The following is a 245,530-nucleotide window of genomic DNA, read 5'->3' on the forward strand; positions in this document are numbered from 1 at the left end:
CAGAATTTGGGAATGGCGAGGGTGGAGCGCCGTGGGAGGGGTGCGGGACAGGTGGCAGAGAAGGAGTGCTGGGGGCAGGAGGTGGCACAGGTGCAGACACACCCAGTCCTGAGACACCAGGCAAGGTCATTTGATTCTAAACCACTGGCTTATTGATCATTACAGAGTGTCTCTCTGGTGCTTCCTGCTCCCTCCCCTCTCCCCAGCCATGATTCCCCTCTCCCTGTCCCCTTCCCACTCTCAGTCCACAGTAGAGACCCATACCAGAATTGGGTTTATCATCATTCACATATGTCATGAAATTTATTTTTTTATGGCAGCAGAACAGTTAGATACATAAAATTACTACAGTACTGAGCAAAAGTCAGAAGGCACCCTAGCTATATACAGTACCTATAAAAAGTATTCAGCCCCCTTGGAAGTTTTCATGTTTTATTGTTTTACAACATTGATCCACAATGGATTTAATTTGGCTTTTTTTGACACTGATCAACAGAAAAAGACTCTTTTGTGACAAAGTGAAAACAGATCTCTACAAAGTGATCTAATTACAAATATAAAACACAAATTGCAGAAATATTCACCCCCTTTAATATGACACAACAAATCATCACTGGAGCAGCCAACTGGTTTTAGAAGTCACATAATTAGTGAACTGGGGATCACCTGTGTGCAGTCAAGGCGTTTCAATTGACTGTAGTAAAAATACACCTCTATCTGGAAGGTCCAACTGCTGGTGAGTCAGTATCCTGGAAAAAACTACACCATGAAGACAAAAGAACACTCCAAGCAACTCTGCGGAAAGGTTATTGAAAAGCACAAGTCAGGAGATGGATACAAGAAAATTTCCAAGTCACTGGATATCCCTTGGAGTACAATCAATCATCAAGAAATGGAAAGAATATGGCTCAGCTGTAAATCTGACTAGAGCAGGCCGTCCTCAAAAACTGAGTGATTATGCAAGAAGGGGACTAGTGAGGGAGGCCACCAAGAGACCTATGACAACTCTGGAGGAGTTACAAGCTTCAGTGGCTGAGATGGGAGAGATTGCACATACAACTGTTGCCCGGGTGCTTCACAAGTCACAGATTAATGTTAGAGTGGCAAAGAGTAAGCCATAGTTGAAAAAAACTCTCATGAAATCTCAGCTAGAGTTTGCCAGAGGCATGTGGGAGACTCTGAAGTCAGCTGGAAGAAGGTCCTATGGTCTGATGAAACCAAAATTGAGCTTTCTGGCTAGCAGACTAAACACTATGTTTGACATAAGCCAAACAACACATATCGTCAAAAACACACTGTCCCTACCATGAAGCATGGTGGTGGCTGCATCATGCTGTGGGGATGCTTCACTGCAGCAGGCCCTGGAAGGCTTGTGAAGGTAGAGGGTAAAATGAATGCAGCAAAATACAGGGAAATCCTGATGCAGTCTGCAAGAGAGTTGCAACTGATCCCAAGCATAAAGCTAAAGCTATACAGTAATGGTTTAAATGGTTTAAAAACAACAAAGTTAATGTCCTGGAGTGGCCGAGTCGGAGTCCAGACCTCAATCCAATTGAGAATTTGTAGCTGGACTTGAAAAGGGCTGTTCACTCACAATCCCCATGCAATCTGACAGAGCTTGAGCAGTATTGTAAAGAAGAATGAGGAAAAATTGCAGTGTCCAAATGTACAAAGCTGATAGAGACCATAGAAACATAGAAAACCTACAGCACAATACAGGCCCTTTGGCCCACAATGCTGTGTCGAACATGTACTCATTTTAGAAATTACCTAGGGTTACCCATAGCCCTCTATTTTTCTAAACTCCATGATCCCATCCAGGAGCCTCCTTAAAAAAACCAATCCACACAGATTCAGAGCTGTAATTGTTGCCAAAGGTGCATCTACTAAATACTGACTTGAAGGGGGTGAGTAATTATGCAATCAATTATTTTGTGTTTAATAATTGTAATAAATATAGAACAATTTGTAGAAATTTGTTTTCACTTTGACATGAAAGAATCCTTTCTGTTGATCAGTGTCAAAGAAAGGCAAATTAAATCCACTGTGATTCAAGGGTGTAAAACAATAAAACATGAAAACTTGCAAGGTGGGTGAATACTTTCTATAGGCACAGTACATGTGCCTAAGAGTTTGCACAGTACTGCATTGTCACAAAACCTCTCCTATGCCTGAAGGAACCATTTATCCGATGCTCCTTTCTCTGGCATCTCAAGCAAAGGGCCTTGGGAAAAACCTTTGGAGTTTGATTGGCCACACGCAAAGAAAAAAATATAAGCAAAGCTCATTTCATTCAGAGAGATGCCACTGCGCTGGGCTGAGATGTGGCAGATGGAATGATTCACTGTGGAAGGTCAAACTTGGAGGCAGAGTCCAAGGTTAACGGCAGGATTCTCAGCAGTGTGGAGTGACAGAGGGATCTTGGGGTCCACATCCATGGATTCCTCAAAGCTGTCCGACAAGGTGATAGGCTGGTTAAGAAGGTGTATGTTGCATTGGCATCCATTAGTCAGGGGACTGAGTTCAAGAGCCGTGAGGTAATGTTGCAGCTCTATAAGACTCTGGTTAGACCACACTTGGAGTATCGTGCTCCGTTCTGGTCGCCTTGCTATAGAAAGGGTGTAGAAGCTTCAGAGAGAGTGCAGAGAAGGTTTACCGGTCTGCTGCCTGGGATTAGACAGCATGTCTCACAAAGATAGGTTGAGCATGCCACGCCTTCCCCTTTGGAGCGAAGAACGATGAGGGGTGTTTAAAATGATGAGGCTTTGATAGAGCTGACAGTCAGAGACCTTTTCCCAGGGTAGAAATGGCTAATACAACAGGGCACAATTTTAAGGTGATTGGAGGAAAGTATCGGGGGATGTCAGAGGTAGGTTTTTTTAACAGAGAGTGGTGGGTGTGTGGAACACCTCCCAGGAGTGGTGTTAGAGGCAGATACCATACATTAGTAAGAGGCTCTTAGATAGGTACATGGATTTATGTAAGAGGGTAGGGCTAGATTGGTCTTAATAAAGATTACTAGGTCGACACAACATGGTTCAGTGAAGGGCCTGTGCTGTGCTGGGTTCTACGTTCTTCAATATATTGGATACAAAACACATTCACTGCTAATACCAGGTTACTGGACTTTCCACTTGTAAGGACAGAGAGATTTCAATTTACATTGCTCTATTAGCTGTAATCACTGGATCCACCTGGCAGGGAATGGAAATAATGTTTGTTTAAGTGTTAGTCCAGGGCTCTATTGTACCTTTGTGCTCACATAGAGCTAAAACTCACCATCAAGGTGTTTGCGTCACCTCCACAGCGCAGGCAGCAGGAGATGAAGTGTCTTACTATGTCTTTAATCCATGGTTGTAGATCTCTGCTGTCAGTGGAAGCTGCTGCCTACAGCACAACATAAGAAGCTTTGTAATGATTAGCAAGGAAGAGTGAAGAGGTCCTGGACAGTGAGTATAGACAGCTTGGTAGGAAGTTGAAAAGCAAGACCTCGAGGGTGGTAATCTCAGGATTGCTACCTGTGCTAGGTGCCAGTGAGGGTAGGAATAGGATGCTCTGGAGGAGGAACAAGTGGCTGAGGAACTGGTGTAGGGGGCAGGGTTTCAGATTTCAGGATAATTGGGACCTCTTCTGGGGCAGGTGGGACCTGTACAAGAGAGACGGGTTACACTTGAACTACAGGGGGACCAATATCCTTTCAGGGAGGTTTGTTAGTGCTATTGGGGAGGCTTTAAACTAGATTTGCAGGGGGATGGGAATCAGAGTGCCAGAGCTGACAGTGTGGCTGGGGTGAAAATAAATGATGTTGAAAGTTTAAGCAAATCCGCTGATAGAAAGGTTGTGAGTGGTGGTAAAAATCCTCTGAGGTGTACATATTTCAATGCTAGGAGTATTGCGGGGAACGCGGATGAGTTGAGGGCGTGGATTGACACGTGGAATTATGATGTTGTAGCAATTAGTGAAACCTGGCTACAGGAGGGGCAGGACTGGCAGCTTAATATTCCAGGGTTCCGATGTTTCAGATGTGATCGAGGCAGAGGAATGAAAGGTGGGGGAGTAGCATTGCTTGTTAGGGAAAATATTACAGCAGTGCTCAGGCAGGACAGATTAGAGGGCTTGTCTACTGAATCCTTATGGGTGGAGCTGAGAAACAGGAAAGGTATGGCCACATTAGTGGGATTGTATTACAGACCACCCAATAGTCAACGAGACTTGGAAAAGCAAATCTGCAGAGAGATAGCAGGCAACTGCAGGAAACATAAAGTTGTGGTGGTAGGGGATTTTAATTTTCCATACATTGATTGGGACTCCCATACTGTTAGAGGTCTAGATGGTTTAGAGTTTGTAAAATGTGTTCAGGAAAGTTTTCTAAATCAATATATAGAGGGACCAACTAGAGGGGATGCAATATTGGATCTCCTGTTAGGAAACGAATTAGGGCAAGTGACAGAAGTCTGTGCAGGGGAGCACTTTGGTCCCAGTGATCATAACACCATTAGTTTCAATTTGATCATGGACAAGGATAGATCTGGTCCTAGGGTTGAGGTTCTGAACTGGAAGAAGGCCAAATTTGAAGAAATGAGAAAGCATCTAAAAAGCGTGGATTGGGACAGGTTGTTCTCTGGCAAAGATGTGATTGGTAGGTGGGAAGCCTTCAAAGGGGAAATTTTGAGAGTGCAGAGTTTGTATGTTCCTGTCAGGATTAAAGGCAAATTGAATAGGAATAAGGAACCTTGGTTCTCAAGGGATATTGCAACTCTGATAAAGAAGAAGAGGGAGTTGTATGAAATGTATAGGAAACAAGGGGTAATCAGGTGCTTGAGGAGTATAAGAAGTGCAAGAAAATACTTAAGAAAGAAATCAGGAGGGCTAAAAGAAGACATGAGGTTGCCTTGGCAGTCAAAGTGAAGGATAATCCAAAGAACTTTTACAAGTATAGTAAGAGCAAAAGGATTGTAAGGGATAAATTTGGTCCTCTTGAAGATCAGAGTGGTCGGCTTTGTGCGGAACCAAAGGAAATGGGGGAGATCTTAAATAGGTTTTTTGCGTCTGTATTTACTAAGGAAGCTGGCATGAAATCTATAGAATTGAGGGAATCAGGTAGTGAGACCATGGAAACTGTACAGATTGAAAAGGAGGAGGTGCTTGCTGTCTTGAGGAAAATTAAAGTGGATAAATCCCCGGGACCTGACAGAGTGTTCCCTCGGACCTTGAAGGAGACTAGTGTTGAAATTGCAGGGGCCCTGGCAGAAATATTTAAAATGTCACTGTCTACGGGTGAAGTACTGGAGGATTGGAGAGTGGCTCATGTTGTTCCGTTGTTTAAAAAAGGATCGAAAAGTAATCCAGGAAATTATAGGCCGGTGAGTTTAACGTCAGTAGTAGGTAAGTTATTGGAGGGAGTACTAAGAGACAGAATCTACAAGCATTTGGATAGACAGGGGCTTATTAGGGAGAGTCAACATGGCTTTGTGCGTGGTTGGTCATGTTTGACCAATCTGTTGGAGTTTTTCGAGGAGGTTACCAGGAAAGTGGATGAAGGGAAGGCAGTGGATATTGTCTACATGGACTTCAGTAAGGCCTTTGACAAGGTCCCGCATGGGAGGTTAGTCAGGAAAATTCAGTCGCTAGGTATACATGGAGAGGTGGTAAATTGGATTGGACATTGGCTCGATGGAAGAAGCCAGAGAGTGGTGGTAGAAAATTGCTTCTCTGAATGGAGGCCTGTGACTAGTGGTGTGCCACAGGGATCAGTGCTGGGTCCATTGTTATTTGTCATCTATATCAATGATCTGGATGATAATGTGGTAAATTGGATCAGCAAGTTTGCTGATGATACAAAGATTGGAGGTGTAGTAGACAGTGAGGAAGGTTTTCAGAGCCTGCAGAGGGACTTGGACCAGCTGGAAAAAGGGAAGGGAAGAACAAACCAAGGTAGAACATACAGGGCTAATGGTAAGGCACTGAGGAGTGCAGTGGAACAGAGGGATCTGGGAATACAGATACAAAATTCTCTAAAAGTGTCGTCACAGGTAGATAGGGTCGTAAAGGGAGCTTTTGGTACATTGGCCTTTATTAATCGAAGTATTGAGTATAAGAGCTGGAATGTTATGATGAGGTTGTATAAGGCATTGGTGAGGCCGAATCTGGAGTATTGTGTTCAGTTTTGGTCATCAAATTACAGGAAGGATATAAATAAGGTTGAAAGGGTGCAGAGAAGGTTTACAAGGATGTTGCCGGGACTTGAGAAACTCAGTTACAGAGAAAGGTTGAATAGGTTAGGACTTTATTCCCTGGAGCGTAGAAGAATGAGGGGAGATTTGATAGAGGTATATAAAATTATGATGGGTATAGATAGAGTGAATGCAAGCAGGCTTTTTCCACTGAGGCAAGGGGAGAAAAAAAAAACCAGAGGACATGGGTTAAGGGTGAGGGGGGAAAAGTTTAAAGGGAACATTGGGGGGGTTTCTTCACACAGAGAGTGGTGGGAGTATGGAATGAGCTGCCAGACGAGGTGGTAAATGTGGGTTCTTTTGTAACATTTAAGAATAAATTGGACAGATACATGGATGGGAGGTGTATGGAGGGATATGGTCCGTGTGCAGGTCAGTGGGACTAGGCAGAAAATGGTTTGGCACAGCCAAGAAGGGCCAAAGGGCCTGTTTCTGTGCTGTAGTTTCTATGGTAAACAGAATGAACCAGGCTTCCTCATCTTGCATAGGCTTCGATGGGAAATGTCCAGAAACAGGAACAAAACTCAGTATCATCATACCTGACCATTTCTAACTGCGCTGTATGATCCTTTGTTCATTATGTGCTGTGTCATATGACCTGGGCAATCATGGTCCGTGGTCTCGATGACCCCGATTGTTCTTGGCAAATTTTTCTGTAGAAATGGTTTGCCATCGCCTTTTTCTGGGCAGTGTCTTTACAAGACGGGTGACCCCAGCCAATATCAATACTCCTCGGAGATTGTCTGCCTGGTGTCAGTGGTTGCATAACCAGGACTTGTGATCTGCACCGGCTGCTCATACGACCATCTACCATCTGCTCCCATGACTTCACATGACCTTGATCGGGGGTTGGGGACTAGTCAGGTGCTACACCTTGCCCAAGGGTGACCTGCAGGCTAGCAGAGGGAAGCAGCACCTTACACCTCCTTTGGTAGAGACGTATCTCCACCCTGCCACCCAGGCTTCAAGATCATCTACCTGATTTTGTATAATGCGTACATTCAAATATTGCACCTTCACTTCTGTATTCACACCATTTCATTTTTTAACAATGGTCAGTACCTACCTACCAACCCACCACATTAGGTGTAAGGGCACTGGAGGTGTGGTCAAGATTGAGTCTGGGTCACTGGAACTATGAGGAAGAAGTTGTATTACCTGTGCCTCATAACAACAGTGACCCACCGTGCCACCCATTAATATGCCCACATCTGAATGTGTGCTGACACTTGTGGGCAGCCCCCAGCACATCCTTGGCTGTGCTAGTCGTTATTAGTCTTAGTTATTAGTCATTATTACTAGTCCAAATTACTGGTCTTTCAACTGAAGCTACAAGTATTCTTCAAATCCTTCCCCATCTTTCATTCTTCAGTCCTGACGAAGGGTTCCGGCCGAAACATCGACTCATCGTTTCTAACTGATGCTGCCCGACCTGCTGAGTTCATCCAGCGTACTGAAAGTGTTGCTGTGCTAGTTGTTAACAAAAACAAAGCATTTCACTCTATATTTCCATGTACATGGGATAAATTAATGAATGAACCTATGGCTTTGGTCTTGCACAAGCTGAGCACTGGGTAAACAGCCAGCTCCATTAGGGGAACTAGCATCAAGGGCACCTTCAAAAGGTGATGCCTCAAAAAGGCCACAAGGACCCCATCACCCAGGACATGTCCTCTTCTCATTACATAGAAATCAAGGAGGAGGTACAGGAGCCTGAAGACACACACTCAATGATTCAGGAACAGCTTCTTCCCCTTTGCCATCAGATTTCTGATTGAACAATGAAATCCACCTCACTTCTTCTCTGCTCTCTTTTTGCATGACTTATTGAATATATCTGTATAGTATTTCTTATTGTAACTTATAGTGTTATATTATGTACTGCAATGTACTGCTGCTTGAAAATAACACATTGCACAACATATGCTGGTGATATTAAACCTGATTCTGATTCAGAAACAGTTCAGTTAAAGACAGTGTGGTACAGCGATAAGAGGAGATTTTCATTCACCCAGAGGCTGGAAAGGGATCTCTATACCAAAGGTGAAGCAGTAATGTGCAGATCCCCTGTTGCTCTACACACCGTTTCAAAATATTCATTCTCCCTTCATCTTCATCCAGCTTCCCCAACAAGGAACCAAGCAGTATTTACAAACATGCCCGAGGATGACCACCAGAGCCGGTATTGGACAATGTTAGAAAATCTCACAGTAGATGTCCCATCTTCTCTAAACAAAATGACAAGCTGGCACTGAGACACCGATCCGTAATGGCTCCCTTTAGGGAGCAATCACAGATGGCACATTAGCAGAGCGCTAAGCAATTTGGGTCAATTCCGCTGCTGCTTGCCAGGGCCATGTAGGTTTCTCCCGAGTGCTCTGGTTTCCTCCCATAGTCCAGAGATAGACGAGTTCGGGTTAGTAAGTTGTGGGCATGCTGTATCGGTTCTAGAAGCATGGTGACACTTGCAGGCAGACCCCAGCACATCCTCAGACTATAAGTCACAGTTCACTGTGCGTTTTGATGTTTCAATGTACATGTGATAAATAAAGCTAATCTTCATCTGTCTTTGTAAAATGTGCTACCCAAGTTGGGTGGCGGGGTGGAGATATGTCTCTACCGAAGGAGGTGTAAGGTGCTCCTTCCCTCCGCTAGCCTGCAGGTCACTCTTGGGCAAGGTGTAGCACCTGCTTAGCCACCCCTATCCCTGAACAGTATTGACAATGGCTGGGGTCACCAATCTTGTAAAGACACTGCCCAGAAGAAGGCAATGGCAAACCACTTCTGTAGAAAAAATTGCCAAGAACAATCATGGTCAAAGACCACAATCGCTCACGTCATACCACGTGACACATAATGATGATGATGATACCTAAGGACATCACATTTGGCAAAGAATTCCACAGATTCACTACTCTCTGGCTAAAGAAATACCTCCTCACCTCTGTTCTAAAAGGATGCCCCTCTATTCTGAGGTTGTGTCCTCTGGTCTTAGACTCTCCCACCATAGCATACATCCTCTCCATATCCACTCTATCAAGGCCTTTCACCATTCAATGAGGTCACCACTCATCCTTCTGCATTCCAGTGAATAGAGGGCCGGACCCATCAAACACTCTTCAGATGACAAGCCTTTCAATCCTGGAATCATTTTTGTGAACCTCCTTTGAAACCTCTCCCGCTTCAGCACATCCTTTCTAAGATAAGGGGCCCAAACCTGCTCACAATACTCTAAGTGAGGCCTCACCAGTGCTTTATAAAGTCCCAACATTACATCCTTGCTTTTATATTCTAGTCCTCTTGAAATGAATACTAACATTACATTTGCCTTTCCTACCACAGACTCGACCTGCAAATTAACCTTCAGGGAATCCTGCACAAGGACTCCCAAATGCCTTTGCATCTCAATTTTTTGTATTTTCTCTCCATTTAGAAAATAGTCAATCATTTCATTTCTTTTACCAAAGTGTATGACCATACACTTCCTGACACTGCATTCCATCTGCCATTTCTTTGCCCATTCTGCTAATCTGCTAAGTCCTTCTGCAGCATCTCTACTTCCTCAAAATTACCTGCCCCTCCACCTATCTTCATATTGTCTGCAAACTTTCCATCGAAGCTACCAATTCCATTATCCAAATCATTGACATATAATGTAAAAAGATTCGGTCCCAACACAGACCCCTGTGGAGCACCACTAGTCACCGGCAGCCAACCAGAAAAGGCTCCCTTTATTCCCACTCTTTGCCTCCTGCCAATCAGTCACTGCTTTATCCATGCTAGAATCTTTCCTGTAATACCATGGCCCCCTAGCTTGTGAAACAGCCTCGTGTGTGGCATCTTGTCAAAGGCCTTCTGAAAATCCCAGTGCACAACATCCACCAATTCTCCTTTGTCCATCCTGCTTGTTATTTCTTCAAAGAATTCCAACAGATCTGTCAGGGAAGATTTTCCCTTGAGGAAACCATGTTGACTACGGCCTATTTTATCATGTGCCTCCAAGTACCCCGAGACCTCATCCTTAATAATTGACTCCAATACCTTCTCAACCAATGAGGTCAGACTAACTGGCCTATAGTCTCTCACTTCTTGAAGAACGGAGTGACATTTGCAATTTTCCAATCTTCCAGAACCATTCCCAAATCTAGTGATTCTTTAAAGATCGTTAGTAACGTCTCCACAATCTCTTCAGCCACCTCTTTCAGAACCCTGGGGTCTAGACCACCTGGTCTAGGTGACTTATCTACCTTCAGACCTTGCGGGTTCCCAAGAACCTTCTCTTTAGTTATGATAACTTCACACACTTCATGCCCCCTGACACCTGCAACTTCCACCATACTGCTCGTGTCTTCCACAGTGAAGACTGATGCAAAATATTTATTCAGTTCATCTACCATTTTCTTGTCCCTCATTACTACCTCTCCAGCATCGTTTTCCAGTGGTTTGATATCCACTTTCACCACTCTTTTACACGTTATCTATCTGAAGAAACTTTCATGACTTTTTAGTTGCCTTCTGCGAGTTTTTAAATGCTTCTCTAAAAGGGAGACCAATGATCCAACAATATTATGTCCTCCTTCCTACACCAACTCCTTAGCCGCATACTAAACTGTATAATCTTCCCAGTTCTAGCCTCACTAGCATGTGGCATGGGTAGCAATCCTGAGATCACAACCCTGGAGGTCCTGCCCTTTAACTTTACACCTCAAAGTCTGAGATCTATATCAGTGGTTACAGAGCCAATGGGTGTAGGATGCTATATCACTGGTAGCTCCAAGGCATCAGATCACGCGACCCTGCAGAGGATAGTGAAACAGCCTGGAGGTTCACTGAGGCCTCCCTCCCTTCTATCTTGGACATTTACTGGGTGTGTTGCAGAAGGGCCTCAAGCATTGTTGAGGACCCTATCCCACAATCTCTTTGACCCACTACCACCAGGAAGGAAGTATGGGATCATCACGAGTAGGGCTGGCAGACTGGGTAACAGCTTCTTCCCTTAGGCTGTGAAACAAATGCATATCCTGCCACCACTGAGGACTCATAACTAGGACTGTGAGTTTTTACTGTTTACGGGTGCTGTGCACTACATGCAATTTGAATTATAATTTCTTAACTTACTGATGGTAATATTTTGCTGTACGTGCTGTGTGTGGTGTTTTGTGGGTGCACCATGGTCCGGATGAACACTGTTCTGCTTGGTTTTATATACGTCCAGTCAGGTGACAATAAACTGGAACTTGAGATACACATCAGCCTCATTATTGTATTTTCCCAATTTTGTGAAGTTATGTAAATTGAGTTGATTTCAAATTACCTTCCTTAACCTCTCCTGAACAGCTCGGACCCCATGCCAGAGATTTATCTGGTGAAGAACATTTGGATATCTGAACTCTAAATAAAAAGAGGAAGAGAATCAGCTGTAAATACAAGGCAGCACTGCAGAACATCCTGCATCGTTGACCATTGTGATTGATCACTGTACTGAGATCCCATTTTAATTTGTTCTCGATTCTTTTCTTTCTATGAATTGGCATAGAGTCGTGGAGCACTACAGCACAGAAACAGGCCCTTCAGCCCATCTAGTCTATGCTAAACTTATTCTATCTAGTCCATTGACTCATCCTGGACTACAGCCCTCCATCCCCCTCCTATCCATGAAATTATCCAAGATCCTCTTAAATATTGCAACCGAATCCAGATGCACAACTCCCACTGGCTGCTTGTTCCACACTCACACTGCTCTCTGAGTAAAGAAGTTCCCACTCAGGTTCCCCTTAAATATTGTACCTTTCACCCTTAACCTAAGACTTCTTGTTCTAGTCTCACTCAAACGCAATGGAAAACAACTGCTTGCATTTAGCATATTTATAACCTTTATAATTTTGTATACCTCTGTCAGATCTCCCCTCATTCTCCTACGCTCCAGGGAATAAAGTCCTAACTTATTTAACCCTTCCCTATCACTCAGTTCCTCCAGTCCCAGCAAACATCTTTGTAAATTTTCTCTACACTTTTTCAATCTTATTGATATTTTTCCTGCAAGTAGCTGACCAGAACCTTCACTCTAACTAAGTGTGTTGGCATTTTATAAGTGCAGATGCTTCTATTGGTGAAAATGAGCGAGGTGAATTGTAAAAAGCTCTTTATCACAAGCCTTAATCAGCAGGAGATGAGAACTTTGCCACCTCTTTATTTCCATACCCTCTCTTAACCCAAGACAATTGCTAAGAATTGGTCATCTCCCGGCAATACTCATTACGCTGGAACCAAGGGCAAAGTACACCAGCCTAATCCTACATTTGCCCCCACACTTCCTCCCTCACTACCATTCAGGGCACCAAACAGTCCTTCCAGCTGAGGTGACACTTCACCTCTGAGTCTGTTAGGGTCATATATTGTGTCTGGTGCTCCCAGTGTGGCCTCCTGTATATCGGTGAGACCCAACACAGATTGGGAGACCACTTCACTGAGCACTACGCTCCGCCCACCAGAAGAGGCAGGATCTCCCAGCGGCCACCCATTTTAATTCCACATCCCATTCCCATTCCAATATGTCAATCCATGGCCTCCTCTATTGTCGCAATGAAGCTGAACTCAGGTTGGAGGAACAACACCTTAAATTTTGTCTGTGTAGCCTCCAACCTGATGGCATGAACATCAACTTCTCAAACTTCTGGTAATGTCCCTCCTTCGTCATTCCCCATCCCCTATTCCCTCCCTCACACTATCTCCTTACCCACCCATCACCTCCCTCTGGTAACACACATCAAAGTTGCTGGTGAACGCAGCAGGCCAGGCAGCATCTAGGAAGAGGTACAGTCGACGTTTCGGGTCGAGACCCTTCATCAGGATTCCTGACGAAGGGTCTCGGCCCGAAACCTCGACTGTACCTCTTCCTAGAGATGCTGCCTGGCCTGCTGCGTTCACCAGCAACTTTGATGTGTGTTGCTTGAATTTCCAGCATCTGCAGAATTCCTCGTGTTTACATCCCTCTGGTGCTCCTCACCCCTTTTCTTTCCTCCATGGTCTTCTGTCCTTTTCAGACTTCCCCTTCTCCAGCCCTGCATCTCTTTCACCAATCAACTTCTCAGCACCCTCCCCCCTCCTAGTTTCACCTATCACTTTCTGTTTCTCTCTCCCCTCCACTCCCACCTTTTAATCTACTCCTCAGCTTTTTTTCTCCAGTCCTGCTGAAGGGTCTCAGCCCGAAATGTCAGCTGTGCTCTTTTCCACAGAGGCTGCCTGGCCTGCTGAGTTCCTCCAGCCTAGAATGAGGTGTGTGAGGTGTTGCTGGATTGCACCTACTCATGATGGCTTTTGCGCTTGCTAATGCAAGGGTAAGCACAGTGAGGGCTCTACAGTGAGGAGTTAAAACCTCCCCATGCATCACCACACTGGCTTACCTGCCATCGAGCACCACAGTGCCGCAGCAGTTAGAGTGTCCGATTTGGGAGTTCAATCCCAACATCCTCTGCAAGGAGTTTGTATGCATGGTTCCCTCCGGGTGCTCCGGTTTCGTCCCAGGTTCCTACGATGTACGGGTTGGGGTAGGAAATTGTGAGCATGCTATGTTGGTGTCAGTAGCACAGCAACACTTGTGGGCTGTCACCAGCACATCCTCGGACTGTAATGGTCACTGATGCAAACGACGCATTTCACTGTATGTTTCAATGTGCGTGACAAAAGAAGCCAATCTAATCTTTAGTCTTTAAAACTGGACACAAACACAGTCAAGAAGATACAGTACAAGGAGGTATAAACAAAACCCTAAACTCTGAAAAGAGAAACAGGGAGGAAAGCAGAGGGTTTCTGGAAGGAGTTTTAGAATGTGGGATTTTGATGCCCAGAGCGAAGACTGATTCCACAGCAGTCAGAGAGGAGGAACAGAGTTCCAAGAGTGGGCGAGGGAGGGAAATGCTGTAAAGCTGAAGCAAGTTAGAGAAAGGAAAGCACAAAGACCTAGAGGACTTAAATAAAAATGAGAATTTAAAAATCTGAGGGACTGAGCGGTTATGGAATCACAGAGCACTATAGTGCATAAACAGGCCCTTTGGCCCATCTAGTTCATGCCGATCTGTTACTTTGCCTAGTCCCATTAACTTGCACCTGGGCCATACCCCTTCCCTCCATATACCTATCCAAACTGCTCTTACAGGGACAGTTTATTTTTAATATCGCTCTAAATCATTAACACTTACTCATCAATGACAAGATCTGGGGATCTGCATCAGTCACAATCTCGGAAACAGCGAGGTCATTCTGCATCAGGCACCGAAGTGCATGCTGGAATCCTGAGCTTTCCATAGTTCGTAGCTTCCTGGCATTACTTTGGACATTAACAACCTGAACATCAAGAATCTTGTGAGTGCAATTGTCCATCATTGCACAGGTGAGATATTTCATTGAAGCATCACGACTGCTCCTGTACTGATCCACCAACACTACAACAGGACCCCCAAGCTCCTGAAATTTTTCTGCTTGCATCTTTTTCCAGTAGTTCACCACTGATGGCTGGATATGCGTCGTTTGGATTTTGAGGAATGGTTGATGACCAATGGGAAGCATATTCAGAAATTTCATCATCAGAGCAACTTTCTCATAATTGTTCCCAGACAAAACAATACTTGATGCCAATTGGATGTTGCCAGCTGGGACGTTCTGCACCAATGGCTGAGACCACCACGTTGATTCATGTCCGTAGCCGCAGTGGCTTATAACTTTCATTGCTGTCGCTACAATATGCAGCTGTAAATCTACTTCACCTTCGCAGTCAGGACACTCACAAGTCGAGAAGGCTTTTCTGGCCAGGGACATGAGGCACGAATCAAAGACAATGCCAGTCCTCATCTTATGTATAGGTTTATGTTTGGTAGAAGCGACGAGGATCGGGACGGCTTCTTGCTGTCCAGATATTATGTCATCATCAACAAAGTTTAGTACTTGCTCTTCGATTATGTAGTCATTTAGACTGCTGTGCTCAAAGCTGTTTATAAATCAAAAGGCAGAGTTACATCTCTAATTTCCATGCCAATAATAAACCATCAAAAATGTTCCCTACTATGTATCAACTTATCATGATAATTTATGAAAACTTTCTGTCATGTTTGGCAAGTTTCAAAGTGCAACAGAGAAAAGGCTGGCACAGTGACCCTATTGTAACTCTGGACTACAAAGGCTGACATGGTGAGTATATCGTCTGTTACTCTGGACTACACTGCAGTAAATGCAAAAAGGCTTGATGGGAAAATTCAAGCAAGATACTTCCACGTCCAAAACTGAGGACCACTAATGCTGGAAAAACTCAGCAGGTCAGGCAGCATTTGTGGAGAGGAACAAACAGTTGACATTTTGGGCCGTGACCCTTTATCAGGGCCGGAAGGGAAGGGAACAGAAGCCAGAATAAACTGGTGGGAGGGGAAGTAGAACAATCTGACAGGTGATGGATGAGATTGGGTGGTTGGGGAGGGGACGAAGTGGGGATAGGTGGTAAAAGTAAAGAACTGAAGAAGAAACAAATAGAATAGGAATTGGATAGGAATATAGGTCAAGAATCAAGGATGCCACACTCATTTAATGTAATAGGAATTTGCTGTGATGTGTTGCTCTGGGCGATCCATGCAACAAAAAAAACAACATTCAACAAATACAATACTAAAATGTATATAAAAATAACATTAGAATTACAGATCTGGAATAAAATGTGCAAAAATACATAAATCCCAGCGTGTATTTACAATGTAAACAGCATTATAAAAGATGGTTTGAAGTGTTTACAGTGACAGGGGCAATAGATGGGGGGGGGGGTAAATAGAATGATTGATCAGATTAACTGCCTGGGGCAAGATGGTGTGAAGTTTTTGTTTTAATAGTCTGATAGTACTTTCCAGACAGGAGCTTTTGGAAATGGTGATTGGCAGGGTGGGTGGTGCCCACATTAATTTTTCTTGCCCATTTCTTTATCCTGGGCAGATACAAGCCCTGCAGACAACGACCTTTTCTGCTGACCTGACAGTTCACTGTAGTGTTTGTGCACTGTGAGAGGGTGTTGCACCAACCAGACAGTAATGGCTGACGTGAGGATGCTCTCTATGATGGCAGTGTAGAATCACACCAGGATGTTCTGGGGACAAGGGAATTTTACCAACTGCTGCAAATTCATCCTCTGCCAAACCTTTTTGTTGTTGAAGGAGATATGGTTCTCCCACATGAGGTCCTGTGAAGTAATGCTGACCAGGAAGCTGAATGTTGAACCAGTGCTGTACTGTAGAGCTGTTGATGATGACTGGGTAGAGAGACACATTTCTCCTGAAGTTGATTTGCACCTCCACGGTTTTGAGCACATTCAGCTCCAAGTTGCTGGGGTTGCACCAGGATTTTTTTATCGCATGGATGAAGAAATTTGTAAAAAGGTGCTTTGGAGTCTGGTTTTTAATGCAAAGTATTTAAATAATAGAATGAAATTCCCAAGTTACCATGTTGGAATTCAAATCTATACCGCCAGGCCATGAATGCACTGCAGTTTGTACACAGCATGGAACTGGCCAGTGCGGGGAGGCACCGGAGGCCAACCTGAGTTGCTAAATCTAAGCACCTGAGAAGCATCAATGTCGTTAGAAAATGAAACTGAAAATTACCATATATAAACAGTATACCTCTGTAAACCTGGAACAGTAAGATTGAATCTACCTACTTGTCTGAGAAAATGTATCCAGTCTCATCTGCAGAATCTTCCATGAACTTTAAACTGCCTTCATCATTATCACTGTCCTCCCCTGTGTCACTGGTGCATAAAATGGGGAAAAAACAGATAGACCTTGTATGTGGGAAGATATTCTGTCAGGTCAGATACATCACATCTAGATTGCCATCAGCTATAATTTCCTTATTAACTCTTGGATTCTGCTGCTCAGTTTTAAATTTCCCATCCTTACAAATTCCTCCATGGTCACACAGTTTTCCTGTCTCAGTAGTTCCCTCCACCACCACCTCTATAACGCTCCGAGATTTTTTCCCCTGCCCTGCCCAGTGGTATCTACCCACTGAAGTTGGATGAGACTAGAACTACAGGGCACAAGGGTGAAAGGTGAACTATTTAAGGGGAACATGAGAGAGAGCTTCTTCACTCGGAGGGTGGTGAGTGTGAAACAATCTGCCAGCTGAAGTGATGGATGTGGGATCGATTGCAACAGTTAAGAGAAGTTTGGGTAAGTACATGGATGGGAATGGTATGGAGGGCTATGGACCTGGTGTGGGTTGATGAGACTAGGTAGAATAACTGTTCAGCACAGGCCAGGTAGGCCAAAGAGCTTGTTTCTGTGCTGTCGTGCTCTATTCTATGACTTCACCACAAGCAGACAGGACTATAGTTGCTTGTTCTCCAAGCTCACAAAGTCGCTTCTCAGACTACCCCACATCTTTGCCTCCATCTCCTCTTCTAACACATTCACAGAGAAATCAGCATCCATGAACTTTACATGACTAATTCTTGTTGCGATTTGGAGAGAAACATACCCAACAGCTGACAGTAGATGAGGAGTGCTTCTTTGAAGAATTTTCCCTAGGGCTGAAGATTGGAAAGCCTGTTCACTCTGGCTTCCTGCAGAGGATGTGGACGACTCGCTGCTGATTTTATCTTATTATAAACAAGATAAAACATCATACCCTTTATTAGTTTACATATACTTGTAATGTGTATAAAATTAGAGAGAGAATCTGGGCGAAAGCCTTATCCACTTTCCTGCACAAACTCATATCTTCTGACGTTCTTGCTGTTAAAAGCTCTTTTCTGGGCAGCCTTAAATATACTCAACAGTTTCAGATATGAATCAAAGAGCACCTACTGCTGTGTGATGAAGTTGTGCAGAATCACGTCACAATATGCACGGTCTGCTATCCTGTGCATGATCACGCCTTCTCTCACCTTTCCCCTTTCCAGAGACCAAAGTCACAGACTGAAATGTGCACCCTCTCAATTCTGAATCTTTGCTACCTCTTTTTCAAAGAGATTTCAGAAGAAGAGAGCACGGGTAGTTGGGCCATTTGCGCACCACACATCTCTAGGAGATAGAACCATAGAAACTACAGCACAGAAACAGGCCTTTTGGCCCTTCTTGGCTGTGCCAAACCATTTTCTGCCTAGTCCCACTGACCTGCACACGGACCATATCCCTCCATACACCTCCCATCCATGTATCTGTCCAATTTATTCTTATATGTTAAAAAAGAACCCGCATTTACCACCTCGTCTGGCAGCTCATTCCATACTCCCACCACCTCTGTGTGAAGAAACCCCCCCCTAATGTTCCCTTTAAAATTTTCCCCCCTCACCCTTAACCCATGTCCTCTGGTTTTTTTCTCCCCTTGCCTCAGTGGAAAAAGCCTGCTTGTATTCACTCTATCTATACCCATCATAATTTTATATACCTCTATCAAATCTCCCCTCATTCTTCTACGCTCCAGGGAATAAAGTCCTAACCTATTCAACCTTTCTCTGTAACTGAGTTTCTCAAGTCCCGGCAACATCCTTGTAAACCTTCTCTGCACTCTTCAACCTTATTTATATCCTTCCTGTAATTTGGTGACCAAAACTGAACACTATACTCCAGATTCGGCCTCACCAATGCCTTATACAACCTTATGATGTTGGCGTGTGCTTCGCGGTTGGGCATCGAGAGCAGTAGAGCTCTGATCTGGGAATAAACATCCATAATTCCTTAAATCTGGCATCATAAGTAGATAAGCTTGCAAGGAGAGCTTTTGGCCCATTGGCCTTCGTAAATCAAAGTACTGAATACAGGAATTGCAATGCTCTGTTGAAATTGCATAAAGCATCGGTGAGGCCTAATTTGGAGTATTGTGAGCAGTCCTGGTCACCTACCTGCAAAAGAGATATCAATAATACCGAAAGAGTGCAGAGAAGATTTACAAGGATGTTGTCAGGACTTGAGGACGGAGTTACAATGAAAGGTTGAGTAGGTTAGCACTTCATTTCTGAGAGCATAGGAGAATGAGGGGAAATTTGATGGAGATATACAAAATTATGAGGGCTTTAGATAGGGCAAATGCAAGGAAGTTTTTTGCATTGATATTGGGTGAGACTGGAACTAGAGGTCATGGGTTAAGGATGAAAGGTGAATGTTCCAAGAAGAAAGTGAGTGTGGTGAGAGTGTGGAATGAGCCACCAGCAGAAGTGGTGGATGCAGGTTCATTTTCAACATTTAAGAGAAATTTGCATAGGTAGATGGATGGGAGGGGTACATGATTGGCATGGACTAGATGGGATGAAGGGCCTGTTTCTGTGCTGTAGTGTTCTAAGACTCTATAACTCTCCAGTGATTAAAGGATTTTTTTCCACAACATCAGGGCACAGTACTTAATCAGCATCAAATCACAGATCAGTATTAATTCAGCATTACATAGAGTTGTGGCAATTAACAACACACAAGTCTATTCTAGTCTAACTTGGCCAAATTTGCCATGAAGCCTCTCAACTCTAATCCCAATTCCCTAATTCCCTACATTATGCTTCTTTTCCACTATTCCTATCTCAGCAGCTGTCCACACACCTTCTCAAAGCAATTATACCTGCCTACAGTACTTCCTCTTGCAGCTTGTTCCACATACCCACCACTCTCACGCACCGTAGATCTCCTTACCTTCCTTCTAGAGTGTTTGATCCAGACAGAAAGAACTTGTGGCCAAATCAAATCATTCCTGCAAGCCCCCACCCTTAAACTGAAGGATCTTTTGTACTCTTGCTCTATCAACTTCCACAGTTGCTTTTAGCCATGAACTTATCTACATGAACAGTAGCTCACCATTCCTTTTAGCTTGCAATATTTATTTGCTATTGTTTACAGTGTTTATTTAGTATAGTCTTTATGGTATTTTATGTCTTTGCACTGTAATACTGCTACAAAACAATCAATTTCACATCAAATACAGTAAGTCAGTGATAATAAACCTGATTCTGATTCTATTTCTAATTACTTTATCCCATTGTGCGATTTGTTCTTTTCCCACATGTTGGGTGTTTGATGCTTTCCTGAACAGGTCCCGTGGTGTCTTTTTGTTTCGTGGCTGCCTGTGGAAGGGTGAAGCTCAGAATCTCAGGGTACACTTGATAATAATGTACTTCGAATCTTTGATTCTACATCCCTCCACACAATTTCCCACCTTATTCCTCTAACCAAAGTGAGTTTGCAGTTAATAAAGACGCCATTCAAAACAACCACGCAGTCTCTGCAAAGTGCCTGTGCTTGAAGGGAGAAGAAATTTGAAACCCAAGTGCAGAAACATTAGTACAGCCTATCAAATAGATTCCCTTGAGTAGGCGATAGGTACAGTTAGTACTGACTCAGTCAAAGACAAATGAGGTAATAAGACCTTCCTGGATTCTAGGTTCTGAGTAACTGTGGCCGTGCTGTGAAAGGCTCCTTTGAGTTCACCACTTCTGAGTCTGTTGTACACTCAATAAAAGTGATTGTTGGAAGCAATTAATCAACAACCCCCTGCGAGGGTTGGGCTTGACCATGGATGTCACCTCCCAGGTGTCTATGTGATCCGCATGCCAGCACACAAGCCAGAGCAGTACAATATGGAGAGCACCAGGCTCCCACTCTCCAGACAGCTGATGAAGCCAAAGCAACGGCAGAGACCGATAGTTTGGCACCAGTAGCATCACAGGCGTTGCTAGTCACCGTTCGGCGTTGAACTCAATGTTGAATCTTAGATTCTGCCTTGAGGACTCCAATCCAGATTTTTCCTTGGGGTTTACTCCCAAAGTCTTCCCCATCAGTTGGGTATAGCTGATGGGGAAGTTTGAGATCAGAAGTTTGAGATCAGAGTTTTCCTTCTCCTAGATGAGCTAACAACTTCCATCTGCCCAAAGCCACTGGTTTTAAGATGTCAGTATCCCACCTTTGCCCCTTTGCCTGTCAGTAGAAATAGTTCCGCTGGGCTTAGTAGCTAAGTTACATGTGAAGGCCAGGAGCTGGACCTGGTTGTCAGGGGCTATATGAGACACATGTCATTGGGAGCATTTAGTAGGTGGTTGGAACTTATCCCCAACTACCACCCCCGGCTAGAACAACCTTAAGGAACCACAAGTCAAATCAAGTTTATTGTCATTTAACTATATACATGTATATAATGTATATAAGACCATAAGATACAGGAGCAGACCCATCGAGTCCGCTCCACTATTTCATCATGGCTGATCCATTTTCCTCTCAGCCCCGATCTCCTGCTTTCCCCCATATCCCTTTAGTCCTGACAAAGGGTCTTGGCCCGAAATGTCAACTGTACCTCTTCCTAGAGGCCTGCTGCGTTCACCAGCAACTTTGATGTGAGTTCCCCGTATCCCTTTATGTCCTAGCCTAGCCTATCAAGCTCTACCTTAAATATACATAAAGACTTGGCCTCCACATTATATAACCATATAATGTGTATAGAAATGAGGCAACGTTTCAATGAACCAGGAATAAAATATAGTAGTGCACATAACACACAATAACGTATGAAGGCAAGGATAAAATCTACAGATGAATCACACATAAATAACAAATTGAAGTGTATAAATATTAAATATTATACTGGAACAGATTAACCAGTGACACTTTGAATATGATGCAGCAGGGAGTTCAGAATGCTGATGCCCTGGGGAGAAGAAGTTGTTTCTCATCCTGACTGTTCTTGTTTTCATGTATCGTAGTCTCCTGCTTGATGGTAGGAAGTCAAAGAGGATGCTGGATGGGTCTTCCTAATAAATGTCTCCAATGGATGGTAGGGGAACCCCTATGATCCTCTCAGCTCTTCTCACAGTCCTTTGTAGGGACTTCAGGTCTGATGCTCGTCTGCTCCCAGACCAGATGGAGATGCATCTTGTCAGGACACTCTCAATGGTGCTCCTGGAAAACGCAGCTAATATGGGGAGGGAGGGGCTGAGGACCCTTGCTTGCCTCAGTCTTCTTAGGAAGTGGAGGCACTGCTGTACAACAACTCCACTGCCACGTTTTCACACAGAGTGATGGGCAAATGGAACAAGTTGCCAAAGGGAAGTAACTATCTGGCTTGTGAAGCAATTATTGCCCTGCAATTTTACTTATGGATGTCAAGGGTTTGGAAGGGGTGCAGAGGTTTATCAGGATACTACCTGGAATAGATGCATGTCCTATAGCGAGAGGTTGGACATACGAACCTGGGGGATTTGGAACAGCGCAGTAGCCCAGTGGTTAGCACAATGCTTTACTGTACCAGCGACCCAGGTTCAATCGCCACCGCTATCTGTAAGAAGCTTGTATGTTCTACCCATAACCACATGGGTTTTGTCCAGGTGCTCAGGTTACTTCCCACAGCCCAAAGACATCCCAGTTAGTAGGTTAATCGGTCATTGTAAATGATCCTGTAATTACCACACTGTAAATCTCTATAAATAAATAAAAAAGGTTTGGGGGCCAGGAAGCAGCCTGTCCGGATGGGATAGGGGTTTGTTCTATGTTGTTCTACTGAACATCGTGGAAGTGTTATGTTGAGAGCGGATGAGTGGTGACACTCGCGAGCTGCTCCCAGTGCAACTTTGGGTGGGCCGGTTGTTAATGCAAACAACACATTTCACTGTACGTTTTGATGTAAACATCATAAATAAATCTGAATGTGACTGATTGTCTAGCATTGGAATGACCCCATTCCACTAGAGAACCTGGTACACTTGTAACAGTTCTGACATTGAGATGATTTTGTAATTTCAAAGCCACAGTGTGTCAAAACATGATTGTATCTGAGAGCCAAGATGAAGGATCTCAATTAATTCCCGGGATGGCGGAACTGTCATATGTCGAAAGATTGGAGCGATTGGGCTTGTATACTCTGGAATTTAGAAGGATGAGAGGGGATCTTATTGAAACATATAAGATTATTAAGGGATTGGACATGCTGCAGGCAGGAAGCATGTTCCCGATGTTGGGTGAGTCCAGAACCAGAGGCCACAGTTTAAGAATAAGGGGTAGGCCATTTAGAATGGAGTTGAGGAAAAACTTTTTCACCCAGAGAGTGGTGGATATGTGGAGTGCTCTGCCCCAGAAGGCTGTGGAAACCAAGTCTCTGGATGCTTTCAAAAAAGAGATGGATAGAGCTCTTAAAGATAGCGGAATCAAAGGTTATGGGGATAAGGCAGGAACGGGGTACTGATTGTGGATGATCAGCCATGATCACAGTGAACGGCAGTGCTGGCTCGAAGGGCCGAATGGCCTACTCTTGCACCTATTGTCTATTGTCATTAAACAGAAAGTGCTACAACTCAGGGCAAGTCAGTGAGCACTGTGGGAAGGAAAACTGCTAACATTTCAAATCCAAAGCCCTTTACCAGTACAGTAGAGTTCCCAGAATGTTCTTTTATTCCAGATTTACAACAGCTGAAATGATTCTTTTTATTTCAATTTACTGTTGAGGCTCTGTAGGAAGACGAATCTTAGGGCTGAATGCTGCATGTATATTTTGATAATAAATGTACTTTGAATTTTGAATTTGGCTTTGAGGAATCTCGAAGAGATGCTGCTGAATTTGTAAGAAAGAGGGAAGTGCCAAAGTCACTGGTGACACTCATTGCTGGGAAAGAGTGACTTTAAAGAGAAGGCAGGAAATGAGTCTTCACTACAATCCAGTCAGGCTACGTGGAGAAAGGTACAACATATAACACAAGTCAAAATTTTAGTGAAATACTAACTTCTAAAGCCAACTGCAATACCTTTTGTGTTTGGAATTGAATCCAACTTCATGTGACTGTGATGGGATCTACAGCGAATGAAAGAAAGTTCTTATTAAACTTATTACTGCTTTGGACTCATCTTTAATCCAGACTTGATTTCATGTACGTATTCGTTATGAATGAAAGGGAAACCGATTGCATGGATCTCACAGGGATATTGATAAAATTCTGAAACCTGTAATAATCCAGGAGAAATTTAGCGAGGGCGATATCATTCTCAAGGGCAAGTTCTGATTTCAGCTGATGCCATCTATCAACTTCCAGCCCGATGTGTATCATCCTTTTCCTCCGCAGTCGGTAACGCTCCAGACGGCGCCTCTTTGCCTCCTGTGGTGGCAAGCGATTCTGCCGACCAGGTCTGCACGAGGATTTTGGTATTACTGAATTCTCCATTCAGGGCTTCTGCACACAAAAACTGAAAGATAAGGAACTGAATCAGAGTAATAGTTAATACTGCACTTTATACAATTAAGCCACACAGAATAAACAGCCAGAATCCAGTGTTAATGCAGGCAAACAGACATTGAAAAGAGGAATGCACTTCTATAACCCAATGCTGCTTACAACTTCCACTTTTCAAATTTAAATAATTTAAAATTTTGAAAATGCTACCTTTTGAGAAATAAAATAAACAGGTTGTGAATTTCATAATTTCAAAGTATTCTAAACAACTAATGAGGGATTTTTTAATGGTTCTTGCAGTGGTCATGGATTTTGAACATTGCAAACACCCACAAACAGCAATGGCATAATGGCATATTGATCTGATGATACCAGGATACCGCCTGCCTCAGAGAGAAGGTCTTATGAGGACAGGTTGAGTGAACTCGGGCTTTTCTCTTTGGAACGAAGGAGGATGAGAGGTGACTTGATGGAGGTGTATAAAATGATAAGAGGCAGAGACAGAGTGGACAGACAGAGACTCCTTCTCAGGGCGGAAATAGCTATCATGAGGGACCATAATTTTAAGGTGCTGGGTGGGGGAGGGGAGGGATGGCAGAGGTCGGATTTTTTTACACAGAGAGTGATGGGTACGTGGAATACCCTGCCAGATGCAGGTGCATTAGGGACACCCCAGAGTCTCTTAGATGACAGAAAAATGTAGGGCTACGTAGAAGGGAAGTGTTAGATTGATCTAAGAGTAGGTTAGAAGGTCAGCACAATACTGTGGGCCGAAGGGCCTGTACTGTGCTGAGTATCTATGATACAAATTAATAATATCAAGTGAGAGATAAAGATTGGTCAGTTTACTGGAAAAATTTCTCTTCCTCACACAGAAAAGAAGCAGTTGCCGAAATATTGACTATCCCTCTGACTCCACAGATGCTGTTTGACATACTACGTTTTTCCAGCAGCATGTATTTGGCCACATGCCTCCTGCTGAATCCCCTCTGCACCCTCTCTAGTGTGGTCACATCCTCCCTGTTGTATGGACCTCACTAATATTCAAATAGTTGCATCACTTACACCTCGCACTCACATACCATGCCCCAGCTAATAAAAGCAGGTGTTCCTCGCGTCTTTTTAAACAACTCCATCAACCTGTGCTGCTACCTGCTTGGGTAGCAGGTCTGCCAAAGAAGGTGTAAGGTGCTCCTTCCCTCCGCTCACCTGCAGGTCACACCTGGGCAAGCTGTAGCACCTGCTTAGTCCCCCACAAGTATTAATAACAGTTGGGGTCACCCGTCTTGTAACAACACTGCCCAGAAGAAGGCAAAGACAAACCACTTCTATAGAAAAATTTGCCAAGCGCAATCAAGGTCATGGGAAGCCCATGATTGTCCAAGTTATACGACATGACACGCGATGATGATGATGATACCTTCAGGGATCTATGGACATTAGATCCAAGACCCCTACGTTTCTCAGAACTTCCTGACATTCGTTGTTCATACTTTGGGCTGACTATTGCTCCAAAAACGTTTACGGAGCGAGTTCCATCTGTCACTGCTCGACCCAGGTTATCACTTCTTTTAAGTGGACTCTTCTTTCTAGGAGATGTCATCCAGCCTTGCATTTCTCCCACATGCCAAATATAAAGTCTACGTACGCTGTACCTCATCAGCCTGGAAGTTAGAATTGTGGCATCGGTTTGAAAGGATGAGCTGACACTGGAGAGGGTTCAAAGGAGGTTCACACAAATGATTCCAGGTTTGAAAGGCTTGTCATATGGGGAGCGTTTGATGGCGCTGGGTCTCTACTCACTGGAATTCAGAATAATGAGGATTGACCTCATTGAAACCTATCAAATGGTGAAAGGCCTTGATAGAGTGTATGTGGAGGGGATTCTAACACCAGAGGACACAGCCTCAGAATAGAAGAGTGTCCTTTTAGAATGGAGATAAGGATAAATTTCTTTAGCCAGGGAGTGAAGAATCTATGGAATTTGTTGCTGCAGGTGGCGGTGGAGATAAAGTAATTGGGTATACTCAAAATGGAGTTTGATAGATTCATGATTGGTCAGGGCAAAAGGGATATGGGGTGAAGGCAGGAGATTGGGGCTGAGGGGAAAGTTGGATCAGCCATGATGAAATGACAGAGCAGTCTCGATGGGCCAAATGGCCTCACTCTGCTCCTGTATCTTACGGTCTCAAACATTGGTTGGACCAACATTTGACGTATTCTGATCACTACATGACAAGAAGGGTGTGGTAGTAGTAGAGAGAAAGCAGAAGAGATTCACCAGGAAGTCATACAATCAAGCAGTACAGAAACAGAAGAGCATTCAGCCCAGCATGGCCAGCTGGTGGCGCAGTGAGATCAACGCCGGACTCCCGAGCGAAGGGTCCCGAGTTTGAATCCAGGTCCGGCCACCCCCTGAGCACGCTTTCCATCCGTGCTGGGTTGGGCGTCGAGCTAGCCACTCGGCCTCGTAAAAAAAAAGGGTCGAATCTGGAACATTTATATCGTGACCCGGTTAATCCGAAAGGAGACCAATCCTGACACCACACGCCAGACAAGAGTGGCTGAGTGTGGGGCTGTGACATGCTAAAAAAAGGCCCAGCCTGGCCACACTGACCTGTTTGTCCATCTACACTACTCCCATGTTGCCTGCAATGAAGGGTTGGAGTTAGATGGAGATTTGGCATGACGCTCGTTGGAATGTAAGAGGTTGAAGTGTGACCTTATCGAGGGTCAAGAATTAACTTTATTTGTCATACACATTTATATGTATTCGAAATTTGCTGTGGTAATGTTGCCAAGTCCTGCAACAAAAAAAGACAATATTCAAACATTAGAAAAAATAAAGAACTATATAGAATAAAGTTAGAAGTATGGATATGGAATAAAATGTGCATGAATGTAGATTCAAAAATTTTTTCAAAAATTCTAGCTACTAGACTGGAGAAGGTGTTACCTCAAATTATTTCCATGGATCAAACCGGATTCATCAAAAATCGCTATTCATCTTTTAATATTAGGAGGTTAATGAATATTGTTTATACCCCCTCATTTACTACCCCGGAATGTATTATCTCATTAGATGTTGAGAAAGCCTTTGACAGAGTTGAATGGCCTTATTTATTTAATCTTCTTGAGAAATTTAATTTTAATTTGACATTTATATCTTGGATTAAATTGTTATATTACTCCCCGGTAGCCTCAGTCTGTACAAATAATTATAGATCTCCTTTTTTTCGTCTTTTTTGTGGTACTAGGCAAGGTTGCCCTCTTAGTCCTTTACTATTTAATATTGCTCTTGAACCTTTAGTAATTGCTATCCGCGACTCACCAAATATTGTTGGTATTACCCGTGGAAATGAAATACATAAACTATCATTATATGCAGATGATTTGTTGTTATATATCTCTAACCCGGAGAAGTCAATTCCTGCTATCTTAGATCTGTTAGCTCAATTTAGTAACTTTTCTGGTTACAAATTGAATCTTAGTAAGAGTGAATTATTCCCTTTAAATAAGCATGTACCTATTTATGGACGTTTACCATTTAAATTGGTTACTGATTCATTTATATACTTAGGGATAACAATTACCAAAAAATATAAAGATTTGTTTAAAGCTAATTTTTTACCTTTAATTGATCAGATTAAACTTTTATTTACCAAATTGTCCCCAATCTCTTTGTCTTTGATTGGTCGGATTAACGCTATTAAGATGATCATTTTGCCTAAATTTTTGTATATATTTCAATCGGTTCCAATTTTTATCCCAAAATCTTTTTTTGATAACGTGGATTCAAAAATTTCCTCATATAATTGGCAGAATAAAAATCCTAGGTTTGGTAAAAGATATTTACAGAAATCCAAGAAGGAGGGGGGACTTGCCCTCCCCAATTTTAGATTCTATTATTGGGCAATTAATATTCGATATTTAAAATTTTGGCTACAAGATTTGGATGCATCTTTAAACCCTCATTGGGTAAATCTTGAATCTAATTCATTACAAGGGTTTTCCTTGGGTTCGGTTTTAGGAACTTTACTTCCTTTTACTTCTTTTAAATCATATAAACAAATGAATAACCCAATAGTTAAACATACTTTACGTATATGGTTTCAATTCCGAAGATTTTTTGGGTTTAATCAATTCATTCTAGCAAGTCCCATTATATCAAATTTTCTTTTTCAACCTTCCATGACGGATCAAGCTTACTTTGATTGGAAAATCAAAGGTATAATATCTTTTCGCGATTTATTTTTGGATAACTGTTTTATGTCTTTTGATCAACTTTCTAATAAATATAACTTACCCAGATCTCACTTTTTTAGATATTTACAGATTAGAAACTTTTTAATTACTGTCTCTCCTAATTTTCCACACCCATATCCAATGGACACTTTGGAAAAAATCTTAGACTTAAATCTTTCTCAGAAAGGTGTAATAGCAATTGTATATAATATAATTATGAATTTATGTCCTGATGCCTCTAATAAAATTAAAGCTGACTGGGAAAGAGAACTTGAGATTAATATACCGACTGAAAAATGGGAAAAAATCCTTCAGTTGGTGAATCCATCCTCTGTATGTGCTAAGCATAGGTTGATACAGTTTAAAGTAGTTCACAGGGCTCATATGTCCAAAGATAAACTATCTCGTTATTACTCTTATATTAATCCAATATGTGATAGATGCCAGTCTGAGATTGCTTCTTTAACTCACATGTTTTGGTCATGTCCCTTGTTGGAGAAATATTGGAAAGATATTTTTGATATTATTTCAACGGTCCTAAATCTAGACTTACAACCTCATCCAATTACTGCTATCTTTGGATTACCAATGATAGACTCAAATAATTTAACCTCTTCATCACGAAGGACGATTGCATTTCTTACTTTAATAGCTAGAAGGTCCATCTTGTTGAATTGGAAAGAGATCTACCCTCCTACAGTATTTCATTGGTTTTCACAAACTATGGTGTGTCTGAATTTGGAGAAAATTAGAAGTGCAGTTTATGACCCTTCTATTAAGTTTGAAAAAATTTGGAGGCCATTTATTCAGCATTTTCACCTGATGTAATTTGATCATTTCCAAACTGGTTTTATTTCTCTGTACTGTTGTTGGAGGGGAGTGGAGGCGTCGACGCTGAGGTTTTCTTCTTTTCCATTCTTCAGTTGTTAGTTTTGCCCAAGTCTTTTAGTTTAGTTTAGTTGTTTTTTTTTCTTTTGGGATGGGTTTTTTTTTCTTTTTTTGTCTTTTTCCTTTTTTTTTGCTTTATATTATTCGTGATCAGTTCTACATGTATGGGAGTTTTGGTAATTTCCACTATTTGGTTTTGCAATTACTCTTTTTTTAAATGTAACAATACATCTCATATTATTTGTATTATTGCTATGTTTTGTTTCTATATTTTGAAATTAATAAAAAGATTGAAAAAGAAAGGAATAAAATGTGCAAAAATACATAAATACCAGCATGTATTTACAATCCAAACAACATTGTAAAAAGTGGTTTAAAGTGCAGTAGTGGGGATATTAGATAGAGGGGGTGAAGGCTAACTAGAATGGTTGATCATATTAATTGCCTGGGCGAAGAAACTTTTAAGATGGTGTGAAGTTTTTATTTTAATAATCCTATAGTGCTTTCCAGAAGAAAGCAATTTGAAAAGGCAGCTTGCTGGGAGGGTCATATCTGCATTGATTTTTCCTGTCCGCTTCTTTGTGTTGTTCACATACAAGTCCATCGGTGACGGCAGACTGCAGTCAATAGCCTTTCCTGCTGACCTGAGAATTGGCTATAAATTTTGTATAGAAATTGTAGCACAGTTACAGATTGACAGGTATGATGTTGTGGGCATCACTGATTTGTGGCTGAAAGAAGATTATAGCTGGGGACATTATATCAAAATGACAGGCAGGTCGGCAAAGGGGTGGGGGTGACTCTTGGTAAAAAATGAAAGCAAATCATTTAAAACAGGTGACATAAGATTGGTAGATGTAGAATCGTTGTGGGTAGAGGTAAGAAGACCTTGATGGGGTTTATATACAAGCCTCAGAAAGGTAGCCAGGATGTGATCCACAAATTACAGCAGTAGATATAAAATGCAAATCGAAAGGGCAATGTTATGAGTGTCATTGGGGATTTCAATATACAGAAGACTGGAAAATTCAGGTTGGTGCTGGATCCCAGGAGGGGGAGTTTCTGAAGTTCTACAAATGGCTTTTTAAGAGCACCTCATGGATAAACCCACTAGGGCATCAGCTAATCTGGATTGGGTGTTGTGAGATGAACGGAATTGATTAGGAGCTGAAGACAAAGGAACCGTTAGAGGCCAGTGATCATAATATGAAGAGGATTCACCCTGCAATTTGAGAAGGAGGAGCTAAAGTCAGATATATCAGTATTATTGTGGAGTCAAGAGAATTACAGAGGCATGAGAGAGGAGCTATACAAAATTGATTGGAAGGGGACACTGGCAGGGATGACAGCAGAGCAGCAATGGCTGGAGTTTCTGGGAGCAACTCAGAAGACAGAGGGTAGATACATCCCAAAGATGTATCTAAAAGGTAAGGATGACACAGTCATGGTTTACAAAAGAAAAGAGGGCATATATTATGGAGCAAAAATTAGTCGGAAGTTAGAGAATTGAGAAGCTTTTAAAAACCAACAGAAAGCATTTTGGTAGTAGAAATTAATTCATAGACTATTTTCTTAATAGAGAGAAAATTCAAATATCTGAGGTGCAAAGGGACATGGGAGTCCTTGTGCAGGATTTCTTAAAGGTTAATTTGTAGGTTAAGTCAGTGGTGAGGAAGGTAAATGTGATGTTAGCATTCACTTCAAGAGGACCAGAATATGAAAGCAAGGATGTAATGTTGCCACCTTATGTGGCACTGGCAAGGTCTCACTTGGAGTTTTGTGAGCAGTTATATGAGGAGCGTGTGATGGATCTGGGCTTGTACCACTGTAATTCAGAAGAGTGAAGGGGGGGATGGGAAATCCCATTGAAACCTGTTGAATGTTGAAAGGCCTCGACAAGAGTGATTCCTGGAATCATACTCATGAACCTCCTTTGAACCGCCTCCAATGTCAGCACATCCTTTTTTTAGATAAGGGGCATGACACTGCTCACAATACTCTGGCTGTGTGTACAACCTGGGCGCCACGGTAGCATAATGGTTACTACAACGTTAACACAGCTCAGGGCATCAGAGTTCAGAGTTTAATTCGGGCATCCTCTGTGAGCAAGTCTGTCTGTTCTTCCTGTGAGAGCATGGGCTTCCTCCGTATGCTCCAGTTTCCTCCAACAGTCCAAAGACACACCGGTTAGTAGGTTAATTGGTCATTGTAAGTTGTCCCGTATCTAGGCTAGGCTCAAATCAAAGGATTGCTGGGCAGGACAGCTTGCCGAGCGATCCCCCCTTGAGATACAGCCAGAAGGGCCTATTCCACACCGAAACTTAATAAATAAACATATACATGAAAGTTTTTGTTAAAGAGGGTTCAGGGTCAAACAGGGGGAAATGAAGCCAACTTAGCTGGTGAGGCGGGTACAATCAGCATGTAGACAGTTGGTGAGGTGGGTACAGTTGGTGAGGTGGGTACAATCAGCATGTAGACAGTTGGTGAGGTGGGTACAGTTGGTGAGGTGGGTACAATCAGTATGTAGACAGTTGGTGAGGTGGGTACAGTTGGTGAGGTGGGTACAATTAGACAGTTGGTGAGGTGGGTACAATTAGAGTTCAGACAGTTGGTGAGGTGGGTACAATAAGAGTTCAGACAGTTGGTGAGGTGGGTACAGTTGGTGAGGTGGGTACAATTAGAGTTTAGACAGTAGGTGAGGTGGGTACAATTAGAGTTTAGACAGTAGGTGAGGTGGGTACAGTTGGTGAGGTGGGTACAATTAGACAATTGGTGAGGTGGGTACAATTAGAGTTCAGACAGTTGGTGAGGTGGGTACAATTAGAGTTCAGACAGTTGGTGAGGTGGGAACAATCAGTATGTAGACAGTTGGTGAGGTGGGTACAATTAGACAATTGGTGAGGTGGGTACAATTAGACAATTGGTGAGGTGGGTACAATTACAGTTCAGACAGTTGGTGAGGTGGGTACAATTAGAGTTCAGACAGTTGGTGAGGTGGGTACAATTAGACAATTGGTGAGGTGGGTACAATTAGAGTTCAGACAGTTGGTGAGGTGGGTACAATTAGAGTTCAGACAGTTGGTGAGGTGGGTACAATTAGACAATTGGTGAGGTGGGTACAATTAGAGTTCAGACAATTGGTGAGGTGGGTACAATTAGAGTTCAGACAGTTGGTGAGGTGGGTACAATTAGAGTTCAGACAGTTGGTGAGGTGGGTACAATAAGAGTTCAGACAGTTGGTGAGGTGGGTACAATTAGAGTTCAGACAGTTGGTGAGGTGGGTACAATAAGAGTTTAGACAGTTGGTGAGGTGGGTACAATAAGACAATTGGTGAGGTGGGTACAATTAGACAGTTGGTGAGGTGGGTACAATTAGAGTTCAGACAGTTGGTGAGGTGGGTACAATTAGAGTTTAGACAATTGGTGAGGTGGGTACAATTAGAGTTCAGACAGTTGGTGAGGTGGGTACAATTAGAGTTCAGACAGTTGGTGAGGTGGGTACAATAAGGGTTTAGGCAGTTGGTGAGGTGGGTACAATTAGACAATTGGTGAGGTGGGTACAATAAGAGTTTAGACAGTTGGTGAGGTGGGTACAATAAGAGTTCAGACAGTTGGTGAGGTGGGTACAATAAGAGTTCAGACAGTTGGTGAGGTGGGTACAGTTGGTGAGGTGGGTACAATTAGAGTTTAGACAGTAGGTGAGGTGGGTACAGTTGGTGAGGTGGGTACAATAAGAGTTTAGACAGTTGGTGAGGTGGGTACAATTAGACAGTTGGTGAGGTGGGTACAATAAGAGTTTAGACAGTTGGTGAGGTGGGTACAATTAGAGTTCAGACAGTTGGTGAGGTGGGTACAATTAGACAATTGGTGAGGTGGGTACAATTAGAGTTCAGACAGTTGGTGAGGTGGGTACAATTAGAGTTCAGACAGTTGGTGAGGTGGGTACAATTAGAGTTCAGACAGTTGGTGAGGTGGGTACAATTAGAGTTCAGACAGTTGGTGAGGTGGGTACAATTACAGTTCAGACAGTTGGTGAGGTGGGTACAGTTGGTGAGGTGGGTACAATTAGAGTTCAGACAATTGGTGAGGTGGGTACAATTAGAGTTCAGACAGTTGGTGAGGTGGGTACAATTAGAGTTCAGACAGTTGGTGAGGTGGGTACAATAAGAGTTCAGACAGTTGGTGAGGTGGGTACAATTAGAGTTTAGACAGTTGGTGAGGTGGATACAATTAGAGTTCAGACAGTTGGTGAGGTGGGTACAATTAGAGTTTAGACAGTTGGTGAGGTGGATACAATTAGAGTTCAGACAGTTGGTGAGGTGGGTACAATAAGAGTTTAGACAATTGGTGAGGTGGGTACAATAAGAGTTCAGACAGTTGGTGAGGTGGGTACAATTAGACAATTGGTGAGGTGGGTACAATTAGAGTTCAGACAGTTGGTGAGGTGGATACAATTAGAGTTCAGACAGTTGGTGAGGTGGATACAATTAGAGTTTAGACAGTAGGTGAGGTGGGTACAATTAGAGTTTAGACAGTAGGTGAGGTGGGTACAATTAGAGTTTAGACAATTGGTGAGGTGGGTACAATTAGAGTTCAGACAGTAGGTGAGGTGGGTACAATTAGAGTTCAGACAGTTGGTGAGGTGGGTACAATAAGAGTTCAGACAGTTGGTGAGGTGGGTACAATTAGAGTTTAGACAGTTGGTGAGGTGGGTACAATTAGAGTTTAGACAGTTGGTGAGGTGGGTACAATTAGAGTTCAGACAGTTGGTGAGGTGGATACAATTAGACAGTTGGTGAGGTGGGTACAATTAGAGTTTAGACAGTTGGTGAGGTGGGTACAATTAGAGTTTAGACAGTTGGTGAGGTGGGTACAATTAGAGTTCAGACAGTTGGTGAGGTGGGTACAATTAGAGTTCAGACAGTTGGTGAGGTGGGTACAATTAGAGTTCAGACAGTTGGTGAGGTGGGTACAATTAGAGTTCAGACAGTTGGTGAGGTGGATACAATTAGAGTTCAGACAGTTGGTGAGGTGGGTACAATTAGACAGTTGGTGAGGTGGGTACAATTAGACAGTTGGTGAGGTGGGTACAATAAGAGTTTAGACAGTTGGTGAGGTGGGTACAATAAGAGTTTAGACAGTTGGTGAGGTGGGTACGATAAGAGTTCAGACAGTTGGTGAGGTGGGTACAATTAGACAATTGGTGAGGTGGGTACAATAAGAGTTCAGACAGTTGGTGAGGTGGGTACAATTAGACAATTGGTGAGGTGGGTACAATTAGAGTTCAGACAGTTGGTGAGGTGGGTACAATAAGAGTTTAGACAGTTGGTGAGGTGGATACAATTAGAGTTCAGACAGTTGGTGAGGTGGGTACAGTTGGTGAGGTGGGTACAATAAGAGTTTAGACAATTGGTGAGGTGGGTACAATAAGAGTTCAGACAGTTGGTGAGGTGGGTACAATTAGACAATTGGTGAGGTGGGTACAATTAGAGTTTAGACAGTTGGTGAGGTGGGTACAATAAGAGTTCAGACAGTTGGTGAGGTGGGTACAATTAGACAATTGGTGAGGTGGGTACAATTAGAGTTTAGACAGTTGGTGAGGTGGGTACAATTAGAGTTCAGACAGTTGGTGAGGTGGGTACAATAAGAGTTTAGACAGTTGGTGAGGTGGGTACAATTAGAGTTCAGACAGTAGGTGAGGTGGATACAATTAGAGTTCAGACAGTTGGTGAGGTGGGTACAATAAGAGTTTAGACAATTGGTGAGGTGGGTACAATTAGAGTTTAGACAGTTGGTGAGGTGGGTACAATTAGAGTTCAGACAGTAGGTGAGGTGGGTACAATTAGACAGTTGGTGAGGTGGGTACAATCAGTATGTAGACAGTAGGTGAGGTGGGTACAATTAGAGTTCAGACAGTTGGTGAGGTGGGTACAGTTGGTGAGGTGGGTACAATTAGAGTTCAGACAGTTGGTGAGGTGGGTACAATTAGAGTTTAGACAGTTGGTGAGGTGGGTACAATTAGAGTTTAGACAGTTGGTGAGGTGGGTACAATTAGAGTTTAGACAGTTGGTGAGGTGGGTACAATTAGAGTTTAGACAGTTGGTGAGGTGGGTACAGTTGGTGAGGTGGGTACAATTAGAGTTCAGACAGTTGGTGAGGTGGGTACAATAAGAGTTCAGACAGTTGGTGAGGTGGGTACAATAAGAGTTTAGACAGTTGGTGAGGTGGGTACAGTTGGTGAGGTGGGTACAATTAGAGTTCAGACAGTTGGTGAGGTGGGTACAATTAGAGTTCAGACAGTAGGTGAGGTGGATACAATTAGACAATTGGTGCGGTGGGTACAATTAGACAGTTGGTGAGGTGGGTACAATTAGAGTTCAGACAGTTGGTGAGGTGGGTACAATTAGACAATTGGTGAGGTGGGTACAATTAGACAGTTGGTGAGGTGGGTACAGTTGGTGAGGTGGGTACAATTAGAGTTCAGACAGTAGGTGAGGTGGGTACAATTAGACAATTGGTGAGGTGGGTACAATTAGAGTTCAGACAGTTGGTGAGGTGGGTACAATTAGAGTTCAGACAGTTGGTAAGGTGGGTACATTAAGAGTTTAGACAGTTGGTGAGGTGGGTACAATTAGACAGTTGGTGAGGTGGGTACAATAAGAGTTTAGACAGTTGGTGAGGTGGGTACAATTAGACAGTTGGTGAGGTGGGTACAATAAGAGTTCAGACAGTTGGTGAGGTGGATACAATTAGAGTTCAGACAGTTGGTGAGGTGGGTACAATTAGAGTTTAGAGAGTTGGTGAGGTGGGTACAATTAGAGTTTAGACAGTTGGTGAGGTGGGTACAGTTGGTGAGGTGGGTACAATTAGAGTTCAGACAGTTGGTGAGGTGGGTACAATAAGAGTTCAGACAGTTGGTGAGGTGGGTACAATAAGAGTTTAGACAGTTGGTGAGGTGGGTACAGTAGGTGAGGTGGGTACAATTAGAGTTCAGACAATTGGTGAGGCGGGTACAATAAGAGTTTAGACAGTTGGTGAGGTGGGTACAATTAGACATTTGGTGAGGTGGGTACAGTTGGTGAGGTGGGTACAATTAGAGTTTAGACAGTAGGTGAGGTGGGTACAATTAGACAATTGGTGAGGTGGGTACAGTTGGTGAGGTGGGTACAATTACAGTTCAGACAGTTGGTGAGGTGGGTACAATTAGAGTTCAGACAGTTGGTGAGGCGGGTACAATTAGAGTTTAGACAGTTGGTGAGGTGGGTACAATTAGAGTTCAGACAGTTGGTGAGGTGGGTACAATTAGAGTTCAGACAGTTGGTGAGGTGGGTACAATTAGACAGTTGGTGAGGTGGGTACAGTTGGTGAGGTGGGTACAATTAGAGTTTAGACGGTTGGTGAGGTGGGTACAATTAGACAGTTGGTGAGGTGGGTACAGTTGGTGAGGTGGGTACAATTAGAGTTTAGACAGTAGGTGAGGTGGGTACAATTAGAGTTCAGACAGTTGGTGAGGTGGGTACAATAAGAGTTCAGACAGTTGGTGAGGTGGGTACAATAAGAGTTTAGACAGTTGGTGAGGTGGGTACAGTTGGTGAGGTGGGTACAATTAGAGTTTAGACAGTTGGTGAGGTGGGTACAGTTGGTGAGGTGGGTACAATTAGAGTTCAGACAGTTGGTGAGGTGGGTACAGTAGGTGAGGTGGGTACAATTAGACAATTGGTGAGGTGGGTACAATTAGAGTTCAGACAGTTGGTGAGGTGGGTACAATTAGACAGTTGGTGAGGTGGGTACAATTAGAGTTTAGACAGTTGGTGAGGTGGGTACAGTTGGTGAGGTGGGTACAATTAGAGTTTAGACAGTTGGTGAGGTGGGTACAATTAGAGTTTAGACAGTTGGTGAGGTGGGTACAATTAGAGTTTAGACAGTTGGTGAGGTGGGTACAATTAGAGTTCAGACAGTTGGTGAGGTGGGTACAATTAGAGTTCAGACAGTTGGTGAGGTGGGTACAATTAGACAGTTGGTGAGGTGGGTACAATTAGACAGTTGGTGAGGTGGGTACAATTAGAGTTCAGACAGTTGGTGAGGTGGGTACAATTAGACAATTGGTGAGGTGGGTACAATTAGAGTTCAGACAGTTGGTGAGGTGGGTACAGTTGGTGAGGTGGGTACAATCAGTATGTAGACAGTAGGTGAGGTGGGTACAATTAGAGTTCAGACAGTTGGTGAGGTGGGTACAGTTGGTGAGGTGGGTACAATTAGAGTTCAGACAGTAGGTGAGGTGGGTACAATTAGAGTTTAGACAGTTGGTGAGGTGGGTACAATTAGAGTTTAGACAGTTGGTGAGGTGGGTACAGTTGGTGAGGTGGGTACAATTAGAGTTCAGACAGTTGGTGAGGTGGGTACAATAAGAGTTCAGACAGTTGGTGAGGTGGGTACAGTAAGAGTTTAGACAGTTGGTGAGGTGGGTACAGTTGGTGAGGTGGGTACAATTAGAGTTCAGACAGTTGGTGAGGTGGGTACAATTAGAGTTCAGACAGTTGGTGAGGTGGGTACAATTAGACAATTGGTGAGGTGGGTACAATTAGACAGTTGGTGAGGTGGGTACAATAAGAGTTTAGACAGTTGGTGAGGTGGGTACAATTAGACAGTTGGTGAGGTGGGTACAATTAGACAATTGGTGAGGTGGGTACAGTTGGTGAGGTGGGTACATTAAGAGTTTAGACAGTTGGTGAGGTGGGTACAATTAGACAGTTGGTGAGGTGGGTACAGTTGGTGAGGTGGGTACAATTAGAGTTCAGACAGTTGGTGAGGTGGGTACAATAAGAGTTTAGACAATTGGTGAGGTGGGTACAATTAGAGTTTAGACAGTTGGTGAGGTGGGTACAATTAGACAGTTGGTGAGGTGGGTACAGTTGGTGAGGTGGGTACATTAAGAGTTTAGACAGTTGGTGAGGTGGGTACAATTAGACAGTTGGTGTGGTGGGTACAGTTGGTGAGGTGGGTACAATTAGAGTTCAGACAGTTGGTGAGGTGGGTACAATTAGACAATTGGTGAGGTGGGTACAATAAGAGTTCAGACAATTGGTGAGGTGGGTACAATAAGAGTTCAGACAGTTGGTGAGGTGGGTACAATAAGAGTTCAGACAGTTGGTGAGGTGGGTACAATAAGAGTTCAGACAGTTGGTGAGGTGGATACAATTAGAGTTTAGACAGTTGGTGAGGTGGATACATTAAGAGTTCAGACAGTTGGTGAGGTGGGTACATTAAGAGTTCAGACAGTTGGTGAGGTGGGTACAATTAGAGTTCAGACAGTTGGTGAGGTGGGTACATTAAGAGTTCAGACAGTTGGTGAGGTGGGTACATTAAGAGTTCAGACAGTTGGTGAGGTGGGTACATTAAGAGTTCAGACAGTTGGTGAGGTGGGTACAATTAGACAGTTGGTGAGGTGGGTACAATTAGACGGTTGGTGAGGTGGGTACAATTAGACAGTTGGTGAGGTGGGTACAATTAGAGTTCAGACAGTTGGTGAGGTGGGTACAATTAGAGTTCAGACAGTTGGTGAGGTGGGTACAATAAGAGTTTAGACAGTTGGTGAGGTGGGTACAATTAGACAATTGGTGAGGTGGGTACAATTAGACAATTGGTGAGGTGGGTACAATTAGACAGTTGGTGAGGTGGGTACAATAAGAGTTTAGGCAGTTGGTGAGGTGGGTACAATAAGAGTTTAGACAATTGGTGAGGTGGGTACAATAAGAGTTTAGACAGTTGGTGAGGTGGGTACAATTAGACAGTTGGTGAGGTGGGTACAATGAGAGTTCAGACAGTTGGTGAGGTGGGTACAATAAGAGTTTAGACAGTTGGTGAGGTGGGTACATTAAGAGTTCAGACAGTTGGTGAGGTGGGTACAATTAGACAGTTGGTGAGGTGGGTACAATTAGAGTTCAGACAGTTGGTGAGGTGGGTACAATTAGAGTTCAGACAGTTGGTGAGGTGGGTACAATAAGAGTTCAGACAGTTGGTGAGGTGGATACAATAAGAGTTTAGACAATTGGTGAGGTGGGTACAATTAGAGTTCAGACAGTTGGTGAGGTGGGTACAGTTGGTGAGGTGGGTACAATTAGAGTTCAGACAGTTGGTGAGGTGGGTACAATAAGAGTTTAGACAGTTGGTGAGGTGGGTACAATAAGAGTTCAGACAGTTGGTGAGGTGGGTACAGTTGGTGAGGTGGGTACAATTAGAGTTCAGACAGTTGGTGAGGTGGGTACAATTAGAGTTTAGACAGTTGGTGAGGTGGGTACAATAAGAGTTTAGACAGTTGGTGAGGTGGGTACAATAAGAGTTCAGACAGTTGGTGAGGTGGGTACAATTAGAGTTTAGACAGTTGGTGAGGTGGGTACAATTGGTGAGGTGGGTACAATTAGAGTTCAGACAATTGGTGAGGTGGGTACAGTTGGTGAGGTGGGTACAATTAGAGTTTAGACAGTTGGTGAGGTGGGTACAATTAGAGTTCAGACAGTTGGTGAGGTGGGTACAATTAGACAGTTGGTGAGGTGGGTACAGTTGGTGAGGTGGGTACAATTAGAGTTCAGACAATTGGTGAGGTGGGTACAGTTGGTGAGGTGGGTACAATTAGAGTTCAGACAATTGGTGAGGTGGGTACAGTTGGTGAGGTGGGTACAATTAGAGTTCAGACAATTGGTGAGGTGGGTACAGTTGGTGAGGTGGGTACAATTAGAGTTTAGACAGTTGGTGAGGTGGGTACAATTAGAGTTCAGACAGTTGGTGAGGTGGATACAATTAGAGTTCAGACAGTTGGTGAGGTGGGTACAATTAGAGTTCAGACAATTGGTGAGGTGGGTACAATTAGAGTTTAGACAGTTGGTGAGGTGGGTACAATTAGAGTTTAGACAGTAGGTGAGGTGGGTACAATTAGAGTTTAGACAGTTGGTGAGGTGGGTACAATTAGAGTTTAGACAGTTGGTGAGGTGGGTACAATTAGAGTTTAGACAGTAGGTGAGGTGGGTACAATTAGAGTTTAGACAGTTGGTGAGGTGGGTACAGTTGGTGAGGTGGGTACAATTAGAGTTTAGACAGTAGGTGAGGTGGGTACAATTAGAGTTTAGACAGTTGGTGAGGTGGGTACAGTTGGTGAGGTGGGTACAATTAGAGTTCAGACAGTTGGTGAGGTGGGTACAATAAGAGTTCAGACAGTTGGTGAGGTGGGTACAATAAGAGTTTAGACAGTTGGTGAGGTGGGTACAGTTGGTGAGGTGGGTACAATTAGAGTTTAGACAGTTGGTGAGGTGGGTACAATTAGAGTTTAGACAGTTGGTGAGGTGGGTACAATTAGAGTTCAGACAGTTGGTGAGGTGGGTACAATAAGAGTTCAGACAGTTGGTGAGGTGGGTACAATTAGAGTTCAGACAGTTGGTGAGGTGGGTACAATTAGAGTTTAGACAGTTGGTGAGGTGGGTACAATTAGAGTTTAGACAGTTGGTGAGGTGGGTACAGTTGGTGAGGTGGGTACAATTAGAGTTCAGACAATTGGTGAGGTGGGTACAATTAGAGTTCAGACAGTTGGTGAGGTGGGTACAATTAGACAATTGGTGAGGTGGGTACAGTTGGTGAGGTGGGTACAATTAGAGTTTAGACAGTTGGTGAGGTGGGTACAATTAGAGTTCAGACAGTTGGTGAGGTGGGTACAATTAGACAGTTGGTGAGGTGGGTACAGTTGGTGAGGTGGGTACAGTTGGTGAGGTGGGTACAATTAGAGTTCAGACAATTGGTGAGGTGGGTACAATTAGAGTTCAGACAGTTGGTGAGGTGGGTACAATTAGACAATTGGTGAGGTGGGTACAATTAGACAGTTGGTGAGGTGGGTACAATTAGAGTTTAGACAGTTGGTGAGGTGGGTACAATTAGAGTTTAGACAGTAGGTGAGGTGGGTACAATTAGAGTTTAGACAGTTGGTGAGGTGGGTACAGTTGGTGAGGTGGGTACAATTAGAGTTCAGACAGTTGGTGAGGTGGGTACAATAAGAGTTTAGACAGTTGGTGAGGTGGGTACAGTTGGTGAGGTGGGTACAATTAGAGTTCAGACAGTTGGTGAGGTGGGTACAATTAGAGTTTAGACAGTTGGTGAGGTGGGTACAATTAGAGTTCAGACAGTTGGTGAGGTGGGTACAATTAGAGTTCAGACAGTAGGTGAGGTGGGTACAATTAGAGTTCAGACAGTTGGTGAGGTGGGTACAATTAGAGTTTAGACAGTTGGTGAGGTGGGTACAATTAGAGTTTAGACAGTTGGTGAGGTGGGTACAGTTGGTGAGGTGGGTACAATTAGAGTTTAGACAGTTGGTGAGGTGGGTACAATAAGAGTTCAGACAGTTGGTGAGGTGGGTACAATAAGAGTTTAGACAGTTGGTGAGGTGGGTACAGTTGGTGAGGTGGGTACAATTAGAGTTTAGACAGTTGGTGAGGTGGGTACAATTAGAGTTCAGACAGTTGGTGAGGTGGGTACAATAAGAGTTCAGACAGTTGGTGAGGTGGGTACAATTAGAGTTCAGACAGTTGGTGAGGTGGGTACAATTAGAGTTTAGACAGTTGGTGAGGTGGATACAATTAGAGTTTAGACAGTTGGTGAGGTGGATACAGTTGGTGAGGTGGGTACAATTAGAGTTCAGACAGTTGGTGAGGTGGGTACAATAAGAGTTCAGACAGTTGGTGAGGTGGGTACAATTAGAGTTCAGACAGTTGGTGAGGTGGGTACAATTAGAGTTCAGACAATTGGTGAGGTGGGTACAATTAGAGTTCAGACAGTTGGTGAGGTGGGTACAATTAGAGTTCAGACAGTTGGTGAGGTGGGTACAATAAGAGTTCAGACAGTTGGTGAGGTGGGTACAGTTGGTGAGGTGGGTACAATAAGAGTTTAGACAGTTGGTGAGGTGGGTACAGTTGGTGAGGTGGGTACAATTAGAGTTTAGACAGTTGGTGAGGTGGGTACAATTAGAGTTCAGACAGTAGGTGAGGTGGGTACAGTTGGTGAGGTGGGTACAATTAGAGTTCAGACAGTAGGTGAGGTGGGTACAGTTGGTGAGGTGGGTACAATTAGACAGTTGGTGAGGTGGGTACAATTAGACAGTTGGTGAGGTGGGTACAATTAGAGTTCAGACAGTTGGTGAGGTGGGTACAATAAGAGTTCAGACAGTTGGTGAGGTGGGTACAGTTGGTGAGGTGGGTACAATAAGAGTTTAGACAGTTGGTGAGGTGGGTACAGTTGGTGAGGTGGGTACAATTAGAGTTTAGACAGTTGGTGAGGTGGGTACAATTAGAGTTCAGACAGTTGGTGAGGTGGGTACAATTAGAGTTCAGACAGTTGGTGAGGTGGATACAATTAGACAATTGGTGAGGTGGGTACAGTTGGTGAGGTGGGTACAATTAGAGTTTAGACAGTTGGTGAGGTGGGTACAATAAGAGTTCAGACAGTAGGTGAGGTGGGTACAATTAGAGTTTAGGCAGTAGGTGAGGTGGGTACAATTAGAGTTTAGGCAGTAGGTGAGGTGGGTACAATTAGAGTTCAGACAATTGGTGAGGTGGGTACAATTAGAGTTCAGACAGTTGGTGAGGTGGGTACAATTAGAGTTTAGACAGTAGGTGAGGTGGGTACATTCAATGTTTGAAGACACTTGCAGATGTCCATGGAGGAACCTGGCCGCGGCTGGAGATGTCGAGGTGGCGAGGTAGACACCTTGGTCAGCATGGAAAGCGACGGGCCGAAGGTCCCGAGACCGCAGCTGAAGTTAGGTCGCTGACCTTCAGCCGTTAAACCGCTGGTCACGACGTCACTTTCCGCCGGATGACATCAGATTATGACGTAAACACACTGGATGTCATCATCACGGCCAACTGGCGGAATCGCGTGACGTAATGAGTACCAGCTCAATGATGTAATGTCGTTCATCAGCAGGTCACTCCGGTGACGTCAGCACGCACCCTTCCCCACGGGTTTGGTTCCCGCCCCTCGCCCGTGGAGATCACGTGTTATTAATAATTTCATTGACACTACACGGTCACTTCACTCAGCAGCAGCGCGGGCGTTGCTAAGCAAACCTTCCGCGGTTGCCGTGGTAACCAAACAAAGCCACTTCCGGCGTCCTGCGGTGGAGGCCGGTGGGCGAGGAGCGGCTCCAGGTCACCGACCCTGTTCCAGGTAACTCCGCGGGCTCCCTCGCCCTGGGCATCCCCGCCGTGCCCCGAGGCTCCCGTTTCTGCCCTTGCCCGCTGGCAGCTGTGTCGATGAGAACGTGCAAACGGCGCTGGCGGCTGCACTCGCCAGGGTTGGGGCAATGTGCACAGCGTGACTGCTTTGTCACAGCACGGTCACTGCAAACCCGTACGTGTTACAGACGGAGGAAGTGCAGCCGAGATCCCCGGACACGCGGGGAGAACGCTGGCACGGTAGTTAGCGTTCAGACAGTTGGAGAGGTGTGTATGATCAGAAACCCTCCTCCTGAGTTTTCTCCAAGTACTTGGATTTTCTCCAGCGTGCCTTTGTCATTGCAGAAGATGACCATAGTATGAGCAAACGTTGGGTAGACTGGAGAGGGTGTGGGGAAAAGGTTGGTGCCTGGAACCCAGGACCAGCTAGGAGAGTTAAGAGTTATTTGCAAATACCAATGCAACATTAGCAGTTAGTGTAAGGTAACCAGCCAACCGGGTTCAATTTCCACTGCTGGCTGTAAGGAATGTGTGTGTTCTCACCGTGACCATGTGAGTTTCCTCTGGGTGCTCTGGTTTTTACGGGGGGGGGGGCCTAGCAGAGATATTTAAATCATCCGTAGCCACAGGTGAGGTAACAGAGGATTGAAGAATAGCCAATGTTGTTTCACTGTTGACCATAGGCTCTAAAAATAAGCCAGGAAGTATAGGCCGGTGAGCCTGACATCACTCGTGGGAATGTTACTGAACAATATTCTAAGGGACTGCATATATGAGCATTTGGATTGACATGAACTTGTTCAGAACAGTCAGCGTGGCTTCGTGCATGGTAGGTCACATTTAACCAATCTTATAGAGGTTTTTGAGGAAGTTACCAGTAAAATTGTTGAAGTCAAGGCAGTTGATATAGTCTACCGCGGCCTCAGCAAGGCACAGGACAAGATAGACCAAAGTCAGCAGTGTTTCCTGAAGGGAAGATCTTGTCTGACAAACCTGCTGGAATTCTTTGAGGAGATTACAAGTAGGAAGTAGGATAGATAAAGGGGATGCAGTGGATTTTGTATATTTGGATTTTCAGAAGGCCTTTGACAAGGTGCCACACGTGAGGCTGCTTACCAAGTTAAGAGCCAATGGTATGACAGGAAAATTACTGGGTTGGTTACAGCATCAGCTGATTGGTAGGAGGCAGTGAGTGGGAATAAAAGGATCCTTTTCTGATTGGTTGCCAGTGACTAGTGGTGTTCCACAGGGGTCGGTGTTCTTTTTATGCTGTGTATCAATGATTTAGATGATGGAATAGATGGCTTTGTTGCCAAGTTTGCAGATGATACGAAGATTGGTGGAGGGGCAGGTAGTGTTGAGGAAACAGGTAGAATGCAGAAGGACTTAGACAGATTAAGCGAATGGACAAGAAAGTGGCAAACGAATACAATGTTGGAAAATGCATAAGCATACAGTTTAGCAGTAGAAATAAATGTGCAGGCTACTTTTCAGATGGGGAGAAAATCCAAAAATCTGAGATTCAAAGGGACTTGGGAGTCCTTGTGTAGAACACCCCAAAGGTTAACTTGCAGGTCGAGTCAGTGGTGAGGAAGGCAAATGCAATGTTAGCACTCATTTCAAGAGGTCCAGAATACAAGAGCAGGGATGTGCTGCTGAGGCTTTATAAGGCACTGGTGAGGATTCACCTTGAGTATTGTGAACAGTTTTGGGCTCCACATCTAAGAAAAGATGTGCTGGCATTGGGCAGGGTAAGAGGAGGTTCACAAAGATGATTCCAGGAATGAAAGGGTTAGCATATGAGGAATATTTGATAGCTCTGGGTCTGTACTCACTGAAATTTAGTATGATGAGGGGGGATCTCAGTGAATGTTGAAAGGCCTAGACAGAGTAGATGTGGAAAGGATGTTCTCATGGGGGGGGGGGGAGTCTAGAATAAGAGGACACAGCCCCAGAATAGAGGGATGTCCATTTAAAACAGAGATGCAGAGAAATTTCATTAGGGTGGTGAATTTGTGGAATTTATTACCACAGGCAGCTGTGAAGATCAGGTTATTGGGTGTATTTAAGGCACAGCTTGATCGTTTCTTGATTGGACGTGGCATCAAAGGCCCGGCAGTGGGGCCGAGGAGGGCAGAAAAGTATCAGCCATGATGGAATGGCAGAGCAGACTCGATGGGCCAAATGGCCTAATTCTGCTCCTGTGTCTTATGGACTTGTTTGAAAAGGTCCCACTTGGGAGACTGGTCTGGAAGGTTTAAGCACTTGGCATTCAGAATGAGGTAGTAGATTGGATTGGACATTGGGCTCTGTGGAAGAGGCCAGAGAGTGGTCACAGATGGTTGCCTGTGACTAGTGGAGTGCTGTTGTTGTTTGTCATCTACATCAATGATCTGGATGATAATGCGATTAACTGAATCAGCAAATTTTCAGATGACATCGAGGTTGGGGTGTCGTGGACAGTGAGGAGGAGGTCGCAGCAGGATCTGGACCAGCTGGAAACATGGCAGATGGAGTTCAATGCAGAAAAATGCGAGGTTTTGAACTTTGGTAGCACCAACCAGGGTAGGTCTGACACAGCGAAAGATAGGGTAGTGACCTGCCTACAGGAAAGATGTAAACAAGGTTGAAAGACTACAGAGAAAATTTACAAGGATGTTGCCAGGGACTGGAGCACCTGAGTTATAAGGAAAGATTGAATAGGTCAGGACTTTATTCCTTGGAACATGGAAGACTGAGGGGAGATTTGATACAAAATTGAGGGGTACAGACAGGATAAATGTAAGCAGGCTTTTTCCACTGAGGTTGGGTGGGACTACAACTGGAGGTTATGTGTTAAGGGTGAATGGTGAAAAGTTTGAAGGAAACAAAAGGAAGCTTCTTCACTCAGAGGGTGGTGAGAGTGCGGAATGATCTGCCAGCGCAAGTGGTGCACACCAGCTAGATTTTAACATTTAAGAGAAGTTTGCACAGGTACATGGATGATCTGGGTGCAGGTTGGTGGGAGTGGACCGCTTAGATGGTTCAGCACAGACTAGATAGACCAAAGGGCCTGTTTCTGTGCTTTATTTCCCTAGGACTCTAAATTTAGTGCTCATGGACCATCCAGAAACCTGATGGCAAAGGGAAAGAAGCTGTTTCTGAATGGTCGTGCATCTTCAGGCTCCTGTAACTCCTCCCCGATGGTAGTAATGAGAAGAGGGCATGGCCCGGAATGTTAGAGTCCTTGGTGATGGATACCACCTTCTCAAGTCACTGCCTCTCGAAGATGGTTCAATGAATCAGAACCAGGTTTATTATCACCGGCATGTGTCGTGAAATTTGTTAACTTAGCAGCAGCAGTTCAATGCAGTGCATAATCTAGCAGAGAAAAAAATAATAATGAGATAATAATAAATAAACAAGTAAATCAATTACACATATTGAATAGATTTTAAAAAGGTGCAAAAACAGAAATACTGAAAATTTTAAAAAGTGAGGTAGTGTCCAAAGCTTCAATGTCCGATTAGGAATTGGATGGCTGAGGGGAAGAAGCTGTTCCTGAATTGCTGAGTGTGTGCCTTCAGACTTCTGTACCTCCTACCTGATGGTAACAGTGAGAAAAGGGTGCGCCCTGGGTGCTGGAGGTCCTCAATAATGGATGCTGCCTTTCTGAGACACCGCTCCCTGAAGATGCCCTGGGTACTTTGTAGGCTGGTACCCAACATGGAGCTGACTAGATTCAGCCTTCTGCAGCTTCTTTCGGTCCTGTGCAGTAGCCCCTCCATACCAGACAGTGATGCAGCCTGTCAGAATGCTCTCCACGGTCCAACTATAAAAGTCTTTGAGTGTATTGTTGACATGTCAAATCTCTTCAAACTCCTAATAAAACATAGCCGCTGTCTTGCCATCTTTATAACTACACTGATATGTTGGGACCAGGTTAGATCCTCAGAGATCTTGACTCCCAGGAACTTGAAGCTGCTCACTCTCTCCACTTCTGATCCCTCTATGTGGATTGGTATGTGTTCCTTCGTCTTACCCTTCCTGAAGTCCACAATCAGCTCTTTTGTCTTACTGACGTTGAGTGCCAGGTTGTTGCTGTGACACCACTGCACCAGCTGGTATATCTCACTCCTGTACGCCCTCTCCTCACCACCTGAGATTCTACCAACAATGGTTGTATCATCAGCAAATTTGTAGATGGTATTTGAGCTATGCCTAGCCATACAGTCATATGTATACAGAGAGTAGAGCAGTGGGCTAAACACACACCCCTGAGGTGCGCCAGTGTTGATCGTCAGCGAGGAGGAGATGTTATCACCAATCCACACAGACTGTGGTCTTCCGGTTAGGAAGTCGAGGATCCAATTGCAGAGGGAGGTACAGAGGCCCAGGTTCTGCAACTTCTCAATTAGGATTGTGGAAGTGATGGTATCAAATGCTGAGTTATAGTCGATGAACAGCATCCTGACGATTGTGTTGTCCAGGTGGTCTAAAGCCATGTAGAGAGCCATTGAGATTGCATCTGCCGTTAACCTATTGTGACGATAGGCAAATTGCAGTGGGTCCAGGTCCTTGCTGAGGCAGGAATTCAGTCTAGTCATGACCAACCTCTCAAAGCATTTCATCACTGTCCATGTGAGTGCCACCGGGCGATAGTCATTAAGGCAGCCCACATTATTCTTCTCAGGCACTGGTATAATTGTTGCCGTTTTGAAGCAAGTGGGAACTTCCGCCCATAGCAGTGAGAGGTTAAAAGTGTCCTTGAATACTCCCGCTAGTTGGTTGGCACAGGTTTTCAGAGCCTTACCAGGTACTCCATCGGGACCTTCTGCCTTGTGAGGGTTCACTCTTTTTAAAGACAGTCTAACATCAGCCTCTGAGACAGAGATCACAGGGTCACCAGGTGCAGCAGGGATCTTCACAGCTGTAGTTGTGTTCTCCCTTTTGAAGCCTGCATAGAAGGTGTTGAGTTCACCTGGTAGTGAAGCATCGCTGCCATTCATGCTGCTGGGTTTTGCTTTGCGTCACCAGTGGTGGGAGGATTGTGTCTGTGATGGAACTGGTTGCGTCTACAACACTCTGTACCCTCTTGTGATCCTATGCAATGGAAGCTACATATCAGGCAGTGATGGAACACCAGTGTACCTGTATCCAGGTTCACACAGGGTCATGTGCAGCTCAACCTTTGTGGTCAGATACAACAGCTTTGTACCTGAAGGTCAGTTCCCCATTGGACTTGCTGCTGTTACTGCTTGGGGAAACAGTGTGTTAGGTAAACTGACTGAGGATGTGTGTCTAACATTGTCTGACAAACAAGCTTCTCACTACTGGTAATTCTGTTTAGGTCCCCAGCCTGTTGGAAGAAATATCCTGAAACATGGCTTCTGCATCTCAGCTTCAGACTTCGCAGTCAGTGGAGATGGAAAACTTGCAGAAAGGCCTGAGTAATATCGTCAATACCTCTTAATTCTGTGACTTCAATTGCAATTCTTGTGATGTTCTTCCCAAGCAGCAGGATGATCCAAATTCCACTCAGTGATCCAGTCAGGGACCAAATGACTAAGATAAAGAGGAGAGTATCTATTACCCTTTCCCATCTCACCATCACAGGGTATGGATACCATAAGCGGGTAACAAATAGACACAGAGTGAAGCTCCCTCCACACCGTCCCATCACACACTCCCTCCACACCGTCCCGTCACACACTCCCTCCACACCGTCCCGTCACACACTCCCTCCGCACCGTCCCATCACACACTCCCGGGGTCAGACAGAGTGAAACTCCCTCCTCACTGTCCCATCACACACTCCCGGGGTCAGACAGAGTGAAACTCCCTCCACACTGTCCCATCACACACTCCCTCCGCACAGTCCCATCACACACTCCCTCCGCACCGTCCCATCACACACTCCCGGGGTCAGACAGAGTGAAACTCCCTCCACACCATCCCATCACACACTCCCGGGGTCAGACAGAGTGAAACTCCCTCCACACCGTCCCATCACACACTCCCGGGGTCAGACAGAGTGAAACTCCCTCCACACTGTCCCATCACACACTCCCGGGGTCAGACAGAGTGAAACTCCCTCCACACTGTCCCATCACACACTCCCGGGGTCAGACAGAGTGAAACTCCCTCCACACTGTCCCATCACACACTCCCGGGGTCAGTCACAGAGTGAAACTCCCTCCGCACCGTCCCATCACACACTCCCGGGGTCAGTCACAGAGTGAAACTCCCTCCGCACCGTCCCATCACACACTCCCGGGGTCAGACACAGAGTGAAGCTCCCTCCACACCGTGCCATCACACACTCCCGGGGTCAGACACAGAGTGAAACTCCCTCCACACCGTCCCATCACACACTCCCGGGGTCAGACAGAGTCAATCTCCCTCCACACCGTCCCATCACACACTCCCGGGGTCAGACAGAGTGAAACTCCCTCCACACTGTCCCATCACACACTCCCGGGGTCAGACAGAGTGAAACTCCCTCCACACTGTCCCATCACACACTCCCGGGGTCAGACAGAGTGAAACTCCCTCCACACCGTCCCATCACACACTCCCGGGGTCAGTCACAGAGTGAAACTCCCTCCGCACCGTCCCATCACACACTCCCGGGGTCAGTCACAGAGTGAAACTCCCTCCGCACCGTCCCATCACACACTCCCGGGGTCAGACACAGAGTGAAGCTCCCTCCACACCGTGCCATCACACACTCCCGGGGTCAGACACAGAGTGAAACTCCCTCCACACCGTCCCATCACACACTCCCGGGGTCAGACAGAGTCAATCTCCCTCCACACCGTCCCATCACACACTCCCGGGGTCAGACACAGAGTGAATCTCCCTCCACACTGTTTCATCACACACTCCCGGGGTCAGACACAGAGTGAAACTCCCTCCACACCGTCCCATCACACACTCCTGGGGTCAGACAGAGAGTGAAACTCCCTCCACACCGTCCCATCACACACTCCCGGGGTCAGTCACAGAGTGAAACTCCCTCCACACCGTCCCATCACACACTCCCGGGGTCAGACACAGAGTGAAGCTCCCTCCACAGCGTCCCATCACACACTCCCGGGGTCAGACACAGAGTGAAGCTGCCTCCACACCGTCCCATCACACACTCCCGGGGTCAGACACAGAGTGAAACTCCCTCCACACCGTCCCATCACACACTCTCGGGGTCAGTCACAGAGTGAAGCTCCCTCCACACCGTCCCATCACACACTCCCGGGGTCAGACAGAGAGTGAAGCTCCCTCCACACCACCCATCACGCACTCCCGGGGTCAGACACAGAGTGAAGCTCCCTCCACACCGTCTCATCACACACTCCCTGGGTTTAGACACGGAGTGAAGCTCCCTCCATGCAGTCCCATCATACTCTCCCGAGTTTAGACTCAGAGTGAAACTCCCTCTCCACCATCCTGTCACAAACTCCCAGGGCACCTGTACACTGAGGGTCCAGTAATTAGTACCAATGTATTGATGTCCAACTTCTTTTCTGTCAATATTTTGAACAAGGTCCCATTCGGACCAATGAGATTATTCTGATGTATTGGCCACTGAATGTTATAGATCAGGTCTCTCTCTGCAGTGTTCTCTGTCTCATTTTTCTCCTTTCTAGTATCCCATGCAAGCTTACAACAAGTGGAGAAACCAGCAGAAAAGTCAGAAATGCCCAAAATCCCAGGTAACTAATAATGTTCTGTTGCTGGAATTGGATTTGGTTTTGGAATTTGTTTATTATTTACAATACTCCAATTCCAACTCATGGTATTTTTTTCCAAGATATAGTCTTGCATTACTGTTCATACAAATCAGGTCACTGCACAGTGCACTGAGGTAGAACCAAGGAAAACAATAACAGAATGCAGACTAGAATGTCACAGTTAGAGAGAGAGAGAATGAATGAGAATGAATGACAATAGAGTGCAAGGGCATAAAGAGATAGATTGAGAGGTCAAGAATTCATCTGATCATAATAGGGAACTATTTAATGGTCTTGTAACGGGGGTATGAGCCTGGTGGACCCTGCTTTCAGGCTTTGGCGTCTGATGCCGATGGGAGAAGCGCGAGTGTCTGGGGTGAGTGGGGTTGATTATGTCTGCTGCTTTACTGAGAAGTGTACAAAGAGTTTATGGATGAGATGCTGGTTTCCATAAAAATATTGACTCTTTATTCCTCTCTGTTGTCGAGACATGACCTGCTGAGTTCCTCCAGTACTGTGCATTCCTCCCTCATTCAGGCTGAAGGGGCAATACCTTATATTCTGTCTGGGTAGCCTCCAGCTTGATGGCATTAACATCAATTTCCCAAACTTCTGGTAGTGCCTCCCCCACTTCACCATTCCCATTCCCATTTCCCTCTCTCACCTCATCTCCTTGCCTGCCCATCACCTCCCTCTGATGTCCCTCCCCCTTTCCTTTCTCCCATGGCCTTCTGTCCTCTCCTGTCAGATTCCCCCTTCTCCAGCCCTGTATCTCTTTCACTAATCAACTTCCCATCTCCTCACTTCACCCCTTCCTGGTTTCACCCATCTCTTTGTATTTCTTCTTCCCCTCCTCCCTCCTTCTTACACTGACAGCTCATCTTCTTTTCTCCGGTCCTGCTGAAGGGTCTCGGCCCGAAACCTCGACTGTACTTTTTTTCCACAGATGCTGCCTGGCCTGCTGAGTTCCTCCAGCATTTTGTGTGTGCGTTGCTCGGATTTCCAGCATCTGCAGATTTCCTCTTGTTTGTGACAGGAATTCATTACCTTCCTTCTCTGGTCACAGGTGCAGCTGCATCTACAAGTTTGTAGATGTCACCACTGTAGTGGGTTGTATCTTTATAACCATGAGAGAGGTGAGAGCTCAGTGACTCGGTAACGATCTATCGCTCAGTAGTCATAAAGCACAACAGCGTGCAAACAGGCCACTCAGTCCATGCTGCCTAGTGATGTGGACCGTGGCCCTCTGTACCCGTCTACCTCTCCATACATGAGGCAATAAATGAACAAATGATAACAGTCCTATTCTGATCCACAGCATGTAAACAACGGCTGAGTGAGAAGCACAATCCCTTCAAGATGCCTCGTGATTGTGACATTTTTACCCTTCGGGACATCGAGAGAGAAGAGAAGAAGAAGGTAGTTATTGAGCCCCAGCCATCAGGCTGTGAACTCCACAATTACTCAGTGGTCAGACACATCTTACACAGACTGCAGGAGGTTTAGAAACTGTGTAGAAGAAATTTCTTTGGCCTATTATCATTACAGTAAAATTTTAATTGGAATCGATTGTAAATCAATCCCATTAGCCTTGCTCTCCCCTCAGCCTTGTGTCAGACCCCACACTAATCCTATTAACCCTGCTCTCCCCACAGCCACGGATCCCACTGCCCTGCACTCTCCCCCAGCCGTGTCAGTCCCACTGTCCCACTCTCTCCCCACAGCCCTGTGTCAGTCACCATACTGACGCCATGGGCAGAGCAGTTGTACTCAGCAGTGATGTTTCTGGATTGGATGCTTTCTTTGGTTTATTGATGAAAATTTGAGGGTCAAAGGGAGCACGCCGGATTTCTTTCGCCTGTAGAGTGACTGGAGTGCTTGTGTATGCAAGTGATAGACTCACCATAGAATGTTATGTGGCAAAATGGAGATGGGCAAAAGGATTGGGATCTAGGTGATGTTCTGAAAGGACTGTTTCTGTTTTTTTAAACTGTATGGTTCAAACATCAAGGATCAATTTTATTCACCATACATATTTACACGTACAGTGAAGTCCAGTTAATTGGGACACATCGGGACCAGTATATTTAGCCCAATTAGCCAAAGTTTCATTGAAGTGGTTAAAAAGATATAAAAAAGACAAACTACTGTTTAACTGAGGAGCAATCTATGTATTTAAATGAAACGCAGACAAATTCAAACACTACCAATACCTGTATGGTACTATAAAACTCTCTATTAGTTCCTCATAGGTGTTGACAGAGGAATTCCTCCAGTGTACACTGCAGTGTTATTTTGACTGTAAATGAACAAAACCAGCACACACACCTAGTGCTGAGAATGGACTGCTATCTCACAATGCTTTTGACAATTGCACCCTCCAAATCTTCATTTACTTTATAATGTTCAAGATGATTGACAATACTTTCAAATTCATTGTACTTGTTGCAGTACTGAAATCATCTGATTTTCATTTCTGGCATCTCCAAGCTTGACTGCTTGCTACCACGGTGAACAAAACACCTCTTACTGCTTGTATCTCACCAACCATCAACGACAGAAATCACTGCTTTTTGAGCACAAATGCACGGCACTGACACTACTTACAATCTGTTCGCTCTAGGTATGATGGAGTGTCTAACCGCCAAACAACTGCACATGATTGACTTTAGCTGGAAACTGTTCAGCAACATTCTCCTGCCCCAATTAAGTGACGTAGTGTCCCAAATAAATGAATGGAATCCCAGCTACTTTCTAGGTTAGTCTTTGTTCTTTTGAGAGTTGTCCCAAATAACTGAGGGCTCAATTAATCGGAATCCATTGTATTAGGAATTTGCTGTGGTGTTGGTCAGGGCTCAACAAGCAACAAAAAACAACATTCAACTATTATAAAGAAGTCAGATGATAAAATATGAAATAAAATGTGGATAAATACATAAATAGCAGCATGTATTTACAATATAAACCATATTATTATCAGCAGTTTAAAGGGTTAACAGTGCAGTGCAGAGACAGGGTAATAGTGCAATGTGAAAGTAGATGGGAAAAATGGATTGACTATTTTCCCACTGAATGACCTGCCATTTCAAAGCCCTGTCATCCACTGCTGTCGTTCTCATTGATGGATCTGTGAAACCTCAAGAAAAGCGTTCTCAAAAGAGCCAGATCAGGCACAATGTGATTCAAACAGCCGCCTCGTTGCTCTGTAATTTTCTGCATATATAGTGGTTGACTTCAAGTTAATTTACAGTCCACTTTTAGCCATATTCAGAACATGCCCCGGCCCCTCCTCACTCCGGACTTGACACACATCCACCCCCCGCCCCTGCAAGGTCCAGGACTTGACCTAAGCCCCACCGCCCCTCCACCTCTGCCCCGCGCCCCACCACCCCTCCCCACCTCCCTCTCACCCCTGCCGGCACCCTGCCACCCCTCTTCACCTCCTGCCCTCGCTTTTGGAACCCAGCAACAAGAGGAACAAAAGAAACTCAAGGTCTATGAGAAGACCACATACACGGCTCGTGCCAACGCCAAGTGTGGCAAAGCACTGAAGGCAGAGGAGGAAACAGAGACGGACCCCGAGGCAGAACATCAAACCAACGTGAAAAAACTCGCCGCTCTCAAAGGTGACCCAACGTGGAAGGTTCAAGTCACGAGAGGTACTTCCTCCTTCTTACCGTCTGTGTGAGAGCTAGGGAGAAAGCTGAGAAGCAGGACCTCCAGGGTAGTAATTTCTGGATTGTTGCCTGTGCCATGTGTTAGTGAGGGTAGAAACAGGATGATTTGGCAGATAAATGTGTGGCTGACAAGCTGGTGCAGGGGGCAGGGCTTCAGGTTCTTGGATCATTGGGATCTCTTCTGAGCGAGGTATGACCTGAACCTGAGGGGGAATGATATTCTCACAGGCAGGTTTGTTAGAGCTGCTGGGGAGGGTTTAAATTCATTTGGCGGGAGGGGGATCAGAGAGGAGGGACACAGGTCTGGACGAATGGTAAAAAAGCAAAGATAGCGTGCAGTCAGACTGTCAGGAAGGGCAGGCAGATGATAGGACAGAATTGAAGCCAGCAGGATGAGTATCAGTGCATTAGGGATGCAGAATCAAAAAGGGTAGTAAATACAGCACTCAAGTGTTACATCTCACTGCACAGAGTGTAAGAAACAAAGTGGGTGATCTTGTTCCACTATTACAGATCGTCAGGTATGATGTTGTGGCCATCACTGAACCATGGCTGAAGGATGGTTGTAGTTGGGAGCTGAATGTCCAGGATTACACATTGTATCGGAGGGATAGGAAGGTCAGCAGAGGGGGTGGTGTGGCTTTGCTGGTAAAGAATGGCATCAAATCAGTACAAAGATGTGACATAGGATTGGAAGATGTTGAATCCTTGCAGGTTAAGTTAAGAAACCGCAAGGGTAAAAGGACCCTGATGGCAGTTATACACAGGCCTCCCAACAGTAGCTGGGATGTGGACCATAGATTACAACAAGAAATAGAAAAGGGTGAGTCAAAATGACAATGTTATGGTATTCATGGGAGATTTTAACATGCAGGTCAATTGGGAAAATCAGGTTGGTAATAGATGTCAAGAGAGTGTTTGTTGAATGCCTAAGAGATGGCTTTTTAGAGCAGTTTGTCGTGGGATCAGCTATACTAGATTGGGTGTTATGAAATGAACTGGACATGATTAGGGAGCTTAAGGTAAAAGAACCCTTAGGAGACAGTGATCACAATATAAGAACCCTTAGGAGGCAGAGTTTGATAGATTCTTGATTGGACATGGCATCAAAGGTTACAGGGAGTGGGGTTGAGGAGGAGAAAGAAAGGATCAGCCATGACTGAATGGTGGAGCGGACTCGATGGGCCAAATGGCCTAATTCTGCTCCTATGTCTTGTGGTCTTATCACACACTCCTGGGGTCAGGCACAGAGTGAAGCTCTCTCCATACCATCCCACCACACACTCCCAGATTAAAAGTTTGGCACAAACATTGTGGTCCAAGGACCTGTACTGTTGTTTGTTCTATAAACCCTTGTGTCACTACCCGTCACAGTGGAGATGAACCATTTGGGATGATATTGAGCCTGACGACCTCACTGAGGGGCCTGCATTAGCATAGAAGGAAACATCAGATCACAATGTTTTTGTAATGATCAAGTTGTAGTGTATATGGATTTCAGCAAGGCGTTTGATAAGGTACCCCATGCAAGGCTTATTGAGAAAGTAAGGAGGCATGGGATCCAAGGGGACATTGCTTTGTGGATCCAGAATTGACTTGCCCACAGAAGGCAAAGAGTGGTTGTAGATGGGTCATATTCTGCGTTGAATACACCAGCGGTGTGCCTCAGAGATCTGTTCTGGGACCGCTACGCTTTGTGATTTTTATAAATGACCTGGATGAGGAAGTGGAGGGATGGGTTAGTAAGTTTGCTGATGACACAAAGGTTGGGGGTGTTGTGGATAGTGTGGAGGGCTGTCAGAGGTTACAGCGGGACATTGATAGGATGCAAAACTGGGCTGAGAAGTGGCAGATTGAGTTCAACCCAGATAAGTGTGAAGTGGTTCATTTTGGTAGGTCAAATATGATGACAGAATATAGTATTAATGGTAAGACTCCTGGCAGTGTGGAGGATCAGAGAGATCTTGGGGTCTGAGTCCATAGGACACTCAAAGCAGCTGCGCAGGTTGACTCTGTGGTTAAGAAGGCATATGGTGCATTGGCCTTCATCAATCGTGGGATTGAATTTAAGAGTCGAGAGGTAATATTGCAGCTATATGGGACCCTGGTCAGACCCCACTTGGAGTACTGTGCTCAGTTCTGGTTGCTTCACTACAGGAAGGATGTGGAAACTATAGAAAGGGTGCAGAGGAAGTTTACAAGGATGTTGCCTGGATTGGGGAGCATGCCTTATGAGAAAAGGTTGAGTGAACTCGGCCTTTTCTCCTTGGAGCGATGGAGGATGAGAGGTGACCTGATAGAGGTGTATAAGATGATGAGAGGCATTGATCGTGTGGATAGTCTGAGGCTTTTTCCCAGGGCTGAAATGGATAACACAAGAGGGCATAGTTTTAAGGTGCTTGGCAGTAATTACAGAGGATATGTCAGGGTAAGTTTTTTCACAGAGAGTGGTGAGTGCGTGGAATGAGCTGCCGACGGCAGTGGTGGAGGCGGATACAATAGGGTCTTTTAAGAGACTTCTGGGTGGCTACATGGAGGTTAGAAAAATGGAGGGCTATGGGTAAGCCTAGGTAATTCTAAGGTAAGGACATGTTTGGCACAGCTTTGTGGGCTGAAGGGCCTGTATTGTGCTGTAGGTTTTCTATGTTTCCATGTTTCAAGTTTAATTGTCGTTCAGTGATACACAGGGATACTGCTGAACAAAACATCATTCCTCCAGGGCCAAGGGTAGAACACAGTACATACAGTCAGACCTAGCGCATATAGTTACAATAGCACATACATTCACAAAATAATATTAGCATCAAGTCCCTAGATGCCGTGGTCTGAAGATTGATAGCTTATGGGCTGTTGTCCTGGGGCCACTTTTCTGCAAGAACAAGTACATATAATGAAGGGGTTATCCTATGAGGAGAGATTGAGTCGGCTGGGACTATACTCTCCGGGATATAGAAGAATGAGAGGGGATCTTATAGGAACATACACAATTTTGAAATGGATAGATAAGATAGAAGTAGGAAAGTTGTTTCCATTGGTGGGTGAGACTAGAACTAGGGGACATTGTCTCGAGATTCAGGGGAGAAGATTTAGGACGGAGATGAGGATAGAATGTTTGTCCCAGAGAGTGGTGAATCTGTGGAATTCTCTGCCCAGGGAAGCAGTTGAGGCTTCCTCACCTAAATATATTTAAGAAGCAGTTAGATAGGTTTTTACATTGTAAGGGAATTAAGGGTTATAGGGAAAAGGTAGGTCGATGGGGCTGAGTTTACGGACAGATCAGCCATGATCTTATTGAATGGCAGGGCAGGCTCGATGGGACGGATGGCCTACTCCTGCTCCTATTTCTTATGTTCTTATGATACATCAACATTAGTCTTTCTCCAATTTAAAATCTCAGTCTGCAGAACTGACCTATCTTTTACCAATGCAAACATCCACGGCCTCCTCTACTGTAAAGGTGAAGCCACACTCAGGTTGGAGGAACAACACCTTATATTCCGTCTGGGTAGCCTCCAACCTGATGGCATGAACATCGACTTCTCTAACTTCCGCTAATGCCCCACCTCCCGCTCGTACCCCATCCGTTATTTATTTATATACACACATTCTCTCTCTCTCCCTCCTTTTTCTCCCTCTGTCCCTCTGACTACACCCCTTGCCCATCCTCTGGGTTTTTTTTCCCCATCCCCCCTTTCCTTCTCCCTGGGCCTCCTGTCCCATGATCCTCTCATATCCCCTTTGCCAATCACCTGTCCAGCTCTTGGCTCCATCCCTCTCCCTCCTGTCTTCTCCTATCATTTCGGATCTCCCCCTCCCCCTGCCACTTTCAAATCTCTTACTAGCTCTTCCTTCAGTTAGTCCTGACGAAGGGTCTCAGCCCGAAACGTCGACTGTACCTCTTCCTAGAGAAGCTGCCTGGCCTGCTGCATTCACCAGCAACTTTGATGTGTGTAGCTATCTTTTTCCAAGTTTACTTTGAAACTAATGGCATTATGATCACTAGCTGCAAGGTTCTCCCCTACACAAACTTCTATCACCTGCCTTGTCTCATTCCCTAATGGCAGATCCAGTATCTCACATTCTCTTATTGGGACTTCTGAGAACTGATTGAGGAAACTTCCCTGAACACATTTGACAAACTCTATCCCATCTAGTTCTTTTACAATATGGGAGTCTCAGTCAATGTGTGCAAAGTTAAAATCACCTCCTATAACAACCTTGTGTTTCTTCCAAAAGTCTGCAATCTCTCTATAATTTGTTCCTCTAAATCCCTATCACCGGTGGGTGGTCTGTAATATAGCCCTAATAACGTGGTCATAACTTTCTAATTCCTCAGTTCCACCCATAACGTTTCACTAAATGTGTTCTCCAGTCTGTCCTCACGGAGCACTGCCATGACATTTTCCCTGACTAGTAACACCACCCCTCTTCCTTTAATCCCCCCCCCACTCTGTCACAACTAAAACAACGGAATCCCGGAATATTGAACTGCCAGTCCTGCCCCTCCTGCAAACAAGTCTCACTAATGGCTACGAAATCATAATTCCATATGTTGATCCATGCCCTGAGCTCGTTAAAAAAAAATACTATAAATGGCAATAAGAATATGAAGAAAAATAGCGTAAAATTGTGAGGTGATATCCATGGGTTCATAGTCTGTTCAGAATTCTGATGGTAGAGGGGAAGAGGTTGCTCCTAAAACATACAATGAGGGGATGAGATTTGAAAGAGGGATGCAAAATTTTGAGAGGGATAGATTATTCTGGCTTCTGTTCCCTTACTTTCTGGTCCTGATGAGTCTCCCCTCGAAGCGTTGACTGTTTATTCCTCTCCATTGATGCTACCTGATCTGCTGAGCTATACCAGCATTGTGTGTTACTCTGGATTTCCAGCTTCTGCAGCGTCTATTGTGTTAATGTGTGTGTGCCCTTTCAGACCGTCACATTGAGAAGGAAACACTGAATGATTACATCAACAAGAAGCGGGAAATGTTTATGCTTCAGGTAACTCTCTACCTAACACTGTGGAGAATCTATTTGATGTAGCATCTTCTCCAGGCTAAATTCAAATTGACAGATTGGTTTATTATTGTCATATGCACCGAGGTACAGTGAAAGCCACCTTTGGTTTGAATGCCATCCATACAGTTTATTTCATCACATCACTGAGGTGGTCCGGGGAAAACGAGAACAGAATGCAGTATATTGCTGTTGGAATTGGTTTATGATAGTCACGTGTACTGGGATACAGTGAGAAGCTTGTCTTGCACCCTGTTCATACAGATCCGATCATTATGCGGTGATTGAAGGAGAACAAGGGAAAACAATAACAAAATGCAGAATAAAGAGTAACAGCTACTGAAAAGGCGCAGTGCAGTTAAGTTCATAACTGGCCAGGCTGTGAGGCCAAGAGTCCATCGTGTTGTACAAGGGATCTTTCAATAGTTGAATAACAGTGGGGTAGAAGCTGCCCTTGAGCCTGGTGGGACCTGTTTTCAGGCTTTATCTTCTGCCTGATGAGGGGGGGGGGAGAGAATATAGAATGTGTAGGATGCTCTGGGATCAGCGAGAAGTGCACACAAAGTCCACGCAGGTACGGCTAGTTCCTGAGTTGTGGCCGTAACTCTGCAGTTTCTTGCAGCTGTGTGGGGAGGTAGATGAGATGGGCGTAGTGTTGTCCTAGTTCCTAATGCTCTTTGGGCAATTGTTTGTGTCTAGTACTCGCTGACCATGAAGAAGGATGAGATCGGGAAACTGGAAGAAGCCGCGGCTGCCGAGGAACAGAAATTGCAGATGGCAGAGCGATTCCTGGAGGAGGACGCCGCCATGTTCGACGAGTTCTTGAAGGAGAACGACAAGAATTCAGTGCAAGCAATGCAAATGTAAACGTGGAACCTTTTCTATTCTCCACAGGAGCTAAAGTCCCCAACCAATGTCCGATTCAGAAACAGGTTTATTATCACTGACTTTTATAGCTTGATATCAGATGTTTACTGGTTACAGTACAGTGCAAGGGCCTAAGTTACAAACAGAGATACTAAATATACAAGTAGTGCAAAAAGAGAGCGAAATATTGAGGTCATGTTCATGGACCATTCAAAGATCTGACGGTGAAGAAACTGTTTCTGAAACATTGAGTGTGGGACTTCAGGCTCCTGTACCTCCTCCCTGACGTCGGTAATGAGAAGAGGGCATGTCCCGAGTGGTCAAAATCAGAGTAAGAATCGGATTTTTTATCCGTAAGACCATAAAACTGGAGCACAATTATGCCACTCGCCCATCGAGTCCACCATTCCATCATGGCTGATTTATTATCCCTCTCAAATCCCTTTCTGTAACCTTTAACACACGCTGGCCAATCAAAAATCTTTCAACCTCTGCTTTAAATATACTCAGTGACTTAGTCTCCATAGCTGCCCATGGCAATGGATTCCACAGATTCACTACAATCTCTCTGAAGAAATTCCTTCTCATTTCTGTTCATCTCTAGATGGACAACCTTCTGTTCTGTGGCCCCAGAGGTGAGACAGGACTCTCTGCTCCCCAGGATTACGTGTTGACTCTGTTTGTATTTGCCTAGCAGGTGGTGATGGGGGAGGAGTTCTCTGTAGGACGTTGGCTGTTTGAGTGTGCTTGGAGACAGGTTTTCACCCTGTAGATTACTAGATGGTTCAGCTCGCATGGGGAATCTCTGTAGGTTCTGTGGCCCCAGAGAGGGGACAGAACTACTCTCTGTCCCCCAGGATTGAAGTGTTGACCCTGTGTGTATTTGCAGAGCGGAGCAGGAGACCAAACTGAAGATGGAAAAAGTTGCAGAGATAAAGAAGTTGACAACGCAGATGATGGCAGTGAAAAAGTGAGTGCTTTATTCGATCAGATTCACTTATCACGCACACGTTGAAACGGAGTGAGATGTGCTGCTTGTGTTAACAACCGACAACAACCCGAGGCTGTGCTGGGGGCAACTCGCCAGTGCCAACATACATTCCAGTTCCAGAGTAACATGCCCGCCGTGCCCAGCAGAGCAAGACAAGCAACAACAACACGAACCATGTCCTACCTCCCACCCAACCATGCAGACAGTCCTCCCACCCCAGGGGAGGCCTCCAGACTCTAGGCTTTGCTTCAGTTTTTGGGATGGGGATGTTGGTTACAAATGTCCTTCAGAAGGTGGGAGTGAGCCTCTTTGACTTCCCCAGTCCTACTGATTGGCAATTTAGAATGAAGGGTCAAAGAACTGGACAACACTGGGGTCTGCCGCACGATTTAGACACCAGGGTCAGAGATGGAATGGCAATGTATTTTGAAATCGGGATGGTGGTGAAGCGGTGGTTTTCCTCTGTAACCCACACGGAACATTGGAGAAACTCCAGGTTAGGCAGCATCTGTGGAGGGGAATAAACAGTCAGCATTTCAGGCCGAGACCCTCTGTAACGACTGGAAAGGAGTGGGGAAGATGCCAGAATAAGAAAGTGGGAAGGAGGGGCAATGGGTGGAAAAGGCTGAAAAAGATGGGACAGGGGAGTGGGCTATGGGAGAAGAGCAAAGAGGAGGGGAACCAGTGGGGGGTGAGGAGAGGAGAAGGGATAACAGGGGCCAGACTAGGGAATGGAAAAGGAGAGGAGGGGGAGGGGAGAAAAATTACTGGAAGTTAGAGAAATCTGTGTTCATGCTGTCTGGTTGGTGGCTACCCGAGTGGTACAGTATGTGAGGTGTTGCTCCTCCAGCCTGAGAGTGACCTCATCATGGCCATAGAGGATACTACAGACTGATGTCTAACCTTTCCCAAAATGCAACACATCTGGATTTAACTCCACCTTCCATGTCTTTGTCCATGTTACCAAACGGTCCACATCCTGCTGAATTCATTTGCAATCTTCCTCACTCTCCACAGTTCCACCAATTTCTGTGTCATTTACAAACTCAGTGATCAGGCCACCTCTATTGTCATCCAAATAATTTCTATATATCACAAACAAAAGAGGTCCTACCAATGATCCCTGCAGAACACCATTGGTCCTTGTCAAAAGCTTTACTAAAGTCCTCAAACTCCACACCCTTCCTGTAAAGGGGTGACCAGAAATACACACAATACTCCAAATGTGGTCTGACCAAAGGCCAACATGACTTCCTGACTCCTTTACCCAAGGTCCCAACCAAGAACACAAGCATGCCATCTGCATTCCCCACCACCTATCCATTTGTGTTTACCCTTTCAGGGAGATGTGGACTTGCACCCCAAGATCCCTCTGGACATCAGTGCTCCTGAGGGTCCTGCCATTCACTGTACACTTTCCTCTTGCACTTGACCTTCCAAAGTGCAACACATCGGGATTAGACTCTATCAGCCATTTCTCTGCTCGTGTTACCAAACGGTCCATACCCTGCTAGATACTTTGACAGCCATCCTCACTCTCCACAGCTCCACCAATTTTCATGTCCTCTACAAACTTCACTCCTACATTTTCATCCAGGTTAATTAAATATTTCACAAACATCAGAGGCCCCAGCTCTGATGCCTGTGGACACCATTGGTCACAGACCTCCTGCCAGAACAACACATCTTCATCACTGCCCCCCTGTCTTCTAACAGCCAAACTAATTGTGAATCCAACTTGCCAACTCACTGTGGATCACCTGTGACTTAATCTTCTGGACCAGCTTACCACCAGAGACATTATTTATTTTATTAACATAGAACACAGCACACAATGTTGTGCTGACCCTTTAACATTCTTAGATCAATCTAACCCTTCTCTCCCCTTAGTCCTCCAGTTTTCTATCATCTATGTGCCTATCTAAGAGTTTCTTAAATTCCACTGATGTATCTATTTCTACTATCACCCTGGCAGTGCATTCCATGCACCCGCTGTTCTCTGTGCGTCTGTGTGTGTATAATATAAAAAAAGCTGCCTCTGACATTCTCCCCCCACCCCTACACTTTCTTCCAATCGCCTTAAAATCACGCCCCTTGTATTAGTCATTTCTGCCCTCCGAAAAAAGTCTCTGGCTCTCCACTCGATCTCCCTCTTATCATCTTGAACACCTCTGTCAAGTCACCTCCCATCCAAAGGGAAACACCCTAGCTCGCTCAAGCTAGCCTCAGTGAAGCTCATGTAGATAAAGTTCATGCAGTTCATGTAGGTACAGAGGAGATTCACCAGGATGCTGCCTGGTTTAGAGAGCATGGATTATGATCAGAGATTAAGGGAGCAAGGGCTTTACTCTTTGGAGAGAAGGAGGATGAGAGGAGACATGATAGAGATGTACAAGATAATAAGAGGAATAGATAGAGTGGATAGCCAGCGCCTCTTCCCCAGGGCACCACTGCTCAATACAAGAGGACATGGCTTTAAGGTAAGGGGTGGGAAGTTGAAGGGGGATATTAGAGGAAGGTTTTTCACTCAGAGTGGTTGGTGCGTGGAATGCACTGCCTGAGTCAGTGGTGGAGGCAGATACACTAGTGAAGTTTAAGAGACTACTAGACAGGTATATGGAGGAATTTAAAGTGGGGGGTTATGTGGGAGGCAGGGTTTAAGGGTCGGCACAACATTATGGGCAGAAGGGCCTGTACTGTGCTGTACTATTCTATGTTCTATAACACCTACCACCCTAACCTCATCAGTCACTTTCATCTCCTTAACAAGCTCAAATCACATTTGTTGGACATGACCTCCTCAGACACAGATACCTAGCTGTCCCCAATAACTCCACGTTGTTTTCTATAGTGGGGAGTCTAGGACCAGAGGACACAGCCTCAGAATAGAACGAAGATGAGGAGGAATTTCTTCAGTGAGAAGGTGATGAATTTGTGGAATTCATTATCATAGATGGCTGTGGAGTCCAAGTTATTGGGATAGATTCTTGATTAGTAAAGGTGTCAAGGGTTACAGGGAGAAGACAGGAGAATTCTGCTCCTATATCTTGTGCTTTTCCAAATACAAGTAATCCTGTTGCTAAGGAATCCCTATCAATAATGTTCCCACCACAAGAGTAAATCACAGGCCAATGTCCCAACTGGTCGCTTTATTTTCAGATTTTGTTTCAGCATTCCAACATCTGCAGGTTGCATTCACTCTGGCTTCAGTGTCCTGATGCCCCCCTCCCCCACCCACCTTACTGTCCGCAAAGCAGAGCGGGAACCAGTGTCACTACCTTACCTCTGTCCTTCTCACTCCTCCAGCGACATTGTCAAGTATGAGGAGACGCTGAAGGACTACCGGGTGTACAGGGATTTCCTGATGAAACTGTCTCCAAAGGAGTGGAGGGAAGAGAGGGAGAGGAAGAAAAAGGAAATAAAGTTGGCAAAAATCAGTTCAAGAGAAGCATCCAGGATTACACCACTGCCTGTCGTAGACCGTGCGTATCAGCCAAATGACTTGTTGTTTTACTTGGGTGGCCAGAACCGATCCCAACGGAACACGAATTGTCACAAACTACCAGGCAGAATTCACTGCATCTACAACCTCTGTCTGGCATCAGTGGGCAAGCCAGTTCTGAGTTTTCCCTGGATCCCATGCATCCTTGCGTTCTGAATGAGCCTACCATGGGGAACCTTATTAAACACCTTACTAAAATTCATACATACCACATCCACTGCTCCACCTTCATCAATGTGCTTTGTCAAATACGCAAAGAATTCAATCAGGATCGTGAGGCATGACCACAAAGCCGTGCTGATTATCTCTAATCAGGCAATACTCCAAATACTTTAAAATCTTGTCTGTAAGAATTCTCGCCATTAATTTGCTCACCACTGAAGTAAAATTCACTGGTCTGTAATTCCCAGGATCATCCCTACTCCCTTTCTTGAACAAAGGAGTAACATTTGTCACCCTCCAGTCATCAGTGAGGATGCAAAGATTATTGGTGAGAGCTCAGCAATCTCTCCCCTTGCTTCCCGTAGTAACCTGGGGTACATCCCATCTGGCCCTGGGGACATCTATCCTAATACTTTTCAAAAGTTCCAGTACATCCTCTTTCTGAACATGGGCATGTTCCATCATATCAGCCTGTTTTACTCTGTCCTCACAAATGTCTATGTCCCTCTCACTGGTCAATACCGAAGCAAGGTATACATTAAGGACCTCCCCTACCTCCTCCGACTCCAGACACATGTTTCCTGTTCTATCCCTGATTGATCCTACCCCCAGTCTAGTCATTGTCCTTTTCTTCATGTACTTGTAGAATGCCCTGGGGATTTCCTTAATCTTCCTCACCAAGGTCTTTTCATGCCCCCTTTGAGCTCTCCCAAGATCATTCTTCAGCTCCTTCCTGGCTACCTTGTAACTCTCCAGAGCCTTGTCTGATCCTTGCTTCCTAAACCTTAAATAAGCCTCTTTCTTCCTCTTGACGAGGTGTTCCATATCTCTTGTTAACCACGGTTCCTTCAACCCACCGTCCTTTCCGTCTCAATGGGACTAGCCTATCCAGAACTCCGTGCAAGTGCTCCCGAAACAACCTCCACGTTTCCACTGTCCAACTCCCCAAGTACAACTGTTCCCAATTCACATTCATAGCATCAGAACTGGCACTCTCCCAGTTAAATATTTTTCCTAACCATCTGCTCATATACTGTAGCTCTCCAAGTCTATGATAAAAGTCAGGGGGTTGTGGTCACTGATACCTGACCCAGTTCATTATCTACTGCAGATCCAGTGTAGCCTCTCTAGATGGCTTGTTTACATATTGTATCATGAATCCTTCCTGGCCACACCTAGCAAATTTTGCCCATCGAAACCTTTTGCACTAAGGAGGTGTCAATCAATATTTGGGAAGTTAAAGTCACCCATGACAACAACCCTGTTATTTTATGCACCTTTTGAAACTCTGCTTCCCAATTTATTCCTCAGTGTCTCTAGTGCTATTGGAGGGTCTGCAGAATACTCCCAACAGAGTGATTGCTCCCTTCCTGTTTCTGACTTCCACCTACACTTGACTCGGTAGACAATCCCTTGACAGCATCCTCTTTTACTGCAGCTGTGATCCTCTCCCTGAATGGCAGTGAGACTCCCCAGCTCCTTCACCCCTCTTCCCCAGTGAAACATCTACACCCCAGAACATTCAGCAGCTACCCCCCTTGAGAATGCTGTGTACCTGGGCACCTGGGAGGCAACATACAGCCCAGGTGTGGCTATCACGTCCACAGAATCTGCTTTCATTTCCTCTAATGATGGAGCCTCCAATCATTACTGCAGATTCACCCCCACCCCCCTTTTCCTAACGAGCACAGGGCCAGACTCACCCCCACCCCCCCTTTCCTAATGAGCACAGGGCCAGACTCACCCCCACCCCCCCTTTCCTAATGAGCACAGGGCCAGACTCACCCCCACCCCCCCCTTTCCTAATGAGCCACAGGGCCAGACTCACCCCCACCCCGCCTTTCCTAACGAGCACAGGGCCAGACTCACCCCCACCCCCCCTTTCCTAATGAGCACAGGGCCAGACTCACCCCCACCCCCCCTTTCCTAATGAGTCACAGGGCCAGACTCACCCCCACCCCCCCTTTCCTAATGAGCACAGGGCCAGACTCACCCCCACCCCCCCTTTCCTAATGAGTCACAGGGCCAGACTCACCCCCACCCCCCCTTTCCTAATGAGTCACAGGGCCAGACTCACCCCCACCCCTCCCTTTACTAATGAGCCACAGGGCCAGACTCACCCCCACCCCCCCTTTCCTAACGAGCACAGGGCCAGACTCACCCCCACCCCCCCTTTCCTAATGAGTCACAGGGCCAGACTCACCCCCACCCCCCCTTTCCTAATGAGCACAGGGCCAGACTCACCCCCACCCCCCCTTTCCTAATGAGTCACAGGGCCAGACTCACCCCCACCCCCCCTTTCCTAATGAGCACAGGGCCAGACTCACCCCCACCCCCCCCTTTCCTAATGAGTCACGGGTCCAGACTCACCCCCACCCCCCCTTTCCTAATGAGCACAGGGCCAGACTCACCCCCACCCCCCCTTTCCTAATGAGTCACAGGGCCAGACTCACCCCCACCCCCCCTTTCCTAATGAGTCACAGGGCCAGACTCACCCCCACCCCCCCTTTCCTAATGAGCACAGGGCCAGACTCACCCCCACCCCCCCTTTCCTAATGAGTCACAGGGCCAGACTCACCCCCACCCCTCCCTTTACTAATGAGCCACAGGGCCAGACTCACCCCCACCCCCCCTTTCCTAATGAGCCACAGGGCCAGACTCACCCCCACCCCCCCCTTTCCTAATGAGCCACAGGGCCAGACTCACCCCCACCCCCCCCTTTCCTAATGAGCACAGGGCCAGACTCACCCCAACCCCCCCTTTCCTAATGAGCCACAGGGCCAGACTCACCCCCACCCCCCCTTTCCTAACGAGCACAGGGCCAGACTCACCCCCACCCCCCCTTTCCTAATGAGTCACAGGGCCAGACTCACCCCCACCCCCCCTTTCCTAATGAGCACAGGGCCAGACTCACCCCCACCCCCCCTTTCCTAATGAGTCACAGGGCCAGACTCACCCCCACCCCCCCTTTCCTAATGAGTCACAGGGCCAGACTCACCCCCACCCCCCCTTTCCTAATGAGCACAGGGCCAGACTCACCCCCACCCCCCCTTTCCTAATGAGTCACAGGGCCAGACTCACCCCCACCCCTCCCTTTACTAATGAGCCACAGGGCCAGACTCACCCCCACCCCCCCTTTCCTAATGAGCCACAGGGCCAGACTCACCCCCACCCCCCCCTTTCCTAATGAGCCACAGGGCCAGACTCACCCCCACCCCCCCCTTTCCTAATGAGCACAGGGCCAGACTCACCCCAACCCCCCCTTTCCTAATGAGCCACAGGGCCAGACTCACCCCCACCCCCCCTTTCCTAACGAGCACAGGGCCAGACTCACCCCCACCCCCCCTTTCCTAATGAGTCACAGGGCCAGACTCACCCCCACCCCCCCTTTCCTAATGAGCACAGGGCCAGACTCACCCCCACCCCCCCTTTCCTAATGAGTCACAGGGCCAGACTCACCCCCACCCCCCCCTTTCCTAATGAGTCACGGGTCCAGACTCACCCCCACCCCCCCTTTCCTAATGAGCACAGGGCCAGACTCACCCCCACCCCCCCTTTCCTAATGAGTCACAGGGCCAGACTCACCCCCACCCCTCCCTTTACTAATGAGCCACAGGGCCAGACTCACCCCCACCCCCCCTTTCCTAATGAGCCACAGGGCCAGACTCACCCCCACCCCCCCTTTCCTAATGAGCACAGGGCCAGACTCACCCCAACCCCCCCTTTCCTAATGAGTCACAGGGCCAGATTCACCCCCACCCCCCCTTTCCTAATGAGTCACAGGGCCAGACTCACCCCCACCCCCCCCTTTCCTAATGAGTCACAGGGCCAGACTCACCCCCACCCCCCCTTTCCTAATGAGTCACAGGGCCAGACTCACCCCCACCCCCCCTTTCCTAATGAGTCACAGGGCCAGACTCACCCCCACCCCCTCCCTTTCCTAATGAGCCACAGGGCCAGACTCACCCCCACCCCCTCCCTTTCCTAATGAGTCACAGGGCCAGACTCAGTGCCAGAGACCAGGTTGCTGTCATCCTCCCCAACAGTATCCTCAACGATATGCTGTACCTTTCATTAAGGGGAAAAGCACAGAACTCCCCTCACTGCCGAGTAAGCGACGGCCAGTCGGGGAATGGGGGCCTTTGTGGGGCTGATGAGCTCAGGCTTGTGTTAATGGGGCCTCTCCCTCCTTTCTGCCTGCAGGAAAGGGCAGTCGAATTGGCGTGCAGTCAGTCATAGGGATGCGGTCTCCGCTGCAGCGATCCAGGGACTCTGCCAAATGGAGGAAGTAAGTACACGGTACAGTGAGGGACCCCGGCACCTCGAGGGTGAGGGGGCAGTGAGACTACAGCAGGAATGCATCAAAAGCACAGGGCACAGTTCCAGCATACAGGAGGGGTGTTACTTTGTGTGTGAGGGGACGGTGCGGGGGGAGATTCACTCCGTGTCTGACCCCGGGAGTGTGTGAGGGGACGGTGCGGGGGGAGATTCACTCCGTGTCTGACCCCGGGAGTGTGTGATGGGACGGTGCGGGGGGAGATTCACTCCGTGTCTGACCCCGGGAGTGTGTGAGGGGACGGTGCGGGGGGAGATTCACTCCGTGTCTGACCCCGGGAGTGTGTGGTGGGACGGTGCGGGGGGAGATTCACTCCGTGTCTGACCCCGGGAGTGTGTGAGGGGACGGTGCGGGGGGAGATTCACTCCGTGTCTGACCCCGGGAGTGTGTGAGGGGACGGTGCGGGGGGAGATTCACTCCGTGTCTGACCCCGGGAGTGTGTGAGGGGACGGTGCGGGGGGAGATTCACTCCGTGTCTGACCCCGGGAGTGTGTGAGGGGACGGTGCGGGGGGAGATTCACTCCGTGTCTGACCCCGGGAGTGTGTGATGGGACGGTGCGGGGGGAGATTCACTCCGTGTCTGACCCCGGGAGTGTGTGATGGGACGGTGCGGGGGGAGATTCACTCCGTGTCTGACCCCGGGAGTGTGTGATGGGACGGTGCGGGGGGAGATTCACTCCGTGTCTGACCCCGGGAGTGTGTGATGGGACGGTGCGGAGGGACCTTCACTCCGTGTCTGACCCCGGGAGTGTGTGATGGGACGGTGCGGAGGGACCTTCACTCCGTGTCTGACCCCGGGAGTGTGTGATGGGACGGTGTGGAGGGAGATTCATTCCTGCCACGGCCTGTGATTCAGTCTCCACTGGATGTGTAGGCCCAATGAGATTACTAAGAATCCCATTGTTGAACTGTGTCTCCTCTGGTGACTGTTGATGTCACATTGAGCCGATCTGGGGTGAGGGGGTGAGTGGGTGAAGCAAGGGTGTACATTTCACACTCTAGCTACTCTGTTAACCCTTTGTGTCCTGTTTCCTGTTAAGGACCAGTGCTGTTTCCATTGAGGCGAAGTCTGAGGAGCTGGACTGGTTAAGCAATGATGAGGTTTGGTTGACTTTTCAGTCATACATCATTTCACGGTATCAATTGCTTGCTGACACCGTTGGTCCAGCCAGCTCATCCTCCCTGTCAGCATCCTTTTATTTTCATTACGTTTAGCAAGACATCATGGAGTAGACCCTGTACCCTTTCAGCCACACCAGCCCGCAACCCTCAACAACCACGAGTAACCCTACCCTAATCATGAGGCAATTCACCAATTCACCTACCCAGTTTGTGGGAGGAACCTGGAGCGCCCAGGGAAAACCCAGACATTCCACAGTGGGGAACGTACAGGCACTCCTCACAGAGCAGCTCCGGAATTGGTCTCCGATCTCCGGAATGTCCTGTGCTGTCATTGCGTTGTGCTAACCACCACGTCGCTGTGGTGCCCCATCACCCGCACCAGTGCCTCTGCACGCACTGACGATGGGACAGCACGATAGCGTAGCGGTTAGTGCAGGGCCGTACAGCACGAGAGATCAGACTTGAATACCACCACCTCAGTGAGGGCTTTGTACATCCTCCCCGTGACCAAGCGAGTTTCCTCTGGGTGCTCTGGTTTCCTCCCACACGCCAAAGAGTGAGTAAATCGTGGCACCGGAAGCATGACGACTCTTGCAGGCTGCCCCGCGCACATCCTCAGACTGTGCTGGTTGTTGACGTGTTGCACTGTACGAATGACAAGTAAAACTGTTTACTCGGATCAGTGTCTGTTCACAAGCTGGATCAATAAGGGATCCACGTTTCTATTTCCAAGTTTGCTCATGGTTCACGCAGAGATGTGTTTGTGAGCAGCAGGCAAGGAGACGTCCACGAGCTGTGTGGGTGGGGAGAGCATGGCAAGAGCAGTTAACCTTCAGTGGGAGTCCGAGATGTGGAGGGAGCGAAGGGGAGGAGTAGGGATGTGGAGGGGGCGGAGGGAACGAGCCGGGGGATACGGAGGGGCTGAGGAGGGGAGGAGTCAGGGACGGCGGGGAGTAGAGGGTGTGGAGGGGTGGAAGGGAGGATCCACTGTCTGAGCTTTGATCTTGGACAGGAACCGGAGATTTACTTCACCGACCCGAAGCAGTTGTTGGACATCTACACCGAACTGGAGGAGCACAACCTGTCACTCATCCTCAACTCACAGGAGACCGAGGAGGCCGTGGAGGAGATCAAACAGGCCATGGCTGATGCGCAGGTTAAAATGTACATCCACCTGCTGTGATCACTGGCGTCCGTGACCTCCTCCCAACGAGCCGTGAAACCTCCTCCCTCCTTCCCTCCCCACCCATGTGAACCTCCTCCCCCTCCAGTCTGACCTCTCAAACTCCTCCCTGTCAGTGGTGCCTTCACCTACCTGAGCCCTTAGCTCGGGAATCCCCTGGGCCACCCTCTCATGTCTGAACCCACCCCCTCAGTTACAACCATCTGATGCATGTTTTAGTCACATTTAATTGCCCAGTGTTTTTCTCCCCCGGATCCCATTGTGTTTGAAGTGTTGCTCAGAACTGCAAATTTGATCTCTTCAACCTTTCCCAACCGAGCAGGCTCCCAGGGTGAATGGCTACTCCTGTCCCCCAGACTCGGGAGGTGAGGGGTGCTCGTCCTGTTTCCTGGGGATGGTGGGAGGGTCCCCAGGACTGTGGACATGATGACCAGAGTCTACTGAAAGTGGTGGATACGGCCCAGTCCACCACAGGCAAATGCCTTCCCGCCATTGAGCAGTGCCTCAGGAAAGCAGCATCTGTCATCCAGGACTGCAGCCATCCAGGCCACGCTCTCCATCGGGGCGGAGGCACTGAGTGCTTGGCTCCCACACCACGAGTTTCAGGAAAAGTTATTCCCCCTCAGACTCCTGAACCGGTGTGGATAACATCACTCATCTCAACTCTGAGCTCATTCCACAACCTACAGGCTTTACAACTCTTGTTCACAGTATTATTTTATTTGCAGTCTGTCATCTTTTGCAGTATTTGTTTATGTATAGACTTTCATAAATTCTATTGTATTTCTTTATTTTCCTGTACGTCCCTTTAAGACAATGAATCTTAGGGTGGTATACCGTGACATGTATGTATCTTGACAATAAATTGACTTAACGCTCTGGCAGGAACTGTGAGACGGACTTTCTGAAACAGCAGCTGAGTGTTTTGACTGAGGCTGTGGCGAAGGAGGAGAGCAGAGCAGCCGAGCTGGAGCTCAAAGCCAAGATGTTCTCGTTCAGCCAGAGCACAATCGAAGATCAGGTACCGGGCTTGTCTGTGGTTGTAGCTCCATGGGAATTGCTCCTCTCCCACTAAATGCTCCCTCTCTTCCTCCACCAGTGCACAGCAAATCTATCAATAAAACTGAAAGAATACAGGGAACATTTACAAGGATGTTGCTGGGAATTGAGGACTTGAGAAAGGTTGAAGAGATCGAATTTGGAGTACTGAGTGCAGTTCTGGTCACCTACAGGAAAGAGATCAATGAGCTTTAAAGAATGCAGAGGAATTTTGCAAGGATGTTGCCAGGACTGGAGGACTTGAGTGTAGGGAAAGATTGAATAGGTTAGTAGTTTATTCCCTGGAGTGTAGGAGAATGAGGGGAGATTTGATAGAGATATGCAAAATTATGAGGGGTATAGATAGGGTAAATGCAAGCAGGCTTTTTCCACCGAGGTTGGGTGAGACCAGAACTAGAGGTCATAGGTTAAGAGTGAAAACAGAAATAACGGGAACATGAGAGCCAGTCCTACGGAAGGGTTTCGTCCCGAAATGTCGACTGTACTTTTTTCCATTGATGCTGCCTGGCCTGCTGAGTTCTTCCAGCATTTTGTGTGTATTACTCAGATTTCCAGCATCTGCAGATTTTCACTGGTTTGTGATTGGATTACTACTCTGCGAAGTCTCTTCCAGGGATGCCTACCCTGAAGAAGTTTAAATCTTCAGGAGTGGGTTTTGGCCCGAAACATTGACTGTACTTTTTTTCCATAGATGCTGCCTGGCCTGCTGAGTTCCTCCAGCATTTTGTGTGTGGAATATGAAGGGGAACTTTTTCACTCATAGGATGGTGTGAATGTGGAATGAGCTGTCAGCGAAAGTGCTGAATGCGGGTTTGACTGCAATGTTTAAGAAAAGCTTGGATAGGTACATGGCTGGGGGGGGGGTGGTGTATGGAGGGGTATGGTCCGGGTGCAGACATTGGAGCTAGACAGTGGAAGCCAAATCATTAGGTTCTTGATTAGTAAGAGTGTCAAAGTCGTAGGAAGAAGGCAGGAGAAAGGGGCTGAGAAAAAAAGTGTATCAGTCATGATAGAAGGGTGAAAGAGACATGCTGGGCTGAATGGTGAGAGTGTGGGCCGAGCTGCCAGTGGACGTGGTGGATGTAGGTTCGATTGCAACGTTTAAGAGAAGCTTCAATAATGACTTGGATGGGAGGGTTAAGGAGGGATATGGTGCAGGTGTGGGTCGATGGGACTAGGCAGTGTAACAGTTTGGCAGGGACTAGATGGGCTGAAGGGCCTGTTTCTGTGTAGTAGTGCTCAAACTCAATCCAGTTTCTCTCTGGTAGCACTCACTGACACAGCATCTGCTACCACTGATCTCCCCCTCCCAGTGAGCCCAGAAGATGGAAGACCAGGGCTGGAGCCCCAAAGCAGTCTCCAAGGCCCAGCTCACTGGGGTGAAGGTCCGTGCTAGTTTGGACGTTGAAGGCCAAAGTTCAAACCCATGACTGGCAAGTCCTGGGGCAAAGTCCGAAGTTGGACACCTGATGTCTGAGAGTCCAGGGCCAAGGAAGGGTCTTGTTTTGCTGTTATCATCTTATTCTGTTCTGAGTGTGGTGGGCGTGGTCTGTTGAACACTCGCAGGCTGCCCCCAGCGCATCCTTGTTAACATTTCACTGCACCTTTCGATGTACATCTGCTAAACAGGTCTGAAGTCTGACAACTGTGCAATCTGACCACAGGATAAAATGCTGGAGGCGCTGGATCAGAAGGTGATGGAGGTTTACCACTCCTGCATTGGAGAGAATGAGGCAAACATGACTACTCTGCAGATGCTGACCAGCATCGAGAACTACCTGGAGGACCTGTTTGAAAACCTCGAGAAGCTGCCTCGGGAAAAGGTGGAGCTGGCCGAGAAGAACAAGGAGAAGGAGAGGAGGATGAGGTGAGGGGTGCCCAGGGTGGTAGGCCATGTCGGTTAAAGCACCCAGCATCTGGTGCCAGGCTATCAGAGCTGGCAGAGTTATCACAAGGCTGCAGCAAGAACGTGGGCCAGGTCGTCCATGGAGTTTAACACAGGTCAATGTCAGGCTATCTAGCTTGGTCAGGAGAATGCAGCTCATGCTGTTGTTGTTCTAGAAGTACTTTGCTGTAATGTAAAACGTAGACAAAATCCAACAGAGTGAATACATAACTGAAGATTTGAATGCACCCACTATACAGAATAAGCTGGATGAACCTGTAACACAGTTGCAGACTGGCAGGAATGGTGTTGTGGGCATCACTGAATCATGGCTGAAAGATGGTTATAGCTGGGAGCTTCATGTCCAAGGATACACATTGTATTGGAAAGACAGGCAGGAGGGCAGAGGAGGTGGTGTTGCTCTGTTGCTTAACAATGAAATCAAATCATTAGAAAGAGGTGACAGAGGGTGAGAAGGTTTTGAATCATTATGGATAGAGTTAAGAAGCTGCAAGGATAAAAAGATCCTGATGGGAGTTGTATGATCATGCACTTTGGTAGGAAAAAATGAAAGGGTTGACTATTTTCTAAATGAAGATACGAAAAACTGATGTGCAAAGGGACTTGGGAGCCCTTGAGCAGGATCCTCGAAGGTTAAGTTGCAGGTTGAGTCTGTGGGGCGTAGGGGTTCGGAGTTCAATTCTGGCATCATCTCTAAGGAGTCTGTACTCCTCATAGAATGCATGGGTTTCCTCCCACAGTCCAAAGACATACCTGGTAGGCAATTGGTCACTAAATTGTCCCGTGATTGGGTTAGGATTAAATCAGGGTTTCATGGGTTGCTGGGTTGGTGCAGCTTGAGGGGTCTATTCCACACTGTATCACTGAATAAATAAAAAGTAAATTCTGCTGTTGTGTGCTATTCTGATTGCAGTGGAGACTTTGTAGAAGATGTTCACCAGGGCATTGCCTATATTAGAGGGCGTAGAGGTCAGACAACTTGGGTTGTTTTCTCTGTAGCAGCGAAGGCTGAGACTTGTCACAGTGCCAGAATGTCCGGTGACACTTGGGGGCTGCCCCCAGCACTTCCTTAGGTTGTGCTGGCTGTTAACACAAACAATGCACTTCACTGTATGGTTCAATGTACAGCTGATAAATACATCTGAATCTGAAGTGTTTTACAAAATTATGATACACATAAAGAGTAGAAATGTCAAATACTGGAGGGCAGGTATTTAAGGTGAGAGGGGGAAAGTTCAAAGGAGATTTACAAGTCATTATTTTTATACACATGTAGGATTGTGAATGCTGGAACGTGCTGCCAGAGGAGGTGGTGGAAGCAGATAGGATGGAAGCGAATTTAATTCAATGTTGTGTTTGGGCCAAATGGAATGTTGCTATACTGAACCATAGGGCCAAAAGTCAAACAAGCAGAATTAACCCATTCAGATCATCAAGTCTGCACCATTGTTCTACTTTGACTGATTTATTAACCCTCTCAACCCCCTTCTCCTGCCAACTGCCTGTATCCTTTAACAGCTTGACCTACCAAGAAGCTATCAACTTCCACTTTAAATACACCCAATGACTTGGCCTCCACAGCTGTCTGTCGCAATGAATTCCACAGATTCACCACCCTCTGGCTAAAGAAATTCCTCCTCATCTCTGTTCCAATGGACATCCCTGTATTCTGAGGCTGTGCCCTCTGGTCCTAGCCTCTCCCACTACAGAAAACATCCTCTCCATGTCCACTCTGTACAGACCTTTCAATATTCGATAGGTTTCATTGATTCTTCTAATCAGATTCTTGTAATCAGATGAAGGAAATGTGTAAAAGTAAGAGGGTCGTTGTCATGGGGGTTTCAAGTTTCCCAATATAAACTGGGACCTTCTTGGTGTAGGGGTCTAGATGGGATAGAGTTTACGTATATCCAGGAAGGTTTCTGAAATCAATATGTGGATGGTCCAATGAGAGGAGGAACCATATTGGACCTGGTGTTGGGTAATCAGCCTGAGCTTTCAGTGGGTGCACAGTAACCACAACTCCTTATCTTTCAGGATAGCTATAGATTAGGATAGATATGGTCTTTCTGGGAGTTTTAAATTGGAGTAGGGCAATTTCGGAGGGCATTAGGCAGGAACTAATCAATGTTAATTGGGAACACCTTTTCTCTGGCAAATCCACATCAGATATGTGGAGGGTGTTTAAAGGTCAATTGCACAGAGTACAGGAAAGGTATGTTCCTGTTAGAAGGAAGGACAGGGATGGAAAGATAAGAGAGCCGTATGTAATGAATTTATGAATGATGAATCTAGTGAAGAAGAAAAACTATGTAAGGCTTTGGAAGTTAGAAACAAATGAAGCACATGAGGAGTATCAAGGAGCCAAAAAAGAACTAAAGAAGGGAACTAGGAAAGCCAGGAGGGGCCATGAAAAGTCATAGAAACATAGAAACACAAAAAAACCTACAGCACAATACAGGCCCTTCGGCCCACAAAGTTGTGCCCAACATGTCCCGACCATAGAAATTACTAGGTTTACCCATAGCCCTCTATTTTACTAAGCGCCATGTACCTATCTAAAAGTCTCTTAAAAGACCGTTGTATTCGTCTCCACCACCGTTGCCAGCAGCCCATTCCACATACTCACCACTCTCTGAGTAAAAAACTTACCCCTGACACCTCCTCTGTACCTACTCCCCAGCTCCTTAAACCTATGTCCTCTTGTGGCAACCATTGTGGGAGAAAGCCTCTGACTATCCACAAGATCAATGCCTCTCTTCATCTTATACACCTCTATCAGGTCACCTCTCATCCTCTGTAACTCCAAAGAGAAAAGGCTGAGTTCACTCAACCTATTCTCATAAGGCATGCTCCCCAATCCAGGCAATATCCTTGTAAATCTCCTCTGCACCCTTTCTATAGTATCCACATCCTTCCTGTAGTGAGGTGACCAGAACTGAGCACAGTACTCCAAGTGGGGTCTGACCAGCATCCTATATAGCTGTATCATTACCTCTCGGCTCTTGAACTCAATCCTACGGTTGATGAAGGCCAGTGCAGCTTTGTGTCCTATGGACTTGGACCCAAGATCCCTCTGATCCTCCACACTGCCAAAGAGTCCCGGCCCGAAATGTCTACTGCACTTTTTTTCCACAATATGCTCAAGTTCAACTTGAAATTTGATAGGGAGAAAGAAATGTCTGATGTAGCAGTATTTCAATGGAGTAAGGGAAATTACAGTGGTATGAGAGAGAAGTTGACCAAAGTAAATTAGAAGGAGCTGCTGGCAGGGATGACAGCAGAGCAGCAATGGTGTGAGTTTCTCAGAAAAATGAGGAAGGTGCAGTACATATGTATTCCAAAAATGAAAAAATACTCAAATGGTAAAGTAGTACAACCGTGGCTGACAAGGAAAGTCAAAGTTATTGTAAAAGCAAAAGAAAGGGCATACAACAAAGCAAAAATTAGTGGGAAGATAGAGGACTGGGAAGTTTTTAAAAACCTGCAGAGGGCAACTAAAAAAATCATTAGCAGGGAAAAGATGAAATTTGAAAGCAAGCTAGCAAATAATATCAAAGTGGATAGTAAAAGTTTTTTTCAAAAGAGAGATGAGAGTGGACGTAGGACCACTAGAAAATGAGGCAGGAGAAATAATAACAGGGGACAAGGAGATGGCTGATGAACTAAGTGAGTATTTTGCATCAGTCTTCACTATGGAAGACACTAGCAGTGTGCCTGATGTTATAGTGTGTGAAGGAAGAGAAATGGGTGCAGTTACTATTACAAGGGAGAAGGTGCTCAAAAAGCTGAAAGACCTAAAAGTACATAAGTCATCCAGACCAGATGAACTGCACCCTAGGGTTCTGAAAGAGTTAGCGTTAGAGATTGTGGTGGCATCAGAAATGATCTTTCAAAAATCATTGAACCCTGGCATGGTACTGGAAAATTGCAAATGTCACTTCATTCTTTAAGAAAGGAGGAAGGCAGCAGAAAGGAAATTATAGACTAGTTAGCCTGACCTCAGTGGTTGGGAAGATGTTGGAGTCAATTGTTAAGGACGAGGTGATGGGAGTACTTGGTGACACAGGACAAGATAGTACATAGAGCATGGTTTCCTTCAGGGAAAATCCTGCCTGACGAACCTATTGGAATTCTTTGAGGAGATTACAGGTAGGATAGATAAAGGGGGTTCAGTGGATGTCGTATATTCGGATTTTCAGAAGGCCGATGGTGTGATCTTTGATGATGGATGCTGCCTTCTTGAGGCAGCACCTGCACAAGACGCTTTGTAGTTGCACAGGATGGGAGACTGAACTCCTTCTCAATGTCGGTCTCACTCCCACTTGTTTATTCTGCAGGCTGAGGGAGGAGAAACTGAGGGAAGAGAAACTGCACCAGGAGGAACGGATCCAACGGGCGATGATGAGGTCACAGGCAGAGCACCAGAAGAAGGTAATCAGCTGAGCGTTAAGACGTCGGATCCCCACCGCACTGTTCACAGAACCAGTGACACCGGTGGGGTCAGAGCCCCTGCCCCACACACAACCACTGATGGTTAGAGTCACTGACACCAGGCAGACATCTCAAAATGTGGCAGAAACCTTTGGTAGGAAGCATTGGACCATAAGACATCAGAGCCACATCAGGTCATTCAGCCCATTGAGACTGCTCTGCCATTTCATCATGACTGATTTGTTACCCCTCCCTTTTCCCCATAACCTTTGCCACCCTGATTAATCCACTTTAAATATACCCAATGACCCCACCTCCACAGCTGTTGGCAGCAAAAAATTCCATAGATTCACCACCTCTGGTTGAAGAAATACCTGAATATTCAATAGGTTTCAATGAGATCCTCCTCCATTCTTCTAATTTCCAGCTCAGAAACTTCAAATATTTCTCATAAGTTAACCCTCTCATTCCTGGAATCATTCTTGTGAGCCTGCTCTGGACCCTCTCCAATGCCAGCACATACATTCTAAGATAAGAGGCAAAATAAACTAGTGGTACACTTATAAAAGGAACAAAGCGTCATCTGGATTACAGATGAAAATGACGGCAAAATTCAATTGTACAAAAATCATCCCAAACCCTGGGAATCAGAGAGGGTAGTGTGCAAGAGAGGATACTGGTCACACCATTTCTGCTCCAGGCTTCATATTTAGAAAAAATGCAAAGAATTTGGAAAGGGTGTTGAAGAGATTTAGCAAAATGATTGCAAATATAGGACCGTATGACATGGGAACAGAATTAGGCTATTTGGTCATCAAATCTGCATTGCCATTCCATTATGGCTGATTTGTTACCCCTCTCAACCTCATTCTCCTGCCCTCTTCCCCCGTAACTTTTAACACTATTACTAATCAAGAGCCTATCAACTGGGCCTTCACACCCGTCTGTGGCAATGAGTTCCACAGATTCACTATTCTAATGAAACTTGTGTTGGGCACGTGGCCAAGTGGTTAAGGCATTCGTCTAGTGAACTGACGATCACTAGTTCGAGCCTCAGCTGTGGCAGCGTGTTTGTGTCCTTGAGCAAGGCACTTAATCACACATTGCTCTAGTGTCTGTGTGAGGAGTCTTCCAGTCTGCGCCCTGTAAGGCATGAAAATGCCCAACGCAGGCCTCTCATGGTTTGAGTCAACGTTCCCTCCCTCCCCAATGAAATTTAAAATGGAGACGAGGTAGTTCTTTAGTCAGAAGTGGCTAATCTCTGTTCTAAGTGGACATCCTCTGTTCTGAGGCTGTGCCCTCTGGTCCTACTCTCCACTAGACACTCCATTCTATCCATGCCTTTCATTATTCGATAGTTTTCACTAAGATTACCCTCCTCCCTCCCCCCACCATTCTCCTAAACTCCAATGAGTACAAATGCTCCTATGTTAACCCTTTCATTCCTGGATTCATTCTCGCAAACCTCTCCAATGCCAGCAAACCTTTCCTTAGCTAAGGGGGCTGAAAACTGCTCACAATACTCCAAACGTGGCCTGACCAATACCTCATAAAGCCTCAGCATGTCCTTACTTTTATACTCTAACCCTCTCAAAATTAATGCTAACATTACATTTGCCTAGTAGACCTGGAGCAGGACCTTGGTTTCTCTGGAAACTGTGAGATATTTAGCATTCTGTAGGATGTAGACAAAGGATGTCATCTGCATTGGTCAAGGGGCAAGAACCAGGAGATTAAAGGGAAGTGTAGTGAATGGTTGGGTTCAGGTGAGCGGTGACGACAGATAACTATCGCATTGAGTGAACGTAGAACATTACCACTGTACAGGCCCTTTATCTCACAATGTTGTGCCAACCTTCTAACCTACCCTCCCACACAGCCCTCCATCAATCATGTGTCTATCTGAGAGTCTCTTAAATGACCCTAATGTATCTGCCTCTATCATCCCCCTGGTAGAGTATTCCACACATCCTCCACTCGCTGGGTAAAAAAAAACTTAACACTGACTTCTCCCGTATAATTTTCTCCAATACCTTAAAATGATGCCCTGTCAAATTAGTCATTTCTGCCCCGAGGAAAAAAGTCTCTGGCCATCCACTCAATCTATGCCTCTTACCATCTTGTACATCTTTGATCAAGCCACCTCTCAGCTCCTTCGCTCTAAAGAGAAAAGCCCTGGTTCTCTCAACCTACTCTCATAAGACATGTTCTCTCGTCCAAGCAGCATCCTGGTAAATTTCCTAGGCACCCTCTCTAAACCTTCCACATCCTATGAGGTGACCAGCACTGAATGCAATATTCCAAGTGTGGTCTAACCAGAGTTTTATAGAGCTGCGACATAACCTCACAGCTCTCGAAGTCAATCCCCCGACTAGTGAAGGCCAACACACCACCTGCTGCCCTAACCACCTCGACACCTTTGAAGGTGAAGTGTGGCCCACCCGTACGTTGGGGCTGATGTTGGTCTGAGTCAGTATGGAGGTAAGATACTGGCTGTTCTAATCAGGGTGAATCCTAACCCTTTTCATCTCTGCAGTTGGGTCGGAGGTTGGTGTACCGCTCGGAGCCACCGGTGATAAAGGAGCATAAAAAACAAGTCCAAGACACCACAGACCAGGAGAAGGAGGAGGAAGAGTATTACTTCAGTTACTGAACAGCAGGCGCGGTGAAGGAAAATGAACTCGTGCCTCACTGGTGATACTCCGCCTACTGAACTGAGCAGCTCAGATGGGCCAATGCAGACGCTTTCTCTCACTCCCCTCCAGAATACACCTGCACTAGTTGAGGGCCTGTTTATGTACATGTGAAAGTTTGTATTTTTAATAACTATTGTCATTATGGGGAATAAAATCTTTTTCATGAGTAAAAATGTGCCTCATAGGGCTGTGGTATTTAACTTGGTTTGATTACACTATCTAAGGATTGTCACCTCGTCATGGTAGAAAGGCTTGTGAGTTCATCAGATCCCCAGAGCAATGCCATGTGGAGCTTAACTCCAGGTACGGTCACCTATGGCAGGGGTAGGTTCCAAACAAGACAAAGGGTTCCTATCACCTTGCTAACCAGGCCACTGGAGCTTGACCCCAATCTGTCAAGAACTGTGTGGTAGCTGCCCATTAACCAGCACCCCCACCACCATGTTATACAGTCACGCATAGGGATTTTCCATCCTAACACGTGGGTCCCAGATAGGCTTCTTCAGCCACCTGAGGCCCTACCAATAGACAATCCCTTAGGAGAACATCATAATGGACTTGAGTGATCACACTACTAGAAGCTCAAACTTAGAGGGGCAGTTAATTGGAAAAACCGTCAGGCTCTCCCTAAGGCACAATGACTGAGGTGACCCCCCCCCCCCACCCTCGCGGCTTTCTGTCACTGTCAAGGATACAGTATACACACACTAAAAATTATAAATGAAGCATTATTCCTACTCTTGGGGTTTTCTCATCAAATACCCCCAAGTCCAGGACCACAAGCCCAATTATAGCCCGACCAATTATCTGCAGAGGTTTTTCTCAATTGCAGCTTGCTCACTACAATTCATTTAACCCTGACAAAGGGTCTCAGCCCATAATGTTTATTCCCCTCCACAGATGCTGCCTGACCTGTTGAGTTCCTCCAGCATTTTGTGTGTGTAGCTAGATATCGAAATGTCAAACCACTAAATGAAATGCATCATTTGCATCAGCAACCAACAGCCTGAGGGTTGTGCTGAGGCTGCCCACAAGTGTCACTGAGCTTCTGACGCCAAAATAGAATGTCCACAATTACTAACACTTACCCATACGTCTTTGGAATGTAGGAGGAAACTAACACCCAGAGGAAACCCATTTGATCACAAGCAGAATGTACAAATTCCAGACAGGTGGGAATTAAACCTGGATTGGGGGGTGTCACTAGCACTGTAAGTGATGCGCTATCTTACCCTCAATTTAACTCCAGGAGTCCGGCTTGAGCCCAGTTATAATCCTTTAACCCCAAAAGTTCAGTGTTAGGCTCTGGTGCTATCCCTACTCCACTGACAGTGGTGCTCTGAGCTGCTGAGTACTCAAGTTCTATGTACCACCTCTTCTCTCAAAGAGCCCTCAAATTATACAGACTAACGTTTGAGGATAAAGGGGAAGCCTTTTAGGACCGAGATTAGGAAAAACTTCTTCACACAGAGAGTGGTGAATCTGTGGAATTCTCTGCCACAGGAAACAGTCGAGGCCAGTTCATTGGCTATATTTAAGAGGGAGTTAGATATGGCCCTTGTGGCTACGGGGATCAGGGGGTATGGAGGGAAGGCTGGGGCGGGGTTCTGAGTTGGATGATCAGCCATGATCATAATAAATGGCGGTGCAGGCTCGAAGGGCCGAATGGCCTACTCCTGCACCTATTTTTCTATGTTTCTATTAACTATTACACATTTCCCCACGATAGGGTGACCTGTGAAAACATGCCTCACACTGTCTTGCACTCATATTAAACCAATAAGCAGCTAAGTACTGTGGAGCCCACAATTAAGCAGCCTTCCCATCACAAAGCAGCCATCCAGCACCACCGTTCACCTCCTGCCACCAAGCCAACTTTGGATTCAGTTTGGGCTCTCCCCAGATCCCATGGGCCCGCAGCTCCTGAACACAATCCCCTGGCTAGTGTAGACCAGAACATCGTCACAATGATCAAATGCATTCATCACCTGGACAGTGTGGTCTTCACAATCTCCTCCCCCTCTTCACTAATTTAAACATACCTGCTTTGACAGTTCTTCCACCTCTGGTGAAGTGTCTCTTTCTCCACAGACGCTGCCTGACCTGCTGAGTGTGAGAGCTTGGAACCAACTTTTCACGTTGAAACATTAAAAATAAAAATTAAATTGGGAGAGCATTTTGGAGATAGTGATCACAATTCTATCTCCTTTACCATAGCATTGGAGAGGAAAAGGAGCAATTTCAGGAAAACATTTAATTGGAGTAAGGGAAAATATGAAACTGTTAAGCAGGAACTTGGAAGCATAAATTGGGAGCAGATGTTCACAGATGCACAGCAGAAATGTGGCAAACGTTCAGGGAATATTTGCGTAGTATTCTGCATAGGTATGTTCCAATGAGACAGAGAGAGGATAGTAAGGTACAGGAACTGTGGTGTACAAAAGCAGTTGAAAATCTAGTCAAGAAGAAAAGCTTACCAAAGACTCAAAAAACTAGGTAATGATAGAGAGCTAGAAAATTATAAGGCTAGCAGGAAGGAGCTTAAGAATGAAATTAGAAGAGCCAGAAGGGGCCATGAGAAGGCCTTGGCGAGCAGGATTAAGGAAAACCCCAAGGCATTCTACAAGTATGTAAAGAGCAAGAGGATAAGATGCGAGAGAATAGCATCAATCAAGTGCGACAGTGGAAAAGTGTGTATGGAACCGGAGGAGAGAGCAGAGGTACTTAATGAATACTTTGCTTCAGTAGTCACTATGGAAAAGGACCTTGGTGATGGTAGTGATGACTTACAGCGACTGAAAAGCTTGAGCATATAGACATTAAGAAAGAGGATGGAGCTTTTGGAAAGCATCAAGTTGGATAAGTCACCGGGACCAGATGAGATATACCCCAGGCTACTGTGGGAGGCGAAGGAGTGGATTGCTGAGCCTCTGGCAATGATCCTTGCATCATCAATGGGGCCAGGAGAAGTTCCAGAGGATTGGAGGGTTGCAAATGTTGTTCCCTTATTCAAGAAAGGGAGTGGAGATAGCCCAGGAAATTATAGACCAGTGAGTCTTACAAGTTGATGGAAAAGATTCTGAGAGCAGGATTTATGAACATTTGGAGAGGCATAATATGATTAGGAATAGTCAGCATAGCTTTGTCAAAGGCAAGTTGTGCCTTATGAGCCTGACTGAATTTTTTGAGGACGTGACTAAACACACTGATGAAGGTAGAGCAGTAGGTGTAGTGTATATGGATTTCAGCAAGGGATTTGGTGAGGTACCCCATGCCAGGCTTATTAAGAAAATAAGGAGGCATGGGATCCAAGGGGACATTGCTTTGTGGATCCAGAACTGGCTTGCTCACAGAAGGCAAAGAGTGGTTGTAGACGGGTCATATTCTGCATGGAGGTCAGTGACCAGTGGTGCGCCTCGGGGATCTGTTCTGGGACCCCTACTCTTCGCGGTGTTTATAAATGGCCTGGATGAGGAAGTGGAGGAATGGGTTAGTAAATTTGCTGATGACACATAGTTTGGAGGTGTTGTGGATAGTGTGGAGGGCTGTCAGAGGTTACAGCGGGACATTGATAGGATGCAAAACTGGACTAAGAAGTGGCAGATGGAGTTCAACCCAGATAAGTGTGATAAGTTCATTTTGGTAGGTCAAATATGATGGCAGAATATAGTATTAATAGTAAGATTCTTGGCAGTGTGGATGATTAGAGGGAACTTGGGGTCTGAGTCCATTGGACACTCAAAGTTGCTGCGTAGGTTGACTGTGTGGTTAAGAAGGCATACGGTACATTGGCCTTCATCAATCGTGGGATCGAGTTTAGGAGGCTGCAAGGTAATGTTACAGCTATATAGGACCCTGGATTAGGGAGCATGCCTTATGAGAATAGGTTGAGTGAACTTGGCCTTTTCTCCTTGGAGTGACGAAAGATGAGAGGCATTCATTGTGTGGATAGTCAGAGGCTTTTTACCAGTCTGAAATGGCTAACACGAGAGGGCACAGCTTAAGGTGCTTGGAAGTAGATACAGTGGAGATGTCAGGAGTAGGTTTTTTTTTACACTGAGAGTGGTGAGTGTGTGGAATGGGCTGCCAGTGACGGTGGTGGAGATGGATACGATAGGGTCTTTTATAAGATTCCTAGATAGGTACATGGAGCTTAGAAAAATAGAGAGCTATGGGTAACCCTAGGTAATTTCTAAAGTAAGTAGTACATGTTCGGAACAGCATAGTAGGCGGAAGGATCTGTATTGTGCTGTAAAATTCAAGGTCTTAAATATTACATGGTAAGATTAAAATTATAATTAAGAAAAAAATTACATGTTAGTAATTGGAGACAAATGCCGAAATTCTATTTATTTTTTAATACAATTCTGCTGAACTGGAGCTTGGGTCATAATGCTTTAACCCTTAGCAGACAAATCCTTAACAAAGTAAAGTTTGAAAATTGTAAGTGGTAACCAGACTGTGTTAAAACGGTTTTAGCCTGTGAACTGTGAACTGTCAGTGCAAGAATCCCCTCGCCACCCACCCCAACAGTTTTGATGCAAAAGTTTAAAGTTGTCAGAGGCAGTTTCTGGTCTTGCTGAGATTTAACATCCTGTGAAGGTACACCGTCCACCTTCCTCACTGCCTGAACTTCAGAGGTGTGCATGTTCACCCTTTGCCATTCGCTCAAGAACCTCCCCAGTCAACAAATATTCCTTAGAAATGTACAAAATAAATAAATATACATACTATACAATATAAAACTTTTTAAAAATATACATATTTAAATGAAAGGTTTGCAGTGACTGAGCCCTCACCCTCACCCTCAAGGAGAAACACACGCTGATGAAGCCAACCTGATGGCTACCCAGAACCAAGCGCCAATGACCCACTACCACTTGAGCTGCACTCTGTCACACAGAGGCCAGACAGGGATGTAATCAGAGAACAGATCTACAGTTGTTCCACAATCTCTCCTGCTTTTGTGGAACAGACTCAGAATTGAATGTCTCCATCTCTGGGGATCTGAGTAGCACATCGTTTGAGGATGATGAAACAGTTAATTTGTTTTCGATCTGACAGCAGAAATCAGACTTGATCCAGAGACACTTGCTCTGACATGACATCGTACTCCCAGTTGCTCTTCAACAACCTCCATTAAGGCAGATGTCAAGAATCCATGTACAGTCCATTGCTCAAGTTGTCAGTGCTGGAGAGATACTTTTGAGTCATGTTGTCCAGGTGAGTATAACTGTTTACAACCTGGCTGTGCTTGGGGAAAGGAGAGAAGACAGCAGTGATTCGCAGCTTGTGTGTGCGCTCTCTCAGAGTAGCACACTACACAGCCCCCCACCCCCTCCATACTCCCTACAAGTAGAGTCACTGACTGGACTGTCGTCTTTTGGCTCTCCAGTTGCAGCAGTTATTCCTGCTGGTGCTGTCCCCATTCCGGGGACCGGATATCCTCGGCTCACAGTTCCACTCTCCTCTCCAGGATTGTGGCGCAGAATCGAGGCCTGTCATCCCACAAGCATTCAAACCCTCTGCACTTGACTTACTGTTTCCTGATTGCGGGATCCCGGTCCCGGGTCCAGATGTATGGTTGGACCCACAGGCTCCTGTACTAGATCACACTGCAGAGTAAGTAGACATCTTCTGAGGAGCCGCAGGATCCCCCGCTGGGCTCACCAGCGACGTTACTCCAGGTCCTGCAGGTTTATAGTGCTCCCTGTAAACTGCGAGTTGCTGGAACCGTCATCTTCAGCCGAGGGATTAGATTCCTGTGGAGGTTAAAGTCAACAGTCACTCTCACAATTCCACTGATACATCTCATATTCCAGTTTATTTATCACAGGTCCATCAAATCATACAGTGAAATGCGCCATCTGTGTGAACAACCACCAAAGCAGCCTGCAAACGTCAGCACACATTCCTGAGTTAACATAGTGTTCCCATGATGTTCAGAACACCATAAACTCAAAGAACAAAGGAGCAGAATTAGGCCATTCAGCCCATCATAGCTGATTTATTATCCCCCTCAACCCCATTAATCCCTGTAATCTTTGATGCCTTACCTAATCAAGAACCTATCAACCTCTACTTATATATACCCAGTGACTTATCCTCCACAGTCATCTGTGGCAACAAATTCCAAAGATTCACCACCATCCTTCTCATCTCTGTTCTGAATGGATGTCCCTCTGTTCTGAGGCTGTGTCCTCTGGTCCTCAACTCCACCACCACAGGAAACATCCTCTCCACACCCACTCTGTCTGTGTCCTCTGGTCTTAGACTCCCCCAGCACAGGAAACATCCTCTCCACACCCACTCTGTCTGTATCCTCTGGTGTTAGACGCCCCCACCACAGGAAACATCCTCTCCACACCCACTCTGTCTGTATCCTCTGGTCTTAGACTCCCCCAGCACAGGAAACATCCTCTCCACACCCACTCTGTCTGTATCCTCTGGTCTTAGACTCCCCCAGCACAGGAAACATCCTCTCCACACCCACTCTGTCTGTATCCTCTGGTCTTAGACTCCCCCAGCACAGGAAACATCCTCTCCACACCCACTCTGTCTGTATCCTCTGGTCTTAGACTCGCCCACCACAGGAAACATCCTCTCCACACCCACTCTGTCTGCATCCTCTGGTGTTAGACTCCCCCACCACAGGAAACATCCTCTCCACACCCACTCTGTCTGTATCCTCTGGTCTTAGACTCCCCCACCACAGGAAACATCCTCTCCACACCCACTCTGTCTGTATCCTCTGGTGTTAGACTCCCCCAGCACAGGAAACATCCTCTCCACACCCACTCTGTCTGTATCCTCTGGTCTTAGACTCCCCCACCACAGGAAACATCCTCTCCACACCCACTCTGTCTGTATCCTCTGGTCTTAGACTCCCCCACCACAGGAAACATCCTCTCCACACCCACTCTGTCTGTATCCTCTGGTCTTAGACTCCCCCACCACAGGAAACATCCTCTCCACACCCACTCTGTCTGTGTCCTCTGGTCTTAGACTCCCCCAGCACAGGAAACATCCTCTCCACACCCACTCTGTCTGTGTCCTCTGGTCTTAGACTCCCCCAGCACAGGAAACATCCTCTCCACACCCACTCTGTCTGTGTCCTCTGGTCTTAGACTCCCCCAGCACAGGAAACATCCTCTCCACACCCACTCTGTCTGTATCCTCTGGTGTTAGACGCCCCCACCACAGGAAACATCCTCTCCACACCCACTCTGTCTGTATCCTCTGGTCTTAGACTCCCCCAGCACAGGAAACATCCTCTCCACACCCACTCTGTCTGTATCCTCTGGTCTTAGACTCCCCCACCACAGGAAACATCCTCTCCACACCCACTCTGTCTGTATCCTCTGGTCTTAGACTTCCCCAGCACAGGAAACATCCTCTCCACACCCACTCTGTCTGTATCCTCTGGTCCTCAACTCCCCCACTGCAGGAAACATCCTCTCCACACCCACTCTGTCTGTATCCTCTGGTGTTAGACTCCCCCACCACAGGAAACATCCTCTCCACACCCACTCTGTCTGTATCCTCTGGTCTTAGACTCGCCCACCACAGGAAACATCCTCTCCACACCCACTCTGTCTGTATCCTCTGGTCTTAGACTCCCCCACCACAGGAAACATCCTCTCCACACCCACTCTGTCTGTATCCTCTGGTGTTAGACTCCCCCACCACAAGAAACATCCTCTCCACACCCACTCTGTCTGTATCCTCTGGTGTTAGACTCCCCCACCACAGGAAACATCCTCTCCACACCCACTCTGTCTGTATCCTCTGGTGTTAGACTCCCCCAGCACAGGAAACATCCTCTCCACACCCACTCTGTCCGGGCCTCTCAATATTCCAGAGGTTTCAATGAGATTCCCTTCATTCTTCTAAACTCCAGCAAGTACAGGTCCAGAGCATCAACGTTTTTTATTATATTTTAAACAAAGAGCCACCAAAAACTCTTCATTTTGTACATCAACCCTTTCATTCCCAGGACCATTTTTGTAAACCTTGAATGACAGCCCATCCTTTCTGAGAGACAGAGCCCAAAACTGCTCACAATTGCTAAGTGTGGTCTGACCACTGTCTTATAAAGCCTCAGTATCACATCCTCGCTCTTATATTCTAGTCCTCTCGAAATGAGAGGAATTGACCAGGTTCTTTCTGAATGCTGCTGAGCATTTTTCAACACAAGGATCCGATCACAAGTCCCTGTTAAACACCGTTCCCCCTCTGCCCACTCCAGCAGGCTCTTCACCATTGTCCCTCAGCGTGCCAGCCTTGCACTGAGAGCCAAAACCTTACACTTCAAACTATCCTTAACCATCTCTAAGTGAAGGAGAACACAGAGGCAGACAATAAAATCAAACACAGAAAATAATCCAGTCACTGAATTGAAATACTAACAGCTTCTTTCCACGGGCCATCTCCAACCTTCAGCTTAGAGACACAATCACTCAGAGGGCTGGAGGAACTCAGCAGGTCAGGCAGCATCTGTGGAAGGAAATACAGAGTCGACATTTCGAGCTGGAACACTTCCTCAGGACTGGAAAGGAGGGTGGGGGTGGGGGGGGCAGAATGACAAGGTGAGGGAGGGGTAACAAAGCAAGAAGCTGTAAGGTGATAGGTGAAAAAGGTAAAGGTAAAGGAAGAGGAATCTGATAGGAGAGCAGAGTGGGCCATGGGTGAAAGGCAAGGAGGAAGGGAACCAAAGGGAAATGATGGATAGGTGTGGAGAAGAGAACAGGTGAGAGGGGAACCAGAATGGATTTTGGAATTAGGGGGGAGAAATTGGCAAGTATTTTACTCCATTTCCCCTCCACCTCCCAGGTAAGGTTTATTCCCTTCCATAGATGCTGCCCGACCTGCTGAGTCCCTGCAGCGTCTTGCATGTTACTCTGGTTTTCCAACATACGTTAATGCAGACAATGTTCATGTTTAGTCTCAGGGACCTGTGGAAACACAGCGTTGTGCTTTAGGAGGCTGGTACCTGCAGGATGTTGACTGGAAGATCGACAGTGAGCTGTGCGTGCGAGGTTGAAGACTGTGCCGTCAGCTGGAAGGCCAGATCCCCATCTCCAGTTGGGTCGTCCTGAAACAGAAAGGGTTCCATTCAATAAACCGGAGCGTGACAGGTGACTCTGCACACCACCAATACACACACAAAATGCTGGAGGAACTCAGCAGGTCAGGTAGCATCTGTAGAAATGAATAAACAGTCAATATTTCAAGACTATTTATTCAGGACCGAAAAGAAGAGGGAAAACACCAAAATAAGGTGGTGGTGGTGGGGGGGGGGGGGGGTAGGAGGACAAGCCAGAAGGTGATATGAGACAGGGTGGGTGGGTGGTTAAAGTAAGAAGCTGGGAGGTAAAGGGCTGGAGAAGAAGGAGTCTGAGCCACAGGAGGAAAGCAAGGGGATGGGCACCAAGGGGAGGTGATAGGCAGGTGAGGAGAAGAGGGAAGAGGCCAGAGTGGAAAACTGAAGAAGAGGGAAGGGGGAAAAAGTTACCGGAAGTTGGAGAAATCGAAGTTTGTGCCATCAGGTTGGAGGCTACCCAGATGGAATATGAGGTGTTGCTCCTCCAACCTGAGAGTGGCCTCATCATTGCAGAAGATCAGGCCATGAAATGGGAATGGTGGGGGGGAAGGGGGATAGAAATTAAAATGACTGGCCACTGGAAAATTATGCTTTTTGTTGATGGGGCAGAGGTGCTTGATGAAGTGGTCCCCCAATCTACATCGGGTCTCGCCACTGTAGAGGAGACTGCCTTGGGAGTACTGGATACAGTAGACCACCCCAAAAAGATTGACAGGTGAAATATTGCCTCACCTGGAAGGACTATTTGATTGTGAGAATGGGCACAAAAGTGGCAGTTGGAATATAGGGTCAGGAAGTGTATGGTCATGAACTTCAGAAAAAAGAAATAAAGGTGTAGACTATTTTTTAAACAGGGAGCTGATTCAGAAATCAGAGTGGCAAAGGGACTTAGGAGTCCTCGTGCAGGATCCCTTAAAGGTTAAATGGCAAATTGAATCAGTGTTGAGGAAGGCAAATGCAATGTTAGCATTCATTTCAAGGACTAGAATATAAAAACAAGGATGTAATGCTAAGGCTTTATAATGTATTGGTCAGACCACACTTGGAGTATTGAGAGCAATCTTGAGCCCCTTATCTATGAAAGGATGTGCTGGCGTTGGAGAGGGTCCATAGGAGGTTCATAAGAATTATCCCAGCAATGAAAGGGTTAAGGTGCAGGGACCGTTCAAAGGCTCATCGGAGTTTAGAGTATCGGGGATCTGGCTGAAGCACCTCGAATATCGAAAGGCCTAGTAGAGTGAAGATGGAGAGTATGTTTCCCGTAATGGGAGAGAGAATAAAAGGACATTCCTTTAGAACAGGGATGGAGGAATTCACTCAGCCAGAGGGTGTTGAATCTGTGGAATTTGGTGCCACAGATAGCCATGAAGGCCAAGTCATCGGATATAGTTAAGGCAGAGAGTGAAAGGTTCTTGAGTTTTCAGGAGTTAACAGTTACAGGGAGGTGGTGGGGAGAATGTTGTGGAGAAAAAAATGGTTGAAGAAACTGGACAGGCCAAATGGCCCAATTCGGCACCTACATCTTATTTCACTGGATGACTGAGGAATTCAATTCACTCCCCCAGAAGACCAGTGCAGCCCAGGATCACTATTTAACACAGTCACATCTAAAGAGTGTTGACTCCTGCTGGGTGAGAGGATACAGAAAGGTGGAATGGAGGCAGGGGAGCCTACCTGGAGCAGTTGTGGCTGGACGTAGTGAGCTGTCATGTTCGGCTCACGCACAGCCAGGGCACTAGGAGGCATCATCAGGTTCCCAAACCGACTGGGCTGGCTCACAGCAGCTGATGTGGCGGCCGGTCCTCTGCAGGATTTCTTTCTTTGGTTGGTACAGCCAGATCCCTCTGGGGCAGCGGAATGAAAGAAACCAGTTAGTGCAACACAGACAAAATGCTGGAGTAACGCGGTCAGGCAGCATCAATGGAGATGAGTAAACAGTCAACATTTCAGGCCAGACCCTCCATCAGGACAGAAAGGAAAGGGACAGATGCCAGAAGCTGGTGGAGGGAGAGGAAGGACACCAGGTAGGGACACGAGGGATGAAGTGAGAAGCTGAGAGGTGATAGGTGGAAAAGGTGAAGGGCTGGAGAAGAAGGAATCTGATACGAGAGGAGAGTGGACCATGGGAAGAAGGGAAGAACGAGGGGCAGATGAGAAGGGGTTAAGAGGCCAGAGTGGGGAATTGAGGAATAGGGAAGAGGGAGGGGAAAAGTTACCTGTTAGTGTGTCAAGAGCAAAGAACGGAGAAAGAAAGAGAGACTAACCGACTGATTGACAACTAGAACAACAGTTAACCAGCTGAGTGTTTAGCATTAGGACGTGACAATATCCACGACAATGTATAACATTCAAAACTCAGCAGATGGGAGTTCAACCTGGAAAAGTATGAAGTGATTCACTTTGGAAGGTCGAACTTGAAGGCAGGGTACAGGGTTAATGGCAGGATCCTTAACTGTATGGAGGAACAGGGGGACCTTGTCCACAGACGCCTCAAAGTTGCCTCACAAGTCAATAGGGTGGTTAAGAAGGCGTATGGTGTGTTGGCCTTCATTAGTTGGGAGTTTGAGTTCAAGATTATGTTGCAGCTCTGTAAAGTCCTGGTTAGACCGCACTTGGAATATCCTGTTCAGATCCGTTCATCTCATTATAGGAAGGATGTGGAAGCTCTAGACAGGGTGCGGAGGAGATTTACCAGGATGCTGCCTGGATTAGAGAGCATGTCTGATGAGGACAGGCTGAGTGAGCTGGGGCTTTTCTCTTTGGAGAGGAGGAGGAGGACAAGAGGTGACTTGATAGAGGTGTACAAGCTGATAAGAAGTATAAACAGAGTGGACAGCCAGAGACTTTTCCCCAGGGCAGAAATGGCGAATATGAGAGAGCATAGTTTAAGGTGATTGGATGAAAGTATAAGTTGGGATGTCAGGGGTAGATTTTTACACAGAGTGCTGGGTGCGTGGAACGCACTGTCAGGGGTGATGGTAGAGGCAGATATCTTAAGAAACTCTTATATTGGCACATGGATGATAGAAAAATAGAGGGCCATGTGGGAGAGAAGGGTTAGATTGATCTTCGAGTAAGGTTGGCACAATATCATGGGCTAAAGGGACTGTACTGTGCTGTAATGTTCTATGCTTTAGACTGGTCTCCCCACAATAGGAAGGATGTCGAGACTTTGGAGAGGGTGAAGAGGTTTACCACAATGCTGTCTGGATTCCAGGTCATGTTCTATAATGAGAGGTTGAACGAACTTAGCTTGTTTTCTCTGGAACGGAGGAGGCCAAGGGGAGATCTGATAGAGGTTTCTAAGATTATGAGAGGCAAAGATGGAATAGACAGACAGTATCTTCTTCACAGGGTTGAAAAGTAATTCTAGAAGCCAGGCAATTAGAGGGTAATTTTAAAGGAGATGTGGGGGCAAGTGAGAGTCGTGGGCATTTTGGATGTGTTGTCTGGGGTGGTGGTAGAGGTAAATATATCAAGAAAGGCTTACATAGGCACATAAATGTGAGGAAGATGATGGGATATGGACATTGTGTAGGCAAGAGGGATGAGTTTAGTTGGCCATTTGATTACGAATGTAATTGTGGGCTAAAGGGCCTGTTCCTGTGCAGTATTGTTCTATGATACTGTGCTGTGATGGGGCTAAGACTGCGAGACAACAAGTAAAATGGAAAAAACATGAAACCAATCCAGCTGGAGACCACAGGTCTCACCACAACCCAAGCAGTCTGCTCCCTGACAGGAACCTTACCTGGGCTGGCCCCCACTCCCTTCTGCTTCCTCTTCTTAGCAAGCTGTATGGCTCGATAGTCAGTCCGTGCCGAGCCCCCACTTTCCTGCGTATATAATTTCATCAGTTAGTGACAGAATGTAACAACCTGTTTGGCTCGGTAGTCAGTCCGTGCTGCGTGTGACTGTTGGTGCTGTCTGTCTTTTCTTTTTAAATCTTTTTATTGAATAAGTATACAAAGGGTAAACCATAAAGGCACTTATACACTGTTAGAAATTACAGGAGATATTAATACAGAAGAAAAAATTGATACAAACAGTGCAATTTAAACATAAAATAATATGGTAAGATAATAGTATGCTGATTTTTATATATATATATCTCAATAGAGAAAAGGAAAAAAAAAACCCAAAAAAAACACCAAAAAAAAACCCACCGTGCAACTAAACTAAAAGCAAAGCAAAGCAATGGGCTAACTTGGAAACAGGTAGAGTTAAAGAACTTAAAATCACATCCTCAAACCCAACCTCCATTAAAAACAGTAAAAAAAAAAGGCAAGAAGGGAATATAAATATGGAACAAAAGAGAAAAAAAATTACATTAAATGAAAATATTGAGTAAAAGATCTCCAGGTCTGTTCAAATTTAAGTGAGGAATCATAAAGATTACTTCTAATTTTCTCCAAATTCAAGCATAATATCGTCTGGGAAAATCAAAAAAAGGTAGTTGGAGCATTAGGTTCTTTCTAATGTTGTAAGATACATCTTTTCGCCATTAAAGTAAGAAATGCAATCATTCTACGGGATGAAGAGGAAAGATTACTGGAAATTTTAGGTAATCCAAAGATAGCAGTAATAGGATGAGGAGAAATACCTATATTCAATACCTTTGAGATAATATTAAAAATGTCTCTCCAAAAAGTTTCCAGAGTAGGACAAGACCAAAACATATGAGTTAAAGAGGCTATCTGCCCCGGACATCTATCACAAAAAGGATTAGTATGAGAATAGAAACGAGCTAATTTATCTTTGGACATATGTGCTCTATGAACAACTTTAAATTGAATTAGGGAATGTTTAGCACAGATAGAGGAAGTATTGACTAATTGTAAAATCTGCCCCCAGTCATCCGCCGAAATAATAGAACCCAATTCTTGTTCCCAATCTGACCTAATCTTATCAAATGGAGCTTTCCTAAGTTTCATAATAATATTATAAATAATAGCCGTTACACCTTTCTGACATGGATTAAGGCTAATTATAGTATCTAAAATATATGTAGGAGGTAGCGTCGGAAAGGAAGAGAGTATAGTACTTAGGAAATTTCTAACTTGGAGATATCTAAAAAAATGTATTCTTGGTAAATTATATTTATTAGATAATTGTTCAAAAGACATAAGGGAACCATCTAAAAATAAATCCAAAAACCGTGAAATACCCTTAGTCTTCCAAATTTGAAATGCACGATCCGTGAAAGAGGGAGGAAAAAATATGTTACCTGAAATAGGGATCGCTAGCCCAACTTGGTTGAGATCAAAAAATTTTCTGAATTGAAACCAAATACGCAAGGTATACTTAACTATCAGGTTAGAGACCAGTTTAAGGCATTTCAAATCAAAAGGAAAAGAGGAACCTAAAATAGAGCCAAGTGCATAGCCCTGAGCAGATTGTAATTCCAATACTACCCATTTAGGAATGGATAGTGTATCTTGGTCAAGTAACCAAAATTTCGTATGTTGAATATTAATTGCCCAATAATAGAATCTAAAGTTAGGTAATGCTAGACCTCCGTCTCTCTTGGCTTTCTGTAAATGTATTTTACCCAATCTCGGGTTTTTATTTTGCCAAATAAATGAAGAAATTTTAGAGTCAACTTTATCAAAAGAAGATTTTGGAACAAAAATCGGTAATGCCTGAAATATATATAAAAATTTTGGCAGAATAAACATCTTAACTGCATTAATTCGACCAATCAAAGTTAAATATAATGGAAACCATTTATATGAAAGTTGAGTAATATGATCAATTAAGGGTAAAAAATTAGTCTTAAATAAATCTTTGTATTTACAAGTAATTTTAATCCCAAGATATGAGAAATAATTATTAATCAATTTAAACAGAAAGTTATGATACAAGGGAAGTTGTTTATTAATCGGAAAAAGTTCACTCTTACTAAGGTTTAATTTATAACCTGAAAAAAGACCAAATTGTGCTAATAAATCTAAAGCAGCAGGGATGGATTTTTGAGGATTAGAAATATATACAAGTAAGTCATCAGCATAGAGTGATATTTTATGGGACTTTAGGCCCCGAGTTATCCCAATAATGTTTGGAGATTCTCGAATAGCAATTGCAAGAGGTTCTAATGCAATATCAAATAATAAAGGACTAAGAGGACAACCTTGTCGAGTACCTCGAAAAAGAGGGAAAAAAGGTGAGCTTAAAGAGTTCGTACGGACCGAGGCCATAGGAGAATGATATAACAGTTTAATCCAGGATATAAATTTCGAGCTAAAATTAAACATTTCAAGCACCTTAAATAAGTAAGGCCATTCTACTCTATCAAAAGCTTTTTCAGCATCTAAAGAGATAACACACTCAGGAACATTTTGTAAGGGGGTATAAACAATATTTAACAGTGTGCGAATGTTATAGAAAGAGTAACGACCTTTAATAAAACCCGTTTGGTCTTCCGAAATAATAAAAGGGAGTACTTTTTCTAATCTGTTTGCTAATAATTTAGAAAAACTGTGCGCTGTCGATACCACCTTCTGCCCCTTGGCTTCACAGTAACTGTTTTATTCGGCTGTATTCATAGATGGTTAAATGACAATTAAATGAACTTGCAGTGCTAGATTTAGCCACAATTCAGTCAATTACTTAAACAACAAAAATCAAATTTGATTTCTCTGAGCAGTATTTACTGCCACCGAAGGTTATTCTACAGAAAAGCCATAGCAATGCTCGTGGTCTCCTCACCTCACTGAGTCTGCAGAAATCTCCCAGTTAACTTTCATCTCCCATAGTATGACCCATTACCAGACCCTCTCATCCAGCCTCTAACCCCTGTGCTAATCTCTCACTACTTTCCATCCCCAAAGACCCCCTCCGCTTCAGTTTACTCCTTCTGTTTCTCTGCACCATAGAACTTGTATCATCTGTGATATTCCCCTGCTCTGATGAAAGATTGCTACCCTGATGTTTTGTCCCTACGGATGCTGCCTGACCAGAGTAGGCCCAGCATTCTTCTTAATTCCAAACTTGCAGGACCCTTAGTATCTGAGAATCCCACCGTCCTGCACCTCCTCTTTTACAATATTTATTCCTTGGAAATTTTGAGTCTGCTTCCAGACACTGTGCTCAGCTCATACCTGTAACACACACACAAAATACTGGAGGGACTCAGCAGACCAGGCTGCGAGAATACAGAGGAATGAAAGGTCCTGGCCCGAAATGACAGCTGTTTATTCCTCTCCATAGATGCTGCCTGACCTGCTCAATTCCTCCACCATTTTGTGTGTGCTCTGGATTTCCAGCACCTGTACAATCTCTAGTTCCTAGATCGTATCGTACCTTGCCTTGCCTGCGTGTCACTTTACCAAGGTATCCACTTTCTCACCTGCTAAACCCTTGAATATTAACACTTCTGAAACAAAAGCCAGCACTATAGGAAACCTCACACCAGAGACCCACAGTTCACAAAAGGAACCTTCTGCCAACCCATCATTAGAATGTGAATCTAGAGCAATATTATTAGCAGGTTGTGGGGAAAACAGGGTGGGGCACCATGGAAGTGTACCAGTTAGTGCAATGCCATTACAGCTCAGGGTGTCAGAGTCAGAGTCATACTTTATTGATCCCGGGGGAAACTGGTTTTCGTTCAATTGCGACGCTGTCCGTAAGCAAGTTTGTATGCTCCTTCCTGAGTGTGCGTATATTTTTCATTCAAATACATAACTTGTTACTCAGTTAAGATTAGCTTGTCGCTTTTACACCACATGCATCAAAGAATTTTACAGATTCACCACCCTCTAGTTGAAGAAATTCCTCCTCGTCTCTGTTCTAAAGGGATGTCCTTCTATTCTGAGGCTGTGCCCTCTGGTCCTCGACTCTCCCACTACTGGAAACAGCCTCTCCACATCACTATCTAGGCCTCCCCAAAGTGTGTTACCCCACATGTGTTTTAAAATGCAGAAACACAAGAGATTCTGCAGGTGCTGGAAATCCAGAGTAACACACACAAAATGCTGGAGGTCAGGCAGCATCTACGGAGAAGCTGAAAGCCTGATGAAGGGACCCAGTCCAAAATATCGACTGTTTATTTCTCTCCATTGATGCTGCTTGATATACGAGTTCCTCCAGAATTCTGTCATTGTACACTTCAGAAAGATGTAGACAAACCATCCCCCTCTGCAAAGATGAGACAATGCTCCTCCGCAGAGAGAGTAAGTGCAAGTTCCTGGGAGATCACATCATGGATGACCTCACTGTCGCTTACTATCACGTCCCTGAACAAGGCAGCACAGCAGCATCTCCCGCAAGGCTCCCCCCTCCCCCCACCATCTTAACTGCATATAGGAGCACCATTGAGAGCGTCCTGACAGGTTGTATCTCCATCTGGTAAGGGGCAGTCAAGCATCGGACTAGAAGTCCCTGCAAAGGACTGTGAGGACAGCCGAGAGGATCACAGGGGTCTCCACTGGGGACACTTATCAGGAGCGCTGCATACGCAGGACACTTAGTATTATTAAGGATCCCATCCATCCAGCATCCGCTTTGACTTTCTACCATCAGGCAGGAGGCTCTGACACATAAAGTCAAGAACAGTCAGGATGAGCAACAGTTTCTTCCCCCAGGCCATCAGGCTTCTGAAGTCTCGGCCACATCGTACTCGAAGTGTCACCAATTAATCTGTTCTGAACCTTCAATACTAATGCAATTTAGTTTGTTATTTACGTGTCATTCATCTGTAGATTTTATCCCTACCTTCATAAGTTATCATGTGTTACGTCTACTCCTGAGCTGTACACCCGTCTGAAGAAATGCTGTCTAGTTTCTCTAAACATTATATGGTTATATACATATACGTAGTTAAAAGACAGTAAACTTCTCTTGATCTTGTGTGTTACTCTGTACCGAAATCCATTTGCCATTCCTTGGCCCACTCCCCTAACTGATCAGGATCCACCCCCCCACCCCACATAATCTGACTAGTCCTCTGTGGCATACCACAGTCTCTCGTGTCTGTGAATCTAGAGTTCAGAGTTCAAAGTTCAAAGTGGATTTATTATCGAAGTACATACTGTACAGGCTCTGAGATTCATTTTCTTACAGGCATTCACAGTAGGTACATGGAAACACAATGGAGTCAATGAAGAACCTCGGACGAAGACAGACTGATGTGCAGAAGAGGACAAATGTGCAAATACAAAAACAACAGATAATATTTATTACATGACTGAGTTCCCAGGTACCTACCAGAAAGGAGCACCCAGACACCATGTTCAGCTCCAGCTCTTTCTGTGCGTTGAAGGTGCTAGTTGGGGTGTTTAAGTTGGAGAAGACGTACTGGGTGACCACTTTGTTCCCCTCCTGCTGACTCATCACGTCAGACACGCTCAGCATGTGACACTCCACCTTGGTGGGAGTCAGCAGTTCGGGGATGTGGCTGTTCCCCAGGCAGCTGGAGGGGCTGAGGGCTCCGCTTGACGATAACCCCTGCAGCTCCTGGCAGCCACCGGGCCCCCTCATCGACAATGCTCCCAGTGCCTCTGTGCTGACCGCTTGCACTCCCTCCATATTCAGCGTGCCCTGCTGCAGGATGCCGGCGGGGAGCCCCAGGCCGCTGTCCATCGTGTGCGAGATGTCCGGCGCAGCCACGATGAGCGGGTCGGTGCTCTGCGCCATGGCGCTGTTGCTAACAGAGACGTTACCGCCCAGGGTGGAACCCACAGACGAGGCGTCAATGGTCAGGATGCCTGAGCTGACCAGCGACATGTCGGGCGAGATGCTAACTGGAGCGACCGGCACGGCAGAGAACAGCGAGGTGATGTCCACGTTGCTGAGGTCATTCTGGCTCGAACTGGTCAGCTCATTGCTTGGGGTCAGGGAGCCAGTCAGTTCCAGCTGGGACAACAGATCTGAAACAAAATTCACTGCCCGTCATTCAGCCGATAGAACAACTCAGCTCAGAATCACAGCACCGAGAACATTCTCAGTGCCAGCTCCTTCAAACAGCTCTCTACTTAGCATGGGAGCAATTAGATCACATAGGAACAGTATTAGGCCATTCAGCCCATCGAGTCTGCTCACCATTCCATCATGCATGACCTCATTCTTCTGTCTTCTCCCCATAACCTTTGACCTTACTATTCAACAACCTATCAAAACCAGCTTTAAATATGCCCAATGAGTTGGCCTCCACAGCTGCTTGTGGTAATGAATTCCACGGATTCATTATCCTTTGGGTAAAAAAATTGCCCCTCACCTCTGTTCTAAAGGGACGTCCCGCTATTCTGACACTGTGCCCACTGATCCTAGACTCTGCCACTATTGGAAACAGCCACTCCATATAAGACATAGGAGAACGAGGCCATTCAGCCTATCAAGTTTACTCCTCCATTCAATCATGGCTGATCCTTCTTTTCCCCTCCTCAGCCCCACTCCCTGGCCTTCTCCCTGTAACCTTTGATGCCATGTCCAGTCAAGAGTCTATCAAGCTCTGCCTTCAATACTCCCAACGACCTGGCCTCCACAGCTGCCTGTGCTAATAAATTCCACAAGTTCACCACCCTCTGGGTAAATAGACTTCATTGCATCTCTGTTTTAAATGGACACTGCTCTATCCTGAGGCTGTGCCCTCTTGTCCTGGACTCCCCCACCACGGGAAACATCCTTTCCACATCTACCATGTCTCGCCTTTCAACATTCGAAAGGTTTCAGTGAGATCCCCCTTCATCCTTCTAAATTCCAGTGAGTACAGACCCAGAGGCATCAAACATTCCTCGTACGATAACCCTTCTGGACCCTCCCCAATGCCAACACATCTTTTCTGAGATGAGGAGCCCAAAACTGTTCACAATACTCAAGGTGAGTCCTCACCAGTGCCTTATAAAGCCTCAACATCACATCCCTGCTCTTGTATTCTAGATCTCTTGAATTGAATGCTAACAATGCATTTACCTCCCTCACCACTGACTCCACCTGCAAGTTAATCTTTAGGTTGTTATGCACAAGGACACGTAAGTCCCTTGGCATCTCAGATTTTTTAATTTTCTCCCCATTTAGAAAATAGTCTACACATTTATTTCTTCCACCAAAGTGTATGACCGTACATTTTCTGACATTGTATTTCATTTGCCACTCTCTGGCCCATTCTCCTAGTCTAAGTCCTTCTGCAGCCTACCAGTTTCCTCAACACTACCTGCCCCTCCACCAATCTTCGTATCATCTGCAAACTTGGCAACAAAGCCATCTATTCCATTATCTAAATCATTTATACACAGCATAAAAAGATATACCAATCCTTGCAGAACACCACTAGTCACTGGCAGCCAACCAGAAAAGGATCCTTTTATTCCCACTCTTTGCCACCGACCAATCAGCCAATGCTCTATCCGTGCTAGTATCTTTCCTGTAATACCATGGGTTCTTAACTTGGCAAGCAGCCTCACGAGTGGCACTTTGTCAAAGGCCTTCTGAAAATACAAATATACAACATCCACTACATCCCCTTCATCCTACATCTATCCTACGTGTAATCTCAAAGAATTCTAACAGATTTCTCAGGCAAGATTTTCTCTTAAGGGAACCATGTTGACTTTGTCCTGTCCTACCTTGTGACACCAAGTACTCCATAAACTCATCCTTAACAATTGACTCCAACATCTTCCCAACCACTGAGATTAGGCTAACTGGTCTATAATTTCCTTTCTGCTGCCTTCCTCCTTTGTTAAAGAGTGGAGTGACATTTGCAATATTCCAGTTCTCTGGCACCATGCCAGAGTCCAATGATTTTTGAAAGATCATTACTAATACCTCCACAATCTCTACCGCTACCCTTTTCAGAACCCTAGGGTGCAGTTCATCAGGTCCGGGTGACTTATGTATCCTTAGTTTTTTCAGCTTTGTGAGTACCTTATCTCTTGTTATAGTAACTGCACTCACTTCTCTTCCCTCACACTCTTCGCATCTGGCACACTGCCAGGGTCTTCCACAGTGAAGACTGATGCAACATATTCATTATTTTATCTGTCGTCTCCTTGTCCCCTGTTATTATTTCTTCGGCCTCATTTTCTAGTGGTCCTATATCTACTCTCATCTCTCTTTTATTTTTTACATAGTTGAAAAAGCTTTTACTATCCACGTTGATATTGTTTGCTAGCTTGCTTTCATATTTCATCTTTTCCCTCCTAATGACTTTTTAGTTACTTCCTATGGGTTTTTAAAAACATCCCAATTCCCTATCTTCCTGCTAATTTTTGCTTTGTTGTATGCCCTTTCTTTTGCTTTTACACTAGCTTTGACTTGTCAGCCACAGTTGTATTATTTTGTCATTTGAGTATTTATTTGTTTTTGGCCTACATCTATCCTGCACCTTCCTCATTTTTCCCAAAAACTCGCCATTGCTGCTCTGCTGACATCCCTGTCAGTACCTCCTTCCAAATTACTTTGGCCAACTCCTCTCTCATACCACTGTAATTCCCTTTACTCCACTGAAATCTGAAAGTCAGACTTTACTTTCTCCCTGTCAATTTTCAAGTTGAACTCAATCATATTGTGATCACTGCCTCCGAAGGGTTCTTTTACCTTAAACTCCCTAATCACCTCCGGTTCATAGAAACATAGAAAACCTACAGCACAATGCTGTGCCAAACATAGACTTACTTTAGAAATTACCTAGGGTTACCCATAACCCTCTATTTTTCTAAGCTCCATGTACTTATGCAGGAGTCTCTGAAAAGACCCTATCGTATCCGCCTCCACCGCCGTTGCTGGCAGCCCATTCCACGCACTCACCACTCTCTGCGTAAAAATCCTCCACACTGCCAACAGTCCAACCATTAATACTATATTCTGCCATCCTATTTGATGAACAGCCTCACACTTATCTGGGTTGAACTCCATCTGCCACGTCTCAGCCCCGTTTTGCATCCTACCTATGGCCTCCTGGAACCTCTGACAGCCCTCCACATTATCCTCAACACCTCCAACCTTTGTCTCATCAGCAAACTTACTAACCCATCCCTCCACTTCCTCATCCAGGTCATTTATAAACATCACGAAGAGTAAGGCTCCCAGAACGGATCCCTGAGACACACCACTGGTCACCGACCTCCATGCAGAATATGACCCGTCTACAACCACTCTTTGCTTTCTGTGGGCAAGCCAGTTCTGGCTCCACAAAGCAATTTCCCCTTGGATCCCATGCCTCCTTACTTTCTCAATAACCTTGCATGGGGTACCTTATCAAATGCCTTTCTGAAATCCATATACACTACATCTACTGCTCTACCTTCATCAATGTATTTAGTCACATCCTCAAAAAATTCAATCAGGCTCATAAGGCACAACCTGCCTTTGACAAAGCCATGCTGACTATTCCTAATCATATTATGCCTCTCCAAATGTTCATAAGTCCTGTCTCTCAGGATCTTTTCCATCAACTTACCAACCACTGAAGTAAGACTCACTGGTCTATAATTTCCTGCACTATCTCTACTCCCTTTCTTGAATAAGGGAACAACATCTGCAACCCTCCAATCCTCCGGAACTTCTCCCGTCCCTATTGATGCTGCAAAGATTATTGCCAGAGGCTCAGCAATCTCCTCCCTCGCTTCCCACGGTAGCCTGGGCTACATCTCATCTGGTCCTGAAGATTTATCCAACTTGATGCTTTCCAAAAACTCGAGCACATCCTCTTTCTTAATATCTACATGCTCCAGCTTTACAGTCTGTTGTAAGTCATCAGTACAATCACCAAGATCCTTTTCCATAGTGACTACTGAAGCAAAGTATTCATTAAGTACCTCTGCTCTCTCCTCCGGTTCCATACACACTTTTCCACTGTCGCACTTGATTGGTCCTATTCTCTCGCATCTTATCCTTTTGCTCTTCACATACTTGTAGAATGCCTTGGGGTTTTCCTTAATCCTGCTCGCCAAGGCCTTCTCATGGCCCCTTCTGGCCCTCCTAATTTCATTCTTAAGCTCCTTCCTGCTAGCCTTATAATTTTCTAGTTCTCTATCATTACCTAGTTTTTTGAGTCTTTGGTAAGCTTTTCTTCTTCACTAGATTTTCAACCGCTTTTGTACACCACAGTTCCTGTACCTTACCATCCTTTCTCTGTCTCATTGGAACATACCTATGCAGAATACTACGCAAATATTCCCTGAACGTTTGCCACATTTCTGCTGTGCATCTGTGAACATCTGCTCCCAATTTATGCTTCCAAGTTCCTGCTTAACAGCTTCATATTTTCCCTTACTCCAATTAAACGTTTTCCTGAAATTGCTCCTTTCCCTCTCCAATGCTACGGTAAAGGAGATAGAATTGTGATCACTATCTCCAAAATGCTCTCCCAATTTAATTTTTATTTTTAATAAGTTTCAACATGAAAAGTTGGTTCCAAGCTCTCACACTCAGCAGGTCAGGCAGCGTCTGTGGAGAAAGAGACACTTCACCAGAGGTGGAAGAACTGTCAAAGCAGGTATGTTTAAATTAGCGAAGAGGGGGAGGAGATTATGAAGACCACACTGTCCAGGTGATGAGTGCATTTGATCATTGTGACGATGTTCTGGTCTACACTAGCCAGGGGATTGTGTTCAGGAGCTGCGGACCCATGGGATCTGGGGAGAGCCCAAACTGAATCCAAAGTTGGCTTGGTGACAGGAGGTGAACGGTGGTGCTGGATGGCTGCTTTGTGATGGGAAGGCTGTTTAATTGTGGGCTCCACAGTACTTAGCTGCTTATTGATTTAATATGAGTGCAAGACAGTGTGAGGCATGTTTTTGTGGGGAAATGTGTAATAGTTAATGGAACGTTAGTCTGTATAAATTGAGGGCTCTTTGAGAGAAGAGGTGGTACATAGAACTTGAGTACTCAGAAGCTCAGAGCACTACCCTCAGTGGAGTAGGGATAGCACCAGAGCCTAACACTGAACTTTTGGGGTGAAAAGATTATAACTGGGCTGAAGCCAGACTCCTGGAGTTAAATTGAGGGTAAGATAGCGCATCACTTTACAGTGCTAGTGACACCCCCCAATCCAGGTTTAATTCCCACCTGTCTGGAATTTGTACATTCTGCTTGTGATCAAATGGGTTTCCTCTGGGTGTTAGTTTCCTCCTACATTCCAAAGACGTATGGGTAAGTGTTAGTAATTGTGGACATTCTATTTTGGCGTCAGAAGCTCGGTGACACTTGTGGGCAGCCTCAGCACAACCCTCAGGCTGTTGGTTGCTGATGCAAATGATGCATTTCATTTAGTGGTTTGATGTTTCAATATATATCTAGCTACACACACAAAATGCTGGAGGAACTCAACAGGTCAGGCAGCATCTGTGGAGGGGAATAAACATTATGGGCTGAGACCCTTTGTCAGGGTTAAGTGAATTGTAGTGAGCAAGCTGCAATTGAGAAAAAAGTCTGCAGATAGCGTACATATATTGGTCGGGTTATAATTGGGCTTCTGGTCCTGGACTTTGGGGTATTCAACAAACTCACTCTCTTGAGATTTCTTACCAACCCAATATTCCCAATTGATCTGCATGTTGAAATCTCCCATGACTATCATAACATTGCCCTTTTGACACAACTTTTCTATTTCCCACTGTAATCTGTGGTCCACATCCCAGCCACTGTTGGGGGGCCTGTGTATAACTGCCATCAGGGTCCTCTTACCCTTGTACTTTCTTAATTCAACCCACAAGGATTCAACATCTTCTGATCCAATGTCACATCTTCCTACTGATTTGATACCATTTTTTACCAGCAGAACCACACCAACCCCTCTGCCTACCTTCCTATCCCTCTGATACAACGTGTAACCTTGGACATTCAGCTCCCAAGCACAGCCATGATTTGGTGATGGCCACAACATCATTCCTGACGATCTGTAATAGGGTAACAAGATCATCCACCTTATTTTTTGTACTCCACGCATTGAGATATCACACTGTGAGTACTGTATTTGCTACCCTTTTATTGATTCTGCATCCTGAATGCACTGATAGTCACCCTGCTGGCAGCAATTATGTCCTATCATCTGCCTGCCCTTCCTGACAGTCTGACTGCACGCTATCTTTGCTTTTTTAACCATCCATCCTACCCTGAGTCCCTTCACTCCGGTTCCCACATCCCTGCCAAATTAGTTTAAACCCGCCCCAGCAGCTCTAATGAATCTGCCCGTGAGAATACTGGTCTCCTTCAGGATCAGGTGCAACCTGTCAATTTTGAACAGGTCATACCTCCCCCAGAAAAGATCCCAATGATCCTTATCCATTCTATATAGGTCTTCCAGCATTCAGTTGGTAGATAAAGCAATAAAAAGATTTAGAACACAAGTTCCAGGAGTTTAGAGATATGGATATCACTCCGGATGGGGAGCTGCAAGAGTTTACAGAGATGGAAAGGGGAAATAGGGAGATACTTTAATGCAAGGATATGCCACAGAGTCACAGAGATACCCTATGGAAACAAGCCCTTTGGCCCACTGTCCATTGTGACCATCGAACACCTATTTACACAATCTAGTAAGAATGCCTTTTCTTTTTACATAAACTACAAATACTACCACTTATAATCACACTACTGGCGATTTACAGCTGCCAGTTGCCATAGCAACCTGCAAGGCATGTGGGAAGAGACAGAAGTAGAAATCAGCCACTTGGCCCATCGAGCCTGCCTGGCTGTCCTATAAAGTCATGACTGATGCGGCTGTGGACTCTGCTTCACAGCCAATACCTGTCTTTTCCCGATAACCCTTCGTTCCCCTGCTTCACCTATCACCTTCTAGCTATCCTCCTTCCCCTTGCCCCACCTTTTAACCCTGGCATTTTCCCCCTTCCTCTCCAGTCCTGAATAGTCTCAGACCAAAATGTCAACTATTCCTCTCTACAGATATAGCCTGACCTGCAGAGTTCCTCCGGTATTTTGTGTGTGTTGTTAAAGACCTAAGCTTTATTTGTCACATGTACATTGAAACGGGTCAATGAACGACAGTCTGAGGCTGCTGGGGCAGTTCACAAGTGCTAACACAGCATGCCCACTACTTATTAACCCTAGCCTGTACGTCTTTGGTGTGTGGGAGGAAACCAGCGCAGGCAGAGGAAATCTACCCAGTCACAAGGAGAACACACTAACTTCTCAAAGACAGTAGTGGGAATTCAACCTCATTCTTTCAGCTTGCGTTGTAAAGTATAGCAGTTAGCTTAACACTACCATGGTGCCCTGATCTAACAGTGTTTTTAAATTTTCTAAATACATATTTAATGAGAGGACCGCTTGGGGGCAGAGAATTCCACAAATGCACTACTCACTGGGAAAAGCAGCTCCTCCTCATCTCCGTCCTAAATCTATACCCCATGCGTTTTAAGGCAATGTCCTAGTCCGTGCAGATGGCACCAGGGGTCAGGATCAAACCCAGGCCGCTGGGGAGGTGAGGCAGTTCTCCTAGTGGAGATGTGAATAGTTGCATGCAGCCAAAGAACTCTGGGCAACACCAGTGCCCGGCGTTGTGAGGGAGGGTACTGTACAGGCTAGGATCTGGTACAGTCCCTGGGAACCATTATGGCCAAAGGGCAGCCTGGGGAAAGGCTGACCAACGTACCGGGGCTGATGTTGTGCTGTTTCATCATGTGAGCCTTGATGCTGTTCTTGGAGTTGAAGAGCTTGCTGCAGTTGGAAAGAGGGCAGCGGGTTTTCACCTTGTCCGCGTCCTCCAGGTGCTTTTTGGAGTGGATGTAGAGACTGCTGCGTGCCGAGAATCGGGCCTCACAACCTGAGCACACAAGAGACACTAGTTACCAAGCAGCGTACTGCACCCCGCAACCCCCGCTGAACAGAATTACAACGGACCTGTACCGCAGAAATCATTCAGTCCCTCCACACAGTGCCAGCTTTAAAGCTGCAATATAACTTCCTGAGTTGTGAACTCAATTCGACTACAAAAGCTACGCATGTATACCTTCTTCACAGCTTATCAACTCATGCAGCCACTTTCAGAGACCTTTGGATTTGAACAAAATCCCTCCGTATTATCAACACTTCTGAAAGTTCTGCCATATCACACACAAAACGTTACAGGAACTCAGCAGGTCAGGCAGCATCTGTGGAGAGAAATAAAGAGTCAACGTTTCAGGCCGAGACCCTTTATCAGGAATGTCGACTGTTTATTCCGCTCCAGGGATGCTGCCTGATTTGAGTTTCTCCAGCATTTCATAAGTGCTACTCAAGATCTCTGGCATCTCCAGAATCTCGTGATTATGATTGTACTGTCTTTTTGCATTTAAACTTTCGAAGTGCAGTATTTCACGTTACAGTCATAGAACAGTACAGAATGAAAACAGACCCTTCATCTCATCCGGTCCGTGCCAAACTATGAATCTGCTTAGTCCCATTCACCTGCACATGGACCGTAGCTCTCCATACCCCTCCCATCCATGTACCTATCTTAACTTCTCTTAAATGTTGAAATCAAACCTGCACCCACCACTTCTACTGGCAGCTTGTCCAACGCTCTGAGTGAAGAGGTTCCCTCTCATGTTCCCCTTAAATATTTCACCTTTCACCCTTAACCCATGACCTCTAGTTCTAGTCTCAAACATTCACAGAGGACAAAGCCTGTTTGCATTTACCCTATCTATACCCCTCTTAATTTTGCATATCTCTATCAACTCTCCTCTCATTATTCTACGTTCCAGGCAATAAAGTCCTAACCTATTCAACCTTTCCCTGTATCTCAGGACCTCAAATCGTGGCAACATCCTTGTACGTTTTCGCTGCACTCTTTCAATGTTATTGATACCTTTACTACAGGTGGTGACCAAAACTGCACACTCTACTCCAAGTTAGGCCTCACCAATATCTTATACAACTTCAACATAACATCCCAACTCCTGGACATAATGCTTTGATTTGTGAAGGCCAATGTGTCAAAAACTCTCTTTAAGACCCTATCTACCTGTGCTGCCACTTTCAAGGAATTATGGATCTATGTTCCCCGATCCCTTGGTTCTACCTCACTCCTCAACACGGGTTGGTCCTTTGAAGTGCAAAACCGCGCACTTGTCTGCATTAAATTCCACCTGCTATTCTTCAGCCTATATTTTTCATCTAGTTCAGATCCTGCTGCAAGCCTTGATAGTCTTCCTGGCTGTCCACTCCACTCTCTATTGTGGTGTCATCTGCTAATTTGCTGATCCAGTCAATCACATTATGACCAGATTGTTGATATAGATGACAAACAACAATGGACACAGCACTGATCCCTGCAGCAGATTGATCAGGTTAAATTCCATCTGCCGTTTCTCTATCCATATCTATAACTGATCTATAAGCCACTGTACGGCCACCTTGCACACTATCCTCAACACCACTAACTTCGGTGTCACCCGTAAACTTACTACCCAACTTACCAACCAACCACGTCTTCTCCAAGTTATTTTTTAAAGTTTAGAAATGCAGCATGAAATCCAGGCCCAACGAGCCATCACCTCCAATTACACCCATGAGACCAATTAACCTATTAATCTGTACAGCTTTGGAACGTGCAAGGAAACTGGAGCACCCACAGGCAACCCACACAATCATGGGGAGAACATACAAATTCCTCACGGGCAGCAGCAGATTTGAAGCCAGGTCACTGGTGCTGTAATAGCGTTACGCCAAAATGCTACACTAAACATCACCAACAGCAGAGGTCCCAGTATAGATCCCTGAGGAACACCATTGGTCACAGACCTCCAGCCAGAATAAGTCCCATTGACAACTACCTGAGTCACCATGGACCCTCATGCACTGTAAACTTCAGGATGATTTTCCCCTGAGGGACCTTGTCAAACTCCTTACTAAACTCCATGTAGACAACTTGGATCTTCCCCCGAGGGACCTTGTCAAATTCCTTACTAAACCCTATGTAGACAACATGAACCTTCCTGAGGGACCTTGTCAAACTCCTTACTAAACTCCACGTAGACAACCTGGATCTTCCCCCGAGGGACCTTGTCAAACTCCTTACTAAATCCTATGTAGACAACCTGGATCTTCCCCCGAGGGACCTCGTCAAATTCCTTACTAAGCCCCATGTAGGTAAGGTGGATTCAGCAAAGCCTGTGAAAGAGGTGACAGCTTCTACATCAGGGAGGAGGCTACGAAGCATCCACACCAGGACCACCAGACTCAAAAACAGTTACTTTCCCCAAATAGTAAGGCCAGTCAACACCTCCACCCACTAACCCATCCCTCCGACCACCACCATTGCTCGTCAGTCCCCTTATGTACAGACACTTCTGTGCCTAGCGTCACTTTATGGACACACAATCAATGTATATAAGCTAACATGTGTGCTTATTGTTTTTTTACTATTATGTTCCTTAACTTATTGTGTTTTGTTTGTCTGCTGCATCGGATCCGGAGTAACAATTACTTTGTCCCCTGTGTACTGGAAATGATACTAAATCTAGACGTTCTGCAGCACAGTTCACACATACCATCGACGGGACAAACAAACGGTCTGGTGCCAAGGTGGGTGATGCTGTGCCCTTTCAGATGTTCGGCCCTGGTGAACGATTTCCCACAGCCATCCACAGGACAGACAAACCTCCGGTCATCTTCGTGCGTCCTGGGCAGAGGGAGAAACCAGATTTTGGTGAGCAAATCCATGGGTGTCGCTCTCCGGTCAGAGACCGTGGGCACGGATCACCGAGTCTGTGCCAACTATCACCCTGATCCATTTTATTTTCCAGCCAGAGACAGTGGGCACAGATCACCGTGCCAACTATCACCCACCTGTCACCTCAATCCATTTCATTCTCCCCGCATTCCTTTTAAAGATTTTTAAAAGTTTACCTTTCTTTGTCACACGTACATCAAAGCATAGTGAAAAATCATTTGTGTCAACGACACAGTCCGAAGATGTGCTGGGGGCGGCCTGCAAGTGTCACCAAGCTTCAAGTGGCAACATAGTAGCTCGAAATTTACTAACCCTAACCCATACAGCTTAGGAACGAGTGAGGAAACTGGAGAACCCAGCGAAAACCCACGCAATCACAGGGAAAATGTGTAGTCTCCTTAGATAGTGGCAGGAACTGAACGCCAATTGCTGGTGCTGTAAAGTGTGACACCCTATGTTAGAACAGAGACTCTACACTATTCTACTTGGATCAGGAACTTGAAACGTAACTATATGATGGTTGTCCATCGTATTTGACATTGACAGGAAACCTGTGCGGGAGAGTTTTTAAAGTGAAAAAGCCACTTTTTGCACTGGGGCGGTTCCACTCTCGCGACCTCAGCAGTCCAGGTCCAGTGATAAAAGTAGTTGTCACAACTGGGGTCCTCCTTGGCTGCAGTGGATGACCATGACATCCTCTGGTGCTTGTGATGACCTTGACTCTCCATGGAGCGTTGTAGAACTGCCTTCCAGGCTATTCGATTTCATGGACGATCTCTTCGCTCAGTCTACTGCAGCTGACTTCACAGCCATTTCCCTAACCCACTGGGGTACGAGGTCTGCCGGCTACCCTCACCTGCTTTAGCCCACCAGTCGAAGCAGTGTACTGGAGTGTGGCCGCTGTCACGTGCAAATAGCGACTTGGAGCCACAGGTAGGAGTGGAGTGTCTGGTGGGGACCAAAGGTGAATTGAGCTTTCCCAGACAGGATACATCAAGCCCCTTCACCAGAAGTGCTACCCCTCCCTGGACAACCCACACAATAATTAATTCTACAGTACTTAGCGAAACTCTGTAATAACCAGTGCCAGGAGTCTGCTTACCTTTTGTGCCGGAGTAACTTGGACATGCAGGTGAACGACCAGCCACAGCCATCAAAGTCGCAGATAAAGGGCCTCTCACCTGCAGCGGAAACATCAGTCTTTTAGTAATCTGGAGCAACACATTTCCCGATGAAACTCAGATCTGCCTGCTTTCAAACAAAGCCAGAGCACTGCACATTGTGTTCAAAAGAACCAAAGCTACTGATGCAGCTGATTTTGGTGGGGGCCCAGCATCCAGGCCATGCTCTCTTCTCACTGCTACCGTCAGGTCCCACACCACCAGGGTCAGGAACTGTCAGGCTCCTGAACCAGCACAGACCTCTTCACTCATCAAGACAGATCACTGAACACACCCTATAGACTCACTTTCAAGGACTCTACAACCCGCTTTCTCAGATTATTTAATTTATTTATTTCTTGCTATTTGTTTGCCGTTTGTCTTTTGTACATGGGTTGATTATCAATCTTTGTGTGTAGTTTTTCACTGATTCTATTGTAGTTCCTTCTCGTATTGCAAAGGGCAGTATACCATGATATAGTACATGGAATTTGATAATAAATTCACGTTGATCTCTGAGCAGATTTGATTCGTTGCAATGGCACTGGTCACAGTCACAGGCAGACCTTCCGAAACAGCTGAACAAATGCAGCTCAACAACAGTCACAGAGCATTACAGCACAGAAATAGGCCCCTTGGTTCTCCACACCTGTTGTCCTTGCTTTTTATTCTGACAGAAACATACAAACTCTAAATTTGTACCCTCTAAATTTCACATCTGAAGGCCTCTCACTGACCAAGCACCCCTTTGCCAAAAGACCACCTGTCCCAATCCACACTTGCCAGGTCCTTTCTAAAGCCATCAAAATTTGGCCTGTCTCCAATTGGTAAGTCACCGAAGACACTCACAGATTACTAAGATGTACTGAGGAGAGCATTCTAACTGGCTGCGTCACTGTGTGGTATGGCAGGAGGGAGGAACTGCAGAGGATCAGAAGTAGTGTAGAAAGTCGTGAACTCATCACGGCCACCAGCCCCTCCAGCATCGAGGACACCTTCAAAGAGCGATGCCTCAAAAAGGCAGCGTCCATCATTAAGGACCTTCATCACCCAGGACATGCCCTCTTCTCATTGCTACCATCAGCGAGGAGGTACAGAAGGCTGAAGACGCACACTCCAATTCAGGAACAGCTTCTTCTTCTTCTCCTCACACACTCTCTCTCTCTCTCTCTCTCACACACACACACACACACACACACAATATATATATGGTCTCTTACAATTTTTATTATGTATTGCATTGTACTGCTGCTGCATAACAATGAATTTCATGACATATGCCAGTGATATTACACCCGATTCTGATCGAGAATCTACCCAAGGACCAGACCTATCCTTCTCCACAATTATTTTAAAACTAATGGAATTATGATCATTAAATCCAAAGTGTTCCCTACATACATCCTAGAAAGAACTGCATTTAACCGGCTTCCTACCTGGCAGACTCATTTCCTCCCAAATGGTGCACAAGGGCTGCATTGTTTGGTCTTGCAAATTCCCTGCAGTTTTTCGTCTGGACTGCTCTGCTCTTGACAGAACCTTCCATACAGACAAACTTCTTCCAGTGGGGTCAAGGGTAACTGACGTTAAGAACATCAAATCCAGCAACTTCCCCTCAAAAGTCAAGTACTATTTTGATTTCAGATTCAAACATCACGCTTATTTCAAAACATACAGTGAAATGCACAGACGAGGAATTCTGCAGATGCTGGAAATTCAAGCAACACACATCAAAGTTGGTGGTGAACGCAGCAGGCCAGGCAGCATCTCCAGGAAGAGGTACAGTCGACATTTCAGGCCGAGACCCTTTGTCAGGACACAGTTTGTGTCTACACTTTAAGAGTTTGCTGTGTTTCTTGGTTTATTTGCAAGGACACCATTTATTGCCCACACATCCAAGGATGTGCTTCCTTCATATTTTCATTGCCATGGAACTCACCCCTTGCCTGCTCCCTCCAACAGCACTGTGTGCATACCTTCACCAGAGGGACTACAGCCACCGATGAGTCAGGATCAGAATTAACGTCACCGGCATATGTCGTGAAATATGTTCTTTTACAGCAGTAGTACAGTGAATACATAATAAAAACAAACTACAAATTACTATAAGAAAAATAGATCTAAAAATGTAATTAAATAGTAGTGCCAAAAGAAAGCAAAAAAAAGAGTTCATGGGTTCATTGTCCATTCAGAAATCTGACGGCTGAGGGGAAGAAGCTGATCCTAAAACATTGAGTGTGTGTCTTCAGGCTCCTGTACCTCCTCCTTGAAGGTAGGTAGGAGAAGAGGGCATGACCTGGGTGATGGGGGTCCGCAATGACGGATGCTGCCTTTAGAAGATGTTGTTGATGCCTGTAGCTCACCTGCACTGTCCCAGGACAGTGAAGAATGGGCAATAAATGGTGTCCCTGCAAATACACCAAGAAACACAGCAAACCCTTAAGGTGTAGTCAGTGCCCAGTTCCAGGCCTGCGTTACTCCAATGGGAGCGGATGAACCTGTTGCAGCTGTCAATAACTAATGACTCTGATCCTAAAGTTATCCAGGCAATACCAGGCCACGCTCTTTTCTCCCTGCTGCCGTCAGCTAGAAGGTACAGGAGCCTCAGGGCTCGACCACCAGGTTCAAGAATAGTTACTACCCCTCGACCATCAGGCTCTTGAACAAAAGGGGATAACTACATTCACTTACCCATCCATTGAGATGTTCCCGAAACCAAAGATTTCACTTTGAGGACTCTTTATCCCATATTCTAGTTACTTGTTACTATTTATTTATATTTGTATTTGCAGAGTTTGTTCTTTTCTGCACTCTGATCTTTCACGGATCCTGTTACACTTACCATTCTATAGATTGCTGAGTAGACCCACAGCAAAACGAACCTCAGGGTTGTATGTACCCTGATAATAAAATTTACCGAATTGTCATTTGGGACTGTACCTGTGTGGCTCCTGAGGTGAATCTTCAAGCGGCAGGCTTTGTCGTAGCGCTTGTCACAGCCCGGGAAAGAGCAGGTAAAGTGTTCCTGGTCACGGAAGTGTGAGCGGTTGTGCGAGCCCAGCGCACTGACAGTAATGAACGTTTTCTCACAACCTGCAATACAAAACCACGGTCACTGGCTTTCAAGTATCTGACCACGTTTCCCTTCACCATTTAAACTCACAAGTCTACAACATCGCCTGTCAGGAACAGAAGAGTGAGCCCTAAGAACAGAGAAGAGTACAGCACAGGAACTGGCCATTCGGCCCACAATGTTGTACTGAACCAGCTGAAAAGGAAATCAAGCACACCCAAACACTAATCCCTCCTCCCCTACACCTTGTCCATATCCCTCCACCTTCCTCACATCCATGTGCCTATACAAATATCTCTTAAAAGCCTCTAACGTGTTTGCCTCTGCACATTCCAGATATCCACCACTCTCTCAATGAAAACTTACCCTCACATCCCCTCAAACCTACCCCCTCTTTCCTTTGATGCATGCCCTCTGATATTAGATATAACCTTCGAACATAATAAAACTCCACATCTGTGGAGAGAGACAAACTGCCTGCCTCAGGCAACCCTCCTCCACAACTCCCTAACCTCATCTCTGAACAATTACGTCCCCATGAAGCTTTGAGATCCTTCAAACCAACTGTACCTGAAAATCAAACAAAAAATGCTGGGGAAAAAACCCAGGTCAGACAGCATCCGTGGAGAGAGAAACAAGTGGGGAGTCCCAGATCCAAACGTTAACTGTTTCTTTTCAGAGGCACTGTCTGATCTGCTGTCTCTCCCAATCAGCCCTTTAAAAACCTGATCTAAAAGTTTCCTGTTTAATTCAGACTGGTAAGTCTAAAGATGCAAGGTGCTGTACAAATGCAAGTTTCTGTGTGCCTCTGTGCACAAGAGGCGATCTTTCTCTCCTATTCCAATCTCCCTAGTCAGGATTGGAGCAGGTTTATCATCAGTGACATTTGCAGGAGGAAATTAGACTGATTGGAGTATAGGTTAAAAGGTTGGCACAATATTGTGGGCTGAAGGGCCTGTACTGTAATGCTCAGTGTACAACAACAGTTACCTACAGCCCTGAAAAAATCTGGCTGTTTGGCCCTTCTATCGCTGCTAGCCCCTGCCCACCACAGCATTTAGCTCAGCTACCCCACCTGTAATGATTACAAGGAGCCGTTTGCTTAGACCCCTAATCCCATACCCCCCACACTCACCCTGTAGCTAAACTACAGCCCCCCAACAGTCTGACTGTTTGGCCCTTTAATCCCTACTAGCCCCCGCCAGAGGCTCCCTTTGTATTGAGTGCCTAGAGCCCCCCCCCCGCCAAAAGTTGGACTGTTCGGCCCCCTACCCCTGCTAGCCCGTTTCCGAGGGTCTCACCGGGGAAGTCGCACTTGAAGGGCCGCTGCGGCTCGAAGTGGCAGCGCCGGTGGCTGCTGAGCCTGGGCGCGGTGGCGAAGGGCTGCGAGCAGACGTCGCAGGCGAAGGCGGGCTCCCGGGCGTGGGCCTTCATGTGGGCCCGGAGGTTGTAGACGGTGGTGAAGCGCTTGCCGCAGCGCTCGGCCTGGCAGCCGTAGGGCCGCAGCTTGCCGTGCGAGCGCAGGTGACGCTTCAGCTTGTAGGCCGTGGCGAAGGCCCACTCGCAGCCCGACACCGAGCAGCGGAACGGCCGCTGCCCGTGCGACACCAGGTGCAGCCGCAGCCTCTGCTTCTTCTCGAAGGCCTGCTGGCAGTCCCGCTCGGGGCAGCGGTGTAGCGTCGCGGGGCCCTTCGGCGGCCCGGCCCCAGACTCCAAGCTCGGGGCTCCCGCTAGCGGAGGAAGCGAAGCCGGGGCCGGCGCCGCCGCGGGCTCTTCCTCGGGTTTGGCCGGCCCTCCGGCTCCTGCCTCGGGCGCGGCTAGCAACAGTAGACCGTCCTCCAGGCGCAGAAGTAGGTCGCGGCCGCTGAGGCCCAGGGTGGCGGCCAGGCCGCCAGGCGAGGTCGAGGCCGAGGTCCCGGGCAGGCTGTCAAGGGCGGCGGGCGTCTCCAGCAGGAGTCCGGGCCCGGGCGGAGGAGGAGGGTGCGGCGGCGGCAGTGTCTGCTCAGCCTCCCCGCCCTGCTCGGCCGGCGGGTGCGCCGCGGCAGCTACCCGAGCCGCAGGCCTGTCGGTCCCGGCCGCCGTCTGCACCGAGCTCAGGTAAAAGACGGTGTCCGCCGTGGCTGCCGCCGCCTCAGCCCCGCTGTCCGGCTCCAAACGCGGCTCGGTCTGACGCCGCTCCTGTCCCGGCTCCGGTGGGGTGGCAGCGGCCGCGGCCTCCGCCTCGGGCTCCAGGTTGAAGACAACGAAGATCTCGGGGTCGGTGGCCGGGCCCCGCAAGTCGGGCGCGTCGTCCAGAAAAAGCGAGTAGCGGGCGGGCGGGCCGCTGGGCGGAGGGAGCTCGACCCCCGGGGCCTCCTGCCCGAGCCCCAGGCCGAGCCCGAGGCCCAGGCCCAGGCCCTGCTGCTCCATCCCCGGTGTCCCCGCCGCAGCCGCCGGCCGCCGCAATACCCGGCCCGGAGTTCGGCGCGGCGGAACGGAGCCGGGGCGCGGCGGATGCGAAACACGGACCGGAGTTCCAGCGGATCCGGATTCCTCGCCGTACGTCCATTTCATTATCAAAGTACATAGATGTCGCCATATACAACCCCGAGATTCATTTTGCTGAGGGCAGAAATTTACACAATATAGATCAACCAGAAAACAACAAACTCTGCAAATGTGAATATGAATAAATAACGAGAACACGAGATACTGAGATATATGTCCTTGATGGCCGGTAGGCTGGTGCTGCTGATGCCCCGGGCAGTTTTGACTAACAGCTGCAGATCCTTCCTGTCTGTCCCAGTGTGGTTTCCATGTCATACAGCTAAGAGCTAAGGTACCGGTGACCCCTGTTTCCATCCCCGGGGGTCAGTGTGGACATGGTGGAGGATTACAAATACCTGGGGATACGAATTGACAATAAACTGGACTGGTCAAAGAACACTGGGGCTGTCTACAAGAAGGGTCAGATCCGTCTCTATTTCCTGAGGAGACTGAGGTCCTTTAACATCTGCCAGACGATGCTGAGGATGTTCTACGAGTCTGTGGTGGCCAGTGCTATCATGTTTGCTGTTGTGTGCTGGGGCAGCAGGCTGAGGGTAGCAGACATCAACAGAATCAACAAACTCACTCGTAAGGCCAGTGATGTTGTGGGGATGGAACTGGACTCTCTGACGGTGGTGTCTGAAAAGAGGATGCTGTCCAAGTTGCATGCCATCTTGGACAATGTCTCCCATCCACTACATAATGTACTGGGTGGGCACAGGAGTACATTCAGCCAGAGACTCATTCCACCGAGATGCAACACAGAGCGTCATAGGAAGTCATTCCTGCCTGTGGCCATCAAACTTTACAACTCCTCCCTTGGAGGGTCAGACACCCTGAGCCAATAGGCTGGTCCTGGACTTATTTCCTGTCATAATTTACATATTACTGTTTAACTATTTAACTATTTATGGTTTTATTACTATTTAATTATTTATGGTATAACGAAAACCAATTTCCCCCGGGATCAATAAAGTGTGACTATGACTATGAAACGGTAACGCAGCTTGCTCGGTTGTGCTCTGTCTGTACAATGACACGAGTGTAGATGTGCGTAGCCCAGCTCTCTTCAGCCTCCTCAGAAAGCAGAGGTTTCCTGATTGTGTCAAATGTGCTCTGGGCCTATGAGAAGTTCTGCCTGTGGTGCGCTCCCAGGAGTTTGTACCCACTCGGTTTCAGCTGTGCCGCCGATGTGAAAAGGTGAGAGAGTGGTGTGATGAAGTGTGCTGGCTGTAAGGGCAGAAAGATGAGCATTCAGCCTCTCCCTAAGGGCTGGCACCAGAGTCACTCCCTCCCTTCAGGCAGGAGATACAAAAGCCTGAAAGCCAGGACAGCTTCTATCCCACTATCGATTGATCCTCTAGTACCTGCAGCTGGACGCTTGACTTCACAATGCACCTCATTATAACCTTACACCTCATTGTTGGTCTACACTGCACTCCCTGTGTGACTGTGACACTTTACTCTGCATTCTGTTACTGCTTATCCCTGATCCAGCTCTGTGTAATGATCTGATCTGTATGAACAGTGTGTGAGACAAACTGTTCACTGTATCTCTGTACATGTGACAATAATAAACCGATTTACCATTGGCAAGTTCCTATGTACTATCACAGACAGAGACAGTGCTGCATCCCCTCCACACTGTACTAGGGAGAGTGTTTCTCCTAAGCAGATTACCACATCTATGCAGCACCCCTAAAGCCGAGAATAAATCAGACACAATTGGAGACACAAAAGATTCTGCAGATGCTGGAATCTGGAGCAACTCAGCTGGTCAGACAGCATCCATGGAAAGGAATCGAATAGTTGACCAACAGGTCTGATGTATCTGCCTCAGCCGCCAAGTTCCACGCACCCACCGCTCTCTGTGTGTTGTGGAACTCTGACATTTCCACCTGTAGCCTTGGGTCTCCTTTCAGGAGTCTTGAATGGAAAAACCTACAAAATGTAACGGACACAGCCCAGACCATCATAGGTAAAGCCCTCCCCACCATTGAGCACGTCTACACTGAACACTATCATAAAAAAGCAGCATCCATCATCAGAGACCCCCACCACCCAGGTCACGCTCTCTTCTCACTGCTGCCATCAGGAAGGAGGTACAGGAGCCTCAGGACTCACACCACCAGGTTCAGGAACAGTTACCCCTCAGCCGTCAGCAAGGAGGTTGTATATGGTGACGTATACTGCATGTACTTTGATAATAAAGTTATTTTGAACTTTAATTCATTACTAGGACAATGCCACTGTTGGCATTGAAGTCCATCGCCAACTCCCCTTGGTGGCTGTGAGTTATGCTGGTGTGCATTTAACCAAAGTGCGGACACCGCCGTGCGTCAGCACAGATGCTGCTCAGTCCGCTGAGTTCCTGCAGCGGATCACTTGCTGCACCTTCTGGTGAACGGGCTCCCTTGGTGTGGCTGCAGGGGAAGTTCCAGAGTTCAGATCCAGTGACAGTGAACAAACAGCGACGTGTGTACGTGGGGTTTTTTTGTTTCCGGAATGGACTCAGTAAAACTCCAGTAACTCAGCCGGTTGGCAGATTTTTAGATTTTCTGGCATTGTGGATATCAGTATTCCATACTAACTTTCTGGAATTTTGGCTATCAGTATTCCATACTAACACCCCAACATGTTTCAATGGCTGCCACAGTAGCGTATCAGGCAACTAAAAAAGCTGTAAGAAGCGAGAAGATGAATTATGAAGGCAAACTGGCAATAATATAAAAGTTTTTTTCATTGATATAAAGAGTAAAACGGAGGTGAGAGTTGATATTGGACCACTGGAAAATGATGCTGGTGAGGTAGTAATGAGGGACAAAGAAAACTTTGCTTCAGTCTTCACTGTGGAAGACACTAGCAGTGTGCCAGAGGTCCATGAGTGTCAGGGAGCAGGAGTGAGTGCCATTGCTATTATATTAAAAAAAAGTACTAGGCAAACTGAAAGGTCTTAAGGTGGATAAGTCACCTGGACTAGATGGATTACATCCCAGAGTCCTGAGAGAGGTTGCTGAAGAGATAACAGATGCATTGGTCATGACTTGATTCTGGCATGGTCCCGGAGGACTGGAAAATTACAAATGTCACTCCATTCTTTAAGAAGGGAAGAAGGTAAAAGAAAGGAAATTATAAGCCAGTTCACCTAACCTCAGTGGTTGGTAAAGTGTTGGAGTTTATTATTAAGGATGAGGTTTCAGGGTACTTGGAGACTAATGATAAAGATAAGACAAAGTCAGCGTGGTTTCTGTAAAGGGAAATCTTGCCTGACAAATGTGTTAAGAGTTCTTTGAGGAAGTAACAAGCAGAGTGGACAAAGGAGAGGCAGTGAATGTCAGTTACATGGATTTTCAGAAGGTATTTGATAAGGCACCACACATGAGGCTGCTTAACAAGATAAAATTCTATGTTACAGGAGAGATACTGGCATGGATAAAGAATTGGCTGACAGGCAGGAGGCAACAAGTGGGAATAAAGGGGGCCTTTTCTGGTTGGCTGCCAGTGACTAGTATTGGGACCACTACTTTTCATGTTGGTTGTCATTGATTTAGATATTGGAATTGACGGATTTGTGGCAAAGTTTGTGGATGATAAGAAGGTAGGTGTTACTGTGAAAGCAATGCGATTGCAGCAGGACCTAGAGAAATTGAAAGATTGGGCAAAAAAGGTGGCAAATGGGAAAGGTGCCAAGTGTTGGGAACTGTACGATAATGCATTTTGGTAAAAGGAACAATAACGCAGATGATTATCTAAATGGGGGAGAAAGTTCAAACACTAGAGGTGCAGAGGGATTAGGAGTCCTCGTGCAAGACTCCCAGAAGGTTAATTTACAGGTTGAGTCTGCGGTAAAGAAGGCAAATGCAATGTTGGCATTTATTTCAAGGGGAATAGAATATAAAAGCAAGGAGATAATGCTGAGGCTTTATAAGACACTAGTCAGGCTGCACTTGGAGTATTGTCAATGATTTTGGGCCCCTTATCTCAGAAAGGATGCGTTGTCATTGGAGAGAGAGCAGAGGAGGTTCACAAGGATGATTCTGAAATTTAGAAGAACGCTGGGGGATCTCATTGAAACCTACCGAATGTTGAAAGGACTAGATAGGGTGGATGTGGAGAGGATGTTTCCTATGGTGGGGTTATCCGGAACTAGAGGGCACAGCCTCAAAATTGAGGGGCAACCTTTTAGAACAGAGGTAAGGAAGAATTGTTTTAGCCAAAGAGTAGTAAATCTGTGGAATGTTCTGCCACAGATTGTGGTAGAGGCCAAGTCCGTAGATATCTTTAATCCGGAAGTTGATAGATTTCTGATTGGTCAGACATCAAGGGATACGGTGAGAGGGCAGGTGTAGGAGGTAGAATGGGATCTGGGATCAGCCATGATGAAATGGTGGAGCAGATTCGATGGGCCGAAAGGCCTAATTCTGCTCCTATGTCTTGTAGTCTTATCAGTTAACGTGAGACTATTACAGCCTGGGGCTTTGGAGTTCAAAGTTCAATGCAAGCATCCTCTGTGAGGAGGTCTGTACATTCTTCCCACGTGCTCGTGGGTTTCCTCCTGGTGCTCAGATTTCCTCCCATAGTCCAAAGACGCACCGGTTAGCAGGTTAATTGGTCACTGTAAATTGTCCGGTACTCAGGCCCGGGTTAGATCGGTGGGTTGCTGGGCCAGATAAGCCTGTCTCATGTTGTATTTCTAAACAAAATTAATTAAATAAATCATTAGGTGAATCAGTGATCCTCACCACCCAGGTCATCCTCTCTTCTCACTGCTGCCATCAGGAAGGAGGTACAGGAGCCTCAGGACTCACACCACCAGGTTCAGGAACAGTTACTACCCCTCAACCATCTGGCTCTTGAACAAAAGGGGTTAGCTACACTCATTTAAGTACTGTTATATTGTTCTTTCATGTTGGTTCTATATTGCTATTTATTTATTCTCTGCATTTGCAATTTATTCACAGTTTACAGTTCCTGATATTTACAGTTACTGTTCTATAGATTTGCTATGTATGCCCACAGAAAAAGAATCTCAGGGTTGTATGTGGTGATGTGTATGTACTTTGATAATAAATTTCACTTTGAACTTTGAAATAAATAAGAACAGCTGGTCACAGACAATGGTGGTGTAACAATATTCATTTTTATTCCTGGATGTTTGTGACCTTTTGATTACAGGAAGTTGTTAACAAAGTTCTTGTGCACAGAAAAAAAAGCCTTTGTCTGTTTTGTTCTGATCACTTTGTCAGAGTCAAGAGGAGATGGTGAATGACTGAAGAAGAGTTAATAATCTCCAGCACATTCACTTGTTGTCAGAGGATGGGTTCAGTCAGGATGAGGTTCACTTGGGGAGAAACTCTCACCACCCTCAGAGAAGATTCACGAGAATGGTCCTGGTAATGAAAGGGTTAACATATCAGGAGCGTTTGGTGGCTCAGGGCCTTGACGCAGTGGAGCTTAGAAAAATGATGGGAGGTCTCATTGAAACCTATTGAATACTGAAAGGCCGAGATAGAGTGGACATGGAGAGTATGTTTCCTACAGTGGGGGAGTCTAGGACCTGAGGGCACAGCCTCAGAATCGAGGGACGTCCATTTAGAACAGAGATGAGGAGGAAATTTCTTTAGCCAGAGGGTGGTGAATCTGAGGAATTCATTGACACTGATGTCTGTGGAGGCTGAGTCATTGGGTATGTTTAAAGCAGAGGTTGATAGGTTCTCGATTAGGCAGGGCGTCAAAGGTTACGGGGAGAAGGCAGGAGAATGGGGTTGAGAGGAATAATAAATCAGCCATGATGGAATGGCAGAGCAGACTCGATGGGCTGAATGGCCTAATTCTGCTACAAACTCAGTGGGAAAGCCTGCTTACATTTACCCTGTCTATACCCCTCATAATTCCGTATATTTCTATCAAATCTCCCCTCGTTCTCCTACACTCCAGGGAATAAAGTCCTAATGTATTCAATCTTTCCCTGTAACTCAGGTTCTCCAGTCCCAGCAACAACTGTCTAAATTTTCTCTGCACTCTTTCAATCTCATTTACATCTTTCCTGTAGGTAGGGGACCAGAAATACACACAATACTCCAAAAGGACCTCAGCAATGTCTCCAACATAACATGCTGTCAGCAGGGGCATGAGAGAGCTATTAACACTTGCCCATAACTTCAAACAGCATGTCCGCCCAGGTGACCCCCTTATCTCGTCAATACAGACCATCAGGAGGAGGTGCAGGAGCCTGAAGACACACACTCTGTCATTCAGGAACAGCTTCTTCCCCTCCGCCATCAGATTTCTGAACGGACATTGAACCAATCCCGAGCAATACCTAACTATTTTCTCTACTTTTGCACCACTTATTTAATATATTATAAATCTACTTCTTATTGTCATTTACAGTATATTTAATGTACTGCTGCAAAACAACAGACTTCACAATATCTGCTGGTAGCAGAAAGGATCTGGCGGGTGTGGATTGGGACAGGCTGTATTCTCACAAAGAGGTACTTAGAAAGCAGGATGCTGTCAAAAGTGAAACTTTGAGAGTACCGAGCTTGTATGTGTCTGCCGAAATAAAAAGCAAGGATAACAGGTTTAGGGAACGTTTGTTTTTGAAAGATATTGAGGCCCTGATTAAGAGACTAAAAAGGAGGTGCATAGCAGGTATAGGCAGGTAGGAACATGAGTTCAAGAAAGTATGGAGTACAAGAAATACAAGAGAACAATTAAGAAATAAATCAGGATGGCTAAAGGAAGGCATGAGGTTGCCCTAGGTGAGGGAGAGTCCTAAAGGATTCTGCAGCTATGTTCAGAGCAAAAGGGTTGAGAGGGACAAAATTGGTCTTCCGGAAGACCAGAGTGGAAACCTATGCATGGAGCCAAAAGAGACGGGGGGATCTTAAATGTATTTTTTTGCATTTGTTTTTACTCGGAAAACTAACAGTCAATAGAAGTGAGGCAAAGCAGCAGCGAGGTCATGGACCCTATGCAGATTACAGGTGAGGAGGTGTTTGCTACCCTGGGCAAATCAGGGTGGATAAATCCCCATGGCCTGACAAGGTATTCCCTCAGACCCTACAGCAGACAAATGCAGAAATTGCCAGGGCCCTAGTAGAGATATTTAAATCATCCTTAGTGACAGGAGAGGTACCAGAGAAATGGAGGATAGCTAATGTTGTTCCGCTGTTTAAGAAAGGCTCTAAACATAAACCAGGAAATTATAGCCAGTAAGCATGACATCAATTGTTGGAAAGTTATTGAGAGGTGTTCTAAGGGACCCGATATATGAGTATTTGGCTTCCCCCAGCCGTCTTGGACCCCACCATGCCCCTGAATCCGGGAGGGGATGTTGAGAGGCTGTGTCTGGACCTGTGCAACCCCCTACTCACCTAAAATCCATTCACACACACGCTGTTCCTTTCTGAGGAGTGGGGTCAACCCCACTAACTGATCGAAAGGAACCATCATCATCCTATGGGATGGATAGCCAGAGAGAGAGATTCAGACAGATAGGGACTGATTAGTATTCAGATGGACGGGGTCAACATGGCTTTGTGCATCATTAGTCATGTCTAACCAATCTTGTAGAGTTTTTCCAAGGAAATTACCAGGAAAGCTGATGGAGGCAAGGAAGTGGACGATAGCAAGGTACTTGGCAAGGTCCCACATGGGAAACTGAACAGGAAGGTTCAGTCGCATGGCATTCAGTAAATTGGATTATACGTTGGTTGCCTCTCTGACTGGAGGCCTGTGACTAGTGGATTGCTGCAGGGATCGATGCTGGGTCAGTTGTTGTTTGTCATCTGTACCAATGATAATGCGGTTAACTGCAGATGACATCAAGATTGGGGATTGGTCTTACACAGTGAATGAAAGGACACCGAGGAGTGCAGTAGAACAAAGGATCTGGGACATTTTCCACTGAGGTTGGGTGGGACTACAACTAGAGGTCATGGGTTAAGGGTGAAAGGTGAAACGTTTAAGGGGAAACTTCACTGAGAGGGTTGTGAGAGTGTGGAATGGGCTGACAGTGCAAGTGAAGCATGCGAGCTCGATTTCAACGTTTAACAGAAGTCTGGATAAGTACATGGATGGTAGGGATATGGACCCAGTGCAAATCGATGGGAGAAGGCAGTTTAAATGGTTTGGCATGGACTAGATGGGCCAAAGGGCCTGTTTCTCTGCTGTACTTTTCTATGACTCTATGACTATCAACCGGACTCTGATTCTGATCTTGGTGACTGATGGGGCAACGTTCAAATGGACTCCTCCTACCCCAGTGATTACGTGCTTGTGATTGAAGATGATAACATTGGTCACTGATCACGAACGGATTAGGCCAGCCGTTTTGTGGCGTGGGGTTCAGACAAAACTGGGTCACGGAGGCTGTCAGTTCGGGAATGGTCACACGGTCTCTCTCTGCAGGGCTCGATCGAGCATGGCCTCATCCTCCACCCTGTGGGGGAGAGTGACCCTCAGGCGGTCGTTCTCCCTCATCGTCCTGCGGATAGTCTGGTAGGCACTGGGGCTGCCAGACCAGCAGCGGCGTGAAACCTGCAGTACCGAGAAAGAAACATTCAAGGTTGTTCAACGTCATTTCCAGTACACAAGTGTAATGGAGAACGACATAATTTTTACTCCAGATCCGACATAGCGCAAAAAAACACAATAATTTTAAAAACACATCAGATAGCTTATATACATAAATTGTATGCCCATAAAATGACTCTAGGCACAGGGGTGTCTGTACATAAGGTGACTCTGACAGGAAATGGTTGGGGGTGGGTTAGTGGGTGGAGATGTTGATCAGTCTCACTGCTTGGGTTGTTGGAATGCAAATGAGATGGCTTTCTTGAACAGCATGTTACTGAACCTACAAGGGAACGTGCTATCTTGGTTCTGGTCCCATGCAATGAGACAGGTAAAATTAGCAATCTTGTAGTTAGCAATCCCCTTGGAAAAAGTGATCATGGTATGGCTGAGTTTCTCATACAGATGGAGGGTGCAATAGTTCGATCTAAAACCAGTGTATTATGCATAAACAATGGGATGAGGGAGGAGTTGGATAGGGTAGACTGGGAACACAGGCTATATGTTGAGGAACAGTGGAAGACTTTCAAAGAGATTTTTCACGGTGCTCAACAAAAGTATATTCCAGTTAAAAACAAGGACAGTAAGGACGGGGAGAACCAGCCATGGATAACTAAGGGAATAAAAGAAGGCATCAAACTAAAAGCTTGTGCATACAAAGTCACCAAGAGTAGTGGGAAATTGGAAGATTGGGAAAACTTCAAAAAGCAACAAAGAACCACTAAGCAAGCAATAGAGAAAGGGAAGATAGTTAATGAAAATAAACTAGCACAAAATATAAAAATGGACAGTAAAAGTTTATAATAATTATATAAAGTGGAAAAGGGTGGCCAAAGTGAACGTAGGTCCATTGGAGGACAAGAAGGGAGACTTGATGTTGGGTAATGAGGAAATGGCTGAAGTATTTGTGTGGTCTTCACGGTGGAGGACACATCTGACATGCCAAAGAGAGATGATATAGATGCGATGGGAGGTGAGGACATTGATACAATAGCTATCACTAAAGAGCTAGTGCTGAGCAAACTTGTGGGCCTGAAGATAGACAAGTCCCATGGTCCTGACTGAATGCATCCCAGGGTAGTGAAAGAAATGGCAGAAGTTGTAGTACAGGCTTTGGTGATAATTTACCAAAATTCTCTGTACTCTGGGCAGGTCCCAGTGGATTGGAAGATGGCGAATGTCACAGCACAGTTCAAAAAAGAATGTAGGCAGAAGGCAGGTAACCATAGGCTAGTTAATTTAACATCTGTAGTTGGGAAAATGCTTGAAGCTATCATTAGAGAAGAAATAGTGAGGCATCTGGAAAGAAATGGATCCAAAAAGCAGACGCAGCATGGATTTGGCAAAGGCAGGTCCTGTTTGACAAACTTACTGGAGTTCTTTGAGGATATAAAGAGCACAGTGGATAGAGGGGAACAGATGGACGTTATTTACTTGGATTTCCAGAAGGCGTTCGATAAGGTGCCACATAAAAGACTTATCCACAAGATAGAGTTGGTAGTGATGTATTAGTATGGATAGAGGATTGGTTAACCAATAGAAAGCAGAGAGTTGGGATACATGGGTGTTTCTCTGGTTGGCAATCAGTGGTGAGCGATGTGCCACAGGGGTCAGTGCTGGGCCCACAACTGTTCACAATATACATTAACGATCTGGAAGAGGGGACTGAGTGTAGTGTATCTAAGTTGGCTGATGACACTAAACTGAGTGGAAAAGCAAATGTTGCAGAACATACAGAGGGTCTGCAGAGAGATACAGACAGGTAAATCAAGTGGACAAGGGTCTGGCAGATGGAGTACAATATTGATGAATACAAGGTAACCCACTTTGTAAGGAAAAATGGAAGGTCAGATTATTATTTAAATGGTGAAAGATTGCAGCATGCTGTTGTGCAGAGGGATTTGGGAGTGCCTGTGCATGAATCACAAAAGGTTGGTTTGCAGGTGCAGCAGGCTATCAAGGCAGCAAATGGAATGTGGCCTTCATTGCTGGAGGGATTGAATTTAAGAGCAGGGAGGTTATGCTGCAACTGTACAGGGTATTGGTGAGGCCGCACCTGGAGTACTGTGTGCAGTTCTGGTCTCCATACTTGAGGAAGGATATACTGGCTTTGGAGACGGTGCAGAGGAGGTTCACCAGGTTGATTCCAGAGATGAGGGGGTTAGACTATGAGTCACCTGGGACTATACAGACTGGAATTCAGAAGAATGAGAGGAGATCTTACAGAAACATATAACATTATGAGAGGGGTAGATAAGATAGAGGCAAGAAAGTTGTTCCCATCGGTCGGTGAGACTAGAACGAGGGGACATTGTCTCAAAATTCGGGGGAGTAGATTTAGGACGGAGGCAAGGAGGAACTGCTTTTCCCAGAGGGTGGTGAATCTGTGGAATTCTCTCCCAATGAAGCAGTGGAGGCTACCTCAGTAAATATATTTAAGACAAGGTTGAATAGGTTTTTGCATAGTAGGGGAATCAAGGGTTATGGGGAAAAGGCAGGTTGGTGGAGATCAACCATGATCTTATTGAATGGTGGAGCAGGCTCGACGGGCCAGATGGCCGACTCCTGCTCCTATTTCTTATGTTCTTGAAGAAAGCAGCTGTTTTTGAGTCTGGTGGTCCTGGTCTGGCTGCTACTTGGCCTCCTCCCTGATGGGAGTGGGACAAACAGTCCATGAGTGAGTTACATCATTGCAGGAACTTCAATGGGCCCCACTGAAAACCCAGCGAAGGCTCTCTCCAGTGCTATCAGCAGTACAGCCCATCATGTCTCTGCTGACTGCAGTACCCATCTGACTAACCCCATCTGCTTGCACGTGGCCTGTATCCCTCCAGTTCCTCCAGGGGCAACGTGGTAGGGTAGCAGAGTTCAAATGCTCAAAGCTGAAAGTAAATTTATTCTCAAGGTACATACATGTCACCATATAGAACCCCAAGATTCATTTTCCTGTAGGTAAAGTCAGTAAGCACAAAGAAATACAATACAATCAATGAAAGTCCACATCCAACAGGACAAACAAACAACCAATGTGCAAAAAACAGCAAAGTGAACAAATACTAAAAGATAAAAAAAAGGAAAATAATCTAAATAAATAAATACAGAGAAACCGAGAAAGCGAAAGTGAGCGAGTCCATGGGCTGGGGGAACAGTTCAGTGACGGGGCAAGTGAAGTTGAGTGAAGTTATCCCCTCTGGGTCAAGACCCCAATGGTTGACGGGTAGTAACTGAACCCGCTGGAGTACTCCCGAGGACACAGCGTGAAGAGGATGAGACAGAGGAGCAGATGGGGGAGGACGGAGAGGGTTTCCCCCCTGGAGCTACTGTGAACTGGGACACAGTGTCTGAAAGCGCATTGGAAGTGGATTCAACAAGAGTTTCCACAGCGAATAGGAGAAATATACAGGTAAAGATTAGCTTTATTTGTCACAAACCTCGAAACATGGACTATCCCATGATATAGTGTCATTTTGTGTCAATGATCACCACGGTCTGAGGGTGCGCTGGGGACAGCCCGCAAGCGTGGCCGTGCTTCCAGCACCAACACGATATGTCTACAGCTGACTGACTCTAACCTGTACGCCTTTGGAATGTGGGAGGAAACCAGAGCACCCGGAGAAAACACACGCCATCACGGGGAGAACATACAAACTTACAGAGAGTGGCGGGATTTGAACCATGAAATTCCAGTCACTGGCGCTGTAAAGTGTTACACTAACCACTACGCCAGCCCACCACCCCGAACCCGGGCGGTGAGCAGGGAGCAGACGAGTGTGACTCATTAGAGAGCTCACTTCGCGAGCCACTCCACTCCAACAGGCAGATGCAAATACTTCCTAAATTCAAGCACCCTGTTTCTGCAGAAGTGGAAAAAGAAGAGGACACAGAACTGAAAAATATCTGTCACTCACCCCATTGGACACATCCCAGTTTAGCATCACCTTCGCCCGCTCCTCAGTGTCCTTGGAACCATCGAGCACCAGCCCAAATCCTCCATTCACTGCCTCTCCCCTGTGTATCAGGAAGAAAGTTGTGAACCTGTGAAGATCTCCCCCCACACTGACTCATCACACACTCCCTCCACACCGACCCATCACACACTCCCTCCACACTGTCCCATCACACACTCCCTCCACACCGTCCCATCACACACTCCCTCCACACCGTCCCATCACACACTCCCTCCACACTGACCCATCACACACTCCCTCCACACCGTCCCATCACACACTCCCTCCATACTGACTCATCACACACTCCCTCCACACCATCCCATCACACACTCCCTCCACACCGACCCATCACACACTCCCTCCACACTGACCCATCACACACTCCCCCTACACTGACCGATCACACACTCCCTCCACACTGTCCCATCACACACTCCCTCTACACCGTCCCATCACACACTCCCAAGGTCAGACACAGAGTGAAGCTCCCTCCCTACTGTCCCATCACACACTCCCTCTACACCGTCCCATCACACACTCCCAAGGTCAGACACAGAGTGAAGCCCCCTCCACACCGTCCCATCACACACTCCCGGGGTCAGACATGGGATTAGATCCAGATATCGAACCTAACCTTCTGTCATACTGGATCTGAAGCTTGGCGATGAACCTGCTCAGGTGTCAGGTCTCTCGATGGGAGAGCATTTTAGAGATAGTGACCACAGCTCACTAATATTCACCATGATGTAGGACTAGGATAGGAAGAGTCGGTTTGGGAAAGTATTTAATTGGGAGATGGGGAATCAGAATGCTATTACGCAGGAGCTGAGGAGCATAAGTTATGAACAGATGTACTTGGGGAAATGGACAGTGGAAATGTGGAGGTTGTTTTAATCAGGTGAGGTGAGAGAAGGAAAGGAGGAACTCTTGTAAAATTATTCTGCTCTTCAAACTTCAAAGTTCTTTTCACCCTCACTAGCCACCGAACTTGTACCAGATAACTGGAGGGTGAAAAATTGTTACTCTTTTGCTCAAGAAAGGTAGTAGTGATAAGCCTGGGTGGATTCAATAGGCCATTTAAGAGACTCTTAGACAGGCACATGGATGAAAGAGAAATGAAAGGTTATGGGCTGTGTAGGTGGGATGGTCTTGGAGTAGGTGAAAAGGTTGGCACAACATCGTGGGCCGAAAGGCCTCTACTGTGTTGTAATGTTCTGTGTTCTACATAGCCTGTTTACAACTGTCTGTCACTGTACTGCTTCCATTAACCACGGCCCAATGGCACACCCCGCTCTGGGTGCCACACTCACCAGCCAACGCCCCCACCGTTGTGCAGGGACACCCACGTCGCTCCTCGAACAGAATCACCAACAAAATTCTGTACTGCCATGTCTGGGGAAGGAGAGAGCACAGCCGTGGTTAGTAACCGGACCATCCCTCAGCCAGTCAGGTCAGACAGGCATCTTGCAGTGTAAGTCCATAGGCTGCTGAAAATGGGAACACACGTAGTGTCAGCAACACACACTGGAGGAACACAAATAAACACTCAGCATTGGTGTGTGTGTGTGTGTGTGTGTCTGTCTATCTGTGTGTGTGTCTGTGTGTGCGTGTGTGTTGCTCAAGATTTCCAGCTCCTGCAGAATCTCCTGTAACTCAATCATACGAGTGGAGAGGGGTAAAGAGGCCTTCAGCTGTTGAGCCACTGAGCACGGAGTCAGGAAGCCATGTTACACTGGTATAAAACTTTAGTCAGGCAATGCAGCAGAGAGGAGGTTGGCAGCAGTGAGGGGATTAATACCAGGAAGAGTGCGATTAAGTAGAGAGGGAGGGGAAGGAGGGAGGTGGGGGAGAAAGGGATCAGGAGAGAGAGGGGGTAGGGGTGAGGGAGGAAGTGGAGGGGGGAAGGGTGAGTGGAAAGGGTGGGGGGAAGGGGTGAGGGGGAAGAGGTGAGGGGGAAGGGGTGAGGGGCGAAGGGGTGAGGGGGAAGGGAGAGAGAGAAAAGGGGTGAGAGAGAGTCTGTACATCTGTCAGTTGTACAGTGGTCTGGCCATTCATCGTGGGGCCTGGGAGGATGGGTACAGACCTGCACAAAATGCTGATCCATCATAGATGTTGGAAGTTTCCCTGAACGGGCTGTCTGTTCCACTCACGTCGTGGTGGTCTCGGCTGATCACCACAGGAGCCTGCGGAGTTGAAGAGATCCCATTAGAGGAGATAACTCATTCTCACTGACGGCCAGATGTCATGGAGGGCTCTCGCTGACAGTTACTACGACAGCTGAGATGTGAGAGGCGGGAGGGGGAGGAGGGAAGAGGAGGGAGGAGGCCACGGATCGGACAGGGGAGGAGAGGGAGAGATGGAAAGGGAGAGAAGGATGTTGAGGAATGCAGAGGGAGGGATGAGACGAATCCCTTGGGGGTGTTACTGGAACTGAGGGCTGGAGTTACTAGGAGAGACTGGACAGACTGGGACTGTTTTCCCTGAAGGGTAGGAGGCTGAGGGGTGACCTTAGATTTGTAGCGTGAAGGGGAGGGGGGTGTATACAACCCTTTCCCCAGGGCAGCGGAGTCTAAAGCTAGAGAGCACAGGTTTAAGGTGAGATGGAAAAGATTTACAAAGGACCTGAGGGGCAACTTTTTCCACAGGGAGGCTGGTTAGTGAATGGAACGAGTTGCCAGAAGAAGCCATACAGTGAAGCACAATCATAATGTTTAAAAGTTGCTTGGACACGTAGATGGATTGGAAGAGTTTTAAAGATTAACTTTATTTGTTACATGTTCATCAAAATGTAAAGTGGCAGGGTGGAGATGCGTCTCTACCAAAGGAGGTGTGAGGTGCTCCTTCCCTCTGCTAGCCTGCAGGTCACCCTCGGGCAAGCTGTGGCACTTGCTTAGATCCCTGATCAGGGTCACATGAAGCCACTGGAGCAGGTGGAGGATGGTCGTATGAGCAGCCGGTGCAGATCACAAGCCCTGGTTATGTGACCACTGACACCAGGCAAACAATCTCCGAAGAGTATTGATATTGGCCGGGGTCACTTGTCTTGTAAAGACACTGCCCAGAAGGTGGTAATGGCAAACTACTTCTGTAGAAAAATTTGCCAAGAACATTCATGGTCAACAGATGGGAGACCATGATCGCCCACGTCATACGACATGGCACATAATGACGATGTCATACAATGGTGATGATGACATCGAGTATCCAGTGAAAGGCCTCGTGTGTGTTAAATTAAATCAGTGAGGATTGCACTGGGAAGACTGCGAGTGCCACCACATTTCTGGCACCAAAAGTACATCTTTGGAATGTGGGAGGAAACCAGAGGAAACCCACGCGGTTACAGGGAGAACATACAAACTCCTTACAAATGGTGGCGCTAACCACTACGTGACTGTACTGGCCTCGTTTAGAGGGAAATGAGTTAAATGTGGGCAAAGGGGACTAGCTCGGATAGATATTGGCCAGCATTGAAAAGATGGGCCAAAGGACCTGTTTCTGTGCTGTAACTCTACTATTCCTTCTGTGAGCTCTATGCGAGCAGGGTCTTTCATTGCACTGGTGTGTGTGACAATACATGAAGCTGCCTGGGAGGTGGTCAGGGACCCGGGGGGGGGGGGGTGGTGGGAGGGAACATCGACTCAGACCATGAGAGGCCAGTGTCGGGCATTTTCATGCCCAGGCATAGATTGGAAGTTGTGTGGGGCGCCGTTTCTCGCACAGACTAGAGCAATGTGTGGTTAAGTGCCTTGCTCAAGGGCACAAACACGCTGCCACAGAATCACTAGACGGACGCCTTAACCACTTGGCCATGTGCCCAGAGAGGACAGAGGGAGAATGTTTCTCTGGAGCAGGAGGCTGTGACCTGGGACCTCCTGTCTGGAAGTATGGGGGTGGGGGGAGGGCAAAATTCAACAGGGAGGCAACACATTCTTGTCGATAGGGAGAGAAAAATGAAGAATGGGAATTGGAATCAGAATCACGTTTAACACTGTGTGTGGCGGAACTTCTTGTTACACGGGTAATTTGCAATATATAATAATAGAGAAGCTATAGATTCAGTGAGGATATATAAAATATTAAATTATATAGGTAGTGCGAAATGAGAGCGAAAAAATGAGGTGGTGTTCATGGGTTGGGCTCAGCGTGCATTCCGAAATCTGATGGCGGAGGGGAAGAAGCTGTTCCCGAGTCGTTGAGTGTGAGTGTCATTCTGCAAAACGCAGCCCTACTCACGATCTTACCTTGAGCCTGCTCGCAGCCACAGCTTGGTTGATCGCTACGGCGATGGCAATTCGGCCCCTCTGGTCTGAGTATAGGATGCGAGCTTGAGATCCGACCACCTGCGGGGAAGAAAGGGTGGGGGGTGCCGAGGGGCAGGTAGCCTGCTTATTCTGAGCTACAGTGAAACACATTCATTCCCTTCATGCAGATCACAGTGCATCGAGGTAGACAGAGGAAAAAGTAACAGAATGAAGAATCAAGTGCAGATGCAAGACAGACCGGATGCTGGAAACCTTCAGCAGCACACACAGATTGCTGGAGGTCAGGCCCAACCAAGGCTCTCAGACCAAAACATCACCGTCACCTACCTGGTGACGGAGCATTCACCTGTTCAGTGGTAACTCTGGGCAGGATGACAGAGATCATTATTTTTAAACACAGAGTGGTGGGGGTGTGGGACACACTGCTAGGGGTGGTGTAGAGGCAGATACATTAGGGATATTTAATAGTCATATGGATGATAGAAAATGGAGGCTGTGTAGGAGAGAAGGGTTACAATCTTGGAGTAGGCTAAACCATAACATCATAAGATGTAGGAGCAGAATTAGGCCATTTGGCCCATCGAGTCTGCTCCCCCATTTCATCATGGTTGATCCATTTCCCACTCAGCCTCAATCCTGCCTTCTCCACGTATCCCTTCATCCCCTGTCTAATCAACCTTCATCTTGTTGAGTGAAGTTATCCCGTCTTGTTCAATGATCGGGCTCTTGGACTCCAGCTTTATTCACCCCGTCACTGAACTGAACTGTTCCTACAACTTATCGACTCACTTCCAAGGACTCTTCATCTGACGTCCTCAATGTTTGTTGCTTATCTAGCTATCTATTCATTTATTTTTTTTTAATTTTTACAGTATATCAATAATAATAAAAAAAACAAAATGTTAAAGCTGTTTTTAATGGAAAAAAGAAAGAAAAAAAAGAACCCCTACTAACTAAAACAAAAAAAACCCTAATAACAAAAAAATATTTTTAAATTCTTTTTGTTGTCTTTTGCACAGTGGTCATTTGTCCATCCTGCTGCACGCGGCCTTTTATCGATTCCATTGTATTTCTTTGTATTTTCTGTGAATGCCCTCAAGAAAATGAATCTCTATATTTTGATAATATACTTACTTTGAACTCTGAATATTGTTTCTCAGTATATATATTTAAGGCAAGATTGGGTAGATTATTGCAGAGTAGGGGAATTAAGGATTTGGGGGAAAAGGCAGGTAGATGGAGCTGAGTTTACGGACAGATGAGCCATGATCTTATTGAATGGCGGGGCAGGCTCGATGGGCCAGATGGCCGACTCCTGCTCCTATTTCTTATGTTATGTTCTTCTGAATAGAGGCTGGTGACGAGTGACGTACCACAGGGGTCAGTGTTGTTCATTATTTATACAAATGAATGGATGTGAATGCCCAAGGCTTGATCAGTAAGTTTGTGGGGTCATTGACAGTGAAGAAGCTCATCATAGATTACTAGTGGGGGGGGGGGGTCCTTCATCATTTTGGAAAATGCTCCAAGAACAGCAAATGGATTTTAATACAGACAAGTGTGAAGTGATGCATCTTAGAATGTTTAACTTATACAATGAGTGGTCGGGCACTAGGGAGGGGGATGGAACAGAGAGACGAAGGAGTACGGTTACATTGTTTGTTGAAGACAGCAGACAGGATGGTGAAAAAGGCTCACAGGCCCTCATCAGTCAGGACACTGATTAAACGAGTTGAGACACTATGGAGCATTTGTACAAGTTGGTGAGGCTGCACTTGGAAAAACCAAGATTTTTACTCCTGATGTATGTGGAGGATGTAGGAAAGTCAATTCGTTCATTCAGTTTGGTTACCCTGTTATCGGAAAGGTTTGGTTAAACTGGGAAGAGTGAAAAGTGATACGAGAGTGCTGCTGGTACTCGACGGCCTGAGTCACAGAGTGAGGTCGGCCACGCTGGGTTTTTATTCCTTGCAACGTAGCAGAAAGAGGGGCAACTTTGCAGGAATGTTTAAAATTATGAGATGCAGAGATAAAGTGGACAATAACTGGACTCCCCCCTCAGGGTAGGAGTCATAAATTGAAGAGGAGAGGGGATAGATTGAAAAGGGACTCGAGGGGCAATGTTTCCATACAGAAGATGGTGAGTATATGGAACGAACTGCCAAGGAAGTGTTCCAGGCAGTTATGATAGTTTCATTTAAGAAGCAGTTGGAGATGTACGGGGGAGAGTGGCTTGGAGATATGGGCTGAACATAAGAAATTAGGATGGGGCGGCGGGGCACTGTGCTCAGCATGGACCCGGTGAGCCGAAAGGCCTGTATCCTTACTGTCTTGCTCCGTGATTCTATGTGACTCTAAATCTTTTCTGCCTAAAGATGGTCCATCGCTCTCCATTCCCTGTACGCGGTCTGTCTCTCTCCATTCCCTGTACGTAGTCCATCTCTCTCCATTCCCTGTACGTGGTCCATCTCTCTCCATTCCCTGTACACAGTCCGTCTCTCTCCATTCCCTGTACACAGTCCGTCTCTCTCCATTCCCTGTACGCAGTCCATCTCTCTCCATTCCCTGTACGTGGTCCATCTCTCTCCATTCCCTGTACACAGTCCGTCTCTCTCCATTCCCTGTACACAGTCCGTCTCTCTCCATTCCCTGTACACAGTCCATCTCTCTCCATTCCCTGTACGTGGTCCATCTCTCTCCATTCCCTGTACACAGTCCGTCTCTCTCCATTCCCTGTACGCGGTCCGACTCTCTCCATTCCCTCTATCATAAACACCTTTAAACACCTCTATCACATCATCTCCATTGTCTGTCCTCTATTGTAAATTTTCTATGTACTTTCAATCTTATTTACATCTATCCTGTATGGAGCTGACCAAAGCTGCACATAATATTCCATATTAGGCCTCACCAACATCTTACAGAACTTCACCTTTACAACTAAAATATAAAAACTGTATGTATGTAGGTTGACGGATCCGTTGCCCAGGGACTCCCCGTGTGTTTGCGCGTCTGGAACAGGGATTGGTACATCTACAGCTCCAGTCTCCACTTGCCCATCAACCCCACCACTCCATGCTCTGTCGGAAGAAACCTGTCCCTCCGTCTGCTGACACTTGGTACAGGAATGGACAACACCTCTGTGTGATGGGACGGTGTGGAGGGAGCTTCACTCTGTGTCTGACCCTGGGTGTGTGTGATGGGACAGTGTAGAGTGAGCTTCACTCTGTGTCTGACCCCGGGAGTGTGTGACAGGACAATATGGAGGGAGCTTCACTCTGTGTCTGACCCCGGGAGTGTGTGATGGGACGGTGTGGAGGGAGCTTCACTCTGTGACTGACCCCGGGAGTGTGTGATGGGACGGTGTGGAGGGAGCTTCACTCTGTGACTGACCCCGGGAATGTGTGATGGGACAGTGTGGAGGGAGTTTCACTCTGTGTCTGACCCTGGGAGTGTGTGAGGGGACGGTGTGGAGGGAGCTTCACTCTGTGTCTGACCCCGGGAGTGTGCAATGGGACGGTGTGGAGGGAGTTTCACTCTGTGTCTGACCCCGGGAGTGTGCGATGGGACGGTGTGGAGGGAGTTTCACTCTGTGTCTGACCCCGGGAGTGTGCGATGGGACGGTGTGGAGGGAGCTTCACTCTGTGTCTGACCCTGGGAGTGTGTGATGGGACAGTGTGGAGGGAGTTTCACTCTGTGTCTGACCCCGGGAGTGTGTGATGGGACAGTGTGGAGGGAGCTTCGCTCTGTGTCTGACCCCGGGAGTGTGTGATGGGACGGTGTGGAGGGAGATTCACTCTGTGTCTGACCCCGGGAGTGTGTGATGGGACGGTGTGGAGGGAGATTCACTCTGTGTCTGACCCCGGGAGTGTGTGACGGGAACTTCACTCTGTGTCTGACCCCGGGAGTGTGTGATGGGACGGTGTGGAGGGAGAGTCACTCTGTGTCTGACCCCGGGAGTGTGTGATGGGAACTTCACTCTGTGTCTGACCCCGGGAGTGTGTGACGGGACAGTGTGGAGGGAGAGTCACTCTGTGTCTGACCCCGGGAGTGTGTGATGGGAACTTCATTCTGTGTCTGACCCCGGGAGTGTGTGACGGGACAGTGTGGAGGGAGATTCACTCTGTGTCTGACCCCGGGAGTGTGTGACGGGAACTTCACTCTGTGTCTGACCCCGGGAGTGTGTGATGGGACGGTGTGGAGGGAGAGTCACTCTGTGTCTGACCCCGGGAGTGTGTGATGGGAACTTCACTCTGTGTCTGACCCCGGGAGTGTGTGACGGGACAGTGTGGAGGGAGAGTCACTCTGTGTCTGACCCCGGGAGTGTGTGATGGGAACTTCATTCTGTGTCTGACCCCGGGAGTGTGTGACGGGACAGTGTGGAGGGAGATTCACTCTGTGTCTGACCCAGGCTCTAATGTACAACTTGCAAAGAAATGTTGGCGAGGTAAGGACACTGCTCTGAACTTCCAGCTGTTTCCTGTGGTCAGTCTGCTTCACTGTTCACTGTCCCCATGGTGACACAGTAATCCCTTGGGTGGTGTCCCAGAGAGGCCCTAGATCCTATCAGCCAGGCAAAGGAGAGGGAAGGAGGAGAGACTGTGAGGTCACGAACCAGCCTGTGTTTGGCAGCCTGTCGTATCCATTTCAGGTTGTCGGAATATTGCTGTTTTACTGCCTTTTCAGTTCCTGCTGAACATAAACACATCGAGCAGTGTTAGAGTGAGATCACAGAGCCAGGAGCTGATCTCTCCAAGGAGACACAAAATACTCTACCGATGCTGGGGTCAAAGCAACATTCACAACATGCTGGAGGAACTCAGCAGGTCGGGCAGCATCCGTGGAAACAATCAGTCAATGTTTCGGGCCGGGACCCTGTCCTGACGAAGGTTTCCAGCCTGAAACGTTTACTAATCATTTCCACGGATGCTCTCCGAGGAGATGAAGGGAAAATGTCCGATCTGCCCAGTAGATTATTCCCTGTGTGAGCTTTCGGAAGCCACTGTTTTTTTAATTAATTTTTTTTATAAGATTTGTACTTTTGAACAAGCTCATGGATTTTTCACATAAAATGCTGGAGGAGCTCAGTAAGCCAGGCAGCATCTCTGGAAAAGAGTAAACAGTCAACGTTTCAAGACAAGACCAGAGTCCTGTTGAAGGATCGCAGCCCAAAACGTCAGTGTTTACTCTTGATCACCAATGCTGCCTGGTCTGCTGATTCCTCCAGATTTTGTGTGTGTTGCTTTGATTTCTAACATCTGCAGATTCTCTCTTATTTTTCACACTCACTGGCAGAAAGCGGTATAGTAGCAAACTAACAGTTGATCTCTTTTCTCGCTTTTCATTGGTTACGTATTAGCATATTATGCAGGTGATGTCATTGTTTTAATTATGTAGCCTATTAATTCATTCATCACTATCCAAGGAATTTTCTATAAAAGATTGTTCAGAAACACTATCTTTATTCTTTTGTCTTACACCCCGTCGCATTAATTCCTCTCTCAGCATCGTTTCCCAGCTCTTTATTAGTTTGCTTAGTATTTATAAGTTAGAAACATAGAAACATAGAAAACCTACAGCACAATACAGGCCCTTCGGCCCACAAAGCTGTGCCAAACATGTACTTACTTTAGAAATTACCTCGGGTTACCCATAGCCCTCTATTTTTCTAAGTTCCATGTACCTATCCAGGAGTCTCTTAAAAGACCCTATTGTATCTGCCTCCACCACCAATGCCAGCAGCCCATTCCACACACTCACCACTCTCTGCTTAAACAAATAACCCTGACGTCTTCTCTGTACCTACTTCTAAGCACCTTAAAACAATGCTAGCCATTTCAGCCCTGAGGAAAAAGCCTCTGACTATCCACACGATCAATGCATCTCGTACACCTCTATCAGGTCACCTCTCATCCTCCGCCGCTCCAAGGAGAAAAGGCCGAGTTCACTCAACCTATTCTCATAAGGGGGCATTGGGAGTGGACTCAAATGCAAGACACAGACACTGAAGTACTTGCAACACAGAGCGTCATAGGAAGTCATTCCTGCCTGTGGCCATCAAACTTTACAACTCCTCCCTTGGAGAGTCAGACACCCTGAGCCAATAGGCTGGTCCAGGACTTATTTCCTGGCATAATTTACATATTACTATTTAATTATTTATGGAGCAACTGTAACGAAAACCAATTTCCCTCAGGATCATTAAAGTATGACTATGACTATGACTATGGAACAGGACAAGGTCTGTCAAGAAAGCAAGGGGAGTCAGGAAGAAACGACACTGGACATGGACACAGGCCCCGGATGAGACAAGGACACCGGGCCTGGGCTAGGACTAAGAGACTAGGAAAGCGGGACCAGGACAAGGAATTTTGAACTAGGAGCCTGGGCTAGGACTCCGAACCAGAGACTGGACAGGGACCCAGAACCTGCATCTTAACTCGGGCTCGGACCCCGGATCTAGGCGAGGACAAGATGAGGCTACAGGACTGGACGTGGAACTCCTGCTCAGGTCGAGGCACATGGACAGGACGAGAACACAAAGCCTCGGCTTGGACTGGACAAGGTTCTCGGACGTGGCTTGGACTGGACAAGGGAACTCCAGCACTGGGCTGGACAAGGGAACTCCAGCACAGGACGTGGCTCTTGAACTAGGTTTGGCTCGGCTCTCGGACTCAGCTTGATTAGGCTCTTGGGTGCGGGGCTGGGACCCTTGCTAGGAGCTCAGGGCCAGGATGACTGCCCAGGATACTTGCTTAGGTAAACTGTCAGGGATTCGGATGGGGATGATCCAGCACAGGACGAGAGACTCCAGCACAGGATGAGAACATGAAGTCTTGACTTGGACAGGACTGGAACACAGTGCCTGGAGCTTGGAACACAGAACCGGGACCCCTCCTAGGGAACAGGACAAAGGGCCGGGTCTCTTCTAGACACGGAACACTAAACATGAGGACACAAAGGGACAGCTCTAAAGTCAACAATAGATTGTTCCTTATCTTGACCTGACAAGGCTCCAGTCTCTCTCCGGCGGGTTAACTTGACAGGGAATTCTGACGAAGTGGCAGACAAGGTAGCAGGTGAGGATTCAGAAGGAAGGGGAAAGGAACAGTCCAGCAGGGAATCCTTGGTTTGAGAGGTGTTTATGTGCCAGCCCACAATGAGAATCAGGTGCCTCAATTAAGGCACCCAATGGAACAAGGGAAAACAGGAAAACCCGGAATAAGGATTGATGAGCCAGACCGTGAACCGGAATGTGGATTTCACGGACTGGACCATGACACTATTCTCATAAGGCATGCTCTCCAATCCAGACAACATCCTTGTAAATCTCCTCTGCACCCTTCTATGTTTTCCACATCCTTCCCTGTAGTGAGGCGACCAGAACAGAGCACAGTACTCCAAGTGGGGTCTGGCCAGGGTCCTATATAGCTGTAACATTACCTCTCAGCTCTTAAACTAATCCCACAGTTGATGAAGGCCAATGCACCGTATGCCTTCTTAACCACACAGTCAACCCGCACAGCACCTTTGAGTGTCCTATGGACTTGGACCCCAAGGTTCCTCTGATCCTCCACACTGCCAAGAGTCTTACCATTAATACTATATTCTGCCATCATATTTGACCTACCAAAATGAACCACCTCACACTTATCTGGGTTGAACTCCATCTGCCACTTCTCAGCCCAGTTTTGCATCCTATTGATGTCCTGCTGTAACCTCTGACAGCCCTCCACACTATCCACAACACCCCCAACTTTTGTGTCATCAGCAAATTTACTAACTCATCCCTCCACTTCCTCATCCAGGTCATTTATAAAAACCACAAAGAGAAGGGGTCCCAGAATAGATCCCTGAGGCACACCACTGGTCACCCACCTCCATGCAGAATACGACCACTCTTTGTCTTCTGTGGGCAAGCCAGTTCTGGATCCACAAAGCAATGTCCCCATGGATCCCATGCCTCCTTACTTTCTCAATAAGTCTTGCATGAGATACCTTATCAAATGCCTTGCTGAAATCCATATACACTACATCTACTGCTCTACCTTCATCAACATGTTTAGTCGCATCCTCAAAAAATTCAGTCAGGCTCGTAATGCACAACCTGCCTTTGACAAAGCCATGCTGACTATTCCTAATCATATTATGCCTCTCCAAATGTTCATAAATCCTGCCTCTCAGGATCTTTTCCATCAACTTACCAACCACTGAAGTAAGACTCACTGGTTGATAATTTCCTGGGCTATAATTAACTTGCCTTTGACAATGCCATGTTGACTATTCCTAATCATATTGTGACTCATATTCATCATGTTATAAGTTTGCTTGTACTCAAAAATAAACTAAGATCTTGGAATTAAGACTGCTCGTCATTCCTGACTTCTGGAAGAGCCCCAAGGATCAGAAAATAAACAAAGATCCGACAGAGGAGTCAGGAAGCTTCATCCACCAGTGTAAGTAGAAGGGTGTGTTAGTAAGTTTTGCAGATCACGTTAAGGTTGGTGGAGGTGTGGAGAGTGTGACAGGTTGTTGAAGGTTACAATGGGACTGACGGGATGTTCAGCTGGGCTGAGGAGTGGCAGGCGGAGCCCAATCCAGAAAAAAGTGTGAGGCAATGCACTTTGGAAGGTCCAACTTCAAGGTAGAATACGGGATTCTAAATCGCACGGAGGAATGGAGGAACAGAGGCACGTTGGGTCCATGTCCACAGATCCTCAAAGTTGCTGCACAAGTTGATATGGTTGTTAATACGGTGCATCGGCCTTCGTTAGTTGGAGGAATTGAGTTCCAGAAGCGTGTGGTAAAGTTGTAGCTCTATAAAACTCTGCTTAGACCACTCTTGGAATATTGTGTTCAGTTCAGGCCACTTCATTATAGGAAGGATGTGGAAGCTTTAAGAGAAGTTGCCAAGGAGATTTACCAGGATGCTGTCTGGATTAGAGAGCATGTCTTATGATAGGCTGAACGAGCTCAGGCATTTCTCTCTGGACTGAAGGAAGGTGATAAGTGACTTGATGGAGGTGTACCAGGTTTTGGGAGGTGCACCGGACAGCCTACACGTTTCTCCCGGGGTGACAATGGCTAAGCAGAGGACATCCTTTTTCAGTTGAGTCGGGAAGAGTTTAGTGACGATGTCAGAGGTAGGTTTTTTCCAGCACACAGGCAGTGGTGGATGGTTGGAACCCACCGTCAGGGGTGGTGGTAGAGGCAGATGCATTAGGGACTTAGATTGGCAGATGGATGAAAGAGGACTGAAGGGCTATGGGCTATGAGCTTGTAGGAGGCGATGGATGGATCGATCATGGCCAGTTCCATCATGGACATGAGCTTCCCCACCATTGAGGATGAGGTTTATTTAAATTGGCACAATATCATGGTGTCAAGGGCCTGGATTGTACTGTACTGTTCTGTGTTCTACGAGCCCAAAGCTCCAGGGAGAAATTTTCCATTCTCATCCCTTCAGTTATTCCCTGATGCTGGTCAAGTGGCCTACTCTATTCCGATGAATCTGAGAGATTTTGTCCCATGGCCATCACTTCCCTTCTCTATACTCTTGCCAATGTCTGGCACACAGCTCATCCTTTCCCCTCCACTGGCCGGGAAGCAGAGTCTCCACAATTTACTCTCAAAGCCAATGAATATTCTTGAATGCCAGCTGTGTTGTGGTATACACAGCAAATCCCAAAGACATAGGAGTAATTTTATGTCTTTGCACGGTGCTACTGCCACAAAACAACAAATTTCAGTATCAGATTCAGATTAATCAAATTGTCGCTTTGTGTTATTATCACGGACATGAAATAGTTCTTCAACCTCAATCTGTTTTTTTAATCTCTATGAATTTTATGAAAGAAAGAGGATAAACACCAGTCCGGGCCACTGGAGTACCCACACTCCTCGATCCACTCACCTTCCTCGCTCATCATCCCCTCCAGGATCGACGTCACGATGGCGTCTGTCTCCGCCAGGTCGCGGGGGTCAGCTGAGGTGCAAACCCAACGGAAGGGTCCAAAGCCCATGGAGAAGATTTCTCTACAGAGGGGAAAGGCAACTCGGGTTAATGAAGGCACAGGGAACACAGGGAGACAGGAACTGGAGAAGGCCATTTAGCCCTTCAAACCTAACCTTGCCGCTCTATATAGAGCATAGAACACAGTACAGCTCCTTCAGTCTATGATGTTGGCTGACCCTTATATCAAAACCAGAATCAGGTTTATTATCACTGGCATATGTCATGAAATGTGTTGTTTTGTGGTACACAAAAATACTCTGTTCCAATAAGAAATATTAAAGAAATAAATAGGTTCTGCAAAGACAGAGCAAAGCAGTGAGGTAGTGTTCACAGACCATTCAGAAATCTGATGGTGGAGGGGAAAACCATGCTCCTGAAATGTAGAGTGTGTGTCCTGAGTACCTGCCGTGCTCAGCCCGCTACTCTTCACACCGCTATCATGTGACTGTGTGGCAGGATCCAGCTCAAACCGGCTCATCAGGTTTGCGGATGACAACAGTGGCTGGGCTTATCAGAACGATGATGAGATGGAGTATAGGGAGGAAGAACGATGACGAGACGGAGTATAGGGAGAAAGAACGATGACGAGACGGAGTATAGGGAGAAAGAACGATGACGAGACGGAGTATAGGGAGAAAGAACGATGACGAGACGGAGTATAGGGAGGAAGAACGATGACGAGATGGAGTATAGGGAGGAAGAACGATGACGAGACGGAGTATAGGGAGGAAGAATGATGACGAGATGGAGTATAGGGAGGAAGAACGATGATGAGATGGAGTATAGGGAGGAAGAACGATGACGAGATGGAGTATAGGGAGGAAGTGGTGCGGCCGGTGGATTGTTATGAGAAGAACAAACTAATCCTGAATGTGGAGAAGACAAAATTACTCATTGTGGACTTCATGAAGCTGCAGACAAACCATCCCCACTGTGAATTCATGGCTCCTCTGTAGAGAGAGTCAAATGTACAAAGTTCCTGGGAGTTCACATCACAGATCATCTCCCTGAACAAGCAGGCCTCCACTTCCTCAGAAGATTGAAGCAAGCAAGGCCCTCCCCCACCCCATCTTAACTGTAGTTTACTGGAGTGCCATTGAGAGCGTCCTGACAGGTTGTATCTTCACCTGGTATGGGAGCAGTCGAACATTGGACTAGAAGTCCCTGCAAAGGACTGTGAGAACAGCTGAGAGGATCACAGGGGTCTCCCTACCAAACAGGGACATTTATCAGGAGCGCTGCATACGCAGGACACTTAGTATTATTAAGGATCCCATCCATCCAGCATCCGCTTTGACTTTCTACCATCAGGCGAGAGATTCTGACACATAAAGTCAAGAACAGTCAGGATGAGCAACAGTTTCTTCCCACAGGCCATCGGGCTTCTGAAGTCTCGGCCACATCGTATTCAAAATGTCACTAGTTAATCTGTTCTGTACCTACATTATTTAATATTAATACAATTTAGTTTGTTATTAATGTATGATTCATCTGTAGATTTTATCCTAACCTTCATAAATTATCATGTGTTATGAGCTTTACACCCGTTTGAAGAAATGTTATCTAGTTTCTCTAAACGTTATATAGTTACATGACTTACACAGTGCCTTTTGAAAGTATTCACACCCAATTTGGAAGTTTTCTGGTTTTATTGTTTTATGGCGTTGAATCACAGTGGAATTAATTTCGCTTTTTTTGACACCAATCACAGAAAAAGACTCTTTCATGTCAAAGTGAAACAGATCTCTACAAAGTGATCAAAATTAATTACAAATATAAAACACAAAAACCATTGATTGCATAAATATTCACCCCCCCGTCCCTTTTAATATGACACAACAAATCATCACTGGTGCAGCCAATTGGTTTTAGAAGTCACATAATTAGTTAAGTGGAGATTTGTTTTTGGAGACTTGTGTGCCGTCAAGGTGTGTCAATTGACTGTAGTTAAAATACACCCATATTGGAAGGTCCAACTGCTGGTGAGTCAGTATCCTGGCAAAAACTACACCATGGAGACAAAAGAACACTCCGAGCAAGTCTGCAAAATGGTTATTGAAAAGCACAAGTCAGGAGATGGATATAAAAACATTTCCAAGTCACCGAATATCCCTTGGAGTACAGTTAAGTCAATTATCAAGAAATGGAAAGGATATGGCACAGTTTTAAATCTGCCATCCTCAAAAGCTGAGTGACTGTGCAAGAAGGGGACTAGTGAGGGAGGCCACCAAGAGACCTATGACAACTCTGGAGGAGTTACAAGCTTCAGTGGCTGAGATGGGAGAGACTGCGCATACAACGACTGTTGCCCGGGTGCTTCACCAGTCACAGCTTTATGGGAGAGTGGCAAAGAGAAAGCCACTGTTGAAAAAAATCTGACATGAAATCTCGGCTAGAGTTTGCCAGAAGACACATGAGAGACTCTGAAGACAACTGGGAAAAGGTTCTAAGGTCTGATAAAACCAAAATTGAGCTTTTTGGCCATCAGACTAAACACATAAGTCAAACACTGCACATCATCAAAAACACACCATCCCTATCGTGAAGCATGGTGGTGGCTGCATCATGCTGTGGGGATACTTCACTGCAGCAGGCCCTGGAAGGCTTGTGAAGGTAGAGGGTAAAATGAATGCAGCAAAATACAGGGAAATCCTGGAGGAAAACCTGATGCACTCTGCAAGAGAACTGTGACTTGGGAGAAGACTTGATTTCCAGCAAGACAATGACCCCAAGCATAAAGCCAAAGCTACACAGGAATGGCTTAAAAACAACAAAGTTTATGTCCTGGAGTGGCCAAGTCAGAGTCCAGACCTCAATCCAATTGAGAATTTGTGGCCGGACTTGAAAAGGGCTGTTCACTCATGATCCCCATGCAATCTGACAGAGCTTGAGCAGTTTTGGGGACGCTCACTTGATGGGGGGGGGGGGGGGGGAAGAGGTGAGTAATTATGGAATCAATTATTTTGTGTTTCATAATTGTAATGAATTTAGACCAATTTGTAAAAATTTGTTTTCACTTTGCCACGAAAGAGACTTTTCTGTCAATCAGTGTCAAAGAAAGCCAAATTAAATCCATGGTGATTCAATGTTGTAAAACAATAAAATATGAAAACTTCCGGGGGGGGGGGGGAGGAGGGTGGTGAATGCTTTTTATAGGCACTGTCTGCACGTATGTAGTTAAATGACAATAAACTTCACCTGACATTCCCCTGATGGTCGCGATGAGGAGAGGCCGTGTCCTGGATGGCGAGGGTCGTTCGTGATGGACAACACCTTTCTGATGCACCTCCTCAACAACAATCTCACACTCAACGTCTTTAAGACCAAGGACTTGAATTTGGACTTTAAGAGGAAATCGAGGGAACACACACCAGTCCTCTTTCAGGGATCAGCAACGGAAAGGATGAGCAGCTTCAAATTTGTAGGCATCAACGTCTCTGAAGATCTATCTGGACCCAACACATTAATGCTCCATCATAGGCAAAAGTATCCCAACATTGAGGACATCCTCAAAAGGCAAAGCCTCAAGGAGGTGATATCCATTGTGAAGGACTCTGACCATCAAGGGCATACCCGCTTCTCTTTACTTCCATCAGGGAGGAGGTACAGGAGACTGTAGACCCACACTCAACAATTCAGGAACAGTTTCTTCCCCTCCGCCATCAGATTTCTGAACAGTCCACGAACGCTACCTCACTATTCATTTTCCGAGCTATTTATTTGGTAATTTATTGTAATTTTAGATCTTAGCACCTGTACTGCTGCTGCAAAACAATAAATTTCCCAGTGTACAGAGCCGTGCAAGGGTCTTCGACACGAACCTACATATTCTGTAACTAAGACCTTTGCTCAGTGCTGAATTTGTGGAGTGGAGAGCATTTGCAAATCTGGTGGGAGCAAGGGATGTTGGGAATGGTGAGCGTGGGGCACCGCAGGAGGGGTGTGGGACAGGTGGCAGAGAGGGATTGCCGGGATGGGGGGCCGCGGTGGTGTGGATGCAGATACACTCAGCCCCGAGATACCGGGCACGGTCATTTGATTCCAAACTATTGGTTTATGGATCTTCCCACTCTCTCCCTGCCCTCTCCCTTCCCCTTTTCCCAACCACGATTCCCCTCTCCCTGCCCCCTCCCCACTCTCAGTCCACAACAGAGACCCATATCAGAATCAGGTTTACCATCACTCAGATATGTCATGAAATTTGTTTTTTTTTGTGACAGCAGTTCAGTGCAATTCATAGAATTACCAGTCTTCAGCACCCTAACTGTGTGTATCGTCTGTGCCAGAGTCTTTTCCATGTGGTCCTGAGGAGAGGAGACTCAGAGGGGATCGGAGAGATAACTTTCTCCTCCCGGGGCTGGGTGTTGTAATCTGCGACACACTGCCTGAGGGGGTGGTGGACTCAAAAGCTCTCACAACATTTAAAAACCTTTTGGATTATTTGAAATAAATTAAAGAATCATTTGGTAATAAACCTGATTTGGAATCACTGAGTCACAGGAGGCTAGGGGCCATGGGCTGCTAAGTGGGATAGTACAGATGATGGTCGGCTTGGATGAGCTGGGCCAAATGGCCTGTTTCTGTGCTGTTCCAGTCCATGATGGATACTGGGAAGTTCACAGCTACAGATGCGCTGGGCTGTCCGCACCACTCTCTGCAGAACCCTGCGATCGAGGGAAGTACAGCTCCCATACCAGGCAGTGATGCAGCCAGTCAGGATGCTCTCAGTTGTGCCCCTGTAGAAAGTTCTTAGGATTTGGGGGCCCATACCAAACCTCTTCAACCATCTGAGGTGAGAGAGGTGCTGTTGTGCCTTTTTCACTACACAGCAGGTATGTACAGACCACGTGAGGTTCTTGGTGATGTGGATGCCGAGGAATTCAAGGCTGTTCACCCTCTCAACCCCAGATCCATTGATGTCAATAGGGGTTAGCCTGTCTCCATTCCTGCAATCCACAACCAGCTCCTTTGTTTTCTTGACACCACTGTGTCAGAAAGATGACTTCTTCCCTGTAGGCCACCTCATTATTGTTTGAGATAAGGCCAATCAATGTAGTACCATGGGCAAATTTAATGAGCAGATTGGAGCTGTGGGTGGTGACACAGTAATGGATACAAGGGGTAAAGGAGAGGACTTAGTACACAGCCCTGAGGGGCTCCTGTGTTGAAGGTCAGAGGGGCAGAGGTGAGGGAGCCCACTCTTACCACCTGCCAGTGATCTGACAGGAAGTCCAGGATCCAGGGGCACAAGGCAGGGGTGAAGGCTGAGGTCTCTGAGCTTCCTGTCGAGCCTGGATGGAATTATGGTGTTGAATGCTGAACTGTGGTCCAAGAACAGAATTGTTCTTCTCCAGATCTGTAAGGATGGTATGTAGAGCAGTAGCAGATTTGATAGAGACATACAAAATTATGAGAAGTATAGATAGGATAAATGCGAGCAGGCTTTTTCCACTGTGGTTGGGTGAGACTAGAACCAAAGATTAGGTCAGCAGTCCCCAACCACCGGGCTGCGGACCAGTACCAGGCCGCAAAGCATGCGCTACCGGGCCGCGAAGAAATGGTATGAGTCTGCTGCACCTTTCCTCATTCCCTGTCACGCACTGTTGAACTTGAACATAGGGTCACCAACTGTCCCGTATTTGCCAGGACATCCCATATATTGGGCTAAATTAGTTTGTCCCGTATTTCCCCCGCTAAGGTAGAGCGTTCCTATGAAACCTTTCGTGCCAAAATGGCGTGAAGCGAAGAAGCAATTACCATTAATTTATATGGGAAAACTTTTGAGGATTCCCAGACCCAAAAAAAATAACCTACCAAATCATACCAAATAACACATAAAACCGAAAATAAATGATACTAACATATAGTAAAAGCAAGAATATGATAAATACACAACCTATATAAAGTAGAAATAATGTATGTACAGTATAGTCGGGAAGATGAAGGCAACACCAATTTGTGGGGGAAAAAAATCGACAATACGCGCACGCGCACACAGGTGCCCGCGCAAGGCTTCACGGTCATGGTAGTCTCTCCTGGGGTAAAGTGTCCCGGGATTTGACTGTTACTTTTGTCCCTTATTTGGGAGTGAGAAAGTTGGCAACCCTAACTGTAAAGGACAAGTTGAGGTGAGTTTAACCCGATTTGAACACCCTCCCCCGGTCGGCTGGTCCGCAAGAATGTTGTCAATACTAAACCAGTCCGCAGTGCAAATAAGGTTGGGGACCCCTGGATTAGGTAATCAATCTACACACGGTACAAGTCTAGGCTATCTTACATATTGATATTTATTGTGTTTTTATCGTTATTGTGTTCTTTATCTAAGTGTGTTTTTGAGCTGTATTGAATCCAGAGTAACAATGACTTCATTCTCCTTCACCCGCCTGTACTGGAAATGACGGTAAACAATCTGGAATCTGGAAGGGTGAAAGGTGAAATATTTAAGAGGAACCTGAGGAGTTGTTCTTCACTCAGAAGGTGGTGAGAGAGCGGACCCAGTTGCCAGTGGAAACGGTGAATGCGGGTTTGATTTCAGCATTGAAGACAAATTTGGACAGGGACATGGATGGGAGGGGTATGGAGGCTCTGGTCCGATGGGACAAGGCAGAGTCACAGTTCAGCATGGACTAGACGGGTCGAAGGGCTCTATGACTCCAAATACACTTAGCACTGAGGCTGGAGGTTTAAGGGGGTGTGGAGTGTCTGGTTCCACCGGCACACTACGCACTCACCCCATGATGTGCTGCACGTAGGAAGGGAACTTGAACTCCGTCTTCTCGCCTTCCGCCTTCTCCACATCCGCACCTGCGAAGCATTGAACAGAGAATGTGCTCAGACACACGGCCAGCAGGAGGCGAGAGAAAGGGGTTCCCAGAGCCGGACCGCAGGTCAGGTACCAAACCATCAGGTTAACCAGGACTATCAATTCTCCAGTGACCCAGAACTACAGAGAATAGTGAGTCAGCCCCATACATCGTGGTACATCTCACCCCCACCGTCGGGCAGTGAGTCAGCCCGATACATCATGGGCACATCCCTCCCCACTGTCAGCTAGTCAGCCCAATACATCGTGGTACCTCTCTCCCCACCGTCGGGCAGTGAGTCAGCCCAATATATTGTGGTACCTCCCTCCCCCACTGTCAGCTAGTCAGCCCAATACATCGTGGTACATCTCTCCCCACCGTAGGGCAGAGTCAGCCCCATACATCATGGGCACATCCCTCCCCACTGTCAGGTAGTCAGCCCGATACATCGTGGTACCTCCCTCCCCCACTGTCGGTTGTATCTACAGGAAACGCTGTCTCAAGAAGGCTACATCCATTATCTAAGATTCCCGCCATCCAGGCCTCGCCATCTTCTCACAGCTCCCATCGGACAGGAGGTACAGGAGCCTGAAGTCCCACACCACCAGGTTCAGGGACAGCTCCTTCCCTTCAGCCATTCCGTCGTTGTACCAACAACGCAACCATAATCACTGCAGTTCAGCGACACTTTGATCATGTTACACTGAAAGGGACTTTTTTTTTCCCTTTCTTGTAAAAATTGTGTATGATTGATGCTTAATTGATGTTGTTCTTGTGAACACTGCCAATCTGACCAACGTGCCTATGATGCTACTTTAAGTACGTTTTTCACTGCACCTGTGCACATACGAACTTGTGCATTTGACAATAAACTCAACGTTAACTGTTTATTCCTTTCCATAGACGCTGCTTGACCTGCTGAGTTCCTGTAACGTTGCTCCTGTAACTGGGCTCTGAAAACTCACTCAGTCCTCAAGCACACTTTATTTACCTGTGCACGCAGGGAACAGCCCAGCCCCGTCACCAAACTGTTCTGATGCCTGAACAGAGAAATGCCATCTCCGTACCGAACTGACAAAGCAGTTACAAATAATGACCACTTGGTTATCTGTGAATGTTTGAACTCCTTACTTGCAAGATTCACAATACAGGTGTTAGAAGTCAATAGAAACTACGAGTTAAAAACCAACGATACTTTGAAGTTAGTAAAGTAATTGTCCCTAGTCTGTCTGTGTTCCCTGCATCTTCTGTTACATCCGCTGTCTCACCTCTGTATACCAAATGGCTCTGGTTTCCTGTTGAAACTAGGCTGGAGATAAGTCTCTACCGAAGGAGGTGTAAGGTGCTCCTTCCCCTCGCTAGCCTACAGGTCACCCTTGGGCAAGGTGCAGAACCTGCTTAGCCCCCCTATTAGAGTCACGTGAAGCCATTGGTGGAGGTGGAGGATGGTCGTATGAGCACATCACAAGTCCTGGTTATGCAACCACTGACACGAGGCAGACAATCTCTGAAGAGTATTGACAATGGCTGGGGTCTCTGCCCAGAAGAAGGCAGCAATGGCAAACCTCTTCTGTGGAAATATCTGCCAAGAACAATCATGGTCATGAGTCAGTGATGGCCTACATCATTTCACGTGGCACATAATGATGATGTCGTATGAAATGGCACATAATGATGATGATGATCCCAGTGAGCAAAGGGAATCTATCCTCTTCAAAGACCATTCTTAAAAGCTATTTCTTGCCTAGGTTGACTGCACACAGTTTATAAATTATCCTTATCCACATGTTATCACCTGCCCTTGTTACACCTCCCCACGTGCACCACCTCTCATAATTCTAGATTAAATTCCATTTGCCAATTTGCTGCCCAGCTGAATATCCCATCAAGATCCTCCTGGTGTCCGCTATTCCACTCCACCCTCACCAACAATTCCCTGTCCGGGCTGCAGGCATCCACTCCACCCTCACCAACAATTCCCTGTCCGGGCTGCAGGCATCCTTACCGGAACAGATTCAGGGAGAAGCAAGGAGAAGGGGTTTGGTAAGGGGGCCCTGTGGAACCTCTGCTGCAAACAGGACACCGTGGTTCAGACACTGAGTGACAGACACATGACAGGGAGGTGACTGCAGAGGGGACGGCCCAGGCCAGACAGCAATAAGGAATGGCAACAGGGACTGGGAGCAGACACCCTCTCGTTCTGTGTCTGTTCACCCCAGACCACTGGAGAGGAAGGCAGAAGGTTCATTTCTATAGCCCCTCACACATCCTCGGCAACACCCGAGGCAGCGAGATGCTGAGAAGAACGTTCAGTCTCGTACTGCAGGTAAATGTGGAACTCCAAATGTGCATGGGAAGATCCAACAAGAAGAATGACCAAATGGAGAAACACACAGAGGACACTGAGGGGTGGTTGTGGGTGTTGGGCGTGGTTCCTGTGATGGACCGACTTCGCAGGTCAGTAAAGACAACATGAGAGCACCCCCAGTACCACCCCTCCCAGTGAAACACTCACTCATATCCACCCCTCCAGTGAAACTCTCCCTCAGTACTACCCCTCCCCGTGAAACTCTCCTTCATATCCACCCCTCCCAGTGAAACTCTCCCTCAGTACCACCCCTCCCAGTGAAACTCTCCCCCATATCCACCCCTCCCAGTGAAACTCTCCCTCAGTACCACCCCCCCAGTGAAACTCTCCCTCAATGCCACCCCTCCCAGTGAAACTCTCCCTCAGTACCACCCCTCCCAGTGAAACTCTCCCTCAATGCCACCCCTCCTAGTAAAACTCTCCCTCATATCCACCCCTCCCAGTGAAACTCTCCCTCAGTACCACCCCCCCAGTGAAACTCTCCCTCAGTACCACCCCTCCCAGTGAAACTCTCCCTCATTTCCACCCCTCCCACAGTGTGACACTCCCTCAGTACCACCCACGGGTGCCAGGTAGTACAAGGTGTCTCGGAGTGAAGATGTTCTCACCTGCTCGCTTGGCTTCAAGCAGGAACGCGTTCCCATAATCCCAGAAGAACATTCCCTTCTCTGACAGCCGGCTGATGGCAGTCACCTGTCGCCTCAGACTGTGGGAGGGAGGGAGGGGGCTTCAGAGATAAACGATGCATGTCCGTCCCACCACACACCCTCACCCTCCCTCCCCCCAAACACCCTCACCATCCCTCCCCCCCAAACACCCTCACCTCACCCACACACACACACACCCTCCCCCTCCCCCCCCACATACACACACACCCTCACTCTCACCCTCCCTCCCCCCACACACCCTCACCCTCCCTCCCCCCCACACACCCTCACCCTCCCCCCCCCACACACACACCCTCACTCTCCCTCCCCCCACACACCCTCACCCTCTCCGTCCCCTCCCATGGCCAATAGATACTCCCCTGCATCACCAAATTTTCCCACCCACTGAGTCCCCTCCCACAACATTGGGTGGGAAAATTTCGTGATGCAGGGGAGTATCCAGCAGAACTTGTTTCATCGTCTCCCCTGAACATCCCCTCCCAGCTGGGGGTGTAAAGACCCCCAGCCCATGACTCTCTGCCGGGGTGGGGAGGAGGGGACAGTCTCGCTGACCTCTGTTGGTCATTTTGCACTGACCTCTCTTGCACCAGTGTCTGGAACCGCTTCGGGTCGGTGTGCATCAGCTGGTTGGCTGCCTGGAATGTTAGCTGCACGGGGTAGTAACCCCCGCTGAACGGGTTGTGGCACGACGTCTGATCTGATCCCAGATCCACCAGTAACTCTCCCGTCAGCTCGTACTCCTGAACCAGCCTCTCCCTACAGGTAACAGAAGATTGTTATTGAAACCTCTCCCCACCTGTCTCCCGGGGGCACCCTCAGCCTCGCCTGTCTCCCAGGGGCACCTCCAGGAGCACCCTCAGACTCGCCTGTCTCCCAGGGGCACCCTCAGCTTCAGCGACCCACCAACCCTCCACTGAGGACATCTTCAACAGGTGATGCTTCAAGCAGGCGGCCTCCGCCATTGAGAAGCCTCACCACCTGGGACGTTGCCTCTTCCCGTTACGGGGAGATACGGGAGACTGAAGATCCACTCTCAACACGTTAGGAACATCCTCCTACCCTCCACCTCCGGACTCCTGACAGTCCGTGAACCCATGGATACTACCTCACTATTCCTTTCCTCACACTCGTTTATTTATTTTCTCATTTTAGTAATTTTACATCTTCGCATTCCACTGTTACCGCAAGGTAACACATTTCATGTCACATTGGAACGTGATTCGGATTCTAAAAGTCTCCAGATCACTGTAAATGTGGAGAGTGTAGAATCAGGTTCTTGGTGAGGGATGGGAACCGGAGGGATCGGGCTGAGGATGGGGCAAAATGGTTTACAAGTAGATGCAGTGTGCAGTTAGACTGTGAAGAAGGATAGGCAGATGATAGGGCAAAATTGTAGTCAGTGGGATGAGGTGAGGAGTAACATGGGGGCAAAATGGAAAAAGGTGATCATAATATGATAGAGTTCACCTGCAACTTCGAAATTCAAAGTAAAATTCATTGTCAGAGTACGTGCATGTCACCACCTGAGATTCTTTTTCTGCAAATCTGTAGAATGGTAACTGTAAACAGGATCAATAGACAACGAACTGTACAAATGCAGATGTAAATAAATGGCAATAAATAACCAGCATTAAATAACAAGAGAGTGTAGTTATCCCCTTTTGTCCAAGAGCCTGATGGTTGAGGGGTAGTAACTGTTCTCGAACCTGGTGGTGCGAGTCCTGAGGCTCCTGTACCTTTCCCCCTGGGACCAATAAAGTATGACTATGACTATGACCTGATGGCAGCAGTGAGGAAAGAGCATGGCCCTGGGTGGTGAGGAGCTTTAATGATGGATTTTGCTTTTCTACAGCAACGTTTCATGTAGATGTGCTCAATGGTTGGGAGGGCTTTAGCCTTGAGGTACTGGGATGAATCCACTACCTTTTGTAGGATTTTCCACTCAAAAACATTGGTGTTCCCATAGCAGGCCATAACGCAGCCAGTTGGCACACTTATCACCACACATCTATAGAAGTTTGCCAACGTTTTTGATGACATGCTGAATCTCCGCAGACTCCTGAGAAAGTAGGGGCGCTGTCATGCTTTCTTCGCAATTATATTTATATGATGGGTCCAGGTTGGGTCCTCTGAGAGAATGGTACCCAGGAATATAAAGTTACTGACCCCCCTCCACCTCTGATCATCCAATGATTACTGGCTCATAGACCTCTGGTTTCCCTCTCCTGAGCTTTTCCTCTCTTTCAGAGGGAGAAGCAGTGCAGTAAAGAGAATTACAGAGGCATGAGAGAGTAGCTGGCCAAAGTTCATTGAAAGGGGATACTAGCAAATGTGACGGCAGAATGGATACTGTACATCCTGAAGATGAAGAAGTATTCTAAAGGGAGGGTGAGGCAACCATGGCTGACAAAAGAAGTGAAAGACAGCAAAAAAGCAAAAGAGGGGGCATATAATAGAGCAAAACAAGTAGAGAGAAGTTAGAGCATTCAGAAGCTTTAAAAAACCAGCAGAAGGCAACTAAAAAGCCATAAGGAGAGACAAGATGAACTATTGAAGATAAGCTAGACAATAACATTAAAGAGGATACCAAAAGGTTTTTCAGAAACATAGCGTGTAAAAGAGAGGTGGGAGTGGATAATGGACCACTGTAACGATGTTGGAGATGTAGTAATGGGGACAAAGAATTGGTCCCAGTACCGGTGATTTCAATAACAGAATTGATAGCTTTGTGGCCAAGTATGTGGACAATATGAAGGTAGGTTGTACTGGGGAAGCAGGTAGTCTGCAGTAGGACTGAGACAGACTGAGAGAATGGGCAATGAAGTGACAGATGGAATGCAGTGTAGGGAAGTGTGAGGTCATGGTAGAAGGAATAAAGGTGTAGACTATTTTCTAAACAGGGAGAAAATTCAAAAATTTGAGATGCAAAGGGACTTGAGTCTCCCTGCAAGATTTCCTCAAGGTTAACTTGAAGGTTGAGTTGGTGGTGGCGAAGGTAAGTGCAATGTTAGCATTCATTTGGAGAGGTCTAGAGTATGAGAGCAAAGACATGACGTGAGCAACACACACAAACTGCTGCAGAAACTCAACAGGTCAGGCAGCATCTAGGAAAAGAGTACAGTCGACGTTTCGGGCTGAAATGTCACTGTTTACGCTTTTCCTAGACACTGCCTGACCTGCTGAGTTCCTCTAGAATTTTGCGTGTGTTGCTCGGATTTCCAGCATAGGCAGATTTTCTCTTGTTTGTGATGGTGAGGCTTTACAAGGCATTGTTCAGACCACACTTGGAGGATTGTGAGAAGTTCTGGGCCTCTTACCTCAGAAAAGATGTGTGGACATTGGAGAGGGTCCAGAGGAGGTTCATGAGAGTGCTTCTGGGAATGAAGATGTTAATGCATAAGGAGCGTTTTGATGCCTCTTAGCCTGTACTTGCTGGACTTTGGAAGAATGGGGTGGCGGGGGATCTCATTGAAACCTGTTGTATATTGAAAGGCCTAGATAGAGTGGACATGGAGAGGATATTTTCCATGATGTTTGAGCCTAGGATCAGGGGGCACAGCCTCAGAACTGAGGGACGTCCATTTAGAACAGAGATGAGGACGAGTTTCTTTAGCCGGGGGGTGGTGAATCTGTGGAATTCATTGCCACAGACGGCTGTGGAGGCCAAGTCATTGGGTATATTTAAAGCCGAGGTTGATAGGTTCTTGGTTAGTCAGGGCATCTAAAGAAACAGGGAGAAGGGAGGAGAGTGGGGTTTGAGAGAGAGAATAAATCAGCCATGATGGGATGGTTGAGCCGAGTAGCCTAATTCTGTTCCTTCGTGTTATGGTAAAACCCACCCTCTCACTGTCTTTCTTCAGAGGGAATCTGCCGTCCTTGACACTGTGACACCAGGCCTGTCAACATGGCCGATCCTTTACTACCTCTGCAATGGTCCATAGAGAGTCACAGAGCACTACAGCACAGAAACAGGCCCTTTGGCCCATCTAGTCCATGCCAGCTGTTATTCTGCCTGATCACATCGACCTGCACCCCGACCACCCAACCATGTAGTTATCCAAACTTCCCTCAATTGGACCCGCATCTACCACTTCCACTGGCAGCTCATTCCACACTCTCACCACCCTCTGAGTGAAAAGTTCCTCCTCAGGTTCCTCTTAAATATTTCACCTTTCACCCTTAACTCATGACCCAACCTCAGTGGAACTGTGCCTCTTCCTGTAGATGCTGCCTGGTCTGCTGCGTTCACCAGCATTTTTTTTGTGTGTGTGTTGGTCAGTGGAAAAAGCCTGCTCGCATTTACCTTCTCAAAATAACTAACAATTTTGTAAACCTCTATCAAATCTCCCCTCATTCTGCTACACTCCAGGGAGTAAAGTCCGAACCTGTTCATTCTTTCCCTCTAACTCAGATTGTCAAGTCCTGGCAACATCTTTGTAAATTTTCTCTGCACCCTTTCAATCTTATTGACAACTTTCCTGTAGGTAGGTGAACAGAAATGCACACAATACTCCAAATCAGGCATCATCAAGATCTTCAAAGTTCAAAGTAAATTGATTATCAAAGTACACGCATTCACCGTATACAATCCTGAGATTCATTTCTTCTGGGCCTACTTAATAAATCCATAGAATTCTGGTATTATCAACAATACCCAACACTGAATGAATTTAAAGAAAAATAAATTAAAGTGGGACATATGGGAAAGAAAGTCGTTAAAAAGCATTAACGGTAAATCTCCACCAGATATACACCACCTACCAAAGATCCACCACGTTACCATGGTAACCAAGGCTGAGGGCCTTCTTCGTCTGTCGAGCCTCCCTGAAATTTATAAGGAGAACAAATGTTAGTCTGTCACGATTCAAGGCATTCTGCTTTGAGCATTTTTACTGAGGTACTCAGATGAACTAAAGACGCAGTGGGCTTAGTTTCGACATACTCCCCCATATTGGGACGGCTGATTGGATTTGGTATATCATTGTCACATGTATTGAGATACAGTGAAAATCCTCGTGTTTATTCGGGCCATCCATACAAACGGTAGGCATTTCTAATCACAGTACAGCAGTGGTCGGGTACGTCGAGAGCCCTGGTGATGCTGGTATATCCTGATAATAATTGGGCAGCGATTTCTTCAAACAAACCTGACAGAGGTTCCCAGCTATGATCTGAAAGGTGTCGGGGTGGGCTGTTTCTTGTTTGGAGATGGCAGCATTCAGTGGCTGATTAATCCCGGCTTTTGGAGGTACGTGAACTACGGTAAGGATCAAGGAGAACTCACTTGGTAAGTAGAACAGTCAGCAGTTAATTGTTAGATGTTCCAGGTCAGGGGAACAAGACTGCAACCAGAATGCTACGTCCAAGCACCACAAAGAGTTTATCATGTAACACAGACAACTGCAAGTTCATTTCCTTGTCATTCAACCGTACATGAATACTCATGAATACAACTAAACACAACGTTCCTCCAGGGCCAAGATGAAAAACACACCACACCACAAGGCACATACAGCACGTACAAGACAGCATTAAAAATACGTCAAACGAAAAAATATAGTCCAAGTCCCCAAGTCCATGAATGTTGCAGCAGTCTGCAGTCAAACACAATACACCTTGTCTTCTGCCAAGCGAACACTGGAGGGCAGCACTGACTCCAACATGTATGCAGCGCCACATCAGCACATAACCTGCAGCACCGGGGTGCCGGATATGTCGACTGCATCTGGTGGAGCACATCGACTCCGACACCTCTCTCCTGGACGGCTGCGAACAGGCGACACCGCGCCTTGTGGCCTGGTCCTCACTACGACTGAGGCCATGCAGCTCCCCCGCCGTTGGCCAATGAACCAGTGAACCAGACTTGCAGCAATCCACATTGCCAATGTCCAACAGGGTCTTGCAATCACAAGAAAAGTGACTAACATTGTTATACTGCACACAGCCATCCTGTACTGACACCCACACCCCTCTGACAATCAGTCCATTGTTATACTGCACACCGCCGTCCTGTACTGACACCCACACCCCTCTGACAATCAGTCCATTGTTATACTGCACACAGCCATCCTGTACAGACACCCACACCCGTCTGACAATCAGTCCATTGTTATACTGCACACAGCCATCCTGTACAGACACCCACACCCCTCTGACAATCAGTCCATTGTTATACTGCACACAGCCATCGTGTGCAGACACCCACACCCCTCTGACAATCAGTCCATTATTATACTGCACACCGCCGTCCTGTACAGACACCCACACCCCTCTGACAATCAGTCCATTGTTATACTGCACACCGCCATCGTGTACTGACACCCACACCCCTCTGACAATCAGTCCATTGTTATACTGCACACAGCCATCGTGTACTGACACCCACACCCCTCTGACAATCAGTCCATTATTATACTGCACACAGCCGTCCTGTACAGACACCCACACCCCTCTGACAATCAGTCCATTATTATACTGCACACCGCCATCGTGTACTGACACCCACACCCCTCTGACAATCAGTCCATTGTTATACTGCACACCGCCGTCCTGTACTGACACCCACACCCCTCTGGCAATCAGTCCATTATTATACTGCACACCGCCATCGTGTACTGACACCCACACCCCTCTGACAATCAGTCCATTGTTATACTGTACACCGCCATCCTGTACAGACACCCACACCCCTCTGACAATCAGTCCATTATTATACTGCACACCGCCATCGTGTACTGACACCCACACCCCTCTGACAATCAGTCCATTGTTATACTGCACACCGCCGTCCTGTACTGACACCCACACCCCTCTGACAATCAGTCCATTGTTATACTGCACACCGCCATCGTGTACAGACACCCACACCCCTCTGACAATCAGTCCATTGTTATACTGCACACCGCCATCATGTACTGACACCCACACTCCTCTGACAATCAGTCCATTGTTATACTGCACACCGCCGTCCTGTACAGACACCCACACCCCTCTGACAATCAGTCCATTGTTATACTGCACACCGCCATCGTGTACTGACACCCACACCCCTCTGACAATCAGTCCATTGTTATACTGCACACCGCCGTCCTGTACTGACACCCACACCCCTCTGACAATCAGTCCATTGTTATACTGCACACAGCCATCCTGTACTGACACCCACACCCCTCTGACAATCAGTCCATTGTTATACTGCACACAGCCATCCTGTACTGACACCCACACCCCTCTGACAATCAGTCTATTGTTATACTGCACACCGCCGTCCTGTACTGACACCCACACCCCTCTGACAATCAGTCCATTGTTATACTGCACACAGCCATCGTGTACTGACACCCACACCCCTCTGACAATCAGTCCATTGTTATACTGCACACCGCCGTCCTGTACTGACACCCACACCCCTCTGACAATCAGTCCATTGTTATACTGCACACCGCCGTCCTGTACTGACACCCACACCCCTCTGACAATCAGTCCATTGTTATACTGCACACCGCCATCGTGTACTGACACCCACACCCCTCTGACAATCAGTCCATTGTTATACTGCACACAGCCGTCCTGTACTGACACCCACACCCCTCTGACAATCAGTCCATTGTTATACTGCACACCGCCATCCTGTACTGACACCCCACACCCCTCTGACAATCAGTCCATTGTTATACTGCACACAGCCATCGTGTACTGACACCCACACCCCTCTGACAATCAGTCCATTGTTATACTGCACACCGCCGTCCTGTACAGACACCCACACCCCTCTGACAATCAGTCCATTGTTATACTGCACACAGCCATCGTGTACAGACACCCACACCCCTCTGACAATCAGTCCATTGTTATACTGCACACCGCCATCCTGTACTGACACCCACACCCGTCTGACAATCAGTCCATTGTTATACTGCACACCGCCATCGTGTACTGACACCCACACCCCTCTGACAATCAGTCCACTGTTATACTGCACACAGCCATCGTGTACTGACACCCACACCCCTCTGACAATCAGTCCATTATTATACTGCACACAGCCGTCCTGTACAGACACCCACACCCCTCTGACAATCAGTCCATTATTATACTGCACACCGCCATCGTGTACTGACACCCACACCCCTCTGACAATCAGTCCATTGTTATACTGCACACCGCCGTCCTGTACTGACACCCACACCCCTCTGACAATCAGTCCATTATTATACTGCACACCGCCATCGTGTACTGACACCCACACCCCTCTGACAATCAGTCCATTGTTATACTGTACACCGCCATCCTGTACAGACACCCACACCCCTCTGACAATCAGTCCATTATTATACTGCACACCGCCATCGTGTACTGACACCCACACCCCTCTGACAATCAGTCCATTGTTATACTGCACACCGCCGTCCTGTACTGACACCCACACCCCTCTGACAATCAGTCCATTGTTATACTGCACACCGCCATCGTGTACAGACACCCACACCCCTCTGACAATCAGTCCATTGTTATACTGCACACCGCCATCATGTACTGACACCCACACTCCTCTGACAATCAGTCCATTGTTATACTGCACACCGCCGTCCTGTACAGACACCCACACCCCTCTGACAATCAGTCCATTGTTATACTGCACACCGCCATCGTGTACAGACACCCACACCCCTCTGACAATCAGTCCATTGTTATACTGCACACCGCCGTCCTGTACAGACACCCACACCCCTCTGACAATCAGTCCATTGTTATACTGTACACCGCCATCCTGTACAGACACCCACACCCCTCTGACAATCAGTCCATTGTTATACTGCACACCGCCATCGTGTACTGACACCCACACCCCTCTGACAATCAGTCCATTATTATACTGCACACCGCCATCGTGTACTGACACCCACACCCCTCTGACAATCAGTCCATTGTTATACTGCACACAGCCATCGTGTACTGACACCCACACCCCTCTGACAATCAGTCCATTATTATACTGCACACAGCCGTCCTGTACAGACACCCACACCCCTCTGACAATCAGTCCATTATTATACTGCACACCGCCATCGTGTACTGACACCCACACCCCTCTGACAATCAGTCCATTGTTATACTGCACACCGCCGTCCTGTACTGACACCCACACCCCTCTGACAATCAGTCCATTGTTATACTGCACACAGCCATCCTGTACAGACACCCACACCCCTCTGACAAGTCCATTGTTATACTGCACACAGCCATCGTGTACTGACACCCACACCCCTCTGACAATCAGTCCATTGTTATACTGCACACCGCCGTCCTGTACAGACACCCACACCCCTCTGACAATCAGTCCATTGTTATACTGCACACCGCCGTCCTGTACTGACACCCACACCCCTCTGACAATCAGTCCATTGTTATACTGCACACCGCCGTCCTGTACTGACACCCACACCCCTCTGACAATCAGTCCATTGTTATACTGCACACAGCCATCCTGTACAGACACCCACACCCGTCTGACAATCAGTCCATTGTTATACTGCACACCGCCGTCCTGTACAGACACCCACACCCGTCTGACAATCAGTCCATTGTTATACTGCACACAGCCATCGTGTACTGACACCCACACCCCTCTGACAATCAGTCCATTGTTATACTGCACACAGCCATCCTGTACAGACACCCACACCCCTCTGACAATCAGTCCATTGTTATACTGCACACCGCCATCCTGTACAGACACCCACACCCCTCTGACAATCAGTCCATTGTTATACTGCACACCGCCGTCCTGTACAGACACCCACACCCCTCTGACAATCAGTCCATTGTTATACTGCACACAGCCATCGTGTGCAGACACCCACACCCCTCTGACAATCAGTCCATTGTTATACTGCACACCGCCGTCCTGTACAGACACCCACACCCGTCTGACAATCAGTCCATTGTTATACTGCACACCGCCATCGTGTACTGACACCCACACCCCTCTGACAATCAGTCCATTGTTATACTGCACACAGCCATCGTGTACAGACACCCACACCCCTCTGACAATCAGTCCATTGTTATACTGCACACAGCCATCGTGTACTGACACCCACACCCCTCTGACAATCAGTCCATTATTATACTGCACACAGCCGTCCTGTACAGACACCCACACCCCTCTGACAATCAGTCCATTATTATACTGCACACCGCCATCGTGTACTGACACCCACACCCCTCTGACAATCAGTCCATTGTTATACTGCACACCGCCGTCCTGTACTGACACCCACACCCCTCTGGCAATCAGTCCATTATTATACTGCACACCGCCATCGTGTACTGACACCCACACCCCTCTGACAATCAGTCCATTGTTATACTGTACACCGCCATCCTGTACAGACACCCACACCCCTCTGACAATCAGTCCATTGTTATACTGCACACAGCCATCGTGTACTGACACCCACACCCCTCTGACAATCAGTCCATTGTTATACTGCACACAGCCATCCTGTACAGACACCCACACCCCTCTGACAATCAGTCCATTATTATACTGCACACCGCCATCGTGTACTGACACCCACACCCCTCTGACAATCAGTCCATTGTTATACTGCACACCGCCGTCCTGTACTGACACCCCACACCCCTCTGACAATCAGTCCATTGTTATACTGCACACCGCCATCGTGTACAGACACCCACACCCCTCTGACAATCAGTCCATTGTTATACTGCACACCGCCATCATGTACTGACACCCACACCCCTCTGACAATCAGTCCATTGTTATACTGCACACCGCCGTCCTGTACAGACACCCACACCCCTCTGACAATCAGTCCATTGTTATACTGCACACCGCCATCGTGTACTGACACCCACACCCCTCTGACAATCAGTCCATTGTTATACTGCACACCGCCGTCCTGTACTGACACCCACACCCCTCTGACAATCAGTCCATTGTTATACTGCACACAGCCATCCTGTACTGACACCCACACCCCTCTGACAATCAGTCCATTGTTATACTGCACACCGCCATCCTGTACTGACACCCACACCCCTCTGACAATCAGTCTATTGTTATACTGCACACCGCCGTCCTGTACTGACACCCACACCCCTCTGACAATCAGTCCATTGTTATACTGCACACAGCCATCGTGTGCAGACACCCACACCCCTCTGACAATCAGTCCATTGTTATACTGCACACCGCCGTCCTGTACAGACACCCACACCCGTCTGACAATCAGTCCATTGTTATACTGCACACCGCCATCGTGTACTGACACCCACACCCCTCTGACAATCAGTCCATTGTTATACTGCACACAGCCATCGTGTACTGACACCCACACCCCTCTGACAATCAGTCCATTATTATACTGCACACAGCCGTCCTGTACAGACACCCACACCCCTCTGACAATCAGTCCATTATTATACTGCACACCGCCATCGTGTACTGACACCCACACCCCTCTGACAATCAGTCCATTGTTATACTGCACACCGCCGTCCTGTACTGACACCCACACCCCTCTGGCAATCAGTCCATTATTATACTGCACACCGCCATCGTGTACTGACACCCACACCCCTCTGACAATCAGTCCATTGTTATACTGTACACCGCCATCCTGTACAGACACCCACACCCCTCTGACAATCAGTCCATTATTATACTGCACACCGCCATCGTGTACTGACACCCACACCCCTCTGACAATCAGTCCATTGTTATACTGCACACCGCCGTCCTGTACTGACACCCACACCCCTCTGACAATCAGTCCATTGTTATACTGCACACCGCCATCGTGTACAGACACCCACACCCCTCTGACAATCAGTCCATTGTTATACTGCACACCGCCATCATGTACTGACACCCACACTCCTCTGACAATCAGTCCATTGTTATACTGCACACCGCCGTCCTGTACAGACACCCACACCCCTCTGACAATCAGTCCATTGTTATACTGCACACCGCCATCGTGTACTGACACCCACACCCCTCTGACAATCAGTCCATTGTTATACTGCACACCGCCGTCCTGTACTGACACCCACACCCCTCTGACAATCAGTCCATTGTTATACTGCACACAGCCATCCTGTACTGACACCCACACCCCTCTGACAATCAGTCCATTGTTATACTGCACACAGCCATCCTGTACTGACACCCACACCCCTCTGACAATCAGTCTATTGTTATACTGCACACCGCCGTCCTGTACTGACACCCACACCCCTCTGACAATCAGTCCATTGTTATACTGCACACAGCCATCGTGTACTGACACCCACACCCCTCTGACAATCAGTCCATTGTTATACTGCACACCGCCGTCCTGTACTGACACCCACACCCCTCTGACAATCAGTCCATTGTTATACTGCACACCGCCGTCCTGTACTGACACCCACACCCCTCTGACAATCAGTCCATTGTTATACTGCACACCGCCATCGTGTACTGACACCCACACCCCTCTGACAATCAGTCCATTGTTATACTGCACACAGCCGTCCTGTACTGACACCCACACCCCTCTGACAATCAGTCCATTGTTATACTGCACACCGCCATCCTGTACTGACACCCACACCCCTCTGACAATCAGTCCATTGTTATACTGCACACAGCCATCGTGTACTGACACCCACACCCCTCTGACAATCAGTCCATTGTTATACTGCACACCGCCGTCCTGTACAGACACCCACACCCCTCTGACAATCAGTCCATTGTTATACTGCACACAGCCATCGTGTACAGACACCCACACCCCTCTGACAATCAGTCCATTGTTATACTGCACACCGCCATCCTGTACTGACACCCACACCCGTCTGACAATCAGTCCATTGTTATACTGCACACCGCCATCGTGTACTGACACCCACACCCCTCTGACAATCAGTCCACTGTTATACTGCACACAGCCATCGTGTACTGACACCCACACCCCTCTGACAATCAGTCCATTATTATACTGCACACAGCCGTCCTGTACAGACACCCACACCCCTCTGACAATCAGTCCATTATTATACTGCACACCGCCATCGTGTACTGACACCCACACCCCTCTGACAATCAGTCCATTGTTATACTGCACACCGCCGTCCTGTACTGACACCCACACCCCTCTGACAATCAGTCCATTATTATACTGCACACCGCCATCGTGTACTGACACCCACACCCCTCTGACAATCAGTCCATTGTTATACTGTACACCCGCCATCCTGTACAGACACCCACACCCCTCTGACAATCAGTCCATTATTATACTGCACACCGCCATCGTGTACTGACACCCACACCCCTCTGACAATCAGTCCATTGTTATACTGCACACCGCCGTCCTGTACTGACACCCACACCCCTCTGACAATCAGTCCATTGTTATACTGCACACCGCCATCGTGTACAGACACCCACACCCCTCTGACAATCAGTCCATTGTTATACTGCACACCGCCATCATGTACTGACACCCACACTCCTCTGACAATCAGTCCATTGTTATACTGCACACCGCCGTCCTGTACAGACACCCACACCCCTCTGACAATCAGTCCATTGTTATACTGCACACCGCCATCGTGTACAGACACCCACACCCCTCTGACAATCAGTCCATTGTTATACTGCACACCGCCGTCCTGTACAGACACCCACACCCCTCTGACAATCAGTCCATTGTTATACTGTACACCGCCATCCTGTACAGACACCCACACCCCTCTGACAATCAGTCCATTGTTATACTGCACACCGCCATCGTGTACTGACACCCACACCCCTCTGACAATCAGTCCATTATTATACTGCACACCGCCATCGTGTACTGACACCCACACCCCTCTGACAATCAGTCCATTGTTATACTGCACACAGCCATCGTGTACTGACACCCACACCCCTCTGACAATCAGTCCATTATTATACTGCACACAGCCGTCCTGTACAGACACCCACACCCCTCTGACAATCAGTCCATTATTATACTGCACACCGCCATCGTGTACTGACACCCACACCCCTCTGACAATCAGTCCATTGTTATACTGCACACCGCCGTCCTGTACTGACACCCACACCCCTCTGACAATCAGTCCATTGTTATACTGCACACAGCCATCCTGTACTGACACCCACACCCCTCTGACAATCAGTCCATTGTTATACTGCACACCGCCGTCCTGTACAGACACCCACACCCCTCTGACAATCAGTCCATTGTTATACTGCACACCGCCGTCCTGTACTGACACCCACACCCCTCTGACAATCAGTCCATTGTTATACTGCACACCGCCATCCTGTACTGACACCCACACCCCTCTGACAATCAGTCCATTGTTATACTGCACACAGCCATCGTGTACTGACACCCACACCCCTCTGACAATCAGTCCATTGTTATACTGCACACCGCCGTCCTGTACTGACACCCACACCCCTCTGACAATCAGTCCATTGTTATACTGCACACCGCCATCGTGTACAGACACCCACACCCCTCTGACAATCAGTCCATTGTTATACTGCACACAGCCATCGTGTACTGACACCCACACCCCTCTGACAATCAGTCCATTGTTATACTGCACACCGCCATCGTGTACAGACACCCACACCCCTCTGACAATCAGTCCATTGTTATACTGTACACCGCCATCCTGTACAGACACCCACACCCCTCTGACAATCAGTCCATTGTTATACTGCACACAGCCGTCCTGTACTGACACCCACACCCCTCTGACAATCAGTCCATTGTTATACTGCACACCGCCGTCCTGTACAGACACCCACACCCCTCTGACAATCAGTCCATTGTTATACTGCACACCGCCATCCTGTACTGACACCCACACCCCTCTGACAATCAGTCCATTGTTATACTGCACACCGCCATCCTGTACAGACACCCACACCCCTCTGACAATCAGTCCATTGTTATACTGCACACAGCCATCGTGTACAGACACCCACACCCCTCTGACAATCAGTCCATTGTTATACTGCACACCGCCGTCCTGTACAGACACCCACACCCCTCTGACAATCAGTCCATTGTTATACTGCACACAGCCATCGTGTACAGACACCCACACCCCTCTGATAATCAGTCCATTGTTATACTGCACACAGCCATCCTGTACTGACACCCACACCCCTCTGACAATCAGTCCATTGTTATACTGCACACCGCCGTCCTGTACTGACACCCACACCCGTCTGACAATCAGTCCATTGTTATACTGCACACAGCCGTCCTGTACTCACACCCACACCCCTCTGACAATCAGTCCATTGTTATACTGCACACCGCCATCCTGTACTGACACCCACACCCCTCTGACAATCAGTCCATTGTTATACTGCACACCGCCGTCCTGTACTGACACCCACACCCCTCTGACAATCAGTCCATTATTATACTGCACACCGCCGTCCTGTACAGACACCCACACCCCTCTGACAATCAGTCCATTGTTATACTGCACACCGCCATCGTGTACTGACATCCACACCCCTCTGACAATCAGTCCATTGTTATACTGTACACCGCCATCCTGTACTGACACCCACACCCCTCTGACAATCAGTCCATTGTTATACTGCACACCGCCATCGTGTACTGACACCCACACCCCTCTGACAATCAGTCCATTGTTATACTGCACACCGCCGTCCTGTACTGACACCCACACCCCTCTGACAATCAGTCCATTGTTATACTGCACACAGCCATCCTGTACTGACACCCACACCCCTCTGACAATCAGTCCATTGTTATACTGCACACCGCCGTCCTGTACAGACACCCACACCCCTCTGACAATCAGTCCATTGTTATACTGCACACCGCCGTCCTGTACTGACACCCACACCCCTCTGACAATCAGTCCATTGTTATACTGCACACCGCCATCCTGTACTGACACCCACACCCCTCTGACAATCAGTCCATTGTTATACTGCACACAGCCATCGTGTACTGACACCCACACCCCTCTGACAATCAGTCCATTGTTATACTGCACACCGCCGTCCTGTACAGACACCCACACCCCTCTGACAATCAGTCCATTGTTATACTGCACACAGCCATCGTGTACAGACACCCACACCCCTCTGACAATCAGTCCATTGTTATACTGCACACCGCCATCCTGTACTGACACCCACACCCCTCTGACAATCAGTCCATTGTTATACTGCACACCGCCATCGTGTACTGACACCCACACCCCTCTGACAATCAGTCCATTGTTATACTGCACACCGCCGTCGTGTACTGACACCCACACCCCTCTGACAATCAGTCCATTGTTATACTGCACACCGCCATCCTGTACAGACACCCACACCCCTCTGACAATCAGTCCATTGTTATACTGCACACCGCCGTCCTGTACTGACACCCACACCCCTCTGACAATCAGTCCATTGTTATACTGCACACCGCCATCGTGTACAGACACCCACACCCCTCTGACAATCAGTCCATTGTTATACTGCACACAGCCATCGTGTACTGACACCCACACCCCTCTGACAATCAGTCCATTGTTATACTGCACACCGCCATCGTGTACAGACACCCACACCCCTCTGACAATCAGTCCATTGTTATACTGTACACCGCCATCCTGTACAGACACCCACACCCCTCTGACAATCAGTCCATTGTTATACTGCACACAGCCGTCCTGTACTGACACCCACACCCCTCTGACAATCAGTCCATTGTTATACTGCACACCGCCGTCCTGTACAGACACCCACACCCCTCTGACAATCAGTCCATTGTTATACTGCACACCGCCATCCTGTACTGACACCCACACCCCTCTGACAATCAGTCCATTGTTATACTGCACACCGCCATCCTGTACAGACACCCACACCCCTCTGACAATCAGTCCATTGTTATACTGCACACAGCCATCGTGTACAGACACCCACACCCCTCTGATAATCAGTCCATTGTTATACTGCACACAGCCATCCTGTACTGACACCCACACCCCTCTGACAATCAGTCCATTGTTATACTGCACACCGCCGTCCTGTACTGACACCCACACCCGTCTGACAATCAGTCCATTGTTATACTGCACACAGCCGTCCTGTACTGACACCCACACCCCTCTGACAATCAGTCCATTGTTATACTGCACACCGCCATCGTGTACTGACATCCACACCCCTCTGACAATCAGTCCATTGTTATACTGTACACCGCCATCCTGTACTGACACCCACACCCCTCTGACAATCAGTCCATTGTTATACTGCACACCGCCATCGTGTACTGACACCCACACCCCTCTGACAATCAGTCCATTGTTATACTGCACACCGCCATCGTGTACAGACACCCACACCCCTCTGACAATCAGTCCATTGTTATACTGCACACCGCCGTCCTGTACAGACACCCACACCCCTCTGACAATCAATCCATTGTTATACTGTACACCGCCATCCTGTACAGACACCCACACCCCTCTGACAATCAGTCCATTGTTATACTGCACACCGCCATCGTGTACTGACACCCACACCCCTCTGACAATCAGTCCATTATTATACTGCACACCGCCATCGTGTACTGACACCCACACCCCTCTGACAATCAGTCCATTGTTATACTGCACACAGCCATCGTGTACTGACACCCACACCCCTCTGACAATCAGTCCATTGTTATACTGCACACCGCCGTCCTGTACAGACACCCACACCCCTCTGACAATCAGTCCATTGTTATACTGCACACCGCCATCCTGTACAGACACCCACACCCCTCTGACAATCAGTCCATTGTTATACTGCACACCGCCGTCCTGTACTGACACCCACACCCCTCTGACAATCAGTCCATTGTTATACTGCACACCGCCATCGTGTACAGACACCCACACCCCTCTGACAATCAGTCCATTGTTATACTGCACACAGCCATCGTGTACTGACACCCACACCCCTCTGACAATCAGTCCATTGTTATACTGCACACCGCCATCGTGTACAGACACCCACACCCCTCTGACAATCAGTCCATTGTTATACTGTACACCGCCATCCTGTACAGACACCCACACCCCTCTGACAATCAGTCCATTGTTATACTGCACACCGCCGTCGTGTACTGACACCCACACCCGTCTGACAATCAGTCCATTGTTATACTGCACACAGCCGTCCTGTACTGACACCCACACCCCTCTGACAATCAGTCCATTGTTATACTGCACACCGCCGTCCTGTACAGACACCCACACCCCTCTGACAATCAGTCCATTGTTATACTGCACACCGCCATCCTGTACTGACACCCACACCCCTCTGACAATCAGTCCATTGTTATACTGCACACCGCCGTCCTGTACAGACACCCACACCCCTCTGACAATCAGTCCATTGTTATACTGCACACAGCCATCGTGTACAGACACCCACACCCCTCTGATAATCAGTCCATTGTTATACTGCACACCGCCGTCGTGTACTGACACCCACACCCGTCTGACAATCAGTCCATTGTTATACTGCACACCGCCATCCTGTACTGACACCCACACCCCTCTGACAATCAGTCCATTGTTATACTGCACACCGCCGTCCTGTACTGACACCCACACCCCTCTGACAATCAGTCCATTGTTATACTGCACACAGCCATCGTGTACTGACACCCACACCCCTCTGACAATCAGTCCATTGTTATACTGCACACAGCCATCGTGTACAGACACCCACACCCCTCTGACAATCAGTCCATTGTTATACTGCACACAGCCATCGTGTACAGACACCCACACCCCTCTGACAATCAGTCCATTGTTATACTGTACACCGCCATCCTGTACAGACACCCACACCCCTCTGACAATCAGTCCATTGTTATACTGCACACCGCCGTCGTGTACTGACACCCACACCCGTCTGACAATCAGTCCATTGTTATACTGCACACAGCCGTCCTGTACTGACACCCACACCCCTCTGACAATCAGTCCATTGTTATACTGCACACCGCCGTCCTGTACAGACACCCACACCCCTCTGACAATCAGTCCATTGTTATACTGCACACCGCCGTCCTGTACAGACACCCACACCCCTCTGACAATCAGTCCATTGTTATACTGCACACAGCCATCGTGTACAGACACCCACACCCCTCTGATAATCAGTCCATTGTTATACTGCACACAGCCATCCTGTACTGACACCCACACCCCTCTGACAATCAGTCCATTGTTATACTGCACACCGCCGTCCTGTACTGACACCCACACCCGTCTGACAATCAGTCCATTGTTATACTGCACACAGCCGTCCTGTACTGACACCCACACCCCTCTGACAATCAGTCCATTGTTATACTGCACACCGCCATCGTGTACTGACATCCACACCCCTCTGACAATCAGTCCATTGTTATACTGTACACCGCCATCCTGTACTGACACCCACACCCCTCTGACAATCAGTCCATTGTTATACTGCACACCGCCATCGTGTACTGACACCCACACCCCTCTGACAATCAGTCCATTGTTATACTGCACACCGCCATCGTGTACAGACACCCACACCCCTCTGACAATCAGTCCATTGTTATACTGCACACCGCCGTCCTGTACAGACACCCACACCCCTCTGACAATCAATCCATTGTTATACTGTACACCGCCATCCTGTACAGACACCCACACCCCTCTGACAATCAGTCCATTGTTATACTGCACACCGCCATCGTGTACTGACACCCACACCCCTCTGACAATCAGTCCATTATTATACTGCACACCGCCATCGTGTACTGACACCCACACCCCTCTGACAATCAGTCCATTGTTATACTGCACACAGCCATCGTGTACTGACACCCACACCCCTCTGACAATCAGTCCATTATTATACTGCACACAGCCGTCCTGTACAGACACCCACACCCCTCTGACAATCAGTCCATTATTATACTGCACACCGCCATCGTGTACTGACACCCACACCCCTCTGACAATCAGTCCATTGTTATACTGCACACCGCCGTCCTGTACTGACACCCACACCCCTCTGACAATCAGTCCATTATTATACTGCACACCGCCATCGTGTACTGACACCCACACCCCTCTGACAATCAGTCCATTGTTATACTGCACACCGCCATCGTGTACTGACACCCACACCCCTCTGACAATCAGTCCATTGTTATACTGCACACCGCCATCGTGTACAGACACCCACACCCCTCTGACAATCAGTCCATTGTTATACTGCACACCGCCGTCCTGTACAGACACCCACACCCCTCTGACAATCAGTCCATTGTTATACTGCACACCGCCGTCCTGTACTGACACCCACACCCCTCTGACAATCAGTCCATTGTTATACTGCACACCGCCATCCTGTACAGACACCCACACCCCTCTGACAATCAGTCCATTGTTATACTGCACACCGCCATCGTGTACTGACACCCACACCCCTCTGACAATCAGTCCATTATTATACTGCACACCGCCATCGTGTACTGACACCCACACCCCTCTGACAATCAGTCCATTGTTATACTGCACACAGCCATCGTGTACTGACACCCACACCCCTCTGACAATCAGTCCATTATTATACTGCACACAGCCGTCCTGTACAGACACCCACACCCCTCTGACAATCAGTCCATTATTATACTGCACACCGCCATCGTGTACTGACACCCACACCCCTCTGACAATCAGTCCATTGTTATACTGCACACCGCCGTCCTGTACTGACACCCACACCCCTCTGACAATCAGTCCATTATTATACTGCACACCGCCATCGTGTACTGACACCCACACCCCTCTGACAATCAGTCCATTGTTATACTGTACACCGCCATCCTGTACAGACACCCACACCCCTCTGACAATCAGTCCATTATTATACTGCACACCGCCATCGTGTACTGACACCCACACCCCTCTGACAATCAGTCCATTGTTATACTGCACACCGCCGTCCTGTACTGACACCCACACCCCTCTGACAATCAGTCCATTGTTATACTGCACACCGCCATCGTGTACAGACACCCACACCCCTCTGACAATCAGTCCATTGTTATACTGCACACCGCCATCATGTACTGACACCCACACTCCTCTGACAATCAGTCCATTGTTATACTGCACACCGCCGTCCTGTACAGACACCCACACCCCTCTGACAATCAGTCCATTGTTATACTGCACACCGCCATCGTGTACTGACACCCACACCCCTCTGACAATCAGTCCATTGTTATACTGCACACCGCCGTCCTGTACTGACACCCACACCCCTCTGACAATCAGTCCATTGTTATACTGCACACAGCCATCCTGTACTGACACCCACACCCCTCTGACAATCAGTCCATTGTTATACTGCACACCGCCGTCCTGTACAGACACCCACACCCCTCTGACAATCAGTCCATTGTTATACTGCACACCGCCGTCCTGTACTGACACCCACACCCCTCTGACAATCAGTCCATTGTTATACTGCACACCGCCATCCTGTACTGACACCCACACCCCTCTGACAATCAGTCCATTGTTATACTGCACACAGCCATCGTGTACTGACACCCACACCCCTCTGACAATCAGTCCATTGTTATACTGCACACCGCCGTCCTGTACAGACACCCACACCCCTCTGACAATCAGTCCATTGTTATACTGCACACAGCCATCGTGTACAGACACCCACACCCCTCTGACAATCAGTCCATTGTTATACTGCACACCGCCATCCTGTACTGACACCCACACCCCTCTGACAATCAGTCCATTGTTATACTGCACACCGCCATCGTGTACTGACACCCACACCCCTCTGACAATCAGTCCATTGTTATACTGCACACCGCCGTCGTGTACTGACACCCACACCCCTCTGACAATCAGTCCATTGTTATACTGCACACCGCCATCCTGTACTGACACCCACACCCCTCTGACAATCAGTCCATTGTTATACTGCACACCGCCATCGTGTACAGACACCCACACCCCTCTGACAATCAGTCCATTGTTATACTGCACACAGCCATCGTGTACTGACACCCACACCCCTCTGACAATCAGTCCATTGTTATACTGCACACCGCCATCGTGTACAGACACGCACACCCCTCTGACAATCAGTCCATTGTTATACTGCACACAGCCATCCTGTACTGACACCCACACCCCTCTGACAATCAGTCCATTGTTATACTGCACACCGCCGTCCTGTACAGACACCCACACCCCTCTGACAATCAGTCCATTGTTATACTGCACACCGCCGTCCTGTACTGACACCCACACCCCTCTGACAATCAGTCCATTGTTATACTGCACACCGCCGTCCTGTACAGACACCCACACCCCTCTGACAATCAGTCCATTGTTATACTGCACACCGCCATCCTGTACTGACACCCACACCCCTCTGACAATCAGTCCATTGTTATACTGCACACAGCCATCGTGTACTGACACCCACACCCCTCTGACAATCAGTCCATTGTTATACTGCACACCGCCGTCCTGTACAGACACCCACACCCCTCTGACAATCAGTCCATTGTTATACTGCACACAGCCATCGTGTACAGACACCCACACCCCTCTGACAATCAGTCCATTGTTATACTGCACACCGCCATCCTGTACTGACACCCACACCCCTCTGACAATCAGTCCATTGTTATACTGCACACCGCCATCGTGTACTGACACCCACACCCCTCTGACAATCAGTCCATTGTTATACTGCACACCGCCGTCGTGTACTGACACCCACACCCCTCTGACAATCAGTCCATTGTTATACTGCACACCGCCATCCTGTACTGACACCCACACCCCTCTGACAATCAGTCCATTGTTATACTGCACACCGCCATCGTGTACAGACACCCACACCCCTCTGACAATCAGTCCATTGTTATACTGCACACAGCCATCGTGTACTGACACCCACACCCCTCTGACAATCAGTCCATTGTTATACTGCACACCGCCATCGTGTACAGACACGCACACCCCTCTGACAATCAGTCCATTGTTATACTGTACACCGCCATCCTGTACAGACACCCACACCCCTCTGACAATCAGTCCATTGTTATACTGCACACAGCCGTCCTGTACAGACACCCACACCCCTCTGACAATCAGTCCATTGTTATACTGCACACCGCCGTCCTGTACAGACACCCACACCCCTCTGACAATCAGTCCATTGTTATACTGCACACCGCCATCCTGTACTGACACCCACACCCCTCTGACAATCAGTCCATTGTTATACTGCACACCGCCATCCTGTACAGACACCCACACCCCTCTGACAATCAGTCCATTGTTATACTGCACACAGCCATCGTGTACAGACACCCACACCCCTCTGACAATCAGTCCATTGTTATACTGCACACCGCCGTCCTGTACAGACACCCACACCCCTCTGACAATCAGTCCATTGTTATACTGCACACAGCCATCGTGTACAGACACCCACACCCCTCTGATAATCAGTCCATTGTTATACTGCACACAGCCATCCTGTACTGACACCCACACCCCTCTGACAATCAGTCCATTGTTATACTGCACACCGCCGTCCTGTACTGACACCCACACCCGTCTGACAATCAGTCCATTGTTATACTGCACACAGCCGTCCTGTACTGACACCCACACCCCTCTGACAATCAGTCCATTGTTATACTGCACACCGCCATCGTGTACTGACATCCACACCCCTCTGACAATCAGTCCATTGTTATACTGTACACCGCCATCCTGTACTGACACCCACACCCCTCTGACAATCAGTCCATTGTTATACTGCACACCGCCATCGTGTACTGACACCCACACCCCTCTGACAATCAGTCCATTGTTATACTGCACACCGCCGTCCTGTACTGACACCCACACCCCTCTGACAATCAGTCCATTGTTATACTGCACACAGCCATCCTGTACTGACACCCACACCCCTCTGACAATCAGTCCATTGTTATACTGCACACCGCCGTCCTGTACAGACACCCACACCCCTCTGACAATCAGTCCATTGTTATACTGCACACCGCCGTCCTGTACAGACACCCACACCCCTCTGACAATCAGTCCATTGTTATACTGCACACCGCCGTCCTGTACTGACACCCACACCCCTCTGACAATCAGTCCATTGTTATACTGCACACCGCCATCCTGTACTGACACCCACACCCCTCTGACAATCAGTCCATTGTTATACTGCACACAGCCATCGTGTACTGACACCCACACCCCTCTGACAATCAGTCCATTGTTATACTGCACACCGCCGTCCTGTACAGACACCCACACCCCTCTGACAATCAGTCCATTGTTATACTGCACACAGCCATCGTGTACAGACACCCACACCCCTCTGACAATCAGTCCATTGTTATACTGCACACCGCCATCCTGTACTGACACCCACACCCCTCTGACAATCAGTCCATTGTTATACTGCACACCGCCATCGTGTACTGACACCCACACCCCTCTGACAATCAGTCCATTGTTATACTGCACACCGCCGTCGTGTACTGACACCCACACCCCTCTGACAATCAGTCCATTGTTATACTGCACACCGCCATCCTGTACAGACACCCACACCCCTCTGACAATCAGTCCATTGTTATACTGCACACCGCCGTCCTGTACTGACACCCACACCCCTCTGACAATCAGTCCATTGTTATACTGCACACCGCCATCGTGTACAGACACCCACACCCCTCTGACAATCAGTCCATTGTTATACTGCACACAGCCATCGTGTACTGACACCCACACCCCTCTGACAATCAGTCCATTGTTATACTGCACACCGCCATCGTGTACAGACACCCACACCCCTCTGACAATCAGTCCATTGTTATACTGTACACCGCCATCCTGTACAGACACCCACACCCCTCTGACAATCAGTCCATTGTTATACTGCACACAGCCGTCCTGTACTGACACCCACACCCCTCTGACAATCAGTCCATTGTTATACTGTACACCGCCATCGTGTACTGACACCCACACCCCTCTGACAATCAGTCCATTGTTATACTGCACACCGCCATCCTGTACTGACACCCACACCCCTCTGACAATCAGTCCATTGTTATACTGCACACCGCCATCCTGTACAGACACCCACACCCCTCTGACAATCAGTCCATTGTTATACTGCACACAGCCATCATGTACAGACACCCACACCCCTCTGACAATCAGTCCATTGTTATACTGCACACCGCCGTCCTGTACAGACACCCACACCCCTCTGACAATCAGTCCATTGTTATACTGCACACAGCCATCGTGTACAGACACCCACACCCCTCTGATAATCAGTCCATTGTTATACTGCACACAGCCATCCTGTACTGACACCCACACCCCTCTGACAATCAGTCCATTGTTATACTGCACACCGCCGTCCTGTACTGACACCCACACCCGTCTGACAATCAGTCCATTGTTATACTGCACACAGCCGTCCTGTACTGACACCCACACCCCTCTGACAATCAGTCCATTGTTATACTGCACACCGCCATCGTGTACTGACATCCACACCCCTCTGACAATCAGTCCATTGTTATACTGTACACCGCCATCCTGTACTGACACCCACACCCCTCTGACAATCAGTCCATTGTTATACTGCACACCGCCATCGTGTACTGACACCCACACCCCTCTGACAATCAGTCCATTGTTATACTGCACACCGCCATCGTGTACAGACACCCACACCCCTCTGACAATCAGTCCATTGTTATACTGCACACCGCCGTCCTGTACAGACACCCACACCCCTCTGACAATCAGTCCATTGTTATACTGTACACCGCCATCCTGTACAGACACCCACACCCCTCTGACAATCAGTCCATTGTTATACTGCACACCGCCGTCGTGTACTGACACCCACACCCGTCTGACAATCAGTCCATTGTTATACTGCACACCGCCGTCCTGTACAGACACCCACACCCCTCTGACAATCAGTCCATTATTATACTGCACACCGCCGTCGTGTACTGACACCCACACCCCTCTGACAATCAGTCCATTGTTATACTGCACACCGCCGTCCTGTACAGACACCCACACCCCTCTGACAATCAGTCCATTGTTATACTGCACACCGCCGTCGTGTACTGACACCCACACCCGTCTGACAATCAGTCCATTATTATACTGCACACCGCCATCGTGTACAGACACCCACACCCCTCTGACAATCAGTCCATTGTTATACTGCACACAGCCATCGTGTACTGACACCCACACCCCTCTGACAATCAGTCCATTGTTATACTGCACACAGCCATCGTGTACTGACACCCACACCCCTCTGACAATCAGTCCATTGTTATACTGCACACCGCCGTCGTGTACTGACACCCACACCCCTCTGACAATCAGTCCATTGTTATACTGCACACCGCCATCGTGTACTGACACCCACACCCCTCTGACAATCAGTCCATTGTTATACTGTACACCGCCATCCTGTACTGACACCCACACCCCTCTGACAATCAGTCCATTGTTATACTGCACACAGCCGTCCTGTACTGACACCCACACCCCTCTGACAATCAGTCCATTGTTATACTGCACACCGCCGTCCTGTACTGACACCCACACCCCTCTGACAATCAGTCCATTCTTATACTGCACACCGCCATCCTGTACAGACACCCACACCCCTCTGACAATCAGTCCATTCTTATACTGCACACCGCCGTCGTGTACTGACACCCACACCCCTCTGACAATCAGTCCATTGTTATACTGCACACAGCCATCGTGTACAGACACCCACACCCCTCTGACAATCAGTCCATTGTTATACTGCACACCGCCGTCCTGTACTGACACCCACACCCCTCTGACAATCAGTCCATTGTTATACTGCACACAGCCATCCTGTACTGACACCCACACCCCTCTGACAATCAGTCCATTGTTATACTGCACACCGCCATCCTGTACTGACACCCACACCCCTCTGACAATCAGTCCATTGTTATACTGCACACCGCCGTCCTGTACAGACACCCACACCCCTCTGACAATCAGTCCATTGTTATACTGCACACAGCCATCGTGTACTGACACCCACACCCCTCTGACAATCAGTCCATTGTTATACTGCACACCGCCGTCCTGTACTGACACCCACACCCCTCTGACAATCAGTCCATTGTTATACTGTACACAGCCATCGTGTACTGACACCCACACCCCTCTGACAATCAGTCCATTGTTATACTGCACACCGCCATCCTGTACTGACACCCACACCCCTCTGACAATCAGTCCATTGTTATACTGCACACCGCCATCGTGTACTGACACCCACACCCCTCTGACAATCAGTCCATTGTTATACTGCACACCGCCGTCCTGTACAGACACCCACACCCCTCTGACAATCAGTCCATTGTTATACTGTAAACAGCCATCGTGTACAGACACCCACACCCCTCTGACAATCAGTCCATTGTTATACTGCACACAGCCATCGTGTACAGACACCCACACCCCTCTGACAATCAGTCCATTGTTATACTGCACACAGCCATCGTGTACTGACACCCACACCCCTCTGACAATCAGTCCATTGTTATACTGCACACCGCCATCCTGTACAGACACCCACACCCCTCTGACAATCAGTCCATTATTATACTGCACACCGCCGTCCTGTACTGACACCCACACCCCTCTGACAATCAGTCCATTGTTATACTGTACACCGCCATCGTGTACAGACACCCACACCCCTCTGACAATCAGTCCATTATTATACTGCACACAGCCATCCTGTACTGACACCCACACCCGTCTGACAATCAGTCCATTGTTATACTGCACACCGCCATCGTGTACAGACACCCACACCCCTCTGACAATCAGTCCATTATTATACTGCACACAGCCATCCTGTACTGACACCCACACCCGTCTGACAATCAGTCCATTGTTATACTGCACACCGCCGTCCTGTACTGACACCCACACCCCTCTGACAATCAGTCCATTGTTATACTGCACACAGCCATCGTGTACTGACATCCACACCCCTCTGACAATCAGTCCATTGTTATACTGCACACCGCCGTCCTGTACTGACACCCACACCCCTCTGACAATCAGTCCATTGTTATACTGCACACCGCCGTCCTGTACAGACACCCACACCCCTCTGACAATCAGTCCATTGTTATACTGCACACAGCCATCGTGTACTGACACCCACACCCCTCTGACAATCAGTCCATTGTTATACTGCACACCGCCGTCCTGTACAGACACCCACACCCCTCTGACAATCAGTCCATTGTTATACTGCACACCGCCGTCCTGTACTGACACCCACACCCCTCTGACAATCAGTCCATTGTTATACTGCACACCGCCATCCTGTACAGACACCCACACCCCTCTGACAATCAGTCCATTGTTATACTGCACACCGCCATCGTGTACTGACACCCACACCCCTCTGACAATCAGTCCATTATTATACTGCACACCGCCGTCCTGTACTGACACCCACACCCCTCTGACAATCAGTCCATTGTTATACTGCACACCGCCATCCTGTACAGACACCCACACCCCTCTGACAATCAGTCCATTGTTATACTGCACACCGCCATCCTGTACTGACACCCACACCCCTCTGACAATCAGTCCATTGTTATACTGCACACCGCCATCGTGTACTGACACCCACACCCCTCTGACAATCAGTCCATTGTTATACTGCACACAGCCGTCCTGTACAGACACCCACACCCCTCTGACAATCAGTCCATTGTTATACTGCACACCGCCGTCCTGTACTGACACCCACACCCCTCTGACAATCAGTCCATTGTTATACTGCACACCGCCGTCCTGTACTGACACCCACACCCCTCTGACAATCAGTCCATTGTTATACTGCACACCGCCATCCTGTACTGACACCCACACCCCTCTGACAATCAGTCCATTGTTATACTGCACACCGCCATCGTGTACTGACACCCACACCCCTCTGACAATCAGTCCATTGTTATACTGCACACAGCCATCGTGTACTGACACCCACACCCCTCTGACAATCAGTCCATTGTTATACTGTACACCGCCATCCTGTACTGACACCCACACCCCTCTGACAATCAGTCCATTGTTATACTGCACACCGCCATCGTGTACTGACACCCACACCCCTCTGACAATCAGTCCATTGTTATACTGCACACCGCCGTCCTGTACAGACACCCACACCCCTCTGACAATCAGTCCATTGTTATACTGCACACCGCCGTCCTGTACTGACACCCACACCCCTCTGACAATCAGTCCATTGTTATACTGCACACCGCCGTCCTGTACAGACACCCACACCCCTCTGACAATCAGTCCATTGTTATACTGCACACAGCCGTCCTGTACTGACACCCACACCCCTCTGACAATCAGTCCATTGTTATACTGCACACCGCCATCGTGTACTGACACCCACACCCCTCTGACAATCAGTCCATTGTTATACTGCACACAGCCGTCCTGTACAGACACCCACACCCGTCTGACAATCAGTCCATTGTTATACTGCACACCGCCGTCGTTTACTGACACCCACACCCCTCTGACAATCAGTCCATTGTTATACTGCACACAGCCATCCTGTACAGACACCCCACACCCCTCTGACAATCAGTCCATTGTTATACTGCACACAGCCGTCCTGTACTGACACCCACACCCCTCTGACAATCAGTCCATTGTTATACTGCACACAGCCATCCTGTACAGACACCCACACCCCTCTGACAATCAGTCCATTGTTATACTGCACACAGCCATCGTGTGCAGACACCCACACCCCTCTGACAATCAGTCCATTGTTATACTGCACACCGCCGTCCTGTACTGACACCCACACCCCTCTGACAATCAGTCCATTGTTATACTGCACACAGCCATCCTGTACAGACACCCACACCCCTCTGACAATCAGTCCATTGTTATACTGCACACCGCCATCGTGTACTGACACCCACACCCCTCTGACAATCAGTCCATTATTATACTGCACACCGCCGTCCTGTACAGACACCCACACCCCTCTGACAATCAGTCCATTGTTATACTGCACACAGCCATCCTGTACAGACACCCACACCCCTCTGACAATCAGTCCATTGTTATACTGCACACCGCCATCCTGTACTGACACCCACACCCCTCTGACAATCAGTCCATTATTATACTGCACACCGCCGTCCTGTACTGACACCCACACCCCTCTGACAATCAGTCCATTGTTATACTGCACACAGCCATCGTGTACTGACACCCACACCCCTCTGACAATCAGTCCATTGTTATACTGCACACCGCCGTCCTGTACAGACACCCACACCCCTCTGACAATCAGTCCATTGTTATACTGCACACAGCCATCGTGTACAGACACCCACACCCCTCTGACAATCAGTCCATTGTTATACTGCACACCGCCATCCTGTACTGACACCCACACCCCTCTGACAATCAGTCCATTGTTATACTGCACACCGCCATCCTGTACTGACACCCACACCCCTCTGACAATCAGTCCATTGTTATACTGCACACCGCCGTCCTGTACTGACACCCACACCCCTCTGACAATCAGTCCATTGTTATACTGCACACAGCCATCGTGTACAGACACCCACACCCCTCTGACAATCAGTCCATTGTTATACTGCACACAGCCATCGTGTACAGACACCCACACCCCTCTGACAATCAGTCCATTGTTATACTGCACACCGCCATCCTGTACAGACACCCACACCCCTCTGACAATCAGTCCATTGTTATACTGCACACAGCCATCGTGTACTGACACCCACACCCCTCTGACAATCAGTCCATTGTTATACTGCACACAGCCATCGTGTACAGACACCCACACCCCTCTGACAATCAGTCCATTGTTATACTGCACACCGCCATCGTGTACTGACACCCACACCCCTCTGACAATCAGTCCATTGTTATACTGCACACCGCCGTCCTGTACAGACACCCACACCCCTCTGACAATCAGTCCATTGTTATACTGCACACAGCCATCGTGTACAGACACCCACACCCCTCTGACAATCAGTCCATTGTTATACTGCACACCGCCATCGTGTACTGACACCCACACCCCTCTGACAATCAGTCCATTGTTATACTGCACACCGCCGTCGTGTACTGACACCCACACCCCTCTGACAATCAGTCCATTGTTATACTGCACACCGCCATCCTGTACAGACACCCACACCCCTCTGACAATCAGTCCATTGTTATACTGCACACCGCCGTCCTGTACTGACACCCACACCCCTCTGACAATCAGTCCATTGTTATACTGCACACCGCCGTCCTGTACAGACACCCACACCCCTCTGACAATCAGTCCATTGTTATACTGCACACCGCCATCCGCTGTACTGACACCCACACCCCTCTGACAATCAGTCCATTGTTATACTGCACACCGCCATCCTGTACAGACACCCACACCCCTCTGACAATCAGTCCATTGTTATACTGCACACAGCCGTCCTGTACTGACACCCACACCCCTCTGACAATCAGTCCATTGTTATACTGCACACCGCCATCGTGTACTGACACCCACACCCCTCTGACAATCAGTCCATTCTTATACTGCACACCGCCAGTCCTGTACTGACACCCACACCCCTCTGACAATCAGTCCATTGTTATACTGCACACCGCCGTCCTGTATTGACACCCACACCCCTCTGACAATCAGTCCATTGTTATACTGCACACCGCCATCGTGTACTGACATCCACACCCCTCTGACAATCAGTCCATTGTTATACTGTACACCGCCATCCTGTACTGACACCCACACCCCTCTGACAATCAGTCCATTGTTATACTGCACACCGCCGTCCTGTACTGACACCCACACCCCTCTGACAATCAGTCCATTGTTATACTGCACACCGCCATCGTGTACTGACACCCACACCCCTCTGACAATCAGTCCATTGTTATACTGCACACCGCCGTCCTGTACAGACACCCACACCCCTCTGACAATCAGTCCATTGTTATACTGCACACAGCCATCGTGTACTGACATCCACACCCCTCTGACAATCAGTCCATTGTTATACTGCACACAGCCATCGTGTACTGACACCCACACCCCTCTGACAATCAGTCCATTGTTATACTGCACACCGCCGTCCTGTACTGACACCCACACCCCTCTGGACAATCAGTCCATTGTTATACTGCACACCGCCGTCCTGTACTGACACCCACACCCCTCTGACAATCAGTCCATTGTTATACTGCACACCGCCATCCTGTACAGACACCCACACCCCTCTGACAATCAGTCCATTGTTATACTGCACACCGCCGTCGTTTACTGACACACCCACACCCCTCTGACAATCAGTCCATTGTTATACTGCACACAGCCATCGTGTACTGACACCCACACCCCTCTGACAATCAGTCCATTATTATACTGCACACCGCCATCCTGTACTGACACCCACACCCCTCTGACAATCAGTCCATTGTTATACTGCACACAGCCATCGTGTACAGACACCCACACCCCTCTGACAATCAGTCCATTGTTATACTGCACACAGCCATCGTGTACTGACATCCACACCCCTCTGACAATCAGTCCATTGTTATACTGCACACAGCCATCCTGTACTGACACCCACACCCCTCTGACAATCAGTCCATTGTTATACTGCACACCGCCGTCCTGTACTGACACCCACACCCCTCTGACAATCAGTCCATTGTTATACTGCACACCGCCATCCTGTACTGACACCCACACCCCTCTGACAATCAGTCCATTGTTATACTGCACACCGCCATCGTGTACAGACACCCACACCCCTCTGACAATCAGTCCATTGTTATACTGCACACCGCCGTCCTGTACTGACACCCACACCCCTCTGACAATCAGTCCATTGTTATACTGCACACCGCCGTCCTGTACTGACACCCACACCCCTCTGACAATCAGTCCATTGTTATACTGCACACCGCCATCCTGTACTGACAGCCACACCCCTCTGACAATCAGTCCATTGTTATACTGCACACCGCCATCGTGTACTGACACCCACACCCCTCTGACAATCAGTCCATTGTTATACTGCACACAGCCATCGTGTACTGACACCCACACCCCTCTGACAATCAGTCCATTGTTATACTGCACACCGCCATCGTGTACAGACACGCACACCCCTCTGACAATCAGTCCATTGTTATACTGCACACCGCCATCCTGTACTGACACCCACACCCCTCTGACAATCAGTCCATTGTTATACTGCACACCGCCATCGTGTACTGACACCCACACCCCTCTGACAATCAGTCCATTGTTATACTGCACACCGCCATCCTGTACTGACACCCACACCCCTCTGACAATCAGTCCATTGTTATACTGCACACCGCCATCGTGTACTGACACCCACACCCCTCTGACAATCAGTCCATTGTTATACTGCACACCGCCGTCCTGTACAGACACCCACACCCCTCTGACAATCAGTCCATTGTTATACTGCACACCGCCGTCCTGTACTGACACCCACACCCCTCTGACAATCAGTCCATTGTTATACTGCACACCGCCGTCCTGTACTGACACCCACACCCCTCTGACAATCAGTCCCATTGTTATACTGCACACAGCCGTCCTGTACAGACACCCACACCCCTCTGACAATCAGTCCATTATTATACTGCACACAGCCATCGTGTACTGACACCCACACCCCTCTGACAATCAGTCCATTGTTATACTGCACACCGCCGTCCTGTATTGACACCCACACCCCTCTGACAATCAGTCCATTGTTATACTGTAAACAGCCATCGTGTACAGACACCCACACCCCTCTGACAATCAGTCTATTGTTATACTGCACACAGCCATCGTGTACTGACACCCACACCCCTCTGACAATCAGTCCATTGTTATACTGCACACAGCCATCGTGTACTGACACCCACACCCCTCTGACAATCAGTCCATTATTATACTGCACACCGCCGTCCTGTACAGACACCCACACCCCTCTGACAATCAGTCCATTGTTATACTGCACACAGCCATCGTGTACTGACACCCACACCCCTCTGACAATCAGTCCATTGTTATACTGCACACAGCCATCGTGTACTGACACCCACACCCCTCTGACAATCAGTCCATTGTTATACTGCACACCGCCATCCTGTATTGACACCCACACCCCTCTGACAATCAGTCCATTGTTATACTGTAAACAGCCATCGTGTACAGACACCCACACCCCTCTGACAATCAGTCTATTGTTATACTGCACACAGCCATCGTGTACTGACACCCACACCCCTCTGACAATCAGTCCATTGTTATACTGCACACAGCCATCGTGTACTGACACCCCACACCCCTCTGACAATCAGTCCATTATTATACTGCACACCGCCGTCCTGTACAGACACCCACACCCCTCTGACAATCAGTCCATTGTTATACTGCACACAGCCATCGTGTACTGACACCCACACCCCTCTGACAATCAGTCCATTGTTATACTGCACACCGCCGTCGTGTACTGACACCCACACCCGTCTGACAATCAGTCCATTGTTATACTGCACACAGCCATCGTGTACAGACACCCACACCCCTCTGACAATCAGTCCATTGTTATACTGCACACCGCCGTCCTGTACTGACACCCACACCCCTCTGACAATCAGTCCATTGTTATACTGCACACCGCCGTCCTGTACTGACACCCACACCCGTCTGACAATCAGTCCATTGTTATACTGCACACCGCCATCCTGTACTGACACCCACACCCCTCTGACAATCAGTCCATTGTTATACTGCACACCGCCATCGTGTACAGACACCCACACCCCTCTGACAATCAGTCCATTGTTATACTGCACACAGCCATCGTGTACTGACACCCACACCCCTCTGACAATCAGTCCATTGTTATACTGCACACCGCCGTCGTATACTGACACCCACACCCCTCTGACAATCAGTCCATTGTTATACTGCACACAGCCATCGTGTACAGACACCCACACCCCTCTGACAATCAGTCCATTCTTATACTGCACACAGCCATCGTGTACTGACATCCACACCCCTCTGACAATCAGTCCATTGTTATACTGCACACAGCCATCGTGTACTGACACCCACACCCCTCTGACAATCAGTCCATTGTTATACTGCACACCGCCGTCCTGTACTGACACCCACACCCCTCTGACAATCAGTCCATTGTTATACTGCACACCGCCGTCCTGTACTGACACCCACACCCCTCTGACAATCAGTCCATTGTTATACTGCACACCGCCATCCTGTACAGACACCCACACCCCTCTGACAATCAGTCCATTGTTATACTGCACACCGCCGTCGTGTACTGACACCCACACCCGTCTGACAATCAGTCCATTGTTATACTGCACACAGCCATCGTGTACAGACACCCACACACCCCTCTGGCAATCAGTCCATTGTTATACTGCACACAGCCATCGTCTACTGACATCCACACCCCTCTGACAATCAGTCCATTGTTATACTGCACACCGCCGTCCTGTACTGACACCCACACCCCTCTGACAATCAGTCCATTGTTATACTGCACACCGCCGTCCTGTACTGACACCCACACCCCTCTGACAATCAGTCCATTGTTATACTGCACACCGCCATCCTGTACTGACACCCACACCCCTGTGACAATCAGTCCATTGTTATACTGCACACCGCCATCGTGTACAGACACCCACACCCCTCTGACAATCAGTCCATTGTTATACTGCACACCGCCGTCCTGTACTGACACCCACACCCCTCTGACAATCAGTCCATTGTTATACTGCACACCGCCGTCCTGTACTGACACCCACACCCCTCTGACAATCAGTCCATTGTTATACTGCACACCGCCATCCTGTACTGACACCCACACCCCTCTGACAATCAGTCCATTGTTATACTGCACACCGCCATCGTGTACTGACACCCACACCCCTCTGACAATCAGTCCATTGTTATACTGCACACAGCCATCGTGTACTGACACCCACACCCCTCTGACAATCAGTCCATTGTTATACTGTACACCGCCATCCTGTACTGACACCCACACCCCTCTGACAATCAGTCCATTGTTATACTGCACACAGCCATCGTGTACTGACACCCACACCCCTCTGACAATCAGTCCATTGTTATACTGTACACCGCCATCCTGTACTGACACCCACACCCCTCTGACAATCAGTCCATTGTTATACTGCACACAGCCATCGTGTACAGACACCCACACCCCTCTGACAATCAGTCCATTGTTATACTGCACACCGCCGTCCTGTACTGACACCCACACCCCTCTGACAATCAGTCCATTGTTATACTGCACACCGCCGTCCTGTACTGACACCCACACCCCTCTGACAATCAGTCCATTGTTATACTGCACACCGCCGTCCTGTACTGACACCCACACCCCTCTGACAATCAGTCCATTGTTATACTGCACACCGCCATCGTGTACTGACACCCACACCCCTCTGACAATCAGTCCATTGTTATACTGCACACCGCCGTCCTGTACAGACACCCACACCCCTCTGACAATCAGTCCATTGTTATACTGCACACCGCCGTCCTGTACTGACACCCACACCCCTCTGACAATCAGTCCATTGTTATACTGCACACCGCCGTCCTGTACTGACACCCACACCCCTCTGACAATCAGTCCATTGTTATACTGCACACAGCCGTCCTGTACAGACACCCACACCCCTCTGACAATCAGTCCATTATTATACTGCACACCGCCATCGTGTACTGACACCCACACCCCTCTGACAATCAGTCCATTGTTATACTGCACACCGCCGTCCTGTACAGACACCCACACCCCTCTGACAATCAGTCCATTGTTATACTGTAAACAGCCATCGTGTACAGACACCCACACCCCTCTGACAATCAGTCTATTGTTATACTGCACACAGCCATCGTGTACTGACACCCACACCCCTCTGACAATCAGTCCATTGTTATACTGCACACAGCCATCGTGTACTGACACCCACACCCCTCTGACAATCAGTCCATTGTTATACTGCACACAGCCATCGTGTACTGACACCCACACCCCTCTGACAATCAGTCCATTATTATACTGCACACCGCCGTCCTGTACAGACACCCACACCCCTCTGACAATCAGTCCATTGTTATACTGCACACAGCCATCGTGTACTGACACCCACACCCCTCTGACAATCAGTCCATTGTTATACTGCACACCGCCATCCTGTACAGACACCCACACCCCTCTGACAATCAGTCCATTGTTATACTGCACACCGCCGTCGTGTACTGACACCCACACCCCTCTGACAATCAGTCCATTATTATACTGCACACAGCCATCCTGTACTGACACCCACACCCCTCTGACAATCAGTCCATTGTTATACTGCACACCGCCGTCCTGTACTGACACCCACACCCCTCTGACAATCAGTCCATTGTTATACTGCACACAGCCATCGTGTACAGACACCCACACCCCTCTGACAATCAGTCCATTGTTATACTGCACACAGCCATCGTGTACTGACATCCACACCCCTCTGACAATCAGTCCATTGTTATACTGCACACAGCCATCGTGTACAGACACCCACACCCCTCTGATAATCAGTCCATTGTTATACTGCACACCGCCATCCTGTACTGACACCCACACCCCTCTGACAATCAGTCCATTGTTATACTGCACACCGCCGTCCTGTACTGACACCCACACCCGTCTGACAATCAGTCCATTGTTATACTGCACACCGCCATCCTGTACTGACACCCACACCCCTCTGACAATCAGTCCATTGTTATACTGCACACCGCCATCGTGTACAGACACCCACACCCCTCTGACAATCAGTCCATTGTTATACTGCACACCGCCGTCCTGTACTGACACCCACACCCCTCTGACAATCAGTCCATTGTTATACTGCACACCGCCGTCCTGTACAGACACCCACACCCCTCTGACAATCAGTCCATTGTTATACTGCACACCGCCATCGTGTACTGACACCCACACCCCTCTGACAATCAGTCCATTGTTATACTGCACACCGCCGTCCTGTACAGACACCCACACCCCTCTGACAATCAGTCCATTGTTATACTGCACACAGCCATCGTGTACTGACACCCACACCCCTCTGACAATCAGTCCATTGTTATACTGTACACAGCCATCGTGTACAGACACCCACACCCCTCTGACAATCAGTCCATTGTTATACTGCACACCGCCGTCCTGTACAGACACCCACACCCCTCTGACAATCAGTCCATTGTTATACTGCACACAGCCATCATGTACTGACACCCACACCCCTCTGACAATCAGTCCATTGTTATACTGCACACCGCCGTCCTGTACTGACACCCACACCCCTCTGACAATCAGTCCATTGTTATACTGCACACCGCCGTCCTGTACTGACACCCACACCCCTCTGACAATCAGTCCATTGTTATACTGCACACCGCCATCCTGTACTGACACCCACACCCCTCTGACAATCAGTCCATTGTTATACTGCACACCGCCATCGTGTACAGACACCCACACCCCTCTGACAATCAGTCCATTGTTATACTGCACACCGCCGTCCTGTACTGACACCCACACCCCTCTGACAATCAGTCCATTGTTATACTGCACACCGCCGTCCTGTACTGACACCCACACCCCTCTGACAATCAGTCCATTGTTATACTGCACACCGCCATCGTGTACTGACACCCACACCCCTCTGACAATCAGTCCATTGTTATACTGTACACCGCCATCCTGTACTGACACCCACACCCCTCTGACAATCAGTCCATTGTTATACTGCACACCGCCATCGTGTACTGACACCCACACCCCTCTGACAATCAGTCCATTGTTATACTGCACACCGCCATCGTGTACTGACACCCACACCCCTCTGACAATCAGTCCATTGTTATACTGTACACCGCCATCCTGTACAGACACCCACACCCCTCTGACAATCAGTCCATTGTTATACTGCACACAGCCGTCCTGTACTGACACCCACACCCCTCTGACAATCAGTCCATTGTTATACTGCACACCGCCGTCCTGTACTGACACCCACACCCCTCTGACAATCAGTCCATTGTTATACTGCACACAGCCGTCCTGTACAGACACCCACACCCCTCTGACAATCAGTCCATTGTTATACTGCACACCGCCGTCCTGTACTGACACCCACACCCCTCTGACAATCAGTCCATTGTTATACTGCACACAGCCGTCCTGTACAGACACCCACACCCCTCTGACAATCAGTCCATTATTATACTGCACACCGCCATCGTGTACTGACACCCACACCCCTCTGACAATCAGTCCATTGTTATACTGCACACCGCCGTCCTGTATTGACACCCACACCCCTCTGACAATCAGTCCATTGTTATATTGTAAACAGCCATCGTGTACAGACACCCACACCCGTCTGACAATCAGTCTATTGTTATACTGCACACAGCCATCGTGTACTGACACCCACACCCCTCTGACAATCAGTCCATTGTTATACTGCACACCGCCGTCGTGTACTGACACCCACACCCCTCTGACAATCAGTCTATTGTTATACTGCACACAGCCATCGTGTACTGACACCCACACCCCCTCTGACAATCAGTCCATTGTTATACTGCACACAGCCATCGTGTACTGTCACCCACACCCCTCTGACAATCAGTCCATTATTATACTGCACACCGCCGTCCTGTACAGACACCCACACCCCTCTGACAATCAGTCCATTGTTATACTGCACACAGCCATCGTGTACTGACACCCACACCCCTCTGACAATCAGTCCATTGTTATACTGCACACAGCCATCGTGTACTGACACCCACACCCCTCTGACAATCAGTCCATTGTTATACTGCACACCGCCATCCTGTATTGACACCCACACCCCTCTGACAATCAGTCCATTGTTATACTGTAAACAGCCATCGTGTACAGACACCCACACCCCTCTGACAATCAGTCTATTGTTATACTGCACACAGCCATCGTGTACTGACACCCACACCCCTCTGACAATCAGTCCATTGTTATACTGCACACAGCCATCGTGTACTGACACCCACACCCCTCTGACAATCAGTCCATTATTATACTGCACACCGCCGTCCTGTACAGACACCCACACCCCTCTGACAATCAGTCCATTGTTATACTGCACACAGCCATCGTGTACTGACACCAACACCCCTCTGACAATCAGTCCATTGTTATACTGCACACAGCCATCGTGTACTGACACCCACACCCCTCTGACAATCAGTCCATTGTTATACTGCACACCGCCGTCGTGTACTGACACCCACACCCGTCTGACAATCAGTCCATTGTTATACTGCACACAGCCATCGTGTACAGACACCCACACCCCTCTGACAATCAGTCCATTGTTATACTGCACACAGCCATCGTGTACTGACATCCACACCCCTCTGACAATCAGTCCATTGTTATACTGCACACAGCCATCGTGTACAGACACCCACACCCCTCTGATAATCAGTCCATTGTTATACTGCACACCGCCATCCTGTACTGACACCCACACCCCTCTGACAATCAGTCCATTGTTATACTGCACACCGCCGTCCTGTACTGACACCCACACCCGTCTGACAATCAGTCCATTGTTATACTGCACACCGCCATCCTGTACTGACACCCACACCCCTCTGACAATCAGTCCATTGTTATACTGCACACCGCCATCGTGTACAGACACCCACACCCCTCTGACAATCAGTCCATTGTTATACTGCACACAGCCATCGTGTACTGACACCCACACCCCTCTGACAATCAGTCCATTGTTCTACTGCACACCGCCGTCGTGTACTGACACCCACACCCCTCTGACAATCAGTCCATTGTTATACTGCACACAGCCATCGTGTACAGACACCCACACCCCTCTGACAATCAGTCCATTGTTATACTGCACACAGCCATCGTGTACTGACATCCACACCCCTCTGACAATCAGTCCATTGTTATACTGCACACAGCCATCGTGTACTGACACCCACACCCCTCTGACAATCAGTCCATTGTTATACTGCACACCGCCGTCCTGTACTGACACCCACACCCCTCTGACAATCAGTCCATTGTTATACTGCACACCGCCGTCCTGTACTGACACCCACACCCCTCTGACAATCAGTCCATTGTTATACTGCACACCGCCATCCTGTACAGACACCCACACCCCTCTGACAATCAGTCCATTGTTATACTGCACACCGCCGTCGTGTACTGACACCCACACCCGTCTGACAATCAGTCCATTGTTATACTGCACACAGCCATCGTGTACAGACACCCACACCCCTCTGACAATCAGTCCATTGTTATACTGCACACCGCCGTCCTGTACTGACACCCACACCCCTCTGACAATCAGTCCATTGTTATACTGCACACCGCCGTCCTGTACTGACACCCACACCCCTCTGACAATCAGTCCATTGTTATACTGCACACCGCCATCGTGTACTGACACCCACACCCCTCTGACAATCAGTCCATTGTTATACTGCACACAGCCATCCTGTACTGACACCCACACCCCTCTGACAATCAGTCCATTGTTATACTGCACACAGCCATCGTGTACAGACACCCACACCCCTCTGACAATCAGTCCATTGTTATACTGCACACCGCCGTCCTGTACTGACACCCACACCCCTCTGACAATCAGTCCATTGTTATACTGCACACCGCCATCCTGTACTGACACCCACACCCCTCTGACAATCAGTCCATTGTTATACTGCACACCGCCATCCTGTACTGACACCCACACCCCTCTGACAATCAGTCCATTGTTATACTGCACACCGCCGTCCTGTACTGACACCCACACCCCTCTGACAATCAGTCCATTGTTATACTGCACACCGCCATCCTGTACTGACACCCACACCCCTCTGACAATCAGTCCATTGTTATACTGCACACCGCCATCGTGTACTGACACCCACACCCCTCTGACAATCAGTCCATTGTTATACTGCACACAGCCATCGTGTACTGACACCCACACCCCTCTGACAATCAGTCCATTGTTATACTGTACACCGCCATCCTGTACTGACACCCACACCCCTCTGACAATCAGTCCATTGTTATACTGCACACAGCCATCGTGTACTGACACCCACACCCCTCTGACAATCAGTCCATTGTTATACTGTACACCGCCATCCTGTACTGACACCCACACCCCTCTGACAATCAGTCCATTGTTATACTGCACACCGCCATCGTGTACTGACACCCACACCCCTCTGACAATCAGTCCATTGTTATACTGCACACCGCCGTCCTGTACTGACACCCACACCCCTCTGACAATCAGTCCATTGTTATACTGCACACCGCCGTCCTGTACTGACACCCACACCCCTCTGACAATCAGTCCATTGTTATACTGCACACCGCCGTCCTGTACTGACACCCACACCCCTCTGACAATCAGTCCATTGTTATACTGCACACCGCCATCCTGTACTGACACCCACACCCCTCTGACAATCAGTCCATTGTTATACTGCACACAGCCATCGTGTACTGACACCCACACCCCTCTGACAATCAGTCCATTGTTATACTGCACACCGCCATCCTGTATTGACACCCACACCCCTCTGACAATCAGTCCATTGTTATACTGTAAACAGCCATCGTGTACAGACACCCACACCCCTCTGACAATCAGTCTATTGTTATACTGCACACAGCCATCGTGTACTGACACCCACACCCCTCTGACAATCAGTCCATTGTTATACTGCACACAGCCATCGTGTACTGACACCCACACCCCTCTGACAATCAGTCCATTATTATACTGCACACCGCCGTCCTGTACAGACACCCACACCCCTCTGACAATCAGTCCATTGTTATACTGCACACAGCCATCGTGTACTGACACCAACACCCCTCTGACAATCAGTCCATTGTTATACTGCACACAGCCATCGTGTACTGACACCCACACCCCTCTGACAATCAGTCCATTGTTATACTGCACACCGCCGTCGTGTACTGACACCCACACCCGTCTGACAATCAGTCCATTGTTATACTGCACACAGCCATCGTGTACAGACACCCACACCCCTCTGACAATCAGTCCATTGTTATACTGCACACAGCCATCGTGTACTGACATCCACACCCCTCTGACAATCAGTCCATTGTTATACTGCACACAGCCATCGTGTACAGACACCCACACCCCTCTGATAATCAGTCCATTGTTATACTGCACACCGCCATCCTGTACTGACACCCACACCCCTCTGACAATCAGTCCATTGTTATACTGCACACCGCCGTCCTGTACTGACACCCACACCCGTCTGACAATCAGTCCATTGTTATACTGCACACCGCCATCCTGTACTGACACCCACACCCCTCTGACAATCAGTCCATTGTTATACTGCACACCGCCATCGTGTACAGACACCCACACCCCTCTGACAATCAGTCCATTGTTATACTGCACACAGCCATCGTGTACTGACACCCACACCCCTCTGACAATCAGTCCATTGTTCTACTGCACACCGCCGTCGTGTACTGACACCCACACCCCTCTGACAATCAGTCCATTGTTATACTGCACACAGCCATCGTGTACAGACACCCACACCCCTCTGACAATCAGTCCATTGTTATACTGCACACAGCCATCGTGTACTGACATCCACACCCCTCTGACAATCAGTCCATTGTTATACTGCACACAGCCATCGTGTACTGACACCCACACCCCTCTGACAATCAGTCCATTGTTATACTGCACACCGCCGTCCTGTACTGACACCCACACCCCTCTGACAATCAGTCCATTGTTATACTGCACACCGCCGTCCTGTACTGACACCCACACCCCTCTGACAATCAGTCCATTGTTATACTGCACACCGCCATCCTGTACAGACACCCACACCCCTCTGACAATCAGTCCATTGTTATACTGCACACCGCCGTCGTGTACTGACACCCACACCCGTCTGACAATCAGTCCATTGTTATACTGCACACAGCCATCGTGTACAGACACCCACACCCCTCTGACAATCAGTCCATTGTTATACTGCACACCGCCGTCCTGTACTGACACCCACACCCCTCTGACAATCAGTCCATTGTTATACTGCACACCGCCGTCCTGTACTGACACCCACACCCCTCTGACAATCAGTCCATTGTTATACTGCACACCGCCATCGTGTACAGACACCCACACCCCTCTGACAATCAGTCCATTGTTATACTGCACACCGCCGTCCTGTACTGACACCCACACCCCTCTGACAATCAGTCCATTGTTATACTGCACACCGCCGTCCTGTACTGACACCCACACCCCTCTGACAATCAGTCCATTGTTATACTGCACACCGCCATCCTGTACTGACACCCACACCCCTCTGACAATCAGTCCATTGTTATACTGCACACCGCCATCGTGTACTGACACCCACACCCCTCTGACAATCAGTCCATTGTTATACTGCACACAGCCATCGTGTACTGACACCCACACCCCTCTGACAATCAGTCCATTGTTATACTGTACACCGCCATCCTGTACTGACACCCACACCCCTCTGACAATCAGTCCATTGTTATACTGCACACAGCCATCGTGTACTGACACCCACACCCCTCTGACAATCAGTCCATTGTTATACTGTACACCGCCATCCTGTACTGACACCCACACCCCTCTGACAATCAGTCCATTGTTATACTGCACACCGCCATCGTGTACTGACACCCACACCCCTCTGACAATCAGTCCATTGTTATACTGCACACCGCCGTCCTGTACTGACACCCACACCCCTCTGACAATCAGTCCATTGTTATACTGCACACCGCCATCCTGTACTGACACCCACACCCCTCTGACAATCAGTCCATTGTTATGCTGCACACAGCCATCCTGTACAGACACCCACACCCCTCTGACAATCAGTCCATTGTTATACTGCACACAGCCATCGTGTACTGACACCCACACCCCTCTGACAATCAGTCCATTATTATACTGCACACCGCCGTCCTGTACAGACACCCACACCCCTCTGACAATCAGTCCATTGTTATACTGCACACAGCCATCGTGTACTGACACCCACACCCGTCTGACAATCAGTCCATTGTTATACTGCACACCGCCATCGTGTACAGACACCCACACCCCTCTGACAATCAGTCCATTGTTATACTGCACACCGCCGTCGTGTACTGACACCCACACCCCTCTGACAATCAGTCCATTGTTATACTGCACACAGCCATCCTGTACAGACACCCACACCCCTCTGACAATCAGTCCATTGTTATACTGCACACCGCCGTCGTGTACTGACACCCACACCCCTCTGACAATCAGTCCATTATTATACTGCACACAGCCATCCTGTACTGACACCCACACCCCTCTGACAATCAGTCCATTGTTATACTGCACACCGCCATCGTGTACAGACACCCACACCCCTCTGACAATCAGTCCATTGTTATACTGCACACAGCCATCGTGTACTGACATCCACACCCCTCTGACAATCAGTCCATTGTTATACTGCACACCGCCGTCGTGTACTGACACCCACACCCCTCTGACAATCAGTCCATTGTTATACTGCACACCGCCATCGTGTACAGACACCCACACCCCTCTGACAATCAGTCCATTGTTATACTGCACACAGCCATCGTGTACTGACATCCACACCCCTCTGACAATCAGTCCATTGTTATACTGCACACAGCCATCGTGTACAGACACCCACACCCCTCTGATAATCAGTCCATTGTTATACTGCACACCGCCATCCTGTACTGACACCCACACCCCTCTGACAATCAGTCCATTGTTATACTGCACACCGCCGTCCTGTACTGACACCCACACCCGTCTGACAATCAGTCCATTGTTATACTGCACACCGCCATCCTGTACTGACACCCACACCCCTCTGACAATCAGTCCATTGTTATACTGCACACCGCCATCGTGTACAGACACCCACACCCCTCTGACAATCAGTCCATTCTTATACTGCACACCGCCGTCCTGTACTGACACCCACACCCCTCTGACAATCAGTCCATTGTTATACTGCACACCGCCGTCCTGTACAGACACCCACACCCCTCTGACAATCAGTCCATTGTTATACTGCACACCGCCGTCCTGTACTGACACCCACACCCCTCTGACAATCAGTCCATTGTTATACTGCACACCGCCATCGTGTACAGACACCCACACCCCTCTGACAATCAGTCCATTGTTATACTGCACACCGCCGTCCTGTACTGACACCCACACCCCTCTGACAATCAGTCCATTGTTATACTGCACACCGCCGTCCTGTACTGACACCCACACCCCTCTGACAATCAGTCCATTGTTATACTGCACACCGCCATCGTGTACTGACACCCACACCCCTCTGACAATCAGTCCATTGTTATACTGTACACCGCCATCCTGTACTGACACCCACACCCCTCTGACAATCAGTCCATTGTTATACTGCACACCGCCATCGTGTACTGACACCCACACCCCTCTGACAATCAGTCCATTGTTATACTGCACACCGCCGTCCTGTACAGACACCCACACCCCTCTGACAATCAGTCCATTGTTATACTGCACACCGCCGTCCTGTACTGACACCCACACCCCTCTGACAATCAGCCCATTGTTATACTGCACACCGCCGTCCTGTATTGACACCCACACCCCTCTGACAATCAGTCCATAGTTATACTGCACACCGCCATCGTGTACTGACACCCACACCCCTCTGACAATCAGTCCATTGTTATACTGTACACCGCCATCCTGTACTGACACCCACACCCCTCTGACAATCAGTCCATTGTTATACTGCACACAGCCATCGTGTACAGACACCCACACCCCTCTGACAATCAGTCCATTGTTATACTGCACACCGCCGTCCTGTATTGACACCCACACCCCTCTGACAATCAGTCCATTGTTATACTGTAAACAGCCATCGTGTACAGACACCCACACCCCTCTGACAATCAGTCCATTGTTATACTGCACACCGCCATCGTGTACTGACACCCACACCCCTCTGACAATCAGTCCATTGTTATACTGCACACCGCCGTCCTGTACTGACACCCACACCCCTCTGACAATCAGTCCATTGTTATACTGTACACAGCCATCGTGTACAGACACCCACACCCCTCTGACAATCAGTCCATTGTTATACTGCACACAGCCATCGTGTACAGACACCCACACCCCTCTGACAATCAGTCCATTGTTATACTGTACACCGCCATCCTGTACTGACACCCACACCCCTCTGACAATCAGTCCATTGTTATACTGCACACAGCCATCGTGTACTGACACCCACACCCCTCTGACAATCAGTCCATTGTTATACTGCACACCGCCGTCCTGTACAGACACCCACACCCCTCTGACAATCAGTCCATTGTTATACTGCACACCGCCATCGTGTACTGACACCCACACCCCTCTGACAATCAGTCCATTGTTATACTGCACACCGCCGTCCTGTATTGACACCCACACCCCTCTGACAATCAGTCCATTGTTATACTGTACACAGCCATCGTGTACAGACACCCACACCCCTCTGACAATCAGTCCATTGTTATACTGCACACAGCCATCGTGTACTGACACCCACACCCCTCTGACAATCAGTCCATTGTTGTACTGCACACAGCCATCGTGTACTGACACCCACACCCCTCTGACAATCAGTCCATTGTTATACTGCACACCGCCGTCCTGTACAGACACCCACACCCCTCTGACAATCAGTCCATTGTTATACTGCACACCGCCGTCCTGTACTGACACCCACACCCGTCTGACAATCAGTCCATTGTTATACTGCACACCGCCATCCTGTACTGACACCCACACCCCTCTGACAATCAGTCCATTGTTATACTGCACACCGCCGTCCTGTACTGACACCCACACCCCTCTGACAATCAGTCCATTGTTATACTGCACACCGCCATCCTGTACTGACACCCACACCCCTCTGACAATCAGTCCATTGTTATACTGCACACCGCCATCGTGTACAGACACCCACACCCCTCTGACAATCAGTCCATTGTTATACTGCACACCGCCGTCCTGTACTGACACCCACACCCCTCTGACAATCAGTCCATTGTTATACTGCACACCGCCGTCCTGTACAGACACCCACACCCCTCTGACAATCAGTCCATTGTTATACTGCACACCGCCGTCCTGTACTGACACCCACACCCCTCTGACAATCAGTCCATTGTTATACTGCACACAGCCATCGTGTACAGACACCCACACCCCTCTGACAATCAGTCCAGTGTTATACTGCACACCGCCATCGTGTACTGACACCCACACCCCTCTGACAATCAGTCCATTGTTATACTGCACACCGCCGTCCTGTACTGACACCCACACCCCTCTGACAATCAGTCCATTGTTATACTGCACACCGCCGTCCTGTACTGACACCCACACCCCTCTGACAATCAGTCCATTGTTATACTGCACACCGCCATCCTGTACTGACACCCACACCCCTCTGACAATCAGTCCATTGTTATACTGCACACCGCCATCGTGTACAGACACCCACACCCCTCTGACAATCAGTCCATTGTTATACTGCACACCGCCGTCCTGTACTGACACCCACACCCCTCTGACAATCAGTCCATTGTTATACTGCACACCGCCGTCCTGTACTGACACCCACACCCCTCTGACAATCAGTCCATTGTTATACTGCACACCGCCATCGTGTACTGACACCCACACCCCTCTGACAATCAGTCCATTGTTATACTGTACACCGCCATCCTGTACTGACACCCACACCCCTCTGACAATCAGTCCATTGTTATACTGCACACCGCCATCGTGTACTGACACCCACACCCCTCTGACAATCAGTCCATTGTTATACTGCACACCGCCGTCCTGTACAGACACCCACACCCCTCTGACAATCAGTCCATTGTTATACTGCACACCGCCGTCCTGTACTGACACCCACACCCCTCTGACAATCAGTCCATTGTTATACTGCACACCGCCGTCCTGTATTGACACCCACACCCCTCTGACAATCAGTCCATTGTTATACTGCACACCGCCATCGTGTACTGACACCCACACCCCTCTGACAATCAGTCCATTGTTATACTGTACACCGCCATCCTGTACTGACACCCACACCCCTCTGACAATCAGTCCATTGTTATACTGCACACAGCCATCGTGTACAGACACCCACACCCCTCTGACAATCAGTCCATTGTTATACTGCACACCGCCGTCCTGTATTGACACCCACACCCCTCTGACAATCAGTCCATTGTTATACTGTAAACAGCCATCGTGTACAGACACCCACACCCCTCTGACAATCAGTCCATTGTTATACTGCACACAGCCATCGTGTACAGACACCCACACCCCTCTGACAATCAGTCCATTGTTATACTGTACACCGCCATCCTGTACTGACACCCACACCCCTCTGACAATCAGTCCATTGTTATACTGCACACAGCCATCGTGTACTGACACCCACACCCCTCTGACAATCAGTCCATTGTTATACTGCACACAGCCGTCCTGTACAGACACCCACACCCCTCTGACAATCAGTCCATTGTTATACTGCACACAGCCATCGTGTACTGACACCCACACCCCTCTGACAATCAGTCCATTGTTATACTGCACACCGCCGTCCTGTACAGACACCCACAGCCCTCTGACAATCAGTCCATTGTTATACTGCACACCGCCATCGTGTACTGACACCCACACCCCTCTGACAATCAGTCCATTGTTATACTGCACACCGCCGTCCTGTACAGACACCCACACCCCTCTGACAATCAGTCCATTGTTATACTGCACACCGCCATCGTGTACTGACACCCACACCCCTCTGACAATCAGTCCATTGTTATACTGCACACCGCCGTCCTGTATTGACACCCACACCCCTCTGACAATCAGTCCATTGTTATACTGTACACAGCCATCGTGTACAGACACCCACACCCCTCTGACAATCAGTCCATTGTTATACTGCACACAGCCATCGTGTACTGACACCCACACCCCTCTGACAATCAGTCCATTGTTGTACTGCACACAGCCATCGTGTACTGACACCCACACCCCTCTGACAATCAGTCCATTGTTATACTGCACACAGCCATCATGTACTGACACCCACACCCCTCTGACAATCAGTCCATTGTTATACTGCACACCGCCGTCCTGTACAGACACCCACACCCCTCTGACAATCAGTCCATTGTTATACTGCACACCGCCATCGTGTACAGACACCCACACCCCTCTGACAATCAGTCCATTATTATACTGCACACCGCCGTCCTGTACAGACACCCACACCCCTCTGACAATCAGTCCATTGTTATACTGCACACAGCCATCGTGTACTGACACCCACACCCCTCTGACAATCAGTCCATTGTTAAACTGCACACCGCCGTCCTGTACAGACACCCACACCCCTCTGACAATCAGTCCATTGTTATACTGCACACAGCCGTCCTGTACAGACACCCACACCCCTCTGACAATCAGTCCATTGTTATACTGCACACAGCCGTCCTGTACAGACACCCACACCCCTCTGACAATCAGTCCATTGTTATACTGCACACCGCCGTCGTGTACAGACACCCACACCCCTCTGACAATCAGTCCATTGTTATACTGCACACCGCCGTCCTGTACAGACACCCACACCCCTCTGACAATCAGTCCATTGTTATACTGCACACAGTCATCCTGTACTGACATCCACACCCCTCTGACAATCAGTCCATTGTTATACTGCACACCGCCGTCCTGTACAGACACCCACACCCCTCTGACAATCAGTCCATTGTTATACTGCACACAGTCATCCTGTACTGACATCCACACCCGTCTGACTCGGGTGGCAGCACAATCTGCACTAAGTTTGGCTCCTTCAGTTTCTTCGCCAAAGAGTAACTCGCTGACGGGGTAGGCCTACGGTAGTTTTAAGTTTTTAATATAAGGCAGGATCTTCCAATCATAACAAATACATTATAAAACTAAAGTAACACCTTTGGTTGGCCCCATATAAGCCGCTGCACCTCAGCAAGCCATCATCTTACCCGAAGATCCCCACCATTTGCCTTCTTCAAATCAGCAGCTTGGTGCATCCTGTGTATTGAGATGCCCTTGAGTCTTACCAACATATCCAGCACCCTGGTGATACAGGCTCTATGGTGATGATTATTGGGCAGATATTTCTTCAAACAAGCCTGACTGGAGTGAGCCATGAATCCATGAAACAAAGAACACAGCAATTCCTCATTTCCCTCCAACACAGCAATCGTACCCTCAGATACTCAATCTTGTTCTACAGTGACAGTACATTCACTAACAAGATACTGAGTAAACTTTCATTCCTCTGAGTTTCAATTTGACCTGGAGTCCTTCCTTCATCCCTACTGGCCATCACGATGAACCTTTGTCCACTTAAAGGTGCCATACATGCATGCTTCAGAGTTAAGTCCTCAGTCCTTCAGGAGATCATAAAATCACTAGTTTGTGAAGACGGTTGAAAAGTATGCTGCTTAAAGGGAGACTACAGGCTGCAAATTGCAGTGAGAGTAATTCAAAAGAGGTACATTTAGAAGTTTGGTAAGCTGCCCACAAAACGTGGCCATGGTTCACTGGTGTCACCTTGTTGCAGTTACAGAAAAAGAGCAGGTGCTGGTCGACAATAAGGTGCAAGGTCACAGCGAGGAAGATTGTGAGGTCAGGAGTCTATCTTACTGTACTGGGCAACCGTTCAATAAGCTCGTAACAGAGGGATAGAAGCTGTCCTTGAGCCCAGTAGTTAGCACTTTCAGATCTTTGTATCCACCCAATGGGAGAAGAGAGAGTGTCTTATGTTGGCTGGACGACCGAGGGTTAAAACACCTGATCATGGGCCCCAATCCTACCCCTTTCCATTCAAATTTAACAAATACCTGTCTATTAATGATGTGCCATTATTACCTCTCCACGGGCTGTTCTCTTTGGAGCAAAGGAGGATGTGAGGTGACTTGACAGAGACGAGGGGCATAGATCAAGAAGACAACCAGAGACTTTTTCCCAGGATGGAAATGGCTAACACAAGGGGGTGGGGGAGATAATTTAATGTCAGAGATAAATTATTTTTACACAGAGTGTGCTGGGTGTGTGGAACACACTGCCAGGGGTGGTGATCGAGGCAGATGCATAAGGAACATTTAAGAGACTCTCAGACAGGCACATGGATGAAAGGAAAATGGAGGCTGTGTGGGAGGGAAGGGTTAGATTGATCTTAGAGCAGTTTAAAAGGTCGGCACAATATCGTGGACTGAAGAGGTTCCACTGTGGTGCAGAATTGGTGAATTAACTTCCATTTCGCCTTTCTCAGCCACAGGACCCCCCCCCTCCATCACCCAGGTTCCTAATCCCCCTTCCCCCGGACTTTGCTGCCCATCAGATAGTGCACTGATCTGTGCGGGTGTGCAGATGGGTGAGCTCAGGGAGACAGTGGGTCTGCAGAGCCGAGGGATGGGTGAGGCGGGGACGGTGTTAGCACCGGGCGAAGGGTCACACCTGATCTGGACTACACACTGCTCCAGGCTGTCAGTCACGTCCATCAGCCATCCTTGTTGCTGGCGTTTCCTCAGCGCTGCCTCATCCACCTGAAATAGAAAGGTTTGCGTTGACCTGACCAGCTTCTCTCACACAGTTAGATGGTCTCAATGACTCCCTGATAAAGGTCAGGGGTGATTTACAAACCTCCAACTGAGAACACGAGATAAAGAGAACTGGAAAGTGAATCCATAGGTTGTGGTCCTCAAGGTCCTGGTGTCTGCCACTCAGTATGAGCCCAGGCTGTAATGGGGAGAACTCATCTACGGGAGATTCAGTCTGTACCAAAAGCTCCTGCAAATTTCTACAGATTTACTGTGGAGAGCATTCTGACCGCCTGGAGTGGGGGCTCCCAGTGCACAGGGTTGCGAAGGACCGCGTAGGGTTGTAGACTCAACCAATTCCACCGTAGGCACAGCCCTCTCCACCACCGGAGGCATCTTCAAGGAGTGATACCTCGAGGAAGTGGGACCATCAGTAAGCAGCTCACCATCCAGGACCTGGCCCCTTCTTGTGCGGAGCATCAGGGAGGAGCCTGAGGGGGGACACTCAACGATTCAGGGACAGCTTCTTCCCCTCCGCCACCAATGGACAATCAACACCGCCTTGTTACAATATTTATTTTGTAATTTATTGTCATTTTATATCCTTGCACCGTAGCGCTGCTGCAAAACAGGAAATTAACACGCCATCACCCCATACGTGATAAACTGGATTCTGATTCTGAATGTAGGTCGGTTGAGTGAGTGATGAGGTTGTGTCAAATGGCGCTTAATGTGGGAAAGGCTCATGTTGAATGTGTTTCTGAATTCCGGTTACTCTGTTTTTGCTGTTTGTGAGCAGTTTGATCAGGGTGATCTGCATGGACTGGGGCGCTTCAGGGAAGAAAGGCCCTGGGGTCTATAGCGGGCTAGTGGTGTGGTGCTGAGCTGAATGCTCCCCTCCCGGACTCCGAGTTCAATGTTTGATAAGCCGTGTGTTGTTGACTCACTTTTGAATGTTTGCACAATCTGCTTTTTCTTTTCGCGCGTTTTCCTGAACGGGTTCTTTGTTTCGTGGCTGCCTGTGGGAGGGTGAACCTCAGAATTGTATTCTGTATACACACTTCCATAATAAATGTACTTTGAATCTTTGAAAGAGTGAGGTTGTGAAAGAAAAATCGGAAGGCAGATTATAACCTCGATCAGAGGCTCCTACCCTGGTGTCCACAGACCTCTCGGTTAATGGGAAGGGTCCATGGAGTAAAAGAGGTTGGGGACCCGAATCGAGAGGGAGAGAGAATGCAGATGAGTGAAGTCAGAATGGGAATCAAATCATTTTTATTATCACTAACTTATATGATGTGAAATGTTGTTTTAAGGGAGCAGTGCAAAGGCATCAAAATGGCCACTTTATTCCGTACAGGTAACCCACTCTGCACCCCCATCTTGCCCTTCCCCATCTCCTTGCTGTTCCCATTCCCCAACTTCCAGCTCCCCCCATATCCCACCTCCAACTCCGCATGGTCCTTATCACGCCCACCCTTTGCTGGACCTGGTTCAACAGCTTCAAGGCTTGAATAAAGTGGCCACGGGGTACAGACAAATAGTGCAACAAAGGAGCAGTAATGAGGTTCGTCAAATCTGAGAGTGGAGGGGGAGACGCTGTCTCTGACTCACTGAGGCTGGGTCTTCTGATGGTAGACGATGGAGGGCTCGAGGTGTTCTCGAGCATGGATCACATAAAGCTAACAGGTGGGTGCAGTAGTGGTTAGAAAGACAAATGGCAGATCGGTTTTTATTTTCAAGAGGTCTGGAGCTTAGAACTAGCAAATTATTGTCACAGTTGTGCAGGGTACTGGTGAGGACAAACCCAGTGTACTGTCTACAGTTCTGTGCCCCTTATTTAAGTAAAGGTACTCTGGCATCGGAGACAATGCACTAGGAATTGCTGGGATGAGAGGGTTGTCCTACCAGGAGTGTCTAAAGAAATCATCTCCTTTTGAGTTTGGAAGAACAGTAGGTGATCTTATTGGAACTGAGCAGATCTTGAGAACATGGACATGGCATTGCGTCCACCAGTGCAAGGGGCTAAAATGCAAGATCATGGATCAGAGATCTTCTCACGGGGTTGATGAATGTCTGAAATCCTCTAAGGTGGAGGATTTCATCTCATCCTGAAATGTAATCCCCCCCCCCAATCACTCACCCACCCCATCTCCCATCTTTCCTTCCCTATCTCCCGCAGTTCCCATTTCCCATTTGCCACCTCTCCCCCATCTCTCATCACTTCCCACACCTAATTCCACAAATCCCTCAATCTCGCCTTTCCCTATGGTTCCCATCCTCCTCATCGCTCCCTTCCCTAATTCCCACCTCCCAACTGTCTCCTATCTTCTATCTCCCCATCCACCATACTCCCAGCCCTTATCCTCTGTCTCCCATCTCCTCCCAAAACCCAACTCTCTCAATCCCCCATCTCCCCACAATTCCCATTCTAAATCCCCAGACCCTCATCTTCTCCCCATTTTCCATTCCCCATTCCCTTATCTCCCATCTCCCTGCATGCCATCTACCCCTTCCCCATCCCCTTGCTGTTCCCATTCCCCAATCTCCAATTCCCCACTTCAAGTCAAGTCACTTTTTATTGTCATTTCAACCACAACTGCTGGTACAGAACATAGTAAAAATGACCCCCCCCCCCATCTCCCACCTTTCCCTGAACCCTTATCACCCCAGTACCCTCGCTCCATCATACCCACTGCCCGCCCCCATCGTACCCACCCTTTCCCGGACCGGGTTCTGACCGATATTGTGGTGGACGCACAGACTCACCTCTGCAATCACGCCCACGCAGCCCAGAATGACTGCTGCCTTGGCCTGCGCACCGCTCATCCCCCCTAGGCCCGAGGTCACGAAGACTTTGCCACTGAGGTCGTCCAATCCCAGGTAACGCCGGCCGGCGTTCAACACCGTCAGCTGAGAAAGGAACGGGCACCGGGCCTTTAACCCTGGCAAGCTGATCGGGCCAAGAACCCATCTCTCCGGCCTCGGGGCAACAGCTGGGGAGGAGTGGCAGTTCACTAACCTTCTCTCAGACAAGGGGTACACGGACTGGACGTGGCAGGGTGGTCTCCTTGGGGAGTGACTGAACTGACCGAGGTGATAGAGAGATTGGGATGAGGGATCAGTGGTGGGGGAATGGAAGCAGGAGGGAGATGGGGATCAGGGAGAGACAGGAGATTGGAGATTTGGAATGTGAATCGTGGGGACATGGCGGTAGTGAGAGACGGGAGATAATGATAGATGGGGGACTGGAGGTTGGGTGTTGGGAGGATTTACGAGACGGTGGATAAGGTCCATGGGAATGGGAGCCATGGGAGTTTATGAGTTGGAGAGAGATGGGGAGAAGAGAGACGGGGAGATGAGAGATGGGGCAATGAGAGATGGGGAGATGAGAGAGATGGGGAGATTGAGAGAGATGGGGAGATGAGAGATGGGCTCAGAGAGAGATGGGGAGATTGAGGGAGATGGGGAGATGAGAGATGGGCTCAGAGAGAGTTAGGGAGATGAGAGATGGGAGATTGAGGGAATTGAGTGTCAGAAGGAGATGAGAGATGGAGGGAGAAGGACCAGAGGAATGGAAACCATGGGGACGTTATGAGTTGGAGAGAGCAGGAGGTCAGGGAAAGAAGGAAGGTGGGAGAAGATCGGGAAGATGGGTATTGGGAAGAGATGAGGGAAGGGGGATAAGGGCTGGGTGAATGCAGATTGGGGGTGGGGAGCACCTATTTCAGATGGATGTGAGGAGTTTGTTCTCTCTGGGATTGTGACCCACAGGGATTCTCAACTTTATACAACTGGAATCATAGATTCCCTGAGACACATAGATGGTGTCCATGGATCTTGCAAAGGACGTCTGTTTAAGGTTTTTAGAGGAAAGTATGGTGGGGGGGAATGTCATGGGTAGGGTTTTTACACAGAGTGGTGGGTGTGTGGTACGTGCTGCCATGGGTGGTGGGAGAGGCAGATACATTGCAGGCATTTAAGAAACTCTTAGGCACATGGATGATAGAAAAATGGAGGCTGTGTAGGAGGGAAGGGTTAGATTTATCTTGGAGTAGTTTAAAAGGTTGACACAACATTGTGGGCCGAAGGGCCTGTACTGTGCTGTAGTGTTCTGTGTTCTCTGTTCTACTCCCTCCATCGGTACCGCGCACGTGTCTGTGAGTGTGAGTGTGAGTGAGACATGGACATTGTGACCTGGAGGTGAGACCATAGCCCAGTATGACCCCTGCCCTTTCCATTCAGCCCACGAGGTAACGGAGGTGTTGTATTGACAAGGGGAGGGAAACATCGTTACCACTGTGCCGTGGACAATCCCTTGGGGTCCAATGTAGCAGTAGCTTCCAGCAGTCATCTGGCCATACCTGTGACAAACAAAGCAAAGCCTCCCATTACTTTGACCGTCTGAAGACCCTGGAGCTCGGTGTGACGAAGGACTGGGTCACCGGTGTACATATGGATGCAACGGCTGAATAGCCCCGGTTTGTACCGTTAACGGTGAAACTCTTGGCTGAGAATATACTAGGCAAAGTCACGGAGTCATACAGCAGAGAAACAGGCCCTTCAGCCCAATCTGTACATACTGACCAAGTTGTCTGCATGAAATAGTCTACCTGAAAAGATGGTGGATGGGAGTGATGATGGCACTAAACGGCAACTCCTTTGCTTGCTTTTCGGAAACAGCTGTATTTCCATCTTTAATATCTTTATTTTTTCCCTTTCAGGGTTCTTTTTGAAGACCCTGACCTGGAGTTGCACACTGACTATGCTTCTTTGCGGGAATGGGACTCGCTCTCGGGGTGTCATAACTGGACGTTGTTGTTTGGCACACCAAGGGCTCGGCCTAAGGCTTCGGCTCGGCTTTGGAGGCCTAGGATCTCGGGGGTTTTGGAGACGGCCAGATCGAGGGTCGGATCGAGACCTGCGTGTCATCAGGGGAGTTGGACTATCCGTGGCTGTGTGCCCAGAGACCCGAGATCTTTGTGCACAGAGCTCGGAAAAAGCAGCATTATGGACTTTTAACATCGCAAACTAGCGGCTTGTTTGTTATGTCTCCCAGCTCGTTGTGAAAACGGAGACATCTCTTTCTCTGTTATTAGGGAGAGAGAGAGCCTGTGGTATGTCGAATACCGGGTGAACAGGTAGTCTTCAGGGTAACTGCAAGTCCGTGTCTTTGCTGATGTTTCGCTCACGCTTGCGTGCTCGGTGACGGGTGCCATTGCTTCTTTTTGCCGGTGGGGGGAGGGGGGATTGTTGCTTGCTGTCGCTTATGCGTGGGAGGGAGGGGAGATGGGAGGACTTTGGGGTCCTAACATTTAATTGTCATTCATTCTTTGGGGCACTTCTCTGTTTTTGTGGATGGTTGTGAAGAAAAAGCATTTCAAGACGTATATTGTATTGGGAGCCCCTGTTCTGAACCTTCCCTATCCCTGTACCCGTCTGATAGTCTTACAGATATTGTATTATACCATAAAACCATAAGATATAGGAGCAGTATTAGGCCATTCAGCCCATCAAGTCTGCTCCACTGAAGTGTCCTGATGAAGGGTCTCGGCCCAAAACGTCGACTGTACCTCTTCCTAGAGATGCTGCCTGGCCTGCTGCGTTCACCAGTGAAATACATCAAATTAAATCAGCACTGGTTTTGTTAAGCAGCCCCCAGGTGTCACCACACCTCCAGCTCCAACACAATAACCCTAACCGGAATGTGGGAGAAACCGCAGTGCCCGGAGGAACCCACACGGTCACGGGGAGATGGTACAAACTCTCTGCACAGTCAGGCTGGGATTCAAACTCTAGCCTCAGGACCCGTTCCAGACCTGTACCCTTTGAACCGTTAGAGGGGAAATGGGTCAGAAATGGCTCAATGCAGAGGGTTACACACACCAAAGGGGTCGCAATATGTCATCTCTTTAACCCCTTGAACCTTCAGTCTGAGAGCTCAGAGTTTCAGCAAACACTAAGGTTCCCGACAGTGTCAGTCAGACACGGTGTCCACAGAGTGGCCAACCCCAGAACACACCCTCACGGTTGGTGGAGTGAGTGGGGTCTCTGTACAAGACAGCTCCCTATCTCTGCGGACACAAGAGACTGCTGATGCTGGAGTCTGGCGGTAAGTTTTTGTTTTATATACACAAGAGAGTGGTGGGTGCCTGGGGTGGTGGAGGAGGCAGACAGAGTAGAAACTTCTAAGAGACGTTTAGATAGGCTCATAAATATGAGGGAAATATGGACATCGTGCAGGCTGAAGGGATTAGCTTAGACGGGCATTTGATTACTAATTTAATTGGGTCAGCACAACATTAAGGGCTGAAGGGCCTGTTCCTGTGCTGTACTGGTCTATTTTTATGGGGCAACAAGCAATCTGCTGGAGGAACTTAGCAGGTCAAGGAAAGGAATTGTTGACATTTCTGGCTGAAACCCTGGATCAGGACCTCACCAATTGTCCGATCCGGATGCAGAATAGGGATCAATATGGCAACTGCTCTACACGTGATCACCAGGTAGCCGTCGACACAATTCAGCACATCACGGCAACCAGCCACGAGTCTGTCTACATTCTCACTGTCTCTGTAAAGCAGCCAGCATCGTCAAAGACCTCACCCACACCAGACATTCTCTCTGCTCCCTCTCCCATCAGACAGAACAAACAAAAATCTGAAAGCGTCTGCCCCAGGGTCAAGCACAGCTTCTACCCTTATCTCTTAACTTATGATAGGAGGCATAGGTCGAGTGGACAGCCAGAGACTTTACCCAGGACAGAAATGGCCAATACTGTGGGGGTGTACGTTTAAAGTGACTGGAAGAAAGTATGAGGAGATGATCAGAAGTAAGTTTATCTTTAAAACACGCAGAGGGGTGGGTGCATGGAACACCCTCCCAGTCCTACTGGGAGAGGCAGGTGCATGAGGGACTTCAAGAAACTCTTAAATAGACACACGGATGATAGAAAATTGGAGAACAGTGTGGGAAGGAAGGGTTAGATTGATATTAAATTTTACAGCAGAATCATTGAGCGTGTCCTCACCATCTGGTACTAGAGTCGCAAGGCATCTGACTGCAAGTCCCACAAAGGATTGCGAGGACTGCCAAGAGGATCATTGGGGTCTCTCTTCCACCCATTACAGATGTTTATCAAGAGCTGAGTCCCTGTTGTTATCAATGATCCCTCCCATCCTGCAATCTATTTAGACCCCCTACCATCAGGCAGTAGCATTAGGACAAGGACTGTCAGGATGGGAAACATCTTCTTCCCCCAGACAGTAAGACTATGGAATTCCCTGCCACCACCCAGGTCTCATCGAGCACGAAGCGCCAGTGGTGTTATACTGTTTACTTGTTGACTCGTGTTGTAAATGCACCTTATTATTTGTGGTAATATTACTTTATGTGTTGTGTGTGAGTTATATGTACTGTGTTGTGCACCCTGGTCTGATGGGAACGTTGTTTTGTTTGGTGGTATACATGGGTACGGTTGTGTGTGAGTTGTATGTACTGTGTCGTGTACCCTGGTCTGAGGGGAACATTGTTTTGTTTGGTGGTATACAAGGGTACGGTTGTGTGTGAGTTGTATGTACTGTGTTGTGCACCCTGGTCTGATGGGAACGTTGTTTTGTTTGGTGGTATACAAGGGTACGGTTGTGTGTGAGTTGTATGTACTGTGTTGTGCACCCTGGTCTGATGGGAACGTTGTTTTGTTTGGTGGTATACAAGGGTACGGTTGTGTGTGAGTTGTATGTACTGTGTTGTGCACCCTGGTCTGAGGGGAACATTGTTTTGTTTGGTGGTATACAAGGGTACGGTTGTGTGTGAGTTATATGTACTGTGTTGTGCACCCTGGTCTGAGGGGAACATTGTTTTGTTTGGTGGTATACATGGGTACGGTTGAATGACAATAAACCTCAACTTGAGCTCAGAATCAGAATCAGGTTTCATATCACTGACACACGTCATTAAATTTGTTGTTTTGCGGCAGCAGTACAGGGCAATACACAACATCTATAAATTACAAGAAGTACGTATAAAAGTTAAATTAAATAAGCAGTGCACAAAGAGAGGAAGACAGTGAAGTGGTGTTCATTGTCCATTCAGAAACCTGACGGCTGAGGGGAAGAAGCTGTTGCAGAAACATTGAGTGTGTGTCTTCAGGCTCCTGTACCTCCCCCCTGATGGTAGCAGTGAGAAGAGGGCACGTCCTGGGTGGTGAAGGTCCTCACCTTTTTAAGGCATTACCTTTTGAAGATGCCCTCGCTGCCGGGAAGGCCAGCGCCCACGGTGGCTGAGTTTACAACTTTCTGCAGCTTCTCCTGATCCTCTGCAGTGTCCACCTCCCCCACCCCCTCCACACCAGACAGTGACGCAGCCGGCTCGAATGCTCTCCACAGTACATCTGTAGAAACTTGCAAGTGTCTTGGGTACGTACCACATCTCCTCAAGCTCCTAATGAAATATAGCCTCTTTCAAACTGCATCAATATGTTGGGCCCAGAATAGATCTTCAGAGATGTTGACACCCAGGAACTTGAAACTACTCACTCTCTCCACTGCTGATCCCTCAACTTCCCCTTCCAGAAGTTCACAATCAATTCCTTGGTTTTACTGTTGTTGAGTGCAATGTTGTTGTTGTGACACCACTCAACCAGCTGATCAATCTCATCGGCAAATTTATAGATGACATTTGGGCTGTACCCAGCCACACAGTCGAGAGTGAAGAGAGAGCAGAGCAGTGGGCTAAGTACACAGCCTAGAGTGCACCAGAGTTGTCGGCGAGGAGACGTTATTTCTGATCCTCACAGACTGTGGCCCAGGTTTGGGAGCTTGTTGATTAGTACTGAGAGTATGATGGTGTTGGACACTGAACTGTGATCAATAAACATCAGTCTGATGTAGGCGTAACTTCAAAGGTTGGCACAACACTGTGGGCTGAACGGCCTGTTCTGTTTGCTCTATGTTCTAGGTACTGTACCCCGCTTTTATTGATTGGACCCCTTGTACGATAAGATTAACCTTTGACCTGTTCAAAAGTCTTATGCACATATATATAGCTAGGGTGCCTAAGAGTTTTGCACAGTGTTGTAGTAATTTCATGTATTGCGCTGTACTACTGCCACAAAAAAAACAAATTTCATGACATATGTGAGTGATGACAAACCTGATTCTGATCTGGAATGAGGGTGGGAAAGGAACAGTGAGAGGGGAATCATGGTTGGGAAAAGGGGAAGGGAGAGGGGAGGGAGCGGGAAGCACCAGAGAGACATTCTGTAATGGAATCAAATGGCCTTGCCTAGTGTCTCAGGGCTGGGTGTGTCTGCACCTGCACCACCTCCCACCCTATCTCTGGCCCTCCTTCTCTACCACATCCCACACTCCTCCCACAGCACCCCACCCTCGCCACTCCCAACATCCTTAGTTCCTGCCAGATTTACAAACTCGCTCTCTGCTCCACGTTGATGAATACAGTCCTGTGCAAAAGTCTTAGACACCCGAGCTATTGTATATCCGTGTCTAACACTCCTGCACAGGACTGTACCTTGTTAAGACCTTGCACCTTGTCTGCCTGCACTGCACTTTGTCTGAAACCGTATCCTGCATTCTGTGAGTGCTTTACCTTGCAAAAATTCTCTAAAAGATTAGCATTATTTGTCACATGTACATCGAGACATCCAGTGCCATGTGCCACTTTGCATCAACAACCAACACAGTCTGAGGATGTGCTGGGGCAGCCCACAAGTGTCGGCAAGCTTCCGACGCCAACAGAGCATGTCCACAACTTACTGACCCTTGTCATGGGATGAAATGATCTGTATGGATGGTATGCAAAACAAAGTTTTCCACTGGACCTCGGTACACGAGACAGTAATAAACCAAGGTGGAACATTAGAACTCAAGTCCACAAAGTGTGAAGTTACAACCCAATGGCGCCCTCTCCTGACCAGTCTGGGATTCTGCACTTGAGTGCACAGGAACCCACTGAGGCACAACTAACACACCACTGGCAGAGCTCAACGGGAAATCCCTTACATGGTCACTCCCATGGCAAACATCTTCTCGTACTCGTCCCTCGAGGAGTAATTGGGTACAACCTGCAACACAGCAGAGAAATGCGTCAGGTATAGAACAAGGATCAAGAGATCTCACCAACACCAACCCGCGGACAGAAAACTGCAGCACCACAGGGAAACACAGCAAGAACTGGAGGTTGCTTCAGCATAGATCGAGCGGACAGATAGCGCCTTTTTCCCAGGGTGGGAATGGCCAGTATGAGGGGGAAAAGTATAGGAGGGATGTCAGAGGTAAGTTTTGTTTTGTAACACCCTGGGAAAGGTTTCACTGCTAATGTCATGGTCTTTCTGTAGCAGCAGTGTTTGGGTTTATGGCTAGAGATAACGAGGGCTTTGGAATGTGCGCCTCCAATGAAGGGCAAACACGAGGAAATCTGCAGATGCTGGAAATTCAAGCAACACACTTCAAAGTTGCTGGTGAACGCAGCAGGCCAGGCAGCATCTCTAGGAAGAGGTACAGTCGACATTTCAGGCCGAGACCCTTCGTCAGGACTAACTGAAGGAAGAGTTAGTAAGAGATTTGAAAGTGGGAGGGGGAGGGGGAGATCCAAAATGATAGGAGAAGACAGGAGGGGGAGGGATGGAGCCAAGAGCTGGACAGGTGATTGGCAAAGGGGATATGAGAGGATCATGGGACAGGAGGTCTGGGAAGAAAGACAAGGGGGGGGGACCCAGAGGATGGGCAAGGGGTATAGTCAGAGGGACAGAGGGAGAAAAAGGAGAGAGAGAGAAAGAATGTGTGTATATAAATAAATAACGGATGGGGTACAAGGGGGAGGTGGGGCATTAGCAGAAGTTTGAGAAGTCAGTGTTCATGCCATCAGGTTGGAGGCTACCCAGACGGAATATAAGGTGTTGTTCCTCCAACCTGAGTATGGCTTCATCTTTACAGTAGAGGAGGCCGTGGATAGACCCTTCCCTTCTACATGACCCTCCAGTTTTCTATCGTCCATGTGCCTATCTAAGAGTTTGTTAAATGCCTCTAATGTACCTGCCTCTCCCACCACCCCGGCAGTGAGTTCCATGCACTGTTCCCTCCAAGGTCCGCTTGGCCTGAAAACTGTGTGGAACTTTAGTTTAAATATTAAAATTCCAGCTGCATAGGAACAAAGGCTATGTATGTGGGAGCATTTTAGTTACTGTGCAGTCGCACACCTGCGGACCTTGGAGGGAACAGTGCATGGAACGTACAGCCAGGGGTGGTTGTAGAGGCAGGTACATTAGGGGCATTTAACAATCTCTTAGACAGGCACATGGATGAGAGAAAGCTGGAGGGCCATGTGGGAGGGAAGGGTTAGATTGATGTTGGAGCAGGCTAAAAGGTCAGCGTAATACTGCGGGCCGAAGGGCTTGTACTGTGTTTTAGAGTTCCATGTAAGGAGATCACTGAATAGAGTGATAGGGCCCTCCCAATAGACTGCAAATTCCCTTACCATGCCGTTGGTGATGACAACACGGGGTGCACTGGGGACACTGGGGAACAGGCCCTGGGGGTGTCCACTACACATCACCAGTGTTTGGTCCTCTCCCATCTCGGACAGGTAGTGCATCGTTATCCAGAACTGCCGACACAAGAGTTCAAAGGTCATGCAGGTTCACCCAGAAAGGTCTCCCAAATCCTTCCCCACGTAGGAATTATTTGCTCGTTTTTTTAATATTTCTTATTGCAACCTGTGGCGTTCTTTTTATAGTTTTACACAATACTGCGACTGCAAGACAACAAATTTCACAACGTATCTCAGGGACAATCAACGTGATTTTCATTCTGATTCCCGGATGACACACAGTATGGAACATGGGATGAGAAGCAGGGCAGCAGGACAGGGCTTTCCACATGGGGACGGGATGGGTGCACAGTGCAATCCCACAATAGCCCATTAGTCACCATCACTAACCTGAGCCCAGTTACTGAACACTTGCCCATTCCCTCCATAGGTCACCAACTCCTCAGGAAACTGCAAGAGAAGAATTCCGAGAAATCACTGCGGTTTTCCAAAAACCTGCAGGAGAAACACTTCCAGAACATTCCAGGCAGGGAATTGGTTCTTGCAGAGGCAACGACTTCGTTCCACCGTCCATCCCACAGTGAATCCACCTCACATCACAGTGGCTTCTCAACACTCGCAACACGCTGGAGGAACTCAGCAGGTCGGGCAGCATCCGTGAAAACGATGAGTCGACGTTTCAGGCCGGAACCCTTCATCAGGACCCATTCCGGCCCGAAACGTCGACTCATCGTTTCCACGGATGCTGCCCGACCTGCTGAGTTCCTCCAGCGTGTTGTGAGTGTTGCTTTGACCCCAGCATCTGCAGAGTATTTTGTGTTCACAGTGGCTTCTCTCCTTTTAATCCATTTATTTGAAGATATGGAGGCTCTGGCGAGGGTGCAGAAGAGGTTCACCAGGATGCTGCCTGGATTAGAGAGCATCTTCTACTAGGACAAATTTCTTCCACTCCACGATCAGATTTCTGAACAAACCATGAACCTGTGAACAGGAACGGACTATTTTGGCAATACCTATATTTCATTATACAAGTCAGCAATTGGGTGCGGTGGTAGTTGTGATGTCGTTACAGTCTGGGGCGTCAGCGTTCGGAGATTAATCCCAGCATCCTCCGTAAGGAGTTCGTATGCCCTCCCCGTGTAATACGTGGGTTTCCTCGCACAGTCCAAAGATGTACCAATAGTGGGTTAATTGGTCGTTGTAAATTGTTCCTAGATCAGGACAACTAGGGTTCAATCAGCGGGTCGCTGGGTGGCGTGGCTGAAAGGTCAGGAAGGGCCCGACCTGCCCTGCATCTCTAAATATAATCATAAACATTTAAAAATAAACCTGATTCCGATTCCCAGGAAAGCTTAAACAATGGCTGGGGTGGGGGAGATCTGAGAGAGGTTTATAAGATCATGAGAGGCATGGATAGGGTAGACAGAGAGTATCTGTTTCCCAGGGTGGAAACATCTTGCACCTTATTGTCTACCTGCACTGCACTCTCTGTGTGACTGTGACACTTTAATCTGTCAGTGTTTTCCCTTGTTCCACCTCAGTGCTCTGTGTAATGATCTGACCTGTATGAACAGTGTGCAAGACAAGCTTCTCACGGATCTCAGTACCTGTGATAATCATAAACCAATTCCTGTTCCAATTACTAGAAGGCATGCGTTTAAGGTGAGAGGGGTATGTGCGGGACAGAGGGTGGTGGGCCCCTGGAATTGGTGCCCGGGTGGTTGCTGTGGCAGATACTACAAAGCCGTTTGAAAATTCATAAATAGGCTCATGAATATGCAGTGAGTGGAGGGATATGGACATTGTTCAGGCAGGAAGGATTTGTCTTGTTAGGTATTTAATTGCTAGTTTAATTTAGCACAAAATTGTGGGAAAGGACCTGTTTCTGTGGTGATTTGTTCTATGGTCCATGGTCTATGCTCTACGGTCTACAGTCTACACTCAGTGGCCACTTTATTAGGTACACCTGTATTCCCGCTCATTAATGCAAATATCTGATCAGCCAATCACGTGGCAGCAACTCAATGCATAAAAGCATGCAGACATGAGGTTCAGTTGTTCAGACCAAACGTCAGAATGGGAAAGAAATGAAATCAAAGTGACTTTGACTGTGGAATGATAGTTGGTGCCAGACAGGGTGGTTTGAGTATCTCAGAAACTGTTGATCACCTGGGATTTTCACACACAACAGTCTGTAGAGTTTACAGAGAATGGTGTAAAAAATAAAAATTCAGTGAGTGGTAGTTCTGAAGGTGAAAATGCCTGGTTAATGAGAGAGGTCAGAGGAGAATGGTCAGACTGGTTCAAGCTAACAGGAAGGTGACTGTAACTCAGATAACCACACATGACAACAGTGGTGTGCAGAAGAGCATCTCTGAGTGCACAACACGTCAAACCTTAAAGTGGATACGCTACAGCAGCAGAAGATCATGAATGTACACTCAGTGGCCACTTTATTAGGTGCAGGAGGTACCTGAGTGCATGTCCTGTGTTCTACGCTCACCCCTTCTCAATCCTGCAGTGTCTCCTTACTGCACCCAACCCCCTCATTGTATCAAACTCCCGTGACCATGCCTGCACCCTCACCCTTCGCTCTCTCCAACCCCCGTCCACCTCTCAGTTTTCTTGGTACCAGAGGAATCAGGCCTGGTGTCTGCATCTTTCCACACTGATTTCCGTACGTCCCTGTGTTCCAAAGGTGTTCTGTCCCCTCCCCAGACTCACTCACCCAAAGCACAAGGGAAATGCGCAGAATGGAGGTGAGAGGTGAGGTGGGTGAGATGACCGAGATATGGGAGAGGTGATAGGTCGCAGGGGTCAGGTGAGGAGAGGTGAGTGAATGGGAAAGGGTGAGGGTGGAGAGCAGGATTACCCAAAAATAGAAAATTCAGGATTTATTTCAATGCTGGCCGGTAGCGCAGTGTCACCCGTACCAGACTTTGGGGCAAGTGATCCCGGGCTCGAATCTGGCCTGCTCCTTGCACTCTTTCCGTCCATGCTGGGTTGAGCATCGAGCTAGCAACTCGGCCTCGTAAAACGGACAAAGCGCTAAAGAAACAGCAAAAGTTGTCACCCGATGCACAAGGTATGGAGAGCAACAACAAACACAAGACTTTCTGCAGATGCTGGGTGGGGTCAGGGGATGAAGTATGAACGTTTCTGGCCATTCCTCCCACCTCCCTCTCTCTCTCTTCCATTCCCCATTCTGGTTCCCCTCTCACCCCTTCTCTTCCCCTCATCTGCCCATCACTTCTTCCTGGGCCCCCTCCTCCTTCCTTTGCTCCCACGGTCCACTCTCCTTTCCTGTCAGATTCCTTCTTCTCCAGCCCTTTGCCTTTCCCCCCGTCACCTCCCAGATTCCTACTTCATCCCCCTCCCTCACCCACCCACCTGCCCCCTCTCTCACCTGCCAGCTTGTCCTCCTCCCCTTTCCCCCACACTCTTATTCTGCCTTCTACCCCCTTCCTTTCCCTCTCTGATGAGGGGTCTCAGCCTGGAGCATCGATTGACTGCTGAGTTCCTCCAGCATCTTCCCAACAGGACGGCGGCTCCCCGGTGGTGAAGTCAGGGAACGCACCCCTGTGCCGCCCACCGAGGGCAGTGCTGTGCTTACCTGGGCGACCCGAGGGTCCAGGTTGTTCATGATCATGTGCATAATGGCTGCAGCAGCCTTCGACCGGCTGGGATACTCCTCGAACGGATACGCTCTGGGAGGGGCAACAGAAAGAGCTGCTTACTACCCGTGGGGGCTGCCCCTCTCAGAGTCCCCGCGAGGACAGACCCACCCTGTAACCCACTCCACGTTACACCCACCCTGAAAGGTACGTGACAGCCGACGATTGTATCCTGGGTGTGACCTGAGCTGCCTCCGTTGCTCCAGCTGTGGTGACTGCTCAGTATCTCCAGAGGCTGTTCCTCCCACCCAGGGGAATGCCAATGCCACCACCCCCTCAGACACTCCCCACCCGGAGCGGGACAGCCGACCGTATCCGGTTGCAGGACGGCATTTTAGAATCACGCCTTACAGCAAGCGACTGGGGTTCAATTCCCGCTGCTGCCTGTACGTTCTCCCCGTGACCGTGTGGGTTTCCTGCGGGTGCTCCCATTTCCTCCCACATTCTGAAGACGTACGGGTCAGGATGAGTGAGTTGTGGGAATGCTATGCCCGTGCCGGAGGTGTGGGGATGTTTGCAGGCTGCCCCCAGCACCATCCTCGGTGATATGATTTGATGCAAATGACGTATTTCACTGTGCGTCTTGATGTTCCAATGTACGTGTGACAAATAAAGCTCATCTTCATCCTCATCTTGCCCTGAGTGTGAATGCTGGAACTCTCTCCCCACCAGCCACTGCAGTGACTGGAGACGGTGGATCACTCTCACCCTGTGACGGGCAGTCAGGGATGGGGTAGACGGGATTACAAAACTAGAGTATTGCCTGCAGATTTGGTCACCTTCTACAGGAAAGGGCACAGAGAATACATACAAAGACGTTGCCAGGACTGGAGGACTTGCGTTATTGGGAAAGATTGAATAGGTTAGAACTTTATTCCCTGGAGTGTAGGAGAACGAGAGGAGATTTGATAGAGGTATACAAAGTTATGAGGCGTATAGACAGGGTAAATGCAAGCAGGCGTTTTCCTCCGACGTGGATGGGACTACAACCAGAGGTCATGGGCTAAGGGTGAAAGGTGAAAAGTTTAAGGGGAACAGGAGGGGGAAACTTCTTCACTCAGACAGTCATAAGAGTGTGGAATGAGCTGCCAGCACAAGTGGTGCAGGTGTGCTGAAATTCAACATTTAATTGAAGTTTAGGTAGGTATATGAATGGAAGGGATATGGAGGGCTAAGGTCCCGGTGCAGGTCGATGGGTGTAGGCAGTTTAAATGGTTTCTGCATGGCCTAGATGGGCTGAAGGGCCTGTTTCTGTGCTGTGTTTCTGTATGACTCCAAATGAGTCCCAGACACCAGAAAATATTCAAATGTCTAAACTTATTTGTGGTGTTGTAATTGCACAGGGGCTTGACTGAGAGTTGGAAATATCACACCGTCCCTTCACAGGCCTCTCCAGCATCAAGGAGACTTTTAAAAGGCATTCCTTATGGATATGAAACCTGAGTCACCCTTCCAGCAGAAGGTAATGCCCACAGCTAACTACATCAGAAGGTAATGCCCACTGCTAACTACCCATCAGAAGGCAGATCATCCTCGCCAGTTCAAGGGGCAGTTAGATGCTGGTGGCACTGAGATTCAGAGTGTTTTACAGGAACTGTGTCAACGTGGGGTGACGGGGTGCAGACACATCCCTACCAAAGGAGGTGTAAGGCGCTCCTTCCCTCTGCTAGCCTGCAGGTCACCCTTGGGCAAGGTGTAGCATCTGCCTAGCCTCTCCCCCGCCCCCGATCAAGGTCATGGGAAGCCATGGGAGCAGGTGGTGATGGTTGTATGAGCAGCTGGTGCAGACCACAGGTCCTGGTTATGTGACACTGACAGTAGGATTGATAATGGCTGGAGGGGTGGTGGGGGGCACCCATTTGGAAAGACACTGCCCAGAAGTATACAATGGCAAACAACTTCTGTAGAAAAATTTCCCAAGAACATTCACGGTCATGGCAAAACCAGGATCGCCCACGTCAGACAATGCAGCGCATAATGATGATGTCACATGACACGGCTCGTAATGATGATGATGTGTCAATGTGAAATTGACATTAAAGCACAATCAGAGGGTAAAGCAGCAACAAGAAGGGGGATTGAGGACAGTGGGGGGAGATTTGAGGATGGTGGGGGGAGATTTGAGGACAGTGGGGCAATTGAGGACGGTTGGGGGGAGATTTGAGGACAGTGGGGGAGGAAGATTTGAGGACAGTGGGGTGGGAGAGGATGGTGGGGGGGAGATTTGAGGATGGTGGGGGAGGGAGATTTGAGGACAGTGGGGGAGGAAGATTTGAGGACTGTGGGGTGGGAGAGGATGGTGGGGGGGATTGAGGACAGTGGGGGAGGGAGGCCTCACCGCATGTCGATCTGAGGACAGAACCGGTACATGTAGATGTGCCCAAACTGCCTGAGCTCGTCAGTGAACTCCGGGGCCAGAGCAGCGTGGAGATCCGCTGGGAAGTAACGCAAAGCATTCCTCACCGCCAGCTGCAACAGCAGGGACATACCGTCAGTACAGACATACTGACACACACACACACACACACACACACACACACACACACAGACATACCCACCCACAATCTCTCTCACACACACACGCGCGCACCTTGTAGTTACTATGGGATGTCCGTCCCCACCCTCTAGAGAGGGAATCACTTCTTCGACTAGACTTGGATGGTTGTGGTTTTGCCTGGACCAGAAATGCGAAAATCAATCCCTGTCTCACTCCCCAATGGCATAACATGTGAGGGGTGGTACCGAGGGAGGGTCACTCTGTGGGAGGGGTGGTACTGAGGGAAGGTCACACTGTGGGAGGGTGGTACTGAGGGAGGGTCACACTGTGGGAGGGGTGGTATTGAGGGAGGGTCACACTGTGGGAGGGGTGGTACTGAGGGAGGGGTGGTATTGAGGGAGGGTCACACTGTGGGAGGGGTGGTACTGAGGGAGGGGTGGTATTGAGGGAGGGTCACACTGTGGGAGGGGTGGTACCGAGGGAGAGTCACACTGTGGGAGGGTGGTACTGAGGGAGGGTCACACTGGGAGGGGTGGTATTGAGGGAGGGTCACACTGTGGGAGGAGTGGTACTGAGGGAGGGGTGGTATTGAGGGAGGGTCACAATGTGGGAGGGGTGGTACCGAGGAAGGGTCACACTGTGGGAGGGGTGGTACCGAGGGAGGGTCACACTGTGGGAGGGTGGTACCGAGGGAGAGTCACACTGTGGGAGGGTGGTACTGAGGGAGGGTCACACTGTGGGAGGGGTGGTATTGAGGGAGGGTCACACTGTGGGAGGAGTGGTACTGAGGGAGGGGTGGTATTGAGGGAGGGTCACACTGTGGGAGGGGTGGTACCGAGGGAGGGTCACACTGTGGGAGGGTGGTACTGAGGGAGGGTCACACCGTGGGAGGGGTGGTACTAAGGGTGGGTCACACCGTGGGAGGGGTGGTACTGAGGGAGGGTCACACTGTGGGAGGGTGGTACTGAGGGAGGGTCACACTGTGGGAGGGGTGGTACTGAGGGAGGGGTGGTATTGAGGGAGGGTCACACTGTGGGAGGGGTGGTACCGAGGAAGGGTCACACTGTGGGAGGGGTGGTACCGAGGGAGGGTCACACTGTGGGAGGGTGGTACCGAGGGAGAGTCACACTGTGGGAGGGGTGGTATTGAGGGAGGGTCACACTGTGGGAGGGGTGGTACTGAGAGAGGGTCACACCGTGGGAGGGGTGGTACTAAGGGTGGGTCACACCGTGGGAGGGGTGGTACTGAGGGAGGGTCACACTGTGGGAGGGGTGGTACAGAGGGAGAGTCACACTGTGGGAGGGGTGGTACCGAGGGAGGGTCACACTGTGGGAGGGGTGGTACCGAGGGAGAGTCACACTGTGGGAGGGGTGGTATTGAGGGAGGGTCACAATGTGGGAGGGGTGGTACCGAGGAAGGGTCACACTGTGGGAGGGGTGGTACCGAGGGAGGGTCACACTGTGGGAGGGTGGTACCGAGGGAGAGTCACACTGTGGGAGGGTGGTACTGAGGGAGGGTCACACTGTGGGAGGGGTGGTATTGAGGGAGGGTCACACTGTGGGAGGAGTGGTACTGAGGGAGGGGTGGTATTGAGGGAGGGTCACACTGTGGGAGGGGTGGTACCGAGGGAGGGTCACACTGTGGGAGGGTGGTACTGAGGGAGGGTCACACCGTGGGAGGGGTGGTACTAAGGGTGGGTCACACCGTGGGAGGGGTGGTACTGAGGGAGGGTCACACTGTGGGAGGGTGGTACTGAGGGAGGGTCACACTGTGGGAGGGGTGGTACTGAGGGAGGGGTGGTATTGAGGGAGGGTCACACTGTGGGAGGGGTGGTACCGAGGAAGGGTCACACTGTGGGAGGGGTGGTACCGAGGGAGGGTCACACTGTGGGAGGGTGGTACCGAGGGAGAGTCACACTGTGGGAGGGGTGGTATTGAGGGAGGGTCACACTGTGGGAGGGGTGGTACTGAGAGAGGGTCACACCGTGGGAGGGGTGGTACTAAGGGTGGGTCACACCGTGGGAGGGGTGGTACTGAGGGAGGGTCACACTGTGGGAGGGGTGGTACAGAGGGAGAGTCACACTGTGGGAGGGGTGGTACCGAGGGAGGGTCACACTGTGGGAGGGGTGGTACCGAGGGAGAGTCACACTGTGGGAGGGGTGGTATTGAGGGAGGGTCACACTGTGGGAGGGGTGGTACCGAGGGAGGGTCACACTGTGGGAGGGGTGGTACCGAGGGAGGGTCACACTGTGGGAGGGATGGTACCGAGGGAGGGTCACACTGTGGGAGGGATGGTACCGAGGGAGGGTCACACTGTGGGAGGGGTGGTACCGAGGGAGAGTCACACTGTGGGAGGGGTGGTATTGAGGGAGAGTCACACTGTGGGAGGGGTGGAAGTGAGAGAGGGGCTGGAAGATTCCCACTGAACCAACCTCGTGCTCCTATTGGGGGGGGGGATATCTGTGTGGGAATCTGTGAGCAGACTTAGCATCTCAGCCTTTCAGTGCAACTCCAGACCTTGCGGACCCAAATGCATCAGAAATCAGAACCTGGTTACGGAGGGTTAATTGTTCACGGAGCTGTCCGTCACATATTTCAAATAATAATTAACCACGTTCAGTAAGCAGAGATAACACTGGCTTGGGATGAGCAGGATTATCTCTGGACATTGGGAGTCTGTGCTGCCTTACACACACACACACACACACACACACACACACACACACACACACACACACACTTACTTATGTATATTAAATTGTTAAAAAATTAATTTGTATTAAATTAAAAATAGTGCAAAAGCAGAATTAATTAAAGAAAGTGGGGTAGTGTTCATGGGTTCAATGTGCATTCAGGAAGAAACTGTTCCTGAATCGCTGAGTGTGTGCCTTCAGGCTCCTGTACCTCCTTCCTGATGGTATCAATGAGAGGAGGGCATGGCCTGGTCAATGAACAGCATCCTGACACGGGTGCTTGTATTGTCCAGATGATTTCGGGCCCCGTGCAGAGCCATAGAGGTTACGTCTACCATAGACCTATTGTGCTGACGGGCAAATTCCAGTGGGCAGGTCCTTGCTGAGCTTGAAGAGAAGTGGTGCATCCTGTCCAGTCAGTTACGGGTAAAGCCCCCACTCCACTGTGCACATCTACACAGAGCACCATCACCAGAAATCAGCATCCATCATCAGGGAACCCCACCACCCAGGACACGCTCTCTTCTCGCTGCTGCCATCAGGAAGGAGGTACAGGAGCCTCAGGTCCCACACCACCAGGTTCAGGAATAGTTATTACCCCTCAACCATCAGGTCCCACACCACCAGGTTCAGGAACAGTTATTACCCCTCAACCATCAGATCCCACACCACCAGGTTCAGGAACAGTTATTACCCCTTAACCATCAGGTCCCACACCACCAGGTTCAGGAACAGTTATTACCCCTCAACCATTAGGTCCCACACCACCAGGTTCAGGAACAGTTATTACCCTCAACCATCAGGTCCCACACCACCAGGTTCAGGAACAGTTATCACCCCTCAACCATCAGGTCCCACACCACCAGATTCAGGAACAGTTATTACCCCTCAACCATCAGGTCCCACACCACCAGGTTCAGGAATAGTTATTACCCCTCAACCATCAGGTCCCACACCACCAGGCTCAGGAACAGTTATTACCCCTCAACCATCAGGTCCCACACCACCAGGTTCAGGAACAGTTATTACCCCTCAACCATCAGGTCCCACACCACCAGGTTCAGGAACAGTTATTACCCCTCAACCATCAGGTCCCACACCACCAGGTTCAGGAAGAGTTATTACCCCTCAACCATCAGGCTCATGAACCCATGGACTCACTTTCAAGGGCTCTTCATCTCATGTTCTAGATATTTATTGGTTATTTGTTTGTTATTATGATTTCTTTCTGCTGTTTCTATTTGTATTTGTCTTTTTCACTCTGGTTGTCCTGTCCTGTGCGGTGCAGTGCGGTCTTTCATGCTTTCTATTATGTTTCTTGTGGGCATCCACAGTAGGTGAATCTCAGGGTTGTTATGGTGACGTCCGTGGGCCTGTCTTTATTTGCAAGGGGTTTTGCTTTTCATATATCCTGTCCAACCTTCCAAGTGCTTCTGGTACATTTTTGTCTTTAGCGCAAGGGGAGAGGGGCCGGTTTCGGATCGGCAAAGCTATGGCAGCTGGGATCTGGTGTGCAACAGGAACGGAGTGAAAAAGCAGGGAGAGGTTCTAATGCTGAGACATTGGCGTCAGCGGGAGCAGGGTATCCTTGTACACCGATCACTCAATGGAAGCACGCAGCTCAACAAGAAGCTTGAAAGGTTTGTTGGCCTTCGAGAGGATTTGTGGATGAGGGTAAAGATATCTCACAGCAAACAAACAGGCCCCGGGGAGTTTGCATCTGGACTGTTCAAAGTTCAAAGGAAATTTATCGAAGTACATACTATGTATGTCACCTTACACTAACCCAGGATCCAGTTCTTGTGGGCATTCACAATAACCACAATAGAATTAATGAAAACCCGCACAAAAAGCTGACAAACAACCAATGTGCAAAAATACAAAAGGAAAGAAAGAAAAAATAATAATAATAAATATCAAGAACATGACCTGTAGACCCCTTAAAAGTGAATCCATGGGTTGTGAGATCAGTTCAGTGTTGTGTAGAGGCCAGTCTCCCTGTGTGAGGAAGGACACGATTGTGCCGGACAGTCTGCCGGAACGGGATCTGCCTTGGAGCAGTTTATCCGCGGCGAGAGACTGGACAGGCCGAGGGGTGACCGACAGAGGCAAATAACATCACCACAGGGGAGAGAGCCAAAATGTTTCGCCCATGGTCAGGGTATCAAATGGGTTTAGGGTGAGACAAGAATTCACACAATGCTGGAGGATGTTTTGTCAGTACGCGAGGAGAAGAACTCCACCCAGCCATCAACCACCTGAGCTACACATCTTCCAGGTTACATGAATGGCAGAACAATGGAGGTCCACGTGGCGGGGAAGGGTTAGAAGATTGTGGGCTGAATGGCCTGTACTGTGCTGTAATGCTCTGTGTCCTATGTAACAGGGAGATCTCGATCGGCTGGGCCAGGTGGACCCAGGGACAGAGATGGTGTTCAATCTCGACGAGTATGAGGTGTTGCATTCTCATGGGAAGCCAGACCAGTGCGGGACTTACACACTGAACAGCAGGGCCCTGGAGGGGCCCAGGAGCGCAGGTACATTGTTCCCCGAAAGCGGCATCACAGGTAGACAGGGTGAAGATAGCTGTTAACATGCGGACCTTCACCAGTCGGGCAGTGGGGATGTTATGTTGTAGTTGTACAAGATGTAAATAAGGATTTATTTGGAATATTGTGTCCAGTTTTGGTCACCCTACTGATGCCATCGAGCTGGAAAGCGAGCAGAGGAGATTTGTGCGGACGTTGCCAGGATTTGGAGGACTGAGTTATGCAGAGAGGCTGGGCAAATTCACTAGAGATAGGCGAATGAGGATAGAAGTGTATGAAACACAAGGGATGCAGACAGGGTAAACGTGCGGGCAGTCTCTTTCTTCCAGGGTCGGGGAAACTAGAGGGCTGAGGTTTAGGGTGAGAGGAGAGAGGTTTAATAGGAGCAGGTTTTCACACACAGAGTGGTCAGTAAATGGAACCAGAGGCCAGAGGAATGGTTCAGGCAGATACATTAATAATATTCACATGGAAGAGTACAGCGCAGGAACAGGCCTTTCGGCCCACTATGTGGTGCTGAAGCAAATAAATTAGTAATCAAATGGCCCTATAAACGCATCGCCTATGTCCATATAACTCCATTGTCCTCGCGTTCATCCGCCTATCTAAACGTCCCGAATGTATCTGCCTTTACCACCGCCCCAGGGACAATTCCACCACTTGACCCTCACATCTCCTTTGAAATTACCCCTTCTTATTTTAAATGCGTGACCTCTGGTATTAGACATTCCGATCCTGAAAAGACACGAGGACCAGGTATGTGGATGCGAAGGGTTTGGAACGAAGGCGGGCAAATGGGACTGTCTCAGATGGGAATTCTGGTTGGCATGGATTGGACGGGCCGAAGAGGCCGTTTCTCTAGGGTGGTTGACGGGGAAGATCGATCCCGCCGCCTGTACCGAGGGGTGGGCGCCGTTACCTTCTCCTCCTGGGGTGTGAGAGCAGGGGTGCGGACGGGAGCGTGGGGCACCCCGCTGCTTCTCCCTCTGTTGGGGGGCAGCGGCTTCAGGGGCAGCCCCGAGCACAGTTCCCGCAGGCTGCTCATCCTGACCGGTATCGCAGGCCGTCCCGAGTCCGAGCTGCTGCCGCAGGGGCCGGAGCTGGTTAAAGGTGAATCGGGTGGGAGGGTGGGTCCCGAACCGCGACCAGTATTGGACATCACCACCCCCAGGGAATAAATCATTAACACCAGAGTCGCGGAGCTCTCAGCTCAGAAACGGGCTCTTCAACCCAATAACGCTGCCCTCACCCCATCCAACCAGGGACAGGGGTCCCCTTGTCCTCATCTGCCACACCACCAGCCTCCGCGTCCAGCACACGATCCTCCGTAACTTCCACCGTCTTCAACGGGATCCCACCACAGGCGCCTCTTTCCCTCCCCACACTCTCTGCTTTCCACGGGATTCCCTTGTCAATTCGTCCCTCCGCACTGACCTCCCTCCCGGCACCTACCCTAGCAAGCGAAACAATTGCTACACCTCCTCCTCCCCACCACTCAGGGCCCAAACAGTCCCTTCCAGGTGAGGCCACACTTCACCTGAGAGTCTGTTGGGATCATAAACTGTGTCTTGTGCTCCCGCATATCGGTGAGACCCAGTGTCGATTGGGAGACCGCTTCGCCGAGCACCTACGCTCCATCTGCCAAATAAAGCGGGATATCTGAGAGGCCACCCATTTTGATTCCACTTCCCATTCCGACATCAGCCCATGGCCCCCTCTACTGCCGCGATGAGGCCGCACTCAGGTTGGAGGAGCAACACCTTATATTGTCTGGGTAGCCTCCAACCTGATGGCATCAACATCGATTTCTCGAATTTCCAGTAATTCCCCCCCCCAACCTTGTCCCCTTACCTGCCCATCACCTCCCTCTGCTGGTCTCCCCTCCCTTCCCTTTCTCCATGGATTTTTAATTTGTTCTCTCCTGTCAGATACCCCTTCATCTCTTTCACCAAGGGGCTTCACCCCTCCCACTCTCACCTTCCTCTCCTCCCCTTCCCCCTCCTTCTAGCTCTAACTTCTCATCTCCTTTCTCCGGTCCTGATGAAAGGTCACGGCCGCAAACGCCGCCTGGTTACTCTTTTCCATAGATGCTGCCTGGCCTGCTGAGTTCCTCCAGCATTTTGTGCCTGTTGCTCAGATTTCTAGTCTGCAGGTTTTATCTTGTTTGTGCTTCAGTGAGTCCATAAACTATGGGAGCAGGTCAGCGATGGGCAGGTTAACGGCTCCTTTACCCACTTCCTGGCGGCAGCAGCAAGAAGAGAGCGAGGCCGATGCTAAGGTCCCTGCTGATGGATTTGTTCAACGGTGGGGAGTGATAGTATGCTCCATATCCACTTTTTGTAGGATTTCCATTCAGAGAGATCGGTGTTTCCATACCAGGCTATGATATGGAACACAGCCAGTCAATATACTCTCCACCACACATCTACAGAAGTTCGCCAAACCTTTAGATGTCATGCAGAATCTTCAGAAACTTCTAAGGAAGTAGTTTCTTTGTAACTGCACTTGTGTGTTGGACCCAAGCCAGGTCCTCTGAAATGGTGACACCATGGAATGGTGCCACGATGGAGCTCAGAGCCTGCAGCATTGTTTTCTGATCCTGTGCAGTGACCCCCCACCCCCCGCCCCCCAATACCAGATGCAGCAGAGTGCTCTCTGTGGCTAAATGCACATCTCCTGCCACAGGATGGGAAATGAGGAAATCGGCAGACGGAGAGAGACGGAGAGTTCAGTCAATGGGAAATATTTAAGGGGCATTTCTTCACTTAAGGTGGCACTACGTGGTAGATTGTAATATTTAAGAGAGGTTTGCAGCATCATGGTAATGTAATGATTTGCAGTTCCAGCGACCCAGGTCCAATCACCCGTGTGGTCTGTACATTCCCCCACCACCAAGCGGTTTCCCCCAGCTGCTCCCGTTTCCTCCTACATTCCAAAGCCATACAGGGCAGGGTCAGGGTCAGAGTTGTGAGCATGCTATGTTGGCTACTCTGGGCTCTGACCCCAGAACATATTCATAGCAATCTACAACACTAAAACAGGCCCTTCAGCCCATCTAGTCTGCAGCAAACCATTTAAAGTGCCTATTCTCATTGACCTGCAGCAGGCCCACAGCCCTCCATATTCCTACTATCCATGTACCTATCCAAACTTCTCTTAAACATTGAAATTGAAATCACACCCACTTGTGCTGGCAGCTCATTCCACACTCTCACTCTCAGTGAAGAAGTTTCCCCTTAAACTTTCATTTTTCACACATAACCCATGACCTCTGGTTGTAGTCCCACCCAACCTCAGTGGAAAAAGCCTGTTTGCATTTACCCTGTCTATAACCCTCAATTTTATATACATCTATCAAATCTCCCCTCATTCTCCTAAACTGCAGGGAATAAAGTCCTAACCTGTTCAATCTTTCCCTGTAACTCAACTCCTCAAATCTCAGCAACAACCTCATGAGTTTTCTCTGCACTCCTTCAAAGTTATGACATCTTTCCTGTAGGTAGGTGACCAAAACTGCACACAATACTCCAAATTAGACCTCACCAATGTCTCATACAACTCCAACATAACATCCTGCTTCCTGTACTCAATACTTTGGCCAATGTGCCAAAAGCTTTCTTTAGAATCAGAATCCGGTTTATCATAACTGACGTGTGTCATGACATTTGTTAACTTAGCAGCAGTTGTACCCTATCTACCTGTGACGCCACTTTCAATGAATTATGGACCTGTATTCCCAGATCCCTTTGTTCTACCACACTCCTCAGTGTCCTACAGCTCTACCCTGGTTTGTCCTCCCAAAGTGCAACGGCTCACACTCATCTGCTGGTGTTGGCACAGTGTTGGTCACTGACAGAAACAACACATCTCACTCTATGTCTCAAAGTACATGTGACAAGTAAAGCTCATCTTTGGAAGGGTACACGGATGGAGGGCTGCAGTCCAAGTATGGGTAGGAGACAGGTCAGCACAAACAAGGTGAATTGAAGGCCTTGTTCCTCTCGGACTCTATCATCCCTAAGAGAGCAAACGAAACAGTATCCACGACACAACGTAAAAATGTCTTTAATTTAGAATGTATTAGCTGTGCTGTGGGGAAGGGGCTGGTTACACGGGGTGGCAGCTTTCAGTGCAGCGTGGGTATTGATTAGCTGCCACCCTGCCGCGGACTCAACCCCTTGCCCATCAGTGCAGACACAGAGCCTGGTCCCTGCTACAACCACTCGGGGGGAGGGGGTGGTCACCACGTAAAGGACCTTAGCAGCGAGACTGTCCTGTTCACACCCTCAGGGAGTGACTCTGACTCTTCTCCCCCTCCCACTGCCCATCTCTACCCCAACAACTGCAGGGAGACGCCCCCTTATCACCAGTCTCTGTGCCAGCAGCTGCAGGGAGCCCCTCTCCCTTCACCCCCCAGCCCCAGGTCCCGGTCTCCGTGCCAGCAGGAAGTCCCCCCCCCCCCCATGAAAGTGAAGGTCAGTCTTCAGCCGGCAGCTGGGAGCTGGTTGGACTGCGGAGAGGGTTTGAGGGGCCGGTGGGAAGGGGGACACTGGACACCACCCCCTCACCACCCTACTGATTAGCTGGAGCCCTGAGTCTGGGCGATGGGCGTCTCCTGGACTGGCAGTTCGCTTGGCTGCTCCTGGTCAGTCGGGCTCTGGGCCTCGCCTTCCTCGTCCTGAGGATAGAGGTCGGGATAACGCTGCATGCACTCCTGCATGGTGCGAAACTGCTCCAGGCAGTCGGAGCCCTTCACCTCCTCCTGGCTGTAGTGGAAACAGGAAAAGGCAGACTTGAACTGCTCGCCACAGGGACCGCTTGCCATGCCTCCCAGGCACGGGCAATTCCAGTTAATATCTCCGTTCGGTAAGATCAGTCCTGCAAGCACAGAGAGACACCGCGTTAGGAAGGGCACCGGGGGAGTACAGACCATCAGACATAGGAGCAGAATTTGGCCATTCAGCCCATCATCTGACTGATTCAATATTCCTCTCAACCCCATTCTCTTGCCTTCTCCCCATAACCCACCTAATCATGAATCTATCAATCTCTGCTTGAAATATACCCAATGATCTGCCCCCCACAGCCAGCTGTGACCATGAATTCCACAGACTCCCATTCATCTGGCTAAAGAAATTCCCTCTCATCTGTCCTAAAGGTATGCCCTTGTAATTCTGAGTGTGCTCTCTGGTCCTAGACTCCCCCACGATTAGAAACACGTATTGCAAAGGCCAGGGTCGGGGTCGACCGTGGATGTTGCATTCCAACTATCTACCTGATACGCACGCCAGGGCTGTATGAGATGGAGAACAAGCTGTTGATGAATCCAAAGGATCGGCAGAGGCCGACACAGTTTGGCACCAGCAGCATCACAGGAGTTGCCGGTCAGCATGAACTCAACGTTGGACTGCCTTAGGGATTCCAGCTCCAGACTTCTCCTCAGGCTTTACTCCCAAAGCCTTCCCCATGAGTGGGTACAGCCGCAAGGCAGTGGAGATATGGGATTAGAGTTTTTCTTCTCCTAGATGAGTTGCCAACCATAGCTGAAGAGCCCCATCAGCTCAAAGCGACTGGTTTTAAGGTGACTGCCTTTCGCCCTTTTCCAGTCAGTAGAAACGGTTCTGCCGGGCTTAGTATCTAAGTCACACGTGAAGGCCAGGAGCAGGATTGGGCTGTCAGAGGCTGTTTGAAACACACACCATTGGGAGAATTTAATAGGTAGTAGGAGCTTATCCCCAATACCACCCACGACCATAACAACCTGAAGGAACCATGCACTGCACATCCACTCTACCTAGGTCAGGGGTTCCAACCTGTGGTCCACACCCTGTTGCTCAATGGGATCAGTCCACGGGCCCCTTGCTCAATGGGATTGGTCCATGCCATAGAAAAGTTTGGGAACCTCTGATCTTTCAAAAGACCATAATACACAGGAGCAGAATTGACCCATCGAGTCTGCTCAACTCTCAACTCCACTTGCCCGCCTTCTCCCCAAAGCCTTTCACGCCCTGACTAATCAAGAGCCTATCAGCCTCCTCTTTAAATTCACCGTGACCTGGCATCCACAGCCACCTGTGGCAATAAATTCCACAAACTCTCCATCTCCTGGCTAAAGAAATTCCTCGTCTCTGTACTAAATTATCCTCCCTCTATTTTGAGGCTAGACTCACACGCCACAGGAAACACCCTCTCTACCTAAGCCTTTCAATATTCGATAGGTTTCAATGAGATAAATGCCAGCAAGTACAGACCCAGAGCAATCAAACACTCCTTGTATGATAAGCTTTTCATTCCCAGAATCATCCTCGTGAACCTCTCCAACGTCAGCATATCCTTTCTTAAATAAGGGGCACAAAACTGCTCACAGTACTGTAAGTGTGGTCTGAGCAGTGCCTTGTAAAGCGTTAGCATCACATCCCTGCTTTTGTACACTCGTCCTCCTGAAATGAATGCCAACATTGTATTCGGGTTCTTTACTCATCTCCAACATAGGTACTGGGGGCAGGAGAGTCTCCTCCTTGCATCACGGGGCAGCCCAGTGCTTTACAGTGCCAGGGACCAGATTCAATTGCATTTCAAAGGGTGGGGGTGATGGGGGTGGGGAGGGTCTTCTTGAAACCTATTGAATATTGAAAGGCTTAGGCAGTGGATGTGGAGAGGACGTTTCCTGTAGTGGGGGGAGTCTAGGACCAGAAGGCACAGCCTCTGAATCTATCTAGAACAGAGATGAGGAGGAATTCAGCCAGGAGGTGATGAACCTGTGACATTCATTGCCACAGACAGATATGGAGGCCGTCACTGGGTGTACTTAAAGCAAAGATATGGAGGCCGTCACTGGGTGTACTTAAAGCAAAGTCAAAGAACTGAGTTCTTGACTAGTAAGGGCATCAAAGGATATGGGGAGAAGGCAGAAGATTTGGGACTGAGGGGAAATTAGTCAGCCACGATGACATGGCATATTCTGCTCCTATGTCTTATGGTCAATTCACGCTGCTGTCTGAAGGGAGGTTGTCCATTCTCCCTGTGACCACGTGGGTTTCCTCCATGTCCACCCCATTTCAGAGGCGTGCAGGTTTGGATCAGTAAGTTGAGGACGTGCTATGTTGGCACCACAAGCATAGGAACGCTTGTGGGCTGCCCCCAGCACGTCCTCAGACCGTGTTCGTCACTGATAACAACACATTTCACTGTACGTTTTGATGTACATGACAGACAGCGCCAATCTTTGTCTACGGGGAGGAGATACAGGGATCAGAGTCCTTTATTATCACTGACACACGTTGTGAAATTTGTACTGCAGCAGTACAGTGAAATACATTCAAAAAATTACTAATTTACAACAAATATAAAAGGTAGTGCAAACAGAGAAAATAATGACCGTTGAGAAACCTGATAGCTGAGGGGTAGAAGCTAAAACGTTGAGTGTGTCTACCCTCCCTGATGGTAGCAATGGGAAGAGGGCATATCCTGGGTGATGGTAGTCCTTAATGATCAAAGCTGCCTTCTTGAGACATCGCCTTTTGAAGATGTCCTCGATAGTACCCGTGATGGAGATGGCTGAGTCTCCCATTCTCTGCGGCTTTTGCAAGAGTGGACACAGCACAGGCACCAAGGGCCGAAAGACCCCCTCCTTCCATTACATGAGGGCGGGGGGGGGGGTGGGGGATCAAGAATTGGTCTTCCAACTAACACTAGCACGGGGCAAATACTTGTGGGGAGGGGGTGAGCGGGCGAAAGGAGAATTTGGTTGAGATGGGGATTTGACGAGGCTCCATATCCACCCACAGGTATCAGATAGTGACAGACAGTGGAGCTAGAAAGTTTGTGAGGCAATAAATAGAGCACTGTCGCCATCTCGTGGCGTGGTTTGGAATTACAGCATCAGCCAAACTCGGTAACTCTGGATCTGCAGGCCCGGGTGCACACTCTCTGCTCCACAGCAGATGGGCAGTGCCATCACTGGAGTTGCCAGTCAGCGTTGATCTCAACATAGGGGCTCCAGCTCCAGATTTTTCTTCTGAGTTTACTCCCAAGGCCTTCTCCATAAGCGAGTGTTATGTAACAAGGCAGTGTTGGTTTGAGATCAGGTTTGACAGGTTTTAAGGCGCCAGTAACCCACCTTTGCCCCTTCTCCTGTCAGTAGAAACAATTCCACCCAGCTTCATAGCTCAGCCACACGTGACGGCCAGGAGCTGGATTTGGCTGTCAGAAGCTATTTGAAACACACACCTTTGGGAGAATGATAACCTTAAGGAACCAAGTACGCACCACGTTTGCTGTTTGCCGTTCAGGAGCAACATTCAGCTTTGCTCACCTTCATTGCCCACCTCACACCGCAGTGTGCAATTCTGGTTACCTATCACAGGAAAAGTGTGGTGGGTTTGGTGACCCTGCTGGAGAGATACAACATGCAATTCTGGCTACCCATCACAGGAAAAGTGGAAACACGAGGAAACCTGCAGATGCTGGAAATTCAAGCAACACACATAAAAAATGCTGGTGAACGCAGCAGGCCAGGCAGCATCTATAGGAAGAGGTACAGTTGAAGTTTCAGGCCGAGACCCTTTGACCAGGACGGAGGACCTCGGCCCAAAACGTCGACTGTACCTCTTCCTATAGATGCTACCTGGCCTGCTGCGTTCACCAGCGACTTTTATGTGTGTTACAGGAAAAGTGTGGTGGGTTTGGTGACCGTGCTGGAGAGAGACAGCATGCAAACAGCAGGCAGAGGAGAGACTCGATGGATTTGTAAAATTATGAGGAGAGACAGTCAGAATCTTTTCCTCAGACAAAATGCTGGAGGAACTTGGCAGGTCAGGCAGCATCTATGGAGAAGAATAAATAGTTGATGTTTTGGGCTGAGACCCTTCTCCAGGAGTAAAAGTTGTGGGATGGTGTGGTGGTGCTGAGGGTTTAGAGTTTAAAGCTGACACGACAGGTAAGCTTGTTTCTAACTAGCAGCTGCCTGGAATGGGTTACCAGGGCTGGTTGTGGAATCAGGCAGTATGGTGGAGTTCAGGAGGCTTTTAATACACACATGAATATGGAAAGATTGGAGGGATGTGGATGATACACAGGAGGAGGATGTTTAGAACATAGAACAGTACAGCACAGGAACAGGTCCTTCAGCTTACAATGTTGTGCCAAACCAATTAAATAGGCAATCAAATGACAACTAAACTAATCCCCAATGTCCATATCCCTCCATTTTCCTCACACTCACGTGCCTATCTAAACGTCTCTTATAAGTCCCTAATGTATCTGCCTCTACCACCGCCCCAGGAAACACATTCCGGGCACCACCGCTCTGTGTATATACAAAAAAATCTTGTCCCTCACATCTGCTTTGAACCTACCCCCGTCACCTTAAACGCCTGCACTCTGGTATTGGACAGTTCAGCCCTGAGAAACAGATACTCCCTGTCTACTCTATCTATTCCTCTTATAATCTTATAAACCTCCCTCAGTATAAAGTTTCCCCTCAGCCTACTTTAGCAAAAAGAACCCAAGTTTGTCCAGCCTCTCGTTATAGCATGTGGCCTCTAATCCAGGCAGCATCCTGGTAAACCTTTTCTGTAGCCTCTCCAAAACCTCGACGTCCTTCCGATGAGGCAACCAAAACGCTGTGCAATTCTCCAGCTGTGGCATAGCTAGCTGTACAAAGCTGCAGCACAACTTTCTGACTTCTGAGCTCAGTGCCACGACTACTGAAGGCAAGCATCCCAACGCCTTCCTAAACGCCCAGTCAACCTGTGCAGCCACTTTCAGGGAGCGATGAACTCCAGGGTCTGTAGTCCAGTCCCAGTGACTGCACCCTTTCTATATGTGGGTTCAGTGGGCGAGCCCTCCGTTACGTCCCCGGAGTGCAGCTGTGAGCCGTGACATTGGTCCTGATTAGCAGTGTAACTCTCCCTCTGCCCCCACCCCCCACCACCTCACTGACCTCCCTCTCTGTCTTCTCTCCAACATCGAAACCCTGGGACATTAAGCACCCATTCCTGCCCTCTCTCAACCAAGTCTCTGTAATGTACTGGTCCTTGCTCCAAGTTCATCACCTTTACCCGTAATACTCCTAGCATTAAAATACACTATCCATCCCATCATATCTGTTACTTTGCTCCTGCCTGTTTTCACTGGCCCTGATGCCGCCCGTCCCTCCATCTCTCCACTTTCTGACCTGGTGCTCTGGCTCCCACAGCCTCCTGCCAGACTAGTCAAAACCCTCTCGAGAAGCACTAGCAAACCTCCCAGCCAGGGTTGGGAGCACCACCGTTTATAAACTTTGTATTTACTTAGTAAAACTTCAGCATCGAGATTGGCATACTATGAGTCGGATACTCTGTCCAGAGCTGTACTGGTCTATGTTCGATCGTTTCCACAAGACACAGGAGCAGAATTAGGCCATTCAGCCCGTCTGGTTTTCTCCATCATTCTATCACGACTGATTCATTATCCATCTCAATCCCATTCTCCAACACCCGAATCACAAACCTATCAACCTCCACTTTCAAGACATCCAATGACTTGGTCTCCACAACCATCTGTGGCAATGAATTCCACAGATTCACCACCTTCTGGCTAAAGATATTCCTTATGATCTTTGGTCTAAAGGGACATCCCTCTATTCTGAGACTGTGTTCACGGGTTCTAGAATCCTCCACTATAGGAAACAACCACTCTATCTAAGCCTTTCAATATTTGATGGGTTTCAATAAGCTCCTCTCTCATTCCTCTAAACTTCAGCAAGTACAGGCCCAGTGGATGTGGAGTCCCATCCTTGTTTCCCCTGGAAACTGTGGAGCTGTTGGGATGGATTTAGGAATTGAAGCTCCCATTGCTGCAAGCAAGACCACTTCTGGGGGGATGCACAGAGCTGAGGAATTCTCTCTGGGACGTAGCAAGGATTGATTGGCTGCAGCTGAGGATCCCGGGATACGTGAATGGTCACACAATGCCAACACTCACCCTGATCTTCGTAAGGGTCATTGGGATCATCTGCAATCAGCTCAGCACTGCTGGGAGTCTCATGATCCTCCTTGGTGACGAAGATGATCCTGTCTTTGCCTGAAAGTCAAAGGAAGGTTCAGATTAGTCCACAACAAGACCACCATGTGTGTAAGTGTTATGCTAAGCACTATGGCACCCGTGCTGGGCAAGGAGGTTCAGTGACGTTCTTATCCAGGGCTTCAGTCAATGAGATTGAAAACTGGAGGTGGGGAGTGGGGGAGTGGGGAGTGGGGAGGGAGGAGGGAGGAGGGAGGAGGGAGGAGGGAGGAGGGAGGAGGGAGGAGGGAGGAGGGAGGAGGGAGGAGGGAGGAGGGAGGAGGGAGGAGGGAGGAGGGAGGAGGGAGGAGGGAGGAGGGAGGAGGGAGGTGGGAGGTGGGAGGTGGGAGGTGGGAGGTGGGAAGAGGGAGGAGGGAGGAGGGAGGAGGGAGGAGGGAGGTGTGGGGAGCGAGGAGGTGAGGAGGTGAGAGGTGTGAGGTGAGGAGGTGAGGAGGTGTGAGGTGAGGTGAGGAGGTGAGGAGGTGAGGAGGTGAGGAGAGGTCTCCGTCAGTCAGAGTTGGCCATGGATGTTGCATCCTAGCTGTCTAGATGCACAGGACAGGCCAGGACAGTACAATACGGAGTGCGAGCTGTTGCCCACGCAGTAGGCTCCCCCACGCACCTGATGAACCCAAAGGAACGGCAGACACTGATACAGTTTGGTACCAGCAGCGTCGCAGGAGTTGTCAGTCAGCACTGAACTCAGCGTAGGGACTCCAGCTCCCGATTTTCCCTCGGAGTTTACTCCTGAAACCTTCCTCATGGGTGGGTAGAGCTGCAAGGCAGCGGAGGTTTGAGACCAGAGCTTTCCATCTCCTGGATGAGTTGCCAACCTGGGCTAACGAGCCCCCTCTGCCCAAAGCGACTGGCTTTAAGGTGCCAGTAACCGGCCTTTGCCCCGTCTCCTGTCAGTGGAGACAGATCCGCCGGGCTTAGTAGCTAAACTACACGTGAAGGTCAGGAGCTGGACTTGGTTGTCAGAGGCTGTTTGAGACACATGCCACTGGGAGCATTTAATAGGTAGTGGGAGCTTGTCCCCATTACCACCCCTGGCTGGAACAACTGAATTCCCCGAAAGTTCTGAATTTGGGCACCACCGCAGCCTGTCGATTAGTGTGACACTTCACAGCACCAGCGACCCGGGTTCAATTCCCACTGCTGTGAGGTGTTTGTACGTTCTCCTCGTGACCATGTGGGTTTCCCCTGCTTACTCCAGTTTCCTCCCACCATCCAAACACTCCGGCTGGTATGTCAATTGGTCACATGGGTGTAATTGGGCTCGTTGGGCCGGAAGGGCTTGTTACCACTGTATCTCTAAATAAAACAGTCTAATTCAAGAAAGAGAGCAAACTCAGCTTATCCAGAACCAAAATAACCAAGTGTTTGATGTACAAGAGCAACGATTTCAGACCTGCATCCAGACCATAGCCCTGAGTGAACATCACCAAGAACCCGCCGGTTTAACCATGTACACAGCACAGCCAAATAGCTCACAACACCTCCACTTCCTCAAGAGTGTAAAGAAATTCTATTTTTTTTGTCTGTGCTTGCGCGTCTGTGTGTGCGTCCATGACGACGACTTTTTCATGGCTTTTTACAAGGCGCAGAGCAAGAGAGAGACTGTGTGTTTGCAGTATTTTCCCTTCATTTTACGAGGTCGAGTTGCGATCTCGACACTCAACCCGGCACGGATGGAAAGCGTACTCGGGAGTGGACCCGACTGGTTTCGAACCCGGGAACCTCCGCTCCCGGGTCCAGCACCGATGTCATTGTACCGCCAGCCGGCCCGAGAGTGTAAGGAAATTCTGAGTGCCCCCATGCACCCTCTCCAATGTTAATCAATGCACCTATTGGGATGCAACACGGCTTGGCACGGCAACTGCTCTGCCCGTGACGGGTAATGAAAGGGGTAACATATACGAAGTGTTCAATGGTGCTGGGCCAGTACTCACCGGGGTGGGGAGATCTCACTGAAACCTATCGAATATTGAGAGGCCTAGACAGAGTGAATGTGGAGAGGATGTTTCCTATAGCGGGGGAGTCTCAGACCAGAGGGCACAGCCTCAGACGAGAAGAATGTTCATTTATAACAGAGACGAGGTGGAATTGCTTTAGCTAGAGGGAGATAAATCTATGGAATTCATTGCCACAGACAGCTGTGGAGGTCAGGTCAGGTCAGGTCATTGGGTATATTTAAAGTGGAGTTTGATATGTTCGTGATCAGTCAGGACATCAAAGTTTATGGGGAGAAGGCAGAAAAGGGTTGAGAGGGATAGTAAATCAGTAGTGATGGAATGGCAGACCAGACCTCGGGGCTGAATGGCCTTATTTTGTTTCTATGTCTTGTGGAGTGCAACAAACTACACAGAGTTGTGGACACAGCCCAGAAACCAGCCTCTTCTACATGGATAAAATGCTGGAGGAACTCAGCAGGCCAGGCAGCATCTATGAGAAAAAGTACAGTTGATGTTTCGGGCCGAAAGCCTTTGGCAGGCCTGGAGAAAAAAAGCTGAGGAGTAGATTTGAAAGTAGGGGAGAGAAGAACACCAGACGACGGGTGAAACTTGGGAGGGGGAGGGATGAAGCGAAGAGCTAGGAAGCCTCCCCTCCCCCACCACTTCACCATTTCCCATCTCCTTTCCCATGTTATCTCCTCGCCCACCATCCCCCTGCCACAATTCTTTCTCCTTGGCCTTCTGTCTCTTTCACCGATCAACTTCCTAGCTCTTTGCCTC

The 245,530-nt window shown here is 47.9% G+C and overlaps 4 protein-coding genes across 8 annotated transcripts; 1 reads left to right on the forward strand and 3 right to left on the reverse strand.

The window, feature by feature from the left end:
* Nucleotides 1-43,653: 43,653 nt before the first annotated feature.
* cfap100 (cilia and flagella associated protein 100) lies at nt 43,654-82,571 on the forward strand. 2 transcript variants are annotated; one of them, XM_072250570.1, is made up of 16 exons: nt 43,654-43,740; nt 49,078-49,177; nt 51,374-51,439; nt 52,776-52,876; nt 54,924-55,116; nt 60,070-60,137; nt 60,852-61,015; nt 61,909-61,989; nt 65,317-65,492; nt 69,878-69,962; nt 71,051-71,111; nt 72,145-72,296; nt 73,201-73,336; nt 75,039-75,241; nt 79,621-79,714; nt 82,251-82,571. In XM_072250570.1, exons 2-16 carry the CDS (start codon nt 49,111-49,113, stop codon nt 82,365-82,367), a joined length of 1,764 nt encoding a protein of 587 aa, XP_072106671.1. In that variant the 5' UTR covers nt 43,654-43,740; nt 49,078-49,110; the 3' UTR covers nt 82,368-82,571. The 2 variants fall into 2 exon arrangements, with proteins under 2 accessions (XP_072106671.1, XP_072106672.1); XM_072250571.1 differs by lacking the exon at nt 43,654-43,740 and adding an exon at nt 43,751-44,015.
* Nucleotides 82,572-86,734: 4,163 nt separating this feature from the next.
* On the reverse strand, nt 86,735-118,931 carry LOC140193176 (zinc finger protein ZXDC). 2 transcript variants are annotated; one of them, XM_072250572.1, is made up of 11 exons: nt 117,665-118,931; nt 116,231-116,383; nt 113,233-113,311; nt 111,949-112,079; nt 109,068-109,238; nt 100,721-101,382; nt 95,265-95,349; nt 93,188-93,357; nt 91,403-91,504; nt 90,820-90,906; nt 86,735-88,172 (listed from the first exon to the last, which is right to left on the reverse strand). In XM_072250572.1, exons 1-11 carry the CDS (start codon nt 118,914-118,916, stop codon nt 88,089-88,091), a joined length of 2,976 nt encoding a protein of 991 aa, XP_072106673.1. In that variant the 5' UTR covers nt 118,917-118,931; the 3' UTR covers nt 86,735-88,088. The 2 variants fall into 2 exon arrangements, with proteins under 2 accessions (XP_072106673.1, XP_072106674.1); XM_072250573.1 differs by lacking the exon at nt 90,820-90,906.
* A 5,079-nt stretch (nt 118,932-124,010) lies between these two features.
* Nucleotides 124,011-232,838, reverse strand: uroc1 (urocanate hydratase 1). 3 transcript variants are annotated; one of them, XM_072250576.1, is made up of 20 exons: nt 232,672-232,838; nt 226,353-226,483; nt 223,954-224,047; nt 220,731-220,790; nt 220,269-220,397; nt 218,795-218,856; nt 213,073-213,139; nt 211,545-211,688; nt 208,693-208,781; nt 160,300-160,362; nt 156,115-156,294; nt 155,479-155,576; nt 152,431-152,503; nt 145,598-145,719; nt 140,300-140,373; nt 135,664-135,762; nt 133,506-133,605; nt 132,733-132,814; nt 131,381-131,480; nt 124,011-127,436 (listed from the first exon to the last, which is right to left on the reverse strand). In XM_072250576.1, exons 1-20 carry the CDS (start codon nt 232,795-232,797, stop codon nt 127,287-127,289), a joined length of 2,043 nt encoding a protein of 680 aa, XP_072106677.1. In that variant the 5' UTR covers nt 232,798-232,838; the 3' UTR covers nt 124,011-127,286. The 3 variants fall into 3 exon arrangements, with proteins under 3 accessions (XP_072106677.1, XP_072106676.1, XP_072106678.1); XM_072250575.1 differs by having other exon boundaries at nt 140,300-140,376; XM_072250577.1 differs by lacking the exon at nt 220,731-220,790 and having other exon boundaries at nt 140,300-140,376.
* A 2,963-nt stretch (nt 232,839-235,801) lies between these two features.
* Nucleotides 235,802-242,817, reverse strand: LOC140193178 (mitochondrial intermembrane space import and assembly protein 40-like; the record flags this gene model as incomplete). Its single annotated transcript, XM_072250578.1, has 2 exons — nt 235,802-236,630; nt 242,718-242,817. Coding segments are annotated over 2 exons (399 nt in total), but the record flags the coding sequence as incomplete, so codon positions are not given.
* Between the last annotated feature and the right edge of the window lie 2,713 nt (nt 242,818-245,530).

The sequence above is a fragment of the Mobula birostris genome, unplaced genomic scaffold (genome assembly GCF_030028105.1).
Source record: "Mobula birostris isolate sMobBir1 unplaced genomic scaffold, sMobBir1.hap1 scaffold_420, whole genome shotgun sequence".
Lineage (NCBI taxonomy): Eukaryota > Metazoa > Chordata > Chondrichthyes > Myliobatiformes > Myliobatidae > Mobula > Mobula birostris.

What these genes read in the sequence shown, in the direction of transcription:
- cfap100 (XM_072250570.1), top strand. Translation starts at nt 49,111, where the DNA reads ATGGCTTCTGCATCTCAGCTTCAGACTTCGCAGTCAGTGGAGATGGAA. An exon ending in AAACTTGCAGAAAGGCCTGA is followed by an intron (nt 49,178 to 51,373) that starts GTAATATCGTCA and finishes TCTCCTTTCTAG; the next exon opens with TATCCCATGCAAGCTTACAA. An exon ending in AGAGAGAAGAGAAGAAGAAG is followed by an intron (nt 52,877 to 54,923) that starts GTAGTTATTGAG and finishes TTTGGAACCCAG; the next exon opens with CAACAAGAGGAACAAAAGAA.
- LOC140193176 (XM_072250572.1), bottom strand. Translation starts at nt 118,916, where the DNA reads ATGAAATGGACGTACGGCGAGGAATCCGGATCCGCTGGAACTCCGGTC. An exon ending in GGGAGTGGGGGCCAGCCCAG is followed by an intron (nt 93,358 to 95,264) that starts GTAAGGTTCCTG and finishes CCGCTGCCCCAG; the next exon opens with AGGGATCTGGCTGTACCAAC. An exon ending in ATGGCCCGTGGAAAGAAGCT is followed by an intron (nt 88,173 to 90,819) that starts GTTAGTATTTCA and finishes TAACCTCCACAG; the next exon opens with GAATCTAATCCCTCGGCTGA.
- uroc1 (XM_072250575.1), bottom strand. Translation starts at nt 232,797, where the DNA reads ATGAGCAGCCTGCGGGAACTGTGCTCGGGGCTGCCCCTGAAGCCGCTG. An exon ending in TCACACCCCAGGAGGAGAAG is followed by an intron (nt 226,484 to 232,671) that starts GTAACGGCGCCC and finishes CTGCTGTTGCAG; the next exon opens with CTGGCGGTGAGGAATGCTTT. An exon ending in TTGTCATCACCAACGGCATG is followed by an intron (nt 218,857 to 220,268) that starts GTAAGGGAATTT and finishes GCTGTGTTGCAG; the next exon opens with GTTGTACCCAATTACTCCTC.